The sequence below is a fragment of the Taudactylus pleione genome, unplaced genomic scaffold (genome assembly GCF_031769625.1).
Source record: "Taudactylus pleione unplaced genomic scaffold, aTauple2 ptg000336l, whole genome shotgun sequence".
NCBI classification, from domain to species: Eukaryota; Metazoa; Chordata; class Amphibia; order Anura; family Myobatrachidae; genus Taudactylus; species Taudactylus pleione.
In genome coordinates this window covers 4465228-4746010 of record NW_028284737.1, presented here as the reverse complement: position 1 = coordinate 4746010, position 280783 = coordinate 4465228, and the positions used below count along the sequence as shown (strand labels likewise).

General features: G+C 44.1%; 1 protein-coding gene across 1 annotated transcript; it reads left to right on the top strand.

The window, feature by feature from the left end:
- Nucleotides 1–49979: 49979 nt before the first annotated feature.
- Nucleotides 49980–268549, top strand: ARSB (arylsulfatase B). Its single transcript, XM_088443912.1, has 8 exons — nt 49980–50328; nt 53098–53284; nt 58402–58592; nt 106576–106783; nt 184134–184377; nt 190122–190192; nt 262056–262187; nt 267668–268549. The coding sequence occupies exons 1-8, from the start codon at nt 50062–50064 to the stop codon at nt 267925–267927; spliced, it is 1560 nt and encodes a 519-aa protein (XP_088300038.1). The 5' UTR covers nt 49980–50061; the 3' UTR covers nt 267928–268549.
- The last annotated feature ends 12234 nt before the right edge of the window (nt 268550–280783 follow it).

Here is a 280783-nt window from a genome sequence, read left to right as displayed (position 1 = left end):
GACCACAGCAGATACGTTATTTCCGATATCATATCTGCTGCCGTCCCTACATAATACATCTGGTGGATACTAAAAATATGTGGGTATCACCCCAAAATGGGTGTTTTCGGGGAATATGCCGCAAATATTTAATGACAAATAGGCCCCTAAAGATAAGTGAGAAACTTGAAGAGGACTCTGTAGGACAGGAGCCAGTGCAGTGCCGGCAGAGAGGAGGCCACTGTGGAGCATTTGGAGTGAAAGTTGAAGCATTAATGATGGTTTGGACAGCAGGAAGGCCAGAAGATACCCCTTTTACACCCAAGTCCCGGGTCTGACCCGTCAGTTTCAACACAGGTCAGACCCCTTTCAGACCACGGTTCTCTCCTGTCGACGATTGGGGATCCGCGTCTTCCTATGCTGTGAGCGTGTTCACACTGCAGGGTCATTTCCATGTTGACCCCTGCTCATTACCCAGGTTGGATTGCCGGGTCACTTGACGGCAGCCATTTTCACGGTGACTCGTGCATGCACAGTACTGCTGTGCCCGGGAAAACGTTGCGGGCACCATTTTCCTGGAGACCCGCGCATGCGCAGGAGATTCTGGCACTAAGGCAAAATCTACTGTTGCACCCGCCGGCCGCCGCGGCAGTGACATCGCTAGAGAGAGGAGGGGGTTCCACTCTTCTGGAAATTCTCCGGACAGTCCAGGAAAGGTAATATCTGGCCTGAGCCTGGAAGCCTTGTTGTCCTGGATGTGTGGTGTCCAGAACTCACAGACCTTCATGCAGCTCTGCCACTGCCTACCCATGTGATGCCTTTATCTGTACACCTCAACCCTCCACCACCCATGTCACACCTCTGCCCGTCATAGTCCCCCTTGGCCCCCTTTTCCTGCCTCCTCTAACTCACAATTAGTGAGTATTAAGCTAATTACACAACTGACAATGTGTCAACCCAGCGACGTGGCGATCTGATATAACAATATATTGTATCCCTGTACACACTGCATGATCCACCGTATGATAATACAATATATCACTTAATGTAACAACACGCGTTATCCATATCGTCGTCCCATCTGATGTGCAGCACATCAGACTGGACGATGCGGCCACCCAATTCACTAAACAATGAATTGGGCAGATTTGGGGGTACACACTATATAATGGACATGGAGATCTGTTGTAAATCACATGATCTGTCAATCTCTCATGTAGTGAGTGGCCACCGTTAGAGTGGTGTAAGCTTCATCCAGGGCAGTCCTCTTCAATGCGCTGCCCTGGATGTGCCTCTGGATCACTGAGCTGTGAGTTCAGGTTCTTCAGCCTCAGGGTCGTATTCAATTAGCGACGAAAATGGCTGTTTTTTTGGAGAAAAAAAAACTTAAGTTAAGCAAATCTTGGGAGAAAAAATAAATAAATAATTGAAAATGCTAGAAAGCATTTATTTTTCCAGGAAATTACTGTTCCACGTAAATTGGGGCACGTTAAAATGGGTACAAGTATAATTTCATGTTGTGAAAACACAATTTAAAAAAACGCCTGCTGCAGCTGTGTGCGATCTTTAAAAAAACTTGACGCATCCATACCAATTGCGAAAAAAAACGTCAGTTTTTACCGCTAATTGAATACGGCCCTTAGATGTCTAGCCCCAGATATTCCACATGTGCATGATGTATTGATTATTTTACTTCATAGTTCATATACTGTAAATGCTTACATACATATTCATATTTTCATGGCCTATTTGTCCAGATGCCTTGCATAGTATTTTATAGATTTGTGGTCAGTGCGCATACCAGTTAATGTAAAAAAGGCATCTGTACATGTAGCTTACTGTTACACTAGGAACATCCCATCAATTATTTAGACTTTTAGGTTTCTCTGTTAATACATAGATGGGCTCAAAGGAGCTATACATTATCTATCTAAATGATACTGAAAGCAACTTTTTAATTCATGCAAGGGTGTTGTCACATGTCAGGGACAGAGTCCCTGTTACCAAGTTTGGCTGTGTTAATCCTCGGGACGGGGACCCCAATTTATTTATATGTACAGACTTAAAACATCGGCTGCTTGAGTGCAGTATCAACATTACATGCCCCTCTCAATAAGGCCCTCTATGTTTTCCAATAGATTATATAATGTACATCATTTCTAAACTAATCTCTGTTGACCTTTTAGGAATAAAGCTTCTTTTAGCCCTACCATGTCTTCCTTCCACAATGTTCCTGTTTTGGGGTTAATGCATAGTAAATCCACATATATTTAATCAAGGCATTTATTTAATTTTGTTTAACTTTATTTTAATTGAGCAATATATTTCAGTAAAATAATCAATAGTGCATTTCCTGGGACGTAGTCGAGGTTGGGGCAGGCGGCAGACAGTGCATCTCCTTGGATGTAGCCGAGGTCGGGGATGGCTGCAAACCGTGCATCTCCAGGAACGTAGTTGAGGTCAGGGCAGGCGGCAGACAGTGCATCTCCTAGGACGTAGTCTAAGTCGGGGCAGGCAGTGCAGCTCCAGGGACGTAGCCGAGGTCGGGGCAGGCGGCAGACAGTGCATCTCCAGGGAAATGGTTGGGGTACGCAGCAGACACAGCAGGAACAAGATGTGTTTAGGACTGCAGATTTTTCTATTTTTTGTTAGTCCAGGTCTTCATCTGATGGCATAGCGTCTGCTTCAATTGGCACATTGTGATAACATACAATTTGTGTGCACTAAATAGGTGAAACTTATCAAAAATCCTCTGGTTTCTAGTAATTGGTTCTTTGAAAACTTCACTTTGAGCCAAATTGATTTGCGGATTTATTTTTATATATATATATATATATATATATATATATATATATATACATACATACACCAGTGGCGTAACTAGGGTATTTGGAGCCCAGAGCAAATTTGAAAAGGGAGCCCCCCCCCACCCTGATATGTGCGCGTGTGGGGAAAAATGGGCGTGGTCACTTAAAAATGGGGCGTGTCAACATGACACACCCCTTTTATTTTCACGCTGAACATTCCTATCCATATGCACCTTAACCCCAGTAGTACCCCTTATACAGTACCCCCAGTATGCAGTTGTGGTCCCTCTTATGCAGGCCCATAGTAGTGCCCCTTATACAGTATCCCCAGTAGTGGTCCCCCTTATACAGCCCCCAATTAGTTCCCCTTACTCAGTGCCCCCAGTAGTGGTCCTCCCAAATGCAGTGTCCTATGTAGTGTTCCCCCTTATGCAGTGCCCCCAGTAGCAGTCCCCACAATGCAGTGTGCCCAGTAGTGGTATTCCCTTATGCAGTGCCCTTTATATAGTGCTCCCAGCAGTAGTCCCCCCCCATGCAGTTTTCCCAGTAGTGGTCCCCCTTATGCAGGCACCCAGTAGTGATCCCCCCCTATCTAGTGCCCCCTGTAGTGGTCCCCCCAGTGCAGTGCCCCTAGCAGTAAGCCCCTTATATAGTGCCCCCAGCAGTAGTACCCCCCCTCCCATGCAGTGCCCCCAGTAGTGACCCCCCCTATCCAGTGCCCCCTGTAGTGGTCCTATAATTGCCCCCAGTTGTGGTCCCCCCCAGGTGAAGTGCCCCTAGTAGTAGACCCCTTTTATAATGCCCCCAGTAGTAGTCCCCCCCCCCAAGTAGTGGTCCCCAGTTGAGGTTCCCCCTCCTGATTAAGTGCCCCCAGTAATAGCCCCCCCCCCAGTAGAGGTCCTCCCAATAACTGTGCCCCCAGTAATAGCCCCCCCCAGTAGAGGTCCTCCCAATAATGGCGCCCCCAGTAGTAGCCACCCCCTCCGTTGTGCCCCCACCCCCAGTAGAGGTCCCCCCAGTACTAGCCACCCCGCTCCCCCGTTGTGCCCCCAGTAGTGCAGGCAGGTTTTAAAAAAAAAAGATATAAAAATATACTTACCTGAATCCACGCTGCTGCTCCGGTCCGCGACACCGCTCCCGCCGCCACCCGCCAGTCCTCCCGGGCTGGCGCTCTCAGCATTATGGGAGAGACGTCATGATGTCATTGTCATTACCCACTGCAGGAGCCGGACGGAAGTCCGGCTCTTGCAGTGGGTGCTGCAGCAGTCAATGAGAGTCTATCTGACTCTCATTGGCTGCTGTTTAACACACGCATCGCTGCCAGCGCTGGCGGCGATGCGTGTGTTATGCACAGCCTGAGCCCGCCTCCTGGCGCTATTGGGCAAGTGCTCAGGGGGAGGGAATGGGCTCAGGTGTGCAGCACAGGACCGGAGCTGGAAGCCTAGTGCCGGTACTGTGTTAATGTGTAGCGCTGATCGCACTCACTGCGGTCGGCGCTACACTGGTGGCTAACTAGGGCGGGCCGGACCGTGGTCGGCGGCGCCCCCCCCGCGTGCCTCCGGTCCCACGGCGCCCAGGGCACGCACCCCGCTCGCCCTGCCCTAGTTACGCCACTGATATACACTGTATATATTCTTTTTAAGGATGTACAAATCATAACCAGTCACAAATATGTCAACAATGAACATATGACATAGATACATCCATTCAAAATAATAATATAAACCAATCAATACAAGAAACAACAAAATGACAACAAGGAAAAAGAAAAAGGAATAGAAAGGGGATGAAAGGAGGGATGAGGAGTTCCTAGGTCTCCAACAGATATGACAATCAGTTGATGGAGAGGCACACTAAAGAAGCCAGATTAAACCATTAAGGCTTTATATTTGGCAGAGTCTTTAAATTCTAGCCAATAAAACCATGTGGCTGTAAAATTGGAAAGGCAATCTGTTGCAAACAGAGAAATTTCATCTATAATCATATACATATTTAATCGGATCAACCAATCTTTGGAGATCAGTATCACCCCCGACCATCATTTAACTGGTATAACTGCTTTAGCAGCACTATTCATATGCCGTAAAAGAGACTTTTTGTACCGGGAGATAGGCTAGAATATTACATTCAAAATCCAGAACTCTGGTCCATCAGGAACCCTCTCGCCAACAATATCCTTAGTAATTTGGATGACGTGCTGCCAAAAAGAGGCCAATGAAGGGCAAAGCCACCATATATGAAGAGGAGAACCCAAAGTACTATTGCATCTCCAACATAAATTGAAAACTCCTGGGAACATTTTGTTCAACACACTGGGACATCCATACCATCTGGTAATAACTTTATAGTGCATCTCAATAACTGTAATAACAATAATACTCTGGGATGAAACCTGAGTGTAGTGGAAAGCCTTAAACCATTGTTGTTCAGTGAACTGCATGTTCAGATCATTGTGCCAGGCACTTGTAAATTGAGGTGGAGAAACATAAGCATTTTTAAAAGCATCTAATAAATTATAGAGATGGAGTAGCACATAGGTTCCTTTTTAGAACATAGCATTTCAAAGAGGGTCAAGTCTCTAATCAAGACTCCACGTCTATTAATCTTCCTAACTTAGGACATCAGTTGAATATAGGATCAGTACTCTGACTCAGTAAGACCCAGTTCTGTCCTTAAATCCAGAAAATAATGAACCCCTCCCAAGTGAACTAATTAACCTCACCTCAAAATCCAGAGAGAATTCCAGAGTCGGAAAGTACGGTCCTCTATACCCGGTGTGAATTCACGGTTACATAGAGGGGAAGTCAAAGGAGAAGAGACAGAGGAGATTGAGGTCAGAATCCTCAATTTCTTCCAGATTTGCAAAGTAGGGGTGATGGTGGGATGGTCAATTGATGGTTTAACCTGAGCCCAGGGTAGGGCTTCTAACGGGATAGGGCTGGAACGCTCCTCAACCAAATCCCATTGCTTATCCGAGTTAAATTTAGACCAATTGGCAACCCTATTTAAATAGACAGCCTGATAATAATATAGGAAGTTGGGCAGTTGAACTCCTTAGATCTATATAGAATATCATGATGAAATCTGGGTATCCTACAAAACCAAATAAAATCTCTCACCAATATCGGTAAGTCTCTAAAGAAGGACGGTGGGATCCATATAGGATGTGTTTGCAAATAATACAAAATTCTAGATAAGACATTTATCTTGACAATATTTTCTCTCTCTGTCCAGGAAAAATTCCTAGGTTGCCAAGTCTGAAGGTCTTTACCCACTGTATGTAATAGGGGAACAAAATTGTCTTGAAATAAACTCTTAACATCTTTTGTTATCTTAATGGGCAAATATTGAATATGAGGTGGGTGCCACTTAAATAAGAAGGTTGACTGTAGGCCCTGGATCATAGATTCAGGGGCATTTAGTTTGAGAGCCACCAATTTTGTATAATTGATTTTAAAGTTTGATACAGCACCAAACTTCTTAAACTCCAGAATTAAATTAGGTAGCAAAGCCACTGGGTTTCTAATAAATATCTGCAAAAAGAGCTAGTTTACTCCGCAGCCCCCAATCTGTCCCCTTGAATATAAGACTTACATCTATTAGCACGTGCCAAAGCTTCCATACAGTATAAAAATAAGAGACGATGGGTACCCCTGCCTAGTCCCATTTAAAATCAGAAATGCTTCAGATAGTACTCCATTTACTTTAACCCGAGCATAAGGATTTTTATATAAGGCTATTATTATTCTAGCAAGGCATACTGGACCCAAACCCATATGTTGAAGCACACCAGCCATAAATGCTAATCTACTCTCTCAAAGGCTTTTTCGCCATCTGTGGATAAAAGAATTGTGGGACATTGAGCCTTATAAATTAAATCAATCATTTTTGCTGTGTTGTCTTTTGCTTCTTGTCAGGGAACAAACCTACCTGATCAGCTGTACAAGTACTGTAGCTGTGTGATGTCATCAGTAATTATACTTGGGCCCATATTAAGACATTAAAATGAATAATTTATGAGAAGACATTTTGAAGGATTAGACTGTATTTGCTAACGGTATTTATCAAAACAGAGAAGCATTTAAAAAAAACCTTTTCTCTCAATTTTAGACAGTGGGTTCCAATCTGATCTTTGTGATGCTTCCTACAATGTATTACAGAAAAAATTACTTCAACAGTTTGGGACCTATTTATCATAAACAGCCCTTTTGTGGTGATATGCGAGACTTTTATGTCGATAAGCATAAGATGTCTGCCAGACAGAGATGTGACCCCACAGACTAATAGGAACCTGTGGAGAGGGACTCGTTTTAATGGAGCTCTATGACACTCTATAAAAGCCGCAATTTTGCCTCCACTAACCGGGACACCAGGAGATCTCAGCGGGTAAGCGGTCTGACATCGCCCGGCTCCCCGCGACTCCCTCAGCCCTGGAACACGGAGACGCTGTACTCCTTCCCCACCTGCCTGCCATTTTATCCCGCTGCTCGGTGGCTCTACAAATGGCCTTCCCCATAGCAGATGAGCACTAACTCACTGCGAGTGCTCCCCGCTGTGACACCGCTACCTTGCCTCTGATCCGGCGCCGCTGGAGGAGAGCTGTACTGCTGGAGATCAGCACACAGCACAACACAGGATCATATACAAGCTGCTGGCAGCCATATTCCCCAGATAGGTGAAAGTACCTGATACAACTGGACCCTACCCCACCTCACCTGACGCCAGTGACTACATTGCACTTTATTACCTACTATTACTACCAATATCAGATAATAATAAGGGAGTGGAATCTGGGAAATCCTGATTTCCTTCCCTGCTCTAACAGTGTTCAGTCTAATTGTCTTTTGGATAGATCTTATTCAACTGCATATTATTACTTGCAACACTAATTGTACAAACACTCCTTCCTTTCACCACAGCTCTTATTAACCATAGAAATCCTACTCCTGGGCTAATAAAAATATGCCCATGGATAAATATGTGGCCAAACTACAAAGGGGTCCAAGAGGCGGTACCACTAATAGAAACAAGGAGGAATCCCCTCCGACAACTAATCCGTCCTCCCCCTCATCACCTCAAAGGGAAGATATTGCTACCATGGTGGAAGACCCTACACGCTTTAGTTCTCAATCTGTACAACGCGCTCAAGAAATATCCGACCTTATATCACCACTTCTTGACAAAAAATTAGTCGGTCTCACAGAGCTGAAGATCTCCGTCGACTCCGCGCTCACACAATTACTACAACAATCCACACGTCTCAATGAGGCAGAGCAAAGAATTCTACCCTAGAAGATGAACTTGTTGCTACCAAATCTTCGCAAACATGAATCTACCATCACCATTTTTCAAAACTAGATAACCTTGAAAATCGTAACCACCGCAACAATCTCTGCATCATAGGCCTACCTGAGTCGGTGAAGCAAAAAGACCTTATGGCCCTAGTCTCAGAATGGTTACCAGATAATCTAGGATTGGATATCACTACTCAACCATTTCTGGTTGAACGAGTTTCACAGAGTATATATAAAGGCGGCTTCCGTTTTGCCCTCCTCTACCCTGCCAAACTACAGGTTTTCTATAATGGCAAGGCCCATTTCTTTGACAACCCTAAATATGCCTGTAATTTTCTTAAATCCGTTAATTCTCAATCTTCTACCGGACTTACACAAGATGACTGACTGGCATGTGGTGCCGTCACTGGAAACACTTAGGAGTTCCCTTACACAGACATACCCTTCTTAAACATCTCAAATGGATGTATTTTGGATGAAGTTGCTGTTTATGTCTGTCCATTTTTCTTCTCTGATCACATGGTATAGTACATTCTACATGTTTCTCTATTTGGTGGAACCTTTTGACAAAAACTCCCCAACACGATACTGTACTTTTCATAGGCAAAATGTTTGTTATTATTGTGACAATGATGATTTACTGGTATTCACTCCATGTGGAGGTTCGCTTTCTGTGGCTCAGGTGCTACATATTTGGCTAGTCACTTGTGGGCCGCGAATCGCGCTACTACATGGATCACTATTATTGCCAAACTATTCATGGTCCACACAATTATCCATATTAATGTTACATTTCACAATAATTTGTTTTATTTCTCATTCACGCAGTTGGCCATGAGTCTGGGTTTTTCTAAATTTAAAACTTGGCTCACTTATTTTGTCAATTACTAAGGTGTCAAAAACTGATATTATGTTGAATTATATTGCTGATGGGTGTTTGGATGGGTCCTCTAAACCCTCTTGTCCTGTGCCTGCTAGCTGGGACAGACCACAGGGCACACGTTTTCTACTTTTTACTGTGTTATCTTACAAACTAGGAATAGGGTAAATGTCTCACACTAACTACACACCTCTGGTAACAGATAACTTTAAAACATCTTTGAAATGTATTTCCTGGAATGTAGAGGGCTTAAACACCCCAAATCTTATCATAATAAAACTAGAGAAGTGCTCATTTTGTTTCATAAATCATTGCATTACGAGGTTCTAGACACTCTTTTAGATACTCAGGGAAGATTTATTTTTCTTAAGATATTATTGGAGGGAGAAACGTTCACTCTAGTAAACATATATGCTCCTAATAGTCCTAATGCTTCTTTCTTTTCCAACTTGTATATTAAATTACAGAGCTGGACAGAGGGGCATCTCATTTTGGGAGGAGACTTCAACACAGCGCAATCTACCACACCAGATAGATCGGGAAGCTCTGGAAGGACTGGGGGTAGCGCATCGTCTTCTTTTTTTCATATGACTGACTCACTTCGACTTTTTGACCCTTGGAGATCAAATACCCCACTGACAGAGATTACTCCTTCTACTCCCATCCCCACGATACCTTTGCTAGAATTGATTTCTGGCTAGTTTCTCCACAAATACTCCACAGAGTAGTGAACTCTGGCATCATTAATATAGTGATCTCAGATCATGCCCCCATCTGGCTAACACTATGATTAAAATCCCCTATTCACAGTAACTATAATTGGTGATCTCCTTCCTATTTAAGTACCTCAGAAGAAATTGTTGGAATCACACTTTAACAACTATGTGACTGATAACTCACAACATATGCAAGATATTAATCTCTTCTGGGCTGCCTCCAAACCCGTCCTGAGAGGACATTTAATAGCACATGTCACCTACAAACGCAAAACTATGCAAGATGAGTATAAAAAGTTAAATTCCTGCTCATCAGACACTTATTCTACTTATCTTCTTACACCATCTGAAAAAGCGAAACAACAATACCTTGAGGCAAAAACCTTTTATGACACCTTATGTTCTGAAAAGGCTGTAATAGACGTATCCTTTCAAAAGCATAAATTCTTCAAATGGGGCAATAGATCAGGGAAGCTACTCGCCTCTATGTTACGGCAAAAAGCAACTCCTAAATACATAACTAACATCAAGTCCACAAACATAGACGCTTTAATGAGCCCAGACCAGATAGCGGAGGAATTCCTACGTTATTACGAAAACTTATACTCTCCTCCCCCAGATGACCCTGCTCTAGGTGCAGACTTCTTACATCAGGCAGGCCTACCACATATTGCAATGGAGGACCGAGATCAGTTAAATGCCCCTATCATAGAGGAAGAAGTGAGGGGAATTATTCGTACTCTACCTACCAGCAAGACACCAGGTCCAGATGGCCTCGGTGCAGACTATTACAAAAATATTATCGCCCCAAGTAACCCCTCATTTTACTAATTTATACAATTCTATAACGAAGGAAGGGGTAGCACCCCCTGACTTTAATACGGCACGTATTATCATCTTGCCAAAACCGGGTAGAGACCCCACCTCTGTAACATCCTATCGGCCTATATCACTCCTCAACCAAGACTTAAAAGTCTTTTCTAAACTCATAGCCCAACGCTTGCAATCAATACTAGCCAAGTTAATTCACCCAACACAAACTGGGTTCATAAAAGGTCGGCATTCTGTTATAAATATTAGAACACTTACAGCAGCAATGGAACATACTTTCCAAGCAAAAGAAAAACAAAACGTAGTGGTCAGCTGTGACGCTGACAAGGCATTCGATAGGGTCAGCTGGCCCCATCTTTTTCCCATTTTTAATTTACAAGGTTTTGGCCCCGAATTCACACATATTTTTCAAACACTGTATAAATCCCCAACTACTTATTTAACTATCAATACATTAAATACTGGACTCTTTTCCCTTCACAGGGGGACTAGGCAAGGGTGCCCACTATCACCACTACTCTTCAATTTAGCAATAGATCCGCTAATCCGTCATTTTTACCAACTGTCTGCTTGGCGAGGTATCCATGTGGCTTATTATGAAATTAAAGTTTCTGATTTTGCAGACGACCTGCTATTGTATTTTCATAATCCTAAACAGGCTATTCCCTTATTAGCGGAGAAACTACAGGACTTTACTAAGATAGCAGGATTTATGGTCAATACATCCAAAACAGAAGCTCTGGCATTTTATCCTGATGCTCGTGTGGGCTGGAATAACACCTTGTAATCAAATGGACTAACTCCACTTTGCAATATTTGGGCGTATTGTTTCCCCCGCACCCTTCTAACTTATACTCAGTGAACTACAAAAAACTTTTAACACAAACACTAGAAGATTTTCATAAATGGAGTACCTTAGCCCTTTCGTACATAGGCAGATGCCATGTCACTAAAATGATCAGCTTTCCCCGTATACTATATTTGATTCAAATGCTTCCCATCCTTGTATCAAAAAAAGATCTCCAAACATTTAACAAAGAAATGCAGCGATTCATATGGGCTGACAAACGCCCCAGGATCTGTCAATACTGCCAAACCTCACACACTTAGCCAACTACAAGCCAAATTTCCTCACCTAATCATTCCGCTGTTTCCTTATTTACAAATGTCAAGTTATCTTTCGACAACATTTAGATTGATGTCTGATGAGGATAAACAATTTAGATTGGACAATGCTCCGTGTCTTAATCTTCATACATTTACACTTTTACTCGCTCTGTTATAGACTTGGAGACTATTACAGGAGGGTTGGCTAAGTGGAGACAAGCCTTCCCAGACTTTAGTTTATCCCAATTAACAATAGCCACCCAAAAACTAAACAAACAGTTGATAGCTGTGTCGTATGCGGAAATGAATTACAAGATTCTCCACAGAGCATACTTTACTCCTAAACTCAAATTTTTAATAGGACAATCTGATAACTCCAATTGTTATAAGTGTGGTTCGCCAGGGGCGGACATATACCACTGTCTTTGGCTCTGCCCCAGAGTAATAGAATCTTGGAACCAAGTTCACCAATATATTCAACAAACCCTAGCGATAAATGTTCCCCTTTCAAAAAAACTGTATATTTTGGGGCATATTCCCAAAGGATCCTTCTTACAATATAACCAGGGGTAATAAACTGCTCTTGGTTAAGATTGCAGGGGCAGCCAAGAAAACAATTTTATCACAGTGGATAGAACCCACGATACCAAGCCTTACGCTATTCCTGCCCAGAGTTTCATATCTGTTTCACATGGAATGGACAGGTACGTCGACTAACAGAGAAGGTGTGACATAAAAGTTTTTCTCTATTTGGTTACCATATATAAAGGCAAAATCCCCAGAGTTGAAACAAACACTCAGAACACTCAGAACATATTTCCAATTAACAACATGGTACAACATGATGGTCCTGGATGGAGGTGTTCCCTTTTGAGACTAGTTACGAATTCTACTCGGCTATTATTGAAAGGGGTTCCTAATCCATGGATCAATGAGATATGTAATTAAGATACAATGTGTAAATTCTTAAATGTTAGCTCCTGTATACATATGGCGCATTGTTAAATATTCTGTTAACATTCTGATGTGAATGACCTTAATATTTTGTAATGTTACTTTTCAGAAGACACTATGTAATAATTGTATTTGTTTTTGCAAGCCAATAAAAAATTATTATAGGAACCTGATGATTGGTCAGCAGTCGCAGTTCCCCCGGGTTCAAATTCAGCACAGTAGCCCCAGGGCCAGATTAACAATGGGGCAGGTGGAGCTGCAGCTCCAGGACGCCATTGAAAGTAGGCCTACAGGAGACTGACAGCGTTGACAGGAAAACCTTTTCTAGTCACCTCATACTGCTGCCGCCGAACACTTATGTAATTCGGTCAATTCAGTATATGATGCCCCGGTGCCTTCCAAAACCAAACTGTAAATATGTACAGGGACTGGCACAATGTAGAAAAAATACTTGTCATCACATATTTTTTCTACATTGTGCCAGTCCCTGGAGTGCCGCCTCTCTCTGCTTTTACATATAGAACACTGGGGAACAAAAAAAAAAATTTTTTTTTTCTTGCCAAGGATTTAAGATCAGTTTGAGAGCACTCGCAGGTCCTATTTTCGCATTAGATCTTTGCTATAGCTGAATTGGTTCCAGTTTTCAAATTAAACCATTTCTCCATGTGAAGTCTAGGCCTGCTTTACTTAACAGAATCAACTTAGTTTTGCTTTTTTAACAACTACCCTCTTTCAACAACAAGAGGAATTTGTCTTATTTGTGATAACGCAGCTGGTAGTCACATTTGAGACACATAACACATTCATATTTCACGCTGGGAGGAGGCGTGGCCATGCACAGCTGAGCCTGCTGGGACATCCTCAGACCACAGCCACGCCTCCTCCCAGCATACAGGGAGGAGCAACACAACACATTCATATCTCCTCACTAACGCTGGGAGGAGGCGTGGCAGTGCACTGCTGAGCCTGCAGGGACATCCTCAGACCACAGCCACGCCTCCTCCCAGCATGCAGAGAGGAGCAATGGAGAGGACCAAGTGACGCAGTTAGCGCACCTCCTTTCCTTTGTTCGGCCCTCTCTCTGTCCCACCACAACCAATTTCCCACCGGTTGGGCTTGTTTTGTTCAGTACGTCCTCGGCTTTTGTTGGGAGTTAGCATTGAATGTGTGAAACAAAACTTTTTCGCCGTATAAAATGAGTGCTTCTCGGGAGATGGTGTACTAACAACCCTGATGTTTTCTGTTATATTTGTAGCAAATATAGGGGCATATCCAATTAGCTGCGGAGTTTACCCCGCTGCTAATTATCGCGCTGGTCAGGATTCAATTAGCAGGGACTCCACGCGCGGGTGTCCCCGAGACCCCGAGCGCGAGTCCCTGCTGTCAGGCTTTACCTCGCACCTTATGTAGGTGCGAGATAAAATCTGCGTGAGGCCGCCCTATTCGGCCTCGCGCGAGCATGAATAACACACTGATTCCGCAGTTCTCGCGGAATCAGTGTGTTCTCGCGTGGAAGTCCTGTTTTTGGACGCGGGGAAAGAGCTATTTTATTGAATAGCTTAACCCCGTGCCGCGGGACTTTCACCATTCAATTACTGGCAGGAGAAGTCCCTCGGGTAATTGAATATGCCCCATAGTGTTGCAAAAGAAAGAAAAAAATACAACTGTATTCGTAAAACAAGCGTATCAGGCTTATTTTGGACGTCACATAAGCCAGCAAGAGAAGATTTGGGTGCCTAAAACCTGCGTGAAATCACTCCACAATTGAACTAAAGGTGAACGAAAAGGACTTCATTCGGCATACCTATGATGTGGTGTGAGCCAAAAGATCACTTGAGTGACTGCTATTTTTGTGCTGTAAATGTGAAGGGTATGAATCGATTTAAAAACCCAAATAGGAATACCCAAGTATAAATTCTGCAAAACAACTGATACCACATAGCGAAGATTTACCTGTACCATCATTCAGTTCTTTGTGTGAAGTTGAATGTGATGATGTGGAAATGTTAATTTCATCCAGTGCAAGTGACAACACAGATGAAAGTGACTTTGAAGAAAGTTCCTCTACCCCAAACAAATTTTCTCAAAAGGAACTAAACGATTTAATTCATGACTTTAATTTATCGAAAAAAGGAACTGAGCTTTTAGCATCCAGACTTCAAGAAAAGCACTGTCTTGAGCAGGATGTTACTATAACGTCATATCGAAATAGAGAGCAAGCCATACTGCTGTTCTTTAGCCAAGATAACAACCTTGTGTATTGCAACAATATTCAGGAACTTCTCCAGATGATGGGCTTGCCAGAAAATCGAGCAGTAGACTGGTGGCTCTTTTTGGATAGTTGTAAAAGGAGCTTAAAATGCGTATTAGTGCACAATGGGAATAAATTTGCGTCGATTCCTAACGGTCATTCAAAAAAACTTAGTTAGTCCTAGAAAAATTGCTTATTCTCAACATCAGTGGTCTATTTGTGTTGATTTAAAAATTAGAAGCTTTCTTCTTGGGCAGCAAAGGGGATATACTAAGTATCCTTGTCACATACGCTTATGGGATAGTCGTGCAAAACAAAAGCACTGGCAGCAAACTGCATGTCTTAAACAAAAAGGTAAATCCAGCGCTCCTATGAACAAAAAAATGCTTCTCAGTAAAAAATACAGTCCCTGTATATAAACAAATTACAAGAAAAACACATAAACTAAGCGCACTATTTCTTTTGGGGTACTTATCGATCTATAAGTGTCCACATGTATCCTGAATCTTCCCTTTGAGGCCGGTTCTTTTTTATATGTTCCTCCAAGAGAAGAAAAGATACACCATTCAGTAAATGCCCATTACTTCAAGTGGATTCATATATCCCTACTTACATCTAGGAAAAGGGTGTCCGTCTTTCCTCTTATATAGGCCAATGGATTCTCCTGCATAAACAGTGCTTCCCTGGCCGCTTGTACCTCAAAAATATTTATACAGAGGGAGATACCATAGTGTAATACCATCAATACTTATTGATAAATATATAAAAGCACATAAAAATGCCTCCGTACCAGACCAAGGCAGGGTGTCAAAACATATATAGTGGTCCTCTAATCCGGATAAGGAACACCTCAATGTAACCTCCTTTTCCCTGTTCGACTGCCCAGACCTCCACGATTCTCCAGTGAGCAAACCATATGGTCTCCAAGAGAAGTTATAACTGTAGGAGAAGCCAACATCATTCATGAGCCCTTAATTGACAGGTAAAAAATCATACTGCCGCCTCTCCATATCAAACTGGGTTTAATGAAACAATTTGTAAAAGCATTGGACAAGTCAGGCGATTGTTTCACGTATATTTGTCGAACATTTCCTTCTCTTAGTATTGAAAATTAAAGGCAGGAATTTTTGACGGCCCACAGATATGGAAATTGGTGAAGGATCCAAATGTTACCACATCTATGACTGAAACCGAATCTAAAGCATGGCTGAGTTATGTGTCTTCCTAAAAAATTTTGAATGACAATCACAAGGCAGACAACTTTCATGAATTAGTCCACAACATGCTAAAATGTTTTAAGAAAGTAGGTGCCAACATGAGTATTAAAGTACATTTTTTGTACAGCCATTTAGATCACTTCCCTTCCAATCTAGGAGATTTACGCGAAGAACAGGGTGAACGGTTCCACCAGGATATTCAGGTAATGGAAGAAAGATGTCAAGGAAGGTGGGATTGTCACATGATGGCCGATTATTGTTGAAGTCTGCAGAGAGACTGTCAGCAACAAGAATACAAAAGAAAATACTACAAAAAAACGGTTCTCATAGCTTCCTAACACTTATGTATGTAATTATCCTGTGTCTTTTTATAACAATTTACGAATCAAATTTAATCAGAATTAAAAAAAATCTTTTTAACTATTTTTAACATTGTTTAATTAAATTTTTCATAAATATTAAAGACATATGCATATCTCAAAACTAGAGCCAATTCAAAAATAAGCATGGCATATTCATGGTCAGGAGCACAAAATTAATCGGAATTGACTTTTAAAGCCCTGGTAACAGATTGACTGTTCCCCAGTGTAAGGTATGTGTGTGTACATATATAAGCTTCACTTAGTGACTCTTTTTTTTTTCATTCTCGCTTTGTGGTATAGATCTAATATCTTCTTGGTATAGCTATTAATAAGATTAGGTCATTTTTATATCACATTCATGACATCATTAAGTGACCCACATACTCTTTAGTAGGGAGGTTTCAAATTCATGTGATCCCTAAGTGCCATTTTTCTTTTTTTGTCATGTTAACAAGGGGTATTTCCTTTTGTTTGTAGACTTTCACATTACGCTAAAAAAAATAAGACTGTGCATTCGTCACCCTAGTTAACACTTTAACTATTTTATTTATTTATTAACAGTTTCTTATATAGCGCAGCATATTCCGTTGCACTTTACAATTGGAAACATTGATAGAACAAAACATGGTAATAACAGACAGACAGAGGTAAGAGGGCCCTGCTTGCATGCTTACAATCTATAGGGAAATAGGCATTGATATACAAGGATAGGTGCTATATATTGCAATTTGGTCTGGCCAGAATGCAGAGTTTCTTGGTGGGCTGCATGATCCAGTCACACAGGAATGTCGACAAAATGTCAGGAGTATGTGAAAGAAAGACAATATGAGGTTATGTGTGGACTGTGAGAGGGGATGTAATAAGACATGGAAGCTATGAAGGTTATGTGGTCAGTTCTGGAATCTGATAAGCTTGTCTGAAGAGGTGAGTTTTCAGGGAACGCTTGAAGGATTGAAGACTAGAGGTAAGTCTTATTGTGTGTGGTAAGGCATTCCATTGTGTGGGTGCAGCCCGAAGAAAGTCCTGTAACCGTAAATGGGAGCAAGTAATGCGCGGGGATGAGAGACGCAGATCTTGTGCTATTTGTTAAAGATTCATTATTCCGATGTCTCAAATGTTCAAAATAATGATAATTTAATAAAATACATAAAAAATCTGTATATATAATCAGAGAAAAAACAATAACAAAAATGCACTCATATTCAGGGTAAAAATAAACATATATAAAATCAATGTGGTAAATTGAAAAAATCCTAGATAAAAAACTGAGTTAAAAAAAGGCAGACCAGTAACCAGTAATAGTATGTTTGTGGGTATCAGTGGTAAATGAGTGGCTCTGACTGGTGTTTAAGCTCACACAGGGATTCCACCAAAAAACAATAAATCATCACTGTAAATGTGCAGTTATTAAAGTACCTTAATGACCAGAGTCACATTTGTGAGCCGCTGAGAAGAATATTTTGGTTTGCAGGCAAAGGTATTGTATGTACAGTCCCTGCACGATGGTATGGTGCTCTGCTCGGACAAGGGCTGACAGAGACAAGGTGTTGGTTGGTAATTACCGGCTGTTCCTTGTATGATCCACACACCGGGAATGAAATGCCGATCTCTCACCAGGTGTTAGCCACATATATTATTATTATTATCCTTTATTTATATGGCGCCACAAGGGTTCCGCAGCGCCTTACAAAGTACAAAAACAAATGAGCACACAAGACAACAGTTATTAACAGTACAGACAATGCAGGACAAGCACATGATTTATAAACAATGCTGCATAACACCTAAATAAGCAGCAGGGTGTCAGTAAGCAGTTTTAGGCACCATTGTAAATGAAAGTAAAAGTAAGCCAAGAAGAAGCACGTGAGGAAAGAGGGCCCTGCTCGTGAGAGCTTACATATAGATCTAATGTCTTCATGGTATAACTATTAATAAGATTAATAGTTTTTATAAAGAGAGATGTCACATACATGACATCCCTAAGTGACCCACATACTCTTTAATAGGGAGGTTTCAAATTCATGTGATCACTAAGTGCCATTTTTCTTTTTTGTCACATTAACAAGGGGTGTCTCCTTTTGTTTGTAAACTTTGACATTACACTGTTGACATAAGCAGAGTGGGGAGTGCAATTGAGGCAAGTAAAGGAAGTTGCTAGCCACTTCCAATGATGCAGGCCACACCCCCTGTGCAGACCACACCCCCACAGCACTGGTCATGCCCCACCACATAACTAGTCACACCCCCATGCGGCGGCACATAATAGGCCCTTTGTAAATTTCAGCTCCAGACCAATGTGGGCCTTAATCTGACACTGAAACAAAATGAAAGTGAGCGTCCTCTGTCCGGCACTCTACCACACAGTCAGCACAACCCTAACACTATTGGCCTATGGTATTGGCCTATGGGAAGATGCTACCCCGCCCCTTGGTCTAGTCTGTCACTATCCTTATCCAATCTAATTGCAAACCTTCTGCAATGGTTTACTACACAATTTAGTATCAATAATAGTCAGTTTTTAGGTGTGAGCTAGAAGAGAAAGTGATGAAGACAATAGGCCTGATTCAGAGATGGAGGCAGTGGTGATGTTTATACAGTTGAGCGATATTTTGCTACTGCTCATACTCATAAAAGTCTGTGAACCCTTACTGCACATGCATGAACCCAAGTGACCTATGCTGCTTGTAATTGCATACGGCATTGCTAGCACTAGAGGAGGAGTTTGCGATCCCTAGGCATTTCAGGGTGGAGACTGGGAAGTGACCTTAAGTGATTGCAAAAATGGGCGGTTTCTTGGGCGTGTTATTGGAGTGTCATAGGCGTGTCTGGGAACATCACTGTAAACCCTAGGCTACCGCAAATGTAGATGTTGGTGTGTTTACAATCTTCAATTCAAATGCACAGACCATGTAGCCTGAAAGTGGGTATCTTACCGTTTGTACGCTCCATTGCACCATCCACACAATGGGGAGGCTGAGATTAGCATTTGCAAATTCCCGCAGCCGCTATTGAGAGCGCATCTCTGTACATATATAGGAGCTGCGCAAAGATATTATGAGTATATAGATCACTGCACGCAATAGATTAAAGATAAAAATTTATTAGATTTAATTCCTATATTTCTTTCTCATAAAAACAATAAACATACTAATTCATGCATAAATAAATAAAATTAAAAATAGATAATACGAGGAAAATATGTATTTAAATGAAAACAAGTCCCAGTTTAAATGAGTGAGTCTCTGGTTCACAAAAGGTAGGCCTGACCTGCAGATCAAGGGATAAATGATTACCATGTCCAAATGTGAATGTCCATACCATCCGGAGAGAATGTTCCTGAGTGTGGAAATAATTCCTGCAGCTCCGTGCAGTCCTGCTGATGGGGTGAAGATGTAACAAAGAGATGGAATTTCTGTAGCTTTGTGCCGTCCCGTATAGGGTATGATTTGTACTCCTTAAGTGAGGTATGGTTCAGAGGGCTGGATAAAAATTGGGAGATATTCGATGAACCAGATCAATCTGATGTTTGTCCGGGACAATAGGGTTCCGACCAACGCGTTTCTCTGTCTGTTGCAGCTTCATCATCTCTAAATTAGGCCAAATATTCTTAGATCGGAATGGGTATGAAGTCCTGGCGGCTGAATAGCCGCCGGTTCATATCCCAATGCTGGAAGCCCGATGGATCAAGATGCTGACAAGGGAGGTAGTCCCTAAACCCTACCCCTCTCCCCCCTAACACTCCCTTAGTGGTGCCTAAGCCTAACCTCCCCCCACTGGTGCCTAACCCTAACCGCCCCTTCTCGCATCCTAAACCTAACCCTCCCTGGGGGGTGCCTAACCCTAACCTCCCCCCAGTGCTGCCCCTTCCCCTAGCATAACCCTAACCCTTTCCGAGGTATGCCTAACCCTATGTCTCCCCGGGAGTGCCTAAACCTAACCCTCCCCCCCCCAGCTAACAGCTAGAAAGCCCTGCTTACCTCCATTCAGGATGGATGCCGGCCCATCGGGATTTCGGCGTGGGGCTGAAGATAGGCGTCAGGATATCGACGCCTATCTTTAGTCCCGGGTCGAGATGCCACTGGCGGATCTCCGACGGCAGGCATCCCGGCTGGCGGTAAGATGACTGCTTCCCCTTAGATCATGTAAAACTGCATACAACAAATTACACAGAGTTGTTCAAGTCTAGTCTAACAGCAAAGCAAGATTCATTAAATGAAGGTTACAAAATCCCTTAAGTGATTTAACTGCTTTATCATTCACACATTTAGCACACAGACACTGCGGAGGGACTTTCCAAACCCCCTGCAATTAGCTGAATATATCACATACAGATGTCTCCTGCTATATCTTTGCTATGTACGCAGCAAATTGCACTACGCATGGCATGAGGTGTGCGCCCGAGAGTGGATACGTGCACTGCATTCGCACCCGCGCCTCCATAGGATTGCATGGTGCGATTGCAGTGCGCGCCATAGCGTATGCTGCTGCAGATAATCACATGGCGCGATGCGTGTGCACCTCTGTAGTGTGATCAGCAAAGATGTAGCAGAACCCATCTGTAGCATGCAAAAAACAATTCTGCATAAGAGCTTACAGGGACAAATGGGTAGAGTTCAGCAGGGTGTTCCAAAGTCTCTCTGCTCACTATATAATGTGTCACATGACTGTTGCCTGAAAAACCAAATCAAAGAAAATGGTAAATACCAACATTCTCCTTGTAGCCTGTGAGTGATTTATGTATTTGAGGCATATTTATCACAATCCCCCAGATGCGGATCAGATGTGATAAATTTGCCCAAAATCGCATTGCAATATTTGAATACATCACAAGGATGCAGTGTCGGACTTGGGCATGAAGAGCCCACAGGGGAAATGCAATGGTAGGGGCCCCACTGAAGTTCAGTGGCACAGACTTGAATAGGTGTGGCTAGCCACCAGGGAGACAGAAGGAAAGAAGAGTACCTGCCCCGGTCACCTCATCTGAGTGATTCTTCTTTCCTTCTAGCATAATAAAAAGGACATAGTTATAATTTTAATCAGGGTGATGCTGCTCTCTGTGTGTACTAGTAGGTGGTAACTATTAAAGAGAGAGATAGAGAGATGTGGTTGATAAAAAGGAGACAAGATAGAGAGATGGTTGCGAGAGAGATATATTTCAGAGAGAGATGAGGAAGAGAGAGAAAGATATGGGGAAGAGAGCGACAGAGAGATGTATATGGGGGAAGAGAGAGATAAAGGGGTTTATTTATTAAGCCTTGAATGAAGATAAAGCGGACAGAGTACTAGCCAATCAACTCCTGTAATTTTTCAAAGCACAGCCTGTGACATGGCAGTTAGGAGCTGACTGGTTGGAACTTTGGCCCTCATTCAGACCCGGACGCAAGTGGCCGTTCGTACGTTCGGCGTACGTAAAAAAATATGTAAATTCAAGCACTCGCTCGTATTTTCGAACGCAGCCAAACATCCTCCCCAAACTTAACCGACCCCTCCTCTAACTAACGAGCATGCCAAATAGCGAGCGTACATCCCCGAAATGGCTTGAAGGGAGCGCACGCACAAGTTCAAACCGGAAGTGGGACTGTCAGATTTCGATTTACTGCTCGTTTATTCTGCCTACCTCCCTCAATCGTATCATGCCAATCAATATATCAATTAGCTTAATTGTTTTTTTTGTTTTTTTTAACACAATGCAATAAACTTTAATCTTGTCCGTGTTTGTGTTTACCCGCAGAATACGTACGGCTTAAACATTCGCTTTTGTCAAAATACATGTTAGCCCCAATTAAACAATTGTTTTATTTGTTTTTATCCCCGCATATTTCCCGGGGTTCATTTCTTTATTTAAATTTGCTTACGCATGTCACTGCATCAAGCCTATCATAACTCTCAAGAGATTTCTGGCCCTGTCGAACACATGACTCATACACTAACCAATAGAATTGGTCCTGTTAATTACCCAAATACATTAGCCAATCAAAATTATTTTCGGGTGTTTATTAAAAATGATTTTTAACAAATACACCATTGCCATCATGAGAGCCTCGGCATTCACCAGGCGCGAGCTGCTGGTGCTAACTGAGGTGATGGATAGGCGGATCACCAGCCAGCCTCCACCCATCACAAATCGCGAGAAGCGTTCCGCATATGCGGAGGTACGTGGCCGCCTGCGTTCCTTCGGCTCACGCCGCCAGATCGGCCTGCTGGAGCGCAGGTGGTCGGACCTGCAATGGCGGACGCCCCGCTTGCTGGCATGCTTTCGCATGCAGATCGCTGAAAGTAAGTTTTTGGGACTGTGGTTTTCATGTTTATCTTTGTGGCCCTAACTGCGTGTGCATGTTTTCATGTATGTCCTATTTATTCATTGTACTCATATCTGCATGGCCATGTTTTCATGCATGTCCTATTTATTCATTGTACTCATATCTGCATGGCCATGTTTTCATATATGTCCTATTTATGCATTGTACTCATATCTGCATGGCCATGTTTTCATGTATGTCCTATTTATTCATTGTACTCATATCTGCATGGCCATGTTTTCATGTATGTCCTATTTATTCATTGTACTCATATCTGCATGGCCATGTTTTCATGTATGTCCTATTTATTCATTGTACTCATATCTGCATGGCCATGTTTTCATGTATGTCCTATTTATGTATTGTACTCATATCTGCATGGCCATGTTTTCATGTATGTCCTATTTATTCATTGTACTCATATCTGCATGGCCATGTTTTCATGTATGTCCTATTTATTCATTGTACTCATATCTGCATGGCCATGTTTTCATGTATGTCCTATTTATGCATTGCACTCATATCTGCATGGCCATGTTTTCATGTATGTCCTATTTATTCATTGTACTCATATCTGCATGGCCATGTTTTCATGTCCTATTTATGCATTGTACTCATATCTGCATGGCCATGTTTTCATGTATGTCCTATTTATTCATTGTACTCATATCTGCATGGCCATGTTTTCCGATTTGTGTTGTCATAAATTAGTGTTTTTCTGGGATTTGGTTGAAACTAACCACAATTTGTTTCACATCTTTTAGGGGCACAGCGAAGACTACGGCGTCATCGCCATCCAAGACGGCGCTCTCGCCCACTCTCCCCAACCCCAAGCCAACCCTCCACAACCCCATATTCCCCTATTTCCCACTCCTCCCCAGCCTGCCCAGACCCTGTGGCGGATATTTCGGTGCTCCTTCCCCTCCATCCCAATTCCCCCTTTCCTCCAACCACCCCTCTTCGAACTACCCCCTCCCCGGAATCACAAATCACCCCGCCAAGATCTTTGGGGAATGGCGGCACCTCTGAGGAGGACGAGGGAGTGGCTTCTGGTGCGGCCGTTTTTTCGAACGGTATGTTTTTTATTTTGTTTTTTTTGCGCCACAAACTGTTTGTATGTAATCATGTGTCGTTCCCTTTTTTTGTGTTTTTTGGTCGACTTTTTGCGATTTTTCAGGTTGTCTTTACCTGTTACTGCTGATTTCAACATACACATATCACACCTGTCTGAAACTGATTTTTGGACTTGTAATTTTGGGCTCGACCATTTTGGGGGGCTTGGTTTTATCGGTGTAATTCTGCTTTGTGGCACAATTTTTTCATTTTTGGTTAGCTTGTTTTGGCTTGTTTTTTAATGTGGTTTCATTATTGATGTATTAATCCCCACACTTTTCTAACCCACAGAGGAACAGAGGCGTATGGCTGAATTAGCCGGCTGTGTGGGCCATATGCGGGAACACATCATCGGTCTGCTGGTGGTCCTTGACCATATGACGGTCCTCCTTAGGAACTAGTTTTTTTTTTTTTATTGTCAAAATTTAAATAAATTAATATTTTCAACTTAACGTTCTGTCTCATTCCTTGTTTCAAAATCATAGATTGTTTACACTGACATAAGTAGACTCTTCCAGCAAGGATTTGCAATTATTGTCACTAAGATTATGTGTTATATTTTTAAGGAAAACAGGCACAAGAAACACCTAACAGTAACAATCTCATTTTCCTTTTTTGTTGTTGTCAAAATTATATATTACTACATTTTACAGGTTCCTATTTGGGGGGCAAGCTGCTTAGGCCGATATTACGAAGCCAACTGTTTGTACAGGATTCCTTTGGGTGTTGGTTTGGACCCAGAAAACATATTACATTTTAGCTCAACTTGCGTCATTACTGGATTACCCCTTAGGCAAATGTAACGTGTGTGAACCTGGTTACACTTGCTTGTAACGGGCAAAAAAAGGAACAAAATTACACTCTCCAGACATTTATTCACAACATAACTAAAAAAACAAAGTGGTCACTCACAAACAAAACACACAGTGATAATCATAAATACAACACATACCAAAAACTACAAAAAAACACATAACAAATCAAGAACTGGTTGACGAAGGACCATGCCAACATGATTCCACAAATGTGTCGTTGCAATATGGGTTCCATAATATATTCCCAAAGTGTCTACATGAAGGTTTTTTAAGGGTAGCAGGAAGTAGTCATCGTTGGAGTGCCAAAGATTATGCAAACAGAAGATGGAGAAAAAAAAAAATAATAATTAGATGTACTCAAACAAACCGTACCACATTGGTTATAAACACTGTTGTTTTGACAATAATTACCTAAAATATCTGGCCACCACATCATCGTGTATGGCCCCCCCACATACTGACCTCCGACCAACCTCGGGGGGGCCATCCTCAGGTAAGGCATCCTCTGGCTGCATTGGGACACCACTCCTTATGGCGATGTTGTGAAATATCCCACACAGGACCACAATTTTCGAAACCATATCCGGCAAATACATTAGCTCGCCACCAGAGCGGTGAAGGCATCTGAATTGGCCTTTTAAAAGGCCGATACAGCGCTCCACCACTTGCCTGGTGGCTGTAAGTGCGGCATTAAAATCACTTTGTGGCCCTGGTGTGGGAGCCAAATAAGGAGTGAGCAGCCAGGGCGTGCAAGGGTAGTCACTGTCTCCTGTGAAAAAGAAGAGACAACATCAGGATCACTGTGTATCAAGCTTAACATTGTTATGTACTAAAGGTCTCCACTTACCCAGAAGCCACGCATCACCAGCTTGTAGGTTGTTTAATATGTGCCATATCCCTGATTGCCGGATGACGAATGAGTCATGTGCATTTCCTGGTAATTTTGCATTCAGGGACAGGATCTGGAGGGAGGCATCACATACCACCATTACATTCAGGGAGTGATAGTGTTTCCGGTTGCGAAATATGGCCTCCAGCCGTGCTGGAGGCTGAAGTGGTATGTGAGTACCATCCACAACCCCTATGATGTGTGGGAAGCCAGCTATTTGGTAAAAATTAGCCTTGGCCACACTAAGGGCACCCATATCCAAAGGCATTTGAATAAAATGATGGAGGTGCTTGAAAAGTGCCTCCATCACTGCCCTTAGGATCCGGGAAAAGGAGGATTGTGAGATGCCCGCCACTATTCCCACCGTTGTTTGAAACGATCCTGAGGCACAGAAATGTAACACCGCCATAAATTGCGTAAGTGGTGGTATTGCTGTAGGACTGTCAATTTGCCGCTCAAGATCACTCTCTATTAATGAGAGAGTGTCTATGATGATTTTGGGAGGAAGACGGTAGCGTCTTAAAACCTCATCATCGGGCATTCCAAAAAGGGTGACACGTGTTCGAAATATCTGGGGCCTTGCACACCTACGATGCCTACGCCTGGGACGAGATTGAGGTTGGTCGGCTTCCGGGAGCATGGCCAGAACAATCCGACCCAGATCAACCTGAAATGGCAAGATTTGAATGTAAGGCTTTTTAACCCCCCCAAAAAAACGAATTTAACTTAGCTTGATGATACCATCCATTGATGCTTACATGCCGGGGTATTGTCATGATACGTGCAAACTGTAAAGAATCACAATATTAAAATACATCAATTTATGCTGGGCATTTCTGTTTCAAAATTTGGTGCAAGACAAAACATAAAAGGAGAGAAACACACATTTGCCAAAAGAGCAAAACGACATTGCGCACACTACGTCAAATTGGGGCCAAATGTAAGCCACAAATGCTAAAGGGAAAACACAAACAATTTAACGGGTCTGAATAAGCAGTTAAAAATGCGCTAATTAGTTCGCAAATACAAGTCACAATAGAAACAGATAAAAATGCCCTAATTAGTTCGCAAATACAAGTCCCAATAGAAACAGATAAAAATGCGCTAATTAGTTCGCAAATACAAGTAAAAAAATACGCAGCTAGAAAAAAACAACATTTTAGAAACATTTCTGACTAAGAAAAACAAAGGTTACAAGTGTAAGGTCCAACAAAGTTGCGTAAATACAAACATGAACATTTACTAACCAAGTGAAAAAATGAACTTACCAATAGATAATATATAAGATTCCGGATCAAAGGGTCTTTGGGGCAGAGCCAAAAAAAAAACCCAACAAAAATGAAATTACGAAAAAATAACGTTCAAAAATTCAGAAAAAGAAGGAGACACAAATTGAACCAAAGTTAGACTGCCAAAAACTTACCAATTAAAGAAACGCCAAAAACAAAACCAACAGAAAAAATGCGAACGGAAAAACCAAAACAAAATTTAGCAAACAAAAACTACTCCCACCAACGCCAACTCCAAAACCCGCCAACAATCAACTCCAACCAACGTAACCTCCAACAATCAACAAACGCCACCTCGACACGAGACGCCCCAAGCCATAAATAGTGTTTAGTTTACCGCACAAATTAAGGAGGGATCATAGGAACGCACAATCAATGATGCGGCCGAAAAATAAGGACGCATGTATAAATACGTCATGAGCCAAACCCAAAATTCTGGTGTATTTCTTGTTTTGAGCTAAGACATGGCTACAGACCAGGGAAACAATGGGCAACAGTCTGGCGGTAAGTATTTCAGGCATTTAGAAACAATGATTAATTTTAAACATAATATAGTGCAAGTTGTGAAGTTTACAATTCTCAACATTTAAACAAATAGGTGAGGAGGATGACATGGAAGAGGCTGCTGGGCCCAGTATTCCGGCCAAAGCTGGCAAAAAGAAAAGGCAGCCACAATTCACAAGAAAGGAGATGGAGGTTTTGGTTCAGAAGTGTGTGGACATCCTGCCACAGGCAGACAGGAATATGAGTGCAAGCCAGAAGTGGAGAATGTGGGAGGAGGTAGCCGTTGCGGTCAATAGGGTGGGTGATTTTGTCCGTCTAGCTCGGGATGTCAAACGGCGGTAAGTTAAAACTTGACCACCTACAAAAACTGGGGGAAAGAATGCATTAATAATGGCTACTTTTTCACCCACAGATGGCAAGACTTCAAATATCGCCTGAAACAAAAAATGGCTGACAGGGCTAGGCATGCAAGGGGGACAGGTGGGGGTCCCACCCCTGTGTCATTGGAGTTGAATGATTTAGAAGAGCTGGCACAGGGGTGTGTGCAGGCTGTGGAGGTGTTTGGCGTGTCCAACATGGATACGGACATGCCAGACTTTGCGGCCCCTCATGTTGTCCAAGGTAAATATTGTGATGTCACCAACTCTGAAATGTTATTGGGCCAATATGTAGATTCTAATGTGAGTCTTTTCTCATTTTGCCAACAGAGACACAGGCGGATGAGTCTGCTCCAGAGGGGAGCCTTGGCCGCAGAATTTCTGCTGGCTCTGCAGGGGAGGAACCAGTACATCCGGCTGAGGACCCTGCAGAAGCCAGTCCAGGGCAATCCCCCTCACAGGCAGTGTCCCTCCTCACAGAAGTCAATTTTAAATCGGATTTCCATACGGAGATTCTGCAGAGGATGGACGCCAGTCTGGTACGGGTGGCTGAGGCCCTGGAGCAAAATGCTGCGGCCAACGTGACCATTGGTCAGGCCCTGGCGGAAAATACCAGGGCCAACATCCGCATCGCCAATGCCCTGGAGCAGCTCGTTCGCCAGCACATGGTGGAGCCGACCTCCCTTCCTGCCGGAACATCAGGATCCTCCACCTCTGGAACAACATCAGCCAATCCTCCAAATGTGCGTAGCCCTGTGCCTAGTCCAGAGGCCACAACATCTGCCTCTGGACAGGCCAGCCCGATGACATCCCGGACCCGGTCTGGCGCCCACCCTCCCCCAGCCAAACGGGGGAAAAAACGTTGACAGCACTGGCTACTTTTCCCACACTCCTTCTGTGCTTGCCTCATATTCCTTTCTGGCCAAAACTTCCCTCTCCTTTCTTGTGAATTGTTTTTAATTTTTAGCTTTACGTTTCCAAAAACTTTTATGTTTGCACAATTATTAAATATTTTGGAATGAACACTGCAAAAAATGTTTGTGTAAAATATGTGCATGAAAATGTTTTTTTATAGCAATAAATTTGCCAAAAATGTACGACTTTGTATTCTGACATTATTGTAAAAATGGTTTACATTTAATCCTGGCCCACAAGGCAAAAACGTGCAACAACAACATTTTACATGAAAAAAAAAAGGGCTCTTTAAGGAACGTTTTAAAATTTATATAAGGATGCAAATTCACCATGCAAAAGCAAAATGGCCAAAAAAACACAAATATGATGACATTATTGTTACAATGGGCCAAAAACCAAAAATTGAGGCCAAAATAAACCCCCACAAATGTACGCAAATTGATTGTGTAATCCTGACATTAGCAGCTCTGATTTCCACCTGCGTACGGTTTTGTGCTAACCAAAAAAAATGATTTCCAAACACATACCAAGCCGGTTTTCAATCCAACACTAATTGATTTTCTGACAAGCCGTGATTAATCGATGCTACATCGTGGAGTGCCGGGACGGAGGAGAAGGCCATCGCCAATGTGGTCGAGTAATCCAGACCCTAAGCTGTGCGAGCATTTTGAAGGGAAAGAGGATCATCCAGTGACGTATGAGTTGGTACGAACACATTTGACATTCGCATCTGATAATGTATGTACGCCCAAAAAACGCCTCGCCATGCCTGCGTTTTTCAATCTCCACCCCCGTCAACACCCAAAAACGCCCTGTTCTGTCAATCACATTTGACATGTCACTTCCTGTACGCTATTTGACGAACGAGACAAAAAAAGCTTGCAATCTGCCGTACGCACATGCGCAGTGTAACACCGATGCATGCGCGGTTACTCAACATCGGAACGCAACGAGCGTACTGCTGTTAACGAACGGCTCTGAATCAGGCCCTTTATCTCCATTCCCTTTCTCTCTCTCTTCAAGGCTTAATACAGAGGGCCTGATTCAGACCCGCTCGCAAGTGGGTCGATGTTGGCCGAGTGCGCATGCGCGAGACGGAGCTGGCTCCGTCGTGCGCATGCGTGAGACCTGAATAGCGGCGGGGAAACCGTCACTCTGGGTCTCGTACCGAGCGTGCGGGGGGCGTGGCTGCCCAGACGGAGGCGTTCCCGTGGGAACGCCTACCGTCTGGGGCCGGCCCCACTGACATCACAAGTGATGTCAGTGGGAGTGCTTTCGGCTCTGTTTGAGCCGAAAGCACTCTAGGGCTTGCGGTAACAAGACCCTACCACAAGGGTCTCGTCGCAAGCCCGATGGTCGCGATGGTCTTGACCATCGCGACCATCTTCCTGGCCGCTTGCTATAGCTGTGAGTGGTCACCCACAGCTATACGAGCGGCCAGGGGGCCGCTCTAAAAATCAAGAAGGATGGCCCTGATTCAGAGCGAGCGCTCTGTCAGAGCGTCCGGCTCTGAATCAGGGCCATAGACCCCATAGGGAAAAGAGAGACATAGAAAGAGATACATGAGAGAGATGGGAAAGAGTGAGAGAGATGTGGTTGAGAGAGATAAGTAGATGAGAGCGATGAAGAGAGAGAAAGAGGTGGGAAAGAGAGAGAGAGAGATGGGAAGGGAGTGTGAGATATGGGAGAGAGGTATAAGGTGGAGGAGTGTGAGATAAGAGAGAGATGTATATTGGAAGGGAGTGTGAGAGATATTGGAGAGAGAGAGGTATATGGGTAGGGAGTGTGAGAGATATTGGAGAGAGAGAGGTATATGAGGAGGGAGTGTGAGAGATATATGGCAGAGAGAGGGGGGAATATGAGGAGAGAGAGAGATGGGGCAGAGAGAGAGAAAAAAAAATAACCATGAAAAAAAGCAGGCAGCCAGCAAAAACTACTAGTAGTGGAGCTTACCCCTACTGTGAAGGGGAGCAGCTCCCGTGTTCAATCCATTCCTACAGTAGTTGTGATGCAGGCAGAAGTTGGGTTCCACTTCAAGAAATCTCCCGACTTCCATGTGACATTCTGTCTGGGCAGCCAACAGGAACAGACAGTCACAGAGGCAGGCATTTAACCCAGTCCTGTGACACTGAAGGCTTTGCCCCCCCCTTTTCCGAGGCTCCGCCCACTCATCCGAGTGCTGTGACTTGAATTACTTGAGGGTTAGAAAGAAAAAATAAAGCATCCTAATTACCCACTGTGGAGGGCCACCCGAGGTGCTTCCTTGTTATGTTAAAGGAAATGGACAGAGGTATCGTCATAGGCCCCGCCCCAACACAGCAGAGGGAGGGGTTTAGAGTCCATGGTGCCAACCGGAGAATACCCCGGCAGGCTAGTCCAAGTCTGCAATGATGTATCAAATATCGCATGCCGGCACAGAGGAGGCGAGAAAGCTCTGTCCCTGCGAATCCTCTCCTCGCACTTCTCAGGGTATTTTTCACAAAAAACACCCTGAGCAGGGGCGTATCTATAATGGGTGCAGGGTGTGCGGCGCACACTGGCTCCTGGGTCCAGGGGGGCCCCTCACCACACACCCTGCACCGATAGAATTACTTACCTCTCCAGAGCACCACATCGGAGCGGGGGTCCGGGGCTCTAAAAACGACTGGAAAGTGGCCACCGCGGCCATTTTTCCGTTGTTTGCGCATGCGCAGTACAGGGAAAATGGCCGCCGCGGCCATTTTCCCGGTGACCTGTGCATACTCTATAGACAATGGGCGCACTCTAGTGCCCAGAGTCTATAACTCCGGCGCTGGCTGCGCGCAGCTCAGTGCGCTGCCGGCCGCCGAACAGAGAGGAGGGGGCCGTGTCGGAGGCTGCACACGGGCCCTCTTCTCTCTAGAAATGCCCCAGACCCTGAGAGTGTGACTATGCATGCACTGTCTGATATATGCCAGCATCTCAGTTTACAGCACAGTGCAGCTGCCTAGGGGTGAGCTGACCAGAATCATCAGATTCAGGTTTTTTTTTTTCCTTACATTTTTTTTATTTTACAGTGATCAGCTGACCACAGGCACCGGCTCCCGTCTCTGCCTGTCAAAAACTGGGGAAAGCCCTAATAACACCATCTCCAGGTGGCGTTATTATCACAGGGCTTCTCCCGGTATTTTTTTACAATTTTATTTTAGGAAATTTGAGTAGATCACATTTCTCATTACAAGTATGGGAAAAGCGATCTGCTTACTAAAATACTGCACATTTAAGGGCTTGGGGTAGTTTTTTTTACGAAAACTGCTTTAAAAGCCCTTATTCACATTTTAGTATCACTTAAATGTATTAGAGTGTGAAAACTCCCGTTTTCACATTATTTTAGTAAAAATAATATTGATAAATATGACTGTAAGACACAAAACATTTTATTCATAGGATTGCTGCTTCAAGCTACACTGGCTCTATTTTTATTTCTTTCTTCTGTACAGCATTATTGAAGCTAGTAAGTGCTTATACATGTACTTTGAATGAATAGATGATGTCTCCCACAAAAAAAGTTGCTGTTTCCTAAACATATAATTGGGGTATTGCTAATTATAAACATACTGTGGCTGAATCTGAGGTGGGAGGAAAACAACAACAACAACAACAACAAAAAAGCACATAACTGTGCACATTGGTGAATCCATGCTGCACTGCAGGTGGGGTAGATCTAACATGTGCAGATTAAGATTTTGGAGGGGGCTTGTCCAAGTTTCTATCTAAATTGCAGTGTTCCACTAAAGATTTCCAGCATTTGTGAGCTACATGCATAAGCAGCCAGTATTTACCCTGTGTGCAAACATAAGAAATAATTAGCATAACTTGGAGTGCAACGTGGTTTGTTCCAGATCCAAAGTTACTTGCTTTTTATTTTTGGGGGGGTTTGCTCCCATCTCCGAATTAGCCCCTCTGTGTATTTTATTATGGATGTTCATTTCCACTTTGATACAAGACTTGGGGGCCCATTTATCAAAATGTATTTGATGTCAAATCCCAGAAAACACCCGTTTACCTCAAATATTAAGTATCCCCCAGATGTATTAAGGAGGGACCACAGCTGAAACCAGCTGTGACCCCTCCATTATCGCTGGCAGCCTCCAGTCTCAGGGGACAGACCGTAGGTACTGAGAGTGAACACAGGCTTTGTCCAAAGCATACCTCCCAACATGACCCTCTCCAGGAGGGACACAATGCTCTGCTCCTGGACTTCCCTGGTAATTTATGATTGGTGGCGGCTCCAGAGGTGGGGCTGCAGTACAGTCCAAACTTCAAATAGGGGAGTCACACCAACTGCCAGTGAGTCCCAGCCAGTGATGTTTGGCAGCGTGTGAAATGACAGTTGGTGTGACTCCCCTATTTGAATTTTGAACTGCGCTGCAGCCCCGCCTCTTACCAGGGAAGTCCAGGACCAGAGCATTGGGGGCCTCATTCAGAGGCGGTCGGAGGATGCAAGCGGTCGCTCAGAAACTGGGCGGCCGCTTGCATCCTGACCGCCCGCCTCTGTTGCGGTCGTTAGGCTGTGGGTTAACACCCACAGCTCTAACGACTGCTCCGGTGATGGTCGCGAGGGTAGGGTCTCCCTTGTCGTAAACCCTGGAGAGCTTCTGGTCCTGTCTGAGCCGGAAGCTCTCCACTGACATCACTAGTGATGTCAGTGGGCCATCCCCCAAACGGTAGGCGTCTCCGTTTGGGCTGCCACCCCCCCGGCCCGCCTTCCAAACGGGACGAGCTGTCAATCAACATCGACAGCTCGCCCCCTTTGGATCGAGACCCGCTACGACTGGCGCTGTCAGTCGTAGCGGGTCTCACGCATGCGCACGACGGCGCCGTCGCGCGCATGCTCTGTGGGGGGCCATCGACCCGGTCCGAGCGCATCGGCGCTAACGACCGGGTCTGAATGACTCCGTGTCCCTCCTGGAGAGGGTCATGTTGGGAGGTATGCCAAAGTGATCCACTAGACCACCAGGGTACATATGGAGCAGGAATCCAGCGTCGCTTGTGGTTAAAAATCAGCATTCCCCATTAAAGCAGCCCCTCCCCTCAGCTCAGGGAGGTCTCTGGCGGCCATTTTCTCCAGGCTCAGCCACAGCGCTCTCAGGGAAATGCAGGGTCCGGTTCCCCTACATACCTCTCCCTGGAGTCAGGTTATGTAGCGCTATAGCCTAGCAGATGTTGAGTCACTGACCACAGAATCTGTGTAGTTGATTGTAGTGCCCTTCTGCAGTTATATTGTATTTCTGCATTGTATGTGACTTATGCTAGCGCTGCCTGTCTATTTCTCTATACTGTCAGTAAATATAACTTGCCCTTTTTTCTTTCTTTGCCTTAACATATAGATGTATTCAGGGTTTTTCCAGTGCCTCACATCTCTACAACAAATGTATTTGTGAGTGTTGTCACATACAGTTGGTTGATATACAGTGCAGATAGCATGTTAATGACTGACATACTGTAGATTGGTATCCTGCTAGGACCCAGCAGGATGAGACTTTCCATGGGACTATGCATGCTGAGAGGGAGTTCCTGTTTGTGCTCAGTTCAGTTACTGATATTGTTCTAAGTAAACGTGTTATTCTGCACTCCTGAGTCCATGAGTTTTATTTGATATACAACACATCTACATGGTGTCAGAAGTGGGATACCATGGCTCAAGGACTCCACCGTATCGACCCCCTCGTGTTTGATGAAACTATCGCTGACAGATGGGTACAGTTCAGGAGAGAATGGGCTGTGTACCGCATGGCTGGACTGTCCGAAACATCAAAACAGGTACAAGCATACACATTGCTTAATCTGGCTGGCACAGAGGCAGTCACTAAAGCAGACACATTCACATATGCAGAAAGGGAAAACAAAGAAGACCCAGATGTATTAATTGCAAAGTTTGATGAGATTTGTATGCCTGTAAAAAATGTCATAATGGACAGAAACACATTCAACTCCACAAACCAGAACACTGGGGAAAATATACAGTCATACTTGTCCACCCTGAAACTATTGGCAAACAAATGTAACTTTGGAGCAATAACTGATGAGCTGATCAGAGACCGTATCGTATGTGGTACCCGTAGTGACGCAGTACGTGCACACTTACTATGAAAAAAGGATCTAACCTTAAACTCCGCGATTCACATCTGCATGCTGCATGAGCAATCAGAACAGGGCACAAAAGAGTTACGGAGGGAGGCTGAAATATGCAGTGTACAGTGCACGCAAATGCAATACAGGCCATGCTACAACTGTGGGGGACGCCACGCATTTGCGTGGGAGATGTGTCCTGCCTTTAACAAACGTTGCAACCACTGCAACAAGCTTAAACACTGCATAGTGTTGCAGATCCAGACGAACCGTGACACACAGTGAACTACAAGTAACACAGGTAGACAGACAGATGCATAAAGTCAACCACGTGGGCATGGAGTCAACAGCACATACCGATGAGACAGCATATTGTGAAAGTGTCAATCTAATTGCAAACCAAGGAGAGATTTTCACTAACTTATGTGATAAAAAGAGTTGCAATAAATTGAAGATTAAAATTGACACTGGTGCCAAATGCAGCGTGATGTCCAAGACTCTGCTGCACAAATCAGTCCGCAAGCAACAATAGATCACACAGACACTGTAAACTTAGCGGCATATGGGGGTCATATTATCAAAACTGTGGGCACCACCATTGAATATACGTGTGCACCATTGCTATTCCACGTAGTAGATAGTGACGTTAGGCCATTGCTTAGACTGACTGACAGCGTGCGCCTTGGCTTGATACATCTGGGGCCTGAAGTACACGATACAACAAGACACCCCAGAGTTACGCGTCTTATTCACATGTAATACAATCCGCAAATTACCTGTCATATAACACATGCGTTTAGATGAATCTGTTATTCCGACAGTGTGTGCAACCCGGAGGGTTCCAATCGCCATGAAGGATAAGGTCCTAGCTGAGTTAGAGTGCATGACTGCGCTTGGTGTTATTATCCCTATTGAAGAAACGACCCAGGGGGTATCTGCAATGGTTGCTGCTATAAAAAAAGATGGGACTGTCAGGATTTGCATAGACCCTGTACACCTCAATAAAGCGCTGCTAAGATCCCGCCACCCATTGAGAACAGTAGAACAAGTCATTGCTGACATGCCAGAAGCCAAGGTCTACAGCACGTTAGATGCAAAATGTGGGTTTTGGCAAATCCCATTAGACAAAGAATCATCACTCCTCACGGCTCTTATGACACCAGCTGGGAGATATGTCTTTCTACGCATGCCATTCGGATTGACTACTGGCAGTGAAGTGTTTCAACAGTGTATGGAACAACTGTTTGCTGGATACCCCTGTGAGATTATAGTCGACGACATCCTCGTCTGGGGCCGTACTATGCAAGAGCATGACGAGCATCTATGCCAGGTATTGGACAGAATACGTTGTATCAACTTATAGCTCAACCCAGGTAAGTGCAGATTCAGAGTGGCTGAAGTCCCATACGTGGGTTACCTCCTCACTAACCATGGTGTTAAACTCGACCTGACAAAACAGCAGCCATCCAGCACATGCCTGTGGACAAACTTAGAGGGTCATTCAGACCCGCTCGCGAGCAAAGTTCGCTCGCTAGCGGGTCGATGTTGTTAGACTGCACATGCGCATGACGGAGGGAGCTCCGTCGTGCGCATTCGCGAGACCCGGCGAGCGACGAGAAATACGTCGCTCGGGGTCTCGCACCAAAGGGGGCGTGCTGTCGATGGTGACTGACAGCACGCCCCCTTTGGTGGGCGTGCCGGCCAGACGGAGGCGCTCCCATGGGAACGCCTACCATCTGAGTCCAGCCCCACTGACATCAGTAATGATGTCAGTGGGAGTGACTTTGGATCTGATAGAGCCAAAATCACTCCTGGGCTTGCGGCAGCGAGACCCTACCGCAGGGTCTCGTCGCAAGCCCGATGGTCTTTGACCATCGCGACCATCATCATGGACGCTCACTATAGCTGTGGGTGGTCACCCACAGCTATACGAGCGTCCAGGAGGACGCTACATTTTCATGGAGGAGGGCCCTGATTCAGAGCGAGCGCTCTGGTCAGAGCGTCCGGCTCTGAATCAGGCCCTTAGCCTCCAACGCTTCTTAGGAATGACTAACTACCTGTCAAAATTCATCCCCACTTACAGTGAGATCACTGCACCCCTGCGGAATCTTCTGCACCAAGATACGGAGTGGTGTTGGTTGGAACAGCACCAGGCCGCGGTGTCAAAACTTAAATGCATACTCACCAGCCCTCCCATTCTGCAATACTTCAATGAACGCTTACCGGTGGTGATCTCAACTGATTCCTCACAGCACGGGCTGGGTGCAGTTTGCCTCCAGAACCATGGACCAATTGCTTCTCATTCCAGGGCTCTGCCGGACACAGAATCTCGTTACGCACAGATCAAAAAAGAGCTGTTGGCATTGGTGTTTGCTTGCCACAAATTCCATGATTTCATCTACGGGCGGCCGGTCACCTTTGAAACTGACCTCCAACTGCTCATTATAATCCTGTGAAAGCCCCTGCACAATGCATCTGCCCATATTCAAAGGATGATGCTCAAATTACAGAGGTACCACCTGGACGTCGTCTACAAGCGTGGCAAAGAAATGTTCGTGGCTGATGCTCTCTCCAGAGCGTTCCTACCCCATTCTGCTCTGCTGCAGGTTGAGGATGACTATGATGTAATGACTGTGCAATTCCTGTCCTCTGCCCGAATGGAGGAGCTGCATACAGAATCTTTGGGGATGAGTTATGTCAACGCCTCTCTCAGGTTATCGTACGAGGCTGGCCACAGGCTTCCGGGGAGCTACCCCAAGTCTTACGCCCATTCTTTGCCCTGCGAGATGAGTTATCACTATCAGATGGGATTGTTTTGCGAGGTCAGAGATTTGTTATACCCTACACATTGCAAAAGTACTACACCAAGCAACTGCACCAAGGCCACCCTGGTCTGGAGGCCATGAAGCGCAGGGCCAGGGAACTGCTCTATTGGTCTACCATGTTTCATGATCTAGAGAAGGAGGTCTCTGTTGTGGCCCTTGTGCGGCCCTTTATGTACACCAACCTAAAGAGCCACTGCATCCGCATGACATACCAGATCTTCCCTGGTCTGTCACTGCTGCTGATGTTTTTGTATGGAGGGGTTAGGAGTACCTGGTTCTTGTAGACTCTTGCTCAGGATGGTTTGAAATCGATCAATTAACCACTGTTACCAGCACCACCATAATTACCAAGCTCAAACAGTACTTTGCCACACATGCCTCAGAAACTCATTACAGACAATGCCACACAGTTCACGAGCAATGAGTTCAAGCTGTTTGTTTGTACTTGGGATTTCACACACATCACCAGCAGTCCACTATATCCCCAATCCAATGGACTCGCAGAAAGAGCTGTTCGTTCCGCCAAGCATCTGTTAGAGAAATGCGCACGAGACCAGACTGACGTTTGTCTGGCACTCCTTAGCTTACGTAACATACCACGAGATGGATTACCATCCCCTGCCCAACGGTTGTTATCACGTCGCACCAGAACCCAAATCCCAATTACCAAACAGCAATTACAGCTGTGAAATACAGAATTATGACCGTACAGCACACGCTCTCCCTCAGGACAAGCTGTTCGACTACAGACCGCTCGAGGATATGACAAACTTGCTACTGTTCTAAAGGAAGCCGACCGGCCCAACAGCTATGTTGTTCAAGCAGATGGAACTCTGTATGAGCGTAATCGTCACCACCTCATGAGTGTACCTGAAGAGACTATTACTACGACCAATGTAACAGTGGACGACACAAACCCATCTCACATCACACCAAGCCCGGGGTTGTCAAAACCTGTGGCTTCAACTGATAATGAACCGCCATCTGACTCAACGGCACCAACAGATATGCCTTGCAATGACCAGGCTCCCATTCCGCACATGTATACCACCAAGTCAGGACGCGTATGCATGCCTAATTCCTGATTCCGGGATTATGTCACATAACCTTCCACACCCATTTTCTCTCCTTTCGTTATTCTCTTTTTTTTGTATTACCTCTTCTCTATCATTTTTATGAAGGAAGGGATGTAGATATGTATCCTGCTAGGACCCAGCAGGATGAGACTTTCCATGGGGCTATGCATGCTGGAAGAGAGTTCCTGTTTGTGCTCAGTTCAGTTACTGATGTTGTTCTAAGTAAAAGTGTTATTTTGCACTACTGAGTCCATGAGTCTTATCTGATATACATTACATCTACACATACAATACAGAATAGTGGTCCTGATTCAGAGCCGAACGCTCTGACCAGAGCGCTCGCTCTGAATCAGGGTCCTCCTCCATGAAAATGGAGCGTCCTCCTGGACGCTCGCATAGCTGTGGGTGACCACCCACAGCTTATGCGAGCGTCCATGATGATGGTCGCGACCATCGGGCTTGCGACGGAGACCCTGCGGCAGGGTCTCGCTGCCGCAAGCCCTGGAATGATGTCAGTGGGGCCGGCTTCAGATGGTAGGCGTTCCCATGGGAATGCCTCCGTCTGACAGCCACGCCCCCGGCACGCCCACCAAAGGGGGCGTACTGTCAATCAACATCGACAGCACGCCCCCTTTGGTGCGAGACCCGGAGCGACGGAGAGCCCGTCGCTATCCGGGTCTTGCACATGCGCACGACAGAGCTCCCTCCGTCGTGCGCATGAGCAGTGGGGCAACATCGACCCGCTTGCGAGCGCACTGCGCTCGCGAGCGGGTCTGAATGACCCCCAGTATTTCTAGCAACCGTTACACAATAAAAACCACATTATAGTGACCAATATACAATACACAAAGAATTCTATCAACTGATTTACAAGACACAGAGCATTGGGGGCACTGCGCATTTGAAGCAAAGTAAAACAAAAAAACAGCTACACTGGCTCTATTTTTATTTATTTATATTTAAAGTATTATTGAAGCTAGTAAGTGCTTATTCATGTACTTTCAATAAATAGATCAGTGATTTTCAACCTTTTTCAACTCGAGGCACGCTACGCAAGATTTTAAAATTGCTAAGGTACACCATCCGGCGATACGGCGTGCAGGACCAATGAAAGAACATACACATTGGCTCCCACCTACAAAAAACACACACATTGGCCTCCAGAGGAATAAAACACACCACATTGGCCTCTACAGGAATAAAACACACCACATTGGCCTCCACAGGAATAAAACACACCACATTGGCCTCCACAGGAATAAAACACACTATAATGGCCTCCATAGGAATAAAACACATCACATTGGCCTCCACAGGAATAAAACACACCACTTTGGCCTCCACAGGAATAAAACACATTACATTGGCCTCCACAGGAATAAATCACACCACATTGGCCTCCACAACTATAAAACACACTACATTGGCCTCCACAGGAATAAAACACACTACATTGGCTTCCACAGGAATAAAACACACTACATTGGCCCCACAGGAATAAAACACACTACATTGGCCCCAGAGAAATAAAACACACATACACAGGCCTCTACAGAAACAAAAAAAAACACATTGCTGACCACACAGAATAAATAAAAATCACATTGCTCCCCACAAAAAAATAAAACCATTGGCTGGCCCCCAAAGGAAAAAAACCCACATTGCAAACCCCCCAAAAAATCACACTGGCTCCTACATAAAAAATAAATGTACATTTTTCTGGACCTACCTATCCCTCAACGACTGAGGGTGCATACAGTGCAGAGCTGTCTGTTAGCAGCTTGCAGAGTTGTCAGCAGTGTCTGGGCGGATGGGAGGGAAGGGCTGGCTGACGGCACAAAGGGGAAATATAACCTACCGCTGGATGACTGGCGGGCCGCGGGCGGGAAGGGCTGGCTGGGTGACTGGTTGGCTGAGTGACGGGCAGGCGGGAGGCCAAGGCAGGCTGGCTGGGTGACTGGCGGGGTGGGCAGGCAACGGAATGCGTGACCTGTGATGTCACACCAGTGCATCTAGGTAACTGTGCATCTTGGTGAAACCATGTTGCATTACAGGTGGGGGTAGATGTCACGTGCAGACAGATTTAGATACGGGATGGGCGTGTACAAACTCATATCTAAATTGCATTGTTTCAAAAAAGTTTTTCAGCATTTGTGAGTTACATGCATAAGCAGCCAGCATTTACCCTGTGTGCAAAAATAATAAATAATTTGCCCCCATTTGCAGTGCAACATGGTTTTTTCCATATCCAAAGTTACTTGCTTTTCTTATTTGCTTTGCACCCACCTCCGAATCAGCCCCACTGTGCATTTTATTATGGACGTTCATTTACACTTTGATATGAGACATAAACAATTATGGTTGAAAGTGTTAAAAACTGTGAAACATTTGGTACCTGATAATATGCAATGACTTCCTGTACAGCATGTGCTGGCCGAGGTCGCTGTGACTGATCTCAGATAACTGAAATCTCAAAAACACATGAATAGAATGGTATATGTTCCTCTTATGCTTGTAAAGATTTTTCTTGTATTGGATGCTCTGATCAGGAGGAGGATAGAGTAGTGTTGGATGGGACCAAGTTCTGGGCTACAGTCATGCACTGTCCAATTACACAATATTAGAAAATAAGTAACTTGTTTGCATTTCCACCTACTGTCTTATACCCCTTTCAGACATACAACCCGGGAAATTTCCTGCTCAGACCCGGGAATTTCTCCTGTGCAAATTCCCGGGTATTTGGTCGAGACCCCCCTTTCACACTACAGTGTCTACCCGGGAAATTCCCAGGTAGACCCCTTTCAGACAAGAGCAGGGTTTTTCTGCTTACCTGCCCCTTCTCTGCCATCTGCTCCTCCAGCCTATCCCCTCTCTGGCTGATAATGATGTCATCATTCAGCAGCCAAAAGCCGGCCAATCGTAATGCAGTTTTTTTTTTTTTTATTATTATTATTATTATTTTTTTAACATTTATTTTAATTCCCTGGTAGTCCAGCGGGAGTGCGGGCGGCCCGCTGTGGCACAGCCGGCTGGTGCTGGTGAGCAGCAGTGCTGAGCGTCCTATAGGACGCTCTGCGTTGTCAGCTACATGCAAAAGCTGCTTGGTGCTGCCCGGGAGTAGTAAATTCCCGGGTAGCACCATTCAGACAGAAGCAGGGTAACTTAAGTCCCGGGAAAAACCCTGGTTGATTGCAGTGGCAGCTACCCAGGAACGTGTTCCCGGGTAGGTACCTTTCACACAAACATGAGACCCGGGAATTTTGGCCGAGGCAGGCCAAAATCCCGGGAATCTCAGTATGTCTGAAAGGGGTATTATTCAGAGTTGTATGCAAACGTAATTGCAAAATGTGACCTATTCAGAGTTGTTCACATATGCAATTAAGAAAGTGTGGCACCCTCTTCTTCATGTGTCACTTGCAGCAAGATCAGGGGCATACATCAATGATAGATATAGAGCAGTCCCACTCTCGATGAGCTGGGAGGGTTTCAGCGGCCTTCTTCTGAATACATCCCTGAAGGACTGGTAGGGAGTTGGAAACGGGTCCTCTGGAGAGATGGACGAACTCTGGATGACATGATGTGGAGGTCTTATAGTTGGCAAGCCCATCTAATGGTACTGAACTCCCCACGACAGGATTTGGGGCTTAATCCAATCTAATGTGGAAGCATGCTTGCATAGCCACAGAAGACTAATCTGACTCTCGGCCAATAGGAGTATGTAGAAGGATATCGACTCCCGATGGAGAGCGCCCACTTGCATGGTAACTTCTGTCATCTTGGAGTAGATGGTAGCCGTGGGAAGTTTATTCCCATTCTCTCCAATGATAGAGTGGCGTCTGTAGCGGCATACTAGGAATTCCTAACTCCTGAAATTTCTTTGCTGTAATGAAGTTGCCATCAGTGTTAGAGTCCAAGAGAGTCTCCGGGGTCTTTTCGAATAACAGAATTACTTCAATCTAGAACTGGGTAGGACTGCCCTCTTTTGGGTGTGATTAAATACACCTAACCTGACCACCCTTTGATCAGTTAAGGCCTCTTGTTTCCTGGATGCTTGGAATAGCTGGCAAGGAGGTGACCCGATTTGCCACAGTACAGACATAGCTTATTCTTGAATCTCCTTTTCCATTCTACGGCAGGGAGATGAGCCTTCCCAATCTGCATGGGCTCTTCTGAAGATTCAACAGGAGCTGTGAAATGTGCTGCCAGCTTGATGCTGAAGCACTGAGACTGTTCCCTCTCTCTGTGGCAAAGGTCTACCTGGATACACAAAGATATCAGGTCATCCAGAGATGCTGGCAATTCTCTGGACGCCAGTACATCCTTGATTTGGTCTGACAATCCTTGCATAAATGCGGCAAGTTAGGCTTTGTTGTTCCACCGTAACTCTGAGGCAATGGTTCGGAATTGCATGGCATATTGTCCAACAGATTTGGTTGCCTTGCTTCAACTGCAGAATAGCCGACCCTGCAGAGGATACTTGTCCGGGCTCATTGTGTGTAGGTGGTTCGTAATCTGTGTATTGCTGTAGTTGTTGATGTTCAAACTGCAGTCCTGGTGTAACCCACTGGAATAATCTGTGGGATGGGTGTTCTGATTAAATTAATGTTCCAATCGAAAGTCAGTATACATCTTAATGTCCCAAATAAAAGGTCAGTATACAAAAGTCAGTATATAAAATCAGTATGCAAAAACTTGGGGCTGGGTATTCATCTGTATAACAATCAGATTTTACAAAGGCTCCCCAAGACCATGTTTCGGTGTACCACTGTGTATAGTGGGCCTGACTCAGCAAGGAATGCAGTTGCTTATGCGCACGCAATCGGCCAATTGTTGCGTTCTGCGCATGCATTGCAGTGCACAAACTAGCCGCTGCGATAGGGACTGGGATCGCAGAGGCTATGCAGACCCATGGTGACTGACTGGGTGCGCCGTTTGTGGGTGGTGATGGGGGGTGGTCGGGCGAACGCAGACATAATGCCTGTGTGCTTAAACGCCGTTGCATGGGCCTGAGGCCTCATAGCGTGGACTGAAGTAAGCAATTCCTGAGTGAGGTCTAATCTGCCTTAACTGTGCGTATAGGTCCGACGTTAACGATTGTTTAGCTATGTTGTCAAAGGAATGGGTATGTAATACCGGCAGTCAGGATGCCTCCTGTCAAAATACAGACAGCGGCTTCGGATAAGTATACTTACCCTCCCCCTTCTCCCCTAACCCTCCCTTTTTGTAGCCTAACCTCCTCCACCCCGCACCCTAAGCCTCCTCATTAGTGACTAAACCTAAGTCTCCCCCCTTCGTGCCTAAACCTAACCCTACCCCCTTATTGCCTAACCCTAACCTACCCCCAAAAAAACCTAATGCTAACCCCGCTATGCTGCCTAAGCCTAATACCCCCCCCCCTCCCTGCGGCTAACAGCTAAGACGCCCCCGACTTACCTTGTTCGGGCTGGCCTCTGTCTTTATTCCGGCATCAAGATCAAGATAGGCATCAGTATTTCCACGCCTATATTAAGTCCCATGTCAGGCTTCCACCGTCAGGATTTAAACTGGCGGCATGCCGTCCACTGGTCTGCTAACTACATCCCGTTGTCAAAGTATATGGGTAAGTGGGCGTCTTTATGTTAGGCTGCGATCGCAATGTGAATGCAACATTTACATATCACCGCTGATATTAGCAACTGCGTTGCATGTCAATCACTCAGCGATGGGTCTGCATAGTCACTGCGTTCACAAACCTGATCGCAGCGGCCGGTTCATGCACTGCGGTGGATACGCATGCGTAGACCGCATATATCAACCGGTTGCGTGCAAACGCAGACCTGCGATCCAAGCTGAATTAGGCCCTTAGAGCGCTTGCACTATATTCCTCTCCTTTTACTCATATATTTTTGGGAAGTTGTGTTACCTCACATGTGTATAGCAGCTAGAGGAATGATACATACCCTAGTAGCGAGTACCAATAGTATTCCTAAGCCCATGCCAATGCCAGTCCGGACAACAGCGAAATAACATAAGCCACCTTTGTCCTCTCAGAAAAAATTGCCGCCTGGACCTCGAACTGCATTGAGCACTGATTCAGAAATCCTCAACAGCCTTTGGGATTCACATCATACTTTGAGGGATTCGGAATCTCTAGTGGAGCTGAAACACCTGCAGCTTGAACGACCACAAGGAGGTGTTACTAGTTGTACCGGAGGTGGCTGAGCTACACCCACTCGTGGCATAAGTGTCTATAGGCACTGCATAATCTGGGTCTGGTCTTGTTCTTACTTCTGGACTCTGGCTAGAAGGTTCTCCAGCAGATCTTAAGGTGAAAGATTACCACCGGCATCCATGTTTTGGTTAGAAAATTCTGTCACAACTCACGGACAAATAATAGATACTATTAAGTCCCATGTTGGGCTTCCACCATTGGGATTTAGACCGGCGGCATGCAGTCCGCTGGTCTGATAACTACATCCCGTTGTCAAAGTATGCGGATGTAAGGGGAAGTGGGCGTCTTTATGTTAGACTGAGATCGCAATGCGAATGCAACATTTACATATCACCGCTGATATTAGCAACTGTGTTGCATTTCAATCACTCAGTGATGGGTCTGCGTAGTCACTGCATTCACAAATCCGTTCGCAGTGGCTGGTTCGAGCACTGCGGTGCATACGCATGCATAGACCGCAAATATCGACCGGTGGCATGCAAACGCAGACCTGCGATCCAAGATGAATTAGGCCCTTAGAGCGCTTGCACTATATTCCTCTCCTTTTACTCTTATATGTTTTTGGGAAGTTGTGATACCTCACATGTGTATAGCAGCTAAAGGAAGATACATACCCTAGTAGCGAGTACCAATAGTATTCCTAAGCCCATGCCAATGCCAGTCCGGACAACAGCGAAATAACATAAGCCACCTTTGTCCTCTCAGAAAAAAATTGCCGCCTGGACCTCAAACTGCATTGAGCACTGATTCAGAAATCCTCAACAGCCTTTGGGATTCACATCATACTTTGAGGGATTCGGAATCCGTAGTGGAGCTGAAACACCTGCAGCTTGAACGACCACAAGGAGGTGTTACTAGTTGTACCGGAAGTGGCTCAGCTACACCCACTCGTGGCATAAGTGTCTGTAGGCACTGCATAATCTGGGTCTGGTCTTGTTCTTACTTCTGGACTCTGGCTAGAAGGTTCTCCAGCAGATCTTAAGGTGAAAGATTACCACCGGCATCCATGTTTTGGTTAGAAAATTCTGTCACAACTCACGGACGAATAATAGATACTAGCCCGTACTTTGGGTTTGGCAAGACCCAGTACTGAGGCTTGGAGTCTAATGTGCCAGCGGTATTCACCGGGAACCCCGCAAGGAGGTTTGGACTTAGCTGCATCCGACAAGCAGGTCGCAGCCCTCAGACTTGGTTCACTTTTACAGGTGCTAGTGTCCTCTGGTTAAGAGTGGAGTACAATGCAGGCATACTACGTAGTCGAAAACCTGGGTCAGAACCAAATGGACAAGAGGGTACCAGAGAGCAGACGTAAAAAGGTCACAGAGGAAAAACCAAGCTCGAGTCAGGTCACAAACGAAGTCAAGATCAGAAATGAGCAAACATAATCACTGGGACGCTGGAGTAAGATTTGGGAGCCTATACTTTGGCACTTGTCTAGTGGCCAGGGACTCCCTTTAATAGGGAGGAGTTTGATTCTCGCTTGGCACATTTTTTCATGCAGGTTGGCGCGGCCCCCTACACTACAGCCACTGTTGGAGGCAGGAGATACCGGAAGTTGGAACACTAGCAGCGAGCGCCAGGGACTAACCGCCTATTGCCTCACGCCAACCCGGACCCCAGCACTGCCAGACCTGGTGAGAGCCAGGTTTGGCCGCATTGTGACACCATAACTTTCAGATCATTGCAGTTTTGGGCACTGGAAGACATCCTGAGCAAACTTGATTAAACAAAAATTTTAAGTCAGAGACTCCATGGCCTACTTGGTGGGCACCATCTAGACCCCCATAGCCCTGACGAACTTCAAACCTAGGCAAAAACCTAATCCTGATCAAACTACACCACCATGCCAAATTTGGTGGAGCTAGGTACAAAACTCTGGCCAATTTAGTTTGATAGACGGGTCAGTGTCTAGGTGCATAATATGGGTCCACACGCAGCTTTTTAAGTTTAAATGAAATAAATGGTTCTTTACTATCAGCATACAGGAACAAAAAATAACAAACACCTAGCCCCATTCAGGACACTAACTCAGGGCCTGATTCAGACCCGCTCGCAAGTGGGTCGATGGTGGCACAGTGCGCACGCGCGAACCCCGGAGTGAGCGCAAAAAGCGCTCGCTCTGGGACTCACTACAAAAGGGGCTGCTGTCGATGTTGATCGACAGCTCGCCCCATTTTGTAGGCGTGGCACAGGGGTGGCCGGACAAACGGAGGCGTTCCCATGCGAACGCCTGCCATTTGTGGGCGGCCCCACTGACATCACCAGTGATGTCAGTGAGAGAGCTTCCGGCTCTATTTGAGCCAGAAGCTCTCTGGGGCTTGCGGCCACGAGACCCTACCACAAGGGTCTCGTCGCAAGTCTGATGGTTTTGACCATCGCGACCATCATCATGGCCGCTCGCAATAGCTGTGGGTGGTAACCCAAAACTATGCAAGCGGCTAAGAGGCCGCAACTAAAAAAACCTGACCGCCCTGATTCAGAGCGAGCGCTAGCTTTTTGCGAGCGCCTCTGAATCAGGCCCTCAGTTCTTGAACCATGACTATTATGGACAGCTAGTCTGCAAACGTAACACAGTCACTCAAGTCTCAATCCTGTCTCTCTCAGGTATAGACACAGCCTCCTAACCTTCACACAAAGTCTCTCTTGTGGTCCTCCCTGCCTCCTGCAGGTATGGACACTGGCCTCCTTGCCTGGTTGCCACAAATTCACACAGAGATTTGTGGACCTCCCTGCCTCTTAAGGGTCTGGACACTAGCCTCCTGGCCTCCAGGCACACTGGGCTTTGTTTAGTCCAAAACAAAATAGTCCTGCACAGAAATGATTGTTATGTATAATAACATCAACTCCTATCCCTTTAATTCAATAAATAATTCTATAATAATAATTTGATATGATTGTTATTTATATTTTTTGTCATATTTTCATTGTGGGATGTGGTGCCACCAAACTCATTAAATAAAGTATCAGAAAAGGGGAAAGAGGAGGTGCAACGGGGAATCTCATTCTCCTCTTTCCCCTTTTCTGACACTGGGCTCTGTAGCTGCCACAGTTCCAAGGGAGTTTCCAATGCACAATCCCAAGCAAAGTGAGCTGTTCTGAGCCACAGCTGCTCCAAGAGTCCTCTTTGATAAAGCCCCCATATTGGAGCGAAACCGGTCAAAGATTTACTGCCAGTGACAATATATTACAGTAGCTCTGCTGCCACGCTACTGAAACTGGGATCTTGTGCTGTGGAAGCCTAATAGACTGAGGACCTGAGTCAGACTCGGACGCTAAGAAGCGTTCGCTTGTGCATGCACGAACCAGTGCAAAGATCGGGAAGCGTTCGCTCGTTGCGCATAGACTGCCCAGCAGAGTGAGTGACAGGAGAAGCCGTTTGTGGGTGGTGACAGGGGCAGGCCACTAGAAACGGGGGAGTGGAGGTGTGAACGCAGGCATGCTTGAGCGTCTCAACGCCGTTTCAGAGGCGTGCATAATTAAAAGGAAGCGTCATTGTACACGTCACCTGGCTGTTTTTTACACTCAAGTGATCACAGTGCTTGAGGTAGGGTATAGTCAACCTCAAGCGCTGCGTTCGCTTCCGATGGTACCCAATACCGATGCTTTCATACACTTCCTGGAGATGACGTGCGCTAGTGGGTGTATTAAGACAGGCTGGTGGGCATCTGTATACACAAAGTGATTGCACACCAAGACATAGTGGGCATGCTTATGCCTTGCCGTCACTTAGCAGAATTTGCATACGCTGGGTGCAAAAGAACGCATCTAGCTAGAGGGTCTGAATGAGCTCCTGAGTCTCAAGCTCCATCAACACATATATATTAAAGCGGCTGTGACTCAGAACAGCTCACTTTGCTTGGGATTTCCGCCGGTTCGGAAAGGCAATGCATTGGATTAAGCGAAAAAGATTCGCCTATGAATGCTGTTGAAAATAAGTGCAGAATTGGGGTGTTGGGGTGCACACTTGTGGGAACCACCCAGCATCCTTGGGACAGTCCCCCTAAGGTAAACTGTGTCAAAAAAGTAAAAAAAAACCCGTAAGAGTACTTTCATTTTGGGATAAAAAAGAAAAACAAAGTTAGGGGACAAACTTAAAAACTAGCGAAATAGACTCCAGTGGGGTCCCCAAGTATCCCCAGGTGTGTTTATGATTGCAGGTGTTTGCGGCAGGTGGATTTTTAAAGTTTTTAAAACTTCACTTTAGCAACTTCAAAATATGCTAGCACCCATTTTCGTGTACACCAAATTTGCTGGGGCTACTTATTTTTGACAAAAAAAAAAAAAGCTAAATGCTATTCTTCACCAATTCTGCAAAGACGCTAATTTCTAACTATTGAGAGTATTTAAAGTACCCCAAATAGGCCTGATGAAGGTATCTATAGTGTTCCCCAATGTCAGTGCATCTTTTGGGGGGTGTCAGGCTGATTTCCCCAATTCTGACAGGAATTTTCGCCAGGTCCGCATTCGCCAGGTTCCGTTTTCGCCGATTTCGAATGGAATACGGGGATAAGCGAGAACGAGCGCAATACTTTTCTGCATGGAAAACCAGCGATGACGGCGGAAACTCCGGCATGCGAAAAGTCCGGGACTTTTCGCGTCTAATTGAATATGCCTCTAAATTGCAGTGTACAGTATGAAGTATTGTATAGTATTCATTGTATGCGATGCCCTGCAACAATGAGCCCAGCCTAATGTTTCCTCTGTGTATAAAGTCCTGCAATAGTATATACATTATATATGAAGTGCAGCTGGTAGGGTGGTGCAGGGCAGGACTCCTGAACCCGCAGAATATAGGACGATTTACCCACATTCAATATGTGGGTGCAGGGCCGTCGGTACCGGGGATTGGTCTGCAGGACTCCTGCACCCGCCTAAGGTAGGACTCCTACCTTAGGCGGGTGCAGGTCAGGAGTCCTGCAGACCAAACCGTAGTAGCGTGCAGGAGGTCAGAAGGTGCGGGGACGGAGGTACCGGGGTTGGGGGGAGATAAGGTAGGATGTGCAGAGGAGGTAGGAGTGTGCCGGGTAAGAGAGTGCGGGGCGGGAGGTAGGATGTGCAGGAGGTAGGAGGGTGCGGGGCGGGAGGTAGGATGAGCAGGAGGTTGATGAGTGAAAGGTAGGAAGATGAAAAACGGGTGGTTGGAGAATGGTGGGCTGGAGGTAGGAGGGTGCAGGGCGGTGCCGGAGAGCAGCCTGCCCTGTGGCCAGTTCCTTGAGTTGGTTGTTCCCCTGGCGGCTGCAGATAGCACCTTCCTGTCACCATGTCAGGGAAATGGGTGCTTCTCCTCAGCTGGATGGGTGTGATACTCTGCCAGGCTGCCCACAACCCCAGCCAGGCTGTCCCCCCTCCCAACATCGTGTTTGTACTGGCTGACGACTTTGGCTGGAATGATGTCGGCTACCACGGCTCAGAGATCAGGACTCCAAACCTGGACCGTCTCTCCGGGCAGGGAGTGAGGCTGGAGGGGTATTACGTCCAACCCCTGTGCACCCCGTCCCGCAGCCAGCTGCTCAGCGGCAGGTATCAGGTCAGCGCTGCATGTGCCAGGGATCTATGTGTGCCATGTGTATCATGCCAGGCTGCTCATGTTACTCTATGCATGCAGTGATTACGTTCATTGTAACTATTCTCCTTCTGTTTAATGTCATATGACTTGATTAGTCACATGACTGCTAGGGACAGCTTGTCTGAGCCTCTAGGAGGTGCATGTCTGAGCCTCTAGGAGGTGCATGTGTTACACGTTACTGGCTGTTTTACTTTTGTTTCTAAAGGGACCTTTCTCAAGAAGTTTAGTTCCTGTTTTATGCTTTTTAACACCACAGTTATATATACTTTCATTTTATACCCATACTCTAATAAGGTAAATTTTTTTTATTTTATTAATTTATTTCAAATAGTCTTGAGAGTCTCTTTTCTAGCAGGTTTTCTGTAGCTCTTTTTTCTGTGGTCTACACTTTTGGATGGTCTGGGAGGGATGTAGTTATCAGATCGGTGGACAGCGTGCCGCCGGTCTGAATCCCGACCCTGAAAGTCTAACTCGAGACTTAAGAAAGGTATCGAAATACCGACGCCTATCTTAATTCCGATGCTGGAATCCAGAAGGACGGCACCCCGAACAAGTACGGGGCGCCCTTAGCCGTTGGGGGGGAGTGTTAGGTTTAGATAGTGTAGCGGGGTTAGGTTTTGGGGGGGAGGTTATGGGGGAGAAGGGGAAGGATAAGTATACATACCTGACCCCTGTTGGGATACCAACCATTGGGATGCCACTGTAGGTAATTTGACAGGAGGCATCCTGACCAGGGCCGTAACTAGGGTAGTGCGACCAGTGCCATGGCACAGGGCACCGGGTGCTGTTTGTGCCTGTCAATTTTCCTGTTTATTATCATTCTCACTTGTAGCTTCCTCTTCTTTTATCCCCAGCATCTCCTGGCCTCCCCTATCTCTTCCCTGGCCCTTCCCCATGAGGCCATGGCCCTTATTCAGGTGCATTATCTTATGTCGCTATTTAAAAAAAAAAAGGGGGGGGGCACCAATACTCTCTCTGGCACAGGGCACCAAAAAGTCTAGTTACGGCTCTGATCCTGACAGCCGGCATTACATACCGATTCCGTCTGCAGTATCCTGAATTGCGCAAAGTTCTCTCTAGGGGGGCCATTTATCATTGTATATTTGTGGTTTAAGGTTTACAACAAATATTAAGTTTCCCCTGGATATATGAAGGAGGGACCGCAGCAGGTATCTCCGGTACCTGCTGTGATCCCTCCATTCCCACTGGCAGACGCATCCCCCATAGTTTCTATGGGGAATTCGATGCTGCCAAGTTTACCAACAGCCGGAATGCGATGCATTCCAGATATTGGACCCCGCGGCTACCGTCATCTGAAGATGGTGTTAGCTGCTGTAGCCTATGGGTTACACCGCGCGTAATTAGTCGTCTGGGGGATCCTCCAGAACCCTCCCCGGCAATGTCGGCTGTGTATCTGCAGTCAGTGTGACTGCACATGTGCAGCAGCCTCAGCAGCTCTCCAGTCACATTGCCGGTACGGGCTCCTTTTGAAGCCCGTGTCCCTGCATGTGCCGGATGATAGATCCGGGCGATATAATCGCATATTGCAATGCGATCATGGGCGATAATGTCATGCCCAGATCACATTGCAATAGCAATCATTAATAAACGGGGGCCTAGGAATGGCCATCGGAAACCAATAGTTGGCAATCTTTAATGTTCCCTATTTTTGATGGTTCATCTGATTGCTAATTGCCATTATTGTGCCTAGCTTTTCTGCACACATTTCCGGGTGTCACTATGTATGTGCACTGAATAACCATCAATGCTTAAACCTTTTGTTACCTTTGATGGCGGTAACACTGCTGCTATTCAGTGGCCATTTTGCGATGACCATCCCTAGCTCTCCCGTGCTCCCAGCGGATTAAACCTGCTTTATGGATCTCTTACACTTCCACAGTAAAGTGGCCGGTCCGGGGGCTTTATTTCATTATTTGGTGCAAATGAGGCATTGGGATCCTTCCCCTTGCTGCCTGATGGCACAATTTGCAGAAGGAGAGAGCAGCAATGATGCAATTACAGGGCAGAAGGGTTTCACTTCTCGTGCAATAGAAACAATAGCATCATTAACAATCAATTCAGTATGAGATAATAGAAAAAAAAAGTAACTACATAAGGAGACTCAACTAAAACGGAGGAAACCTTTCCAGGAGACAGGAGGCAGGGCCATGCCCATAAGAGCTAGCGTTAGGCCTGGCTCTCCAGCTATTGTGAAACTACAAGTCCCAGCATGCTTATTAGCTAATCGGTAGGAGGGTATGCTGGGACTTGTAGTTTTACAACAGTTGGAGAGCCACAGGTTGGCCAGGCTTGTTCTAGAGGGACGGGAAACCAAAGGGAGATGATGGGGTGGAGGAAAACACGTGGGAGGGCAGGTGGAGCTAGTGGATAGATTAGTTCGGAATGGGGAGGGGAAGGAAAAAGAGACAATGGCGATTTTGTTTTCTTGAGTATTTTTTTTAATTTTTGTGTTTCAGCTACTCTCTATTAATGAATATTAGGAAAATAAAACTTCACTGCATAATCTGTCGCTACTTGGAACAACGCCCCATTCCGGATTGATCCTAATAAGACGTCTGGTTTACTTGACCCCAAAATGTATATATTTATATCAAAGCCACCTTTGTATATTGCACTGACTTTCCTTTAAACATGACCTATGATGATACTGCAGTGTCTGATTAATTTCTAATGTTTGTTTTTCTGTTTTTTTTTTTTTTTATTCCAAAGATTCGGACAGGACTACAGCATCAGATAATATGGCCGTGTCAGCCCCACTGCCTGCCTCTTGATGAAAAACTTCTGCCGGAGTTACTGAAGGAAGCTGGATATACCACGCACATGGTGGGAAAATGGCACCTTGGCATGTATAGGAAAGACTGCCTGCCAACCCGTAGAGGATTTGATACTTACTTTGGTGAGGTTCATTTATTTTTTTATATATAGTCTTATAAATCTGATTTTTTTTTTTATGCTATTTCTAAAGGGAATCTACGCAATATAGCATGGTTTCTCAACCATGCTATAAATCCGACTAAACTGGAAATATGTGTCATTAGTTTTCTTGTATTTGCTACCCCGGTTGAGGCACAGGAGGAATGATTTGCAGAGCTCTCGGGTGCTGGAAGGGATTGGTAGAAGAATTGGAGAGAATCATACTGTTACACTGATGAAGGAATCTATATGGACTCGGGAGTTGCGTCTCAACTGTCAGGTGTAGTGACAGAGCTAGGGTTATGAGCAGTGGCAGATTCAGATATATTCCACTGCATTCCAGGCTGTTTTGCCTGTAGCTGTTAGTTGCATTGATTCTTCCAAAGATATTTCAAGTGTCCAGATGCTAGGCCTACCCTCATCATCTCAATGATGGCTTTTCCAAATGACTACTTGGGATTGATCAACAGTGTGTTTATAAGGTTGCCAGGGGTGTTCACTAGTTGTCTATAATAGAGTTTACTTGCCTGGCTTTTGTGTTGAAGTTATCTTCTGAAGTTCCTGCTTGTTACTGACCTTGTTCACCTGGATTATCCTTGTCTGCTGTCTGCTTTGATCTGTGCTTTGCTGTATGGGAAAGGGTCCTGCAGTAGGTGAAGGCTGCAAATCGTAGTCTAAGGATTGAGTAAGAGTCTGACGTGTTACATTACAGTCACCGGCGCCTTGCACCTTGCATCTGAGGTAGATGCTATATTTACTGCCAAACTGGCTTTAGCATTGCCAGAATATTGTGTCCGTGTGCCAGTGTCTAGCGTTACCTAGCATGTTCCAGACTAATCACAAGTGTTCCAAACCTTCAGCATTAACTGCGACTGTGCTTCCTTATAACTGGCTTCCAAGTGTCCCAAACTTCTTGTATTAACCCTGACGATGTTTGCTGATAGCTCTGGCCTCCAAGTGTACTTAACCCTGATCTACGTTACCGACTGTTTCTTGCCCATTCTGTATACTGGATTTCTGAACTTTACTTTGGGCACAGTTATCCACCATCTTCAGATGATCAGGATAACAGATGTACTGATCTAGTGCTCATTCCTCTGATAACACACATTGAGGGGTATTCAATTTGGGAGCGAAAAGTCCGTGCTGGACTTTTCGCTCCACATCGGAGATTTTCCTGGGATAAAGTATCGGGCACACGCCCGCTTTATCCCAGTATACAATGTAAAAGCTACGAAAACGGGAAACTGCGAAGTGGGATCTGCGTAAAAAAACAAATTTTTCCTTGAATAAATTGTAGGACCCCCCTAATGTTGTAAAAACATGGGGGATCACTATGGGTACATCTGTTTTAGCCTGCAAATGAAAGTCGGGGATTTAAATAGCCGCAGCAGGTGTTTTTTCCCAACATTGAAGAAGTGTTGCAGAAGAGCACTTAGGTTATTTTTTTCGGTTTTTTAAGTGGTCCCATCAAATTTGGGGTGCATGAAAATGGATACTAGCATATTTTTATGCCCCTAAAGTAAGTTTTTAAAAATAACTATGCACCTGCCGCTAATAGCCTATTCTAGAATACACCTGCCGCATATTTGCAGAATAGCCATGAACCTATTTCCCTATTTTTAAACAATTTTTTTTCCCATTTTTTTATTTTTTTCACCCCAATTTTTAAATACATTTTTTGGGGTGTCCCTATTTTTTTATTTAACTTTTTTTGACACACTTATTTTTAAAATGTTATTCCCAGGGGTGCAGGCTATTTTTTTCAAGCCTGCACCCCTAAACCCCAATTCTGCATTTTTTTTCCGCCACCTATTCAGTGGTGAAAAGTTATCCCCGTTTTTTTTTCGAACCTGCGAAAAGTCTTTGAAATTGAATACAGTGTAAAACCAAAACCAGCGAAAATGATGTAATTTTTTGCGAAATTATCGCAAAAAAAGACATTTCGCTCCATATTGAATACCCCTAATTGTCTGGTCCCCAATCACTGGGGTTCAGTAATGAATATAAGAACACTGCAATCAAATTGCAAATATCATTACACTAGCACTGTATACTTATGATACACTATCCGGTGTCTAGTTAACATTTTTTGATAAAGAAAGGGGTTATCACTTGGTCCTCCTAAGATCTCTCTTGCAGCTACTCTTTTCACAACTTTGTTGTCGGTGCTTATTCTCACATCCTAAGCATGTATTAAGCATGTTGTCCGTGTAGAACTTGTAGAAAAGGAATTTGAAGACCGTGGGCTGGAAGCTTAAATATTTCAATCAAAACATACTAATATATCATACTTTCATGTTGCTAGATATGTAGAGATCTGCAACAGTAACAAAAACTATCTTTCTTTTTGTTTTGTATCCCAGTTATGTAGCCATACAGCTGGTACCACCATAATATGGAATTTATTGCGCTTATTTGTTTTCTGATTTTACCGTTTCAGCAGCTCCAAAATATGTGAATTTCCCAAAGCTTATCTCTTTAGTTACTTACCATTGCATCATCCAATTAAAGCACAGTGGGCTGCTGGGGATGTAATAATTTTGTTTTAGGCTAAATTCGAATTTGCAACAGCTGGTAATATGTCCTGTGTAATTATATTCTCTCTATGGACCACTTCAATTAGGTACAAGTTGGGTCCTGCGAGCCTTTCTCACGGCGAACTCGCACTGCGAATTAAATTTGCAATTCATTTCCAAACTCATTGATTTCAGAGGAAATTTTCATTTTTTTTGTGCGCTCCCTCCTGAGCAGGTGAAAAGGTATGGAAAATCTTTATTCTAAGGTAAAAATGTCAGGACAAGGTTCAGAACTTCTGGTACACCCCTCCCCAATGAATAATCAAGCACTCGGAGAGGTTTAAATAGCATCATTTTGCCAAAAAAACATGTCAGTTTTCAGGGGAATTTTTCTAAAAAGTTCAAAAATGGGTTTAATGATGTGGGTCAGGGCACGTTGAGGTGTAAATAATGTGGGTCAGGGCACTTGGAGGTGTAAATGATGTGAGTCAGGGCACGTGGAGGTGTAAATAATGTGGGTCAGGGCACGTGGAGGTGTAAATGATGTGGTCAGGGCACGTGGAGGTGTAAATAATGTGGGTCAGGGCATGTGGAGGTGTAAATGATGTGGGTCAGGGCACGTGGAGGTGTAAATGATGTGGGTCAGGGCACGTGGAGGTGTAAATAATGTGGGTCAGGGCACGTGGAGGTGTAAATAATGTGGGTCAGGGTATGTGGAGGTGTAAATGATGTGGGGCAGGGCACGTGAAGGTGTAAATAATGTGGGTCAGGGCACATGGAGGTGTAAATAATGTGGGTCAGGGTATGTGGAGGTGTAAATGATGTGGGGCAGGCATGTGGAGGTGTAAATGTTCTGGGGAAGGGCACGTGGAGGTGTCAATGATGTGGGGCAGGGCACGTGGAGGTGTAAATGATGTGGGGCAGGCATGTGGAGGATTTGTATTAATGGGAGAGGAGTTTTTGTACTTGCAGATGAGATAAGTGTTTACTTCAAATTTTTACAAACGTATATAAAAACACTGAAAAATATCTATACTGACATTTTTCTGTACCCCAAAATGCTGGAAAGTCTTCAATTTGCTGAAAACCCCTTGCTATAATTTTTCAGTCATTAATAAAAAGAGCAAAAATCAGCCGGTTGAGACCTTTTAAGAACCTACAGTACTACTGGCCAGTAACAGCCTTCTGTATGGTCCTGCTATCTCAGTTGTCCCTTTTTTGGGGGTCCAGGATGGTTTTTCATGCACAACTGTCAGGTCGCATTTTATAGAAAAGTTGTGCAACCTTGCCGCGAATACTGAAAATTGCCATTTCTAATTGAAGAACGCATTTCTTGGGTGCGTGCATTTGTGTGATATGTGAGTTTCATGAAGTAAACTTGCTTTCCCTAATTGAATGGACCACAATATTTTATTCTTCATTCTTTTGCATAGACCTATCGCATTTAAATATTGGCCTTTTAAATTTGCCCTTGTGCCCTAAATGTGACAAGCATGAAGGTAATACACTAATGTAAACACAGCTTTAACATATTAGTTACTTTACCGTGTATATGGGATCAATGGCTAGGCAACAATAGTGGTGTGATCTTGTCTTATAAATCTGTGCAAGTTCTGTAGATAATTAACTATATGAGTATCAGTTATGTTGTATCACTAAATTTGCATTACAGGAAGGAAGATAACGGAGAGTCGCAGACCATACTGTCCCAATACCACATGTTTATTCCTCACGCTACAAAATAAATCGCACTATACATGGTTTCAAGGTTCTTTTATTACTGTTATGTCTAAAAGTCAGCGATCTATACATGAACTCATGCTTACAACTTAATCCCATTTGATACTGCAGTTTCATGGACAAATGGCGTGTGATGGGATTTTCATCCCCTCCCTTACCTTCCATTGCCTTACTGCTGGTTGATATGTAAGTCTATTACACAGGTAGCTATAAGTAGGGAAAACATATTCAGTAACTTCTCAGATCTCAGTATGAATACTCATTTGCAATGCAAGGGGGTAACATGCTGGCAACGTAATGTGGTTTTCCATCCATAATTTAATTTTACATCATACCCCCAGTACAAATAAAGATTACCCAATTCTAGCAGTATGTTTTACTGTAATGAGCCATATGTGATCCCGTTACAGCATGATGGCTGAAGAATGCCTTTAAGGTGAAATTATTGCATAATAGTAACATGGTCAGATGATGTAACCAAGATTGTCCTGAAGAAGTGGATCTGGGTGGAAGCTTGTGCTTTGAAAATGGCAGGTTTCTTACTATTAATAATGATGATAATAATAATAGTAATAATATTTATTATTATTATTATTATGTTCAGCATGGCCATTTCCCAACACACATGGGAGGTGCACTTAAGAAGATGCATGAAAATAAATATTGTGCACTAGTGAATGGTATGGAAACTGTTTGGCAGTATGGGAACCTTGCTTGATCCTACCCTTTATATATAGATGGGGCAAGACGTGGTAGCAATGTAGTAATAAGGCTGATAAAGATGACAGCAGCCACATCTTTACTTATACCTTTTCTGACTCTCTCTTTCTTTGTATTACAGGATATTATACGGGCGGTGAGGAATATTATACTCATGAGAGATGTTACACAATCTTAGGGCTGAATAAAACAATGTGCGCTCTGGACTTCCGAGATGGAGAAGCAGCGGCCAGAGGATATGAGAAGAAATACTCCACTCACTTGTTCACGGAAAGAGCGATAGACCTCATAGCTAATCACAAGCCTGACACAGTGAGTACTGTACTATATGAAGTAGTAACAATACTGTATCATTCTGCTCTTAGGGTATGGAGACCCTGAGCCAACATGCGGATTACCAGGCATGGCATCAATATTGCTCCCATAAGATAATTGTTTTTTCTCCTTCAGCCACTAGGGGACACTGGAGTACATACAATGGGGTATAGCTAGGTGAGTGAGTGGAGCCTGGCACTGGCACTTTAAATTTCTTTAGAAGTGTAGCTGGCTCCTCCCCCTCTATACCCCACCGACCTCAGTTTTAGATTTGTGCTTGAGTAGGATGGACATGTTAGGGCTGTCTCCATCCATTTTTACTTTTATTTTAATTTTCATTGCTTGATATCTATCATATATTTTGAGACCATTCGGTCAGAGCTTATGCCTAGGCAGCATAGCGCTAGCAGGGATGCTGTGTACCGGGATGGGGGCGGGGCTTATCGGCGGCATGACAACTCCCCCCCCCCCCCCCCCCCCCCCCCCTTCCCGATTGAATGGACCAGAGGGGACTTCAGCTAAGACTTTAGAGATCCCCATGGTCCCGGCCATACCTGTAGCCCAGGAAGAGGCTGGACTATCTCTTCATGCAGGCGTGTTTTGACACGAGGGAACATAAACAATAGTTAATGTTTTCCAGATAGTCAGAGACAACATTGCTGTACAGTTTTATTGTCCACTCTATCTCACTTGAGATATATATTAGAGGGTCAAGGTAATCCGCCCTGTTGTGTGTGTGTGTGTGTATATGTGTGTGTGTGTGTGTGTGTGTGTGTGTGTGTGTGTGTGTGTGTGTATATATATATATATATATATATATATATATATATATATATATATATATCTCTGTATGTGTACGTTCTCAATATAGCTCTCTCCCTAGCCCAGTTTCTTTAGCTAAAAATGGATGAACAAGATTCCCACTGTCCCTACCTACTATCTAGCGAACCCACAGCCAAGGGAACAGGCTTGGCGGAATCGGGGGGGAAGAAGACCCTGTTGAGGGTTAGCGCTATGGTGATTCCGTGAGTCTTAGCATGAGGTCTCTTTGTGCGACGATACATGTCTCCAATACCAACTCTTCTCTTCTAAGTCTTCTACACAGGGTGCAGCCTATCCTGAAGCAGCTCCAGTCTCAAGACCAAGTTGTGGAGAGTAGAATCTCAGACTACCCATGGATGAAGATGGTACTTTACATACCTGAGGGTGCCGGTGTCTGCAACACTTACCACTGGGCAGACTGTTCTGGTCACTCGCAGGTAAGGGGTTCACTCAACCTGTTCCTAGGCAGACACTTGTAACAGAGACCCCTTTAAAACGGGCTCACTGTGCGACTCGCACACCTGACAATAACGGCTTTACTTCTATGCCAGCAGACACCTGTCTCCTTAGTGTACCCCCTGTCAGGTCTGGTTGGCGCCATACCGTTAATTGCTTTCCAACATTTCATATTATTTTTACGTCAGCACTTCACTGTGATTGGGTGTACAGAATCTACATCTGCTTCTATACAGTATGGTAGTTCTAATAATTCTCTATTCCCCTATGTCGGATATATCTTGTGAGCCAATCCTGGGATTTTTAGTTCCGTCTCTAATATTTTTCCCCTTTTTGGAGTTACTTCACTAGTGGGTAGAGTAATACCTAAAGTATTTTTTATGTCCATATTCTACCACAATCGTTATCCCTCTTCCAGGAACGACCATCAGTGTCAGCCATACACTGTGTGTGTTTGGGTCATGTTCCAGTATTGCCAGTGTAAATCTCTGCAGGTTGTTGGTAGGACTGTTTTCCCCAGGCTACAATTATGGTTCCACATGTTTCTGTTAGAAGCTTGATTCCTCCAACTCTGGGGACGATCTTCTATAGCTTTCATTTTGTATGTTCTTCAGCATACAGCAAGTTTTCAACAGTATCTGTTGAGCAAATCCGAGGTTGTGGGTTCAGGCCTCACCTGGGAAAAATGTATTCTGTCTCTGGTTCCCGGGACTCGGCAGACTAGCCTCCACTGCTATGGTCAGTTTGTCATGAGTTCGATCCCCCGATATTTTTACCTCTATCTATTCCTACTGCATTGATGGGCATTCTCATATGTACACCCCTCGTTGATAGAGTTTTTAGTTCAAGGGAGTTCCTTTAGGTCACTTTAGTGGGGTTATATCCCTTCTATGGGTGATATATAGTGTTCTTCATCCTATCCCTCCTTCGAGTGGGTTCACTATTATTTGGAGAATTAATTAGTCTTATCAACATGCCCAGACTAATCATCCAGCGCAAAAGAACTCCTTTTCTGAGTGCTGAGTGTACTCGCAGTGTTGCTTCTCAGTGGCTGTGGTTGGCTTAATGCTGTTCCTTTCCGTCTTCTGGGATAGAATGGAAGGAAGCGGTGGTCTGCTGAGTGCTTTGTTTTTTGTTTTTTTTAATGCAAGCTCACCTCTCCTGGGTACCATGCATTGTCCTTTTGCACTATGGGTCGTTCATTCTCTTCTCTAGTGACTTCCTGCGTGCATCTTTTTTGTTTTCTAGTCCCAGGCCTTGGTGTCCTGGTTGCTGTCTAAAAAACAAATAAAGTACTCTTTATGGCTTCTTATGGGTCCTGCTACAGTTGGAGCTGCTATGGAGGAGGAGAGGTTTAGGTTTCGTAGTTCTGTAGCTGCTATCCAGGATGGCCTTGGGGCAGGTAATTGCTTCCTGACCTTGGTGTTCTAGGTTCTTGAAGTATTCTTAGTTTCTTCTGGTTCCCCCTGGGGGCAGGTGGCGTTAGACTTTTTATTGATACACATGTGATCCTAGCTTGTGTGTTCTACTTGGTCCACGCCCTCTCTTAGAGGTTCGTGGCAATGGTTTTCAGAATTTCTTAGCACAGCTCCACAACCATCCTCCTGGTGGTTCTGGATTGGTATCACTGAATGTGGTTTTTGGTTCTTCCATAGTTTTCTCGCAAGCCACCCTGGATTCTACCATGTTGGCTGGATCTTCGTCAGCAGGGTCCATTCCTGTTCCACACACGGTTGCATCTGGTTACTGGTTTGGCTGTTACAGCCATGCTCCTGATGCTTTCCGGTAGCCCGAACATTGCTTTCTCTACAATGTGGGGTCCAGGAAGCCTGTGCCGTCAGCACGCTTCTATCTATGTGGAAGTCTTCTGGCACTCAGTAGGAACACCGTGGTTTTTTCCAATACTTCCTTCAAACCGTCCCAAATTTTTCTTATTTCCTCCAGGTGGCAGTGGTTCCAAGTCTTGGCCTGGGTCTGTTGGGGATGTAGTTTACTGCTGCTTCAATTTTCTTTTGCCCTGCTACCTATACTACAAACCTTCTGCAACTTGGATGTCCTTTCCGCGATTGGCTCTTGCCTTCGCTATGTAGAGTCAGAGCCTACTGCGGTGTCTAATCTCTCTGCCAATTTTATTTTTCGGTACACCTGGGTACTCTGCATAAAGCCAGCCTCCTTTTGGAAATAGTGGTATCGACCTTCCACGTTTATCATCCTTGTGGCTCTTCTTTGGTTAGCTACGGCTTCTTCTTTTTTTGAGTCTTGTATTTGTATTCTGTCCGTGCTACCACAGGGTTTGTTGGTGCACTATGATACACTCTGTGTTTTTGGTGGGGTTCGCAAGGTGCTCCTGTATAGTGCTTATGCCTGTCTTGCCATGTTGCTGTTTGGTCCTCGTTTCACACCTTTTTCTGGTTTACCGTTCTCTAGTGACCCTAGGTTACTGTTGGTCGCAGAGTTCTGCAGGTTTGCCAGCGCGTTCCCACCTGTGAGGTCAACTTTGGGACATCCCCATTGTATGTACTCCAGTGTACCCTAGAGGATGAAAAAGAAAATAGGATTTTGGTACTTGCCGATAAATCCCTTTCTCTGATTCCATAGGTGAAACCGGACGCCTTCCCATCGCTGTTCCTTACAGCAGGGTTTGGCAGTTTTAGCTACTTCTTGGTTAACTATAGCTTGCTTTTTGTTGTCACATTGTTGGCCGTTTCGGTCTTCGACCTTTTTTGTTGGTTCCTCCTTGTCTCTTCTCCTCTGTTTATTCTTTCCATCTCCACTCGGGCATGGTTAATCTTAACTGAGGTCGGGTGGGGTATAGAGGAGGAGGAGGAGGAGCCAACTACACTTTTAGGTGCCACTCACTCACCCGTTTACACTACATTGTATGTACTCCAGTGTCCCCTGTGCAATATGAGAAAGGGTTTTATCTGTAAGTACCAAAATCCTATTTTTATATCTATTCAATATACAGAGTGGTCAATAAGTGTGGAAACACTCTTTTATAAAAGGAAATGAGTAAGGAAATAATAATCCAGTGTCTATACATATGATATGGGAGTGGGGGAAAATTTTTAAGGGTATGTCACCCTTATGGTGGCCATCTTGAAATTGCCCATCTTGGATGGTTTAGGATAAGGCTTCGGGGGAGATGGGACAGTTAGGGTTGGGCACTGAGGGAGAGTTAGGCTGCGGGGATGGTTAGGGTTAGGCTGCCAAAGTGGAAGGTTAGGGTTAGGCTACGGGAGGATTGGGTTAGGGGAAGGGTTAGGATACTTACCTGCATGCGTTGGGATTTCCACCGTTGGGATTCTGATCGTTTGCATTACTAGCGCCGGGGTTGCGTATCAAACCCTATTAGGCCTTGGCAATACTGTCAATGAGGCAACATTTACTTATAGTTACAGCTGATGTACCCGGTTTCGCCCACGTAGACCTTATATATTTACTGTTTCCATTTCCATCTTCCCACTCCAATAACACATTAATCCTTTACCTCTAAAGTTATGCATCACTGCTATAGTAAGAAATTTATCCTCCCTCATCTCTGTAGTAACACCTTTCCCTCCCTTGCCCGTGCTGTAGCACATTCGATATTCCCCTCCCTCACCTGTGTAGAAATACAATCCCTCCCTCACACCTGTAGTAACACATTACCGTCACTCACACCTGTAGTAACTTATTCCCTTTCCTCTGTCAGATATCTGTCCAATCTGGCTGGTTGGAATGAAAACCTGGTAATGTATGGGAGCAAATGACAATCGTCCATTTGCTCACAAACACTGGAAAATAGCCAAAAATGGTTGTTCAGACAAATTGGTTAAAACACACAAATTTAACCAATTTGAAAAAAAAATGTTTGTCCTTTTTTCAGTGTTTAAAACCATATGATCGACTGTCATTTGCTCCCATACATTACCAGGTTTTCATTCCAACCAGCCAGATTGGACAGATATCTGACAGAAAATTGTATAGTGGATGCCCATCTTAAGATGTAACTTTTGATACAGGTGGGTATATTTACTAAGAGGTGGCATTTGAAAGGTGTGGCTTCTCATCTGTTCTGGTAGCTTGAATTAAAAGGGCAATAATATTAAACGACTTTGATTTTGCATTTAATATTATTACCCTTCTATATCCCTAATTCCATCACTTAGTAAATATACCACAGTATTTCTTATCTTATAGGGGCCAGCGGTATGCAGTCCTCTACGTACATGCAGGCCCCAAGCTGTCTCACCTCCCATATCTGCAGCATGAAATTCGTAGTGCAAATAGATTTCACAGTGGGGGTATTCAGGCCCTACTAACGGGTCCCATGCCAAGCACTGCCCTCTCACTTGTGGCTAAAACTGAATCCATGCAACAGTGGCTGGTAGAGGGTGAATGCAAAGAGGGGGTGTTAGAACTGGAATAGGGGCATTAGAACTGGAATAGTCACTAGTCTGTATTTGCTATTGTACTCAATTCCCCTTGCTTCTGGGCACATCCAGTTGCAGGCATGGCTAGAAGCATGTTCCTGGGTGGCTTGCTTTATTATCTCACCCAATTAAGTGACCCGCATACTTCCAGGTACTTGCCCATGTGATCCATTATGATCTGGCCTCTATTTAAACCAAAGCTACTAATTTAACTAGTGCTACAGGCAGGAGTACTGATCCACCTTGTTTTGGACTACGTTAGATTGCTTGTGCCCCTGACCATTGGTTTTGATTTACATTTATTAACCTCTGCTGTCTGACCCTGACACCGGATTTGTATTTTTATTATATACCTGAGCTAAGAAAAACGCTAAACCCTAAAGTAGCATGTTTGTACAAACAACACAACCAACGTTTTAGGCTGTAGGATTTATTTATTAAGTAACAAGTAATAATCATGGAATGTGGGTGGACTGAACTCTCCAGTTAAAAGGAAAAGGGTGGTCTCGCATTTAAAACGTTTTAAACCTCAAATTGTTTCTACAAGAAACGCATTGGCAATTAAACAGTGGATGTACACTTAAGGCATCTTGGTTGGGACAAAGTATTTCCACGGATTTTGAAAGAGAGACTCGGTTGCTATAATATTTCATAAGGATTTGCAATATACCATACTGCAATCAGTACTTGATGCTAACGGTCGCTATATAATTTTAGATGTCAAATTTAGGCGAGCTAAATATACACTAGCTAACGTTTATGTCCTGAATAATGAAACAGCTGAATTTTTACAGAATATTACCGACATGTTAGCTCAACGTTCTAACTTTCCTCTTATAGTGGGAGGAGATTTTAACTCCAGTAATGATCCTATTTTGGATAGGCAGCCGGTACCCAGATCCCCAGGCTCTTCTTGGAAGCAAGTACAATTCCTCAAAACCACTTTACGGATATTTGGAGACTTTTAAATCCATCCGATAAGACATTTACTTTTTTTTTCAGGGGTTCATCACTCTTGGTCTCGCATAGATAATATCTTAATTAGTGATTCCCTGGTTACTCAAGTACATAAGATGGATATTCATGATATCTTGGTATCAGACCACGCTCCAATTTCTCTGTCCTTGACTAGATTAATTCGGTTGGATGGGATGAAATTTTGGCGTTTTCCAAGTTACCTATATCCATCTACAGAATTTCGTGATTTTCTGGGTCAGAAATGGACAAACTATTTAGATGATAATATTGAGGCGTGGGATATGCCTACATTATTTCGGGGCGCATCAAAAGCAGTACTCGGAGGACATATAATCAAAATTGTAGCTAGACAGAAAAAAAAGTCAAATGCTCAATATAAGACCTTATCTGAAGCTTTGAATAAAACATTGCAGGATCACCTGACCCTTCAAACAGAAGACTCTTTGGATTTGTATATAGTATACAGGCTAGACAGGTTTTAAATGATTTCTTGCTATCTTGAACCAAACGAGATTTGTTATTCTCCAAACATAAATATTTTAAATGGGGAAATAAAACCGGTAGATTGTTATCCACAATGGCTAAAAAGGAAAATTGTGTAATTCGTTGTGAAAATTCGTTTTGTAAATGCTATTAAAAACCCACAAACTGGTGATATTACAGTTGAATCATCAGAGATCTTGAAACATTTTGAGTCTTATTATACCAATTTGTATTCTCCTTTTGATCAGGCTAAACATGATAAACTAATGCAGATGCTAATGTTCCACAGCTCTCTTGCGAACAGTCGGACTCTCTTGCAACATATATCACTCTTGAAGAAGTTGTAGCAGCAATATCAAAATTACACTTGTGTAAATCTCCTGGCCCAGACGGGTTTATCAACTAATATTACAAAATTTGGCACACATATATTGTTCCCACATTGGTTGAACTTTTCAATGAAGTTATAAATCAAAAAACTCCATTCCCATACTTTAATTCGGCTCACACCATACTGCTCCCTAAGCCCCAGCGTGATCCTCAATTATTGGAATCTTATCATCCCATCACATTACTAAACACAGATAGACTCCAACTGATTCTTCCTCAACCACGCTTCCTCTGAGGTCTCCGGCGGCCATTTTATCTCTGTGTGGTGCATCGCAGATCTCCTAGGATGGCAGTTGGTCCAGTCCCCTTGCGTACCTCGCCTATTGGGTCAGTGTACACAGTGCTATAGCCTTCCCAGACACTGAATCTGGGCAGTTGATTGTAGTGCCATTTGCAGTACATGCCTCCCATCATGACCCTCTCCAGGGGTGCAATGCTCTGGGGTCCTGGGCTTCCCTGGTAATTTATGATTGATGGAGGCTCCAGGGAGGGGGCTGCAGTACAGTCCAAAATTCAAATAGGGGAGTCACACCAACTGCCAGTGAGTCCCAGCCAGTGATGTTTGGCAGTGTGTGAAATGACAGTTGGTGTGGCTCCCCTGTTTAAATTTTGAACTGTGCTGCAGCCCCACCTCTTACCAGGGAAGTCCAGGAACAGAGCATTGTGTCCCTCCTGGAGAGGGTCATGTTGGGAGGTATGCATCTGTGGAAACATATACAGAGTGAGGCTCATGTAGTGTTGGACATCCATCTATTGTTTTGAGTCAGATACACCTTTTCATACTGCATCTACATACCATAAATAGTGCATATACAGTATGTCCGTATTCAAAGTTTGGCACCTCTTACGCTTATGATTTATTAGGCATGAGGAAGGGAAGGAAAGGGGGTGTGTTCTCATAATTATGACTGATGCAGACCTGAAGGCAGGTGCACCTGCTTGGAGATGTATCTCTTGCAGTGGCTGGAGTGCTGGTGCAACCATACACAGTGATGGTGACAACCAGCAGCACGAGCTGGTCACTTCTGATTGGCTGATTGTGTACTGAGATCTCTAGCTGAAAGAGCTTTAATCCATGGGTGTATTATAATGGGTACAGGGTATGCAGTGCGGACCAGCACCGCACACCCTGCACCCATACTTTTTTTTTTTACTTACCATTCCGATGTCCCATGGAGTAGCGCTACAGAAAACACCTGGAAAATGACTGCCGCAGCCATGATCTGCGGATGCGCAGTGGACTCCTAGCACACTCTAGTGCCCAGAGTCTACCACTGCTGTCAGTTCGCTGACGGCAGCCGGGGAGATTGTAGGAGGCATCGGACGGGGAGTGAACACGGGTCCTCTCCTCTCTTAATACGCCCCTGCTTTAATCATTAGTATCTCAGCTATGTTATATCAGGTCATCAATTCACATTACTTATACTGGCCAAACACTATATTTTATTTATTTATTCATTAACAGTTTCTTTTATAGCGCAGCATATTCCGTTGCGCTTTACAATTGTAAACATTAATAGAACAAAACTGGGTAATAACAGACCGATATATAGGTAAGAAGGCCCTGCTCACAAGCTTACAATCTATAATTATCTGTCCAATCTGGCTGGTTGGAGTGAAAATCTGGTAATGTATGGGAGCAAATGACAATCGCCCATTTGCTCACAAACACTAGCAACCAGACAAAATGGTTGTTCAGACAAATTGGTTAAATCTAACAAATTTAACCAATTTGAACAATTGTTTTTATCTGTTTTTTCCATTGTTCAAAGTCGCGTATCTACTTGCCGAATAAAATGAGCGATTGAACGATAACGATATCGTTACCGTTCAATCGCTCATTAATCGTGCATGAATCGGCCATGAAAATGTCGAAGACTACCAGCGATGAGCGCTCCTGCAGATCGTTTTCGATATCAATCATCGCCTGAACATGCTGGTCAATCTGCTGATCACAACATATTGACCATGTTCAGGGATGAGGGAGGGTGCCTACACTGAATGACATATCGTTAAGTGTAGGCACTGCAGGGGAAAAGGAACGACTGTACAATTACAATGTTGTAAGTAGGGGTGTGCATCGGCCACTTTTCGTGTTTTGTGTCTGGATTTTCTTTATTGTTTTGGTTCTGGATTGGTTTTGCCAAAATCACTCTTCCGGGTTTTGGTTTTGGATCTGTATTTTTTTTGGAAAAAAAAGCATAAAAACAGCTAAAATCACAGAATCAGGGTTTTTTTTTATTCCTACGCTATTAACCTCACACTATTGTTATTAGACCAAAAGGTTGCACCAAGGTAGCTGGATAACTATGCTAAACGACAGAAGTGGGCTGTACAAACACATGGCCCATCTAGGAGTGGCAGACAGGGTGGTAGTTTGAAGTGGAATCTAGATGGGATTTGGTACCGGGGACACACTATACCTCCATCAATTGTCTAAATCCCACTGCGCTAATAACGGTCGCACGTCTAACACCAGCATAGCTGTCAAGGCCTCAGTTATCTGCTTTGCAACAGGATGACTGCTGTCGTACTTCATCCTCCTAGCTAAGGACTGTTGGAGGGTCAATTGCTTAGTTAAAGAAGTAGTGGCGTTCCAACTTCCTCTCTGGGATGATGAACGACTCCCAGCAGCAACAGCAGCAGTGGCAGCAGTAGGTGTAGCAATGCAGGATCCTCCGGAGTCAGTCATGCCAGTGACATGGCCTGCAGGAGTTGACTGTCTGGTTTGCAGGCGCTTGGATACAACAGGACAAAGGGATTTAGGTGTCCCTGGACTGCTTACGGTCTTAGCCACAGTTTCTGAACTTGACAGTAACTTTTTATGAACGCGCTGCAGGTGATGTATAAGGGAGGATGTTCCTAGGTGGTTAACATCCTTAGCCCTACTTATTACACCTTTACATACGCTACATATGGCAAGACAGTTGTTCTCCGGATTCGGATAGAAATATTTCCAGACCAAAGAGGTGGAATTTTTGGTCTTCTGCCCAGGCATGATGATGGGCTTTTTCATCCCACAGACAAAAACTCTTTCCCTTGGTGCCTGATTTAAACAAACCACATCACCATCAGAATTCTCCTTGTCCACTTCCTCAGCGCCAGCTACACCAATATCCTCATCCTGTTGCACTTCAACAGTGACCTCTTCAATTTGAACATCAGCAACTGGACTGTGGGTGGTCCTTCCAGCACTTGCAGAGGGCGTGCAAATGGTGGAAGGAGCCATCTCTTCCCATCCAGTATTGGGAAGGTCAGGCATCGCAACCGCCACCACACTTGGACACTCCTTGGGGAATTGTGATATCTTCTTAGAACGCACAGTTCTTCACTGTGCTTTTGCCAGCTTAAATCTTTTAATTTTTCTAGCGGGAGAAGCAGGACTTCCATCGTCATTTGAAGCTGGACCACTAGTCATAAACATAGGCCAGGACCTTAGCCGTTCCTTGCCACTCCGTGTCGTAAATGGCATATTGGCAAGTTTAAGTTTCTCCTCAGATGATTTAAATTTGTTTTTTTTGGCTAATTTTTTTTGCCTTGGCAGATGATGTTGATGGCATTTCATAGTCTATGTCATGACTAGTGGCAGCAGCTTCAGCACTAGGAGGAAGTGGTTCTTGAACTTTCCCTATTTTATCCTCCAAATTTTTGTCCTCCATTATTTTTATGGAGTGAATAACCCCTGTAAAAATGATTTGGATGAAGGGCAGTGTGCACCACACAGGACAGCCCCTGTAAAAATGATTTGGATGAAGGGCAGCTTACACCACACAGGGCAGCCCCTGTAAAAATGATTTGGATGAAGGGCAGCATACACCACACAGGACAGCCCCTGTAAAAATTATTTTTATTTTTTGGCAGCAGCCCCTTGACAGACAGGAGCACAGCACCCCTGCGCACCTATGCCAATGACAGGTGTGGCTAACATGCACACAGAAAAAAAATATTTTTTTTTCACACTAGGGGTGGGGTGAAGAGAGCACCCCTGAAGGACAGAGCACCCACCCCCTGGACAACACAGCACTACAGCCAGCCCCTATATGGACAACAGTAACCAGCCAGCCCCTATGTATATGGACAACAGTAGCAAGCCAGCCCCTATGGTCAGCGCCAGCAACAGCTCCCAGCTCCCTCCCTCTTCACAGTAGCCAGCCAGCCCAGTATGTAATGTATATAAGTGCTTTATTTATAAATTTGTTTAACACAGTGACACAACAGTAGCCAACAGCTCCCAGCTCCCTCTGCACGCTCCACAGCCGGAATGAAAAATTGCGGCAATCACAAGACCTTTATAGAATCCGACAGCGGGATTATTACGTTTTGCCTCGTTCCGGGAACCGAGTCTGGTGGGAAAACCCGAGCTGGACTCTGTTCCCGGCAAGGATCGGGGGGGGGTTCGAATTTCAAAATCTGAACCCACACATCCCTAGTATATACATAGAACAGTGACAGCCACCTGCCAGAGAGAGCATATCCTGTCACATAACATGTCACACCCCACAGGGTATTTAGGGCCTGATTCAGAGTTGTACACTAAGCCAATGTTTTTCGCAGTTGAGCGATCAGTAACCCGCACATGCTTCTGAGTCACACTGCGCATGCGTCACAGACCATCACCGTAGTCGCCCGCAGCTACTATTTATTCGCAGTGTGACTGACAGTCGGTAGCACTCCTCTCAATCAACAGTGATTGACAAGCCGGCAGCATCCCTCTCTTCCGGCACGGTTGCAGCAGCCGTGGCTCCCGGTAGCCGCAGCTGCTGTTGTGTCCTGATCACTGTGGTCAGCAGCGATCGGGAAGCTGGCATCACCCCCCCCCCCCCCTGCGGCTACAGGGCGACCGTTAACCTCCATGAAAGCAGGAGCCGCTGGGAGCAAACCCCCACCTCCTCCTTCTGGCTGTTGCTGTGTCCCGTTCACTGTGGCCAGTACTTGACAGTGTGGGGGCAGTGACATGGCAGGATGAATTTAATAGCTACAAAAATATCAAATTTACTGTTGAACAGTCTGCATGGTGTGTGTCATGTGTTACCACTTACCAAATCAATGCTGCTACTTTCTCCCACATCTTCCTCCTCATCTTTGTGTGGGTTCTCCCAGGTGCTTTCTTTCCTCCCACAGGTTGCGCGATCCCAGCACATGCAATGCCGACATTCAGAATCCCGGTGCTGAATCCTGACACATGCAGATAAGTATCCTACCCCTAACCCACCTTTCCTGTAGCTTAACCCTAACTCCTCCCTCCCAAAGTCGAACGCCAACCCTACCCCCCCCCCCACTGCAGTCTAACCCCAACCCTCTCCCCCACAGCATAACCCCAACTCTATCACCCGCAGCCTATGCCTTACCCTCCCCTTAGTACATAACCCTAACCCTGATTCTGACTCCTGTTGGTATTCCGGCACCAGGATTCTAAGTAGCGGAAATGTGTGCTCCAGGATGTTGCCTACATTCCCCTCCCACTGTCCAAAACCTACTATACTGTATATTAGTGTGTTTGTGGGGTGGGAAATGTAGACCGTAAGAGGGCTTAAGCGCGTCTTGCTGTAAGGGAAAGGCAGCTTGCTAAAAGGTGAAGACCCCAAGTTCTAATGGTCTTATCATCTCTCTACTGCTCTAACATAAACCTAATGAGATCTACTAATAATATTACAAATGAAATACAATAAAATAAGGATAAAATAAAATTCAATACTGAAATGTAATGGATTGAAACCACTAAAATTACCAATGATGTTTATTTAATTGGTAAGATGTTATTTGATAAGTGGCCGATGGTGTTATTGGACAATGCAGCAAGGTGACGGCCTCAGCCCAAGCGGATCTTTTCATCACCTTCTATGGGCACATTCCAGATTGATGACAGAAAGTGCGCTACAACGAACTGTAGTCTTGATCTAAAGGGAATTCAATTAAAGTTTCATATCATCAATTCATAGTAAGAATTAAACATTTATGTTTTAACAACAGTGAGAATACTCTAAAAATAATAGCAATGACAGGGAAATTGTAACCAGAATACAATTCCCCAAAGAATTCTAATGAAAAGTATGTAATGACAAAGTGTAAGCAATAGAGTTTCAGTCATGTAAAAAAAACAGTCATTTTTATCCCAACTTTTTATTTGTAATCCAATGGTATTGTGTTATACAGCACATGGAATCCACAGGAAAATATTTTTAATTTGTCATCCAATGGGATTTTAAATATTTTTATCTACAGGAAAATCTTTTTAATTAGTAGTCACATTGATTTTTTCTTCTTGTAATGTATTAGTACTCTTCCTAATGTGTAATCCGCAAGAAATTAAAAAAAAATTGCTATGAGGTGCCATTCCTGTCAATTCATTTCCTATTGATTGATTTATTGAGTATCTATGTGTAGCACACAACTCCATTGCAAGAAATGGGCCACAATGTTGATATAACCAATAGCATATACAGATGCAGGATCAAAGGGTCTCTACCCAGCCTCTTGTCTTATTGTCCCGTCCCACCCCCCACTGATGAACCTGAATAAAGTGTAGATGATAAATTAATAACCCATCTTTGAAGCCTGTTTAATGCACAGACTATTAAATTGGATATCTACTATACATGAGCTATCAGATTATGGAACTGTTTTATACAACACATACCTAATTGAGTATCTGATTTATATGCTAGCCACCAGATTGGGGTCTGCTTAGTATACTGGTCACCAGATTGGGGTCTTCTTAGTACACTGGCCACCAGATTGGGGTGTTCTTAGCATTCTGGCCACCAGATTGGGGTCGTCTTAGTATACTAACCACTAGATTGGGGTCTGCTTAGTATACTGGTCACCAGATTGGTATCTGCTTAGTATACTGGCCACCAGATTGGGGTCTGCTTGGTATACTGGCCATCAGATTGGATTCCTTATATATGCAGATCATCTCCACCTTGGGATATTTTATTTGGATACAGGATTTTTTTTCCTAAATTGAGAATAAGTGAGCTCATCACTACATCTGGAGGTTCTCCTGTGTATTTGGGACACTATCCCTAATAGTTCTTTGCTCTATAAAACTGTCTTCTAAACCCCATGGAGCGGCTAATTGTGGTTATGATATATTCATCTACATATTAAATACCTATACCTGTTTGTACTGAAGAATTGTTATTGATGTACTAAGATCCAGGGCCGTAGCTAGGGTAGTGCGGCCGGTGCCATCGCACAGGGCACCACAGGTCAGGGGGCGCTGTTTGGGTCTGTCAAATTTCTGATTATTATCATTCTCACTTATAACTACCTCTTATTTCATCCCCAGCATCTCCTGGCCTCCCCTATCTCTTCCCTGGCCCTTCCCCATGAGGCAATTCCCCTTTTTTGGGTGCATCATGTCCCTTTGAAAAATGAGGGGGGCGTCAATGCTCTTTCTGGCACAGGGCACCAAAAAGTCTAGCTACGGCTCTGCTAAGATCTATATATTATACTGTGTGTGTGTGTGTGTGTATATATATATATATATATATATATATATATAATGTGTATGTATATATATATATTTATATATTTGCAATACACATGTTGTGTGTTTAAATGCTGGAAGGTATGTACATAGGGCCTGATTCAGCTTGGATCGCAGTTGATAATACATGCAATCGTCTGATTGTTGCGTTCTGTGACTGCGTGCGCATTGCAGTGCACGTGCTGTCCACTGTGATCAGGATTGCGATCGCAAAGGCTACGCAGACCCATCACAGAGTGATTGACAGGAAGTGCCGTTTGTGGGTGGTGATGGGGAGGTGGTCGGGGAAATACAGGCGTGCCGGTGCGTTCGCACGCTGTTTCAGGAGTGTGCATAAATTAGTCACTGCGAAGCCATACGCAGCCTGAGATCTCATAGCGTGCGTGGCTGTTAGCAATTGCTGAGTAAGGTCAGGGCTGTGCAAGTGGGTGTATGGGTCCGATGGTACTCGTTTATACCGATGGTTTCACTTTTCTGATTATTATGGATGTGCATATGGTAAAGTGGGCGTCCTTATGTAGTGCTGAGTTTGCATTGCGATCGCAGAGGATTAGCTTGCTATCGGAGTTGAACTGCGTGTGTACACAGTATTGCGATCTGTAGTGAATCAGGCCCATAGATGGAAGAACACAGTGGAACACAATATATTATTGTCTGTAGGACATCATTTCCTGATAGTAGAGGCTGGCAGTAGTGTCCTTACATTACATTACTGACATGAAATCTATTGTGTAGATGAAAAATATCCCCATGGTGTAAAGTAATATGGTATAATATATGTAGTTCCAGTGAGTCCCTAAAACTGCTGCATACATACTATACATTATTTATATTCGCTTTACTGTAGTTAAAGTGGTTTAACTGTCAGTATGAGGGCACTTTGATAACTGTAACCTATTTACCTGCTGTGACTGTGCACTGGAGTCCAGTGTGTCAAAGTGACACTCACACTGGGCCCTTCTATATAGGATACTGGTGACGGACCTGTCACGCTGCCGCCGTGTCCTGCACGCCCAAGTTCCAACAAACAGCTTCTCTTGGAACAGTGGGAGCTGAGGAGAGACGTCATGACATCTCTCCCGTCATTGCAGACGGGTCAGGAGGCGGAGCAACCTGAGAGTGACAGGCAGGGCTGCAGCTACAGTAATGTAGCCAGGTGCACCGCTACTAATACATAGCAGTGGGCGCCCAGTGGCATATAGAGATTGCATTGGGCAGCTGGTTCCGCCCTCAGGGCATGTTACACCCTAGTTATAGCCCTGTTATGGTATATGATGAACATTTAAATAGAACTAGCTAAAAATATTTCCTAATAATCTATTCTTATCTATAACTAACACTATTATTCATTATGTTCAATTTTTATCCATAATTCCCACTGTAACATATTATTCATGCGATATCAGCACAAAGTACATACGTGCATCTCATATGAACAATGTCCCTGGAACTGAGCCTGTTGTCCTCCCAGCCCGGCCCTATGGAAAATAATACAGAAATAGTACAGTTACTATTGTGTCTGGTATATGTTGTGCATCAGTTATTGAATGGATTATAGCTTGTAAGTATAAACCTCTATTTGTTCCTATTGTTCCCAGGTCAGTCGCTTCCTTTGCCTAATCTGCAATTCAGTCCTATGTAATGTACACCCCTCCATTACAGCATACCCCAAGGCAGCCTTTTATTTATTTTTTACAGCTGTAAAGACCAGCATCTGTACACACATCCCAGCATGGTAACTTGCGGGGTAACTACAATTTGTATTGCTGTGATAAGCTGTGATGCAGATTGTTAGTCCACAACTATGATAAACAGACCCCTTAAACTTTTAATTACATGGTACAAGAATACCTGGAGGACGAGTTTCAGCTGAACACTGGTTGCTCTGGCACCTTCAGGGATCTTGTGGGCCAGACTCAGATGGTGCGCCTTCACCTGCAGGAGGAAGGGTGACAGCAGAGAGTTAGTTACTGGGCACCGGCACACTCAGAGAAAACAGGGAGACAGGAGATTATGGATGGGTAACCTAAGTGTCCTCACACAGACATGTAATACCACAGGTGTAGCTTTTATCACTGATTGAGCCTGTAACAGATATTTTTAAAATGTAATTGGCAGCTGAATTTCTAATAGAATTTCAGTATTTATATAATACTACAATGTATGACTAGATATATTATATATAATTGGAATATATTTGTTTTACTAGTTTTATCTGAAGGTTTTTCATGCCTTTGTTCACATTTCTTAGTTTTATACATTTAGCTTATCTTATTGTCCGTGATTTAATTCAGCGCACTGTTAAGTAGTAGAATGACGGTTCTCATGACTTTACATGGGTGTTTAGTTGCGAGAACCGCCATTCTACGACTAAAGTGCCGTTAGCGCACTTTTGTAGGGTTTTTCCTCGCACCCCCAGGAGGGTGCGAGAAGAAATCCTTTAGTCGGGCCAAACATCAGGCTGAATTGATTAGCTCTGGTAGCTGCCTCCCGGGGCTATTCATCATCGCTTTGATTTGAATCGTGGCCATGGACTTGTTCACTACCAATTATTTTTATTTAATTTACCACATATAAGATGTAAATGTCAGTGTAATAAGCATTACATTGTATGACAAAGAAATATATAAATACTAGGACATAAAGGAAAAGGTAAGTAACCACAATGACACTGAAAGCACTTACCTCAGGTATTGCCAGGTGTTTTCTTGGCATAGGGATCACGGCCTCAGGTACTGCCAGTTGTTTTTTTGGCATAGGGACCATGGCCTCAGGTACTGCCAGGTGTTTTCTTGGCATAGGGATCATGGCCTCAGGTACTGCCAGGTGTTTTCTTGGCATAGGGATCACAGGGGACAGTTTATGCAGCAAAGCCCTAAAAAGAGAAAACAGACAGATTTGCATCTAAAGGACTCCATGAGAATGTAACAATAGCGAAGATTAGTATAATATAATAATGTACCCATAGCTACATATTATGATTAACATTTATATAGTAATAGCTAAAAAAAATCACAATCTATTCTTATGTATAAATGACAGTACTTTTCATCATTTTACATTTCTATCCATAAATCATATTGTTACTTATTGTTCATGTGATATCTGCACAAAGTACTTACTCAGAGCATCTCTTAGGACCAGTGTTACTGGAACTGGGCACTTTGTCCTTATGGGCTGGCTCTGTGGAAAAGAATATAGAAATAGTACAGTTACTACTATGTCTGGTATATGTTTTGCATCAGTTAGTCAATGGAATATAGTTTGGAAGTGTAAACCCCTATTTGTTCCTATTGTTCCTGGGTCGGTTGCTTCCTTTGCCTAATCTGTAACTGTAAAGACCAGCATATGTACATACCCCCCCCAACCACCCAGTATGGTAACTTGTGGGATAACTACAATATGTATTACTGTGATAAGTGGTGATGCAGATAGTTAATGCACAACTATGATAAACCAGCTCCTCAATCTTTTCATTATAAGATACAAAAATACCTGGAGGATGAGGGTCTTTCAGCTGCACTTTGTCTTCTCTTGCAGCCTCAGGGATTTTGTGGGGGGCACAAACACTGTTCCTCTCCACCTGCAGGAGGAAGGGTACACAGCAGAGAGTAAGTTACTGGGTACTGTCACACTCAGAGAAAGCAGGGAGACAAGAGATAATGGATGGGTAACCTACGTGTACTCACACTGGGACCTACTCATCAACCGATAAATGGCCCGGTAACCATGCGGAAACACTAGCTTATATATATTTAAGTTACCGGGTTATTCATCATCAGGGGTCCCAAATGGACCACCTGATATTCAGCAAACTCCGAAAACTGAAAGTTTTTAGAATTTGCTTCCGAGAACAAGCGCCGTCTTTCAGTTTTCGGAGTTTGCTGAATACCAAGGGGGTCCTGTCAGACCCCTGATGATGAATGGCCCTGTAACTTAAATATGCAGAAACTAGCATTTCCGCATGGTTACTGGGACATGTATCGTTTGATGAATAGGTCCCTTAAACTTTTAATTACATAGTACAAGAATACCTGGTGGACGAGTCTCAGCTGAACATTGATTTTTCTGGCACCCTCAGGGATCTTGTGGGCCAGACTCAGATGGTGTGCCTTCACCTGCAGGAGGAAGGGAGGACAGCAGAGAGTTAGTTACTGGGCACCGGCGCACTCAGAAAACAGGGAGAAAGGAGCATTGCTTTGAATTTAATCGCGGCCATGGAATTGTCCACTACCAATTATTTTTATTTCATTTACAATTATAATGGACTAGATTTTTGCAAGATCATTTGTATTACAAGAAACCTATTTTTCTTTTCTCATATTGTGTATAAATTGTGACACTTGTGGAGTAATATAAGATGTAAATGTCAGTGTAATAAGCATTACATTGTATGACAAAGCTATATAAATACTAGGACATAAAGGAAAAGGTAAGTAACCACAATGACACTGAAAGCCCTTACCTAATGTATTGCCAGGTGTTTTCTTGGCATAGGGACCACGGGTTCAGGTACTGCCAGGTGTTTTCTTGGCATGGGATCCCCGGCCTCAGGTACTGCCAGGTGTTTTCTTGGCATAGGGACCACGGCCTCAGGTACTACCAGTTGTTTTCTTGGCATAGGGACCACAGCCTCAAGTACTACCAGGTGTTTTCTTGGCATGGGGACCACGGGTTCAGGTACTCCCAGGTGTTTTCTTGGCATGGGGTCCCCGGCCTCAGGTACTGCCAGGTGTTTTTTTGGCATAGGGACCATGGCCTCAGGTACAGCCAGGTGTTTTTTTGGCACAGGGACCACGGCCTCAGGTACTGCCAGGTGTTTTATTGGCATAGGGACCACGGCCTCAGTTATTGGCAGGTGTTTTTTTGGCATAGGGACCACGGCCTCAGGTACTGCCAGGTGTTTTATTGGCATAGGGACCACGGCCTCAGTTATTGCCAGGTGTTTTTTAGGCATGAGGACCACGGCCTCAGGTACTGCCAGGTCTTTTCTTGGCATAGGGACCACGGATGACAATTTAGGCAGCAAAGCCCTAAAAAGAGAAAACCGACACATTTGCACCTAAAGGACTCCAAGAGAATTAACATTAGCTAAGGTTAGTATAATATAATAATGTACCCATAGCTACATATTATGGTGTATTATGATTAACATTTATATAGTAATAGCTTAAGAATAGATTGTTATGAAGTATTTTTTATCTATAAATTATACTAATTTTCATCATTTTACATTTCTATACATAAATCACATTGTTACTTATTGTTCATGTGATATCTGCACAAAGCACTTACTCGGAGCGTCTCATAGGACCAGTGTTACTGGAACTGGAGGCTTTGTCCTTATGGGCTGGCTCTATGGAAAAGAATACATAAATAGTACAGTTACTACTATGTCTGGTATATGTTTTGATTCAATTAGTTAATGGATTATGGTTTGGAAGTGTAAACCCCTATTTGTTCCTATTGTTCCTGGTCAGTTGCTTCCTTTGCCTAATTTGTAACTAAAGAGCAGCATATGTACATACCTCCCAACCACCCAGCATGGTAACTTGTGGGGTAACTACAATATGTATTGCTGTGATAAGTGGTGATGCAGATTGTTACTGCACAACTATAATAAACCGACCCCTCAATCTTTTCATTACAAGAAAAAAGAATACCTGGAGGATGAGGGTCTTTCAGCTGCACTCTGCATTCTCTTGCAGCCTCAGAGATTTTGTGGGGGGCACAAACACGGTTCCTCTCCACCTGCAGGAGGAAGGGTAAACAGCAGAGAGTTATGCTGGGTACAATCTGGCCGATCAATTGATCGGCCAATATATCTAATGGCCATTGGCCAGTATGTACAGACGATATGTCTGTGAACTGTGTCGTTCACCGACCTATTGCTTTGGCTGTGCTGCATAGCCGATGGACAGATATTTTTGTAGACATCTGTCCATCGACAAGTGTGTACAGACTGCTTGTACACACACAACGGCATCCGTGGGGAGGGGGGCGGCCCCGATCCGCTTCCTTGCTAGCGGGACAAGCGCCTGCCAGATAGATGATGGCCGTTTCGTGTGTATGAACGACCATCATCTAAATATATATCTGCAGATCACTTGATCTGCAGATATATCTTTCAGGTGTGTACCCACCTTTAGTTACTGGGCACCGGTACACTCAGAGAAAACAGGGAGACAGGAGATTATGGATGGGTAACCTACGTGTCCTCACACAGACAGTAATACCACAGGTGTAGCTTTTATCACTGATTGAGCCTGTAGTAGATATTTTTAACATATTTTAATTGGCAGCTGAATTTTCAATAGAAAGTAAAAGCACACATTCCAACCAATCTTCTAATAAAACTGATTTTGAATGTCATAATGTTGTTTTATTTAATAATAAATCCCTTGTTCCACCACAGTTATACCCAGTAACATAGATAAATATGCCGTTACCCCTTGGGGGCTGCTCACCAGTGTTTTGATGTGCTTGGCCTTGCTCCCATAGGTGAGTGTGCTGCGAGAGTCTTCATAGGCAGCATCCGCAGGGCTGATGTGTGTGATCATCACCATTCTGCTCCTGCCACTCAGTGCGCCCTGTGATAGATAATACTCTGGTTATAGGGGAGATCACTGAGGAATCCTTACACATTGTAATGAGCAGTTTAAAGATCTACTATTGTTTCATACTATGTTTGTGAGAAAAAATGATTGCACTAATTACTAATATCATGGTTCATTGCAGCTATTATCTGAGATAACAACAGAACATTGTGGGTCTCAAGCGGGTCGATGTTTCCCAAATGCGCATGCGCACGACGGAGGCGCCTCCGTCGTGCGCATGGTCGAGACCCGAATAACGTTGGGGTAGCCGTCATTATGGGTCTCGCACCAAAGGGGGTGTGCTGTCGATTGTGATTGACAGCACGCCCCCTTTGGTGGGCGTGCCGGGGGTGTGGCTGCCCAGACGGAGGCGTTCCCATGGGAACGCCTACCGTCTGGATCCGGCCCCACTGACATCATTAGTGATGTCAGTGGGAGTGATTTTGGCTCTGATAGAGCCAAAATCACTCCAGGGCTTGTGCCAACGAGACCCTACCGCAAGGGTCTCGTCGCAAGCCCGATGGTCGCGATGGTCTTGACCATCGCGACCATCATCATGGACGCTTGCATAAGCTGTGGGTGGTAACCCACAGCTATGCGAGCGTCCAAGAGGCCGCCTCGCAAAAAAAACAAAACACGCCCTGATTCAGAGCGGGCGCTTGTTCAGAGCGTCCGGCTCTGAATCAGGCCCTGTGTTCGGAACAATATTCCTGATGACTGAGGTTCCAGCATAGATGCTGTGGCCACATCCCCTGTACACAGAACCTCAGCATTTACAAAGGGTGTTGGCCACACCCCCATACACTAGACCACACACCCCTTTAGTACCAGGGCATAATAAAGTATCTTAATGGCCCTGTTTGATAACTCACATTTATATTCCTAAATGCTTATATCCCAAAAATATATCTAAGAAGTGACTAATGCTACCTATACATCAGCCATGGGTGTATCCAGGGGCTTATTAAGAGATGTCAGTTCGCTGACGGCAGCCAGGTAGAGAGGAGGGGGAGTGAACACGGGTCCCCTCCTCTCTCCCCAGCCCTCTCCTCTCTCCCCGGCTGACAGCAGCAGTAGGCTCTGGGCACTAGAGTGTGCCAGGAGTCAAATGCGCATGCGTAAATCACCAGGAAAATGGTGCGTCAGCCATTTTCCTGGTGACTTCCTACTGCACATGCGCAAAACACCGGGAAAATAGCGCTACTGCGCCCTAAACTGCACACCCTGCACCCATTATAAATAAGCCCCTGGGTGTATCTATAATGGGTGCAGGGTATATGGGTTACATGTCCAGTGGTCTCACACCGCACCCTGCACCCATAACTTATACTTAACACTCTGCCAATGCTGCTGTAATCACCAATGTAGTCACTGGGAAAATGACATGGGTGCCATTCTTCCGAAGTCCTGCACATGCCCAGTAGAGAAAGTGCAGTGCCAGAGTATAATTAGTGCATGTGCCTGTAAGAGAAGGGGGAGGCCTGCATGGAGACTGCACACGGGGCCCTTCTCTCTTATTACTGTCCCTGACATCAGGTACAGTAGAATTGTCATATGTGTGTAGGAAATCTCATAGCAATAACATACCTTTAGCAGCCAGGTCAATTTGCTGTCCCGATAATTGATATGGCTGCCCGGTCTCTTGCGTAGCGCCATAATGCAGATCCTTAGGGCCAGAAGGGAGCGGTTTATATAGCCACTTTTTTTAAAGGTTTGGCCAGTGTTCTTAGTCTGATATAGAAACAGAAAAGATATTGAAGACATCTGACTTCAGTCACAGTGTGGTTGTGGTACAAACACATAAACTATGATTAAACTAATTACACAATTTACTCCATTTGTGTCCTAAGACAGTGACTCCCATTCACCTTAGTTTTAGTTAGTGATATTGGTAGAAATGCTTTTCTTACTGCATGTAATTTAACCTAAGCTACTAAAAAAAACAAAATGTAATTCAATTATTAGTATCATTAAATTGATACTGGGTTATGTTATTAATTAAAAAATAACTTTAATCAAAATGTTATATAATTTGTTATGAGTAAGGTCTTAGTGGGTGGGGGGGGGGTCACAGAAATAAATATATGTAACCAAGGGGGAGATGGCCGGCATCAGATTGGGAATCACAGCTCTAAGGGGAGAAAGGCCACGCTTAGGGAGTACTACAAACACAAGAAAAAAGAGCTATAAACATGAAAGGCTCTGTTATAGCCCTCTAAATAGAGCTATTTTTACTACCAAAAGATGCAAAAGCAAGCTACAATGTTCTTAAGAGCTCTAATCAAAGAAAAGAGCTTACATTACATGCCACCTCAGGAAACAGAACAATGACTACCCTAGGACTACTCAGCTCTCTGATAATTATACACATAATGGATGTCATTTACGTTACACAGTGCAAGAGCAGCTTTGGTCTCGCCATACACCTCAAGTTGTGCCAGCAGGGCCGTACCTAGCTGTGGGCCATCGGTGCTGCGTCCACCCAGACGAGCTCTGGGTGTTCTATCTGTGCTCACTGGTGCAAAACCAAATCATTTAGCATAGTGCAGTTTTAGTAACCTGCTACAGATGTGTCCTCATACCTCTAGCCTCCTTTCACGTTAAACAGCCCTTATAGTCGCGCCATGCCATGGTGTGACTCGGTAGTGCCAAGCATCATTTTGTGCGACTTTTCACCTTCAAATGCATTTAATTATTTGCACAGTGATGCGAATAGGAGGCACAAGCAACTTCTGCAAGATTAAAATGCTATGCAGCATGCCTATATTCTGTGTGCGACTGCGGGTGTATGTGCATGTGAAACGCTATGTTACAGCAGTGTCACAGCCGCTGACACTGTAACCCGCAGTCACACACAGAATATAGGCATGCTGCATATCATTTTAATCTGGCAGAAGCTGCTTGTGCCCTTCTATTCACATCACTGAAAGTAAAAAGTTGCATGAAAAGACGCTTAGTGCTACCGGGTCACTGCGACTTGTAGCGCACGGAGGATAGATGTTTGTGGCCACATCTGTATATTCTTGAAAATACATTGTTCCTCTTTGTGATTGCGTGGGTTCTTTCTAGGTGCTCTGGTTTCCTGCAAAATCATAGTGGCAGGTGAACTGGCTGCTGGCCCAAATAAATTGACTCCTGTATGTTAGTGTACTAGTGTGTGTATGTGAGTGTGTGTGTATGTGTGTTTAGACTGTAAGGAGTACATTTACTAAAGTGAGAGTTTTTAGAAGTGGAGATGTTGCCCATAGCAACCAATCAGATTCTACTGAACATTTAACTAGCACCTTCTAGAAGATAATAGCTAGAATCTGGTTGATATGGGCAACATCATCTGGCAACTTCTAAAAACTCTCACTTTAGTAAATTTACCCCTAAGCTACAATATGACTGATGTGACTGACAAATATTCTCTCTGTAGATAGTGGGCTTGATTCAGCAAGGATCACAACTGCGAATGTAATAACGATTACGCACGCAGTCTGACTGCGAAGATATGCTAATCCTCTGCGATCGCTATGCCGACATAAGGATGCCCACTTTACCTTACACACATCCATAATACTTAGCAAGACTGCGAACCCAGCATAACATCCAGTACCATCGCAGCCTCACGCACACTTGCACAAGCTCTGACCTTACTCAGGAATTGCTAACCTCATGGCATGCTTAGTCACTGCGATCACAGTCCCGATCGCAGTGGAGTGTTTGTGCCCGCACACTGTGATGCATGCGCAGAACGCAACAATCAGCCGATTGCATGTGTAATCCTTGCTGAATCAGGCCCAGTGACAACTAGTGGTGAAGCATGAACACTGCAGGAGGATAGCAAACTAACAATATTTACCTCTTTGGCATTGCAGGGGAAATACAAAGAAATGGTAATGATATGTAAAATACAAGTGATACCTGGCATGCGCGCTCTGATCCCGCCAGGTCTACCATGTACAGCCGGCCCGTGCACACTCCATCCATGCTCGTCTGCTTTACTGTGACTTGTACAACAGCATGGGAGCGGGATGAGTTCTTGTTGGCAGCTGTGGCTGCCTTAGAGCGACGCTTATTCCCTTTAGTCAGTAATGCGATGGCCTGAAAAAGAAAATAATATAGATGCACCAACACTCTTGTGGTTACAGAGTACAACTCATACAGTTACACTTGCCCATGTGTTATAGCTACAGCAGGGTCACTACACCAGCGATCACATAGTCATGGGCTCTGCTTATTCATTCACACATTAATAGGTTATTTTCAGACAGCAACACTGTTTATATTAGTCTGTACATGTATAACCTATTGTCATTTGTATCCCCCTCGTTCAGTCTTGCAGAACCCTTGTGGTGCCTTATAAATAAAAGATGATAATTATAGTAATAATAATATAGACAGGGATGATTAGTGGTGGAGCATGGATGCTGCATAAGGGTAGCACAGACTAATGATAGTCACCTCCTCAGGACTGCTGGGGAAGAACTCTGCAATCCCTTCTATCTTGGTGTTGCTGTAGGGATCCTCTCTAATGTTCAAACATCCAGAGGACGGTCTTAGCAGATCCCGAACGGTTTCATTGTAGACCTGCAAATGTAATGAAGGAATAATCACTCTCTGCCTCACAAGCAAGACAAGTGTGTAATCCACATTTACTCTCTGGAAAGGGCTTGTGTCACTTGTGGTTCTCCAGATGCTGCATATCATAATGAAAAGTTTTTTCGGGGACAGTAAAACAAGAGATATGGTAAGAACTTACCTTTGTTATCTCTGTTTCTACGAAGTCCATAGGGTCCACAGGGTGACCTTGGGGTATAGCTGGATCCTGGATCCTCGGGCACCACGGAGTTAAAGCTTTTAGCTGCTCCCAGGATGCACTTGGGTCCAACCTCCCCTATACCCCGCCCCCGAGCCACAGGCACCTCAGTTGGTAAGCAGCCCAGGCCGGAGGAGGAGACGAAACAGAGAGAAGGAAGACTGGAACACACAAGAACCATACTCACAGAAATGGGAGACGGAAAACCGGTGACCAGTCACAGAGCCCATATGAAGCCAGGTGCGTCAGGGCGGGTGCCCTGTGGACCCTATGGACTTCGTAGAAACAGAGATAACAAAGGTAAGTTCTTACCATATCTCTTGTTTTCTACTTCAGGGTCCATAGGGGTCCACAGGGTGACCTTGGGGATGTCCCAAAGCAGTCCAACTAAGGGCGGGGACGCTCCTGTGCTGATAGGAGAACCCGGCGCCCAAAGGATGCATCCTGAGAGGCAAAGGTGTCAAACGCATAGAACCTCAAAAAGGTCTGAATGGAAGACCAGGTGGCCGCCTTACAGAGCTGAACAGCAGAGGCGCCACGGCTAGCAGCCCAAGAAGGGCCCACGGACCGAGTGGAATGAGCCTTAACAGAGGCTGGAACAGGTAAACCCTCCTGCATATAAGCCTCAATAATAACAGAACGAAGCCAACGGGCTAGAGTCTGTTTGTTGGCAGGCCAACCCCTCTTGTGAAAACCAAAGAGGATAAACAAAGAATCCGACTTCCTCACAGAACTAGTCCGGTCCACATAAACCTGGAGTGCCCGGACAACGTCTAAGGAAGTCTCCCCAGCCGAAAGATCAGGTGACTGAAAGGCTGGTACAACAATTTCCTGATTAATGTGGAACCTGGAAACCACCTTAGGCAGGAAATCAGGACGAGTGCGAAGCACCGCTCTGTCCTGATGAAAAATCAGAAAAGGGGGACGACAAGAAAGCGCCCCCAAATCTGAAACCCTCCTGGCAGAAGCAATTGCCAAGAGGAAAACAGTTTTAAAAGTTAGCCACTTGAGCTCCACTGACTCCAAGGGCTCAAAAGGAGGACCCTGTAAGGCCCTAAGAACCACCGCCAAATCCCACGGGGCCACAGGTGGCACAAAGGGAGGCTGGATTCTCAAAACACCCTGGAAAAAGGTGTGTACGTCCGGCATAGCAGCGATCCTGCGCTGGAACCACACCGACAGACCAGACACGTGTACCTTCAGTGAAGAAAGACGTAATCCTAAGTCCAAACCGGACTGAAGGAAAGCCAGAATACGCGAAACTCGGAACACCTGGGGATCATAGTTTCTGGCCTCGCACCACTGAAAGTAAGTGTGCCACACTCTGTGATAGATCCTCGCGGAAGCAGGCTTGCGCGCCCTCAGCATGGTGGTAATAACGGAGCTAGAAAAGCCCCGAGACCTCAGGACGGCTGTCTCAAGAGCCACGCCGTCAAAGATAGTCGACCCAGATCCGGGTGAAGACAGGCCCCTGAGACAACAGGTCCCGCCGTTGAGGTAGGAGGTACGGAGCGTCGATGGACAGGCTCCGCAGATCGGAGTACCACGGCCTTCTGGGCCACGCTGGGGCCACCAGGATCAGTGTGCCTCCGTCCTGTTTGAACTTGCGCAGGACCCGAGGCAGCAGAGATATCGGAGGGAACAAGTAAGCCAGTTGAAACAGCCATTTCACCGACAGCGCGTCTATCAGACTTGCGCCTGCGTCCCTTGTCCTTGACCCGTACACAGGCAGCTTGTGATTGTGACGGGACGCCATCAGGTCCAGCTCTGGCAGCCCCCACTTGTCCACGAGTAGTTGGAATACCTCTGGATGAAGCGACCATTCCCCGGGATGCACATCGTAACGGCTGAGGAAGTCTGCCTCCCAATTGAGGACTCCTGGGATGAAAACTGCCGAGAGAGCTGGAAGATAGCGCTCCGCCCAAGCCAGGACGCGGGACACCTCCGACATCGCAGCTCGACTGCGAGTCCCTCCCTGGTGATTGATGTACGCCACCGTGGTGGCGTTGTCTGACTGCACCTGAACGGCCCTTCCGTGAAGAGCGGTGCCGGACGACTGCAGGGCTCTGTATACTGCCCGCAGTTCCAGGATGTTGATAGGAAGAATCGCTTCCTCCGCCGACCAACGACCCTGAAGTGACAAGGAGCCTGTCACTGCCCCCCAACTCCGGAGACTGGCATCTGTCGTGAGCAGAACCCATTCCGGGATCCAAAAGGGGCGCCCCTCCAGGAGATGCGCTGTCTGCAGCCACCAGGCTAGGGACAGACGCACCTCCGAGGACAACACCAGCATCTGAGAGCGGATCCTGTGTGGCAATCCGTTCCATTCTGAAAGAATCAGCCACTGCAGGGGCCTGGAATGGAACTGGGCAAACTCCACCATGTCGAATGCCGACACCATGGACCCCAGAACTCTCATCGCTGAGTGCACCGACACTCTGCCACTGCTCAGACAACTGTGAATCCGCAGCTGTAAGGAGGAGACCTTCTCTGGAGTCAGAAAAATCCGTTGCTGATGAGAGTCCAGCAGGGCCCCCAAATGAACCATCCGTTGTGATGGGATGAGGGAGGATTTCTTCCAGTTGATCAACCAGCCGTGCGCCTGTAGACAAGCGACCGTCAGGTGGAGATGCTGGATCAGTACCTCCGGGGAGCTTGCCAGCAAGAGGAGGTCGTCTAGATACGGTAGCAACCGTATCCCCTGGCTCCGAAGGTGAGCCGCCATGACCGCCATCACCTTGGTAAATACCCTTGGTGCCGTGGAGAGACCAAAGGGTAGAGCCCTGAATTGGTAGTGGTTGTGGAGAATAGCAAACCGCAGAAACCGTTGGTGCGATGTTGCTATAGGCACATGGAGGTAGGCGTCCTGGATATCCAGGGAGACCATATAATCCCCCGGTTCCATCGCCAGTATGATGGAACGCAAAGTTTCCATCCTGAATTTGGGAACCCTGAGAAACCTGTTCAGGGACTTCAAATTGAGGATGGGGCGATGAGAGCCATTGGGTTTCTGCACCAGAAACAGCGTAGAGTAATACCCCATCCCACGTTGTGGTACGGGTATAATGACCCCCGCCGTCAGCAAGGCCTCTATGGCTTCCTGAACCTGCAAGGCCTTGGTTTTGTCCTGAGAAGGACTTGTGCAAAAAAAACTGGCAAGGCGGCCTGTGCCGAAAAGACAGGGCGTACCCCTGGGAGACCACTTCTCGCACCCAGGCATCCATGGTGGTATTGTGCCAGCACTGGGCGAATTGAAGAAGTCGGCCTCCCACTGTGGGGTCCCCCAGAGGGAGGCCCGTCCCATCACGCAGAAGGCTTATCTTCTGGCTTGGAAGAAGGGCGCCTAGCACTCCAGGCTTGCTTCTTTGGCTTTGAGGCGGTCTTGGGTGCGGACTGCCTCGGGAAGGACTGACCCTTGCCCTGAACCCGAAAGGAACGAAACGCCGAGCTCCGGACCTTAGCAGGTGTAGTAGCTGAAGGGAGGAAGGCTGACTTGGATTTTGCCAGGGTATCTACTATTTTGTCCAGGTCCGGACCAAATAGTAATTCCCCATTAAAAGGTAAGGCCTCCAAGCCTTTCTTTGAATCCGCGTCTGCTCTCCAAGACCGCAACCACAAGGATCTACGAGCAGACACTGCTGCCGCCGAAACCCTAGAGGTCAACAGGCTAGCATCCAAAGATGCTTCTCCAATGTAGGAGGCGGCATCTCTCATCTGTCCTAACAACGCCCTCTGGACGTCCGGAGATTCATCCGTAAACGTGTCCTCCAAGGCGTTGGCCCACCCCTCAATGGCCTTGGCCACCCAGGAGATGGCCATGGACGGCCGGGCTACAGCCCCTGAGAGAGAATAAATAGACTTTAGACAAGTCTCCACCTTCCTGTCCGTAGGATCCTTCAGCGAGGATATAGACGGCAATGGCAAAGTAGCACTCCTGATGAGGCGTGTTACATGGGAATCGACTGCAGGCGGAGTTTCCCATTTCTTACAATGCGCTTCCGGGAATGGATAATTGGACGCCAAGCGTTTCTGTGGCAGGAAACGCTTACTGGGCGTCTGCCAGGCCACCGCCATGTGATCAGTCAACTGATCAGACAAGGGGAACGCTGTAGAAGTAACCTTAGCCTTTTTAAAACTAGGATACCTTGACTTGGGAGCGGGTGCCTCATCCTCAATCAGAAGAATAGCCCGCACCGCCTTAACCAGAGCCCGCACATTGATGGAAGACTTAGTGTCTACCTCCTGGACTGAGGCATCTGAGGCTGAGTCATCCTGTACCTCACCATCATCCGAGAACCCCTCAGAATCCGAAAGATGCGCAGCCTGTGCCATGACTGAGCGTTTAGACGCCCTGGAGGGCACGTCACTGCGCAACATCGACTGAAAAGCCGAAGATGCTGCCGCCAAATCTTGGACAGTGTGGGAAAGCGCATCCACCCAGGGTGGAGGAGCTGTCACAGGAGCCTGAAACGGCACCACAGCCGGCTGTGCCACAGGGGTGGACTGAATATACATTGGCAACCCCGCATAGGGACCAACAGGCTGAGACCCCGGGGGAGTCTGCAATAATTGTGGGACACCCGGGGAATGGGGGATGGCAGGCTGGGGCAACGCCCTAGTAGGGGCGGCAGTCGGGACCGACAGACGGTCCGCGATGGACACCAGCACCTGGGAAAACATCGCCCATGGTGGCTCCTGCGAAATGGGAGGTTTAGACGTACCAGGGACCGCCTGGCACCGTCCGCACAGGCCGTCCTGTGACAAATCCTCCCTATCCACTCCTGCAGAACAGCGCCTGCAGGAGAACAATACCGGAGCCCCGGATTGCTCAATCTCCTCCTCAGACATGACTTAGGAAGAAAACGTGCGCACTCACCAGTGTGCTGAACAACAGCCCACAATATGGCACCGTGTAGCACACAACTGTATGTGACGGACCTCACAAATACGTGATCTATATAGGTGAGGTCAGCAGAAACACCCTTCCCCCGCACACCTGTAGGGCTTGTAGGAGAAGGAAAGGGATAGGTACAGGCTGACAGTAAGTAGAAAAAAGACACAGACAGGCAGCACTAGCAAAAGTCACATACCATGCAGGAAGATATACTCACTGCACCTTTCCACTACAATCAACCTCCCAGATTCAGTGTCTGGGAGGGCTATAGCGCTGTGTACACTGTCCTTGTCGGGGGAGAGGTACACAGGGGGACCGGTCCGCGTGCTCCCTGAGAGTATCCACGCTGCCAGTAAGAAAATGGCCGCTGGAGACCTCAGAGGAGGAGTGGCCCGAGTAGCTGCAGCTCAGCGACGCCAGACTCCGAGCTGAAAGGCGCGCTGAGCTGAGGGGAGGAGCCGCTGACAGGGAAGGCTTCCTCCCCTGGCTAGCATATTAACCCCCGGGTTGCCGGCATCCCGCTTGCCGCGATATTAACCCTGGTGGTCTAGTGGTCTGGCGGGGTATGCCTCCGCTGGAGGGGGGGCCCGCCGCCACCGCTAGCGCCCCCGGTCTGTCCCCTAGACCGGGGGCATGGGACTGCATTTAAAAGGAACCCGCGCACCGCCGCTAATCAGCGGTGCGCGGCTTACCTGATCTCCCCGGCGTCTTCCGGCAGCAGTCCCGGGGGAAACCAGAGTCCGGCTAGTACAGACTCTGGCTTCCCCCGCCGCGATCCCCAGTTCAGTGCTGGCGTCGCGGCGCCAGCAGGGAGAAGGAGCGGCAGCGTGGGCGTCTGTACAGACAGCCCAGCGCTCCTGCAGCCCCCCCCGCAGGGTGACCCGACTCCGGCCGGGCACCATCTAAAACTGAGGTGCCTGTGGCTCGGGGGCGGGGTATAGGGGAGGTTGGACCCAAGTGCATCCTGGGAGCAGCTAAAAGCTTTAACTCCGTGGTGCCCGAGGATCCAGGATCCAGCTATACCCCAAGGTCACCCTGTGGACCCCTATGGACCCTGAAGTAGAAATACATGGGGCTCATGTTAGCTTTCAGTTCTGCATCAGTCCCCATACATTCTCAATAAAGCAGATTAGGGGATCTCAGTTGCCCCCTCAAACTTTGTTACGGGCCTAGTGATTGCTAGTTATGACCAATTACATGTTATTACATGTAATTATATGAGGGGGATCATTTACAGTTGGCTGCATATGTGCATAGAATGTACATAAGGAGAACACATAAAAAAACTTATTTCATGCATTTGTTGGGCCAGAATCATCTCAAGATGCATCCAGCTGAAATACAGCATTTGCTGCAGGTGTATGTCAGGTGTAATAAGTGTGTATAGCGCACAATACACAGAGATGATGTAGAGATGTGGATTGATAGTGTTATTCGTATATTATAAAGTTGCAATACCCTATTTTTACACAATTAAAAAATGCTTAAGTGGCATGTTCCATATAGTATACACAGATACAGTGATTGCAGATAAAATAACATTATTATAAATACTCTCTCTTTCTGCCTGTTCCCATTTTAGCAATTCCTCAATCTCTCCCTCTCATCTGGCACTGTCTACTCTACACTCAAGCATGCCCTTATTACCCCCATTATTAAACAACCTACCTTTCATCCTAGCACTCTCTCCAACCACCGACCCATCTATCTCCTCCCTTTTGCCCGCAGATTCCTTGAGTGTATCGTTTGCAACCACATTACCAGCTTTATTTCCTCCTACTCCCTGCGTGACCCATTTCAGTCTGGCTTCCATACTTTCCCCTCCACTGAAACTGCCCTGACAAAAATCAGTAATGACCTCCTTGCTGCCAAGTCCAAGGGCCATTACTCTCTGCTCATGCTTCATGCTCCTCGACTTCTCTGCTGCTTTTGACACTGAGGACCAACCTCCTCTCCTGCAAATCCTTCACTCCCTTGGACACTGCCCTCTCCTGGCTGTCCTCCTACCTCTGACTGCTCCTTCTCTGTCTCCTCTCATGACTACACCCCCCCCTCAATTCCACTAACAGTAGGTATCCCCCAAGGTTCTGTTCTTGGACCCCTCCTAATCTCCCTCTATAAATTCCCTTTAGGTGAGCTCATCAGCTCTTTTGGCCTCCAATATAATCTCTATGCTGATGATACTCAGATCTACCTCTCCTCCCCAGACCTCTCCCCCTCTCTTCTTACTCGTATCTCTGTCTCTATGCTATCTGTCCATAAAATGCTGCATCCATATAAATAAAGGTTAATAGCAATAATAATAATGTTAATAATAATAATCACATATGTCACATATTCCTCACATATTTACCTCAGCATAGGACAATGAAACAGAGAATTTATTCTGCCCTCTCTGCACCTCGATGGTCTTATATAGATCTTTCAGAGTGCGAAATATCACTCCGGGCTCATGGCCATTGCCCATCATAGTAAAGGTCTTCCCGGTGCCTGTGATAAATATAAAGGTATTAGGCATACACTCACTGACATTACAAGAAAGAATGGCAAATATGTAATTATACAATGTGTCATGTCAGTAATGAACAGTGACAGACATCATGTGACTAAACCAATATTCATCAGGATGCTGCTCATAAGGTCACTCTCTCAGGGATGTCACCGCTTGTTAGTGAATGGGTAGACTGTGCACTATTGTATATTTGTTCTGCCCATAAAACACTGCCTCCACATTTGGTGATGGGTGCATCTATTCCCTGGTCAGTGAGAGTTAGAAGCAGCTGTAACCACAGCCTACCACAAGCTGACAATGTAACCATTGGAATGTAAACATCAATTAAGATGCTATATAAAAATCTAATATATGTACATTTGGGAGCTTTTTATTCACAAAACAACATTGTGACACAGTTATGTGATCCAATACAATTTTACCAGCACTAGCACACTTGTCACCATTCTCATGCTATTACCATTCCCCAATAGAAGAGTTATCCTTAAGAGCTATGACTTATTGGATTTTTTCAGTTCAAATGTTCATCTATTATCCTGTATCTGTTATCACTAGACTGAGGATTCAGGGGGTCATTCAGACCCGGTCGTTAGCGCCGATGCGCTCGGACTGGGTCGATGGCCCCCCACAGAGCATGCGCATGACTGCGCTGGCGCCGTCGTGCGCATGCGTGAGACCTGCTACAACCGACAGTGCCGGTCGTAGCGGGTCTCGATCCAAAGGGGGCGAGCTGTCGATGTTGATGGACAGCTCGCCCCGTTTGGAAGGCGGGCCGGGGGGGTGGCAGCCCAAACGGGGGCGTTCCCATGGGAACGCCTAACGTTTGGGGGCGGCCCCACTGACATTACTAGTGATGTCAGTGGAGAGCTTCCGGCTCAGACAGAGCCGAAAGCTCTCCGGGGCTTACGACAAGGGAGACCCTACCCTAGGGTCTCGTCGTAAGCCCCGATGGTCTCGATGGTCTTGACCATCGCGACCATCACCTTAGGCGGTCGTAATGCTGTGGGTGTTAACCCACAGCCTTACCACCGCAAAGGAGGACGTCTTGAAAATTCAAGACGTCCTCCCCTCATTCAGACCGACCGCACGCTCTGTGCGACCGGCTCTGAATGAGGTCCTCAGTGCTCAGACCTGGATTGTGCCATGTGCCTAACGCCTCACTTTCTGGAACCACCTGGATAATTGCACAGCCCGTAAGGAAACTACTAGCTCACAATTACTAACAATACAGATGGTCACATGTTTTACCACCACTCATTTCACCAGCTCACTACTTTTACATATACAATATAAACAATTAGACATATGTATTAAGAACATTAATATTACCTGTAGGGCCGTACGCAAATATAGCAACACTGTACCCCGAGATGATATCGTCCACTAGGTTCTTCATTGTGGACCGATAGACATGCTCCTAAAATGAGACATATTTATTGATGATACATAAGCAATCATGAAAATAATGTAAAAATATGCCCTATACTGAATAAGGAGAAATGACAGCTGTACAAGCATTAATAGCTGATGCTACAGTCACATATGATGATAAATTGTTCTCATGCGCTATTTTACTCCCTTACAAGATGCAGTATGAGCAGCACTGCCATATGTATAATGGGTGTAGGGTGTGTGGTGCACATGGGCACCTGCATCCAGGCGGGCCCACACCGCACTCCATACACCCATTGTATGTACCTACCATACAGCTGCCTCAAAAAAAATCTACATTGTGGCGCCATTTTCCCTGAGATATATAGTATGTCTGCACAATAGGCTCTGGCACAGTACCAGAGACTACACCTTGCGTACAATGGTTTGGAGGGGGACCCGTTCAGAGACTGCACCCAGGAACCCTCGTCTCAGAAGATGTCCCTGAGTACTGTATTATATATATTATTAACTTTTATTATTTTTTGTAAATAGTTCCGAATTACAATCACCTGGGTAGCTGCTTGATCAAACACCTCATTAAAGGTGAACGTCCTTTCCCTGGTCCTGCAGCAACGCAGGACGTCATCAGGATCCTCGCCAGGGTCCTGCAGTAGTACTGTCTGTAAGGAAAGAGAAGACACATGTTTATTATATGTCACTAGGTCCTACAAGCAACTCTGCAGCTGGACCAGAAGATCTTAAGTCCTGTTTATAGTAATGGATAAAAGCAAAGTCACAAATGGGAACGTGATCTGGGAGTATAGAGTCATATTTATCAGCATCTCAGCAGTTTCCAGGGACATTTTGATGATATCTATATAAACTCTTCTAGTCACTGGTTCTTAGGCCCTTAAGAAACAGAATGGTCTAACTCATAAGCCTGGGGGTCTTTCCAACTGTGAGACATATTATAATAACTTATTGGATTGTGCCTCAAGTGGGTTGCCCCCTATTGTGTAACTACAAATCTCAGCATACCCTCTTTATTAAAGGGAAATGCCATAAGTTACTGTCCATAAAATATGTGTATGACAAATATCCCTACTGAACCGAGAGCCCTGGATTGGGCAGATAGGGTGAGATGGAAGATGTTATTCAACCTCTCTGCAGTATAAACATAGACACATCTTCTCCTCACACTAACTTCATAGGATATAGCAAAAGCATCTGCTGCATGACCAAGCAGACCAATAGGAAGCCATAATGAAAGAGATCACCACTTCCTACTGGTCTGTGGGGTCACATCCCTATATGACAAACATATTCAACTGGTGAGTAAGAGGGAGGAGCAGTAGGGATGGCCATCGATATGGATACCATCGATAGCAAATTATAAAGTAGCCATCGATGGTAATCAACTATGCAATGGATGAACATAGATGGCTTCACCAAACGATGGTCACCCCTATTCCATGACTGACTGGACCATGGGCCAATCAGAACCGGGGGGCGTGGATTTGTGGATGTCAGTTTCCCGTCACCTTGAAAAAAAAAAAATGACTATTCGGTTATGTTCTTCCATCAATGGAGGGAGACCATCTGGTTCTCCCCCTTCGATGGGAAAAACATTCAACATCGGCCAAAAACCATCGATGATTATGAATCATGAATGGTCGATGGCCATCCATAAGGAGCAGCTTAGTAGCCCTGCAATGGTGTTTTGCAGCACGCCCAGTATTTGCATAGCCCATGACTTCCCAATTTCTTGTGCACAGAGAGGTAACACCTGGCACTGGTTATTACTCTGAATTGCTTATGGGTATATGGGGACTGTGAATAGCGTTCAACCTCTGAAACACAAAGCAAAACATTTTCTTTTTATCATATTTATAAACATAGATATCTATACAAAGTGAAAAATTAATTAAACAAAATAAATTTAAGTATAATGTATTGGTAAAAAAAAAATCTATTTTATAATTAATTAACTGTTAAATGTTAAACTAATTCAGTTGTTTAAACTAAAATAATGTTATTAGCATTTTCCTACCTGCGGCCTGAGCTGGTGTATAATGCATCGGGCGCTGCTCTTAGCTTCTGTCCTATTAAATGGACGGATGCGCAGAGCGACCTGTGAAATAATGAAACATACATAAGAACAATGCAGGATTATTAAAACCAAGGTAATCTCCCAAACCAGCCTATTCTGTTCCGAAAGAGAAGATAAATAAATAAAGGACTATTTTACCGTTGGAGCCAGTTGTACAATTCCAAACAGTGAAGGAGGGTGTCCCAGGGGTACTGAACCAAGTCCCGACATTTTAACCTTAAAATAGGGGTTTTCCTCAACTATTCACCTGCTTAAGGGGTCCCTAAAAAATGCTTGCGTTAACACCTATACAGAATTAATGATCGATAACTGGACGGCTAATCAATAAGCCAATTTTTTTTAATACTCAAATTGACTTTTACGCTCAAAAACGGGTTTTCAGACCTAATGGAATTTTCCCCATAGTGACAAAAACCACTAATATAAAGCAAAGCAATACAGTGATATAGATACACTTCCCTTTGTATAACAGCATTTCACAATATTTTTGCTTTTATTTTACATAATTTGAAATCTTACATAATAATTAGAAAGTCTGGGAAGCTACTAAGCAAAACACAAATTAATGCTCCATAATAAATAGTATAAATACAGAGAAAATGGATTATTTATAACTAATGTATCTATCTCTACCCTGAACTTATATGAAATCATATAGCAGTGACCTATTATCATTACCCATCAGTAACACAGTGAGTCCATGGCAGCTCTATAAGAGATACTTACAGTCATTTGATGGTCCTTAAGATGGTTATTTCCCACCTTCTTCATCGTAAAATCATTGTATCCACTCAGAAATGAGAAGAGAAATATCTGTACTGTCACTAGTCCAGCAATATCAGATATGACACAGGAAGCAACCAGCTGCCTTATTATACCCATCACACCTCCAATAGTGACATCATCAGCTGCCACTATGACATCACTAGGTGCCCTGGCAGGGGGGCACTGTCATGTATCTCAGGCAGGGCATTGGGGGTTAATAGTAAATACAATGTGATGACTACATGTCAGTAAATCAATACACATACTTGGGATGAGCAGAAATGTAATCATTACACACAGCAGTGATGTGTATTATCTGTACGCTGTGTGTGTCTGTGATACATTCAGGCCCATACTATGCATGTGCATATCTCCCAACATGATCCTCTCCAGGAGGGACACAGTGCTCTGGTCCTGGACTTCCCTGGTAATTTATGATTGGTGGCAGCTCCAGAGGGGGGGGCTGCAGTACAGTCCAAAATTCATTTAGGGGAGTCACACTAACTGCCAGTGAGTCCCAGCCAGTGATGTTTGGCAGCGTGTGAAATGGCAGTTGGTGTGGCTCCTCTATTTGACTTTTGAACTGCGCTGTAGCCCAACCTCTTACCAGGGAAGTCCAGGACAAGAGCATTGTGTCCCTCCTAGAGAGGGTCATGTTGGGAGGTATGCCAGTATATTATATATTATAGCTAGCGCTGACTGTCTGTGCTTTTTCTCTCACCTGTCAGTGTATATCTATCCCTTTTCTTTCTGCCCTAATACAGGTGTATTTAGGGTGGTTCTGAGACCTCACATATATATACTTGTCAATATTTGTGAGGTTGGTCACATACTGTTGCGTGCTGAGCGTTGCCATATTTTAGATGGAACTGTGTGTTGCATACACTGATAGTGGAACCCTGCAGCTATATCTAGCGCCAGTCGGGACCAGTATAGCACTACTTAATACTTGTTAATCAGATATGTCTGACTAGGAAATGGAACAAGATACTGCACCCATTTTTTGCTATCCTGCAACTCATGTGCTGCAGGTGTGAGTAAGCAGGAATTGACTCAGGAAGGGTTATGTATAAGGTGCCATCATGTGCCGGGCCTCTTAAAGGACCCCCCCTGGGCGTTTTTTTTCTCAAGATCCTGGACTCCATTGCGGAACTATGGGGGCCTGGCGGCCCCCATAGTTTTAACCCACTTGGGGTTACCTCAACATGCTACCCTTCCCTCTCAGGGTATCTTGCAGTTTACCCCTGTGACACAGACTGTTGCACCCTACCACGGTTTTTCACAGTACATGCAATTCCCTCAGGTACCACAACAGTCTGTCATTTCCCTTGCAGGGATTACCACAACGGCCACCCTGGGTGGATGTCATTTCTAGGAAACCCAAGTAGGCGTAATAAACGCCCAGTGGTGTCTCCTTAGACTGCACTGCTGTCTAACACAGATCGTCAGCCTAGGGAGAAATGGATAATATATCTGACTCCTATGCCTTTCACATGAGGGGGAGCTTAAATCCAGTATTAATATCCTTGCTTTGGTGCTGGCGGTCAGGTCCATCCTAGTTATAGAGGCTGCCGAACCTGCACCTAAATCACATCACCCTCAGTTTAAGCTGTAAAGTGTCTTCGGCTGTTTTCCCCCTCTCTGACCAGCGGGTGGATCGCCCGATAATCGGTATCACAAAAGCGTTTGGCCTCATGTTACCCATTCCCTGAGGGTCATTGCAGGTAATAGGAATCACCTCCTGCAGTGGATTCTTATGTTACTCGTTTGATTAAGAGCGCTACTACGCCTCCCATCCCTGCCCTGACGGATTCTACAAATAAGTAGGTGGTAGCTTTGCCTGAAATCGGTATACTCGATTTCAGGAGCTGTTGCTCGTCCAACCATGGCTATCGCATCGGTGGCTAATGCTGGGCTGATGCATTTGTAGCCCTTTTTCCCTCAAAAGTTTCTGGGGATCAGATGTCTTTTGCTGCTCACATTCAAGTAGCAGTTTCCTGTGCTGGAGTAACAACATTGGATGCCAGTCTCCTAACCTCCAGAGTTTCGGCCGCGACTGTATCTGCCTGCCATACCCTAAGGCTGCGCTCCTGGAAGACAGAGGTGGACTCCAAGATAGGCCTTAAAATGGATTATCCTATAATGGGAAGATCTTGTTTGGCCCTAACCTTGACAAGATTGTAGCAACGTTGGCAGCATCACAAACGACATTTCCACCGTCAGCTATTTCCACTACGAGGCCTCGGACTACATCTGTTAAGTCCTTTTGTCCTCAAGGATAGCCTAAAGGCCAGTTCTTTCCAAGGCTGTCGGCCTCCACGAGGGCCGGCATACCTAGAACCAAGCCGACCTGGAACTCCAGACGCCCTGCTGCTAAACCAGAGGATAAACCTTCAGTCTGATGGGACAGGCCTTCATCTGGGGGTCCCAGAGTGAGATACTGACTTTTTCAGTTCGCCCAGTGCTGGTGTCAAGTCACCACGGATGCTTGGGTAAGAGATGGGGTCTCTCACGGGTACGCCCTCTCATTGCTCAGACGGCCTCCCAACATGTTTTGCTACACAGGCCCTTCTTCAGACCTGAACAAGGCCTTACAAATCCAGAAAGCTATACAGTCCTTGCGGTAAGCAGGGGTAATTATGCCAGCCCCACTATCTCAGCGAGGGGCTGGTTATTCTACTTTCTTTCTGGTTCAGAGGCCAAATGGTCCTCATTGGCCTTTCCTCTATCTCCAATCCCTGAACCAATTCCTAAAGGTGCCTAGGTTCAGAAGGGAACCCCTACGCTCTATCATCTGAGCTATGGAACCTGGGGACTTTATGGTATCGCTGGATATTCAGAACGCGTACCTACAGGTACCTATAGAGCCCTCTCATCAGCATTATCTCAGGTTTGCTGTGCCACAGCACCACTTCCAATTTTCAGGCTCTGCCCTTTGGACTGTCCACAGCCCCACCGTGGTTTACCAGAGTTATGGCTTTTATGACAGCCCATCTGTTCAGGGTATCCGACTGCTCCTGTATCTGGATGGCCTCCTGCTCTTAGCAGGATCACCAAGGTACTTCAAAGCCATTTCCAGTTAACCATTGCTTTCCTTCACAAGCACGAATGGTTAATCAATGGGGAAAAAGTCCTCCCTGAATCCCTCACAGGGTATGATTCATCTCTGAATCAGAGAATCCTTCTGACGTCAGACAAGATCTCCACTCTTCAACTATGAGTGCGCGGATGTATACACAGTCAACGCGTGTCATTTCACTCAGTGAGGCGGGTTCTGGAATCCAGGGTGTCTACGTTTGGAAGGGTGGAATATGCTCAGTTCCATTCTAGGGCTTTGCAAAAACTGATCCTCTCCAGGTGGAACGGGTTTCTCCATCAGATCAATGTTCAGACGATGATGCTCTCTCCGGAGGTGCGTCTGTCTCTATCTAGGTGGCTATGGCCATCTCATCTATCCAAAGGTTGCCCCTTTTTGGATCCCGGACTGAGTAATCCTTACAACGGATGCCAGTCTTTGGGGCGCAGTGACTGGTCAGCACTCTTTTCGGGGCAGTTGGACGTCTGTCGATTCAACCCTGCCAGTCAACTTATTGGAACTTCAAGCTGTCTTAGGGCCCCCACTCTGGCCTAACACATACTTCACGGTAAACCTGTAAAGGTTCAGTCTGACAATGTCACAACAGTGGCTTATATCTAGGAGACCCTTGAAGTTGGGCAGCAATGACAGGAATGTCACACATGCTGACATAGACCAAGTTTCTCCTCCCGGCCATCTCTGCAGTGTCCATTCTGGGAGTTATCCATTGGGAAGCGGACTTCCTCAGACGTCACGACGTGCATCCCAGGGACTGGACTTTTCTCCAAGAGAGGTTTCAACTCTTAGTGAGCAGAGGGGGCCTCCAAGAGGTGGTCCTCATGGCCACCTGACTCTATCACACACTGCCAGCGTTAGGGTCCAGAACTAGAGATACCGAAGCAACCTTCGGTGACGCGTTGTCAGTGAAGTGGACCTTCCAATTTGTGTATCTGTTTCCTCCGGTCTCCCTTCTTCATCGAGTTCTTCGGAAGTTCAATTGAGACGAGGTACTGTCCTGCTGGTGGCTTCAGATTGACCCAGACGTCACTGGTACTTAGATTTTCAGAGTCTCTCCAACGACACTCCATTCCTGCTGCCTCAATCTCCCGACTTTTTGTCTCTGGGTCCTTGCCTTTCCCTTGACCTGGATCATTTGTCTTTGACAGCGTCCCTACTGTGGTCCTAAGTATTCTCTGACTCTGTCATCATCAGGATGTTTAGAGCGCGTAAGCCAGCTTTTGCTGAGATCTACCACAGAATGTGGCAAACATAATTCTTATGGTATCGTACCTGTAGCTACAATTCTCAGATGTTTAGGATTTCCAGAAGTTCTCTCATTCCTTCCAGCTGGCCTGGGTCTAGCCCTCCACCTGGCCTCCCTGAAGGTGCGGGTCTATGCACTGTCTGTATAGTTCGGATGTGGAATTGCTCCACTCCCGGGTATCCAGACCCTCTTTCAGGGTGTTTTCTGGATTCTACCTCCCTTTATCCCCCCTAGTGGCTTCTTGGGATTTGGCAGTGGTACTTTGGGGCCTCCATTTGAACCACTAGTTTTGATAGCCCTTATGTGGTTTATAGCTTAGACTCTCTTTCTTATGGCATTTGCGTCTGCCAGGAGAGTGTCGGAATTGGGAGCGTTCTCATGTGGCGCCCTCTTCTGGATATTTCACCAAGACAGGGTTGTGAGTCGCACTCACAAGTTCCATATTATTCTGGAAGTTATTGTACCGACATTTCAGTCATCAGTCTTCCCGGCTAGTGTGGCCTCATTGACTGTGGTCCGGCCTCTCAGGATTTACGTGGTCCGTACCAGTTCCTTCCGGAAATCAGACTCCTTATTTGTGCTCTATGGATTTCACAGGAAAGGATGGCCGGCCAGTAAACAAACATTGGCTAGATGGCTTTGTGTGACTATCTCCAGGGGCCTACACATAGGAAGGCCTTTGTTTCTGTTGATGCTAATTCTACTCGGGCTGTGGGCCCCTCATGGGAGGCTCGCTGTGGCGCCTCGGCTGTTCAGCCTTGCAAGGTGGCCATGTGGTCTTCTGTCCAGACCTTTCTAAGGTTCTATGCATTGGATTCCTTTACCTCTCAGGATGCTTCCTTTGGGCGACGGATTCTCCTCTCAGCACAGGAGCGTCCCCACCCTTACAAGGACTGCTTTGGGACATCCCCAAGTTCGACCCCCTATGGACCCTCAAGACGAAAATGAGAGATATGGTAAGAACTTACCCTTGTTATCTCTCTTTCTTCGAAGTCCATAGGGTCTACAGAGCACCCGCCCTGACACACCTGGCTTCATATGGGCTATGTTACTGGTCACCAGTTTCCCATCTCCTTCTCTGTGAGTATGGTTCTTGAGTGTTCCAGTTTTCTCTCTCTTTCTTTCCTCCTCCGACCTTTGGCTACTTACAAACTGAGCTGCCTCTGGCTTCGGAGCGGGGTTATAGGGAGAGTGGACCCAGTGCATCCTGGGAGCTGAAAGCTTTAGCTGCGTGGTGCCCGGATTTGGTTCCCAACCTATACCCCATGGTCAACCCTGTGGACTTCGAAGAAAGAGAGATAAGTTCTTACCATATCTCTCATTTTTGTACATAGCAGACATTCTGTTAAAGGAGTTAGAATGGCTATAGCAGCAGTATTGGAATCACATCAGAATTCCCGTTCCCATAATATGCTTATAAGTCTTGACACTGTTAAAGCATTTGATACAGTTCTTTGGCCACATTTGTATTCAACACTAGGGGCCAAATGTAATAGGTAGTCTGTTTTGGTAAATTGCGAGTTTGGTGCTAAACTCGCAATTTTTCACAACTCTCCAATGTAATAGGGTGTCTGTTCACTAAAACTCGCATTTTTCAGAGTTACTAAAACTCCCCATTCTCAAACTCGCATCCAGATGTTTTCACATTGAAAACAATCAACTCCCCCAATGTAATAGAGTGTCTGTTTCAGACTCGCAAAAAAAAGATTACCAAAAGTCCCCAAATAATAGACCTGCTTCAGGCTAGCGAGTACATCCTGAGCAGGTCAGATTAACACTGAAACATGCACATATCCATGAGATATGTACATGTTTTTGTGTGTACTTATGTTTAATGTTTTTAAATAAAAAAAAACACCTCCCCAAAAGCATAACTAGCCCGGGGCTTTATAAAGCCTGTTCTGGTTCTAAAAATACAGAGGCCAAAATGCGTAGGGGGCCCCTGTATATTAAGAACCAGCACAGGGCTTTGTTGAGCTGGTTCTGGAAAATCAGGGGACAAAACGAGTAGGGGTCCCCTGAAAATTCCAGAACCAGCACCGAACTCTTTCTAGCGGGGGGATAATGCCACAGCCAGGGAAAACCTTTCACCGGTTTCCCCGGCCAAAGCATTATCCCTGACCGCTAGTCAGTCCAGGCCGGCGATCCCTGGGGAGTTGGGTACCCCCCCAATAAAGGGGTACCCCTCTCCAGGGCACCCCAGGCCTAGACTGATAGCCTGGGGTTATCCCCGGCACCCTAGGGCGGTGGGTGCCGGGTTAATAGTGTACAGTGTAAAAATAAAGTTTGCATATTGTCTTTAGTTGTAGAACCACAAATACCAGCAAGCCTTCCCTGCATGCTGGTATTTGGAGAACCACAAATACCAGCATGCGGGGCATTACGGGCCCGCTGGCACTTGTAGTTCCACAACTAAAGAAATACGTAAATAAACAAACATACACCGTGAATGTAACATTTTATTAAAACATACATTCACACTCACACATACTCGCCTAGTATCTGAAGTAATCCATAGGGGTGTACCTGAAAAAAAAAAAATCCATACTCACCTCTCCTATGCGTAGATCACGTCCACTTGTCCAAGTAGGCAATCCAGGGGTTAAAATAAAAAAATGCAAAAAACCCGATCCATGCCGGACTGAGCAAAGGTATGTGTGTACACATACCTTTGCTCCGCGTAAATGACCGGGGCACACGTGTGCCCCGTCAGTGAAGGGGCCGCCAGCCAATCAGGGAGCATCTCCATCGGAGCAGCTCCCTGATTAGCTGAATGCGGCCAGCCTGTGTGTCCCATAGACTTCTATGGTGAGAAATCCCCATTGAAGTCTATGGTGGGAACCGCTACATCATAGCCGCAAGATTAATAGAGGTTAATCTTGTGGTTACATCAATGATACAATGTCGCGAGTTTGTACTGTTATTAAAACAGACTACCTATTACATTTGGCCCTAGGTTTCCAAAATTTTCATCCGGTTTTTATAGATTTTGATAAATATATTTACATGTCCCCTACAACCTCAATCCTACTTAATGGTTATTGTAGGGAATCTGTTACCATGCATAGAGGTACACACCAGGGGTGTCCTCTTTCTCTGCTCCTGTTTAATTTACCCATAGCCTTAGACCCCTTATTGCATTATCCTTAGACCCCTTATTGCATTTGTTACAAAATTATATTTTATTTAAAGGTATTGCAAAAAGGTTCTAGGGAAATTAAATTGACCGCCTTTGCGGATGACATTTTACTATATGTTACGGCCTCCCCGGACTTCTTAACACATATATTTCACCTGTTGAAATTGTTTGGGGAGATATCAGGGTTTCAAATAAACTGGGAAAAGTCTGTTGCTCTCACTTTAGGAACTAACAACAGCAGCTTCAGCAGAAGTCACTCAATCCCCTTGACGTGGAGAACTGATAGCTTTACTTATTTGGGTGTTGCGATTCCTCGGAATCCTAACCTTCTTTATTCTTTAAATTATAAATGCGTAATACGTGAAATGATGGCAGAATTGGATAGCTGGAAAAATCTCCTTATATCGTACACGGGCAGAGCTAACCTTATTAAAATGGTCACATTCCCACGCCTTATGTATCTTATACAGGTGTTACCTATCACTCTTACTCCTAAGGCTATACAGTATGGCCCTCATTCAGAGCCGTACGCTCTGAGCAGAGCGCACGCTCTGAATGAGGGCCGGGCTCCATTTTCATGGAGCGTCCTCCTGGACGCTCGTATAGCTGTGGGTCACCACCCACAGGCTATACGAGCGTGCATTTTGATGGCCGCGATGGTCGAGACCATCGCGACCATCGAAATTGCGAGCCGGAGCCTGCGGTTGAGGTTTTCAACCGCAAGCTCCGGAGTGATTTTGGCTCTATCAGAGCCAAAATCACTCCCACTGACATCACTAGTGATGTCAGTGGGCCGGCTTCTGACGGGAGGCGTTCCCGTGGGAACGCCCCCGTCAGGGAGGCACGCCCCCGGCACGCCCACCAAAGGGGGCGTGCTGTCAATCAACATTGACAGCACGCCCCCTTTGATCGGACACAACGAGCGAAGGACTTTCCTTCGCTCGTCGCGTCTGGCGCATGCGCACGACGGAGCTCCCTCCGTCGTGCGCATGCTCAGTGCATAACATCGACCCACTTGCGAGTGGACAGCCGCTCGCGAGTGGGTCTGAATCAGGCCCTATATTCCTTATTTATTTAGATGTTTTATTTAGCAGGGTAAAAGGCTGAGAATAGGATTGATTAAACTACAACAATCTAAGGAAAATGGAGGCATAAACTTCCCCAATGTCCAATGGTATTCTGAGGCAGCCACTCTACGTTATCTTAAAGATTGGTTACACAACCAGGAAAATTACACAAACACAAGTTTGGAAAGAGAATTTCTAATCCCAAAAGATCTTATTTCTTTTTTTATTTTCATGACAAGATCCCAACCCATATTAAAGAAAATCCGTTACTCTGGCCGGTTAGAAAACCATGGCACATACTTTACGACATAAATATAATTTAAATTCACAAATCACTATATCTCCCGTTCATGCTGAATCCTGAATTTCAGGATGGCCGGGCAGTACATCCTTTTAATATATGGGGGGCCGGGGGAGTAGTGGGGGTTGGCTGTCTAGTTATTGTTTCAGGAAAAAATCCTGTGATTCTGTCGTATCCGGTGGCATTTGTATTGGCCCAACACTATGTGGGCTTTGTTATCAGACATTTTTCTTCGGCGGATTGGCAAAACTCTGTTGATAATTTACTCCAAGTCCCGCCATCAGGCAGGGGAGCTATTTCTATGTGTGTACACATACCTTTGCTCCGCGTAAATGACCGGCGCACACCTGTGCCCCGTCAGTGAAGGGGCCACCAGCCAATCAGGGAGCATCTCCGTCGGAGCAGCTCCCTGATTGGCTGAATGCGGTCAGCCTGTGTCTCCCGTAGACTTCTATGGTGAGAATTCCCCATAGAAGTCTATGCAGGGAGCCACTACATCGTATTTTCCCATAATTCTTTGGTAATTTAACACCATTAACTCTTAATTATTGACTTAAAGCTGACGCCCATTATCCTTGGGCAAGTGTTGTTTAGTTTATCACAGGTGGGTTGAATGAATTGAATACACTTAATCATCCACTATTGTGTATACCAGCGCTTTATCCACATATTGTTGCACAAATAAAGACCAGCCTTATCACCAGAGCTTAATTACTAGTCCTGTATGTCTCTAGCTTACTACCCTAATAATGCTAGTCAAAACTAGGTCATACTCTTACGCTCTTTAGTACATTTATATGATAATTCCAGTTATGTCCGACACACACATTACAGTACTCTCCTTCATTATGTACTACAATGAATTGTGTTCTTCCTACTATAGATTATACATATTAGAAGTAATTTTTCAATGCAATGCCTTGCAATGGAAGCTTCTAGCATCTTTATAATTTACAGTAGACGTTACATTATGTACATTATGCCGTATAATATAAATTTATTTTGTGTGGTTTGGTGCTCAGCGATCCTCTTGCTTGTCTTGCAGCCTTTGTTTCTTTATCTGGCTTTTCAAGCGGTGCATTCTCCTCTACAAGTCCCTGAGGAGTACGTAGAACCTTACGGGTTCATCAAGAACAAGGACAGACGGCTGTATGCTGGGATGGTGTCTGTCCTGGATGAGGCTGTGGGAAATGTAACCGCTGCGTTGAAGCAGAAAGGACTTTGGGACAACACCGTATTCATATTTTCCACAGGTAAACGTGACAGACCAGAAAACATTCAGTCTGTCGTATATTCTTATATTATATCTCTGGGTCTGATTCAGCAAGGATCGCTATTCTGCTTACACGCACGCAGCGCAGTTGCTTATATCAGCGGTGATATGCAAATGTTTGCATTCGCATTGCGATCGCAGCCTAACATAAAGATGCCCACTTCCCCTATAATCACATCCATATACCTTGGCAACATAGCGAAATAATCGGTAACTTCAGACCCATACTCAGGTCAGACCTCACTCAGGAATTGCTTACTTCAGCGCACGCTATGAGGCCTCAGGCTGCATATGGTATCGTAATGGCTAATTTATGCACGCCCCTGCAACGCCGTCCCAACGAACTGGCACGTCTGCGTTCCCCCGACCACCCCTCGTCACCACCCACAAACTGCACTTCCTGTCAATCACTCTGCCATGGGTCTACGTAGCCTCTGCGATTGCAGTCCCGATCGCTGTAGCTAGCTTGCGCACTGCGATGCATGCGCAGTACGCAACAGTCGGTCGATTGCGTGCGAATAAGCAACTGCGATCCTTGCTGAATCAGGCCCTCTGTTCTTTAGATGCGCATTTAAGATAATGGCTACAATAAACAGCAATGGCTAGGCTCTGTAATTTGAAGGATTGATTTATCTGTTGATTTATGAGACTTGTGTCAGATGGTTGTTGACATTGACTCCCAGAGCTCTATAGGACTGACTGGCAGCCTATCGTAATATAGGAGTCACATGATAAGGGTGAGATTTGTATTTGCTCTGGTATGAGACATGTTATTCAAGTGTTTATTTCTTTCTTTTTTTTATTCTGTATAAGTCCCATTATCAAAGAGATGCAGGAGAATGTGAGCAGTATCATACCTCTGTGATGCCACTAGCACCATGGCAGCCAACCATTGGGGAGCTCACATTGTCCGCCTGTAATGTGACTGACAAATGCCATGCATAGACAGACATGTTAGTGTTGGCAGCACAAATACTGGTGATTCTCATGCCTCTGCCGAGCTTTCTACTGTGATTACCAGCCACGATAATGGTCTGGGCGAGGCATCCTTGTATCAATAGTCTTCTAATACCGCACTGTAAATCATTGTATTTAGACCACAGGTTCTCAAGCTCGGTCCTCAGGACCCCAAACAGTGCATGTTTTCTAGGTCTCCTCACAGAATCACAAGTGAAATAATTAGCTCCATCTATTGATCTTTTAAAATGTGTCAGTGAGTAATGAATACACCTGTGCACCTGCTGAGTGACCTGGAAAATGTGACATTTGTGGGGTCCTGAGGACGGAGTTTGAGAACCACTGTCTTAGACCATCTGGGTCCTTTGTCATGGCCTGGAATCATCTGTGCCAATCGGCTGTGTGTTTTATGGTTTCACTGATTGTCATCCTCTTATAAAACAAACACATGTACTACCATGTCTGTTGCTAAGGGTGATCTACTACATAAGTACATTTCCTGCAGTGCATACACCATTTGAAGCTTCACAGCTGTATTTGACACCACTGTGCACCCTCCTCATTCATAGTCTCCACTTCACTGGTTCATGGGACACAGGGCCTGATTCAGCTTTGGGACTAGAGTGAGATATCTCACTCAACTGATCATCTTGGTGAAACCATGCTGCACTGCAGGTGGGGCAGATTTAAAATGTGCAGAGTAATTTCAATTTGGAAGGGGTGTGTCAAAACTGACATCTAAATTGTAGAGTAATAATAAAGCTGTGCAGTATTTGTGAGCTACATGCAAAAGCAGCCAGTATTTACCCAACATGCAAAAATAATGTATGTACCCCTTGCATTGCAATGTAGTTTGTCCAGGTTCACAGTTAAGTGCTATTTCTCCTTCTGCTTGTCTAATCACTCCTTCTCTGTCTCCACACCTGCCTCTTCCTACCATCCTCTCACCATTTCTGTTGGCATCCCTTAAGCTCTGTCCTTTTGCCTCTTGTCTTCTCCCTCTACACCTCTTCTCTGGGTGAGTTTCTCAGCTCCTTCAGCCTTCAATCTCACCTGAACACCACTGACACCCAAATTTACTTCTCTTCCCCTCATCTCTCCTATGTCTCTGCTGTCTGTCAGTCATATAATCTTGGATTTCCCACTGTTTCCTGAATCTCTGCAACTCACCAGCCCATCATCATCTTCACCTCCACCAAGCCTAACATTCTCACTCCCCATCTTTGTGGACAATACCTCACTTTCTTCAGTCCCTGTCCCAGTCCTACTGTTTCCACTTTTGGAACATTTCTAGGATCAGGACATTGCTCACCCTGGTAGCCATTGAGACTCTCATTAAAGCTGTTATCTCTCAGGTAGACCTCTGTAATCTACTTCTCACCAGTCTACTGATTTTCCAATTTGTCCCCTTGAGCCTATCCTGAGCTCTGCTTGCCGATTCCTTTTCCTTACCCATCAGTCCCTCTCTGCCAATTGCTCCCCTGACTTTGTCTTCAATGTAGAATCAATTTCAAACTTATCTTCACATACAAAGAATTCCACCAAACACAAGTGACACTTGTGACACTCATGATTAAGTGTCATGCTTAATTTAGGTCGGCCTAAAGTGTTGTAGTCTTGTCTTTGAAGTGATGTTTGTACTTTGGCCCTGATTCAGAGACGGACGCTCCGAAAGAGCGCTCGCTCTGAATCTGGGCTTTTGTTTTCTTTGCGCGGCCAGAAACAGTTTTCTTTGACCACCCACAGCTAATGCAAGTGGCCAGGATGATGGTCGCGATGGTCAAGACCATTGCGAACATCGGGCTTGCGACGAGACCCTTGTGTTAGGGTATCGTGGCCGCAAGCCCCAGAGAGCTTCCGGCTCTAATAGAGCCGGAAGCTCTCCCACTGACATCACTGGTGATGTCAGTGGGGCCGCCCACAAATGGCAGGCGTTTGCTTGGGAACGCCTCCGTTTGTGAAACCCCCCCCGCCACGCCTACAAAACGGGCGAGCTGTCGATCAACATCGACAACCACCCTTTTTGTATTGAGCCACGGAGCGAGAGAATTTCTCTCTTGCTCCGGGGCTTGCGCACACACACTGCGGCTGCTGCGCATGCGCAGAGCCCATCATCGACCTGCTTGCAAGCGGGTCTGAATCAGGCCCTCTGTCCACTGTGCGCATTTCCAGCTGAACATGCACACCCAACTCTTTTTTTTTGTTAATTGAGTAGTTTTTATTAGTTTTCAGAAACAAACATAACAAAATACATGATTAAACTGGCCGATTGAACGATAACGACATCGTTATCGTTCAATCGCTTGTTAATCGTTTGCAAATCGGGCAGTTTAATGTAAAAAACGACCAGCGATGTGCTCGCCCGACCATGTTCGGGGATGATTGATGTGCCTACACTGAACGACTGATCATTCAGTATAGGCACATCACAGACTGAAACGACTGTACGATTACGCACCTTAATACTATTGAGCAGAAAAGACAGCAGATAATACAGAGATGTGGTAACATCAAATTACATCACTGGGATAATGACACAACATCGCAGTATAATATAATAATAATATAATATATATTAGAAACTGGTAGACATGAAAGTACCAAAGCATAGTATTGAATAACCCCAGCACCTCCACTAGGGGTAAGTAAGGAATTACTGGAAATAAAAGTAGTACCCATAGAAAAGAAAGAGACATATATTTTTTTTTTGCACACCCAAATTTACCAGGGCAGTGCCAAAACCCAGAATGAATTGGTGCTGTGGAAACGCAGTATGGAACCTCAGACTCATATTAAGGAAGGGAATATAAGTAACATATAGCAATACTGTATGTTTCTAGTTATTTTTATATAAAGCCAGACATTATTTTTTCCTTATTCCACAAGCGTGGAAGTTTGAAGTTTAACATTTTAGCTATGAAGCAAAAAGTGAAGTAATGTCAAAAGAAGTAATGAAACGAGGGGCTGCCCCTTGAACAGGCGGCTGTTTCTGATTGAATTGTTGATCAGTTAATTACAGTCTAGATTAACGAGACCCCCTGGGGCTGATACATAGTTCAACGCAACTCTGTTTTGTGGACGGATGATGTGGGTTTTCTCACTGCATATGTTCCAGAGTTGAGTGTGCACAACTACGGGCAATGCGGAATCATACGCAAATCTGTTTGGTAACAGGCGTACGCATGTGGTCTAAGCTCAGTGAGGGCGTGTCACCAGAATTGTTGGCCGTTAGTTGTGCGCACTCAGAATTACTCCTGTTTTCAAACCGATTTTTTACACCAAGGATAAGGCTGGTGCAGGTAATGGTGACGGCTGAAATGGTGACGGATATGATGCCAAGCGTGCGGATGCATTAGCTCCCTTATATCAGCAAACACATCTGTGACTGATATTGTACATACATGGGGGCAGGGCTTAAAATGGTTCTGGAGCAGTGGTGTAACTCATCTCTCCCGCCGCCTACCCCCCCCCCCACCTTCCCGCCACGCTAGTCTCACAGGCCAAAATAAGTATGAAAACTGTTCTTCACACAAACACACACACACTGTTGTGCATAGGAGACTGTAAAGTGAATGGCTGGGGGCCGGCTAGGCACTATATCATCAGTGTTATTTTTCTGCCGTGCCTCTGAGTTTTTTTATGGGGTCCCCACAAACTAGTCTATGTCACTTGGATGCCCAATGTTTTTTTGCAACCCCTATGTATTGCCTTCGCTTGATTCTTTTCTTACATAGATGCTGGTTTCTCTGACATAAGGGACCTCTGAAGAAATTGAGACTCCCTAGGCAGACAGAGAGTGGCTCTCTGTCTGTGGGACTTCTGTGCAGGGACTTGGTGGAGGTGGAACTAGTTCCACCTACCATTAGAGGTGACGGAATTCAGTTCCACCCCGTTCCTGCCCACTTTAACCCCTGCATGGGGGGTCTATTTATATATGTTTTGCAGTGCTATTCACATAGCGGCTTTCCATGGAGAAGTTCCTGACTTCCCCAGCCGCACCCTCACTCCGTGGCTGAATCACATCACCATATGTTTGTATGGTGAATGCGATTCATAAAAGAACAGAAAGCTCAGCTTTCCGTTTCACTACTGTGTACAGATTCACCATCTCAGGATGTCGTAATCTGTACTACAATGCGAAAAGTATAGGAAAGTTAATTACTTGTCTGTCAGCTAGCACTCGTTCTAGCCCCGCCCCTTTATATCTCCGCAGCCCTGCAGCCTCTCTTGAACTGTAATGCCGACACATGCGCTGAACGGACCTGGCTGCCAGCTCCACGCTTGGCAGAGGGCCGCAGATGAACACAGGATCGACGGTGCCCTGGACACTGGATCGCTTCGCCTGAAGGGTAAGTATACATGAATTGCTACTTAGCCAAGCCATATATTGCATCAAACTGATGCGATATATAGTGAAAAGTAGCAATTAATTTATGCAAAACCTCATGAATAGACCCAGGGCCGGATTAAGGTCTGTGGGGGGCCCTTGGGCAACAAACTTGTGGGGACCCCATTATATATATATATATATATATATATATATATGGAAACAAAAAATAGGGAGCGCACCATCGTGAAACACATTGAAACATATAATTTATTAAAAGTCACTGAGAACACTTAGAATGTATTCAATTTTCATGAGCGTATCAAATAAAGCTCTCACGTCAATGGACTTCGTCAGTGGGAAGTCCATTGATGTGACGAAACGCGTTTGGGGATTTGGAGAAGCAATACCTGTGATTTTCTGCATGTCCAGCCGGTGTGAAGGAGAGGGAGAAGTTCCCGTTTTGTCAGCCGCGACGCTTGTTCTGAGCTGATGCTGTACAACTTTGCGGCTCTGTGAGAGCTTTATTTGATACGCTCATGAAAATTGAATACATTGTAAGTGTTCTCAGTGACTTTTAATAAATTATATGTTTCAATGTGTTTCACGATGGTGCGCTCCCTATTTTTTGTTTCCATATAGACATATGGCTCAGGAGGTGAGCCAAAGGAGGTGAGCTGCACGGATCAATATCATCTGTTTGATTAAAACATTGGCTGGACACTATTATTGAAAAAGGAAACTACAAGGAATATTTGCGCTAGAGACTGTGTTTTTATGTATATATATATATAAAATACATGCAGTGGTGTGGTACACTGACAAACAGTGATAAGATAAGCATACAGCTGTTTATTAAATACTGGAAAGATGACATAACTCCTTTAGCGGGTGCTTGTTGTTAAATGGGGCCCATGGTCTTCACAGAAAAAAAAACACATACACTCACAGGACATATAAGCACCTACAGGAAAAAAACATATACATATAGGCACCTACAGGAAAAAAGCATATACATATAGGCACCCACAGGAAAAACACATATACATATAGGCACCCACAGGAAAAACACATATACATATAGGCACCCACAGGAAAAAAACATATACATATAGGCACCCATAGGAAAAAACACATATAGGCTCCCACAGGAAAAATACATATACATATAGGCTCCCACAGGAAGAATCACATATACATATAGGCTCCCACAGGAAAAAACACATATACATATAGGCTCCCACAGGAAAAAACACATATACATATAGGCTCCCACAGGAAAAAAACACATATCCATATAGGCTCCCACAGGAAAAAAAAACAACATATAGGCTCCCACAGGAAAAACACATATACATATAGGCACCCACAGGAAAAACACATATACATATAGGCACTCACAGGAAAAAACACATATTCATATAGGCTCCCACAGGAAAAATCACATATACATATAGGCTCCCACAGGAAAAAACACATATACATATAGGCTCCCACAGGAAAAAAACATATACATATAGGCACCCATAGGAAAAAACACATATACATATAGGCACCCACAGGAAAAACACATATACATATAGGCTCCCACAGGAAAAAAACATATATACATATAGGCACCCACAGGAAAAACACATATACATATAGGCTCCCACAGGAAAAAAACATATATACATATAGGCACCCACAGATAAAACACATATACATATAGGCACCCACAGGAAAATACACATACATATAGGCACCCACAGGAAAAAAACATATATCCATATAGGCACCCACAGGAAAAAATACATATACAATATAGGCTCCCACAGGAAATTTTACTCACAAGTTGCTTTTGTGACCAGTCTGTCGGTGGTAGAGAGGGATCTAGTTGTGGTGTAGGGAAGCTACAGGGGTGGAGATTAGGAGGGCAGCCACAGCACAGAGAGCGGAGTTCTGTCCAGTGGCAATTACTCGGGAGCCAGGAGCAGCAGCTGCGGAAATCAAGAAGGTGCAGTGACTGAAGGCTCCAGCACCAGGGCTCAGTAACCGCCGCGGCTGGTATGAGGGGCCGTACAGCCACCCAGAGCACTGGTCCTGGGGTAAGAGTAAACCACCTGACCCGCTCAGCATTCAAGTCGGGAGTGACTTGAATGCTGAGCGGGTCAGGTGGTTTACTTACAGCAGCGTGCAGTCGGCTGTTGTTATTCTAGCCCCGCAGGGAGAAGCAGGAACAGGAGGAGCGTCGGGAACAGCCAGCCAGTTAATGTCAAGACAGGAGGCAGTGAAATGCTGTACTCCGGGATCCAGGTATTGTGGGGGCCCTTTAAGTGTGGGGGCCCCGGGACGACCGCCCTTGTCGCCCTCCCGTTAATCCGGCCCTGAATAGACCTCATGGTTAGGTTTCGCCATCTGTTGTCCACCTTGCCTTGTGCCAACCTTCACAGTTGAGTAATTCAAGTGATACCAGCACCTCTGTGATGATATTCCTATGTATTGTTAGGTTGCATCCTTATGAATATTACTTTAGCCTAAACTTTAGCAGCCACCATTGGGGCTGATTCTAAGTCACACGCAAGTCGCAGAATGAAGACAGAAATTGGCTTCTGCTCGTGCACTGGATCAGTTATCCACGTGCAGACAGAGATCACTAGTGGTTATGGATTGATCCGTCTGTCGTCTGAGCACCCTTTCCATCGTGGTTGTGCCGGGCCAATTTCCTTGCTTGATTGTAGTATGCAGTCAGACATGGGACGTCTGTTTCTCCTGAGTTTTTTGTACCCAGCACGGGGCTGTTGTAAGACCCAGTACTAATGAGGATGGCTGTGTCTATCTCAGAGTCAGCCCCATTGTGTATACCGAACATTTCTTACATTAAATTTCAGAGTAACTGGCAGTCACTTTTTAACCAACTAGTTTACGTGCTATGGAGTATTTGACTGGCAGTCATGTATGAAGTGTTAAGGATTCTGCCTTTGAACCTCTATATACCCCTGCCTATACCTTCTAATATCCTTCCTATAAACCTCTAAGGATGACGCTAATTTGCGTACGCAGTCATCCAGTAAAAAAAGACTCCAGACCTAGAACATGTGGTTCCAAAGCACAAAGTATTATTCAAGTAAAAGTACAGCAGTTACACGCTATGATCCTCATATAATCTTAGCGCAAAGAGATTATACAGACCCAAGTACAATTATACATACGCAGCGCTCTCTGGTCCAGATTTTAGGCATCAGCAAGAAACCCCTCGTCAATCAGCATTCAGCACAAAGACTAGGAACCCAGGGTCAGAGCACACATATTTATACCCCCCAGAAATAAACAACACAATAGAGAAGTTTGTTGCTAATACCATTGGTCCTAAAGGAGAGGGCATATGTTAAAGGGCATTTAACTGTTGATTCAAATAGACACAACCCAGCCTCTAACAACTGGGGGTCTCTGGTTTCCTGCCTCATGCAACATCCTAACAGTTGTTCATATTATGTACATATTGTTGCTTGAAGTCTCTGTGGTACATAAGTTGAGAATGCATGATGCGATCTCCACACCGATGGTACCGGAATACTGTTGAAAGAGTACGCATCAGTACAATACCAATCACGGCTTACTTATCATGTATAAAACCTTAGTTACCAAATAATCTTTATTTCACAGCAATTATAGTAAATGTGCATACTTGAATCTTATATCTTAAAGCTTTTTAAACCTTTTCTGTGAATATGTAATGTGTAAGTATGCGGGGTGTGATGTAAAGACGCTAGTTAACTTGGGGCAGATGCGTGCGCATGAAGCTAATAAACAGCGTTCATACAGGATCTTATGCATTTGCTAATATGTGACTAGTTAACAGCGCAATTGTGCGTATTAATGTGTGTATGAGAAATGGTGCACTAAAATCTCACTTAAACTAAGTGAACACCTAACAGTGTGGAATGCTGAGCCGTATAGTTCCACATGCCCCCCTCTCTCAGCAGCCCCCACCCTTCCCAAGCTCAAAAGTACAGTCCTTTGTTCTCCCAGGTTCTTGTGTAAATGCAAATTAGCACAGCTACAAGACCCAAACCTCAGATTACACTCTTGGCTTTGAAGGTATTTTATTGTAGGAAGCCTGCTAATGTAAGGTGCTACAAACGACCCTCTTGCTGTATTCGAGCAGGGCCACCTGGAGTGAGAGCAGACGTTATGTCCAAGAAGCTTGTCTTTACAGACTAGTTGTCACGTGGCCATTTGCTCTGTTTAGCTAATGCAATCCAATTTTGACATACTGTACAGCCATTTCTGAAATATATCCTTTAGGGGAATTATAATAATATACACTTTATCCAGAGCACCCAAACTACGTAAAGTCATGAAATGGGCTTTTGGTGAATCGCCGTAACTTATGGCGATGGTCACAGATGCAATCGCCTGATGCTAATAGTAATATCGCCACATGTACTAAAGTGTGAGTTTATCTAAAATGGCGCTTAGGCGGCCATTCGCAAAATGGCGTCTTGCGATCTCATTTCCAAGATGGCGTCTTGCGGCCATAATCCAGCTTTGACAGTGTACATGCAGGTGCTCTCTGGACCTCCGCTCTCAGGAAATTCCTACATAACCGCAAGTGGGTACAGTGTAGCTGCCACACCAACATCCCAGCCCTTGCTGCTTAGAACTTCTGTTTTAGTAAAATAAATGTTTAAAGTTTTTAACTAATAAATCACTCATTTTAACCTAATGTCTGGCTTAAATTAATATTTAAAATTTCTTTGCAGTTATGGAGTTGAATTAGCTGCAAGGACCACTCCTAATGTGCATCCACTGCGTCTATTTTTCTGCTTTTAATAATCTTGCACTATAAAAGGAGAATCTGTTCTCCACAAAACGAGTCACATTGGTACACTTCTCTGTACTGTACAAGGAAGGCCAGTCACATTGGTACACTTCTCTGTACTGTACAAGGAAGGCCAGTCACATTGGTACACTTCTCTGTACTGTGCAAGGAAGGCCAGTCACTTTGGTACACTTCTCTGTACTGTACAAGGAAGGCCAGTCACATTGGTACACTTCTCTGTACTGTACAAGGAAGGCCAGTCACATTGGTACACTTCTCTGTACTGTACAAGGAAGGTCAGTCACATTGGTACACTTCTCTGTACTGTACAAGGAACGCCAGTCACATTGGTACACTTCTCTTTACTGTACAAGGAAGGCCAGTCACATTGGTACACTTCTCTGTACTGTACAAGGAAGGCCAGTCACATTGGTACACTTCTCTTTACTGTACAAGGAAGGCCAGTCACATTGGTACACTTCTCTGTACTGTACAAGGAACGCCAGTCACATTGGTACACTTCTCTGTACTGTACAAGGAAGGCCAGTCACATTGGTACACTTCTCTTTACTGTACAAGGAAGGCCAGTCACATTGGTACACTTCTCTGTACTGTACAAGGAAGGCCAGTCAAATTGGTACACTTCTCTGTACTGTACAAGGAAGGCCAGTCAAATTGGTACACTTCTCTGTACTGTACAAGGAAGGCCTGTCACATTGGTACACTTCTCTGTACTGAACAAGGAAGGCCAGTCACATTGGTACACTTCTCTGTACTGTACAAGGAAGGCCTCAGCGCCACTCCTCTACCTGTACAAAATTCTTCTACTCTGCAAATGTGCCCATTACGGCGTCTAATCTCATCTGGGCAAAAATCTAGTTGCAGTTTTGCAAGTTGAGGTCCATAACCCGTTTTGCCCTTGGAGTGGGTATTTTTCTCTTCGGAATTCCAAATAATACATTTTAAGTTTAATGGCCTAACATTAAACACAACTTTATTGACTCTTTTAGGGAAGCACATAGAATTGTGTAAAGTGTGCATCCCAAAGTTGGCATTTCCAGCAATACAGCAGACAATGGGGCATATCCAATTAACCGCAGGGTTTTACCTGCGGCTAATTGTCAGGCAAAAGTCCCGCGACGCAGGGATTAGCTATTCAACTAAATAGCTTTTTCCCCACGTTATTAGAACGGAACTCCCGTGCGAGAACACACTGATTCCGCGAGAACTGCGGAATCAGTGTGTTATACCCTCTCACGCGAGGCCAAATAGTGCAGCTTCACGCTGATTTTACCTCGCACCTACATGAGGTGCGAGGTAAAGTCCGAAAGCAGGGACTCGCGCGCGGGGTCTCGGGGACACCCGCGCGTGGAATCCCCGCTAATTGAATCCCGACCAGCGCGATAAGTAGCCGCGTGGTAAATCGCGCGGCTAATTGGATATGCCCCAATATCTTGGAAAAATCATACTATGCATGTCAGATGAGTGAAATGAATGTACAAAGGGCCTGATTCAGCATTGGATGCTAATGCAAATGCAACTGCAAATGCCTACAGTTGCTAAAATATGCTAATGACTTTCAAAGTACATAAATACGCCCACTGCTGCCTTCCCATATCGATCTAATGTCACTCTTCTGCGTAAACATCGGTACCATCGACGTACATCACAGTGACGTGCGGTGAGGTAAATGACTAGATAGTATCAGAGCCAGATTTACAGATACATATATGAACCCGAGGGTTCATGTGGACATTACACAAAGGTGCAGTAATATATAGTGCTGGAAATTTGGTGTGTTTTGATCAGGGATGTGCGGAAAGGGTAGGAAGAGGGGAGGCAGTGCCTCACCTGCCATAAAGAAGATATTTATAGTTTTATTTAAATTTTCTTATACTTTTTTAGTAAAAACTGTGGAGTATACCCAAGTATGACCGGAAAGGCTCTGCCTCACCTGACCGCACATCACTGGTACACGCAGCATTTACAGCAGGTCTGAACAGTTGCAAACACTTCAAGTCCCCTCACACGCAGAGAGCTCTCATGCTGCGCATGCAATCGCAGTGGCTAATTTATGCATGCCCTTGAAACAGCGTTCAAACGGACATACACCTGCGTTTTTACGACCATCCCCAAATACTGACAGCTTGTCACTCACAAAATTCGAAAAAGCAAACTTTTTTTTTCCGTTTCATCTGAAATTATTAGACAAAAAATGCAAAACAAGTAGGAGAAAAGGTGATTTTGGGGTACTTTGATGGCACTTTAAAAAAAAAATTTTAAAAAAATTGTTTTTCAATTAACAAACTGTAATTCAATTTGGGGTACCTAAACTAATGAAAAAGTTGATTTGAGGCCATTTTTTTTACCCAAAAAAATGACAAGTAATTATTGAACTAATTAAGCTAATTGGAAACTTACAAATGTCTAATTAGTCAATGATGGGGGTGTTCAAAGTGTTCTGCACGTACCAGCGTTTTAAATTTAAAATAAAGTTTTTCCCTTCCATATATCACCCTCAGGGAGGTGCGAATGGGAAAATGAGAGTTTACTGTGACTGGTTTAGTGTGTCAGTGGTGTAACAAATGGGCTACCTTGCCCTGTGCGCCATTGGCAGAGAGGGGGCGTTGCCGGTCTAGGCAATGTCCAGAGCTGGGATCAAGTGTTGAACCCAGCACCGGAAGTTCTGCCATCCGGTGAGATGCATCCTTGGCAGATCACATCTCACCGTACTGTTCCTAGCGGCGGGTGACATTTGGCACCGGTTGTGAGCTGGGTGCAGCTCGCAGACCAGCAGCCATTTCAATTTGGTGCCGGACATGAGCCAATTACGGCTTGCAGACCGGCAGCCAATAGAAAGCAGTCACGGTGAGCTAATCATGGCTCGCCGCATCATCGCTGGCGTGTCTGACATCAGACACCTCTGGGCAGAAAAATCAGTCGGTGGCATCGCGGGAAGAGTTCTGGCGGCCTTGGAAGAGGCCAAAATACAGAAGAGCTCCGGCGGCGATGCCGTTTGGCCAGGACGGGCCAGCGACAGAAGAGGTTATTCAGCAGTGGCTTAATAAATAAAACCCTTAATCTTTGTCTCTGTAATTTACACTTGCCAACAAAACTGCAGCCTGTCTTCCAGGTGAACCACTATGTAGACTGGAATCTGTGTCATATAAAGCTAAGATGCAATGTGCTGTTATAGACACAAGAGGTCACTAAGTAACTGTATTTTACATAGACTAGATCTGTGCTGTTAAACATTCTAAGGCTGATGCTTACAGTATGTAGAGGTCAGCTCTACCAAACCTGATTCAGATCTGAATTAATAATAATTATATTATTTCTAACATTTATATAATGCCAGCATACTTTGCAACAATAAAACAAGAGTAGGTATTAACAGGCCTAAAAAGATTTAAGAGAGCCTGGTTCTTGAGCTTACAATCTATGTTTTACATTTTAATTACTACACTCTAGGCTGCAAGTTATTGTGTTCACTAAAGTGTCTATAACTTAAGAAATATATATATATAATATTTATAAATGTTGATCTTCTGTTAGTGGTGTATATAAATAACCCCTGGCATAGATTAATTATAAGATGCCCCGCAAACTATTATGTATTCCATAGAACAGTGATGTTTCACACAATAAAATTGGATCTCTTGCCAGTATTTCACAAGCCTGTAGCACTTTGTGGAGCCCAGAGAAATAGCGGGCTTAAAAAATAAAAAATAAATAAAGTATGCATTTCTTCAGACGCATTTATGGAGCAGTCATATTTGGCTTGGTTCCATAAAGCCGACAGCAGCCTAAACATGATCACTCCGTGAAAAAGTCAAGACGTTGCTCTTCCCCAGATACGATCCCAGACCCAACCTCCCTAATTGCTCGGCTCAGTTCTCTCAGCACTCAGTGGGTTATTGCACACGTAAAGCCAGATGGCAGTAGTATAATCTTGTGTGTTCTCATTTTAGTATTTATCATTTTGCAGCTGGATGAGTTGGCATAAAGACTTCTTCAGTAGCGTTATATGGATGCAGACACAGTAAGCAGCAATGCATCCAATGCATAATATCTGGTGTTTGCTTTTAATTGCGTAATACCATGCTGTCTGTGAATTAGCGGAAATTTACTCCCACCCTAATGAAACTGGTCAAGTATGGAACCGGTGTCTTGAGATTTCCTTGCGGTTAATGGCTTCAATTACTCCTGACAAAGAGGTAATGATCCTTCAGAGCTATAAACTGTACACCACATTTCTGGAAAAGAAAAGACTTTTCTTGTACTTTTTGGAAAGTTCCGTGGGAGAGCCAAACCGTATCCTCTTACTCATTGGGATGAAGTTAGCCGGTTTTCCCCCAGTGTTATTTCTTGTTTTTAGGATTCCCTGCTAAGCGAATGAATAATGCTGTAAAGAAAACATAGGGAGTGATTCAGTGGTGGACAGAATTGCAAAGCTGCACCACAAGCTGCATATGCAGCAAGAGGTGACTGACACCCCCTGCTGCATTTGCGATCCCAGCACTGTGACCAAGGTCGCGGGCTAAGATAACCATCTCGAGTCGCGATGGTGGACGGCGCTAGACAGCTGATTAAGCCTCGGCTTACTCAGGCTGGCCAGCTTGCGAGGCCAGGACACAGATCCTGGCCTTGTAACTCCCATAAAACCCTGTTTCCGGGAACGCCAGCCGTCCACGGACCGCCCCTTAAATGCCTCTGCCTGTCAATCAGGCAGAGGCATAGCAGGGGCTGCGTGCAATCACACAGGACCCGCTCTGCACATGAGCAGAACAGGTCCTGCACATGCGCAGATTCCCGATAATCGAGAGTTCAGCATGGCAATTCTGAATCAGGCCCACTGTCCTCTCTCAGCTTGGTGCTACACTGTGTGTACTCTCTGTGGGTGAGCTATCACAGAAATACATGTGGGTCAAATTAGACAGTTTTGGACGTTCAGGGACAGGCTGGCGGCTGCACACAATTAATGAAATCACTGGTATTTTTGACCAGAAATAAAGAACATTTCTTTTTTTTTTTCCTTCATTTTTTTTTTTTTTTTCAGCCATATAACAATTATGCAAACATGACAATTAGAACAGTATAGCTCCATAATCACGAGTGATCACAATACAATAAAGAGCTGCAACTAAGATAAAATGAGATTATTAGAAAATCTTACGGAATAAACCACAGGTTTTCAAACTTGGGACCTGATTCAGAGCCGAACGCTCTGACCAGAGCGCTCGCTCTGAATCAGGGCCCTCCTCCATGAAAATGGAGCGTCCTCCTGGACGCTCGCATAGCTGTGGGTGACCACCCACAGCTTATGCGAGCGTCCATGATGATGGTCGCGATGGTCAAGACCATTGCGACCATCGGGCTTGCAACGGAGACCCTGCGGTAGGGTCTCGCTGCCGCAAGCCCTGGAGTGATTTTGGCTCTATCAGAGCCAAAATCACTCCCACTGACATCACTAGTGATGTCAGTGGGGCCGGCTTCAGACGGTAGGCGTTCCCATGGGTACGCCTCAGTCTGGCAGCTACGCCCCCGGCACGCCCACCGAAGGGGGCGTGCTGTCAAACAACATCGACAGCACGCCCCCTTTGGTGCGAGACCCGGAGCGACGGAGAGCCCGTCGCTATCCGGGTCTAGCGCATGTGCACGACGGAGCTCCCTCCGTCGTGCGCATGCGCAGTGTGGTTCTCAGGACCCCAAACGGTGCATATTTTCCATGTCTCCTCACAGAATCACAAGTGAAATAATTAGCTCCACCTGTGGAACTTTTAAAATGTGTCAGTGAGTAATGAATACACCTATGCACCTGCTGGGTGACCTGGAAAAAGTGACCTGTGTGAAGTCCTGAGGACCGAGTTTGAGATCCACTGCAATAGACCAATATCAGTTACACAAAGCGTATTTTGTAGTCCTGCGTCAAATATCAAGTGCATTAGATATGTAAATACACAGAAACAAACAGCAAAGTAGTATTAGTAATGCATCAGAATAATACAATATAGAGACTTATTAGATAAAATATAAAGAAAGAAAAGCAAAACTAGGAAAGGGTGGATGAGTGATTTCCAGCAGTTGTGGTTCGAAAACTATATTATCAGTACAATTAGTATTGCTGTCTAGAAATGGCTTGTGTAGAAAATGTCCACGCCAGCCTGAGCGTAAATGAAACGTACAATTCATAGTATGGGCACTCAGAACTGGTACCCAGTGGCGGTTCTAGGGGCAGGCTAACAGGAGCGCCGGCCACTAGAGGGCGCCACTGAGTCCCCAGAAGGAAAAAATAAGGGCCCTCATTCAGAGGCGGTCGCAAGAAGCGATCGCTCTCTCTGAATGAGGGCAGGCGCTTCTTTTTTTTTGTGCGGCCTCCTGGTCGCAAGCTAAGCTGTGGGTTACCACCCACAGCTTAGCTAGCGACCAGGGTGATGGTCGCGATGGTCAAGACCATCGCGACCATCGGGGCTTGCGACCATACCCTAAGGTTGGGTTTGGGCACTCGCAAGCCCCAGAGAGCTTCCTACTCTAATCGAGCAGGAAGCTCCCCACTGACATCACTGATGATGTCAGTGCGGCCGCCCACAAAACGGTAGGCGTTCCCTAAGGAACGCCTCCATTTTGGAAACCACCCCCCCGGCACCCCTACAAAACATCGCCAGCCGCCCCTTTTGTAGCGAGCTCCGGAGCGAGAGAGTTTCTCCCTCGCTCCGGGGCTTGCGCACGCACAGTGCGGCCGCTGCGCATGCGTAGGGCTACCCTTCGACCCGGTTGCGAGCACATGTACCATGCGCCACACAGTCTTCAATAATAAACTGTGTGATCTGATAAAACAATAGGTTCTATATATCCTCAACTGCAGGTATAAGTGTTCATGAAACCAGGAGGCAGTCAATGCATGACATAGAACTATTGGCTGCCAATAACTAGGTATAAGTGCAGGAGTGTGGGTTTCTAGCCCTTCAAAGATCCGTAAGATTTAAATGGGCACAAAGCACATTGACCCTTTAAGTTAAATCCTAGGTACAGGGGTATTAGCAGAGACTGGCAGCTATAATGTAGATTGGCAGCAGTGGAGCAGCGTTAGAGGGTAGCTATTAGACCATCTGCCAGTGCAAAAGTCTAAAGAGTAGCAATGTCTATGGATCTATCAGGATGAGCTGGTAGGTTGTGAAAGTAACCATTCAAAGTGTCCATGAGCCCTGGGATGTCAGAGAGCTGTTGCAGGCAAGGGCGGACGGCCCTCACTTCAGCAGTCCAGCTTTACCTATCCTGTGCCGGGCCTTGCAGGCTTCTCTCCCCTCTCCTGGTCTGTCCTGTCTCGACCACTGTGGTGGGAGGCACTGCGCTTGACGGAGACGCGCAGGTCAACGGCAGTTATTATATAGATCTTTAAATATCAAAGAAAGTTGAGATGTACTTTAAAGTCTGGACAAAATTGTCAAATTTATTGACTACACTTTGGACTCTAAAGGATACGTCTCTGAAAAAAAAATGCTTTATATGTGCGTACGTTTTAGCCATTCAATAGGAACTAGTGACCTCACAGAGGCATAGGCAGGGCTGAAACTAGGATTTTTGTCACCCAGGGCAAGACATTAATTTGGCAGACCCCTGGTGTCTCTACAGCAGTCTGTTTAGCTCCCCCTTCGCCCCCCTTCCAGTACCTGGATCTGCTCCCTGCTGTTGCTTAAGGCGGCAGCAGACTCCTCACACACTGTTCAGCAAGTGTGACATCACCTTTCTCAGCCAGCCCCCATCACCTTCCTCAGCCAGCCCCTAACCAGTCTCAGCACAGGCAGGGACGACGTGCGGCAACGTGACTTTCGACGTGATCAATGATGTTGCACTGCCGCGTCGCTGATTGACCGAGCCGCAAACTGAGCCTGCAAGAGCCCAGTACAGTGTGCACTGTGCATGCAAGAGAAGGAGGGGTGCTGCTCTCTCCAAACTGTGGCACTGCGCCCCCCCCCCCCTTTTGGCCGCACTGGTCGAATAGCCCTGAAACCGGTCCTGCGGCGCCCCAGCGAATCTGATGCCCAGGGCACCTGCCCCCCTAGTTGTGACCCTGGCATATGACATTAAGTTTCTCTGTGTATAGGCAACAGAAACACTTGGGAAATTACTGCCTTCTATATTTAAAACTCGATGATTTTTGGGGCACTTATTTTGCAAGCACAACATTTATTTGTGCTATACTGTAGCTTGAGACGACATTCCTAATGGATTTTTTTATTGTACTTTTGATCATTCCTCAGGGTACAAAACACCTGTGATGCCACCTGTTATTTGCTGAGTTGAAGCTGTATTGTGGCACTCACGGGGGGGGGGGGGGGTACAGAGAGAGTCAGCAACACAGCCTATTCCACTCTAATGTGCTGGTAATGATGATAAGACAGGTGTTTACCACACTCACATGCTGAGACCTGGAGGCCGGCTCTGGCCTGGAGCGTTCTCAGAAGCTCCACAGGTGGCAGGAGGGAAATGTAGCTCTACAGTGTCCAGTGTGGTAATAAATGAGTTTTCATTTGGCCAGATATGCAAGAATTGGTGGAGATGACACAAAGAGACTATTGATGGTGCAGGTGGCAGGGAGGTCACGGCTGAATGTGTTTATAAATGAGGTCCGTTTTTCTGTAGGGTCCGTGTTAGAAAAGCTGATATTGAAGTCGATCATCGTATTGGAGATTACAGGGATATTACACAGAAACATTACTTATTCAAAATAGCTTCTTGTTGATCAAAAAGAGGGTTTCCATATATGAGCTATAAGTTATGTTCTTCACAGGGTAATCCATGCTGCAGCGGTGATGTTACCAGGAAGGTTTAATGGTTGCAAAAAGGATAATCTAGTTATACGGGTATATGCTAGATCTGTATGCGGCATGTGGAACGTATATACTCAATCTGTCACAAGAGTAAATACTTACTCATTACAACTAAAACAGTTGTACATTGTACAAGATGTAAATGCATAGCAAGTATGATGGGGCAAAAAAGCTAATTAAGGCCAAACTGTTCACCATATATAGCCCAATGTATAATAGCATATCTATAATATCATCATTGTTTATTTGTAAGGCGGCAAAAATTCAGCAGCACCACACTCAGCATACTAATAGCCTAATAACAAATAATGTAACTATAAATTGCTAGCACACATCATTAAAAGTAAAGTTACAAGCAGGGTTGGACTGGCCCACAGGTGTACAGGGGAAGCTCCCTGTGGGCCCCACTGCCTGAGGGCCCACCCCCTCCTATAGGGATCAGATTCCAGACTGTGCACTTGATTTATACATTATACATATGTTATATTATACTGCATAGGGCTGTGGGGTATTTTCTACAAAACATTGCTGTTATTAATCTGGTACATTCATGGACCAGCAGTATTTACTAGTGGTTAGTCAAGCCTCTGTGAAGGCTGGCCACACCCCCTCTGGAGGCTGGCCACACCCCTAAGTATGGGCCTTTATCGCTGCAATCCCCTGGTGGGCCCTTCATGCCTCAGTCCGACACTGGTTACAAGTAGCAAATCTAAACGTATGAATTCCAAAAGTGCAAGGCAAACAACACTTAAACAAATAAAAGTTAAACCTAAAAACATAATGGGAATATTCTAACGAAGTCAACGGAGGTGCAGACATGAGACATAGGGTAGAGACATAGGGTAGAGACATGAGACAGAGAGCAGAGCTGTAACTAGGGTTGGGCGAGCAGTGCTGCCGCACAGGGCCTAGGGAATGGTACTGTTGCTGACCCTTAGCATCTGCATTTGGCTTGAATGGCACCCTGCAGCCTAGAGAGCCGCCGCAGTGCAGCCTATAGCACCTTTAGCTACTGAATTTTCTGTTCCTGGCAGCAACGCCCTGTCTTTGTGATGTCATGATGTCATGTTCAGGGGCGGGGTAGACACAGCGGATTATTGCCATTCTAGGACCCTGTTAAATAGAGCCCTTTTCGTGATAGCTTACAGTTTAGAGCAGGGGTGGGCAAAAAGTGGCCCAACAGCTGCTGTTCAACTACACATCCCAGCATGCCTTGCAATAGTTTTAGCATGGCCAAATAGCAAAACTGTGTTGGGACATGCTGGGATGTGTAGTTCTACAACTGGGGGACTGCTTATTTCCTACCCCTGGTCTAGGAGAAAGGGAAATCAGAGACACCAGAGCAAATGGTACACAAGTGGATGTGGCAGGTGGAGCTGTAAAGGACAGGGTGCGGTGGACTTTAGTGAAGAGGTTAATGTTTAGAGAGCACTTGAGTGGTTGTAGATTGGGGTAGAGTCTAGTTGGGTCAGAAAGGGAGTTCCATATGTAGGGAGCTGGAGATGTCTTGGAAGTGGAAATGACAGGGAATTAAAGGGATGGAGAGACAGATATCAAAGAGGCTGAGCTGAAGTGTATCTCTTGCCAAGGCCATAGATGTATGAAGGGATGCTCTGGTGAGGGCTTTGTTGGTGAAGGTGACATGGCACACCATGGGACCAGGTGTATTATCTGGCCAGGAATTGCTTGTAAGAATGTTATTCTGTGCTAAGGCTAAGAATTTTCTATCAATTCATCTCCTAGTAATACTGTGTGACTTTCAATGCTCTTGGGTGCTATGCCTGGATGATCATCTATGTCTAAAGCAGTTTGGTATCTCCCACATCCTATGGAGGCTCTGGGACTCTTCAGATTGTTGGCATGAATGTTTGGCACAGAGTCAAAAATGATCTTAAGTGGAGTTTCTCTTTAATTTAAAGGTCAGCCATTAAATGTACATTGTCCAAAACAATGTAAATAGACATTCCTTCTGTTCTACACCAAAATGTGGCCAGCCATGTCAAGTGTAGATGTTAACAGGCCAATTGCATAACTGAGCCATAATGAATGACACTACACCCCGCCTCACAGAAATATAGACTTAATCAGATCAAAGAATAATCATCTTCTGCTGTCTTTACTATACGTGAAATATTTAAAAGAACTTCAAACTTACACTCACAAGCTTGTCCATGGGAAAGACATGCTTTCCTGTGTTTTACTAAAGGATCTCTATTGAAATAAAATGTATGGAACTCTTCTTGTGACAAGAACACAGGTTGGGTGGTTCAGCAGCCCTCCAATCAGTACTCCCGACACAAGAGATGTAAAAAAACACTGCCATAAAAACTTCCCCTGCTTGCATGCATAACACGGCCACTGTGCGGGCACGGAACCTCTGTCATACAGGTTATGAAACCACCATTTTGCAGCAAGTACAAATTTGCATTCTGTACATTTTATTGTCCCACCAACCTGCTTTTGCAGACAGCTGACATTCTCACATAATGTAGCAATGTCGTATGAACTGCTGTCAGGACAGAGGAAATTACCATTTGCATGTGTGAGTGTTGCAAAGATCTTTTTTTTCACTTTTTTATAGTGGATCACCTTCTGTTTCTGATTTTAGTGGCAGCTTATTGTACGTAGAGAAAGCAAGCATTTCTGTGTTATAGGGGAAAATGTGCTTCATTACTCACCAGTTGTCAAGACGGATCTGTTTTATGAGCATCACTTAATTCCTTGTAGACCCAATGGATGTTTGCCACTTCTGAACTTAAGCGTGCTTTAGACACTGCCCGCGATCACCAATTGCCTTGTTATTTTCAAATCTGTTCTTCGACTATGGAGCTAGTTGAAGACTTTATGTTGCCTTGTGGATAACTTCTTCACTGTTATAGAGAGAGTATTTCTAAATTGTCAGCTATAAGGCTGCCTGAAGAAAGAGAACCACCCACCTGTCACTCCAGTGCCGGCTCCTGTCTTCCGGGGGCCCTTCTCTGGAAGAAGTTAGACACCGCCGGACCAAATCCCCGCTGCTGTATCCCCCCAGCACCTTCCCGGTGTCTCCCTGTAGCGGCTCCCAGCAGTCATGGAAGCCTCCGGCGCTGGACCTCCGTCCCGTCACCTCCCCTCACCAAGCTATTCTGCTTCATGACAGCTCCCAGGTGATTTGAAGGCTGGCTGCATTCTGATCGCGGTCACAGGAACCCCGTGCCATCCGCCCATAGCGGGCTGCGTTGGACTGCCTTATGGATTCCTACCTACCTATACCTTCTAAAATTGTCGCTATTTAGCGTAATGAGTCGCACAAGAAATAAATGCTTTCAGACTTTGAGTGTGGTTCCAAAGCACAAAAAGTTATTATTCAATATAAAAACAGATGGTTACACGCTGTGATCTAAATACAATTAGTGCAAATAAATCAAACAGACCCAAGGTACAGTTGTTACATATGCACGCGCTCTGGACCCAGATACCGGCATCAATATAGAAACCTCCATCAACAGCAAGGCAACAAGACTGGCATCCAAGTTTAGAGAGCCCACATATATACTCTTACAGGGATAGGGAATACAATAGAACAGTTTGGCATGATTCCATTGGTTCTTCTTCCTGGTTCTTCTGTTACAGTATAAGTTCATAGGTCAATTCGAAAGGACACAAACCAGCCTCCAACAGCCCTTTGTGTCCTTTTTCCCGCTGCATACTAAATCTAAGCTGGTTACATTACAGAGTACATTTTAATGTTTAACTCTCTATAGCCCATAGTTTGCAGACACATGTTACGATCTTCTCACCGATGATACCGGAAATATGCAAAGACACAGTGGATCAGTACAACACCAAACACGGTCTGCTTACCATGTATTAAACCTTAGATATCAAATTCAATTTATTTCACAACATTAATAATACTGAATAAACCTTGAATATTACATTTTAATACTAGGGAACCTTTTATGTAAGTGTGCAGTGTGTAAGTATTGGGTTTTGGGAAAAGACGCTAGTTAGCGTTGTGCAACTACGTGTTTGTGAAGTACACCATGGTAAGTGTTTTGCAGGGTTAATCATTTTATGTTTTAGTGACTGTCTGTATTTATATGGTGAGGACTTTCAACTTCTTTTTATTGCGTGGGAATCGCACAACGCTAAATAATAGCATCGCCATATGTACTTATAATGGGCGAGATTCACTAAAATGGCTCTGGGCGGCCAGTCACAAAATGGCGTCTCATTGCCATTCGCAAAATGGCGTTGCGCAGATTTAATTTTAAACCGATCCTGTCTCAGCCAATTATCCAGCTTCGACAGCCTAGTGACCTCCCCTCTGGCCTGTAGACTTGGAGGACTCCTCTTACTGGAGCTGGGTTGTGCCACAGAAGGTGAGCCATCATCTCTAAAAGGATTAGTTCCTTTTACACAGGAGCGCTCTTGGATATCAGTACAGCCTGTTTAAGTTAAAGGTGCCTTCTGAACATTTTTTGCTTATATATCATTAAATGCACCTACTTTTTGAAATCACAACCTGCCTCACCGTTTACTGTGTTACCTTACTGCCACCTTATGGTCTTAACACAGCCTTACATCCAAGCCAGTTGTGTTCATTAAGCCATGCTGTTTCATCTACTGCTTCTACAATTACTTCAAGTGGACTGACACAGTTGATTTATGTGCTGAAGCTACTATTTACCTTCCCACCTGGAATCTATCCTGCTTTGCCTGCTTAATTAATTTCTGGTATAGCCTCATTATGCACAGAAACGCTGCCAGAGGGGGAAAAAAAGGCGCCCAACAGGGAATAATGCAGTACCTCTCCCGTCCCGACCCACGTCCATCTGCTGAATCTCCTCCTGCTTCTCCTGCAGGCTCCACTAGGACGGACCTGCCTATGGGCCACTCTTCTGCAACTAAAAACGATATACAGGCTATGATAGCCGAACTCAACAAAACTCTTACATCGAACTTTCAACAATTGTCGGTGGACCTTCGTAAGGAGTTGGCCTCTCTCTCTCCAGTCGCACCACTGCGGTGGAAGCCATGGCAGACTCAAATACAAGGGATTTGCATGAGGCTTCCCATGATATAGATTTTCTACACCGAGAACTCCAGTTTCTCGGAGATAAAAGTGAGGACCTCGAAAATAGGGAACTGAGGAATAACCTCAGATTCCGAAACCTCCCTGAATCAGTGGCTCCCCGACACCTGGAGTTGTATCTGAAGAATTTGTTCCAGATGTTCTCTCTCAGTCTTTGCTTATTGAGCACGCTCACATAGCTCTCAGGCCTAAGCCTAAAAAAGGGGACCCGCCGAGGGACGTCGTGTTGAAATTCCTGTCGTTTAGGGTCAAACACCAAATAACTAATGCCAGTAGAACGTCTTGCATCTTCTTTGAAGGTTCTCATCTGCAGATCTTCCAGGACTTAGCTCCTTCTACCTTACTCAGGCGCAGGGACCTTCGGGAAATCGTCAAGTACTTGCGGGACAATGGCTACAAATACAAGTGGGGTTTCCCCTTTCGTCTGATCATTGAGGTAAATGGTCGTCTGGCATCAGTGAGAGACCTTAAAGAGTTGCTCCACACACTTAATCTCTCCGAGACTGATGCTGGTTCTCCCCACCAGGCTCAAAACAGGTCTCCTTCCTAATCAGATCGTTTGTACTTGATGGTTTTGTATGGTTATTAGTCCAAATGCCTTTTTACTGTTTTTGAATTAGAGGCCTAGGATCACTCAGCTTCACCCCATGGCCTTTCTGGCTTTCTTTTGCCGGAGTTGCGGGGCTGAGATGGTGATCTGGTTTCGTTACCTAATTTTACAATGCTTTTGGTCCTGCTTTGCGTGATTTTTACATTTAAATATTGGAATGCTTGTTTATAATGCAGGTATTGCACTAGGTTCAATATTACGTTTTGTTTGTAGGTATTCCGGATGGTTGGTACCCAGTCCGCCCAGTTTCTACTAGCCACCCGACACACACACACCTACACACACACACACTACACAGTGGAACCTATGTGAGAGCATCCCTGACCTTTAGCTCTCACTATTCATTGTTATTAGTATACTTTCACTTAGTTCTCCCAACATTTAGAGCCCTTTAGATATATTCCCTTCTGGAGTAGATCTATCCCTCTCCTTCCCCTGGGGCTTAACTGTTGTGAACATGGTTCTCCGTCTTAAGGAGCAGTTTTGTTCACACCCTCTTAACCCTATTTTTATACTGCATTATTTTATTTTCCCTTCCCCACTCGAGGCATCACTATTTACACTCTTTCGTGTTTCACATACTGTAATATTACTATCAGACTAGTGCACCCATGCATTTAATGTTTCTCTCTTTAAATATTAAATGGCTTAATACCCCACACAAACTTTCCGTCCTGTATAAAACAATCAACACCCATCATGGGGATATTGTGTTCCTACAAGAAACCCATTTTTAAAAATCTCACCCATCACTGATTTCTAGGTGCTTTTCAACTGTACTATATTCCTCCCATACGTCAAAAAAAATGGAGTGGCTATTTTGATTCAAGCCTCAGTCCCATTCCAGATTCTCTCCACTATGTATGATAGGGATGGAAGATCTATTATTTTAGTGTGTCAACAGGGCCCTCAAGTAATGACTTTAATGAATGGCAGCACAGACAGTGTAATGGTTAGCATTACCGCCTCACAGCACTGAGGTGGCCCTGTGTGGAGTTTGTATATTCTCCCTGTGCTTGCGTGGGTTTCCTCTGGGTGCTCCGGTTTCCTCCCACATTCCAAAAATATACTGGTAGGTTAATTGGCTCCTAACAAAAATTAACCATAGTGTGTGTGTGTGTGTGTGTGTGTGTGTATGTGGTTGGGAATATAGATTGTAAGTTCCACCAAGGAGCAAGGACTGATGTGAATGGAAAAACATTCTCTGTACAGTGCTGTGGAATATGTGTGCGCTATATAAATATCTGGTAATAAATAAATTTATATGCCCCTAATGTTGGGCAAGCTGTTTTTTTTTCCATACACTTTTTGGTGAGCTTAACACGACACAAGGTATGGTACTGCTGGGAGGGGACTTTAATTCAATTTTATCTGCGGATCTCAATAGATGTGGCCATCATAATTCACCCCACCACCGCTTTCCGCAGGGGAACTTTCGTAAGCACATGTTCGAGGCTAGTCTTTTTGATACATGGAGAGCACATTATCCTACTTCTAGGGATTACACTTTTTATTCAAACACACATGGCTCATATTCTCGAATCGATATGATTTGGGACTGCAGTGGTATATTGAACATTCTGACGAAAGTCAATATTCTCACCAATGTCTGGTCTGATCACTCTGTGGTTTTGGCCTGCATTGATCCTCTGCAATTCCAAGAAAGCCGCCCCACATGGAGATTAAATGACTCTCCTACATATACCCCAATTTAAAGATCTCATCCACTCTCAGATTTAGGAGTACTTTGACAATAATATTAGCGGCAGTGATCAAATACGCCACGCACAGAAAAAACAGCAGACTGATCGAATCACCGTGCTTAATGACCAGTTGGAGCGGCTTGGGCAAATTCATAAACAGACTCTCTCTCTCCCCATACTTTTAAACAGATTCAGGGTACTAGAGGTGAACTTCAGTCCTTACTAGCAGAACAAACAGAAATCACTCAGGTGGTTAAATCAGAAATTCTATGAGAAAGGGAACAAATCAGATACGCTGTTGGTGTCTAGACTTTGAGCCAGAAAAGCAAACTATCTTAACACTTGGGTATAGACGTGGTACTCTCAGCTATGACCCGGTGACCATTAACAAAACTTTTTCCGATTATTATAAAAATGTATACAATCTAAATGAGGACGGGTCAAGCCTTGGGCTGCCCTCTTTGGCTGCTCAGACTTACCTGGACTCTTGGAATCTCCCCAAGTTATCTAGCTCAGCTATTACTAAATTAAATTCCCCTATTTCAGAGGAAGAAATGCTCCTTTCGTTGGATGCAGAAAAGGTCTTTTGATCGCCTTCATGGGGGTGCATAAATTAGCCATTGCTATCTGCTTCGCAGCATGAGAGCTCTCTGTGTGTTAGGAGAGCCACAGTGTTTGAGGCAGGTCAGGCTTAACTTACAAGCTGCGTAGCTGCCCAATCTGCGTCAATGTTACCGATGTTTATGCTGTTGTACGTCGTTGGACTCGTATGAGAAGGCGGTAGTGGGCCTTCCTATACGCAACTGAGCTTTGGAAGGCATTCGCATATTTTAGCAACTGTGATCCGTAAGAAATTGCAGTTGCGATTGCATTAGCGAAAATCTCGGAATCAAGCCCTCAGCTCTTTCGGATTTCAGTATCATCTGTATGTACTGTAGTTGTGACTCAAATCTACCTATCGTCCCCTGTTCGGTCACCAGCTGTATTGCTCCGCTTTATTAAATGTCTGTCGGCTACTTAATCTTGATCTCTTCTCACCACCTCAAACTTTCTAAAACAGAATTAATAATAATTCCCCTGGCCAATAATACGAAGGTAATCCAAAAAGTAAAGACTGCTGGTCTGTTTAAAAACAGAAAAAAAGAAAACCAATTTTTTATTTGTTTAGTGTTTAAACGCAGGGTACCTTTTGTCTATTTTTCCACATAATCAGCTCCCTCATTTAAGCATTTATCATATCTGTCCACGAGCTTTGGAATCCCCTTGTTGAACTCTGCTGCCTCCAGTCCATTGAGCCAGATGTTTACTGCAAGCTTCAACTCCTCATTGTTGGAAATATGTACAGATTTGATGATGTAGCAGAGTTTCTGTACACACCAGTGGATGCCCTGAGACAACAGACAGCCCAGTTGCTTAATCAGTGTAGTGGTTTTATTGAATGAATAATGGGTGCAGCCGTACTCACTGTTACACACACTGGTACATGGAGGAGAGTGGGGTGCCATATAGCCCACCAGCCAGTGAGTGGATGCGGCTAGCGGTGCAGGTATACTGGAACAATGTTCTGCTCAGCGGTAATACCGAGTCTCACTGGAGCCAAGTGGAAGGCAACTGTCTTCCACAGTGACGCTCAGCACAATAACAAGATGGCGCTGCGCATGCGCTGTACTTAGGTCAGCAGCTAACTTGGAATAGGGAATAAAGCCTCCCTGGAGGATCAACATGGAGGTTGCGCAGTCACACTCCCTTTTCTTGATAGTCATCACTTCCAAAATGTTTTCCTTCCATGATCTCTTTTGAGCTTAGTGAAATGGTGAAACCTGCTTGGAGCGAGGTCCAGGCTATATGGTGGATGATTGAAAACTTCCACCCAAAACTGACAAGTGATGGGTGTCTCGGTCGATCTTGGACATGCACAATTGTTCGTCCATTATTAAACATTTCGCACCACTGTCTCACATCACCATACACGTGCTTTCATTGGAAATAAATGTCAGCAGGTCTCACTTTATGCGCATTCAAGAATTAAATAACACATCACATTCGGATGGATTTTGTACCCTAGGGTTCATTTCAGCAATGCACAACATCACCAAAAACACCCATAACAGCATGCCACTCACACAGCAGTTAAAAAACAGGTTAGCGAGAACGCCCGGCCATGAATTGGGGAGCGCGAATGACCTGCATCATTACTTTTTGGATTGCCCTTGTAGTTATCAACTTGTAACCGCTATTACTGTTAATAGCATGACAATCAACTTTACTCCACAAGCTCGCTGCCTGGGAGTCATCCTTTAGTCTGGACTGTCCTTTATTCCCCATATTCAATCTGTCTCCATATCCTGTTACATCTAAAAACCTATCCAGAATAGACACTACAAAAACTCTAATTCATGCACTCATTATCTCCCATATTGATTATTAAAATAGTCTCCTTACTAGTCTACCCCAAAGCAGATTTTCACCACTACAATCTATTTTGAATGGGGCTATGATTCTGATCTTCTTTGCTAAACCTTCACCTGCTGCTCTTCTCTGACAGTCTCTCCATTTACTGTGTGTTCTGCCAAATTCAATATAAAATACTTCTACTTACACATAGGGCTATTTATCGAACTACACCAAGAAACCTCTTTTCTCTTTATCTTAAAATATCTTCCAGCTCGACCTCTCCGCTTTGCACAAGATCTGTGTGTCTCATTCAAACACATTACCTGCTCCCATTCCTCTAGTCTCCAAACCTTCAAGCATTACTTGAAAACTCACCTTTTCAGGCAGCTTATCAAATTCCAGAACCACCCACATAACCTCCATAAGCTATCATACCCAATAACATCCTCTTTATACATTCCACAAATTACTTTACAGATTTTCTCTTTACTCACACAGTAGTAGTGTGAGCAGGGCCCTCTTACCTGTTTTTCTGTTATTACTCATCTTGTTTTATTACTGTTTGTTCCCAACTGTAAAGCGCTACGGACTATGCTGACGCTATATAAGTAACTGCTGTTAATAATAATAATAATAATAATAATAGAATCATCACTTGTTCAGAGTTTGGAAGTTACTATAAATGTTCAATCAAATAGTAACTTTAGGTGAATCATACTTGCCGACATTCTGGCCGCACCCTCCGGCAGAGGGCAGCGCGTGGGAGCGAGGGGATGTGGCGCGCAGTGCCGTAACTAGCTAGAGATGACCGGTGCTGTCACACACAGCGCAGTGGCTCTGTGGGTGGCACAGTTCGCTTCTCTGGCCCTTGTTCCTGGCTAGCAGGGTGCCTGGAACTGCACCCTGCAGACGGAATTGCTGCTGCATCTGTGGAGCATCCTGTGGATGCTCCAGACAGGCACCCTGTACAGTATATGCAGACTCTGCAGTATTAGCACTTACCAGAGAAGCCGATCACTCCCTTCTGCGCGTCGTGATGATGTCATGATGTTGCGCACACCGTGGGCGGGGCCGGCACAAGGTGCAACTGTGTCTTGTTACGGCTCTGGTGGTGTGGCATAGTTGGGTGGTGCGGGGGTGTGCCAGCATGAGCATGTCATTGTGGCCACACCCCTGCTATACAATGCTGATATTAACAGCATTGTAAAGCTGGTGGCTGGGTAGTGATGACGCGATTCAACACAGTGCGTGAGGACCCCCCCAAAATCAGTTTCCAGCCCAGGACCTCTCAGCCTGGGCTGCTAATGGAAAATAGAGGAAATCAACTGCATAAGGTTCCCCCTATTTTCCAATAACCAGCAGCAGGCTGAACCAGTAGGGGGGCTAATGCACTAGCAGGGGGACACACAGCATGGTGTTCCTCTACCATCACTTTAACCAGTCCCAAACTGGTCAGCCCTGGAAAGTGGGGACCCCAGAATTAAAATAGTCCCCACTCCCAAGTCATGTGGAGGAGATGGCATATACACAGGCATATGGAGGGGTCTAATGGCGTATAAGGTGCGTGAGGGGGCTCTGATGTCATATAAAGGAGCATGTGGACCAGATGGCACGCCCCCTGCAACCAGAATATATGCATGCCACCTATCATTTTAATCAGCAGAAGCTGCTTGTGCGTCCTAGTTGCATCTCTTTGTGAATAAGACACATTTGAATATTCCTAATTGTAAATAATTGTATCTGCCCAAATGCTGACTGACCTGTACATTGTAAGAAAAAAATATTTTTATTCTAGTGCTTCTTTGCAACTATGATATGACCTGTACTTTGACCTACAGTATGGCCATCCAACATGGTGCCTAATCGGCCAGAGGTCTGGGCGTTTGAGGATCAAGGCTAGTGACGACCTACTGGCACATGATTTATTCCCAGTTTGAGAGAGGCAAGAAGAGACATGGTTCTGGCCAATAATGAGAGCATGCTTAGGGCATACTTGCCAACTCTCCCTCATTCTCAGGGAGACTCCCTGAAATAGTAGCAATCTCCCTGTCTCCCTGAATAGTCTAGCAATCTCCCTCATTTCATCCTTACCCCCATTATGAAGCTGTTATATTAATAAACAGAGATATATACATTCAAATGGGATCATTAGTGTCATTTCCTTGCATTGGTTATTATAAGGCACAATGGGCCTGATTCAAAGCCGGACGCTATTTGCGCTCGCTCGTTCAGAAAAAGGGGCTGGCTATTTAAATTGAGCGCTCGCTCTTTGCGGTCTGTTGACGCCTCTATGTCTGAGCGAGCGAACGAAACATGCGCTCGCTATTTTGTAAAGACGCCCCCTGGCCGCTCGCATCCTACGTCATCTCCACTATTTATTTGATTAATCGAGTACATCGAAAGGTGTCTGAACTGCTCGCTGTGCTTGTGGTTGGATTTTCCTACCACAATCATGCAAACAGTTCAGGCTAAGAAACAACCAAGTGACGTGGTCGATGACGCTGCTTTGTTAATTATGCACACCCTTAAAACGCCCGTTTTGACCGTTAGGCACGCCTGCGTTCGGATCTCCACTCCCCGTTTTCAAGCATCTTCCCCTGTTACCACCCACAAACGCCTCATCCTGTCACTCAAATTAGCAGGCACTCGCTATTTTGCGAGCGCTTGATTTCCGACCGCAATGACTGGTTGGCGCATGCGCATTACGACCCATACGCATGCACAGATGTGCGAACATCGCTCGGAGCGAATGAGCGGCCGCTTACGAGCGGCTCTGAATCAGGCCCAATGATCCCTATGAATTTCTGAAAAGTATTAGTGTGTTTTCATCAACAAACAGATCTTACTGACTGCTTTTGGGCTGGTTTACATTTGGATGTAAGTCAGGTTTAGGACACGCCTCTCAGATTTATTAGTACACGCCCACTGTAACACGCGCTCATAGGTGCTGCTTTCACAATCTCCCTGAAATGCTTTTTCAAAAGTAGGCAAGTATGGCTTAGGGAACCATGAAGTCTTTAAAGAGCTTTGATAACAGCCCAGTCTGACAAATGATGAAAATAACTCTGTGTGGTTATTATCTATTATTTAGTCTCTTACACCCCTTTCAGACATACAACCCGGGAAATTTCCCCTGTGTAAAATCCCGGGTATTTGGTGGAGACCCCCGGGTAGACCCCTTTCAGACACAAGTCGGGTATTTCTGTTTTATACACACTGGATGTCTGATAATACCTAGTGTTGTTGGTGCTTATAGAAAGCGAGATGCCTGAGACTGCAGTGTGACAGACATTTATCCCACGCTGCTGCGGTAGCTTCGTAACCTCTCACTTCCTTCTCTGACACGTCAGCGCCACAGCCTAATCCGGACATGTCCCCCGAGATGTGCGAGGGGAGAGCGAGGGACTAGCCAGGCTAGAGCCAGTACTGCCATTCTGTAACGGGTCCCCGGGCTGCAGTGACAGGGGAGGCCCACTCTTGGAGCCAGGTTGATGGCGCTGCGCTAGAGCCGAGCTCGGTGACCCCGTGAAACCACCACCCCAGTGACCCGGAGCCACCTCTTTTAGCATCCTGCCCGTCGCGTTGTCCAAGATGCCGGTGAAGAAGAGCTGCTGAGACACCAGTACAGGCCGGACTTCAATGCTAGTGAGGCTGCATCTATGACAGGAGTGACCGTCAGCCGGCCAATCAGAAGCTGCTTGGTGCTACTCGGGAGTAAATTCCCGGGTAGCACCATTCAGACATCAGCTGGGTAATTTCCCGGGACTTAAGTCCCGGGAAATTTCCTGGTCGATTGAAGGGGCGGCTACCCGGGAAGGTGTTCCCGGGTAGGTACCTTTCACACATACATGAGACCCGGGAATTTTGGCCCAGGCAGGCCAAAATCCCGGGATTCTCAGTATGTTTGAAAGGGGTATTACTGGCACTTTGCACATGATGGGAATAGGCAGAAGGAGTGGAGAATCCTGGGTGAAGAAGCCATTGTCTTTGGAGTTGTGGGGGGAGGGGGGAGGGGATTTGTATGAAGCCTGAGGCATATACAAATTAAGTTGTCTGATGTAAACAATAGCTGCTTTCTATAGTTATGTAGATCAGTTCAAATGAAAGTTTGTGTGAAGTGGGCTAAAAGGAAGTGAAAGCACTCCCCGATAGCAGTAATCATCTTTTTATTACAGAATTTTATTACAGAATGTGTTTATATCACTGCTATATAATATCACAGTGTACTGATTAAGAGCTGTTGGCTGTTAAAACTGCACTACCAGGTAGTATTGCAAGGTGCCTCCTGGGGGTGCTACTAGTAGCTGTTTTTCCAGAGCGTCTACAGATAGTTGGCAGCAAAGGGGAAGATGGTTAGGCAGGAAGACTAAACATAAGCGGCAACCAGTCAGGTAAATGGTTGCATGTAGCAAACCACCTGAGATCCAGCAGCGCAAACAATGCAACTTTTTATTAGGTGTAATGCAGAGCATAGTGTTTGTCTGTGTTAAATCATATATCCATATATCTGAAGTTTTCTTTAATATATTTTATGCAAATATAAGTTTGTTTTGTTTCAATAAAGTAATAAAGTTAAATTGCCATAGCAGTGCGATAATGTCACGAAGAGGGGCTCAGCTGCTGCTGGGATCAGGAATCTGAACTCCTGACGCATCCTAAGGACGTACAGAGTGGCTAACCTGTGTATCTGCATGGTGCCATCCCAGGCACCCTGCACACCATATACAGGTGCCATGAAACGGCAATAGTGTTGCCCCCTCGGCCTTGTGCAACTTGGCTTTATAGTTACGGCCCTGGCAACTTGGATATATGGTTTCATGTATTTTGCTTTATCTGTGCTGTGCCATTCGAAGGATCTTCAGCACCCTGGGCATGGGCAGGCCCCCACTGCTCAGTGCCCCAGTGCATGTAATATCATGACACCGCTTGTGCCTGAAAGTAGAGCCGTAACCATGCTGCCCCCTGTGCAAGATCGGTCACACCATCCTCAGTAAGTCCCTGTGTCTGTGATACCGGAGACTGCAGTATTTTGTTCGCTTGGTATTTTTAATACAGATTACAATACAGATTTGTGACATGAAGGGGCTCATTTAGTATTATGTGCCTTGACAAGGTGAATAAGGTTATTTTTTTTTACTGTGTATAAGAAAACTTACCTATACATGTCTACTATCCCGAAATTTCCGAGGGACTCCTGAATTTTGGGGAATCCTCATGGACACCAGAGAGAACAGGTTAACATAATGGATCCCGCAATGACAGGGCTTTCATCTTAGCCCCGTCCACTCTGCGAGCAGAAGGTAATCGCGGAAATCACTGCCTCCTACTGTAAACACATGCACCTGGGAACTGTCCCGGAAGGTAAAATTAAAAAGTTGTCAAGCATGCCTATAATCGTGGGTGCCAAAAGCAGAGGCAGCTGAGCGTTAACAATCTGCCTTAGGGCCAGATTCAATTAGAGGCGAAAAGCTGCGATCTGCGAAAAATGTTCGCCTATGCAATGTTTTCGCCACATTCCCTCGTATCACCCATTTAGTTCCCGGACAAAACACAGGCAAACACAGGTGTAAAAGTTTCTCCACTCAGAGGCAGGAGAAAAGTTGTGCAAAATCTCTATTTTGGGCTAAAAATGTGGGGACTTGGTTTAGAAGCCTTTGGACACCCCACCACCACCACCCCACCTAAATGACTATTTAGGGGAAAAAAAAATACAAAAAAATCTTAATTCCTCCAAAAAAGAGTTCATGTAATTTTTGGGTAAAAATGTAAAAAGTGTTTGAAAATGGGTATAAAATACTGGGTTTTAAAGGCACTTTAGAGACCCAAAAATATACTGGTACCCATTTAAATGTACCCCCAATTTAACTACAGCAATTATTTTTCACAATAGAAATTGATTTAGATCATTTTTCCACACTTATATGCATATAACAGCCCTTTGACTCAATTTAAGAACCCTAAATACTATTATTAGGGTTATTAATACATTTCTCTTTATTGATTTCCAGGATCAGTTACGCTTTTTAAGGGGAACAGACTGATTTCCCCAAAATAAGCAGTCCCTTTCGCTAGTTTCGCCATATGCATTTTTGCCTGTTTTGGAATTGAATGGGGCGAAAAGCGGGAGCGCCGATTGTGAAAGTACACGAAAACTTCGAATGAGGCGAAAAGATTGCAGCGGCGAATGCATTTCGCCGGCTGCGACTTTTCGCCTGTAATTGAATTCGCCCCTTAGTGGTATTGCCCCAAGTTGTAAGAGTCACTTATCGCTTCATTAATTGGAGAGAGATGAAGTGGAGTAGTTGCCCATAGCAACCAATCATCTACTAATTGTCATTTCATAGACTATGCCAGATAAATGAGTTATGCTGGGTACACACAACGACACATTGGTCAGCATACCGATGCACCGTCTATGTGGCATATTTGTAAGCTATACACAATTGGCCGATCGATATGCCTGGCCTGACATCACAACTTGGCGGGCATTTAAATTTGCCTGCCCTGTTGTGAAGTCAGTATCAGCGGTCCCTGCAGCCAGTGTACGGGCAGTCTGCGGGTTGTCACCCTTTCTTATATAAGCTTTCAGTTCTGAAATTGTTGCCCGCAACTGACGGAATGTAGATGTTTTCACGTCTATAGTCTGATTAACATTAACTGAAACGCCGTCACGTTCTGATCTCTATCACCCTGAATATTTTTTTTTCTGTGAAAATTAATTAAATAACATGAAAGCAATAAGGTTGCCATCACTTTAAAAATAAACTAGGTTTGTTGCCAAGAAAATAAATATTTGACGGGTTACTATAATGGACCAAATAAAGCTGCATACACTAGGGATGTGCAGGCTCGGTTCTACTCGGTTCCGTTCGTTTTTTTTTTACCGAATCTTATTGGGTATCAGCTGTCACGAGTTTTGGATAGCCAATAAGATTCGGTAAAAAAAAACAAACGGAACCGAGTAGAACCGAGCCTGCACAGCCCTAGCATACACACAACGATTTTGTAAATGGACGATTTTAGTAAACGATTTTCGTTAATTTTTTCAAGGGAAAAATTAACGAAAATCGTTTACTAAAATCGTTCATTTGCTAAATGTAATGAACGATTTTTTTGAGCTACAAACGATTTTTGCATATTCCCTTAGTGAAAATCGTTGAGTTGGTCAGTCTGATTGAACTACAAACATGAACGTGCATGAACGATAATCGTTCATCGTTTTATCTCAGAAAGTGAACGATTTTTTCAACGATTGAACGATAAACTAAATCGTTATCGATAATTGTTCAAAAAATCGTTGTGTGTGTATGCACCTTAAGAAATCACTAAGCTAGAGCTATGCACAGAGTACATAAAATCTAGAAAACTCATAACATAACATTCTAGTGACCTAAATACAAATGTATATATATATATATAACAGGGGTAAAAGGACAATTTGCCCAGACATGGCTTCCTAATACAGCAAGCATTTACTTTTGATGTGCAAGCTTATGGAGCGTACACACGGTCAGATTTGTCAGACTTGTCAGATTTGTCAGATGAACGACTGAACGATTAAACGATTTAAACGATTTGGACGATTTGACCAAAGTTTTGAACGATTTGAACGATTGAACGATTTTTGACTGCATTAAAATGAATGGAATCGTCCAAGTCTGACTGCAAACCCATCAGATGTCAGATATCGTTATCTGACAAACGGGAACGCGCATCGTTGATCGTCCATCGTTCAGGCATGTCAGATATGAACGATTTTCCATCAGATATGAACGACTGAACGATTTTTAAATCGTTATCGTCCATATCTGAAGAAAAAATCTGATCGTGTGTATGCACCATTAGCCTCTTTATTATTTTGATTACTCTTTATGTTTTTATTTGTGTAAATTGTTGCAATTTTCTCAGTGATGATGTGATTTTTATTTACTTTTAAATTGCATTTAATACTAATATATAACTTATATATTGCAAGTAAGTTTCAGTGAACTATTGCTATCTGTTTCATTCCCCTATTCTTGAGCTGCATTTGTTTACAGAGTTTACAATATATATTCTCTATCACATGGACACACACAAGGGTTAATTTTTTGTTTTGGTCGAAACCAATTAACTTGCCAGTATGATTTTGGAATGAGTAAACCGGAGCACCTGGACGATACACACACAAACACAGCGAGAACATCGAAACTACACACTGATAGGGCCTCCGTGCAGTTAAATCTAATGGAACTACACTATAAAAAAAAGCCTTTAAATTCCTATTTGTCAGTAGCGCTATCAATGTCAGTATTCATTACTCTTTTTCATCAATACTTGGTTGAACAATCTCATTACAGAAGGTAGTATTTTTGGATAGGCTATTATTTACTTTGACCACTGACATGGGGCAGTTTTTGACCATTTTTCCCTGCAAAATTGTGTTGAGTTGGGTTCACTCATACTTGGAGACCGCAGATTTGAGGTCCAAGGGTAGCGATGCAATTTGAATCATCACATCCCCGCAAACTTAATTTGTAAGTCTCCCAGACATTTAGGAAGTGTAGGTAAATATTGGTTAGATTAGATGGGGAATAATTTCAATTTAAAGATTTTGCCAAATATTTTCCATAGGATTAAAGTTAGGACTAACTGGGCCACTCAAGGACATGTATTTTATTTCATTTAAACTACTTTAGTGATGCTCTTGCAGTGTGCTTTGGATCATCGTCCCGTTGAAAGACGAGCTTCCGCCCTTGTCGAGCTTTTTGGCAGAGGGTAGCAGGTTTTTGTCCTGTATTTGTCTGTATTGTGCATCATTCATTTTATCAATCCAGACAAGACTCTCAGTCAGTCCCTGCCATTGAAAATGTCCCCAACAATGATGCTACCACCATATATAAAGGCGTGGATGGTGTCATCGGGCTCGGTGTGCAGTGTTACTATGTATTTAGATGCTAAAATGTTACAGACAAAAATTAAAGTGCAACAACTTTTTTTGGTACATTTCTCATGTAAATAACACATAAATAAGATCTATTTTTAGTTATAGAAATAGATGAACGAAGAACTTAAATTTAACATAACATAAGGTCATCTTAATAATCACTGTGTTTCATTTTTTGTAATTTGTGAAAAGGTTTCAGGAATATCTGCTTAATTTGACAATGTCAATACTGTGCTATTAATAAAAGTCTTTCATTATTCTAATTCACAATCCTCCACTCTCACCAATGTCACTGTGTGCCCTGTGCACAGACTGCTAGTGTTCCCTCTAGCTCCGGCGGGAGGCAGGGCGCCGGAGCTAGAGAGGGCATGTCTGTGCGCGCGTCAAAGCCGCGCGTGCGTCCGAGAAGGGGGCGTGGTCTTCGAAAAGGGGGCGTATCTATAAGACGCGTCCCCTTTTCGTCACTCTTGGGGGTGTGCCCGGCACTTACGGACACGCCGGGCAGCCCCCAAGCCCTGCAGACAGGGAGAATAGAAGCCAGGCGCATGCGCCCGACGTCTATTCTCCGGCGGTGACCGGGTCACCGCACATTTCTTCACCCGCGGGACACTGCGACCCGCGGGTGAAGACGGTTCCCGCAGGCTGTTAGGGCAGGGCGCTTTTTGCCCTCCTTCTGGAGGGCAGGGCGCTTTTTGCCTTCCAGAAAGAGGGCAGGGCGCCGCGCCCCGCTAACACAGCCTAGCGGGAACGCTAGACTGCTATGTAACCTATCCTATTCACCCACCACTCGCACCAATGTCACTGTGTGCCCTGTGCACAGACTGCTATGTAGCCTATCCTATTCACCCACCACTCACACCAATGTCACTGTGTGCCCTGTGCACAGACTGCTATGTAGCCTATCCTATTCACCCACCACTCACACCAATGTCACTGTGTGCCCTGTGCACAGACTGCTATGTTACCTATCATATTCACCCACCACTCACACCAATGTCACTGTGTGCCCTGTGCACAGACTGCTATGTAGCCTATCCTATTCACCCACCACTCGCACCAATGTCACTGTGTGCCCTGTGCACAGACTGCTATGTTACCTATCATATTCAAGTAAGCGCAGGCCCAAAGCACCTCCCCCCCCCACACTCCTTACCAGCCGCGCCCGTGGTGCCACACCTGTCTTTTGCAGTGATGATGTCAATGAATTTTGTTTTTGTTATTGCTCAGCTTTCACTTGAAGGATCGAGATGAAACAAAGTGCTGGTTATTTCTAGGAGTTTCCACTACACAATGATGCAGTTTCCATGAAAATCAGTCCAGTAGTTTTTGCGCCAACTTGAAATAAAGAGACATTTCTTATCCTATTAGTTCTTATTATATTAGTATAGGTTTAAAAACATTTTATAATTGGACTGCCATACTGAAATACAATATTTTTCCTACAAAAGAAATATTGCCTGTGGAACAAAATGTAGAATATAGAATGTAAATGTATATATAGAATGTAGTATATATGTATGAATCCGTCATAACCACTGTACCACTGTATTTCTGTGTTTTTACAGAAAAAAGGGGCTATTACTGCTTCTCCAAAATGTATTAAAAGGAAAATCGTGTATAAATCAGGGATTTCATCAGCTGCACATTCGGTCTCTGTCATAGGGCCTGATTCAGACCCGCTCGCAAGCGTGTCGATGGTCGGCCAGTGCGCACGCGCGAGCCCTGGAGCGAGTGAGAACTTCACTCTCTCCCCGGGGCTCGCTACAAAATGTTGATCGACAGCTCACCCTGTTTTGTAGGCGGGGTGGCTGGACAAACGGATGCGTTTCCAAAAGAATGCCTGCCGTTTGTGGGCAGCCCTACTGACATCATTCGTGATGTCAGTAGTGAACTTCCTGCTCCATTAGAGCAGGAAGTTCACTCAGGCTTGCAGGAACCGAGACCCTACCACAAGGGTCTCGTCGCAAGCCTGCAGCTATGCAAGCGGCCTGGAGGCGGATTTAAAAAAAAAATCCGCCCTAATTCAGAGCGAGCGCTCGCAAATCAGGCCCATAGCCAGCTATGGAGACAAAGCGTGGTGGGCACTTGCTAATCATCAAAAATCTGAGCATTGTAAGATAGATAAAATTGCAATTGCTGCTGTAAATTAAAAATATATATATATATAAAGCCACAATATTTTCCAAAAGTGTCCAATCCCCTTAGCTGAAACTCCAGGGACTTCTCTGATTCTCTCAATGCCAAAAACCAGGGGCAAGGTGATTGAAGCTTGTGATTGGTCATCCCGCTCACACACCCCTCTGCCGCTATTAAAAGATGGAGAGCTTTATTAAATGTCCAGCAGAAATGACTGCATGTAACAGCCTCTAAGCCAGTGTTTCCCAACCTCTGTCCTCAAGGCACTCTAATATCCCTTTTACACCGGAGCTAAAACCCAGGTTTTTGAAGGGTTAACCCGGGCAGCTCCCTGGTGTAAAATGGGAGAGAGTTGGATCGCCAGGTCGAGTGACCCGGCAATCCAACCCAGGTAACTAGCAGGGTTTAATATGGGCGTAGCCCGTGAAATCCTGCTGTGAGAACAGCGCACTCCGGGTCACAATGACCTGGAGTGTGCTGCTAGCCGGCCGATTGGTCCGGCTTCAGTGGCGCTTGGAGATGACGTCATTTCCAAGCGACCACTTTCACTCCGCAAAAGCCGGGTCTATGCAGACCCGTGAGCGGCACTGACTCGGGAATATCCCGAGTCGGCGCCGGCAAAATTCCGGGTCTGATCCGGATAGGAACTTTGTTCCAACTCTGGGTCAGACCCGGAATTTAGGTGGAAAAGGGGTATTACATTCCAGGTTGTAGTGATATCCATGCTTGAGCACAGATGGTTAAACCAAAATAACTGATGTGCTAATTAAGACACCTGTGCTCAAGTATAGCTATCCTTAAAACCTGGACCGTTCGTGTGCCTTAAGGACCGTGGTTGAGAACCTCTGCTCTAGGCAGTGGTGAAACTTTCTAAAAAAATTAGCAACAGAAATAACACAAATACATTTTTTAAATATCCTTTAGCAGTGGTTGTCTCAAGCTGTCTAATGAGCCATTTGTATTATATAGATAATTTTGGCAGAGTACTGCTGCTATTCTTCAAATATTGGGTTCTTAAAATGTATCTGATATTGTGTGATTATGAACATTTCCCAGGCATATTCACAGTGCCTGGTATGTGAATTATTTTAATTATGGACTAATAACAGATATTTCTTTAAAAGAGTGCGGTCTTATCTCCTGGCTATATCATTTAACATTGCATCACTTCAATTGTTCAGAGACCGCTGTGGATAATTAAATTAGGGGTGTGCATCGGCCACTTTTCGTGTTTTGGTTTTGGATCTGGATCTTTCTTCGTGTTTTGGATCTGGATTGGTTTTGCCAAAACCACCCTTCCATGTTTTGGGTTCTGGGTTTTGTGTTTTGGATCTGTATTTTTTTGAAAAAAAGCATAAAAACAGCTAAAATCACAGAATTTGTGGGTTTTTCTGCTCCTATGCTATTATTAACCTCAATAACCTTAATTTCCACTTATTTCCAGTCTATTCTGAACACCTCACACCTCACAATAGTGTTTTTATGTCCAAAAGGTTGCACCGAGGTAGCTGGATGACTATGCTAAGCGACACGAGTGGGCGGCACAAACACGTGGCCCATCTAGGAGTGACACTGCAGTGGCAGACAGGATGGCAGTTTGAAAAACTAGGCCCCAAACTGTACATAATGCAAAGAAAAAAAAGAGGTGCAAGATGGAATTGTCCTTGGGCCCTCCCACCCACCCTTATGTTGTATAAACAGGACATGCACACTTTTAACAAACCAATCATTTCAGCGCCAGGGTCTGCCACACGACTGTGGCTGAAATGATTGGTTCGTTTGGGCCCCCACAAAACAAGCTGGCAATTAATCTGTCCCTGCACAAACTGGCTCTACGGAGGCAAGATGTTGTCCTCATCCTCCTCATCCACCGATTCCTCACCCTCTTCAGTGTTGTGTACATCCTCATCCTCACAGAGTATTAATTCGTCCCCGCTGGAATCCACCACCACAGGTCCCTCTGTACGTTCTGGAGGCTGGTCTCCCTGGAAGAGTTGATAATTCATTTTTTATGAACATCATCTTCTCCACATTTTGTGGAAGCAACCTCCTACGCCTTTCGCTGACAAGGTTCCCGGCTGCACTAAACACTCTTTCGGAGTACACACTGGAGGTGGGGCAACTCAGGTAAAATAGAGCCAGTTTGTACAGGGGCCTCCAAATTGCCTCTTTTTCCTGCCAGTACAGGTATGGACTGTCTGACATGCCTACTTGGATGCTGTCACCGATGTAATCCTTTAACAGACAGACGCACGCTTGTCGCTGCTGCTTTGAGGATGCAGGTGCGGCTACATCCCACACAATTCACAAAGACAGAAAAAAAGAGAATTTTTTATTTTTGTGGAGTGCACCACCCTTTAACAGACAGACGCACGCTTGTCGCTGCTGCTTTGAGGATGCAGGTGCGGCTACTGCGCATACATTTCACACACAAACACAGAAAAAAAGAAGATTATTTTATTTTGGTTGGAGCGCACTTTGGGGGTTACACCACCCTTTAACAGACAGACGCATGCTTGTCGCTGCTGCTTTGAGGATGCAGATGCGGCTACAGCCCACACAATTCACAAAGACAGAAAAAAAGAGAATTTTTTACTTTTTGTGGAGCGCACTTTGAGGGTTACACCACCCTTTAACGGACAAGCCAGTCGGCCCTTTACTTTACACAGGCGCACGCTTGGTGCTGCTCCTTTGTTGATGCACGTGCAGCCACAGTGCACACAATTCACAAACACAGAAAATAATTCCTCCACCATTCTGTCAGTGGTGACAGTATCATATGCAGTAACAGTAGACATGTCAGAAATTGTTAGCACGTCCTTCAGTCCGGACCAGATGTCCAAACCGGCCCTTGACTTGGCGCTGCTGCTGTGTTGATGCACGTGCGGCTACTGCGCATACATTTCGCACACAAACACAGAACAAAAAGAATTGTTTATTTTTTGTGGAGTGCACTTTGGGGGTTACACCACCCTTTAACAGACTTATGGGACTCAGGCGCACGCTGGGCGCTGCTCCTTTGTTGATGCATGTGCAGCCACAGTGTACACAATTCACAAACACAGAAAATATTTTTTTATTTTGTTTGGAGTGCACTTTGGGGGTTACAGCACCCTTTAACGGTCAAGCCAGCCGGCCCGTTACTTATGACACAGGCGCACGCTTGGCGCTACTTTGTTGATGCATGTGCGGCTACTGTGCACACAATTCACAAACTCAAAAAAAAAAATATATATATTTTTTTTGGAGTGCACTTTGGGGGTTACAGCACCTTTTAATGGTCAAGCCAGCCGGCCCTTTACTTATGACACAGGCGCACGCTTGCCGCTAATTTGTTGATGCACGTGCGGCTACTGCGCACACAATTCACAAACACAGAAAAAAAAAACATATTATTTGGAGTACACTTTGGGAGTTACAGCACCCTTTAACGGATGAGCCATCCGGCCCTTTACTTATGACACAGGCGCATGCTTGGCGCTACTTTGTTGATGCACGTGCGGCTACTGCGCACACAATTCACAAACACAGAAAAAAAATATTTTTTTTGCACTTGGGGGGAGCACCCCTGATGGACAGAGCACCCCCCTGGGCAACACTACAGCACCCCTTTAGGACTGGGACACTGCACAGAACTTTGGAGTAGACACAGCCCCTATGGACAACTGACTGCACAACACAGTCCAACCAGCCCCTATGGACTTTGGAGGAGTGGATACAGCTCCTATGGACAACAGCAGCACAGCACAACACAGCCAGCCCCTATGGACTTTGGAGGAGTGGACACAGCCCCTATGGACAACAGCAGCACAACACAGCACAGCACAACACTACACTGCACTACACTACACAGCCCAGCCAGCCCTAACTCCCACACTCCCTCTTCACTGTCCACAGCTGAGTGAGAAATTGGCACCGACGCGGGTACCTTATATAGAGTCCAAAACCAGCGAGACCTGGAAGACGGGAAAAGTCGAGCCTGACTCGGATCGGCCTCAGATCAGGGGGGCTCGGGGGGGTTTGGATTTCAGAAATCCGAACCCGCTCACCCCTAATTTAAATCCTTACAGTTATAATGTTTATATAATGTTAAATCCTTACAGTTATAATGTTTTAAGTGCACTTTTATGTGTGTATTATAAACCTAGATATTTGGCTTCTATTAAGAAGATGACCATATAGTTATTTTTGTTAGTTGGAAATGAATGGATATGTTACAGAAATCTCCTCTGGTCATTCTTGTCCTATATTGTAATATATAATGGAATGTTGATTTAAATCTTGAACCAGCAAATTATCTCTGATCTCCTTTCAGACCTATCACATTTCACTTATTTAAAGAATTTGTCCCTTATTAATCGCATTAGTGGTCACAGTGACATAATACCATAGTAATTCTATTAACGTTATTTCCAAAAACACTGCTGTAGGTCACCAGGCCATGTTTGGTGTATGTATGATATGATTAGAGCGTTGTTATAATAATAAAATGTAATTTCTTCCCAGGTGCTACAGTGAACCTATCTTCACTGCATAAAATTTAAGTATGGGTTTCTAATAAAAATGCACTTTTGTCCTTTGGCCTGATTCAGGGTTGTATGCTAATGCTTCCGCAGCTGCGATTTTCACATTTGTGGATGTGCAAAAATGGGATGCAGTTGGGATGCCTACTGTCTAAATGCCGACCATCGGCATCCCGACTGTCTAATCCCGGCAACTATCTAATTATCGGCATCGAAATCCCAATGCCTGTCATTAGATCTACGCCGGGAGCCCGACACCCGGCTTACCGATTGAAGGTAAGCTGGGCGCGAACAGCCGCGCTGGGGGGGAGCGTTAGGTTAGGGGCTCCTGGGGGGGACTTATTGTTAGGCACTCCCCTGGGAGATTAGGGTTAGGCTAGGAGAAGGGGGTTTAGGGTTAGACACCCCCGGGGGGAGGTTAGGGTTAGGCACCCCCCCGGGAGACGGGGTTAGGCTGCGAGGAAGGGGGGGTTAGTTTTAGGCAATTAGAGGGGGGTTAGGCACCTGGGGGGGAGGTTAGGGTTAGGCACCCCTAAGGGAGGTTTAGGGATGGAGGGGGTTAGGTTAATAAATAAATAAAAATACTTACCTGTCGGGATCTTCACCGCCAGGCTTCCGTTTTCGGGTATTTGAACCGCAGACCATGCGGCCGGCGGTAAATCATACTGATCTCTTCAAAAATATGGTAATGCAACAGCGACTGGGACTTGTTCTGAGATGCCCACTGGAGCCATCGCAGCTGTCCGTAACTGCGTACACATACGCAGCGTTGGATGCAGATCAGGCAAACATCAATTTCTTGAGTGAGTATATAATCACTGTGAGTGACCGCTGTAACTGAGACCTGGAGCCATGTTTCCTGCATACAGGATCGTAGACACAGGATGTAACACTCCCTCGAAACGGTCAAAACACGTCTGCAATTTTAGCCGACACTCTCCGCTGCCTAATCCAAATGCTCCCTGCCTGTCAATCACACTGCGAATAAAGACTCCCAGCGTGTGACTTACGGTTATGTACTTTGATGCACACACAGTTGCCACAAAATCTCTCCATTTGCAGAAACATCGGCCCTTTTAATTTTTCACCCACAATTTACAGTGGAAGCGGCCATAATCCCTTTGGAAATATTTTAATATCTTCATAATGTCTTTGGCACTGTAAAAATCGATGAATTAAAGCTTAGTTGGCACCTATGCAAATATTTTGCTAAAGTGCCAGCTTGGGGGCTCCTTTTGTGTAGCTGTTTATTTTTTTTTTAAGGGGATGTACAATATTCTGTAAATTCTTGTTGCATGGGAGTGGGGATGGCCATCGGTGACCTACGGTTCGTAACCATTGTTGTTTTTGATCCAATAAAGATGAATTTTCAATTCGATCCTGCTATGGTGACAACCATGGCACACTTCATTCTGATGTCTAGTTTCCAATGTTTGGTGATGTCACACTTTGGATGTAGCCCACCCCCCCAACATAAAATCGTTCCGAGGTCCCTGCGCACCCCCCAAAGACCTCACCCTACCTCCCACCTCATTCTTACATGGGCGTTCAGGAACTGTAGCTTGGCAACAGATGGTCAGGGGATGGGCTTTATAGCCCCCTGCACCGCACGGAGGAGGAGGTGTGATGTGCTGTGTTTTAACTTAAAGGGAACACAGCCCCTGACCAACTGCAATGTTTGAAGGGGGGGTGAGTTGTCCCCCTGTCCCCCCCCCCCTGTTCCGATGCCCATGAGTGTAGCAAAGCTTCTTGGCGCGTGTGCAGACTATTTCTCAATTGACTCTTCCTAAAACAACAGCTTTCCCAGCAAGCAGTCATAATCACCAGAAACCATGTTCATTTATGGATGGGTAGTGCTGTATTCCAGCTAGAGTCAGGTAGTGAGTGGTCTGAGGAGCAGAGTGGGACTACAGCAACATGTAGCAGTGGTATTTGTCAGGGCCCGTGATCTGAGGTCTGCTTTGTATCGCTGCAGTGCATGCACAATGATAGCATTTAAGACCAATGTATAATTTGAGATGCACTAAACAGAATGCTGGACAGAGGTTCCCCAGTCTGACCCTGTGTGAGATACAGCAGTGTAACTGTTTATGTCTAAGCTGATTGCACATACATAACTCACATGCCGTGACTCCCTTCTGCTAGCTTCAAATCTTATTCAGCATCCACCTCACAGCACGATAATTACAGGTTGTCTCTGCATTCTCTCTTATTTTGCTTGTTAGACCATTATCTCCCCTTGTATTGCACTCTCTTTCTGTTTTTTTTTTTATTTTTTCTCTTGGTACAACCATATACTTTTTCTACCATAAATTGCCCTCTACCCTCTCCTTAACATCAATTATGTCTGTGAAGTGTCAGTTGACATTGGGGCCTCTTCACGATATTAAACCTGTATTTTATTTTTACAGTTCTGCATAACTTCTTTTTTTAATGTTGACTAACTGCACATCATTACTTCTATTGTTCTGTGTGCTTGTTGTAATGCTCATCGTCTGGTCTTATTTTTATGTCTTTTTAGAAAACAAAGTTTTCATTGGTTACTGTTAGTTTCCCTCCCATTGACGCCAATTCAGAACATACTTTCCACTCTCCAAGAACGGCCGGGAGAATCCTGAAATTTGTGTGGCGCTCCCAGCTGCCTGGAAAAGCGGGCAAGTCTCCCTGCCGGCCGCGTACCCCTGGAACCCACTGCACCGATATATACACACAGACCCCTGCAGCGCATGTTCATGCCTCTGCATCTCAATGCCAGTGATCTTGGTATTGTGTAGCTAAGACGGGGCCACGATGACACGGTCACACCAGTGGCGTCAAGGCAGGGGGGGGAAGGGGTGCCACTCCCAGTTGGATAGGCTGATACCAAAATGATGGCTCTTCTGCAGTGACAGGAGCCGGGTGCTGCAGTGTGACATTCTCCTGCAGGACCTGGTTCTTGTCATAGAAGAGGAGCCGACCATGCTGACAGCCCAGTCTCCGAGGGCAGTCCAGGATCTCCGGCAATGTTGGGTTGTCATCAGGATCCCCTGTGAGACCACGCCCCTTTATTTTGGACCATACCCCTTTATCGGATGCAGTCATGCAGGGAAAGTCAAAGTGCACACTGGGTGTCACCGGACCCGGTGACACCTTTAAGTCATGCCCCAAATACCGCATCATGTCTCCCCCGGCTCACCCCCACTATGCGAGACAGAATGTCGCAAGTATGATTCAGAGTTTCATGCAAGTCGGCTGCATTTACACTCTCATTGCGCAGAAATAAATATGTTTATTCGCCAGATTGTACATCCTCCATCCACCCGATTGTTGAAATAGCAGCCGTCCTTATCAGCACGCACTTGCACTTGTACCAGCCCTATATTTGACACATGAAATGCTTCTGAAATTAGATGCGTGTGAACAGCTAACCCAATTCACCTACACACCCTCATCACAAAGTCACTCAACTGGGCTTACGTGCAAACACCCTATTACCAGGCAGTTACGCCAATTTAATCACATGAAGAGGTGCTTGAGTTGCATATGCCTCAGAATCACCCGTAGATTCGTACACTGCCCAGTCCACAAAACAGATTGCATGCACCTCCAAATAATCCACGTGGTGTGGCGGTTCATTTGTATATAGCTAGTTGTGGTATGTCAATTTTGTTGTGATCGATAAAAATTGTTCCCTAGATCCTCCCATCTAATGAATTCAGACTTGTCACATGGTACATTCTCCATAGTCATAGGCTATAGCGCATCATTCACCACAAAAATCTTTAGTCCATCTGTATCTTAGCGATGACTGCAACATGTCTTAATCAGACAGCTTATTTTTATGATGATTTATTTGAATTTGTTTACTCAGCACGGGACAAGGGCTAGAAGTCATGCGAGTCAGCTGTACTATGTGCTTTTGTAATTTTCTTTTTTTTTCTTATTTTTAAATCTTATGATTCATGTGATGACCTTTCAAGTTATCTCTGAATTAGCTCTGGTTGATTGATTTGCCAACAGTTAATTCACATTCATTTTGGCTGAATCGCCTACCAGATGTCTAGTATGAGAAACAAATGGAATTGAGCCTAAATAAATGTTACAGGAGGATGAACAGTACCATGTTACCTTCCATTAAATGTTAGAACATTTATATTTTGCTAATAAATAATTTTTTCACTCAATGCATGCGAGTGTACCTCGGTCACTAGCCTATGGAGTCAATGAGCCAAATGCAAAAGCCCGCGATCTGGGGAGATGGTCCCTAGATTTAAAGCAATTCGTTTAAAAGTAACCTGGTTTTACCTTTTAACTACGGTAAGTGCCGTTTTAAATCTAGTGACTATCTCGCTAGAATCGCGCTGGACCTCACAAACCGCGTTATTTTGCCTATCGGCCAAGTGATTTGTACCAATAAAACACTCACCTATAGCAATGTATGCTGCACCTACAGCCAGTGACGTACAGTCTTTATATCAGAACTCTGGAGCATGACAGGGAGTATGACATACTTGTCTACTTTTGAGAAAGCATTTCAGGGAGATTGTGAAAGCAGCACCTATGAGGGTGCGGTAAAGTGGGCGTGTACTGCTACATCTGAGAGGCGTGCCATAAAACTGATCCAAATGCAAATGAGCAACAAAGCAGTTAGTAAGATTTACTTGCTGATGAAAATACACTAATACTTGTCAGAAAATGCATGTAGCCATAGGGATCCTTATAACCAATGCAGGGAAATTATACTAATGATTATATTTGAATGTATATATCTCTGTTTATATATATATATATATATATATATATATAAAAGCTACACAATGGGGGCGTGGCTTGGCGGCCATCTGAAGAAGACGTGGTCTGAAGGAGCTCTTAAAAAGGCATTAAATTACCCCTTGGGACATCCTCTCCCTGATCCAGTGTCCCCTGTGGGCTTCCTGTTGCTGCCCGACACCTGTGAGCCCCCGGTGTTAGCAGCCCCGGAGCCGGAGAGGCTCTCCTAACCTCTTGCAGGCTGTGGCCTATAACCTCCATAGAAGCCGGGACCTCAATATCGCGTGGCAGCTGGTGGATCGCGGGCCGCGCGACGGCGCTGACGCTCGCTGCTGCAGTCTCCCCTGAGGTCTCCCCTGCTGACGCGGCTGCCGGGTACCTGGAGGATCCGGTTTACCTGCCCTCACGGTCCGAGATAGACGCCTGGGTCTGCAAAAGAGGGGCGGCCGCCATCTTGGTACACCCTGCATAGCCCGGATGCGGTTAGGGAGCTGAATATAATAACCCTGCTGTGCTTCTCAGCCTGTGCTGCTTCCTGGCCATCCTCACTCCCTTCCCCTTCAGCCACCCAGCAGTTGTTCCCCTATCAACCAACAGACAGAATACTTAACTCTTGCAAGAATACTCCTGTCACATGGCTATTATTTTGAAGTGAATCTTTCATTTATACACAAGAGCCATTAGTTTCTTTATTATTGGTGCTGTGCTTTATTGCACAGATATTGACAGGGTAGTGCCAACTGAATCACACTGTGGTCAATTATTATTACTACATTGCTTCTACACTCACCCACAACTACAGCACCTCTAGCTCCCTCTGGTGGTGGCTTGATTGAAATTCATCATAATCTAGTTACTGTCGCAATTAGTTTCAAGCACACTTCTCAAATACAAGGATGTTATGCGACATGTAGACAACCTTATGGGTTTTTTCTTCCTGTTCTGATACAAGATCACGTCAAGTTCTGTTCTGTTCTCTGTTCTAACTGGTTGAATAAATGAGAATTGTACACAGATTGCTGCTCATGATACATACTTACTGTAAGTCTTAAATACAGAATGGGGAAAGACAAGAAACAAAGGTCCAAGTCCGAAGTAGGTAGTAGAACCGACAGCAGATCTCATCAAGATATGCGTCAGTTCCTAAAGTCCGCTGGTACAAATGCATCAGGGGTGACTTCAACGCCATCTTCCCCTACTATATGTTCCTCCCCAGACAGATTATCACCGGAAGATACTCAACCTCCTAATACTCCTGCTTCTACTATACGTGAAGAGATCAGTGAAATCCTTTCTCCTGTTAGATCATTACCTACGAAACAGGACTTCCAATCTTTGGAGACCAGAATTCAGGCTACTATCCGCCAAGAAGTGGCTACCATTCAATCGGATATGGCTGAACTGGCAAATAGGGTAGACGAACTAGAAGATCATAAAGAGGCGTCCATGATGCTTTTCAACAATTCACAGATGTTCTTTCTCATCAACAGTCCGAGATTCGTTCTCTTAAATCACGTATAGATGACTTAGATAATCGCAGTAGACGCAACAACATCAGAGTACGAGGCCTCCCTGAGGATGTTACTCAGCCCAATCTTACGGAAGCACTCACAAAGATCTTTGGCGAGATTCTTGGCCTGGACCCTAATAGTGAGATCCTGTTTGATAGAGCACATCGTGCTCTCCGTCCTAGGTGTCTACTTCCCTACCCTCAGAAGGCGAACGTTGGCAACGAGTATCCAATTCTAAGCGGAAGACAAGACGTCTGTCTATACCAGCACATTCAGAAGAGACCTGATCATCTCGTCTCGCATTAGAGATGGGTGAGACTGTTCCGACTCTTCCTTGTCTAATAAGGATTTAGATCCTAATTCTATACTGAAATGCTTTGATGATAATACTTATGTTGTTCTTACTACATTTCTAAATAATTATAGTAGTTTCTGTGATATTTTGACATTATGTGTCTGTCAGTTTTCTATATGTACAGTTTTTACTGATAGTTCTTTAAAAGGAGTTAATTTAATTTTATTTTATATTATTATGTTTGAATGGGTTGTTTCTGTTACCGTCCCTCCGAACCCCTCAGTGCTGCATTCTACAATATCCTGGATATGGAGCAGATTTTTGTCTCCTGGATATCTAGATGCAGCATTCTGATGTTTCATTTTCGATCTATATTTACTCTTTTACATGTGTATTTTCTATTTGCGATTATGTTGTTTTTTTTTCTTTTCTTTATCTTGTTTTACCTTTCCCCCTTTCCTTCCTTTTCTCCTTTTCCCATACTTCTTTACCCCCAAGGGAGACTTGTGTAGGTGAATGACCAATGATATGTTTAGGTGGGCTGTATGTTCTGCTTCTTTCACATTGAATATTTATGTCTAGTCAAAAGTCTGGGTTAAAAATTGTTAGTATTAACGCTAAAGTACTAAATATCCCCGAAAAAAGATCCCAAATGCTTCGGTCTTTTCGTGCGGATAAAGTTGATATTGCTCTTGTACAAGAAACGCATTTTAAAACTGGTCATGCCCCTCCCTTAAAGAATTATTATTACCCGCACGCATTTACCAGCGATAATTCAGCTGGCAAAACCTTAGGTGTTGCTATTTTGTTTGCTCGCCACCTTCCGATTTCCGATGTTTCCATATATAGACTCGTTGAGGGTAGAGGACTTCTGGTTAAATGCACAATTCATCATCAGCATTTTTCTTTTTTAAATATTTACATGCCCAATTCTGGACAGCCTTCCTTAATTGCTTATGTTTTGGATAAAGCCGATACTTTTTTGGAAGGGATTATAGTTGTTGGAGGTGATTTAAATTGGCCCCTTGATCCTTTCCGAGATACTTCTAATAAAGCATCTCATAGACCGGGGAAGGAGTTCAGACGGATGAGACGCACCCTTCACCATCACCAACTGGCTGATTCCTGGCGAATTGCCCATCCACCTGAATCAGATTTTACCTTTTTTTCTCGCCCACACCACACTTATTCAAGAATTGATTATTTATTTTTAAGTCATCGACATTTACACCTCATATCTGATACTTCAATAGGATCGATCACATGGTCTGATCATGCACCAGTTTTTCTTACATTCTCCCTCCCCCAGCACTCGCTCAACCCTTGGTCATGGCGTTTCAATTATCTTCTCCTACAAGATACTTATTGTAAATCCCAGATTGAATCCTCAAATGACCAAGACGACATTTCCAAAGTAACGGTCTGGGAGGCACATAAATGTGTTCTGCGGGGTAAATGTATACAATTAGGTTCTTATCTAAAAAAACAGAAAACACAACAAAGAGATACCCTTCTCGCTGAGATAAAATCCTTAGAAACATCACACAAAGCCTCTTTATCTCCTCATTATTATTCTAAATTAGAGGAAGCTAGAGCTGCCCTCTATAGACTTTCCATTGAAAAAATTAAGTTGTCATATCGGAAATGTCGCAATTGCTTCTATCAATGGGGAAATAAACTGGGTAAGATGTTGGCTAAGACATTACGTGAGCAGCATGCAGTAACATTCATACAAGCCATAAAAGACGAAAAATGGTCAGACCCACAATGAGACTAAAAAAATTGCTGAGTCCTTTCGTTCCTACTATACTAAGCTTTACAATTTAAAAAACGCAGGCCATAACTCTGATACTTTCAATCATAAAGAAGCAATATCATCGTACCTCCATTCACTTAATTATCCCATGCTATCTCAAGAAGAGATTGATACGCTTGATTCGCCTTTTCTTGTTGAAGAGGTTGACCAGGCGATTTCCTCTTCTCCAGCTGGTAAAAGCCCCGGTCCAGATGGATTCCCTTCAACCTACTATAAGGCTTTTAAGGATAGACTGACTCCCATCCTTACTTGTGCTTTTAACTCAATTTCAGATAGGACTCGTTTCTCTAAACAATCGCTTGAGGCACATATCACTGTACTGCCTAAAGAAGGTAAGGACCCCACCTTATGCCCTAGTTACAGGCCTATCTCACTCCTCAACATTGACTTAAAGGTTTTTGCTAAACCCTTGGCCAACCAGTTGAAACTTCTTCTGCCCAAATTGATTCACGATGACCAGGTGGGTTTTGTCCTAGGCCGCGAGGCTAGAGATAATACCACTAAAGATATTAATTTAATACACCATGCCTCTCTTGCATCCTCACAGTCTATTATATTATCGACTGATGCAGAGAAGGCTTTCGACAGGGTTGACTGGAAGTTTATGTCCGGCCTTCTGCGCCACTTGGGCTTGGGGTCGGGCTGTTTGCATAGAATTTTGGCTTTATATGATGCCCCCCTCAGCGAGAATCAGAGTCAACGGGTCCCTCTCTGATTCGTTCAACTTATCAAATGGCACGAGGCAGGGATGCCCACTCTCTCCTCTTTTATTTGTCCTCTGTATGGAGGCTCTGGCGAGGGCCATTCGACTTAATAAGAACATCTTGGGTATCCACATCGGCGGACAGGAACATAAATTAGCCCTCTTCGCAGATGACCTTCTAGCATTGATTACTAATCCAATTATTTCTCTCCCAAACCTTCTACTAGAATTCCAGAAATTTGGTATGCTTTCAAATTTTAAAATGAATCAATCTAAATCTGTGGCTATGAACTTGACTGCACCTCTGTCCTTGATAAACTGTTTGAAACAGTCCTTTTCCTTTGTTTGGCACCCTACTAGACTTAAATATTTGGGAGTCTATCTGACCAAAGATCTTTCCCAATTGTTCTCGAATAATTTTACGCCATTATTACAAGTTATTCGTAATGATTATACTAGATGGCGCACCTCACGTCTATCCTGGATAGGTAGAATCAACGTGGTGAAATTAACTTCTTACCCAAAATTCTATATCTTATGCAAACGCTTCCAATTCATGTTCCCTCCTCTTGGTTTGCGTCTCATCCATAGGTTTGTTTGGAACAGTTCCACACCACGCTTTAAGCATGCTATTCTATACTGACGTAAACGTGAAGGTGGTTTGCAGCTTCCTCACATTACTAGCTATTATCACGCTATCATGCTTAATCGTGTTCTGGAATGGTCCAGAGCAAAAGGTTCCAGGCAGTGGATTATGATGGAGGAAAGCAGTCTGGGTCAGGCTACAGAAATTGTCCCTCGGCTCCCAAGGCTCCCAACCATTACACACCCTACCATTACACCCACATTGCGTTGTTGGAAGAAACTTCGTCATCTCCCCCATATTTCGTCCATTGTTTCCCCTCTCACATCCTTTTTAGGCAACCATGACTTTTCCCCGGGACTCCACATACTTTCCTTTAAAAACTGGTTGACTAAAGGCCTCTTTTGAATGGGTCAGGTGATTTGTTCGTCCGGGGTGCGTCCTTTCACAGAACATGGATCTTGGGACTTTCCCCAGTCCGAATTTTGGAAATATCTTCAAGGAAGACATTTTATTACCTCATCATGCAAACTTTCTGATCTCAATAGGTCCCCCACTTTATTTGAATCTGTATAGCCTCTCAAACTCCGTCTCATACTATATCTACTCTATATTCAGTAATTATTGGAAATTTGTTTAAACTGCCCCCATTATTCACAAATGCATGGGAAAAAGAACTTCAAGATACAGTTTCAGGACATTGATTGGGAGGTTGTTTTTAATAAACATTTGCTAGTTCATCCTGTCTAGCTACTTTTGAAACACTTTACAACGTTCTATCACGCTGGTATAGACACCCTGTCCTTCTAAATAAAATGTTCCCGCGGGTTACAAAGAATTGCTGGAGATGTAATTCGGCTCCGGGTAGCCTTCTACATATATGGTGGGATTGTACTTCCCTGGTCCCATTTTGGAGGAATGTGTTTGAATGTTCTAAGTCAATTATTGGAGGGGAGGACCCCAGAGACCCTGGGTTTTGGCTTTTGAACATAACCTCCTCTTCCACAGCTTCATATAAGAATTTCCTATTACGGCATCTAAACAACGCAGCTAAAGCCGTCATTCCTGTTTTATGGAAATCTACTTCTCCTCCTTCCATTAAAGACTGGTTTAAGAGAATGGATTATTATATGTATATGGAGGACATTGTGTCTTTCTCTAAAGGTAGACCTACCGATTTTACTGCCATTTGGCTACCTTGGTTGATATTTAAAGACTCCATATTATACAATAATTTAAATGGTGTACTTACTACATCCGTTTCTGCAGCGTCCTAAGTCTGAGAACACCCACAAGTATATACATTAATTCTAGTCCGGACAACAATAAATTGTCCCCTCTAATATCCCCATTTGTCTTCAGCTCAATCCCTTCTGACTATCCTCCCCTTGTCTCCCCTTCTTTTTTCTTGTTTACTTTTTTTTTTTTTTTTATTTCTCTTATACTCTTATTTGGGTTATTGATTGATATATTTTGTATTTTTGCAGTGATTTTTTATATTGAACATTTTTTGTATTGTTTAACATCGAGTAAGCAATTGTTTATATGTGTATACTTTTACTCTATTTGTACTTTATTTGGAATTGCTTGGTCCTTTTCAATAAAAATAGTTTGCATAAAAAAAAGCTACATAATGAGGGTAAGGTGCAGTCATGGAGATTGCTGGACTCTTCAGGGAGAGTTGGCAAGTATGGAGTATGATAGGGGAGGGAGTATGACAGAGTCTCTGCCTAAACTACAGCATGCTTTGGTACTTCATTTGCCTGTCCAAAAATGTTACAATTTAAAAACAAAACTATTCTATTTTTTTTGTAGTATGTACATAACCAAATAAACTACACAATTTCAAACAGATCATCATGGCTGCAAACAGTGAGCAAATGATAAGGAAGTGATGCAAGTAATACTGTAGTATATATCACACATTTAGTTATATAAGTAAATCAATGTTTCTCAACCCTTTTATTACTGCATACCCCTTAATATCTGTAAATGTTTTCTATGTGTCCCAAATATGTATAACAAGTAACTGGCTATATGTTTAATATATATCCCATTTAATTTTTTTATTAATTTTTTCTTTATAGATTTTGTTTTCTTACTAACACATAATTTTTAGTCTGAACTCCGTTTAACGGACTGTGGGCCTGATTCAGATGGGTTCGCAAGGCTGCGTTTGCACGCAGCCAGCCGGTGTTTGCATTCTGTGTATGTGTATAAAATGCAGTGCACATACGCGAACCGACCACAGCGATCGGGAAGCATTATGTGTTATGGTAGGAAGCAAATAAAATGAGATAATAACACCTGGGTAATGAAGGTGGGGAGTATGTAAGTAGGCAGGTTCTTGTTGTTTGTAGTTTCCTAATAACCCAATGTCAGAAAGTTATGGAGCTGCCGAATAGGTTTCTATGTGGGAGATGTATGACAGGGCGGCTAACGGGTGGTAAATGTCTGGACCGGCTTCGCCTATTATCGCGGTGAAGCAGGTCCAGACGCTGCTGCATGTATTATTACTTGGTTTGCAGAAGAGGGAGACATCTAACGCACCTTTCCGGCGAATTGCACTCTCCCTTTCTCGGCATCGGAAATCCCCATCGCTACCCGCGCCGTCATTGAAGAAAAAAAAAAACCTATATTGTTTTTTTGTAAGCACGATCCCTGGCTGCATATTCTGCATATTCCTGTGTGGTGTCGAAATCAATAGCTGCAGTTGCCGGAAAAGTAAGTGCCAGTGACCGTTCATTCATTGCCACACTACTTTGGCGCCCTATCTAGGTGTAGCAGCGCCAATGGCAGTGTTTCATAGCGCCCCTGTCATCCCGGTCTTTTCCCTGCACCACTACATGCAGGGAAGCAGTAACTGCAGCACATAACAGGAGCAGTTACTTCACAGCTATGGCCCCTTCATAAATCTCCCCCCTATTTGCGGGAACATTTTAATTTGCAGCAGGGAAGACAAAAATCTGTCAATGCCAAATTAGCGCCCCTTACCGTAAACAGCACTTCTTTTATTTCGCTGATTCCGTTCACTCTAAAAAATACACTTTGTTTTCTAATATTCAGAAATAATTTATGTACTTATTTATTATTTATATTGTGTCATTATTATGCATAACTTTACTGAGAATGTTGTAATTTTTTTTTTTAAAAACTCTCATTCCGTGACCACTGGAGCTTAGGGGTATATTTACTAAAGTGAGAGTTTTTAGAAGAGGAGATGTTGCCCATAGCAACCAATCAGATTGTGCTTAACATTTAGCTAGCACCTTCTAGAAGATAATAGCTAGAATCTGATTGGTTGCTATGGGCAACATCTCCACTTCTAAAAACTTTCACTTTAGTAAATATACTCCTTACAGTCTATAAATTCCCCACTACACTAACATTAACTGGGATCCGGTCACAATCCTGACAATCGGGATGCCGGCACTTAGAATGCCGGCGACAGAATCCCAACACCCAGGTTAGGTTTAGGCATCAGGAAGGGAGGGGTAGGGAGAGGGGGGGGCTTAGAATACTGACCGACAAGTGTTGGTATCCTAGCCCTGTCAGGATGCCAGCGTCGGGATTCTGACCGCCACTATCATGAGCGCCCGCATCCCATACCTAACCCCATTTACTTGCCAGTAAGTTTTGTAGTGTGGGAAGAAACCAGAGTATGCAAAGGATACCTTCTCAAACACAGAGAGAGACAATACATTTAGATAGAACCCTGGCTGAGAGAGGATCCATAGCCCAATCCAATGAGTGATTTCTGTCCCCCTCTTTATAGATATGTAGGTAGGGGAGCTCAGTAATCTCTGGGGGTCTGTGACTGTGCAGTTGAAGGTTTAGTATTTCTTCCAACTAATATGGGCACCGTACCCTGTCATTGTATGAAGACTTCGCTAGCTTTCAAGTTAAATAACATGTATTATATAGATATTAGAAGGCAAATAGTAAACAGTCCGCATATACATTTTAAATTGAATTAAAATATTAATTCTAGATTACTTTTATTGGGTGGCAACAAATAGCCAAGTGTTCTAAAAAAAAAAAAAAAAAGTCAGGGTCATCTGTTTTGTGTCTTTTTGGACCTTTTTAAAATACAGGTTTCATTCCAGTAAAACCTTGAGAGCAGAATGTATGCCTCGGAGTCCCACCTCAGACATGCCTCTTATGGGAAGAACAGATGGTGCGTTTTTCCCTCATAAAGTCAGTTATCGGATGTCAGGCTTCTGGAATAGATTTTTGTTTTAGCGTCACAAAATGCTTCCATTGAATTGAAATCTTTTCAGTGTGTGTCCCTGCAGAAATGAAGGAGTTAAGGCAGAGAGAAGCGTATTGTTACATCCACAGGATGTTCCCCTGGCCCTCAGTGTGTCAGAGAATAATGCATTCTTGTTTCTCTTCTGTAAGTAAACATTAGCCGCCTTCTCAGAAGTCTTTCATTTCCAGCATGCTGTTTCAGATAACAAATGTGGTGATGTTTAGAGCAGTACAAGTGGCTATAACTATTCCGTTGTATTTATGTAAGCCAGCCCTGTTACTTTGTAGTATTTCTTTACTAGAGGAGTGCCTCCTACCACCCAACTGCGCAAGGGTGAGTTCTTCAGACCCTCTCCAATAGAAACTCCTTAATCACCATCACCCTTTAACTCAGCAGAGGTACCTTCACCCAGGTATGGAATTGTAAGCTTCATTTAGGGGTTTATGTATCAAGCAGTGAAAAGCGTGGAGAAGTAGACTAGTGGAGAAGTTGCCCATAGCAACCAATTAGCTCCTACCTATTATTTTATAGACTGTACTTGATAAATGCTACTTCAATGCGGACTGGTTGCTATGGGCAACTTCTCCACTGGTCCACTCCTCCACGCTTTTCACTGCTTTATACATAAAACTGTAATATTGGCACAAAGAGGATAGGTCCAGGGTTACACCATCTCCTGTAGATCTTGGGGGCATGCAGGCAAAATAAAATGCAGGTGCACACTCTAAGCACTGAGAATACTGATAGTCAAAACATTTATGATAAACTCTACAATGTATGATGAGGCACATGTTTGGCCCAAAATACTTACCCATATACCACGTCATGGTGAACCCCATCATATGGGTACCTAACATTACTAATACTAATATTATATCAATTTATCCAGGATTTACCATAATTGTTGGGGGAAAAGCCCATAAGTGTAAGCCACACCTATTTTTGAAGAGAAGACACCAAAAACATAAAATAAATGGATATAGTGTTCTGTATGATGGGTCTAGCAAGAAAAGGTCAAATGCCGCAGTGATATGTGATTTGTATAGCCTCACACTGTACAATCAGATTATGGTGATGGGGGCAAATTGGAACAAAAAAAATCTCAAAATCAGATACAGCAAATTGGAAACAATAGTAAAAAAGTCAGATACACTCTATGGCTAAAAGCATGATGATTGGACATTGCAGCCTCACACATGACGGGTGCATAAAATCAAGCATACAGTCATGCAATCCCTATAGTCGCACATTAGTAGTACTATGTGTCATACTGAAGAGCTCAGTGACTTACAACTTGACGCGATCATAGGTTGCCACCTTTCCAACAAGTCCTTTTTTAACATTTCTGCCCTGTTATAGCTGCCCCAGTTGACTATAAGGGGTAAATTTACTAAAGTGAGAGTTTTTAGAAGGGGCTCCTCCATCTATAGCATGTAAAGCAGCACTTGTGTGGTTCACAGAGAAAAACGAGTGTGAACGCTGATCTTCCTCTGCAGCTCTGTAGCGGTGCACCTGCTGCTGCTACAGCGTTGGTCTGCTTTGTCCCGGGAGCCCCGCTAACACCTGCAATGGGGGACACGAAGTATCCCGCCTGATACCCCTCAGTGTGCACTGCAGCACTCGCCACTGCTGCTACAGAGCGAGCTGGGACCCGAGACACCTGTCCCAGGGACCACTGCTACAGAGAGCCACCTGCCGCTATCCTCTGATTCTGCACCACAACAAATGGTGGCTCACCATCTTATGCTGCTGCAGAGTCATCGGAAACTTGGTGAGTCTGTATAACTCTGACCCACCAGCCATTGTCACGCAGTGTACCTGGAGCCCTGGAACAAAATTTACATATCAGGCATAATTGTATATGAGCGTCTGTGCCTAATTCGGCGCTGCTAAGGCTAACCTTGTAAAAACCACAGCGAAACACATATTGTTGTCCTGATGTGTGTCTGATGCCTCATGTACAAATTGTGAGTACTACATGTATATGTTTGTTCCTTGCACTAACTTTAGGAGAACTATCCCTGAGTCCTGATACTGCAGGACCCCGGGGCGTAGCAGCTCCGAATCAGGCACAAATGCTCATATACAATTATACCTTATTTGTAAATTATCATACACCTCTAGACCCCATAGAATCATATTCATTTATTCTATTTAAGTGTGATTGCGCGGATATATATATATATATATATATATATATATTACACACACACCATACTTGCTGACATTGAACTCCCTCCTTCCGGGAGGGAGCTTAACCTTAATGCCTGCATACAGCGGGGGGCGTGGCCGGGCAATGACTCCATATTGGGGACAGGGGTAGGGCGTGACCGCACGATCGTGTCTTTGTGGTCCCGCCCCCTCTTCACAATGCCGACATTAAAGGCACTGTGAAGCAGAGGGCGGGGCCACGAAGACACGATTAAAGGCACTGTGAAGCAGGGGGCGGGGCCACACATCAAAGGCACTGTGAAGCAGGGGGCGGGGCCACGAATACACGATTTTAGCGCGAATCGCACCCCCCCCCCACTGCTGGGGTCTCTATTAGTAGTCCAGGTGGGTCGGGAGGGTAGGCAAACCTGACATACACATACCACATTTGTTTTCCTTTTTGGGGGGGAGCACCAAACTCTAACTTGCCTCTGGGCGACTGGAATGTACTTAAGCCTCTGATGTTGCCCATAGCAACCAATCAGATTCTACTTAACATTTAATTGGCACCTTCTAGAAGATAATAGCTATAATCTGATTGGTTGCTATTGGCAACATCTCTTTTAAAACTCACTTCTAAAAACTCTTACTTTAGTAAATTTACTCCTAAGTGTTGTTATTGTGGTGTGAAAATATCTAGGGTCAACAACCGCTCAGCCACAAAGAGCTAGATAAACTCATAGAACAGGACCACTGAGCGCTGTAGGGTGTAATAATCCTATGCCCTTTGTTGCAACACTCAGTACCAAGTTTCAAACAGCCTCTCTAAGCAATGTCAGCACAAGAGCGGTTTGCCAAGCCTGAGCTTGGCAGCTTGGATTTCCATGGCTGAGCAGGCACAAACAGGCCTCACATCACCATACGCAATGGCATGTATAGCACGCCGAGATTGAGCTCTGAAACACGTTTTTGGGAGTCACCAATGCTCTTGTGTCTGAATGCAGCCATGATCCCAAATGTAGTGGAAAGCATTCACTGGACATTGGAGGCTGCTATAGCAGTAAAGTTGGCCCAACTCCATATTAGTGCCTGTAGTTTTTGAATGAGATGTTAAGTGAGTACGTACAGGTGTGCTGTTCAGATGTCCACATATTTTTAACCATTTAATGTATGTATATCATGCTCTAATGCTCTTCTAAAGCTATCTTATAAACCAATTTGTATTTTAGGTTTGTTATTAGCATAGTTTACAACCTACAAATTGGAGTTTTTATCCCACATTCTTTTATTTTTTTATTATTGTTATTTTATTTTGTTTGCTTTATGTAGTTCTTTGCTGATGCTTTGTTATTACTTTTGTGCCAAGGACGTGCATTCTGATGTGCCCATCAGTGGTTTTACCATCCATGCCCAGGTCTTTTTCTTTTTTTTTTTTTTTTACTGTTATTCCTTTTCTTCAGAAACTCATTCAGAACACAGACACTGCTCGTTTTGATTGGCCTTCATGAGTGTTATTGGAATGGCTGACAGCTGTCTGCCAAGCTGTCTACACAGCCTTCCTGTGCTCTCTGCCACTGAGCTTCATAGCGCTATTGTTCACATTTAGCCTTTTTTCCCCTACTTTCTTAAAATCTTTCCCAGCTGTATCCTGATATGGCAACTGGCAAGCCCCTTAAATTAACTTCAGATTGTTCTGTTTATTTTGTGTGCGATAAGCGACAAAAGCTGTGTAGAGTTACAGCCGTGCTGCGTGAAGCAGGGCACAGGGAGAGGAAATGAGAAGTTCTAGAGGTACCGAGGGAACTTTTTGGTGATGGGTTATTGTGTATACTGACAGCATCTCTCACATCTCCAGCCCATAATTCAAACACCTGTGTGTAACTCTCAGGGCATCATCAATTTAATAGTACAAAAAGGTCCACACAAAGACCAATTATACGTCATTTCAATTTACTTGTTCGTTTTGTACATTTATTTGTTTTGTTCTGTGTTGTTTTATGCTTCTACGCCTCCGGTGTACAGCCAAAAACCCCAGTATCGGTTAGCGCTGGGTATGCAGTAAAATCATCTGTGCTGGCTGCATCTTCTTTCAGAAGATATGGACTATGTCGAGACTAAAATATATATTACCATTATTATTAATAGTATTACCTTTTATTTCTAAGGTCCCACAAAGTGTCCTTAAAGTCATACAAAGACAATTCAATAGCATAAACAATAAATAATACCATATACAAAGGGGTCACACATATGTTACAGGGGCAAAAAAATAACTAGTTTAATTATAAAGTAAAATGAGATACAGAGCAATTGGTGACCCCCCCCTTTCTCCTCTCCTCCCCCAGGTTGTCCCAAGAGGGGGCATATACACTTCTGGGATGTATATAGCTAAACATAAACGTATTCTACCACAATTCTGCCAATCGTGCATAAGTCTATTTAGTTTTTCCAGATATCTGGGCCCACAGAACATAGTAAACCAAGAAAGTAACTACTGTACATACTATAAGACATCCGTTTTGTGTGTAATGACTGACCCCACAGGCACAGCTAACCTATCCATTGCAGAAGAACATGTACACCATACTGGCCTACTCTCCCAGAATGTCCAGGGGGCTGTGAATTTTGCCGAGTTCCGGAAGCTTAGACCAACATTTTGGATCCCACCCACTAACCCAGTGAAATGGGACATCTGGTAGCTTGGCAAAGCAATTCTCAGTGAATTGCCTCATTAAGCCTTGTTGCGAATTGCATATACACTCCCAGTTCTCCCAAAGAAGGGACACGTAATGTCAGCAAACTCGCACTTATTTCACTTTGTTTGAGGCAACCATTAAGTGGCCACAAGTAAATTGGTATGGCTTGGCAGCAGGGCTGGATAAAGACTTGTGGGGAGCCTGGGGCAACTGAATTGTGGGGCCCCCCTTTATAAAACGGACAACTCCCCTGCCTGGCCCGCTCCGTCACCACTGATATGCCCCTTATCTTGACTACACTCTGACCGGCAGTGTCTGCTACGCTACAGGGATCCAGTTTCCAGCAGGCAGCAGCAGTTATGTAATACAATGAACCGCTGCCTTGAGCCGGCCAGGTCTCGGTAAATTGACCGGCAGTGTTGCAGCATATTACATGTTCATGGGTGGGATGCACTATCCTCAAAAATACGGTTGAATCTCTGAAATTGCAGTTTGCGTGCCATCAGTGGCGGGATTCATCATATTCAAAATTCATCCCACCCCATTGACTGCAGTGCCGGGACCCGGCAGGCAGTAGCAGACAATCCAATACACTGCAACGATATCGGGAAACGACCAGATTGTGAGAATATTTGCAGCAGTGTGGAGGCCCGTGGATGACCGCCCCTTTAGCCCTCCGTATAATCCGGCCCTGTTCGGCAGCAGAATTCATACCGGCACATGACCTTCACATGCCACATTAAAATGGCTGCTAAGATAGGTGTAAGCAGGAGGATCAGTAAACAGATGCTGTCTTCATGATTGTATCCACATGGCCTAGCTCTGCATCACCCCCTGTCTTTGCAAGGTTGCATTAAACACAGGCATGCATTGTAATATAGGTGCCACTTTCCATATGCACATGGCCAGTGCTGCACCAGTCCCAGTGTGTTCATGGTCATTTTATAATGAGTTTTATTTCTCAAAAGCTTTTATTGTATGCATCTCTCAAAGCTGATTGGTTGACATCCGAGCACAGTTCTAAAAATAATGGCCAAAATATATCCAGCCAGCTTATATCATGTTGCCGCAATAACAGTCAATTTAACATGGTAGTGACAGTGGCAAGCAATATCAACTGTGCAACCCTCTATATTGCTATTGGACAACTGTCCATAGGCTGCTTGCTGCGCTCCTCCTCCTAGGCAGGGGAATCTCATCCACTACGTCTTATAGGGGAATGCTGCCCTGCTCTTCTGGGATTGTTACGTAAATGTTATTTAATCTGATTGGAAAGTGAAGGAATAAAACGGGGTAGACAGTCCATCAAAGCAGGGTGCAAAACTGACATAATTTATTTTATGATTTATTTTTAGGGAATGCAACTCTCCTCTACATAAAACAGTGGGGTGAGAAGGGTAAAAAGAGGCAACTATTAGGAGGTTTGTGAGGTAAAATTTTACCTCAAAGCAACTTTGCTTCTTTGCAGAGGCGTTAGTTGGGTAATGTGTTGATGGTCATTTCTCTGTGGTGAATGTTTCCTTTGTGGCCCTGACCTTTTTCCCTGGTGGGCTCTAATTCCATTTTATTTGTGTTCAGCAATGTCTGCTCGGTTACACATCACAAATAATAATACAGAACATCCTATGCACAGCAAGAGAGGATTCCCCTGTGATCACTGCCTCATCTGAAACATCTTTTCTCCAAAGCTCCTACGTCTTTTGCACGTCTAACTTTGTGAATGTTACATGTTGTTCTTTCATTTAGACAACCTACAATTTAGGTTTAGCTGTCCTATAATTTGAAACTCTTATTTTACCATAATTAAGGGCACTGGTGACTAGATTCGTATTACTTAAGTAGTGCATTAAGAACCTAAAATGGAGCTTGTGTGGCTCTTTGAAGTAAAATATATAGAAAAAGAGCAGTTACACACAAAAATCTGATTTAGTTCAAAGGGAATAAATTATACAAAATGGTTCATATGCATACAGTGGACTATAATGTTATAGTTATAATGTTATATTTCTATTTATCCTTTTTTTTGTCTGTAATAAGTCATTTTGACTTCTACAGCTATGCTTGTAGCACAAGAAGGCTCTAATTAAATTGCAGTTCAGTAAAATAAGCTATTTACAGTGTGGTAATAACAGTCATAAAAACACTCTCTAATATCTCTCGTACATTGATTACAACCATGCAGCAAAATCTTCTCCAAGAGACTAATTTTGGTATTTGAATGTCTGATGCTGTTTGTGAATGCTACACACAAATAAAGACTTCTATAGCCAAAACATTCAGCAACTGGCAACATATCAGAGGGAATCTCGGAGAAAGTACAGCCGTTATTTTACATCTATTTACCGCATTCCTGGCATGAACGCTTTCGTGTATTGCTTGTATAACATGCTTCATTCCTTCTATTCACAAAGAAGATGAGAATTAGACATGCTCAAACTGTTTGAGTTAGTTCAATAGTCAATCAAAGCAGCCCAGTTTGTACCCAAACTCGGAAATATTGAAATTTGTTTTTGATTCAAGCTAGTTTGACCTGAAATTGCTACTATTTATAGTTTTTTTTTTTTTTTTATTAGGTTTCAATTTGAATATTACTGTATTTGAGTTGCACTCGAATGGAAAAACATTTAAAATAAAATACAATGTAGCAATTTAACATGATTGATTGGCCCAAATATGGTGAAAACTTGGCTGGCTGGAACTTTGAACAGATTAATCCAACTATTGTTTAAAAATGTTTTGCAAGTTTTCTAAGTTTAGATCCTGTGCGAGAACCACTGTGAAACATTTTTTAAAATAATTGTATAACATTTCTTGGTATTTGTGATATCCTTTAAAAACCATTGACCTTTCTTACAATTTGTTTTCACTTTATTCAATGATAATGCAGTTATAGTTGTATCACATCTAAAAATAGATGTGTTTAAAAATAGATGTCATAGCATCAGCCAATTAACGATAGTTAAAAAGAAAAAAGTTCCTTGACATCTAAAAATAGATGTCATAGCATCAGCCAATTAACGATAGTTAAAAAGAAAAAAAGTTCCTTGACATCTAAAAATAGATGTCATAGCATCAGGCAATTAACGATAGTAAAAAGAAAAAAAGTTACTTGACATCTAAAAATAGATGTCATAGCATTAGCCAATTAACGATAGTTAAAAAGAAAAAAAGTTCCTTCACATCTAAAAATAGATGTGTTTAAAAATAGATATCATAGCATCAGCCAATTAATGATAGTTAAATAGGAAAAAAAGTTCCAAACAGCACCGTCTGCAACCCAGCTCCTTCAATTAACGGTAGTTCATTGGTCTTTATGTACTGTTGACAACTCTATGTATAAGCTTGTAACATCAGGTTTGTTAATGTTGAGTTTTCATAACTAGTTATGACACACCTATTACTTATCATACAGCTTATTTATCAACGTGGGACAAGCCAGTAGTGACTTCTTAATTTAAAAAGTCCTGGGGAACAGGTAGCTAGGAACATAAATAGTTACCGTTTTAAAGCCAGACCTTAAAAATGTGGTAATTTAATTAACTAGTCCAGAGATGACGAACAAACACACGTGCTTTTTAATATCTTTAGGATAAAGGTGGGTACACACTATAGCGATCGAGTGATCTGCATATATATCTGCAGATGATGGTCGTTCATACAAACTGAAAGACTATCATCTGCATGCTGCAGCAGGTTGGGCCGGCCTAGGGGCAGGTAGGGGGCGTGACACAATCGTGGAACTCGTGGCCACTCCCCCTTCAAAGAAAAAAAAAGAGAAAGAACATTCGTGTTGCAACGCTGCGTGCTGGGGAGGGGGGCGCTGTGTACCCTTCAGCCTAGTGCACAGCCAATGGAGGGGGGCGTGATCAGCATGATCGCTCCCCCCTTTTGGCATAGGAGACTCTCCGGCTGCCACTTTAGCAACCTCGGACAGTCTCCCAGTGCAGCCCAGCACACAGCAGCGTGTGCTGGGCTGCTGTGACCCAAGAGGGATGGGGAGCAGTGCCGGACCCAGGTAATTAGTACCTGCTCGCGGCTCCCCCCCGCCCTCTCGGTGGCCCAGTGTATGGGCAATCGGCTGATCGTCCATACACACTTGCCGATGAACAGATATGTCTGCAGACATATTCGGTCATCGGCTTTGCAGCACAGCCAATGCGATATGTCTGTGAATGACGTCGTTCACAGACATATTGTCTGTACACACTGGCTGACGGGGGCATGATATATTGGCCGATCAATTGATCGGCCAGTGTGTACCCAGCATAAGAGTAATTTTATAGGGGAGATTTATCAAACATTCTAAACAGAAAAAGTGGAGAAGTTGCCCACAGCAGATAATTAGATTGTACTGTAGCTATACATTTATAGAATGTACTTGATGAATGAGAAGTAGAATCTGTTTGGTTACTAAGGGCAACCCCTCCAATTCTCATTTTTAGAAGGTCTGATAAATCTCCCCATGGAATTTGTGGGATAAATCAGTATTCATGAGTACACTATGAACTGGTGACATTATGGAGACGGGATGTAGTTTAAATCCCGGCGTGCGGGATGCCGGCGCTCAGATCCCGGCATGACATCAGTCAGAATCCCAACGGTAAATATTGGAGTTAGGGGAAGGGTTAGATACTGGGGGGACGGTAAGGTTTAGACACTAGATGGGGGGTTTAGGGGAAGGGGTAGGATACTTACCGACAGTTGTCAGTATCCTAACTGTCTGGATGCCGGTGTCTGGATTCTGACCACCGGGATCCCAAGCGCCGGCATCCCATACCCAGCCCAAGACCCATTGAGACATCAGGCACTTCATTAAAGTGGAAATTTCATCCCTGCATAAAAACTAACTAGGTGGTAACTGGGCATTTGTGCATAGGCTAACTGTTCTGTGGGCGTGTCGTGGGTGTTTAGGCGGATTTGTGGGCTATACGAAATTGAAAGTATACAGAGATTAATCTGACTTCAGACGGGTCTCTTGCACCAGGTGTAGGGCTGGTGCAGTTGCGTGTTTTTGATGATGACGGCTGATTCCATAGCATACGGATAGGGGCGGTGCGGCTGCATAGACAAATATATGCATTTGGGGCCTGATTCTGAGACACATCCTGCAGTGTCTATTGGGGAGTCATCCTGCTGGGAAGCAAAGAAGAAACAAGTAACTACAGACCAGTGAGCCTTACATCAGTAGTGGGAAAAATAATAGAAACACTATTAAAAGAGAAAGTGGTGGAATTTCTCAAATCCAACAATTTTCAGGATCCCAAACAGCATGGATTTAGTCAGGGGAGATCATGCCAAACAAATCTTATTGACTTTTTTGACTGGGTGACAAAAGTAATAGATCAAGGGGGGGGACGTAGATATAGCTTATCTAGACTTTAGTAAGGTTTTGGACACGGTCCCACATCACAGGCTGATAAACAAACTGGAAAGCTTGAGATTGGATTCTGTGACTGTCGAATGGATAAGATCTTGGTTGCAGGATAGGAACCAGAGAGTTGTAGTAAATGGAGTGTATTCACGGGAGGGAAGGGTTACCAGTGGAGTACCCCAGGGATCTGTACTCGGGCCAGTGCTTATTAATATCTATGTTGGTGATATTGCAAATGGTATTGAAGGGAGACTATTTCTTTTTGCAGATGACACAAAAGTATGCAACAGGCTAGACACACCAGGAGGATTTAAAACAAATGACTGAGTATCTGGGTAGACTAGAGGAATGGGCAAGAACATGGCAACTATAGTTTAATGTAAAAAAAAGAAATGCAAAATCATGCACTTGGGTCTCAATAACCTAAAGGCTAAATATAAGATCAAGGACACTATAATAGAAAATCCAGAGGAGGAAAGGGATTTAGGAGTCACCAATTCAGATGACTTGAAGGTAGTCAAGCAATGCACCAAAGCAATGAGGAAGGCAAGTCAGATGCTTGGTTGCATAGGGAGAGGAATCAGTAGCAGGAAAAAAGAAGTGATAATGCCACAGTAAAGGTCCTTGGTACGGCCTCATCTAGAATACGGTGTTCAGTTCTGGAGGCCATATATTCTGAAGGATTAAATACATTAGAGACTGTACAAAGAAGGGCAACTAAAATGGTGCATGGCCTACCGCATAGAACTTACCCAGAAAGACTAAAAAATCTTAATATGTATAGTTTGGAGCAGAGAAGGGAAACTTTCAAATACATGAAGGGTTTTAACAAGGTGGGAGACATTCTTCAAAGGAAGAAATGTACCAGAAGACGAGGACATGCACTGAGACTGGAGGGAGGGAGGCTCAGAGGAAATTTAAGGAAAAATTACTTCACATAAAGGGTAGTGGATAAGTGGAATAGCCGCCCATCCGAGGTGGTTGAAGCTAAGACGGTTGAACAATTTAAACACGCTTGGGATAAGCATAAGAATATCCTTAAGAGAGACCTAAGGAGCAAATAGGGTTAACGTTGTCAAAAGGATAAATGAAAAGGGGCAGACTAGATGGGCCAAGTGGTTCTTATCTGCTGTCAAATTCTATGTTTCTATGTCTGCGACTTTATGCAGATGCCACTACAAACGCCTTCCCTTGTGTGACTGAAGGTGTAAGGACTGAGACACCGACTTTTAGCGCCTATTCACGCTGTAATACCAAGTAGTTCATCCATATATATGCCACCATCGGTCGCACCATCTAAACTTACACCAGCCCCATGGCAGGTGCAGTTTTTCCATCTGAACATGGCCTCTTACGCTTGTGTCTATGCAGGTGCTTGGATTGACACGCCTTTTCACTCCCATAACACGCCCACTGAACGGACAATTTTAGGGTGTGCTACTGACCACCTCCCAGTCACCGCCCAGGAACGCCCAACACTCTTTCGCCACCTTTCAGATACTGTCTGTCCCGATCGTAACAGCGCCTTTTGTGCGTACACTCTGTCTAACGCATGCACCGTAGGTCATTCCAGATTTCTTGTGTATGCGCAGTTGCAAAATAATCGCTCAATTACGTGAACATCGACATTGCGTGCGGTTTCTGCATGACACAAAATGAAGGACTTATTCCATGGCGTGCAATGCATGTTCAGTTGTGCACGGATTTGCGTGCAACTTCAGATCAGCATTTCTGTATCTAATACACAGAACATAGTGACAGATGCAACCCCAAGATTTGTAATGTCCACATAGATTTGTCCTGTTCTTCACAAAGCTTTGTGTATTTTCAGCACACATGATGTTCTTTATCAAGGACTAAAATAAATATGAATATCTCCACAGTTACATCACCAGTTAAAAGGATATACAAACAGGCAGCATTTACCAGTGTCAGTGTATTGTAAATATTATAGATAATAGCTATTTGGCAATAAATAAACGTAAAGTCTGCATGATACAGCTGTGTTTTATTTTGAATCGGGATATGGATGATTGATATTTTCCATGTTCAGTGCTGCAGAACACAGAGGCTTACATTATCCACATCAATGATATGCATGTATTAGTACTGTATAGCACCAGCATATTTTGTAGCACTTTACAATTTGGATCAAACCAGTAATAAAACAAGACTGGGTTTTAACAGACAGACAGAGAGGTAAGAGCCGTGCTTGGAAGCTTAGAATCTATATATAGGTTAGGTTGCCACTCGTCTGGGATTCCTCCGGACAGTCTGGAAATGTCAAGATCTGGCTGAGTCCGTAGGCTAGCCAATCCCGGACAGGTGGTGTCCTGAAATCACACACCTCTCTGCTGCTCTGCCTCCTACCGTCCCTCAGTCTGCCTCCTATATCTTTACTCTTCCTTCCAGGCTACCGGAGGCAGCAGGCATCAGTCAGAAAAGAGAGTGGCATAGCTGTACCCAGGAAGGAGGGTGTGGGGGGGGGGGGGAATAGTGAAATTAATGTTCCCCCTAACAAAACATTTGTCTTAAATTAATGCAGCCTTCAGGTGGCTAGCATAGCGGGCAGTAAGTGTGGTGTGTGGGTACATTTGCATAGGCCCTGCAACTACAAATTGCCAATGTGCACTCCAGTGTTGCCACCTTACACTGATCTGATCTTTTAGCTGCTGGCAGGAACATGTAAGTAGCTCTTTGAATGTATGTCCCTGCATATATTTGATTATTTATTGCTGTACAAGCAAGGGAGACACTGAGGGATAAAAGAATAGAGGATATGAGTTAAATCAGTTAGCTTTCAGACACCTTTGTGTTTACACATTTTATGTTATCATGATCAGTTTAGATTTGTATTTGTAATTACTAGATTTACTATTGAAACAATGTTTTGCAGATTTTAAGGACCTTTAAGTTGTTTCACTAAAATAATTTTAAAATTCCATGATGTGAAGGAGGGGTGATGCATGTAGGGGCATGAAGGGGACTCTGGCATATGGCATATAAAGGGGCATGTGGAGGGGTCTGATGGTATATAAGGTGCATGTAAGGACACTGATGGCATATAAGGGTCATGTGGTGGCCTTAAATCTGAGAAATACATTTGTTTTAATCCTACTGCGGTTTTCTCCGCACCTGCTGTCCTGGATTCTAAAAATGAAAAGGTGCTAATCCTAAATCTATAAGGCCACAGGCGTTTAATAAATGAGGAAAAATGTCACGCAAATGTTAAAACAGCAATGTTGTTCTGGGGTCAGAGGATTGTTTGACTAAAGAAAAATAATACATGGTAAAACTGCTTAGGGAAAAAACTGCACGTGTGTTTTTGTATACATTTGTATAAATTGTGGCTTACCCAATAATCATGGTATAAATTATCTCTAGACAATAAAATAAACACATTCTAATCCATCTGGAAAGTGAATTATTTCCTAGCATCTCATTTAGGTGATTTTTGCTTATGCTAGTTGGAAGAATTCACCAGGCCACATCAAAGAGCTAATGATGGTATTTGCGGAATGAGTATAGAGAAAAGTAACCACCCATCCTCTGTCCTTTAGGGATGTAAATACTATAATTATCCTTCCTAAGAATGGAGAATGTCACTGATCCATTTCTGCAGACAGTATTTTATATTCACGGCTCATTAAATGCCATTGTTCATATGGTTTGGAAATATCTGTTTGTTGTTGTTCATAATACCTTTTATGGTAAGTATACTATGAGTTTGGTCTCAATGTTTAGAATCCACTTTTTTTTTTACTCACACTAGAAACATAGCGACTACATGTTACTCTACTTATTACATTATTACTGCATGGGATAAACATAGGCTAGTCTATACTACTCACAAAAGTGAATTTGGTACATAATATGGCAAAAATTTGGCCAGATTTTGATATGGTTGGTTGAGTAGGCAGCAATGGTGTAATGGTTAGTATTACTGCCTCACAGCACTGAGGGTGTGGGTTTGATTCCCCGTGTGGAGTTTGTATATTCTCCCTGTGCTTGCGTAGGTTTAGCTCCCGACAAAAATGAACCATAAGTGTAAGTGTGCGCGCATGTAGTAAGATATATAGAGTGTAAGCTCCACTGGGGCAGGGACTGGGGTGAATGGCCAAATATTCTCTGTAAATTACTGCAGAATATGTGTGCGCTATATAAATAACTGGTAATAAATAAATTAGAACTACTGTGTTGTAAATAGTTTTATATATAGAACATTCCTATCTATTAATAATCCTTTTTGATTTAGATTTTAATTTATGGTTATATAAGCAAGTTGTCCCCCAAGCAACCAGATACATTGTGCGTTTGGCCGCTCAACTCCACTTTCCTAAGCCAGTGACTTCACGTGCCCATTAGCGGACAGCGCTTCCAGTGTGAAGCTACTTCTGCTACTATTTCAGTGTCACATGGCTTCCAGGGTCGGCAGCCGATGCAGTCCCTAGATGCTAGGTCTTAAGGCGGGTATCCACTGCCGATTAAAATGAGCGATTGAACGATAACGATATTGTTATCGTTCAATCGCTCATTAATCGTGCACAAAACGGGCATGAAAATGTAGGAAAAAATCAGCGATGCACGCTCCTGCTGATCGTTTCCAACATCAATCAGCGCCTGAACATGCTGGTCAATAACATTCAGAGATGTGGGAGGGTGCCTACACTGAATGACATATCGTTCAGTGTAGGCACTGCAGGAGAAGAGGAATGACTGTACTATTACAATGTTGTAATCATACTGTCGTTCCACTATCTAATAGTGGATACGCACCTTTAGGTATTTGCATGTTTTTCTTCTCCACCTAGATTTTCTGTGCATATGCAATGGATACTTACGGAGTACATGCCAGCGCAGAACTACCTGGCTATGAAAAAGGTAGGAGCTGCCACTGGTCATTTGGTTGGCTGGTTCGCACGATGATTGTACAATGAATGGTCAGCTTAATTGGGACGCCTTGGTGCTATTCCATTTCTGTGTACAATGTCATACATTTCTCTGATGTTGGAAAAAATAATCATTACTATTGTACTTGGTTTGTGTACTGTGCAGTGGCCCTGGAATCAGTATGTAAATATATATATCAACAAAGGAAAATATTTGTAATTGTTAGAAAAAGAAAAACAAATGCTAATATATAATAAAAAATATTACATAAGTTAGTTTAAATATAAAAGTGAGCATGCCTCAATGGGGGGAAACCTACATTACAGCACTGAGGACATATAGACAAGTTGGGTACGGGATGCCAGCTGACCGATTACAGACAGCTGCATCCCGACAGTCAGAATCCCGACACAATTAGGTAAGTACCCCTAACCCACCTTAACCCTCCCCTCCCCGCAGCCTAACCCTAAACTTCCCCCTAGTGCCTAACCCTATCCCCTAATCCTAACCCTCCCCCTAATACTTTACATCGGGATGCCGACGGTCGGGATTCTTGAGCCGGGATTCCAACTGCTGTCTGGATTCCGGCGCCGTTTTTTTTAGCGCCGGCATCACAACCGCTGGGACGCCGACTACATCCGCATGTAGACAACAAGCGGCAATACCTTCTGTCTCTATATAGTAACTTTTCTTATTTTCTGGGGTCATTTTGATTTAAAATGCACGTAACTTTGTAAAAGACACATTAAACAAAACAACAAAGATAAAACTAAAAACCAAAGCACTTTGTATCTGCACAAGATGCTACAGTACAGTGAATATACTGTACGTAAATGATGTCATCAGTGAGAAATGTATCAAACCTTTGAGAGAGATAAAGTGGGAACGTTGCCCATATCTATTAATGCACTTGATTAATGCTACCTCAAAGCTGATTGGTTGTTATGGGCAACTTCTACACTTGATAACTCTTCAACTTTTTTCACTCATTGATACATCTCTCTCTCTATCTCTCTTTCAAATATTTGATACATTTCTCCTTTAGTTTTAATTTCTTTGAAAGAGAAGTACAGTCATTTTGGGTTAACAGCTGTAACATTATTCTATTGCTGCCAGAAATTTCAGCTGGGCAAGGGGGTGAAAGGATCAGTAGCATGTGAATACCAATTATGTTATGCCACATATTGCCGCCCTCATAAGATTACTAACCCACCTATAACATTGCTTCTGAAAACATCATATTATTGCAGCTGGTAAACCTTATTGACAGGAGTTTTCTTTATATACAACACAAAACAGTGCCGTGTTTATTCTGGGTAGTTCCAGGTTACAGATGGATAATGTGTGTAAAATGTGTTGGATGTATTTTTTTTTTTTTTTATAAATTGCCACATCACCAGCAGTGCTGCATAGATTACATAATCCATTATAATAAGTTACATGAGTAATATCAGGAATGAGAACCCCTGTTCACGGAGCTTGCAATCTAAAGAAAAACCATAGGAATTAGTCATGCAATATGTTGATAGAGTGTATTGTAAATCACATTGCGGTGTAAGAATTTCTGGTCAGGTGAACGTAATAAGTTATTATAGGTTTAGGTTAGCTGCCTGTCTGAATAGATAGGTTTGGAAGGATTATTTAAAAGCGAATGTCTCTTTCATACTGGAGTGTCTGAGGAATGAGAAAGAGGGAATGTAGTTATCTGACCGGCGGACAGCATGCCGCCGGTCTGAATCCCAACGCTGAAAGTCCAACACGGAACTTAAGATAGGCGTCAAAATACCGGCGCCTATCTTAATCTCGACGCCGGAATCCAGAAGAATGCCAGCCCGAATTAGATAAGTCCGGGGTGTCCTTAACTGTTAGCCCAAGGTGGTTAGGCTACAAGAAGGGAGGGTTAGAGGGAGAAGGGGGAAGGATAAGTATACTTACCCGACCTCTGTCAGGATATCAGGATGCAGTCAAGAAACCGGCGGTTGAAATGCCGACCGCCGGCTTCCTGACTGTCAAATCCCGTCAGTGGACTAATGACAGGCGTCGAAATCTGTCATTATACCTACGCCTGTCATTATACCTATGCCGGGAGCCCGACGCCCGGCATACCGAACGAAGGTAAGCCGGGCGCCGGGTGCAGACAGTCACGGGGGATAGGTTAGGGGCTCCTGGGGGGAACTTAGGGATAGGCACCCCCCAGGAGGGTTAGGCTAGGGGAAGGGAGAGTTAGGCACCCCCCTCCCCCCGAGGGTTAGGTTTAGGCTGCAAGAAGGGAGGGTTAGGTTTAGGCACTTACTGGGGGAAGGTTAGGGTTAGGCACTAGGGGGGGGGAGAGGGTTAGGGATAGTTACAAACTTAACTTAGTCCGGATCCTGCTGTTCTGCTTTCCAGTGTCGGTATAACATCCGCCGGGCTAACATCCGGCGGTATTTCATACCGATTCTGGGATTCCAATCATCGGGATGCTGTTGTTGGTATTTTGACAGGAGTCATCCCGACAGCCGGCATTACATACCGATTCAGAGAAAGAGATCTGGTTTTATATAGTGTTGCACTTATTGCTTGCTAAAACTATGCATATGCAACCTTTTGCAGATATATATATATATATTTTTGTATTAAATCACCTGGTTGTCCACACACCCTACAAGACTAGATATAGTTTTGGTCAATGCAAACTGTAAATGTATATCCTATTACATGTTCCCTCTTATGCACTCGCACGCTTTGTACTCATAGTATGGGCCTCATTCATTACATGCAATGCTGAACGCAGATTCCCGATTATCAGGAATCCGCACATGCGCAGAACGGGTCCTACGTGATTGCACGCAGACCGACAGCCAGCAGACTGTCAGTGATTGACAGTCTGCTGCCATTTGGGGGCAGCAATGGCATCTATTTTCCAAAATGGAGGCGTGTCGCCGCCGTTGGGTGAGGGAAGAGGCCAGGATCTCCTTCGGCAGATGGAGATTTCCTGGTCTTTTTTGGACATCTGCGATGGCCGTCCTGCATGACCCCATGGTCACTCAGCCGGCCAAGGATCATGCAGATGATCCGATGCTGCGTCTGTGGATGCAGCTCTGATCATTATGCATGCAGGTTGCATGACGCCTTCTGCTGAATTAACATAATTGCAAAGACGGAATTGCAAAGATGCTGGCATACAGCTTTGCAATTCCATCCACTGCTGAATCGGATCCTACACTCCTTATTCTTAATTAAGCTGCCCACACAAAGAGCTATCTGGTTGTCTAAATCAGCCTAAAATTGCTCTGTCCGTGGTCCCTAAATTATGTTTCTAAATGATTATTCTAAAGGGGCCTATCCATTACACGACTTTTTGCACAATCTGACCATATATGACCAGGAGGTTTTGGTCTCATTGTACAGAAAGTCATATAATGGATAGCCGGCAAGGACCAGCGATGTGCGTGCACGCTTGGGTCCTTGCTGACCCCTACTATGTATTGAACATGCCCGTCAACCTGACGATGATCGTCAGGTTCGGCATGTTCAGAGACAGGAGGTCAGACTCCTTCACTGAATGATGTTCAGTGCGGGCACCGCACTTCGGCGACCTGAAGGTCTGAACGCTAGACGTTCAGCCTTTCAGGTCACCTAGTGGATAGGCCCCTTTACTTAAAATTCACAATAGATCTGTTCTTGATTGGGCAGCACTTACAATCTGATCAGCCAATCACAGCAATGCATGGGATGCCCTGGGGTAAACTGTTCAGCATGACTGGTAAATGACTCGCACTTATATGGATAAAATGGTCAATGATCAGTAATTGAGTTTAACAACCAAACTTGCTTGTGTTTCGGGCAGCATTATCCTTCTATTCCTGGCCATCATTTTGTTCTTATTTTCTTTTCGGTATATTGAAAAGAAGCTATGGAGGGTTATCTTAGACATGAGAGACTGTTATACCTGAAATAATGTAACAGATGCATAAGTGAAATCTTTATGTGTGTGTGCGTGTGCCCAGCTGCCTGACCATTTTCTTCAACTTTTTGTGTTACAGACAATGGTGGACAAACTTTGTCTGGTGGAAACAACTGGCCTTTGCGTGGTCGAAAATGGACCCTATGGGAAGGAGGAGTGCGAGGAGTGGGCTTTGTTACAAGCCCATTAATAAAACAGACAGGAATCACTAATAATGAACTAATCCATATATCTGACTGGTTGCCCACTTTAGTACATCTGGCTGGTGGATCTACCAATGGCACCAAACCCCTGGACGGGTTTGATGTGTGGAAAACAATCAGGTAATATTTTTATATATACAGCTTATATTGTAAAGGATAGGTAGATACAGTAGGAGAAGGAGGGTAGAAAAGCAGAGGTTGGAAGGTTAGGAGGGGTGGTAAGCTAGTGTGAAGAGATGAGTCTCAAAGGCACATTTAAAGGCTGAAAGGTTAGAGGCAAGTTTGAATGGGCATGGTAAGACATTCCAGAGGTTGAGGGCTAAATGGGAGAAGTCCAAAAGGTGAGAACAAGAGGGTATAATCAGGGAGGAGGAGAAGAGACGCCCATTGGCAGAGTGAAGTGGGCAGGAGACAGTGTGAGCAGAAATGAGACAGGAGATGTAGTGAGGAGAAGAGTGGTTGACGGCCTTGGTGGTAAGTGAGAGGAGTTTGATTCTGTAGGGGACGGCACCAATGGAATGACTGTCCCCTACACTTTCTTTTATCAATGTTTTAGTCCCCCAAATCCAGTGGAAAAACTCTTCTTCTTTCCTGCTTTTAATTCTCAATGGTGAAAAAAAATAAAAATTTGTGTACCCTCAGCGGGCTGCCTGTCAGTAACTAATCCATACAGCATTTGCTTTGCTCACATTTGTCAAAGCATGGGGAAGCCACTTAGTATTGGCTAGTATTGCTTACACCCCACAGCGGCTACATTTAATTATTTGAAAAAATGTGCATGTATAATAATGTATAATAATATCAAAAGGAAGGAGACCAAGAAGGTGATCAGATGTGCAAAGGCTGAAGATAAAATGGCCCAGTCAGTAAGTAAAGGGGCCAAAACTTATTTTAAGTATATAAATGAAAGAAGAAAATCAAATGGTGGAATAATAAGAATGAAGATAGACAGTCAGAGTCTTGTGGAGGGAGACAAGGCCATAGCAGATCATCTAAATACTTATTTTTGCTCGGTATTCACTACAGAAGGAGAGGCAAAGGGGAAACCGTTAAGTTGCAAGAATACACAAGGTAGATACAAGTATATTTACAGAGGAGAAGATCCTAACAGAACTGACAAAACTGAAAGTGGACAAATCAATGGGGCCAGATGGGATACATCCAAGGATACTGAAAGAGCTTAAAGGGGTGCTGGTAACACCATTAACTGAATTATTCAACCAGTCTCTAGCTACAGGAGTAATTCCAGAGGACTGGAAAAGAGCAAATGTAATCCCACTGCACAAAAGTGGAAGCAAGGAAAAGGCAAGTAACTACCGACCAATGAGCTTTACGTCAGTAGTAGGGGAAGTAATTGAATCACTATTAAAAGAAAGACTTGTGGAACATCTCAAATCCAACAATTTACAGGATCCCAAACAGCATGGGTTTACTAGGGGGAGATCATGCCAAACAAATCTTATTGATTTTTTTGACTGGGTGACTAAAGTAATAGATCAAGGGGGGCCGTAGATGTAGCTTATTTAGACTTTAGTAAGGCTTTTGACATGGTCCAACATCGCAGACTGATAAATAAACTTGAACACTTGTGACTGGGGCCCTGATTCAGAGGCGCTCGCTATTTGCGAGCGCTCGCTCTGAATCAGGGAGGGACGTTTTTTTTCTTTTTTACCGACCTCCAGGCCGCTCACTAAGCTGTGGGTGACCACCCTCAGCTTTAGCGGGCGGCCTGGCGATGGTAGGGTCTCGTCCACCGCAATCTCCAGTGAACTTCCTGCTCACGTGTGATATCAGTAGGGCCGCCCCCAAATGGCAGGTGTTCCTTCGGGAACGCCTCCCTTTGGCCAGCCAGCCGCCTGACCCGCCTATAAAACGGGGCGAGCTGTCGATGAATCGACAGCCACCCCGTTTTGCTGTCGACACATGTTTTTTATGATTTTTCATGATTGATAGGGTTAGGTTTAGAATTAGGCACTTGGTAACGAGTTTGGATTAGGCTACAGAAGGGGACAGTTAGGGTTAGGCACCAGGGGGAGGGTTATGGTAAGGCACCAGGGGAAGGGTTAATGTTAGGCCCTGGGGGAGGGGGGTTTAGGGTGTCATGTGTCAACCTTTTATGTGTCGATGTTTTGACCCTGTCAACTATTGACCCGTCAACCTAAGTCCATGTCGACCTATTGCCTGTTGACCATCTGGTGTTGACCTATTACGTCAATTACATTTAAAGTTTTAAGCTAGACTAGGCATGTCAATTGTACCTATGTGCTTATGCCTAAATTACTTCTGCTTACATCTGGTTTCTCACATTACCTCACTGAACACTCTGTGGTCTTAGGGGCCAACAAACATTGACAAACATTGATTTGCAGCCCATACTTATTAACGTTTTCAATCATATTGCACAACATAAAAATGACAAATCAATCTATATTGCAGATGCAGAGTAATTGAGAATAACCCAGTACAGCCTACCTGGCTGTCTGGCTGCTGTGCTTCCCTGTGACAGTGCGCTGTGTAGACAGCGGCGTCGCAGCAGGACTCTGGGAGTGTCGGCGGGACCGCGCAGTGCTCCTCTGGGAGCCTTTTGATTGGCCATATTTTTGGGGGCAAAGGGGCCGTCCACGGTCGCCTAGGTTGCCTAGCGGAAAATCCGGCCCTGGGTTGTGTATATGGGGGGCGATTGCCCTTATCGCCTCCCTCTGAATCCACCACAGGAGCGGGCTGGATGGCGTAATATATGTAATTGGGCCCACACTGTCGGGCCACATAAATGTGTATTTGGGCCGCATGCATGTATGACATGTCTGAGCTAGACACTGTCGATCTTGTATACCACTCCCATGCCAACCGCGGCCAGGGGAAACACAGATGGCCATGAGATGACACTGTCGGAATTGGTAACTGGGCAAGATGGCCATTGAATAGTAGCAGTGATGCTGCCATGTAGCCATCACAAGGTAACTATTGCTGGTTATGTTGTGCGCAGAGGACAACATAAATTCATGCTTGCGCAAAATGTGCTATGCTGTGGACCCCATTTCCAGGGGCTGCAGCTGCACTGAAGGTGTGCAGCAATGGATGCACAATGGAAGGAGACATGTATGATGGTTGCCAACCATCGCAATCCTGCCATCGAATAGGAAAACTATTTCCATCGAGTTTTTTTTATTATGTTTTTTTTTTTTTCCGGTTGCAAACACGCACAAGGGCACTAAAGCCAGGATAGATGGGGAGATGAGTATCACTCAGATACCCAACCAAAATGTTCAATTGTAGCGATAACTGATTTTCTATTGCAGCAATAGAAAATCTGCCTTATCACCTTCTTCACCCTAATAAATGCACGCTGCACGCCTAAAGTGTAAATTCTACAGAACATATTGCTGTGTATTTTTTCAAAGCCAACATTTCATTTTCTCGCTGCTGTTTCACTTCATTCTTCTGGTTAGTAATGACACATTCACAAAAGTCTCTGAAACTATGTGTGTGTTTTCATTGTAATTTTGTTCATATTTGAATGGTTACTTTGCATTGAAGTTGCTTTGGTGGCTGCTCATGATGGCACTGTGCCTATGAAGATTGACTTCTCCTGCAATACTTGTGTCTGCTTCCCAATAAGGACTTCTCTTACTGATTCCCTGGCTCTTCCAGTTATACACACAAAAAAATACATAAGCAGAATTAGTGTTTTACATATTTGTTGTTTTACACATTTAAGGAAAATCTGAATCAGAGGTAAAAATTGCTCTATGTGAAATGGCTATGACTAACACAAACTTAATTGACATATTGACATAATTTACTAATACATCAGAACCAAAGATTTTTCATGAAGAGCACCAAAGAGTAGAAATCGTACTTGACTACTCTCCCGAAATGCGTGGGAGACTCCCAAATGATGGCGCGTTCTCCCACAATTCCAGCAGAGTAGACTAGCCTCCCACTGTGGAAGTAGGTGATCCAGGAGTTGAATCACATCCTCATGGTCTTGATTTGTACGCACAATACTGAGAACCATGAGCACCATGGGGGATATGTATCAATCCTAAAGAGTGGAGAAGAGAAGTTGACCATATCTAGCTTCTAGATAGCATTTATCAAGTACATTCTATAACCTGATTGATGTAAGATGATTGATTGCTAAGGGCAGCTTTACACTTCTTCTCTCTTTTGAAGGCTTCATACATCTCCCCACATGTCTTCTGCATTATCCAGAGGGAGGATCTACAGTGTCTAGATAGTCAATAGGTCAACGCCAGGTGGTCAACACTTACAAAGGCAACACAAATGGTTGGCACATAAAAGGCTTACACATGGTTTTTCATGATTTTTAGGGTTAGGTTGAGGGTTAGGGCTATGCACTTGGCGGAGGGTTAGGGTTAGTCTCTTGGGGGAGGTTATGGTTAGACACTAGGGGGAGGGTTAAAGTGAGGATTAGGGTTAAAATAGCAAAAAACATGTTGATCATGTGTGTATCAACCTTCTGACCATTTGACACTGTCGACCTTAGTCCATGTCGACCATTTAACAGTCGACCATTTGACATTGTTGACCATTTGACTCTGTCAACCCATTGCCTGTCGATCATCTGGTGTTGCCCTATTGACTGTCTATCTTTTATATTTTATACCACACCCGTCTCCTGGTCCTACCCGGATATCCCGGAGAAAGCCATTGAAAAGTCAGCAAGTGTGGTGGAAATGCTTTTAGGCAGAAAGGCCGCCGTGGAATTTATTCAATGGTCGCATGCAAAACTCTAGGCCTGTTTGACTGAGAGGCTGGCTCACATTGGGGATCATATGAAGATCGGTTTCATGAATAAACATTTCATTCATTTATTTCTGTAGAGTAATAAACCAAAAGTAATCTATACAGCATAATGCATTCTAAGACGCACATGTAAATACAGAGAGTGTGATAGACACATAAAGATCAGTGCACTCATGCTATGGCTGCTTCGTATAAAACTTAACATTTATTTAAGTTGACTAAAATAGAAACTGCAGCAAGAGTGTTGGGCTGCCTGGTGAAATCTTAAAATAAAGAGGTGTAATTAGATAGAATTCAGTGTAAGTTAAAATTCACGCACCCCCATGCTGTTGATTATAACCATCTCATCAGTAATTATAAAGTAGCTACATGAATTACGGAATATGTTGCATAATCAGTTAGGGATAAAGTATATAGACCTCTGTAGCTTACATCCACATAAGCACCTTTTAACCTAGTTATTGTTTGTTACCGCTGCGGGGTCTGTCAGTGATTATACAGGGTGTTTCACTCGCTATTGGCCCCAAAGTTTTTCTTTTACCTTTTAAAAGTAATTGACATTCCAGAGGTGGGCTTCATCACAATCCAAATTCAAATAGGGGAAACACGCCAACTGCCACAGCGCCCCCTCCCCAGCGTGACCATGCCCCTCACAATTAGGCCATGCCCCTTCCCCCGGGCCGACTCTCTGTGCCCCTGGCCGGTCTCACCTGCTCCAAAATGCAAGAGGTTACAGGGGGGCTCATTGGCACCAACAGTTTCTATTCTCAATAACCATGTATCTGATAATTAGCCATTTATTCCTTAATTCACATTAGTCGGCCCCTCTATATGTATAATAAAATAAAACCTTACCCTATAGAAACTATATACATATTGTAAGCATACATAATTCCTCTAATGTTTCACATGGACTGTTCTGTATTTTTACTTTGCTACGTGTGATTTTCTTCAGCTGGGGGAGAAAAATGTGTTTAATGGTTTACTGTCAAGCCAGTTATTTCCTAAAGTTATAACAGAGGAAGTATTAAAATAGAGTATGCAATTAGCAGATGTTAGGAGGAGAGTAATGTTTGGCTTTTCTTTATTCTTAGCGAAGGAAGCTCTTCCCCCAGACTGGAGCTGCTGCATAACATAGACCCTCTGTTTGAGGATAACTTCCCCTGTAAGTAACGCACACTCTTCATCAGACCATGTTTCATTAAGCTTCTACTAAAGTCTTTTATACAATCTCTTGTTCTCTTTTTTTGTACAAGCTTACAGCTGGAAGCAAATTCATTCATTTCATTCTCCAGATTCAGCTATGGATTTTCTAGTATTATTTAATCAAAAACATTTGCAACTGCAAATAAACTACTCCAGGGTTTGTCTGCCATATAAGGCAGATGGCTAGGGAGAACTATTTGGGGAAGGGGGGAGGGGGGGTTGCAGACAAATGGTTTTATATGTTATTTGTGTTTGCTGATTGGTCTTTGGCAGAGCCTTATTTATATAGTCAAATCCAAACATTTTGGCTGGGTACTTCACAAATACTCCTTTAGGGTGTAGCTATTCTTTTCTACTTAGACAACACAAACTGTAAATTCAGCAAACTGTAAATTCAGCAAAATGTACCTGTGGCCTACGCAGCGGAGCAGTCTTTTTCCCCATCTAGAGAAGAACATCAGTAGGGAGCAGGAGAACTGCAGGAAGGCAGATCCTGGCCTGGACTAAATGATGCAGAGAGCATAAAAAAGTAGAGAGACAACTACTTCTAAGCAGGGACTGTGAGAAAGGAGTGAGGGCCAGAGGCGCTACATACACTGAGCAAGGAAGTGAATTCTGAACAGGATTGCAGTTTTCTGATCATTAAATAAGTAAATTACATATTATAGCTTAATGGTGAGTACTGGAGATGGTTTAAGGTAGTCACAGGCGTCCACTTTTGAATCAGGCCCCAAGTCTGCTGGAAAATTCGGTCAGTCAGAAACAACACAAGCTGGCTATTTCATCTGGCATTTCTGGTGTGAGGGCTTGTTAGCAAACATAGACTATATGAGCAAGAGCACAAAATTCTACTCCAGTTCATTGCTAATTCAAGTTTTATTGGTGGTACTGCTTGGATTTCCAAATAAGGAGTCAGTTCTGATAATGGTGTACTATAAAAATGGTATAGGTGGAATGGCGCTAGAAACACATTAACACATAGAAACAATGTAATCATAAATCATATTTATGGAATAGAAAATTGCAATGATATTGATACAACAATGAGAAATATAATATAAGACATAAACAAATAAAATCGTGTCTCTGCGACAATCAATAGATGAATAAATAAGAAGTGTCCTGTAACAACTGCAACAATGTTACCAAATAATTAGGAATGGCTACTTGGAGCTCCGTGCAAGCAGGGAGTAGGCTTCCACAAGTAAATGGTTGTTAATACCAGTGTGCGGCCATTAGAAAAAATCGTGGTAGGGTACCCCAAAAGTATGACAGTAGGTAGGTCTGGGTGGTAAATGTACCGCTCTCAATAATAGTGGCTCATGCTCACCCCTCGAACGCGGAGTGGAGTAGGTCCAAAAGAGGATGCGATGACAGCCTGGAGTGGAGACCGGCTGGTTCGCGGCTGGAAATGCTGAGGGCTAGACGGCAGTGCAGAAGCACATGCGGGAGCACTAGAGCTGTGAACTCTATGGTCCGGGGCACAGCGGCGTGTGCTCACCGGCTGGATGTGGCCGGGCTCAGCAGTGAAGCAGCTCCCTCCAATGGTAAATGACTGGACTCCCAGTGGTATGTACCTTTCTCCAGAGAGATGTATGCGGCATGTGTTGGCTCACAGGGCTCGGCCGCAGCTGATGTTCCGGTCCTGTGATGGCTCAAACAGGAAACAAGGTGGAGGGAAATCCGGGCTGTGTGTCAAACCGCTGGCTGGAGGAGTGATGAGACAGTGGGGCACCGATGCAGTGGGTAAATGAAAATGGTCTCTGTAATCCTTAACGCGTTTCACTGCATGTAGCAGCTTCTTCAAGAAGGCAGAATGAATGATTGTAGCATGGGCGGCTAGTATATACCCATTTTCATTAATGGACCACCTGTGAATCAACACCTGTCAGACATCAACTGGCTAACAGGTGTATGTTGGAATTTCATTACCTAGTTAATCACAGTTCAGATATTGAGCAGAGATACTATATGAATAGCAGTATATACTGATATTACAACAACAATGTATATAATCAATATAAAAAACTAATAAATAGACAAACAATATAAGATATTTTTAAAAAATAAAATATAAAATGATTAGGCGTGTTACAGTTAATAACTGTGCTTTATATTATTTAAAAATAATATATCAAGACACATCAAAATATTGTCATAAGAAATACATCATAAAGCCTAAAAGCAACAACAAACTCACATGACATGAGTAGTGTTGATATAGCATGTGAAAGTATATATCATGTACAAGTATATATAGAGAGAACAAACTATTTCTGCGGGGCACATAGAAATGGACATAATGTATTAACCCGTTAATTGCAGATACAATAGTAATAACATGATCAAGTTATTAATCATGCTAATCTAATCAGATATTTGATAACATCAATACCAAAAACTACGAAATTACACCAGAAGGTTGAATGTACTAATATTAACACAAGAAGAAAAAAGGAGATCGAATCGAATGAATAATGGGGCTGGAATCCATATAGATTCTGTGTCCAATGTCTATCAACAGACTACTGGAGGCACTGCATAGAGCAGGGCCATATGACTGAAGAACTATAAGCCCAACACAAAAAACCCCATCCCTAAGCCAAAATCAAATAAATTCTAGACCAATATTTTCATTAAGGCCCTTAGGGCTAAGTGTCTGCATTTTCAAGATCCAGGCTGCTTCTTGTTTACACAACATCCTGAATCTATTACCTCCTCTAGTCATGTGTGGTATCTGCTCTACACCGACCACTGTCAGACCTTTAGTATCACTATTGTGGTGTTCCAAAAAGTGCCTGGAGACACTATGCTTAATAGATTTATTCACAATGTTGCGTCTATGTTCCAGAAAACGCTGTTTTAACGGGCGTATCGTGCGGCCGATGTAGAGCAAGTCACATGGACATGATAACATATAAATTACATATTGCGAGGTACAATTAATAAAGGAGTTTATAATAAAATGTTTTTGAGCTACATGTGAGAACACAGATTTAGTTTTGTTCAAAATATGTATACACGTTATACATTTATTGTGGTTACACTTATAGCAGCCTGTAATCTTAGGGCCACTCAGGGTCCTCTGAGAAAAATTATTATAATCTTTCATATCAGATTTAAAAAGGCTAGGAGCCAAAATATTACCCAAATTTTTGGCTTTCTTAAAAACTAGCCGAGGTCTAGGGCCTAAATGTGTTTTCAAGACAGAATCAGTCAGCAACAATTTATAATTATTTCTCATAATTCCAGAGATTTTATTCGCAGATAAATTATATCTGGAAATAAACATAGGTTCCCCTTCTTTATGTTCTTTTGATTTTTTAGTAGTATATCTGGTTTTATGTAAAGAGTTAATATCGAAAAGTGTAGCCCTATCTAATATTGTAGAAGTATGAAGTGCCTCATCCAAAATTTGTGAGGGATAAACTTTCTCAGAGAAGTCTTTGATCAGCACCAAGGTTTGTTCTTTAAACTTGTTAATGGATGTGCAGTTTCTACGGATACGAAATAACTGGCTTTTAGGAACATTATTCAGCCATTTCCTTTTATGGTTGCTAGAATATGGTATAAAGCTACAAACATCGACAGACTTTCTATAATTAGAGACATTGACATGATTATCTAAAATATCCAAAGAGATGTCCAAAAAATTAATATGGTGCTGGTGATAGGAGTGAGTGAAAGTGAGTCCATAAGTGTTAGTGTTCAAATATTCAAAAAACCTTAAAACAGAAGATTCATCACCCTCCCAAATAAAAAAAAATCGTCTATATATCGGCAGAAGAGGACCAGATTAGCAGCGAATTCGCCACCACAAATGAGCTCATCTTCAAGACGGCCCATGTAGAGGTTGGCGAAACTCGGTGCGAATCGGGTCCCCATCGCCGTACCGAGTGTTTGTAAAAAGTGACAGTGATTAAACAGAAAATAATTGTGCTGTAAAATAAAAAGAATGGATGAGAGAATAAAATTGCGTTGCCCTTCCAGAATCGCACCATCCTGACTCAAATACCATTCCACGGCTTCTACACCCTTAATTTGTGGAATATGGGTATACAAAGCTTGTGCATCGCACGTGACAAATAGATAGTTGGATTTCCATAATTTACCTTCAACCTTTTGAATAAAATGTGTAGTGTCACGGATGTGCGACCTGAGGGCAACAGCATGTGGTTGCAAAAAATGATCAATATAAAAGGATAAATTAGACGTGAGACCCCCAATCCCAGAAATAATAGGACGCCCAGGTGGTGCATGCAGGGATTTGTGAATTTTGGGAAGGTGGTAATAAATTGGAGTGACCGGGTGCAGGGGATACAGAAAATTGAACTGATCTTTGGATATGATTTTATTGTCCAATGCAGACCCAAGAAGACTTTTGAGCTTGAGTTGATATGATATAGTGGGGTCAAATGGAAGTTTCTGGTAAAAAGTCTGATCAAATAACTGTCTATTTGCTTCTATAAGGTAATCTGAGGTGTCTTGAACCACTACCCCACCCCCCTTGTCAGCTATTTTGATCGTGATGGAAGGATCATTATGCAGGTTCTTTAGGGCTAACTGTTCTTGTAAAGTAAGATTAAAAGAGCATGGATGTGGTTTCTCATCACATAGTACTTTGAATTGTTCCAATGTGGTATAATAGAAGGTTTCAATTGCACTAATCTTGTGTTGTATGGGAAAAAAGTTGGATTTAGCTTTAAATAAATGTTGATGATCAGACCCTAAATCAAAAATAGGGATCTCAACCTGGGGGACACAGGTGGCTCCATCTGAGTTTTCTAGTAATAATTCATTCAAAATATTAAGACTTGTGTGATCGCCTTCATCAAGAGTGTTGATAGTACCATCGATGTTTTTTCTATCCAAGTTCTTAGCTGCAAAATATCTAGCTCTACATAGACTGCGAACATACCTATTCAATTCAATGAATAATTCAAAGTAGTTAGGTATGGAGGAAGGAGAAAAGTTTAAACCTCTAGAGAGTATACGTATTTCATCATCAGTTAATATTTTAGAGGAGAGGTTGAAAACACCTTTAGCTGTCAGTGGAATCTTTGATAATGGTGTACTGCTGTAATGTACCATGCCGCGACTCTTCTGGGAGCCCCAGTGCAAGGCTGCTCCTCAGGGTTTTACAATGATATGCGCAATAGCGGCTATTGTGCCCAAAAGTGCATAGTGATGTGACCTGGTGGGCATCCAGCCAAGTCTTCCTGGCCTTGCTGGTCCACAGTGCCAGGTATAGCTAACGCCGTTGCCACCATTGGAGGTAAGCAGCGGAAAGAGAAGTAACGCAGAAGAAATCAGAGATTTTTCTTCAGTTTGTCTCTTAGTAAATTGCAAGAAACTTCATTTAATAGATCCTAAAGCCCCTTTTTGTTCCTCCCCTTCACTCCTGTTGCAATAAAAGCTCTTGTACATAGGTAACTGTTAATAATTAATAATAAAATAATTAAACATGAATTCCCCTAAGAATAAATTTGCTCCTTCAGTGTGACCAGCCTGGATAAGATATTAAACATCTCTATCATGGTCCTGCACTGATTACCCAATAACCATCCTCTTCCAGTAACTGAGAGAATGTAGTAACGATTACGGGTCACTCGCAGCAGTAGCACTTACATGTGTGTCACTGTTTATCATTACACACTTCTAAAACATCCAGCACATAATGGAAAATTATGTAAGTATTTTTCTCAACCTTTGAACAATCTTAGGAGCCTCGTACTCCCTCTTGTTTCCTGTGGGATAGCCCTAAAAAGCATAACATTATTCTTCATTGTTCTTATAAACATCTAAGTGGGGAAGATAAACAATACATACTGGATCTGTGATTCATCTAATAGGTTTCTCTGACAAGGGCCATGTCTGACATTTAAATTGGTCATTGCTCACACTGTTGACTATGATTATAAGCAGAGACGAGCTATCCCTGGACCCAAGAGTGTATATATTCCTTTCCCGGCTCATTTAGACTGTTTTTTTTCTTCCATAACATTAACATCTTCTTCACTTCATTATGTGTTAGTTTTATTCTTGACGTTCAAAGTTATTTCCTCGGTGTTATATTTCTGATGTAAATTTTGTTATGTCCATGATCCCCTGCTCAGGGATTTCCCCGCTCTCGATGTTTACAATTGACCTAACTCCCAGTAAGCCCTTTATGTTAATAGATGTTGACATCCGGCTATACAATCACAGCTTCATGTTGGGGTCACTCCCGGAGGATTGCCTTAGGGATATAGCATGTTATTGAAAACTTGAACCAATTATAAAAGCCGATTTCTCCTAACCCACTGACAAATCCCAAATGGAGCCGTTTAAAGAGGAACAATCACTAATTTCAAATGGTCTATCTTCTGTGCAATTTCCAGATTGCTAAAATGAGAGCAGCCTATTCCCACCGAGCGCTGTTGGTTCAATTATTAGTATATAAATGCTGCATAGCATATGCCTTCAGAAGCTTTATGTAAACTGTGATGGAAACCACAGTACCTAACAAAAAAAAGTATTGCCGTCATAGGCAAACGCAGGGGGGGTTTCCGTCTGCCTGGAAACCCCCCTCCCCAGCACACACCATGACCACAATAGTAATAGTAATATAATACAATGTTACTAGTGCTGCATGTTCTTCTCAGTATCACAAATGAAATGATTAGAACCACCTGTGGATCTTTTAAAATGTGTCAGCCAGTAATAAATATACCTGTGCACCAACTAGGAGATGTGGAAAACATGCACTGTTAGGGGTGCACTGCTATAGACCATCAATAGGGTTAATTATTAATACTGTATAATAATACACTATCCAGTGCATATGGAGACCAATATGTACATATATGTCCAGGGCAGTGCTAGGATCTTCTGCTGCTACCCCAGACTCCCGGACTTGCTTCATACTCTGGAATGGTGCCCACATCTGAAAAAAAACATTCTGCTCAGACAGGATGGACCTACTGCCGTATCTAATGGCATGCTGTGATCGCTGGTCCTGTATATGCTGGAATTATGCAACACAATATACTTTGTATGATGCATATTAAAGCTGGATAAGTGCTAATTATGCCCTCTTCATGGACTGGCCACACTCACTCTAAAATCAAGCATTTTGATACCCCCCTCTGGCCACTGGCCGTGCCAAAATATAGATTCTGACCTACCCGGACAGCAGTAGATTACTGGTTCAGAATGGGAACATTTTAAACCACTTTTATTGCTACATTTTAATATACATATTTGAAAATTGACAGGTTTGAAGTTTTAAAGTTTAACAATATTGCATTCTCCCCAAAAGGCTACACATACTGGTATATTGTGGTTAAATACAAATACAGAGTGGTTTGTGCAGGCCTTAGAGAACCAGCCGTACAATTCAAATGGTCCACAGCAAGGGGTGGGGCCTTATTTATCAATGAGTTTATGTATGATAAATGGTGCTCCAGCCAATCAGCTCCCAACTGTCATTTTTCAGCAGATGACAGTTGGGAGATGATTGGCTGGAGCACCATTATCATACGCAACAAGTTTTATTGCTCGTTGGTAAATAAGGCCCTGATTCTGAGTCACACGCACTGCCGATGTCAGGCGCAGTGGAGCTATTTTTTTCTTCTGCTCATGTGACTAAGGGATTGATGTACCAAGCAGTGAAAGAATGGAGAAGTGAACCAGTGGAGATGTTGCCCATAGCAACCAATCAGCTTTAAAGTAGCATTGATCAAGTACTGACTATAAAATAATAGGTAGGAGCTGATTGGTTGCTATGGGTGACTTCTCCACTGGTCCACTTCTCTACGTTATTCACTGCTTGATACATAGGGGTCTAGTTACTAAGCAGTGTTATGAGACAGAGTGAAAAGTGATAAAGTGATAAGGTGCCAGCCAATCAGCTCCTAACTGTCATTTTTCAAACACAGCCTGTGAGATGGCAGTTGGGAGCTGATTGGCTGGCACCTTATCACAGACTTATCACTTTTCACTCTGTCTCATAACACTGCTTAGTAAATAGACCCCATAAACCCCTAAGTTGCACTGCGCATGCGTTCAGGCACACGGGAGACGCACAGTCTTAGAAATGTATTGAGCGTTCCTGGGTGGTGAGTTAGCAGACGCACGGAGATGGTCAGTCTTATGGAAGTGTTATGGGGATGCGAGTTGGTGAACATGGATGCGTACAGAGATGCTCAACCACTCACATAGGAGGCCATACTCGGACTGAGAAATTGCACCTGCCGTAAAGTCATGGACGTACTCCCTGCAAAAGGCGTAGACACGGATGTGCCTGCTGCCGTTTCAGTATCAAGTGACATTGTCCTTGTTCTTTTACTTATATAGTTCCACAAAGGCCCCACTGCGCTGTTCACACAAGTGACACATACAACAATGGGCATAAGTATATAATGATGCAGAAAGGAACATAATAATGTTACATACAGTATATACTGCATGTGTGGGCACAATGAGGGTGAGGTGTTTTGCACTACTCAATATTATTTCATTCTGTTAGGGTTATATTTATTCAAAAAAAGGTTATCTCCGCCAAATAGTACTATACTGCCTATTCCAGATGTCTTTATACTGGAGACTACAGGAAACCCAGCTCAGATCACAGACGGTGTAATGGTTAGCATTACTGCCTCACAGCACTAAGGTCATGGGTTCGATTCCCACCACGGCCCTACCTGTGTGGAGTTTGTATATTCTCCCTGTGCTTGCGTGGGTTTGCTCCGGTTTCCTCCCACACTCCAAAGATACACTGGTAGGTTAATTCGATCCCAACAAAATTAACCCTAGTGTGTGTTTGTGTGTGAGCATGTGGTAGGGAATATAGATTGTAAGCTCTACTGGGGCAGGGACTGATGTGAATGGCTAAATATTCTCTTTAAAGCGCTGCGGAATATGTGTACCTGGTAGTAATAATAATAATAATAATCGCCTAACAACCATATGAGGGTTTTGCCTAGGTCAGTAAAATATACCATACAGTAATAAGCTTATAATAAGATTATGTGTACTAATTTAATGCTCATATGTAAAGGCATATGTTCTATCATGTATTGAATAGTATAGGCGAGACAGCTCATTGTAGTCTGCAATCCTCTATATGCTTTCCCACACACCTATATTACAGCCATGGGGAGACGATAAGGCTGGTTTTGCCACAATCTATCATTAAAACCTAGGCGCTGCAACTGTGCGACAATCAGTTGCCCATTAACTACTAACTTGATGCAGTGTGAACACAGGAGGTGTATCCAATGGAATCGGTATGATTTACCGATAGATTTAGACGCCTGTCATTTAACCCTCACCGGGATAAAGCAGTCGGGTCGGGATTAGGTCCGCCGGCTTCCCGACTGCATACCGTATCCAATAGCTACCAATCAGAGTTTAAGGCAGTTATAGGCAAACTGATACAGTTCGGGGGCCACACTAGATGGTCCTCTAACCTTCAAAGGAGCCGCACATTACTCTTAATCTCAGTAACAAGTTAAATTAATACATTTAATCAATGAATGGGGCATCTATATATAATTACATATGAGTAGGCCTTTTAAACAAGTATTATTAGTTCTAACAAACAATTATGACAGCACAGTAGTAATGAGCTGAAGGCTGCTAGTGAAGGCTTTGAGGGCCACATGCGGCTACCAAGGCTGCTAGTTTCCCATCACTGGTCTAAGGGGAGAGGGTGGGCGTGTGATTGTTTGGACCAATAGACGCATGTGTTTTGCATGGATGGGGATCCAAAATGCCGCCAACACATTTGGACTCAAGTTACCCATTAGAAGCCCTGATAACAGCATTGTGTTATTGATTAAGATTTTGTGCAGATAAATGTTCTTACCAAGCTGTCATTCACATTGGGAACTGAGCAGATAATAGGAAGTAATCAGACCATGGGGTCTATTTACTAAGCAGTGTTAGGAGACAGAGTGAAAAGTGATAAGGTGCCAGCCAATCAGCTCCCAAATGTCATTTTTCAAACACAGCCTGTGAGATGGCAGTTGGGAGCTGAGTGGCTGGCACCTTATCACTTTTCACTCTGTCTCTTATCACTGCTTAGTACATAGACCCCCATGTTATTTAATATTTCAGTGATCTCTATAGCCAGCTTATTGATGTTCCCTGTGACATTATCACTTCTATACGCACAGCACTAAATATACTAAAGTGGCAACAAGCCCAAACAGTTCATTCAACATCCATTTCATTGTACCTAGTAAAGTGAGACAGTTTAAATGGTCTACAAATTGTTAACTACCTGGATAGTATTGTAAACAGCAAGCAGGTGACAGAATGACATGATTTCAAGCAGGGCTTTTAAGTAGAGATGTAAAACAGTACTACTGAGTATTTTACCTTTTAAGTGTTTAGTAACAACCATGTCATAGAGTAGAAATACTGACATCTTTGTTGTCAAAACCTGCAAAATGTGGAATTTATTAATTTGTTGTGGAATGCCAAGCCACAGAGTGGCAAAGCAGGCGTGGAACTCAATGATCGTATCAAGAAATTCTGCCACTTCTTCGCTTATATCTGCTTTTAATTTAAAAATACAACAAAAAACATAAAAATCAAAATACAGATAACCGTTAGGGATTCATGCCCATGTTTATGAATAAGCCCATAAATATGTTTATAGTTCAGAAAAGAACATAATGTTTAAGAGGCAATCCTCCTTCAGGTATTGTGGAAAAACATGTTTTTGTCTGTCACCTGCACCCACAGATTAAGATATGGCTTTGTTCCGTTTTTGAGATAACAATCTGTACCTTTAAGTCATGAATAGTGTCAAAAACTAAAGTGTTTGCAAACGCCCATATGTGTTTATTTATAATCTAGTATTTTTGACCAGTCATTTTCTGGGTTTCAAGCTAGTGTGAACCCCGCACATCCCGTATGTCTTTCCTGCCCATTCCTTCAATATTCTCTCCAGCCTCATATTCCTCTTGTGTCTCTCCAGCTTCATGTCTCTCTAACTTTATGCCTCCCATGTGTATCACCAGCCTCATGCTTCTCTGCTATATATTTCCAGCCACATGCTTCCCCCCCTGTGTCTCCAGCCTCATGCCCCCACCCTGTGTTTCTACAGCCTCATGCCCCCCCCCCCTTGTCTCTACAGCCTCAGGCTTCTCCGCTGAGTCTCACCAGCCTCATGCTTCTACTCTGTATCTTCAGCTTCATGCATTCCCCCTGTGCATCTCCAGCCTCATGCCCCACCTGTGTTTATCCAGCCTTATGCCCTTCCTGAGTTTCGCTAGCCTTATGCTTCTCCCTTTTGAATCTCCAGCCTCATGCTTCTCCCTTGTGTATTTCCAGACTCATGCTTCTCCCGTCTATCTTCAGCCTCATGTCCTCCCCTGTGTTTCTTCAGCCTCATGCCCTCCCTGTCTCCACAGACTCATGCCCTCCCCCTGTGTCTCTCCAGGCTCTTGCCTTCCCCCTGTGTCTCCTCAGTCTCATGCTCCCATATCTCTCCCTCCTTTGTATATCTCCAGCCTCATGCTTCTCCCCTGCGTATCTTCAGCCTCATGCTTTCCCCCTGTATGTCTCCAGCCTCATGCTTTCTCCCTGTGTGTCTCCAGCCTTATTTCCTCCTGTGTCTCTTTAATCTCATGCCCCCCATGTGTTTCTTCAGCCTAATGCCCCACCCTATCTGTGTCTCTCCAGTCTCATGCCCTTCCGTGTCTCTACAGCCTCATGCTTTACCCATGTATGCTTTTCCCATGTATTTGCAGCCTTATACCCTCTCCTGTGTCTGTTCAGCCTCATGCCGCCTGTGTCCCTCCAGCCTCCCCTGTTTCTCTCCAGCCTCATTCCACCCCTGTGTATCTTTAGCCTCATGTCACTCATTTTTCTCAATCCTTATCTCTGTCCCTCCTCCATTTCTCACTGTCACCGCTGTCTCTCTCATCTGTCTCCAACCCCCCATCTCCATCTCTCTCTAATTTCTACCCCCCCCTTCCCTGTTGGATGGGGGAAGTGGGTTAGTGGATTGGAGCACAGGGGGGGTGTTGCGGTTGGGGTGGCATGGGGGCGCAATATTTGACTGTTGTCTTCTCCCATCTTACAATCTCTGGCCTCCAACCCTTTCTGTCACCCCCGTCTCTCCCCTGTCTGTCTTTCTTTAATCTCTATACCCCCTCTTTCTCTTTCAACTGTTCCCTGCTCTCTTTCATCTAACTGCCTCTCCCACTGTATTTCTCTCTCTCTGATTTTTGTCCCCTCTTCCACCATTGAATGGGGTTGCAAGTGTGCGTGGTGGGGCACGAGTGGGGGGAGCTGCCAGCTACAGGTGCTGGCCACACTGGCTGGGGCAGGCAGCTAGTAAAAGCTGGGGAGAGAGGAGGTGGGGCTGCAACTCTCTACTAAGCCTCTACTAGACGAAAAATAGCAGCATTACATATTAGATGTTATGTTATTATCATTGAATTCTATAATACGACCGTATTATGCAGCTCTGTAAAGAAAATATGTAATCATTCACATCAATTCCTACCTACTGGAGCTTTATAGTCTATGGAAGAGAATTATCAAACCTTCTAAAGCGGACAAGTGGAGGCATTGCCCATGGCATCCAATCAGATTTTAGCTATCACTCTATAGAACATACTAGATAAATAATGGGCACTTGTCCTCTTTAGAAGGTTTGATACATCTCCCGCAATATTCTCTACCACACATACATAAGAGTCAATTTTATTACATGGCAGTTAGCTTACCAGTAAATGTTTGGACATAAAAACTACACACAGATAGTGCCCTGGTGGGAATCAAACCCAGTGCTGTGAGTCAGCAATGCTAACCCAAATATACTATTATGGTTAGAACATACTTGCCTTCCCTCCCAAAAATGTCCGGGAGCCTCCCGAAAAAAGAGTGTTGCTCCTGCCCCCCCCCCCCCCCCGCGCAAGAGTGTGCCGGGATCCGCTCCCACCCTGCAAAAGGGGCCGGAACCCGGGAGGAGCTGATTCGCGATGAATTGCGTCATCGTGGCTCCGCCACCGGCTGCACAATGGCGATAATCTTGGCATTGTGTAGTGTGGGGTGGGCTGCGTTCGCACAGACATGCCCCCATTCACAAAACCACATCACGCCCCCGCTGTGCCAACCTGGCTGCCTTCTTCCAGCAGGGCCGGACTGCACATCTGGTGCTCGGCCGGGGATACTTAATGACGGAGGCGTGCCACGAGGCCAAGCCCCCGTGACTCGCGGCAAGCCACGTGAGGCAAGGCCACGCCCATTTCGGCAGGGCTGCTCAGCCGCCCCAGTCTGTCCATGCACTGCAGCCAAGGCATTTGACACTCTAGAAGCCCAGAAAGAAAAGTAATTTAAGGAATCTCATTTTTTAGACCATGAAGAATAACGATCCCTGGCCCACATTTTTCTTCATCTGATGTTCCCCAGATTTCCTATTGCAGGTTAGATGACACACAATTTCAAAAGAATCAGGTTCAGGACTGCCTTTATATGTATACATTACCTAATTTCATGTACACATGTATGTGGATCTGAGGGCTACCTAGTGTGTGATTGACGCACCAGGTGACTGTGCTGATTCATTTGCTTTATACACACACATTTAGCTCCATTCAGCAATGCAAGAGAAATGATGGTTGACTTGCTTTTGACTCTGCGTCGTCTCCATTGTGTTGCCATTACAGCTATGGATCTCAGAGCAGTGTCTCTATCCCATAGAGTTGCATGCATTACATCTGAGTGTGATCTGGTTATATTATTTGTTCTTATTACTTTGTGCATTTATTTTTGTCTAATGATGCATTAAATGTAAATATTGACCTTGAAGTATTGTTCCTTATTGTTCCTCATTCTATTTACTATTATTCTATTTTTTTTTTTCCTCCAGTCTTTCAGGCCTGGATCATTATTATTTTATTTTTTTTAATTATGATTTATGATTTTCTGGGTGTTAAATCCGGAAGTACCTCTATCCGAGGGCATTCCAAAGGGCAGCTCTTATTGGGAGTACTTGGGAACTCTTAATTAGGGATACATATGAAGAACAACTATGTCAACGTGGATAGTAGCTAATGACGTCATGGTACAAATACTGAAGGGGAGCTATCCACTACCAATATTTTTTGGTTACCAATGTAGACTCAGTGTTCTGTTAATGTAACAGCCCTTAATTGCTCCTGTGGTTCTAAGCAAGTAAATCCACCACCGTACTGTAGTTTTTAATCTGGAGTCTTGAAACTTAGCAGCAAAGCTGCAGCATGTTAGCTGGTCTCTGTGTAAATCTGTTTCTGCAGGTGGGGTGGATATGTCCGGTACATGTAGAGTGTCTGGCTGATGTTAAGGAGTCTACACCCTGTGTCCGCTCTGGTGCTGCGCTCAGTCCTGCGGAAGCTGGAGGGTGGGGCAACTCCTGTCACTTGCTCACTTCACTGGACTATTAAGGATGTCTAGCCTCCTTTTTGTGTTATCGATCTTCACAGTAGTGAGCTCATTGCTTGGAGAACTGCTAAGTGCAGTTGGTGAATCTGCTCGAGATGAAAATGCCGGAGCAGGGAGCGTACAACAGGGCAGTCATTGTAATACACATAAATCATATTGGTGATGCTAATGCATTTTTATGTTGGGATCAAAGGCTTTGACATAGACTCATCCCAAGGTTGAAATTTGTGTATTATTAGTACAAAATCCACCAGTTGCAGATATTAAAGTAGAATTTTTATCTAATAAAACACTTGATTATCTCAGTGCTGTTCTATTTTTTTGAACTAGTGTTTTCATTAGAATAGGACCAACCACCCTGTAACAGCAGCAGAGCTAATCAATTATTAAACCTTCATATGCACCAGGGTTTTCTCCGCTTTTTATATATCTTTGATGCAAGTTTCGATGTCACAAACGATGATTGTGTCTATAGGAGCATTAAGCGCTATTGTAGCATCTAAAGAGGCGTCTCAGTTCTTGCACATTCAGATGTATGGCTGACTGTACACCAGGCCCATTTTACACAGTGACAGCCATCTTCCATTGGTCTACCACTCGGATATGTGTAAGAATGTAGGCCCCCAGAGGTCCAACCTAATAGCCTTTTTGAGCTATAGTATAGTTGACTGGTCTAAGTGTCTGTAACTTATTCCAAGTTCAAGTCCCAGGTGATCTATCAGTGCAAGCAACATCCTGAATGTCTGCTACAACCATGTGAGAATAATAAAACCGATCCTCCCTGTAAAGTTAGTAAGACAGGTGAAAAAGCGCTACATAGTTTTTCTCCAAGTGGGATAGTTCAAACCTTGCTTATTAAGTCCTGAAGGAAGGTAGGGAGTACTTACTATAGGTTGTCCGGTTCCAGTCCACTCTCTGATTGTCAGATAATTTGCAGCAGTACGGCTTAGGTACTCTGTAGAGGGTCTGGTCTGTATGGACTTAATGGTTTTCATTCCTGTTTAACAAGCTAATGCTGGCAATATACTTCATCAGGAATGTGGAAAGATAGTTGTTCCACACGTACCTCGCTGTCTCTTTATTACCATGGTGAGGCATACATTAACTTTCTGTGCCACACATTTTTATTGTAAAAAAATATTATTTGAGGTTTTTTTTTCCAATGCATGGGCACAGAGCTTAGTCACACCCCTGCTAAGCCCAACCACCACATTACATTATCAAGCTCTGCCCCCAAACCTGATTGGCCGGTGACCCGCCATGCTCCCCAATAGGCATGCCCATCAGTGGGTGCAAACCATCGATAGTTCACCATCGATGATTTAATTTAGAATCTAGGATATCAGTAAACCTGGTCTAGAAATATAGTAGCTGCTATTGTGACCAGATACATATTGGTGATGGTAAGGTCTCAATCAACTGTCTCTTATATGATTATTGTGACCTGAGTGTGCTATGGTGCAAGGACAGTTTGTCTAATGGTCAAGTTCAACACTGGCACAGAACAAAATAGTGTGGTTGTCAGATAAACCAAAAGATTGTTTTCATTGGGGTTAAGTGAGGATTGCCGCAGGTGTATTAAATGCTTTAACAGTAGGTTGCAACTTAAATTAAATTCTACTGTGTCATTTACACCTTGAGGTAAAAGTGTTCTCAAAGCAAAGCAAAATCCTATGAGGTTCTCATATACAAAAAGCAGTATTTATCATGACACTTTTGTGTGAAATTAATGTGTTCTATACCTTTAAATTTAAGTCCTTGTTTATCACCATCACGACAATGTGATATGTGTTTTAAGCATCTATGGATGTCCAGTGTTGTGAAGGCATTCCCAATGTGTTCCAAACAAGATGTAGTTATTATCGGGATGCCAGCGCTCAGAATGCTGGCGCTGAAATCCCAACACCAGTCAGAATTCCGGCCCCGGCATCCCGACACTAAGTATTGGGGTTAGGGGGAGGGTTAGGGTTAGGCACTAGGGGGGAAGGATAGGTTTAGGCTGCAGGGGAGGGAGGGAGGTTAGGTTTGGCACTAGGGGGAGGGTTAGGTTTAGGCTGTGGGGAAGGAGGGGTAGGGGAAGGAGAGTATACTTACCTCCTTCTGTCGGGATTGTGACCCTGTTGGAATGCCGGCGTTGGGCTTGTGACCACCGGGATCCTGAGCGCCAGCATCCCGTACCCAACCCGTCCCAAGCACCTGGTCATGATGCATAAGTACGGTCTGTGCATCCAGCATATTAAACCCCTTCCTTGCATTGGAATAAATAGCTATCACATATTTACTGACTGGTAATATATTTCAATGACAAGACTTTCCTGTGTTAAAATCTTCTTTGAGCAGCACATTTAAAACATTGCTGCTGCAGACACTTTGTGGCGCCTTCTAAATAAAAGATAATAATAAATAAATTGCTAATTATATTATTGATTGCTATGTAGAAGATGCATTTACTTGTAGCTATCTATAATGGAATGCCTGTACATTTTTATAATAAGCGTCTTTGTCTGCTCAGCTGTTTTACCTATTCATTTAATTTTGCGTATTCTAGATTTCGACCTAAATATTACATTACTTTTTATATTTTATTTTTATTGACTATAATACTGTATTATGCTGAAACATTAGTAACTTTAACTGTATATAAGTAGTTGTCTGATCTGTATATTTTCACTCATTTTATTTGCAGTTATTTTCTCATAGCAAGTCATGATCTTGATTAGTTATATGGCAGTTGAGCTTGATATGTGTATTGCCATGCTTTCCATATACTATTTGTTTATATTTTATGTTTTGTTCTAAATTGTTCCATTCATTGTTACTGTGTTACAGGTAAGAAGAGAAATATATTTTTTAGGAATGAAATTAGTGATAGTTGCTGCAGTTATCAAGTTGGTTGGTTTGTATCTGAATTATACCAGGAAAGGCTGAAGAAACCTCTCTAAGACATAGCAGAGAAATGCGTTAAGGCAATTTATGTAGTGGATGGTGCTTACTGCTTGATAGAGATTCAGGCTAGAACCTTTTCTGGAGGTTGTATATCCAATCGCCCAACTATCCTTTTGTTTCTCTATATAATTGAATGATTTGGTTTTCCAATGTGGGTGTACCAATATCTCTTTTTGGTGTTTAGTATTTTGTGAATGCTTATTACACATTTCTGCTACACACTGTGTAATTACCTTAGGCCATTAATAGCTTTTTTTTTTTTTTCATTAAGGTTTAGTATTGGTGTAAAGTCTGGGTTAGGCAGTAGGAGTAGACTTCCCATTGTGTACTGTCATACAATAGTTAGCAGCTGCAGGGAGAATGCTAATTTCAACTAAGTAAAAAAAAAAAAAAAAATAGTTTATTAGCAGATGCTGTCAGGTTTGCAAGTTATATGTGATGAAAATTTTTAAATTCACCAATGCTCTTGTCAGGTCGGGCACGGGAAGCTGGCGCTTGGGACCCCGGCGGTAATAAACCAACGTCGGCCTCCCGACAGTGTTAGGATACAGACACCTGTCGGTAGGTATCCTAACCCTACCCCTAAACCTCCCAGCAGCCTATACCTAACCCCCCCACACTGCAGCCCAAACCTAATCCTTCCCCTCCACAGCCTAAACTTAACCTCCCCCCGCAGCCTAAACCTAACCCTCCCCCACTAGTGCCTAACCCTCCCCCACTAGTGCCTAACCCTCCCCCTAGTGCCTAACCATCCCCCCAGTGCCAGATTAAGGTCCACATGGGCCTGGAGCTGACCTTTCTGATGGGCCTATTTGTGCTGCCGCAGAAAGTGTGACCAGCACAGCGGGGGTGTGACTACTGATGTGGAGAGCGGGGGTGACCAGTGCTGTGGATGTGTGGTCTGCACAGGGGGTGTGGCTAGCACCATGGAGGGCATACTGTAGCTACTGCCTACTGTCAACCACCTCAATCTCTTTTACACACACACACGTATGTATATATACATACAGCGATCACACTGACAAAAATAAATTACAGTATGCGAGTCCAAGGGTCCCATAATGTATAAAATTTGAGAAAAATAACGAAACAATAGTGTATAAAATGTATCAGTGATCACCATCAGTTGTTTTTAGTAGTGACCCCACACATTATGCCAAATAGTAGTACCCCAGTACACATTCTGGACCTGACTTAGAACCTTGCACAATGCCAATGCTAACGGAGTTAAGCAATAATGCACATGCTCCAAAATTTCTAAACATCCCTGCGGAGCTTGCGGCACACAAATGGTGCTTTTGTGATGGAGACCCACAGTATCAGGGAAAGTGATGGGTGATCCTGTGTGGTGACTGGGAGGTGGAAAGAAAGGCACACAAATATGGTTTGTGTAATGGGCATGTTACGCGAGGGTCGGTGAGATCGGCTGTGTACACAGATGCACAGGAGGCCATGGTCAGACGGAGAAGCTGCACCTGCCATAGGGGTGGTGCGACTGATGGTGGCGTATATGGATGCACCACTCTGTATTACAGCGTGCACGGGCGCTTGATAGTGCATTCGGCAGCACTAATGTAGACAAGGGAAACAGTTTGTAGTGACATTTGTATAAAGTGGCAGGTGGAAGACCACCAATAGACGCTGCTGCATGCGCTTCTCCATCTGCCTCAGAATCAGGCCTTATACCACATTTTAGTACCCCCGGAACACACTATGTCACATTATTTTACATCCTAATGCACATTATAGTGCCCACCGATACACATTATGCCACATTGTAATGTCCCAATACACAGTGCCACATGTGGTGCCCCCACAACACACATTATGCCACATTGTAGTGCCGCTAATACACATTATGCCACAATTAAACCCACTTTATCAGGGGATTTTCTATATCAATCCAAGTTAGAACCCCCACCCACTCACAGCTGTTGTGGAACAACAGTTTTGTAGGGCATCAGCTGCAATGCAAGGTTGTGGCACACATCTCAGCTACTGGCAGCAGTGAGTGAGGGTAAACAGTGTGGTGGATGGATAAAAGTGTAAAAATTTGCCCAAGTAAGTGCCCGTGAGGGTACCACACTCCCCATACTTAGTTTAATTCCACGACAGGATGGAGCCACCCCCCCTGGTCCTTCAAGACGCTTTATACTGCAGTGGGCCAGCTGATGCTGATTCTCTGAACCAGCGTCAATGAAACTAGCAGAACGCCTGGGAACGTTCACAACTGGGGCGCGAGCGAGGAGCAGAAAGGGGTAGGACAAAGCAGCCCTATCTGTGCTGCTTCACAGAGAAAGGACATCTAGAGTCTGACTGAATATGGCAGGGGTAGGCATGGTCCAACAGGCTTGTCCCCGCTCTGTGTCAGTGAGGTTCACCCTGCCAGTACAGCACCATCCTCTCTGCTCACAGACCTGCCAGTGTTTGTGACAAAGCACAGAAACTCAAGGGCCCCATACATCTGCGACGGATCGTCGAGATATAGCGATCCTGCAACCCGGCATCGCAGGATCACTGAGATCCAATATGTTGGATTTCACAGATATGCCGATCGTGATCAAAAAATTATCGTGATTGGCAGATCGGTGAAATTTAACATGTGAAATTTCACCGATCCTGCGACAGATCGCGGAACATCGACGACCACCAGTCAGCATTTCCGATCCCATAGCTACATCGTGACGATCCGTCGCAGATGTATGGGGACCTTAACACAGTAAGATCTATTGGCTATAGCGTTTTCTATGGAATTTGCTCATTTTGAAAAAGTTGCTACCCCCTATAGTGTAAAAGATGGGCTATAGCACGTAATGGTGAACCCACACACATATAAAACATATATAATATATATATATATATATTCATTTATGCATATATACATAATAGTTGTGTAAGGCTATCACATGTTCTTAATGCACGGACCCCAACTGTTCCCAGCCTTTGGATAGGGCCTGCTGCTGAAGTAACTAAGGGAGCCCGGGGTGTTGGGAAGGAGCTGCGAAGTGGTAGCTGGGGGATTAGGAAGGAGCCATGGCAGGGAGGGGGGTGGATGGAGTCACAATGAAGGGGGGGTGAAGGGTGGAGTCCTGGAGGAGGCCAGCAGAAAGATGGTGGGGCTGAGCAGAGGGGAGACAGAGCTTGCTTGGCAATCAAACTAGAATATATACATTATATATTAAATATATACATACACACACACACAAACAGTATCTCTCTCTATGTACAAAGACTGCATATATACATTATATTATCCACACATTTATGAAACTAGATCACTCAGTGATCAGCAACTAGCAGGACATTCCTGATCAGCAGTCAGCATCTCAGCTGCACTGCAAGATTGATACTGGACAGTCAGTATCAGAAACCCCACTGGCACCGTCCCCTTCACAGAAATAAGTTCCTGCTTAGCGGGGGTGCGGTGGTGGCAGCGGCACTCATGAAATCACGCGGCGTGGAGGAAGCACTGAGGAATGGTTAGTGACGCCTTCCTCCGCGCCTTATCTCTGGAGAGTCTGGTCGCTGGTGTTTGAACAGCGGGCGGCCAAGGGCGGAGGCGGGCCGCCAAGGGTGGGGGTGGGTGGATCTCAGTGGGCGGAGTTTTGGACGGCCGCTGGCAAGGCAGGCTGGTGCAGCAGTAAAAAAAAAAAATGGCTTCAGCAGCCCAGCCGATTCTGCTGTGGGCCTATCTTGATGGGCGGCCTGGAGCTGCAGCTCCACCCGGCCCATTGATAATCCGGTCCTGTAGATAATAGATAATCTATGTATATATAATTAACATATGTATGTGTATATATTACATGGTTCGCAAAATACGCGCTATAGGGAGTTGCATACCCGATTTTAAAAACTCAGCGGGTCCTGCAGGACCCGCTGTGTGGGGCTATGCTGGGTGCAGCAGCCTATCACCGTCGGCGGCATCTTTTCAACCAATAGCCGCCAGCGTCTCCTCAGTCACCGCCGTGTGGCGTCCCCTCTCCCAATCTGACCAGTCAGTCAGACACTGGCCGGCCCACCATGCTCCGACCTCAGACTGTCTGGCCACGCCTACCGCCCGGTCAGCGTCTGCTTCCCGCATTCCCCCTGTAACCAGGTCAGACTTGCAGAGCGGCTGCACAAAAGTGCAATAGCGGGAGCTGCACGGCGGCGGCCGCCGGGAGACGCACCCATGGCTGCCAGGTGTGTTTCGGGGGCCAGCATCTGGGGAGCGGGAGTTGCCGGGCGGCTGTCCATACACGCCGGCCCGGTAGCATGGAGTGTTTTCTGTGAGAGGCAGCCTAGCAGACCATCAGATTGGCTGCCTGTCACTACAGTGTGCCGGCCGTGCGGAGCTCAGTGTGGTGAGCAGGGAATGTCCAGAGACTGCTCACCACACCGATGTACAAAGTGCTGCAGAGCCGACTGAAAGCTCCCCGCAGCCAGTGCACTGTAATGACAGGCTGCCGACCCAACGTCACTGCTGCCAGGCCCTGGGGAGTATGAAGAGCTGCCCCTCGTTGTATATGATAAATGGTGCTCCAGCCAATCAGCTCCCAACTATCGTTTTTTAAACAGATGACAGTTGGGAGCTGATTGGCTGGAGCACCAACATCATTTGCAACGAGTTTTATCACTCTTTGTGAATGATAAAACTCATTGAGGCCCTTAATGCTTACCAAGCTTAATGTCTACACTGCACTTTATGCTAAAGGGAGTTTCCATTTGGCTAATGCAAAAAGCTGTGCATCTGCAAACAGGAAGCCGCTCCGCCCGCTGTTTTTCTGTTCAGAGTCACAAATGTCATCATTAGTACCGGCACCAGGGAGATTGAGATGGCCGAAGGTAGGCGGTTAGCTATGCCCTCCATGGTGCTAGCCACAACCCTCGGCACAGACCACACACCCCACATCACTGGTCACACCACCATATCAGAGGCCACACCCCTGCCATGCTGGTCACACCCTTTGCAGCATCACACAATAGGCCCTTCATAAATTTCAGCTCCAGGCCCATGTGTCTGGCACTGCATAGATATGCATATATAGATACAAATACTGTACTACATAAATATGTACACATTAGATCAGTATATATATATATATATATCTACCCATCAACATGACCCATTAGGTACATATAGGTGTATATATGTGTGTATATATTATGTATAGAGTATACTATATATTCAAAAATTATATATATATATATATACACTGTATATAGATATATACACACATTATATATATATATATTTCTTAAACACTGTTGCCACAGCCTGCCCTGCATTCCATACATATATATAATCAGAAAAAAACAGCCAGGCGGCAGGACTGACACCTCACCTCAGTTAGGAGGATCAGACTGCCAGGCCGCCTTCAAAGAGCAGCTGTGTCTGCTGTGCCTGTGGTGGTTGTACTGCTGGACCCAGCCGGGATACTTCTGGGCGCGGTGGTGGCAGGCAGCATTTTAATGACGCCACACGCAGTGACGTCACGCGGCGCGCAGTCGGCGCCGAGTCACTATGCATTAGCGGTGCAGGGAAGGCTAATTAAGCATTGTACTGCGCCGCCGTCTATGCTGCCATCTTGTAATCTCCCGGCGCAGCAGCAAGGCAGGGGGGAAAGGGTGGTTGCGGCTGGGGTTGAGGGGGCGTGGCCTTGGACTGGCAGGCTAATGAAGCAGGAATTTTTTTTTCTGTCTGTGTAATGGCCCACACGGTAGATGCTGCTGTGGGCCTATTCTGGTGGTGGGCCTGGAGCTGTAGCTCCATCAGCCCCATTATTAATCCGGCCCTGTGGTTACACAGCAAAGATGTACAGCTCTCCATACTGAATAATATGTGCATTTCCCTGCCAGCAGTGCAATAGTATATACTGCCGAGTTTTGTTCAATTCTGCATCAGGCCCGATATATTTGTTCATGAGTCACTCTGAATAACCAGAGCACGGTACAGATCACATCCGCCTGCACTACTGGGTTGCACCATTACACCACTCACACATGTATGATGCTGGGAGTCATATTTTCTTTCCACTTAGATTGCAATATTACTGGATCAGATATAACTGAGAATAGGTTATGTGTGGTGAGTCTTAAGCCTGGTACACATTACATAATGTATGTACCCTGCCGACCCACGATGCGACAAACGACATATCGTGAGGTCGTTTGACACTGCGCGATCTGGTAAACGACCGCAAGATATGCAGTTCACCAGCCGCATCAACAACCATGGAGTTGTTCATCAAATTGACAGATTGAGCAGCATGTACGCTCGATCTGTCGATGCGCTGAACGACCCTGCAGGAGCACGCATGGTCACTTATACTGGGTACATACTTGCTGATGTGGAACGATATGTCGGCACGATCCGCCAGATCAGGCGTCATATCGTGTAATGTGTACCTACCAATACACACTGCAGAATGGCTGACCTAGGGCCTGATTCAGACCCGCTCGCAAGCGGGTCGATGGTGGCCCAGTTTGCATGCCCGGCGTGCGCAAGCCCCGTATAGAGTGAGACCTTCACTCGCTCCGGAGCTCGCAACACAACGGGGCGTCTGTCAATGTTGATCGACAGCTCGCCCCATTTTGTAGGCGAGTAGGGGGGGTGGCTGAACAAACGGAGGTGTTCCCGAAAGAACGCCTGCCGTTTGTGGGCGGCCCTACTGACACCACTCGTGATGTCGGTAGTGGACTTCCGGCTCTATTAGAGCTGGAAGTCCACTTGGCATTGCGAGTGCTGAGACCCTACCACAAGGGTCTTCTCGCAATGCCGAAGGTCACGATAATTGCGACCATCGCCAGGCCGCATGCACAAGCTGTGGGTAGTCACCCACAGCTGTGCGAGCGGCCTGGAGGCCGGAATAAAAAAAATAGGGACGCCCTGATTCAGAGCGAGCGCACGCAAATCGCGTGTGCCTCTGAATCAGGCCCCTAGTGCGAGTGTCAGCACACAAAGCAGGAGACAGGCCGGAGATGGCACGGATTGCAAATATACCAGTCCGAAGAAGACAAAGTTTCAGCAGTGCAACTACCAGCAGCGGTATTAGCCTTGGCAGCTGAGTTTTGTCTAATATTTACTAGATTTTTGTGGGTGATTTTTACCATTTTAATCTTATTAATGTTATGAACAAATGCCCAGTAAGTCAATTAGTCTTGGTCAAAACTAATCAAAGTCTTTAGTTCACCTGCTTGGAAAAGACATCCCTCCCCTCTTCTTCCTACTGTATGAGAACTTGGCATTGGCAGGCTGCTTACAGGCTCAGCGCAGCCCATCTGGGAAGCATTAGGGAGGAAACTGACTTTTCTTTTTTCTTCTCTCTACACTTTTTCTGGATTTCTGGAACTTGGATCTCTGCCACCGAGCTGGAACCTCCAGGAACAAAACCCCCACAATGATGAAGCTTATATGTATTTTGCTTAGAGGTCGTTAGCTAGTTTTATGATACAACAAAACTTTTAAGTGTAGGTGAAAACTTCAGTCTTCAAAAGGATCCACCGAGCAATGTATTTATTTTGGCAGATGACTGTGATTAATTTTACTTAACGGGCTCAAGGAAGAAAAAAAAAAAAAAATGAAGTTGGAAAATAGAGGGTGCTCGATGTGCGTTGGGTTTTTATGGGACATTAGTCATTTGCACGTTTAACTATTTTATAAACAATTAATACATTTCAGCAAAAAAAAGGACTCGTGAATTTTTCACTTTGCTCATTTTGTTATTTCTTTAACCCCACGGTGACCTCAGGTAATATGTCACTATTTCATATCCTATGGAAAACATAAGCGGTGACTTATATTCTCTTGGAGAGAGCAAGGAGTGTACAATATTTATGGCTGTGTGGTCAGATGTGTGTTTAGCTCAGGCAGCCAGTATAATTGAGGGAAAAGCCCAGTAGGATAGATTCAGCTGAATTATTTGATTAAAAGCAGATCTTGCAACAGCGAAATGTTGACGTCACCATTGTATGTGCCAAACCCTGGAATATGTTACAGATCAATGAAAAATACCTTTTTCCTCGTTCATACAAGTAATTAACTATTTCTGTTTGCGAACAGAAAACTTTAGTTTGACTATTGATGGAATGGAATAAGTATTTTATTTAAAATGTGGTCTACTAAATGCTTTGGGGCTAATGCAGATGACTTACCTGAGTGCATGTTTCTTTTAAGTGCAACATACACATTTACAATTTGGCATCAATTAAACTGCTAAAACCACACTGATGATGAAAGCACCCATTAGTGTTAATGGAACATTTGCAGATAGCCAATCATATCATAAGCTGTTTCCCATCTCCCGGTGATCATCATCTTCATTATACAAGATTTTCACCTTCCCATGGCAACCCGCAATTGATACGGCTTTCCAAGACATACATACGCCTCTTTTCTCGTCTCCATGTGTTTGCAACTGCATGAACGCACCTTCACTGTACATGGTCTACGTTAGAATGTCACTGTCCACCCTCGTTGCACTCATCCAGGCGCAGGCCACTCGAGACAGGCGTAAGTGACAGCGGGTTCTATTTATAAATATTGACACTTTTGCGCTCATAAGACAAAATTTGGATCGCTGCTTACAAATTGTGTTACTGCTGCAATTCAGTAAGACTTATCCGAATTGCAATGTTGGATGCTATTCCTGCGGTCTCTGACGAGTAATGAACTGGCGAAACGGAGTGTGATGGTTGTCTAGATAAAATACTAATGTGTGTGGGCAGGAATTTCAATCTGGGTACACATCAGATATGGCGGGACCCGGCACCATGCGGAAAGTGCATACACATGCTGATGCCAGTGCTGACGGAGGGAGGGACTGCAGCATGGTATCGTTAGCAACATCCCTCGTCGGCCCTGCAGTAGGGCCAGCAGGGGATGTCGCTAACAGCCCGCGGGAGCGCGCATATCATGGGTACACACTAGACGAAGTACCCGATGTGCCGATCCGCGGGATTGGATGGCATATCGTCTGGTGTGTACCGAGCTTAAAGGGGGGCATCCACTAGACGATCTACTCCCTGTCCAATCTCTAAACGATTTTCCCTTGATTTTTTCCCTTGAAATTTTATTTTTCAGTCTGAACGATTTGCAAACGATTTGCAAACTATCTTTAATAGATCAAGTGAAATTGACCTGCATGTTCAGTCGACTGACAAGATGATCAAACGACCAGCGGGAGAGCGCATCGTTGATCGTTAACGACCAAACACTGCACGATTTATAAACGTTTTTTAAACGATTGAACGGTAACGACATCATTATCGTTCAATCGCCTGCTAAAATCGCGTAGTGGATTCCCCCCTTAAGGCGTTGTGGGGGGATTGAGTTCCCTGAACTGTACTCCTCTCCTGCGGCTAAATGACAAGCATAACGCACCCTGAGCTGATGTGATGTTGTATTGTTAAACTGCTATAAATTGAGCAGGTAAATAATTTGAGAACATGCTGCGACATCTTAACCAGACTATGGGAATGCATAAAAAAAACAAAAATTTTCTCTGTGCACTGTATACATAACTGTTAATAATGTTAACAAGCAACAGGGCCAGTGCTACGTTACTCGGCACCCAGCGCCATGGTTGGCTGTATTTCCCCTTCGCGCTAGGGACCTGGAAGTGACATGAGTGAGGGCGGAAGTGCAGTTCCTGCCCATGACAGCCAGCTAAAGAAGAACTTTGTCCCCACTTACACTAGTTTGTAGTCCCCTCGCGGGCTCACTGCGCTCGCCACATGGTTATATTCCCCCTCTATGCCCACTTGGATGGCAGGGAATGACACTGGACACTGGCTGTTGACGTCAGGGCCCTCTCGGTGAAGGGGATTTAGACATTACCCCAGCACCATCCTGTGCTCCCCCTCCGCCGCTTCCCTCCCCCTGAGCTTATACTAATAACGCCAGTGGGTGGGTGGAGGGCAGAGTTCTCCCGGATCGGGACCCTGGCGTCCTTGTGCGGCCACACGCACATACCTCGAGCCGCCTCTGGCAAGCAAGTCCTGTTATTCATTTTATTTCTTGGGAGTTGAATACTAAATTCGAAATTGTGTAATCTGTACAAAACATAAATATGATATTGTAATAACTATATTTTCCACAGACTATTTTAAAAATACCACAAGATCCCCAGATCTTTTAATTGCAAGTAAAGCATCAAAACTTAATAAAAGTCTATATAAGAAGCCAGCAACCCTTTTTTTTCTAGTATTGTGCTGCTCACAGATAATCAATCTAGTGGTTTAGTCTGATTAATGGAATATTAAATGTGAGCATAAAGAATCAATATCCTGTTGGTCATACATCCTAATTGGGATCACTGGTTGAACACAGGGCCTGATTCAGAGCCGGACGCTCTGAACGAGCGCCCGCTCTGAATCAGGGCGTTTTTTGTTTTTTTTTGGTGCGTCCTCCTGGACGCTCGCATAGCTGTGGGTTACCACCCACAGCTTATGCGAGCGTCCATGATGATGGTCGCGATGGGTCTCGGTGACCGCAAGCCCTGGAGGGATTTTGGCTCTATCAGAGCCAAAATCACTCCCACTGACATCACTAGTGATGTCAGTGGGGCCGGACCCAGACGGTAGGTGTTCCCATGGGAACGCCTCCGTCTGGGCAGCCACGCCCCGGCACGCCCACCAAAGGGGGCGTGCTGTCACTCACCATCGACAGCACGCCCCCTTTGGTGCGAGACCCCAAGCGACGGCTTCCCAGTCGCTTGCCGGGTCTCGTGCATACGCACAACGGAGCAGCAGCCATTGTGCACATGCGCATTTGGGTACCATCGACCCGCTTGCGAGCGTCCTGCGCTCGCGAGCGGGTCTGAATGAGACCCACATTTTCCATTCCGAGTGATCAAATTCAGTCAAATTAAAGTAGTTTAATATGTCCATTTCATTGGCTAGCAATAGGGCAACTATTGAATGGGCCAACCAGATGTGTACGGGCAACTTTAAAAAAAGAGATTTAATTTACATATTAGTACATACAGTTTTATGTAACACCTCTATACTATACAATTTTGTGTTCAGTTGAGCTACAGTCTATGGGGCCTATTTATCAATGCTGCCCGATAACAAAGATAGGAAATAAAATAGTAAAGGAAATTTTTTTTTTAATTTTATCAACAAAGCAATTTTTACAATACTGGCCTCCAATAGTAATTAAGATAATGACGGTATTTGCACCGACACTGTCCATGTTAAATAGGCGACTGATAGCTGTGCATGGGGAACCTGAAGACCACCAGCATTGACCACCACCGTCTACACTGCGACAGCCGCCACTTGCATCAGTTTTTGATAAATAGGGAAAAAAAACACTATCTCTGGCTAAAACAGATGTTTTCACCTTGACATAGGACTTTTCGGGGCTTCATAAGTTTGACGCCGGAAACACAGGTACATACATAAATAAATATGTTTATGTACAGAAGGTTCCGACACTGGGGTTCAAACCAAAGCCTTTAAGCAAATCTCCAACTGAGCAATCCCGTGTCTGTACATAAATACATAGGATGAACACATTGATGTACAATTATCTTGGTGAGTGGCCCATGCACTTATCTCCACTGTTTATCCATGGAAAACTAAACACATGAACATCTTTTATTCCTTCCTATTGGGTGGTGATGGATGAATCTAGACAATGTTGGATTTGAATGTTTATTATAAACATTATGACAAGGAGCATCTGGAGCTGCAATCCGCAGCGCTGTAATGCGGCAGAGATGTATGATTGTACAATGCACCACCAGGGATACATTGAAAAGCTTTTATGTGGTTATGTTGAGCAAACTTAACATTTACATAAAAGTTAGAAAGGGCAAGGACATTGGTACATTAATCTTCTATCCAAGGGCAATTCATTACTGTGTTCTCAGGTGTGTGTTTGAACTTGGTTACTCTGAAAGTCACATTTTATGCGACAGAGAAAAATTACTTCCTCCTATTAAAGAAATATTACATCATCACATTAATAACCTTTATTTAAATAGTCATTTTGTCTTAGGACAGCTCCGATGTATATAGCTGGTAATATTTTTTTTTACTCCTGTATGTGTCGCTTTTACTGTGGCTGGGAGACTGATCTAGACATAAAAAGATTTCTTCTCAATTTATGTAGCACTTTTTACCCCAATGAAAGGTGGAGATGATGAAGTCTAAGCGGCTTTTTCGCGTGACAATACTTATCGCGCAATCCTATTAGCCGTGGAATTCGCAGGTGCGAATTCTGCATAACATTTTTTGCAAATTAGTTATCGCCACCTCCTGACCAGGTGAAAAGTTGGGGAAAATCCCTATTTTACGGGAAGAAATGTGACTTGCTCCAGAACCACTTAATGACTAATTCAAAATTAATTAGCTTCATTTGGCCAATAATGACATGTCATGTTTGGGGTGATAAAGTGCAGGGAAATGGATTAATTGATGTGGGACAGGTATATAGGGGGTGCGATATGAATGGGACAGGTGTTTTTAAGATTGCAGGTGGATGTTAGAGGTGCATTTTGAAGGTTTTTTAAAAGTGGCTTTAAATTACACAAGTATATACTTATATGCATTTTTATGTACCCCCAATATTAAAAATGTATTTTGCAAAAATAAATTTGCTTTCTATCATCATTATTTGACCATTTTAGAAAAATGCATATAACAGCCACAATTTAAGAACCTCAAATACTTTTATTATGGCCACTAATACACTTCTATACTGTTATCCTATATCAATTTGCCTTTTATTGGGGGTACAGACAGATTTCCCCATTTTCAGCTATACTTATCGCAGGGAAAACCAGCAAGATTAATCGCGTGAATTCCGTATTGCGAATTCCGTATTCCGGGAGCTTGCATAGATGTGATAAGCAAACTTCTCGTGCTATGCATGCAGTTATCACTTTATCATGGCTAATAGGATATCCCTCTTAGTTTTTTCCCCCTAAAACTTTGTTGTTGTTTTGTTCTAAACTTCTTTTATTTACATTCTGCAACATACAATACAGTTAGGAGGACACTAATTAAGCTAGCGTTATATCAAATTATATTTAAACGTGAATCCACATTGATTATATGAACCTTGTGCCCCAATTTATTAAGGAAGTTATAACACCATTATTGCCCAACTGGTATTTTCTGTATTTTATCCATTGAATGTACTGTACACCATTATTAGTATTGCCCTCAATGACAATGCATTTGCTGTGCCTTAATGATCAAACAGTATTGTCCCCATTGGTTGTACCAGCTCTGTGCCCCATTAATTATCCTTCATTAATTATCCTAAGATGACACTGGGCCCTATTGTTGGTGTGGTCTATTTCTGTCTTGTGCTATACATAATTCAGAGATATTATACATATACTATACGTTCCAAAAACATTCTCACTGGCCACTTGTAATAGTTTAGAATTTGTGCACGTGGACATGAGACCACCAAGGCCCGTTTAGTATTGATGTCATAAAATGTAGTTCTTTGAGTATTACTCACTCAGTATTTAGAACTTATTTTTATCCAGCTAATTTAAAACTAGTTTTAAAACATCCAACCTATAATCTTCATGACCGTAAATGAATATATATACATTCAGCAAATGTGTTCCCTTTGTAGAAGGATAGCATCAGCCCTATTACTAGACATCTAAGAGGAATTTAATGATGTGCAGCTGCCAAAATACAAACCCGAAAAGGCTGGACCCTTTGAATGTAAGAGTAGCATTTTATGCGCAGGGCACCATCAAAGCCAGAATAAAAATCATCTTGATGATAATAGTCCGTGACTTTACATTACACACATTTAATTTGACATTAGACTTGTAAAATCCCCTCAAGCAGTTTGAAAATGTAAAGTACTACTATTGTTCTGTTTTCTCTCATTACGTGTGTAATTAAATGTTCATAGTAAGGTAATATTCATTGTTTTCTGTTATGCTTGTAACAGAACTTTTCCTATGTTCTTTGAAGATGTTAGGAGGTCTGCAGGCAGAGGTTATGTTTCAGTAGAGTACCATTCTTTCTCTTCCTTTTCATATTACCCTTAGCTCCTACCAGAGACCTTTTGTCTGTTATTTGTGTGTGAAAACCCTTCACTATACAGTATTATGGCGATATGGCCTAATGGTAAGGGATAGGTATGTATGACCCCTTATGATTAGCATCCTGGAATCCCATTAAAGCATGCGCGGCCAGGATCAGAGGTTCAGAGAATTAAACAAAGCAGGCAAAGATGCGATACACAGGGTGTGGTACAGAATAGTTATATATTCTGAATGTCAACATAGAAGTTATGTCGACATGTCAAATGTCGACATTCACAATATGTTGGTTTTAGTAGAATGTTGACATTGTGAATGTTCAATAGTCGTCATGTCGACGTAGCGTTTTTACTTTTTAGCCCTAACAGCTGCCTAACTATGACCGCAGCCTAACTAAAACCCTAAAGCTGCGTATCCACTAGCCGTTAAAATTATCGATAATGATATCGCTATCGTTCAGTCATTCATTATATCGGCCTGTGGATATGCCGTCAACGACCAGCGATGCGTGCACCCGCTGGTCAATGACGACTATGCTAATCGCCCATACTTGCAGGGCAACCTGACGATATTGTCAGGTTCTGCAAATACGGAGATGAGGGAGGGCGACGTCACTGAACGATATATCGTTCAGTTTTAGTGCTCAATGTCGTTAATGACATTGAGCACACCACTGCCAGGGACACACTACACGATATCTCTCATAGGGCCTGATTCAGACCTGCTCGCGAGCGCATTGCACTCGCAAGCGGGTCGATGGTGGGCCAATGCGCACGCTCGGCGTGCGCAAGCCCCGTAGCGAGTGAGAATTCACTCGCTCCCGGGCTCGCAAAAACAAAACGGGGCAGCTGTCGATGTTGATCGACAGCTCGCCCCGTTTTGTAGGTGGGGAGAGGGGGTGGCTGTACAAACGGAGGAACGCCAGCCATTTGTGCAAATAGCGTGCGCCTCTGAATCAGGCCCATAGAGCGAATCGTGTAGTGGATATGCGCCTTAACCCTAAAGGTGTCGATATTCTGTATGTTTACATAATGATTGCATACCAATATACACACCTCCTGAAACTTACATCATGCGCAGATGGATAGTATAAATACACAGAGCCGTAACTAGACTTTTTGGTGCACTGTGCCAGAAAGAGCATTGGCGCTCCCCTCATTTTTCAAAGGGACATAATACACCCAAAAAAGGGCCATGGCCTCATGGGGAAGGACTAGGGAAGAGATAGGAGAGGCCAGGAGATTCTGGGGATGAAATAAGAGGAAGCTACAAGCAATAATGATAATAAACAGAAATTTGACAGGCCCAAACAGCGCCCCCTGAGTCCTGTGGTGCCCTGTGAGATGGCACCGGCCGCACTACCCTAGCTACGGCCCTGTAAATACATAACTTGCATATTAATTTCCATGTAGTAGTCACAAATAAGGTTCAGAGTATTTTAATATATCTAAACTCAGTCAGGTGAGTCACCAGGGCAGTCTGTGAAGAATATTTAATACTGAATTGAGACCCCAGGATTAGAGTTTCTAGAAATATTTAACATTCAATCAGCATGATTGAACCTATTCGCCTTGCTCATATTTTTCTAGCAATTTGTTTCTATTTTTTTTATATTTACAGCAGATTCAACAAACTGGTTGAAAATCACTTTGAAACAAATTAAAACGCCTCTGCCCAGGCTGTTACCTATCTCTGAACTTTTTGAAATTGTATTATAGTATACTATTTTTTTTCGTGTGGGCGCGTAAAGATCTAGTTATAAAAGTATTCCAGTGTTTTGTTATTTTAACTCACACTTGTATCAGTTCATTTGTAATTAATACATCTCTGTTTCTGTGTCTGTCATTACATTATCCTTGTTTTATTTATATTATCTCCTCACATTACATCAATGCAGAAAGTTAGCACTTCATAAATTAAACTCATAATTACTACAGTTAAAGGGCTTCATTTTGACAACTTTATTCAGTTACACAAATAATTGCAGAACAAAAAAGGCTTTGCAGCATTTCACCTCATCCAGCTGTGAGACAAGTTTGTACAAGATAATTTAACATTCCCCTCTTGTTAGTTGTACAGGAGTGAGATAATGAGATATTGTTTAATATGAAATCACTCCTTCCTAACAAAGGATTACTTATTCTAGGAGTCAGGGACCAGCAATAATCAGAAACATATTAAATTATATCTGTGTTTATACAGGAAAGTTATCTTTTCCTATAGATTGCAAGCTTACGAGCAAGGCCCTCCTACCTCTCTGGCTGTCGTTTATTGCCCAATCTTGTTTTATTCCCAGTTGTAAATCGGAATACACTGGTGCTATGTAATAAATGGCATTGTACTTAAGTGTAAAATGCAGTTTTCACAAGCTGTTAGTTTACACATAAATGACCCTAACCAGGCGCGTTTTAAGAGAGGAGGGGGCCTGTGTGCAGATTCAGTGTGGGCCCCTCCTCACTCCGGGTGTGCTGCACCAAGCGCGTGTGCAATAGATTCTGGCTAAACCAGAATCTACTGCGCATGTGCGGGTCTCCGGGAAAATGGAGTCTGTGCCATTTTCCTAGGGGACAGGAGTACTGCGCATGTGCGAGTCACCAGGAAAATGGCAGCTGCCATTTTCCCAGTGATTTTTGCTGCTCTGCTGAGCATCACTCTGGAGACAATGGACAGGTAAGTATAAAGACTATAATGGGTGCAGGGGGTGCGGTGTGGGCCCACCTGGCCCCAGGGGCCCGTGTTCACTGCACACCCTGCACCCATTATTGATACACCCCTGCCCCTAACCCATAGGGGTCGAGTCAATTATCCATGAAGGGCATCCACCATAACACTCACCCCTTGCAGCCTGGACTTGCACTGGACTCTCTCATTTTTGCTCGCAACCCTATAGCAGCGATGCAAATAGTGTACAGCTCTGAATCAGGCCCAATACGTGAAATTAGGACTGAATTCCAGATTACCTTCTATTTTACTTATCTACTAAAAGTCACTGACATCATTTCCTAACGCTGCCCATTTTAGTTTTGGTTTATTTCTGTGACATTCAGCAAGAGTTTACAATTTTGAGTTTTTAAAAGGCAGCAATCCATTACATGCTGTAAAGTTATTGACCCCCCCCCCCCACTTAAAGTGATTGGAAACCCCTTGAATTAATCAGCAATTGCTGACATGACAGTAAAGCAGCTGTGCTTCATGAAAGAAGCACATAAGTGAGTCTGAGTGCAAGAGAATCATGTGACGTTCAATCACATGATGTCCTCTGCAGCCTGGGACATGTGCATTCATTGACCACTTAGAATAAAGACATCCAAGTCTATGTAGTCAGGAAGCTGGCGGTGGAAATGCCGACCGCCAGCTTCCCAGCAGTGAAATCCCGGCATGGGACTAATGATAGGCGTCCAATTACCGACGCCTATCAGCCCCACGCCGAAAACGGATAGCCGCAGGGGGGAGGGTTAGGGTCTCCGGGGGGGACTTAGGGTTAGCCTCCCCCCCTGGGAGGGTTAGGCTAAAGAAAGGGGGGGTTAGGATCAGGTACCCTGGGGGGAGGTTAGGGTTAGACACCCCCCGGGAGGGTTAGGTTTAGGGTGCGGGGAGGGGGGGTTAGGTTTAGGCACTAGGGGGGGAGGTTAGGGTTAGGCATCCGTAAGGGAGAGTTAGGGTTAAGGGGGGACAGGGTTAGGGATAGCCTTTATACTTACCCTGTTGGGATCTCCATATGCCGGTCTTCCGGCGTTGGTATTTCACCCGCCGGGCTGACATCCAGCAGTATAACACACCGATTCCGTTGCACATTAACATATTCTATACAAAAAAATTACAATGAATAAGGTTAAACATTAAAAATAAATACACTTACATGCAAACATTTATTTTCCATGTGATGTCAGACATGAAAACTTATTAGCTTCCATTACTATGGGACCAAAACAAATTTTGCTTTGGTAGAAAGACAATGTAGTGTCCTCCAAAGATACAGATCTATAGTGGAAAACCGTTAAGGGTGAGATTGACATGTCAGCTTTGCATCACATGTTCAAAGTGCATGTTGATAAATGGCATGTGTCAGACGAACAGCAACATACTTACGTCTCTTCATCGTCTTCAAAGAGAACGAGTGCTACACAGCTGCTACTTTAGCCTGACCACAAAATGAGACCTTTAGCCCAAATTTCCAATTGACCACACTGTGGACCCACCCAGTCTTAGGCAGACCTGTTGTTATGTAGCAGCTGACGGCATCCATAAGGGAAATAAGATACTATGTTTGTACCTTCACTAAAATGTCTTCAGCGATGATTTAACAGACGCACTAAGCTGTGCAGCATAATTGCTTAGGGTGAAATTGTCTGTTTTCATATATTTCTTTATAATGGGAACAATTTCACTGAGCCTAAAATAATGGCCAAAGCCTCATCAATCCCTCACAAGCAGGATCCAATTACCTCTTAAAAGATGAAGGTCAGTTCTATTCTTCACTTTTTATTTATTTCAATAAAGTTATAGACAGTCACAGGGCACAGCATAAAATTCATTATAACCATAAAGTTTCAAAGGTCACAAAATGTCTCTTTAGTTAGGTGGCTAAAAAAAAGGGAAAAAATATCTCCCGTTTGTTCAATAATTCATTACCTCAGTTGAGATGTAGTTAGTTAGCAGGAGATAACTGCGTGACTGTAGAAAGGTTCTCAAATTATCCTGAAAATGGCAATCTGGAGAAAAACAAATGCTAAAATGGGGGTGCACGTGATCACCTCTGCAGAGCAAGCGTAGGGAATGTTAGACATGCAGACATTTCATCTAAGCCTTTGTTGGACGATTGTCCCTCTTTTTCCATCTTTTAACCTCATGCTACTGTTTCCTGCAGCTAATATTTGTGTTTACGCTGGATCTTTTGCATATATTTAAAACACCTAAAAGCATTAAAAAAAGTTACATTCTCTCTCTCTATATATATTCTCGCATGTGTGTATATATATCAGAGATGAGCGGGTTCAGTTCTCCGAGAACAAGATCCACCCGAAATTCCAGATCAGAGTCCGGCTCGGGTTTCACTGCCTAACTCGGATCCCAAAACAAGACAAAACGTCATCATCCAGCTGGCGGGTTTTAAATTGTATAAAGGTCCCGGTGATCGGCGCCATTTTCACTCCGACTGTGGAGAGTGTACAGAACAAACGTGCTCTGCCTGTGCACGTGTTATCTGTTTCTCTCTATGTTGCTCAAGGGTGCAGTGTTGTCGGGCTGGGGCTGCAGTACATAAAGGGAGGCTGATGTGTCACTTGTCCTGTCAATCAAGGGGCTGGGGCTGCAGTACCATCAAGACGCTGGGGCTACAGTGCATAAAAGGCTGCTGCTGTGTTGTCCATAAAGGGGCTGGAGCTGCAGTACATAAAGTGGGTGCTGCTGTGTTGTCCTGTCCATCAAGGGGCTGGGGCTGCAGTACATAAAGGGGTGCTGCTGTGTTGTCCTGTACATCAAGGGGCTGGGGCTGCAGTACATAAAGGGGTGCTGCTGTGTTGTCCATAAAGTGGCTGGGGCTGCAGTACATAAAGGGGTGCTGCTGTGTTGTCCATAAAGGGGCTGGGGATGCAGTACATAAAGGGGTGCTGCAGTGTTGTCCATAAAGGGGCTGGGGCTGCTGTACATAAAGGGGTGCTGCTGTGTTGTCCTGTCCATCAAGGGGCTAGGGCTGCAGTACATAAAGGGTGTGCTGTGTCATCCAGGGGGTGCTCTGTCAATCCAGTAGTGCACTTCCACAGAATATTAAAAAAATAAAAGTTAAATAAAATTATCATTCCACAAAAAATAAAAAAATATATTTTTTTACGTTTTTATATTTGTGTGTGTGTATTATTGTTTGGTGATACTGCCGGCCAGACCGCAGTTTATCATTCAAGGATTTGAGACTCTGCAGGTGGTCGGTCCGCACTCCACAGGGGTGCTTTGTTGTCCATAAAGGGGTGCTGTGTTGTTCATCAAGGGGCTGCAGCCTCGTCAAGGGGTGCTCTTCCCCAGTGTAAAAAAAAAATAAAAGTTAAATTATCATTCCACAAAAAAATTAAATATAAAAAGATCTTTAAGTTTTTTTTGTGTGTGTTAGCTACGCTATTATTGTTTGCTGACACTGCCAGCCAGACCGCTGTGTAAGTTTGTTGATATGGAGAACGATCAAATGAGAGGAGTGCAGGAACCTCAAACTAGTGCTGCAGCTGCTGCCAGCAGTCATGATGACGATACAACTCCATCAACATCATCTGCGAAGGCTGATGCCCAAGGGCTTAAGTCAGGGCATTTAAAATCAAAGAAGAAATCTTTTACAGTGGTAAAGAAAAAAACATGAAAGGGAAAGTTCACTGCAGAAAGACATAAAATTGCCAATATACCATTCACCACACAAAGTGGTAAGGAAAGGCTAATTTTTGACTGGTGGTTCTGCCTCATAATAATGTAAGCACAAGTGAACATGCTGACATAGAAATCAAGGATGCTTCTGTGAAAGTGCACCAGGATGAGCACGATATTTGTGTAGCTGGCGCCAATAATGTCGATGATAAGGATGTTGTTGATGAGGATGTTGTTTGTGTAAATCAGGCACCAGTGGAAGAAACAGTTGTTGCCCATGATAAGGAAAAGCCCATTGTCATGCCTGGGCACAAGACAAAAAAATCTACTTCTCGTGTGAAATTATTTCTACCTAAATCCAGACAACAATTGTCAAGCCATCTGTACCCTTTGTAAACCCAGAGTAAGTAGAGGTAGGAACCTTAACCATCTAGGAACCTCCTCCCTGTTATGTCATCTGCAGCACATCCATCAAAAAAGTTTTTTCAAAATTCAGAAACTGGCTAAAAAAGTACCAAAAAGCAGTCCAACATCAGCTAGCTCCCTTCTTCCAAGCACCTGCCATTTTCACCACCAACACCTTCAATGGGCAGCTGACATTGCTGGCAAAGATATCTATGTGAACACTCTGGCTTTACAGAGGCAAGATGTTGGCTCCATCATCATCCAATTCCTCACCCTCATCAGTGTGTACATCATATTCACACAATATTAATTCGTCCCTGCTGGAATCCACCATTACAGGTGCCTCTGTAATTTCTGGATGTAATTGGCATATAATTTGTAATTCATTTTGATGGACATAATTTTTTCAACATTTTGAGGTAATAGCCTCCTACACCGATCGCTGACAAGTTTCCCGGGTGTGCTGAAAACTCTTTCTGAGTACACACTGGAGGGTGGGCAGCTCAAGTAAAGCAAAGCCAGTTTATGCAAGGGCCTCCAAATTGCCTTTTTTTCCTGCCAGCAGTCAAACGGACTGTCTGACATGCCTATTTTGACGCTATCATTAAAAAATTTAAAATAGTCCTCAACCATTCTTTGAATGGTGACCATATCAGATGGAGTCATGATAGAGGTCTTATTAATTGTAGGCAATTCTTTTAGACCCGACCAGATGTCAAAACTTGGTTGTATTGACTCATCTGCATCACCAGTGGATCTTTTGGGAAAGTTCAGTTTTTTCTCGTCAAATGCACTTGCTGGAGAAACTGAAGGAGAAGCCATCGCTGCATCATGTGCCACTTGAGCTGACAATTTGCTTACCAACAGCTCTTTGCATCTCTTCAGATCTGGGAAGAAAAGACACGATGTATGACTTAAACCTAGGATCAAGCACGGTTGCCAAAATGTATTGATCCAATTGTAAGATCCTGACAACTCTTGGATCCAGGTGAAGCGAATAAAGGACTTAATCTAAAAGTCTGAAATACTTAGCGGAATCGCTTAGTTTCAGCTCCTCCTTCAGTTTCTCAAGCTGTGTTTACAACAGTCTAATTAGGGGATTTACCTGACTTAAGCTGGCAGTGTCTGAACTCACTTCACAGGTGACTACTTAGAAGGGTTTCAGCACTTTGCACATCGCGGAAAGTATTTTCCACTGAGCTTGAGTATTTTTTATTTACTAATAGTTTCTTATATAGCACAGCAAATTCCGTCGTGCTTTACAATTTGAATCAACATTTACATTATACTTGGTTGCAAAAAACATACATAAAAGACATACATTAGGGTAAGAGGGCCCTGCTCGCAAGCTTACAATCTATAGAATTGTATAGGAGTAAGGTACATTCCCCCTCCTCTTCCTATGTCATAGTATGCTGTGTAGCTTTGGATGGCTTTTTTCTGTTAATCCATCCGCTGAAGCATATAAAGGGTGGAGTTCCACCTTGTAACTACCTCTTGCTACAGCTTGTGGCAGGGCAAATTTAAAATTTCCTCCAGGTGCTACATGAGCCTGCTGAATGGCGAAAATTTCCAGAAATTTTTCGTGCCTGAGAGAGCATCTCTTGCACGGCCCTGTCATTTTTAAAAAAAAATTGCACCACAAAGTTGATTTCATGAGCAAAACATGGGACGTGTTGGAATTCAGCCAGCTGTAATGCTCTCACAATATTGGTGGCATTGTCAGAAATCACAAATCCTGAGGAGAGCCCAATTGGGATAAGTCATTTTGCAATGACTTCCTTGAGTTTTTCTAAAAGGTTGTAAGCGGTATGAAACCGGTGATACACAGAGTAGCCTGCCTCTGAATGAGATGATGTTTCTTAGATGCTGCTGTTGGTGCCGCTGAGTCAATACACCCAGCCAGTGGGCTGTTACAGTCATGTATGTAATCTTGCATTTGCTCTGTTCCGCTTGTCCACATATCTGTGGTTAAGTGGACAGTGGGTACAACGTCATTTTGGAGATCACAAATTAAGTGTTTTTTTAACGTCCCTGTAAATTACTTTTCTAGTGAAGTGGAGTGTAGATGGGAGTTGGTAGCGGGGACACAGGACCTCAATTAACTGTCTAAAGCCCACTGCATTATTGGCGGATATTGGATGCACATCTAATACCAGCATAGGCCCGTATTCAATTAGATGCGAAAAGCCAAGGTCCACGAAAAAGTATCGCCGATTGCGACTTTTCATCAGGCGGAAACTTATCTCCCTATTCAATTACAAACACTTTTCGCGTACGCGAAAACGCAATGCAATGTAATAGGCGAAAAAGATTCACCTCTGAATAGGTGGAGAAAAAAAGTGCAAAGGTGGGGAAACCACTCAGCACCCTTGGGACAGCCCCCAAAGGATAACTGCGTCAAAAAAAACATAAAAAAGTGAGGAACACCCCAAAACAGCACTTTGAAAATGGGGTCAAAAAGTACAAAGTGGGGGTACAAACATAAAAAGTAGCAAAAGACTTTTGGGGGGTCTGCAAGTATGGGTGAGGTGTGTTTCTGATTGCAGGTGTTTGCTTAAGGTGCGTTTTTTATGTTTCTTATAACTTCACTTTAGTGACTTTTAAATATGCTTGCACCCATTTTCAAGTACCCCAAATTTGACAGGACTTCTTATTTTCTCCCAAAAATACTGCTTTATGCTATTCTTCACCACTTGTGCAAAGACACTAATTAGAGACAATTGTGCGAACTTAAGTTCCCCAAACTGTTTCATTAGGGCTAATCGGGCACTACTACCCCTATCTGTTTCATTATGGCTAGTTGGGCACTACTACATTGATCCCCAATGTTTCTGCATCTTTCTGGGGGGGTTCAGGCTTATTTCCCCGATTCTGACACCACTTTTCGCCTGTTCTGAAATCGCGTGTCTGTTTTCGCGTAGTTTTGAATTGAATATGGCAAAAAGCATAGGGGCACACGATAAGTTTCCGTGGCTAAAATATGCGATATATGCCAAAAAGTATCATGGGTGCGAAACTAATTAAATACGGGTCATAGATGTTATGGCGTCAGTGATCTGCTGTGCAACTGGGTGACTGCTGTCATACTTGCTCCCCATTACAAAGGATTGTTTAACAGTCAATTGTTTTGTAAATTACTACTAGTAGTCTTCCTGGTCCCCTTCTTGGATGAAACTCCCAGCAGCAGCAGGCATAGCGCTCAAGGATTCTTCTGGGGCAAGGACTGATGTGAATGATTTAATTATTTTTTGTAAATAGCTCCCCTCCTCCCTCATAAATTTGCTTTGGAATAAAAAAATGTAAATCAATTTACTAGTAATTAAATATTCCTTTCTCTGCCTTCAACTACATACATAGCCCAACTCCCTCAGACCTCTTGAATAATCAAAACATTTGTTTTCTGATGTGCCATGTTGGAAGTTAAACTGCCACAGCTGCTGCAATCCTTGACATGCAGTTGCTGAATGCCAAAAATATCCAGAAATGTTTATGGCCACAGACTGCATCTCCTGCATGCCCCTTTAATTTTAAAAAATATTCTGAACCACCAAGTTGATTTTGTGGGCAAAATATGGGACATATTGTTCACCCATGCTCTCCCTTCCTCCCTCATAAATTTGCTTCGGAATAACAAAATGAAATAACATTTTATACCAATCAACCCTTCCTGTCCCTGCCTTCAACTACATACATACTCCATCTTCCTCAGGCCTCTTGATTAATGAAAACATATGTTTCCTTATGTGCATATTGGAAGTTTAACTGCCACGTGTTTGTGCCGCCCACTGCTGCCGCTTAGCTTAGTCAGCCAGCTAGCTTGGTGAAAATGTTTGGCCTAAACCGGATGAAAACAATATTGTGAGCTGTGAGGTGGTCAAAATTGACTGGAAACTAGTGGAAATTAATGCTATTGAGGTTAATAATACTGTAGGAACAAAAAAAGCCAAAATTATGTGATTAAATAAAAAAAAAACAATACAGATCCAAAACCAAAACACACAAGGGTGGTTTTGGCAAAACCAAATCCAGATCCAAAACATGAAAGAGATACAGAACCAAAACACGGGGGTCGGCGCACATCCCTAATATATATATATATATATGTGTGTGTGTATATATTATATATATATATATCTGTGTGTATATATATATATATATCAATCACACTGACTCCGGCACTCTGGGCTGCTGTAAACCCAGACTGAACACGCTTGGGTGCCTTCCTCCAACAGGACAGAAAAAGCCCTTAATGTAAAGACAACAAAGAGTGGTCACTCCAAGACTTGCAAAAACAGTATAAATCTGTGTCTTTAATAACGAAGTTTCGGGGACTGCTACCCCGTCATCTGTCCTGATGACGGGGTAGCAGTCCCCGAAACGTCGTTATTAAAGACACGGATTTATACCTTTTTTTGCAAGTCTTCGAGTGACCACTCTTTGTTGTTTTTTTATATATACTGATGTGCCCAGCTATAACGTGGCATCACAGCGCTATCTCTCACGCCACGCATGGCGCGCCACACACCACGCCATGAGTCGCGCCACAAAGAAAGTTTATTAGTGAAAAAAGTAATTACGTGTAATACAACATTTTGCCCACCAGATGTCACTTTTCCTAAACTACATAGCGCATGCGTCTGATTTCATTAAGTGTAATACAACATTTTGCCCACCAGGTGTCACTTTTCCTAAACTACATAGCGCATGCGTGTGGTTTCATTACGTGTAATACAACATTTTGCCCACCAGGTGTCACTTTCCAATGTACCGTACGGTATGTTCTGTATCACCGGCCGATGATTGTTTGACAGAAGCTTAGACATTAGACTTTACAAACTACAGAACTCTAGTAATGGTTGAAGCGTGTGGCCTAGCGGTCTAATGCCTAGTCTCACTGCTTCTCCTCTCTTCTTGTTCTGTGGGTTCGAGACCTTGAAAATACAGTATGTTTTTTTAATTTATTTTTAAAATCTTCACTTAAAATATTCAGTATTCAATACAGTACATGTCTGCCCAGTGCTTCGGGAGTCAAACAGCGAAACTAGGATTTTTATTATTGTACATACAGTACTGTACCTTAGAACGCAAACTTGCGTCAATGCCGGCGCTGACATGAACGCGGACATTATAGTGATTTATTATGACCATCAAGTGGCAATGGGCCCTGTTAAAGAGACTGGTTTCTGTATATCAAACTTACTGCGCGTTTAAACCGCAAAATTGCGTCAATGTCTGCGTGTGCCCAGTGGTCGGATTTTAATCACAATGGAATGTGTGCCCCATGTCCAGTGGAGCCAAGCCATACATTAAGTAGCGCTATTTTATGGCGCATGCCCAGTTGTCTGTATTGCTAACAGTACTGTTGAATTTTCACACTAGTGCCATTCTGCACTGTCCGAGACTTACAGTACCGCACAGTATACACAATAGTAAATTCATTACTACATAAGGTGCTACAGTAGTGGACTAACAGCAGTTTGTAGGGCAGATGCAGAGCGCAAACTTGCGTCAATGAAAATGCTGTCTTAGACTTGGTAACATTAGTAATTTAATATGTTTAGTAACTGATAGTTGACTGTGTATAAGAGAGGGGTCTCTATAGTACAAATTGACTCGGCGTTTAAACCGCAAAATTGCGTCAATGTCAGCACAGTTTGCGTTGTGGTAACTTATAGCCAGTTCTGATGGGTTACGGTACAAATAGGATCTCTGGCTTGTGCCCAGTGGCGGGGTTGCAATGCATTGCCAGTGGTGCTGCGCCATAGCCGTACCCTTGTAGCGCTATGGCTATGTACTGTACGCCATGGCGTACAGTATGGAATATCATACTGTACAGTACCAGGTCATGATTCACACACAGTGAAAGTGTGTTATTATTACACTGACTGTGTAATAATAATATTAAAAATAAAAAGTGTAACCTTGACTGTCTAATAATAATGAAAAGCTTCATTATTAAGCTTCCTGGTTTCGAACCCGGGTTGTACAGACGTCTGCAATGTAGAAGTTCGATTTCTTACCTCTACGCTACAGACGCCTGAGTACTGTACTTCATCGTATGGTACTGTAGATGTCACATAAAGTACTGTAGAGGACTAGGAGAGACTTGTGAGCAAGGGCTTAGGTGATCCGTCTTGCTTACACTTCTCTCCTTATGTTCGAGACCTTTATAATTTAATTTATTTTTTTAATGTTCACTATAGTACTGTAGTTCAGTCTTGTTATCCAACCCTTACAAAAATCAATCTATTGTACTGTAGATGTGCCCAGCTACAGTACTGTAGTTTGTTGCTCCATACGGTACGCCAAACAGTATACCGCATTGTTACGCGCTACACTGTGGCGTATTGAGTCTCATAGCACTGCGCATGCCCAGTTGTCTGTATTATACGGTACTTATAACTGTAGTTGTAAGTACAATACGGTAGACATTGTAGTGATTCCCTGACTCTAGGAACTACAGTACAGTAGATGCAGTAGTCTAGGGGGCTAATGCCCGCTGGTTCGAGACCTTTAAAGTACATACTGTATACGGTAATTTTATTTTGTTTTAAATCTTCACTAATACAGTACATTATCCAGAAATTCTGGTATTTCTATGCCACAGTACTTTGACCAAAAAGTCTAACCTTGTTAATAAAAAATAAAAAGTGTAACCTTTCAAGCTTCGAACCCGCAAAAGGGTTGTACAGGCAGCGTAATGTATTGGTTTGATTATTTACCATTACACTACAGCCGCCTGCAATACCAAGTTTGCACCTGGCTTGAGTGTTTCCTACAATACTGTACGTCATCGTATCTCAGGCGCATGCCCAGATCTACTGTATACCCATTTAGCGCTTTTTTTTTTTTTTTACTAAACTCAGTACATTTTATATATTAGGGGGTAAATGTACTAAGATGGTAGTGCTATTAAGTGATGTTGCCCATAACAACCAATCTGATTCCAGGTATTACTGTACAGTATCTTCTAGAAGGTGCTACTGTAGATAAATGCTAAGTACAGTAGAATCTGATTGGATGCTATGGGCAACATACAGTACAGTAACTTCTTAAATAGAACTCCCATCTTAGTAAATTTACCCCTACAAGTTTCACTTTTTCCCCCCAATTTTTTTTCTTCCGCCCCCCAAAATGAAAGTGAATTTTTAGTGTGTTCTGACTTTTTTTTTTAAAAGTTACGCAGTTTACAGTACCTTTAGGGGACGTTGAAGGCTTCCCGCAACATTGCACCCCAATTCACCAAATTTTTCCGCCTGCTATTCATACAGTAGGCAAAACTTTTTAACATGCTGTCTTACTGTACATTGCATTGACTTCCCGCCTACAGTAGGCAGAAAAGCTTTCAAATTGAATACAGCGATAATTTTACGCCTGGCAAAATGACGTAATCTCCCAAATTGTTTTTAGCCAATCCCGTGTTTTTGCTCCAATGGGTGAAAAAGTGCCAACCAATGTTCTCCCAACTGTCATCTCACAGGCTGTGTTTGAAAAATGACAGTTGGGAGCTGATTGACTGACACCTTATAAGTTTTTTATCACTTCTCACTGTCTAACACTGCTTAGTACAGTAAATACACCCCCTTGGAGTGAAAAGGCGAGACCGGCTAAAAACAGTAAATAGACCACCCCAAAATTGAAAACGTCCCTCAGTGTATACAGTACTGTATGTCTACTGTACTGTATTCTACTGTAAGTGCCGGGCAGCTGTGAAATCACTGTGATGGGCAACAGGGATACTGTACAGTATATGACTGTGGGCGTCAACCCCCATCGGCCGGCGCGCCCCTGGTGAGTGAAATCCTGGCAAATAGGACGATACACCCCTGCATCTGTGTGTTATTGACTTTTTGTACAGTACCTTTTTAATGACAGATGCACGTGTTGTGTCTCAGGCGCACTTAAAGACTGAATTACATACAGTACAAACACCAATTGTATAAATTAATGACAATTTTTATTTAACCTACAGTAACATGCTTTACAGAGGGCGGGGGGCGGGGGAACTTGTTTAGCTTTCCACTCCTGTAGTCCTCTACTGTCACACGCTTCTTCTGCCGCTGGCATGTCCTGGAGTTCCAAGCTGGACACGGACATGACTACTGTACAGTACCTACAGTAGGAGGAAAGAGATGACGTGAGAACAGTCCTTCCTCAATGCCGACCGATACGCCCTACTGGACCGAGGACTACACAAAAAGAGTTGGCTTTTAATTTAAAATCATCACTGGCACTTTTGGCCTCAGATTCAGAGTTTCACCTATACCAGGTGCAGACTCTACCGTGCATCAGAGTGCAAGGTCCACTGTACGCCCTGAAGAAAGGAGGATAGGCAGAGACAAACAGACAGTAAAAGACAGACACACAGGTTCTCACCGGAGATGCTCTTGTTCTTCATCCTGCTTGATCCCACACACCCTGTACTGTAGGAGAGAGAATCCGCTGTGCAGGGCCCTTCCCTGCTCTAACAGTGTCACACTAATCCACTTCTCCACATTAATATATGCCCTAACTAACCAGACTAACAATTTTATTAATAACTACAGTAATTTGTATTATACTGTAATTAAGCCTGGTGGTGAAATACTGTAAGCAGTGCCCCTAGGCCCACAGCCCATAATATAACGATAAAAAAAAAAATACATGAAACAAGACAGTATTTGGGTGCCCCAGATGGAGGTGAACACCAGCTGTCTGAATACGATAACAGAGCACTAACATTACCAAAAATCTCACCTTATCCTGATGTCGAAGGGACCGCCGCTCTAACCATACAGTAGATGTACAGTAGAAGCCTGTCTCTCAATTCACGGTGCACCCACTACTGTATGTCTGCAACTATGGATGTGGATGTTGAAGCAGCCACTACTACTGTACTGTATATGAACTAAAGGAACCTGAAAACTTGAAACATCTGCATTACAAACGGCAACATCAAGCGCAGTAGCAGAAAGTGGCAGCTGCAGCACAATCTGTGATGATGCCAATGTGTGCCTTGGAACAGGGGTCAATGTAGGTGTAAGGAAAAGAGGAAAAGTATGAAGTACAGTACATAAGGTACAGTAAGGGAAAGTTATTGTAGACAAAGAGCTTATAAAATAAATTAGAATACTGTATAATGTAGGGACAGAAAGCACAACCACAATACTGTACATACAGTACAGTATGGACACAGTGTACAGTACTTAGCAGTCCGGATCACAAACTGAAAATAGGAAGTTAAACCCCTCCTCCACATTACAAATTATATACAGTACAGTATAAGCTACATAGCAGTTGCTTGACCGTTTCTTTCGATGACAACTGGTAAGACTCTATGGAGATGATCAATATAATTGTTACACTGGGCACGTGTCAATACTGTTCTCCAAAACTTCATTATCCCATCCAAAAGTTCCTGTTTAGTTGTTGGTTTCACATCAGACCTGATGAACCTCTTCAACTGGGTCCAGACCATTTCAATGGGATTCATGTCCGGTGACCTACAGGTAAGTAAAAAAAAAAATATTCAGTCACAGTACTGTACTTTAGTAAAAAGTGTACTAGAATAATTACTGCTTGGTACTGTACATACTTTTTGGTACAATAAACAGTTAATACAGTACTATAGGACAATACTCACTCTGGTGGTGTGCGTTCCCAATTTATCCCTCTCTCTTCCATGAATTTTGCTGAAGCCGAATGTTTGGGATCATTATCCTGGAATAATCAATGTCCTGATGGGAAGCATTTTCTCACAAATGGCACCATACAGCAATCTACTATTTTTTCTTGGAAAAAGGTCTTATCCATGATGCCTAAAGAGATGAGAAATTGTCAGTAACAAGCATACACTGTACAGGACTGTAAATAATTTTTAGAACAAGCATTACTGTACTGCACCTTCAAAAATATAAGATCGGTCCTGCACCCCAACGAGATATACCTCCCCATACATGGACTTTTAACGGATGCTTCGGACGTGGTTTAAGTGAGAGATGTGCACGGTGTCGGAAGGACAGTCTTGAGAACCTCTCGAGAGAAACCGAAGTTTCATCTGTGAAAATGACGTCATTAAACTTCTCTCCACTATCTATCCACCGTCGTGCTTGTTCAACTCTCTTTACTTTATTAACATCCCTTATCATGGGATTTATCCTGTGAAATAAAAACAAGTTTTAGTTTACTGTCATGTAAAATCAGTGCATTATTAATATACAGTATATATATTTTACAGTATGTACAGTACCTTGTAGGGCCAAAAGTCCATCCCAGTTCCTTACGCATCCGTTTGATGCTGGAACAGGAGATGTCCAGGTCACATTCTGCTTTTAGAATACGTTTGATTTGTAAAGCTGTACGCTCATCATCCTCACAAGTCAATTTGTGCACAATCTTTTTGACGCTCCTACGGTAGAACACATACAGAGCATATAGCAATTATTGGACAGTTAGTGTTGAAATTGGAACACAATACAGTACCAATCTAGCAACATACAGTATACTGTAATAAAAAAAGGTTGATGTAAAGTACCTACCATGTGCATTTAGAAGGAAATCTATATCTGGTCCGCGTTCTCTCAAATGCATGATAGCGCACAGTCTGTAAACTAACAAGAATACCACACTCTTTCAGCCAGGCATGGATCTGTCGTGTTGTTTTGTGTTCTTTTTTCATGCTTGAAATTATCTTGCTGATGGCTTTGCTGATTTTTGCCATGTTTGACGACAAAATCTGTGTAAAGAACAAGAGAAATACGTTACAGTACTGTTGCTGAGTATACAGACTGAGTACAGTATACAGTACATAATTTAATGTTCAGTATCTTAAACACAGGGGGGTATTACATTCTTACTGTACATCAGCCGTAACATGTACAGTATAACCAGCTAGTAAATTTCATTTTGCAGGCTGTGTTTAATAAATGATAGTTTTGAGCTAATTTGTGATATATATTTCCCAATTTAATCTCACATCAAGCTTTCATACAGTATGCCCCTAAATACGCAAATATGCATCTACCGTATGAAGGAGACAAACAGGACAATAAACACAGCAATATTGCGACTGAAACTAAAATGGCCGCCGAGCAAAACAAGATGGCGACGGTCACTCACGGGAGACTATGAGGGGCAGCAGGAGGCTAGGGAACGATCGTTGTGTGTGTGATAGTTACTCCATACACAAATAAGCCTCTACGGGGATGTGTGAAGGACGGGCCATACCGAGGTAGCGGCACGATAAACACAGCAATATTGCCACTGAAACTAAAATGGCCGCCGAGCAAAACAAAACGGTACCGTATATGCATTGAAAACTCGCTGCGCAAATCAGCGTCTAACACAGCAAACTGCAAAATGACCGTGAACCTAGCAAGCTCCCATACTTTCATTACGGTACAGTACTGTAGATGGCCTTAGGGAATTAGCTATTGATTAAAATACAAACCAATACAGTATACTGTAGTACAAAAACTACTGTAGTCTGTGAAGCTGGCATTGGGCCCAACATAAAACAGTATGGTACTGTACTGTCCTGTATATAAAAAAATATAGAGTCCAGTAAAGTACTGTATGACCAAGTGGTGCAACGTCACACATACTGTAGGCTATGTGGGTGGCACTGTCGCCACCCCACGAGCTGTACAAGATGCGCATGACACTGGAGCCCGAACCCAGCGGAGGACCCCGCTGAGGACTTTGCGAGACCCCGCCAGAGGGGTACGTATGGTATGAATAAATACAGTACCAGTGGAATTTTCGTTTGTATCACAGTGATACCAAACAAAATTTCCCCCTGGTATTTCAGTTCGTTTGTAAATGGGGCACAGAGTGAGAAGTGAAAAGATACCAGCCAATCAGCTCCCAAATTTCATTTTTCAAACACAGCCTGTGAGATGACAGTTGGGAGCTGATTGGAGACCCCTGAATCTGTCCATGACGTACAGTAATAATGTCAGACTTAAAGGGGGCAGGGCCAGCACAGAAAAATAGTGTGTACATTACTGTAGGTTAACATAGATTTGGTCGATAGAGATTAGAATGGTGGATCAATCAACTTGCCTTTTGTTACTGTAGGTTTATTAATCAAACAAGCCATGTCGACCAATAGTGTGTAACCCTTTAGTCCATGTACAGTACTGTAGATTTAATCAGCCTGTCAATCAAATGTCTGCCAGTCATGTCAGTATGTGTTAACAACTGTCAGTCATCGTCAGATACTGTACTATCCAACACCCTACAGTGCAGTGTACAGTAATGTAGAGTATGTCAGAGTTGTGCATTGTACTGTATTCGTTATTGTACAGTATACTGTAATTCATGTGAATATACAGCAATACTGTAGTTACTTCACCTTATACGCCTCCGGATGCGCTCTAGGCGAGGCCTATCCCTCCTCAGCAGGTCCGACCACCTGCGCTGCAGTGAGCGAACGTTGCGGCGCAGGCCGTATAGCCTGTGTATTTCACGGCTTGCACTTCTGTAGGCGAGCTCTTTGTCTTGGTTAGTGGCGAACGCTTGGTCCCGCCACTTAACCAACACAAAGAGCTCGCCGGACGAGTAGCGTCTTGCCCTCATAGAAGCCATTTTGACTAGCCAGTGACGCACGTCGTACTTCGCACGACGCACGGCGTCCTCCTACTAGGCATGCGCCTGCCAGAGATGGAAATGCAACAGCATAGAGTACAAATACTGTACCGACTGCAGTAATACAGCCAACTGCGCATGCTCAGTGATAGCATAGCGCTACATGGCGTATGGCTTGGCACCACAGATCCCATTGTACCCCCCTCCATTTCTAATCCATCGCAGATGGCTGACAGCCACCATAGCGCCAACCGTGTAATACAGAGAGCTCTCTCTCATACAGATCCCACTACTACCGTACTTAGGGCCTGATTCAGAGCCGTTCGCTATTTGCGGTCGTTCGTTCAAAAACAAGGGGTGACTATTCAAATGATCCGTTCGCAAATTGCAGTCTGTTCACACCTCTAAGTCTGAACGAGCGAGCAAAACATACGCTCGTTTATTTGTTAAAAACGCCCCCTGGCCGCTCGCACCATACGTCATGTCCGCTATTTATTAGATTAATCGAGTACATCGACCAGCGTATGAACTGCTCGCTATTCTTGTGGTTGGTGTTTGCTACCACAAATTTGCGAGCAGTTCTGGCTATAAAATAACCCAGTGACGTGGTCAATGACGCTGCTGTATTAATTATGCACACCCATAATACGCCCGTTTTGACCTTTAAGCACGCCTGCGTTCGGATCTCCACTCCCCGTTTTCAAGCACCTTCCCCTGTTACCACCCACATACGCCTCATTCTGTCACTCAAAATAGCAGGCACTCGCTATATAGCGTACACACGATTTTTGGCCGCACTGACTGGTTCGCGCATGCGTACTAAAAACCGTACGCATGCGCAGATGTGCAAACATCGCTCGGAACGAGCGTACTGCCGCTAACGAGCGGCTCTGAATGAGGGCCTTAGTGTGCAAGGTTGGAGCAGCATCACCAATGTCATCAGTTTGCGATGCAACGCTATTTTGCGCAGCAAACGCACAGTCAGCTTTGAACACAGAGCGCTCTCTCACAGACGGAAACCACTCTCAGACACAGTCCAAGGGACGTAGCCATAGTGCACAAGGCTGAGACCGCATATGCGTTGTCGCATGTTTGCGTTTTGCGGTTTTTGGGCGCACAGTATGTGATGCAGAGCCCTGTCTCACATTCTAGACAGTAGATTCACTAACAGTTTCTGCAGTTATGAAATCACTATTCTGTGGTGCTAAATTGTACGGCACCGTCAGTTTTGAATATTCAGTACAGGCACATTCATAGCGGCACACTAGTTGTCCTAGCAGACGGGGGATGGTGTCCTTGGCAATGGTGACAATTCGTAGCATTTTTCAGGACACTAGGGCAGAGCTGACTGCTTACAGTAAATGGATTAACAAAGCTTCCTTTATTATGGTAATGTGAGGCTCTTGGCTTGCTTTGGGGGAAGGGACCTGATGCACTGTGTATGACTCTCGGCCCACTGGGCATGCGCCAGAAATCCCATCGCAACCCTCCTACTGGGCATGCGCCCGCCAGAGATGGAAATGCAACAGCATTACAGTAGAGTACAAATACTGTACCGACTGCAGTATTACAGCCAACTGCGCATGCTCAGTGATAGCATAGCGCTACATGGCGTATGGCTTGGCGCCACAGATCCCATTGTACCCCCCTCCATTTCTAATCCATCGCAGATGGCTGACAGCCACCATAGCGCCAACCGTGTAATACAGAGAGCTCTCTCTCATACAGATCCCACTACTACCGTACTTAGTGTGCAAGGTTGGAGCAGCATCACCAATGTCATCAGTTTGCGATGCAACGCTATTTTGCGCAGCAAACGCACAGTCAGCTTTGAACACAGAGCGCTCTCTCACAGACGGAAACCACTCTCAGACACAGTCCAAGGGACGTAGCCATAGTGCACAAGGCTGAGACCGCATATGCGTTGTCGCATGTTTGCGTTTTGCGGTTTTTGGGCGCACAGTATGTGATGCAGAGCCCTGTCTCACATTCTAGACAGTAGATTCACTAACAGTTTCTGCAGTTATGAAATCACTATTCTGTGGTGCTAAATTGTACGGCACCGTCAGTTTGCAGATGCAGAGCCCTGTCAGCCACCATAGCCACAGTATGAAATCACTATTCAGTGAAATACAGTACAGTACAGAGCCCTCTCTGGGCACTACAGATCCCATTGTAAACCCTCCACTGGGCATGCGCATGAAATCCGATTGACGAAAGCGCAGACATTGACGAAAGTTTTGCACTATTGAAACACACAATCTGTTTGTAATGTCTTACTTTTAAGCAGCCTTTTAAACAACAACACTATAACCTTTTAAACAAGTTTCACTATAGTGTCCAGAGCAGACAGTGACAAAAAAAAAAAATACAGTACGGTATATTCTTTTCCAGGGATCGAACCCCGGACCATAATTCTACCAAAGTGATCACCTAACCACTAGCCCACAGGACAGCTACAGTGAACCACAGAGAGTGGCCTCATCCTTGTGCACTCCTCCCGCTGCTGTTTTTTAATTAAAAAAATAAATAAATTGTCATACTGTAATGCATCCCATATCAGTGAAAGCTGTGCGTGCATCTCATTATTCTACAGTATCGGTTATACCGTGACAACAACTCCGGCAACTTCTCTACTATTCAGTTACTGCACCGTACCGTATGTACAATACAGTATGTGCAGTGATTTGCATCCTGTTATAAGATGTTACGTAGAGTACGGTACAGTACTATATACTGTATATGTATATAATGCGACATTAAAAATACAGTATGGGTTGTGCGTTCATGAAAATGCTGTGAATATGATATCCACTAAATTTACTGTAAGTTTAACATTATGGCATTCTGCAATAGACATTCAGTACAGTGGAGCACTCGCCACCCAGCGGTTAAGCACTATATTACATGCAATTACAAAAGTGGAGCACTCCCCACCCAGCGGTTAAGCACTGTATTACATGCTGTAGCAAATCCTTCGTTGAAGAATACCACGGTATTCCACAAGTCCATGGCGCGACTCAGAGGTCTGCACGCCACAAGTCCATGGCGCGACTCACGCCACGTCATGTGCAACAAAATAGCTGGGCAGATTTGTATATATATATATATATATATACACACTATGTATGTGTGTGTGTATATATATTGTGACACAGTCAGATTAGGAGGTCCCTCTCCTGGGTAGGGGACTCCTTCCTTACACACACACACACAGCAGCAGGGAAGCAGCACACCAGTCTTGATGCGAGTACAAGCTGGTCGGCGCCAGTCTTTATTGTACAATGTCAGAAATAACATAAAGAAAACAACACATAAACCTAGCCCTGTCGGGGCACTAACTTCACAGGTAGTTCCCTCACTACCAGAACCTGGCAGGGCCTAATGCCCTCACCAGCAACAAAGGCACAGCACAACACTCACAGTTAGGTTTTCAAGTGTCTCTGAGCAAACTCCCTGTCTGCTCTCCCAGGTGAGACACTCAGCCCTAAACACACTAGGCTTATATTGGCCACTCTCAGATGGAAACCCTAACAAGCCTGTTACCAGGCTGCGAGAACCAAAACCTGGAGTGGCCGTGGGTGGAGCCCTCCCTCTCCTCTCACCCACAACCCCCAGGTCCCAAACCGGCTTTTCAAAAAGCCGAGACTCAAGCCTGCTACACTGCAGACTTTCTCCTGGGGGTTTAAAACACATAAGACAGGAATCTGGGACAAATGTACCTGCCACAGACCACTTTACCAGTGATCCTATCACAATATATATATAATATATATACAGTGTGTATATACATATATATATTTGTTATCTTCCAGTATATTGCTATGGTTCCTGAACCACACAATAAAGACATTTAGCATTGGTGTGAAACATTTGCATGAAATGCAGATTTGGATATAGTTTGTAAAGTTTGGTGAAAGTAAAGGGATCTTCTAACATGATTTTCCTCCAATCTGGCCGGTACCCAGCATGGGCTCCAATAGCCCAGTGCTGCTCTCCTATCTGTTACTACTGCACACCAGTTACAGGCATAGAGCAGGTCAGCACACCTCCATCCAATTGAGAAGTTCATGGACTAGAAACCGCAAAATGGCTGAGCCATGCAATCCTCTTTGGTGGAACGGTGTAATTCATTTTGCACGTGTGCCTAGATTTCCGCCAAAGGGCATAGGTTTCCTCAGCAAGATGGAGGCCTTTGCAAAAGTTTTACGTTTACATTGGCTGATGGAAGGTAAAGATTCGGGCAAGGTCATTACTCGCTAAGTATGGAGTAGGCACATCCTAGTTTTGTATAAAAAGAGAGTTTTCATTTTGCAGAAGATTATAAAAATGAGATACAGGGGTGGGACGCATCTTGTGGAGCATTCCTCTACAATCACTCTATTGCTGGCCATACACCTGCACGATTTTGGGACTATTGCCCGATTTTCGACGAGTCTTACGATGGATCCTGTGGAAATCGTGTATTTTGGAGTAAGAAACGATGTGATGAGCGCTCCCGCAGCTCCTATAAGTGGATCGTATGATCAGATGTGCAGCCCATATTTTCCATCGTATCGTGTGCAGATCGTACCGTTATTTTTGTGCATGCGATGCATCGTGCATCCATTCAAGTTAATGTCAATGACTGTTTCCATGATGAGCGCGTGAGGCACACAATCGATCGTACGACAGATCGTGTGCTAAGAAAAACAACCAGTATGCCACCGGGACTGCCAGGGAGCTCCGGGGAGTCGTGAGGTGAATCTGATACTGGTCGCGCAGGTGTATGGCCAACATATCTCTCTCTCCCTCTCTCTCTCTCATATATATATATATATACATACACACAGACACAAACTGGTATTCTGCGGCACTTAATGCAATAAAGACATGTCAGCAGCAAGTAGGAACCAACGTTTCAATCATTTTCGGCAGTGTGCACCTTGATAAAAAATGTTTTAAATAACATTGTATCCTATTTGCTGCTGACTTGTATTTATTGCATTGAATAACGCAAAATATCTGCAACTATTTGGACCTGAGGCCCTGATTCAGAGCTGGACGCTCTGACAGAGCGCTCGCTCTGAATCAGGGCCGTCTCTCCTCCTTTTCGGAGCGGCCTCCCTGCCGCTCGCATAGCTGTGGGTGACCACCTACAGCTATAGCGAGCGGCCAAAATTATGGTCGCGATGGTCAAGATCATCACGACCATCGGGCTTGCGACGAGACCCTTGCGGTAGGGTCTCGCTGCCGCAAGCACTGGAGTGCTTTTGGCTCTATCAGAGCCAAAAGCACTCCCACTGACATCACTAGTGATGTCAGTGGGGCCGGCCCCAGACGGTAGGCGCCTCCATCTGGGCAGCCACGCCCACCAAAGGGGGCGTGCTGTCAATCACCATCGACAGCAAGCCCCCTTTGGTGCGAGACCCATAACGACGGCTTGGCCTGCGGCATGCGCACTTGGGCAACATCAACCCGCTTGCGAGCGCTCAGCGCTGAATTAGGCCCTGAATCCCTTGTGGATTCTAGGCTGGAGGGCGCCTGCATTATTGTATGTATATACTCTATGAGGAGTGCTATATATAAGAGGTGTTTTCCTTATGACTGTACCCATGTGACTTTATTTTGTATGCGTGCTACTATGATTCTGTTGGTAACAACATAGATCCTTGCTGTTTAATACAATCACACCAATGCGATTTTTCTGTCGTAAAATGAAATGAAACCAATTCAGACCCTTCAGCATGACACCTTTTACTAGTTACAAAGAGGTCTATTTAACAATAATTGTGATTTTTACAGTGAAAAGTTTTATCAGTTATGATAGTTTTCATCACTGCAATTTATGAATGGGACACCCACCAGAGAGGTCCTATGAGAACTTAGGGGCCATTCAGACACTGACATAATGCAGCACACTTTCGCAGCCGTCAGAGGCTGGGTATGCAAATTCTGCGAACGCACGGCCAGGCTGAAGGACGCCCTCTATGTCTTAGAGAGAGATGGCAGAGTGATCGCACGCCGGTGTAATGACGCCCACTTTTCTTTCTTAGCACACATCATCTCCAGGAAGTGTGTGATTATTCAGTAACATCGAGAGCCATCGAAGCTGCTCGCAGCCCTTGAGGTAGACCCTACCCCGCCGCAAGTACTGCGTTCACTGCAGGCTGAAATACAACCAGGTGACGTGTACAATGACGCCTCCATGCTAATTATGCACGCCCAAAGAACACTGTTTTGACACTCAGACATGCCTGCGTACGTTCATCCACTCCCCCGTTTTCCAGAACCTTCCCGTTATCACCCACAAACGGCACTATCTGTCACTCAAAGTAGCACTCGGTCCGTGTACTACGAGCGCACGATTCACGATCGCAGTGACTGGCTCGCACACTGCGACGCATATACATGCGCAGACGGGCGACTATCAGCCATAGCGTGCAATTGCAGCTTAGCGTCAGGGTCTGAATCAGGCCCGTAGTGTATCTCTCCAGCAGTGCCTTTCCATACTGCATCCGCATAATGCAATGCAATAATCCTAGGTCCGATTTGTTTTTACTGGGCATGAAATATAGCCGGTAAGTGGTTTAATGTAATTGGCCAGTGTTCCTCTCTGCCACGTTGCACAGCTGTTTACCAGGGTAGTAGGATGTGGGTTTAGATCCATGTCGACCACTTATGTTAATTTTCGCCATGCAACGTCTACACCGCTCCTTCCCGCCCTCTGTGCACCAAAAATCCACTCTGCTGTGTTTTTGAGCACAGCGCCATTATAAGTAACAGTTCTGCTCTGCTTAAAAAACGGAACACTGTGGCAGCTCAGGGCCTCTGTTGTAGGGGTTCGGTATGATGTGGCCGGCGGTCCAATTCCTGACAGCGGTAGCCCGGCAGAGGTGAAGATCCCGACTGCTAATTAGGTAAGTACCGCTAACCTAATTCCCTACCCTAACCCTCCTTTAGGGGTGCCTAACCCTAACCTTCCCCCCCAAGTGCCTAACCCTAACCCCCCTCTAAGTGCCTAAATCTAACCCCCCCTTCCCCGCAGCCTAAACCTAAGTCTCCCAGGGGGGTGCCTAACCCTAACCTCCCCCCCCAGGGGTTCCTTCCCCCTTCCCTTAGCCTAACCCTCCCAGGGGGCTGCCTAACCATAAGTCCCCCTCGGGAGCCCCTAACCTAACCCTCCCCCCACCGTGGCTGTCCGCGCCCTGCGCCCAGCTTACCTTCGATTGGGATGCCGGGTGTCGGGCTCCCGCGTAGGTAAAATGACAGGCGTCGGGATTTTGACGCCTGTTATTAGACCCTTGACGGGATTAGACAGTCGGGATGCCGACTGCATACCCTGTTGTAGTACAGAGAGATCTTTTGCATGAAATTGCACCCAAGACTAAAATCAGCACACATGGTCATCATTATATTTAAGGCCTCACTGCAATCATTGTGTCAGTATGCCTATATGCACATTGGTGTTTTTTCAGTCTGTTTTGATGTGATGTTTGCCACATTACCTTATATAATATGCACTATCATTATGAATGGTGTGAATGGCCAGATATTCCCTGTAAAGTTCTGCAGAATATGTGTCATACTTGGCTACTTTTTAATTCTCCTCTCCTGTAAAAAGCCCAGAGACGAGATGCAAATGACCACTTTGGGGACAGGGCTTAAAACATGAATTGCGTCATTTTGTCCCCACCCTCTCTACTGAGCCGCAAATCCCTTTATTATCTCCCCATTCTGTCCACTTCACTGGGAAGTGGGAGGGATGTGGGAGATCTCCCCCCACTCTTCCGGGGATGCATGGAACTACCCGAAAAATTTAAAATCTCCCGCACCTTCCAGGAGAGTAGGTAAGTATGATATGTGTGTGCTATATAAATAACTGGTCATTTATAATAGGTGTATTGTCTGTAATAAAACGGGTTGGGTATGAAATCCCGGCGTCTTAATAGCCTACCCTTTCCCCCCTCTAGCCCTCCATTAGGGGTGCCTTATCCTAAAACTCCTGGGGTAGTGCCTAACCCAAAGCCCCCCCAGGGGTGCCTAACCCTAACCTCCCCTAGTGGCGCCTATCCCCCCCTTCCCCTAGCCTAACCCTAACACCCCCCTGCGGCTAAGGACGGCCGGACTTACCTCCATCGGGCCGTCGTCCTTCGGCATTCCGGCGTCTGGATTAAGATAGGCATCGGTATTTTGACGCCTATCTTAAGTCCCTTGTCTGCCTTCTGCTGTCAGGATATAGACCAGCGGCATTTAGTCAGCTGGCCTATAAACTACATCCCAATAAAACTTAGCTAGATGTAGAGACCGCAAAAATTATACAGTGAATAAAGTCATACTCCAATCATTTTGCAAAATAGATTAGAAAGGTCTTATTTCAAGTTAAACATATATTACTAATATTAGGAAAGGAAGTTATCCAGTTGTATTTCAGTAGGCACTCATTTGTCAGCCATTCAGAGATGTATTTACCTCATGATTCGCCTTTTAAATTGAGTATACATTTATGCCGACATCCCAGGACATTTTTAAACCCAGCAACCTGTTTCCAGCAATCAGACCTCAGAGCAAAGGCAAACAGCGTGCCCCAAACCCCTCTCATTCAGATATCTGATTCTTGTGGTTTTACAATAACATGTTCATTGAAGGAACACCAAGGTGTTTCATCTGTGGCCATAAAAGGGAAGAGAGCCCCAGACACGCAGTTTGCATCCTGTTTACTGACAGCATTATGGCCAACTTGAGTCTACAACCTTTTAGACAATTGACAAACGTTTTAAAGTGGAATATAAACTTACTTGAAAAGTTGCAGTTTACAGATTTTTCTTGCTGAGTAAAACAAAAGCACTCCCATAACTGAGCAATGTTTAGTTAAAGATTTATTGAAGAGGCCCAACTAAAAAACAACGTTTGAATATAACAGCCCCTCTCTCCTGGTAATAGACCCACTAGGATCCAGTGACCAGGACTGATTCTAACTGTTTTCTACTGGGTTTTTATTATTATTAAATTTAATAAGAAAATTAGGTCATTTACCAGACTTGTTGTGCCCTAGGGCTACTGATCTGTAGCATTGCCTTGGTCCTTAGTGGACACTTTGGAGATGATTCAGATTTACAAGCAAAGCAGCCAGATTGCATGCATTAGAAAATAGATGAGGATTTCCACATCAGAGTCCACTTGTAAGAGCTGCTGTCATTATTATTACCCTTGGAGCAAAAGTTGCATCTGAAATCAGCCAGGTCTCTGAATAAAATAAAAATGATATGATAACCAGCGCTTCAAAACAATAAAAAGGCAGCAGTACTTATAGTGAAGTGGTCTCAAACACTCCTGAATCATATATATATAAAACAACAGAGTATATAGTCTTGCGCCCTCTTATAGGATATATAATACTCCTCCACTTGATATCTCAAGTAAATGTAATTACAGATGATAATCGATATAATTATCCACTGATATATTGTCACTTCTGGATGATATACAATCGTATTAATTCCTTTTGGACCTCCAGAGAATCTTCTCTCATTAGGGTAATATCCCACAATACACTCCGTTCCACCGAATCACATAAAAAAGAAGAAATGCTCCATGTAGCGTAATATTGCTTTTTATCCAATCCTTTACAATAATTTAAAACAATTCTTTTCACCATACACATACATGCAAGGCCGCGTACCATGTGGTTGGGGTGCAGTTTCCTAGACTCCCATAATGACATATGCCTTAATCCCCCAAGGTCTCCAGGGATAGACTAATGGCCCGCTGGTATTCTTGGAACACTGACAACCACTTCATCCAACACCTGGTACCAAGTCCTTGTGCCAATCACCAACGCGTTTCGCCTCTAAACAAGGAGTCTTCCTCAGGGTGTGTGTACATGGTGACTCTTAATGACTTATATCCCCCCAGATGACCGCTCATTGGTACACAGATTCACAATCTTTAACTCTGTAAACAATACATATTTCCACATATTATACATACAATTAGTATACTGCACAATTCTTGCTGTAAATAAACATCAAAAAGTTTACAAATATCTTCAGTATATCCTCATAATATATAAAAACCTATTAATTGAGTTCCAAACTGGACCGTATATCACTTGCGTTTCCGGTTTCTGCTCATCTGGTCTCTGAATAGCCCACAATTCCATTTACCATCTATACTTGTCAACCTTTTGTCCCTGTCGACCTATTGTCTGTCTACCATCTGTTGTTGATTAATTGAGTGTCTATGTAGACAATGTCGATCTTCTATACCCCACCCATTTGTGCTACATACTGAATGAATGCAGGTTGTTTTGTTAATATTTTGTTGAGAAATCATCCGCATCTTCTGAAGTGCCTACTTCTATCTGTGTATGTAGTGTATTTAACCAGGTACATGATGTTGTCGCATCAAAGAACAGCCATCGGTCGCATGTTGGTCGATCATCGAACTTTTGACTAACTATATGGTTACTGAGAATGGCCATCGGAACTGGAACACAAGAGCCTTTGCAACTATGTACGGGAACGCAATCGCAGGCTAAGACGCCCCGAAAACGATTGCGACATGCCTGCTGTTGAGTGGCCACCTCCCCGTTACCTCCCACAAATTATTTCTGCATGCCAATCACTTTGTGAATAAATCCTCACTGCTGCCGCCGTCAGAAGACCATGGTGGCACAGGCGCAGTATAAAAAACATTGCCCAAAAGCATAGAGATCCACGTTGTGTCTGTCTATAAACCAGGCGGCCCTGTGCCTTTATAGCTCTCTGCTGGTGGGGAAGAAAATCTAAACGTTAGATTTATGCAAATTTCCTGCTCTCACGTGCAGAGCGCTTCTTTGGGGGGGAATTAAAATTTCAGGTCATTTCCGTTTCTTTTTCAGATTTTACTAAGAGCAAAAAAAATTCCTGCAGTTTACCTTGTACGGAGCCATATTTTCCCCTAGTGGCAGATTTTGTAACATTTTTTTTTCCTATGGAGGCATGATGAAAACCGCCATCACCTGTAGCGGAGAAACTAGTAAGGGTCTCCCTTACATTCTACAAGCTGTTTTTCACCTCTAAATACGTTCCTGTCTGACACCGGAGAGCCGCACATGAAAGTGTAACTGCAAGGAGAAAGTAAGCTCCGTGAGCGCTACACGTTGAGCCCTGTCCGATTTCCACTGGCGGGCAGTGACATCCTTTTAAAACAGCCGGCCGGCGGTAAGCGGTCACACTATTGACTATTTTCATGAAAGTCAGTTCCAATTTCTGTGCGTGAATGGCATCATTAAACATCGCGGTGAAAGTGATTATCACTGATTCAGTGTTATGGAACATTTACAACAGGCTACCAATAACAGATTGTTGTCTATCTGAGGAGAACCTGATGTGTGGCTATTTAATTATAAACACCATACAAGAAACATCTGAGGTGTATTTATTATAATCCGTTTAAATAAACGGCGATACCATCATTTTTTTATCCGGAGGACAGAGACTATTACTTGGAACTACAGTACTGATGGTTACTTATTGCATACTAATATAGGAGATACCTTCTGCAGAGGTTATTCTCCTTTCCATTGGTATGAGCCATTATTGATATACAACACCAGCTTGTATTTTATGTATACTTGTATGTATATGTGTGTCTTGATTTTTATAGTTCATTTTATTGCTTATAATTATTTTGTCTTACAATAAATTGTTAATTTTATGTCAAGAGCTCTTTTGTCTGGTTGAATTTAAACAATCTTATTGGCCTACTAAGGCATATAAACTGAATATTCTATCTCCAGGCTTTTTTGTATTTTGATATACTATTGTTTATTGCAGATTATCACGGTTAGGAGCAGCTTAACTATATTTAGATATCATTATTATTTATATGTGCGCCTGAATTATATATGTGAATTGTATATATATTTTGTCTATTAAAGCTTTAATTATGGCCACGTTGTTTATTTGGATAAGTGGACATGGCTTCCATCTGCTGGGATATGTTACATTTGCGTAAGTTATAACAGGGATCTTTATGCTGAGAAGACTTGTTAGACCTGCCCATTGTAGTCTATGCCTTTATACTATAAATTACAAATTAACAGATAACTACTTTTCACATAGTCAGGATAAAGGGGCGCTAATATAACCACGACTGCATCGGTGTATGCAGCATGACTCCAAATTTATGCTAATGCCAGAGCCGATAAAATTTGTACAGAGATGCCCACCGGCTGCCGCTCTAATTCGCCACTTGCGTACAAAGATGCACCATCGATCTTCTGAGCAACCCTTTTGTTACTCAATATGTCTGTCGGAGCTTAGCCGCCGGGGTCAATGCTACTCCTGACACAGACAAAGTCGCTAGCTGCGGCTCGCCCACCACATGTTGTGACACCCCACATTTCACTAGCCACCCCTTCTCCTCTCCCCCCTTTGTTACCTCCCATAAACACACACTGACTGTCACTCTGCATCCAAATTCCCACTGTGACCACAGTCAGTAACCAATAGCAACGCATGTGCAGTGTGACTCAGAGGCATACACAGTGTAAAAAACATCAGCATAGCGTCCATTTAATGAATCAGACCCATAGATCTACTGTTCATAAGGAATAGTGTGGTACAGGTTGAGTCTCCCATATCCGAAAATCCAAAAAACGGAATATTTCAGGGCATCTGTGTCACTAGTATAGTGGCCAATAAATAGCGGCGTGGGCGTGGTCCACATGCCAGGCCACCCCCTGCAGCACCCACCGGACCCCCAGTGGCAGCAGCCGGACCCTTCTGCGTCACCCGCCGGTCCCCTCGTGACACCCGCTGCACCCTTTCACCTTACCCTCCGGACCCTTCCGCCTCACTCGCCGGACCTCTCACGACACCTGCTCCACCCGCTGGACCACAGCAACATCCACAGCACCCGCACGACACCTTCCGGACCCACCCGCAGCACACACCAGGCCTCCCGCTGTGCTCCCCCTCAGGTATTCCGAAAACCGTAATAATCCAAAATCCGAAATGCTCCTGGTCCCGAGCATTTCGGATATGGGAGACTCAACCTGTAACTACTTTGTTGCAGACAGAGTATGCAAACCTCTTCATGGTAAGACTGGAAGACATCCAATATAGTTATTAAAATAATCATGCTTCAAATTACTTTCTTTTTATCTTTAAAAGTTGAGAACTCTCTTTCCCATCCTTTATGGCATATTACTTCCTTCCTTTCCTCTAGAGCTTCCTACACTGTCATTGTAGGTCATGACCTCTAGAATTGTCTCTGCTCCTTAGCTGCTCTATACATCTTTATTGCACTTCATTGATCTATGATGATCTTCGTTTAAAGGGCATAAATATATTTCACAACAACAAATTCCAAGTTAAGCTGGGTACACACTATGCAATCTGTCATCCAATAAATATCCGAATCGGAACGATATACCGCATACAACTTATAGTGTGTATGCCCAACCCGTCGTTTCCAGCCGTTGTTCATTGAATCATCCATTCTGCTGTGCCGCACATCAGATGGGACAATTCCATGGCCGACGAGGTACTGTTACATGCAGCATGTAATGATACATGGCGCCATCGTACGTCAGATCGTGTGTACAGCGACGCAATGTATTGTTACATCGCATTGCCACATTGTTAGGTCTCTGTGTCGTACGGTGTGTTACCAGCTTCAGGTTTCATTGTGTGTTTCAGAGTGAAATATTGTAGATGGGCAACTTTGTCTCGGCCAAAGTGAAATGTGTCGGCACACCTTCTGTCCAGTGGCGTAACTACTGCCCCCGCAGCCCCTGCGGTGGCTTGGAGGCGCTGGGTAGCTTGGGGGCGACGGGGGCAGTAGTTACGCCACTCAGTGGCGGAACTCCCGTCACTACAGAGGGTGCAGGGGGTGCGGTCGCATCCCCTGCACCCTCCATCTGCCGGGCGCCCGCTGAGTGTGTTACCAGCGGGCGCCCGGCTGCTATTCAAACTAGGGATGTGCAGGCTCGGATAGGTTCGAGTTTGCACGTTGAGTTCGGATTTTTCCCTCCAAAAAAACGGAACTCAGAAAGAAGCAAAACGTCATCTTACATGGACAAACATCATCATTCCCTGACAAAAGTCCAGGACTGATGATGTTCGTCCATGTAAGATGACGTTTTGCCTCTTTCTGAGTTCCGTTTTTTTGGAGGGAAAAATCCGAACTCAACGTGCAAACTCGAACCTATCCGAGCCTGCACATCCCTAATTCAAACCCCCGGTGGCAGCCGGAGGATGGAGCTCCCTCTGTCTTCCGGGTCCCGCAGGGCACAATGGGAGTGACGTCATCGTCACTCCCATAGTGCCGAGGAGCTGACGCCGGGGACGGAGCTCAGGAGTGAGCTCCGTCGTCCGGGTCCCGCAGAGCACTATGGGAGTGATGTCATCATCACTCCCATAGTGCGAAGGAGTGGACGCCGGGGTATGGACGGCAGCAGCACTGGAGCGGGGATAAAGGTAAGTGGTTTTTTTTGTGTGTGTGTGTATTTGTGTGCGCGTGGGGGGAGGGAGCAACTACAGGGGGATAACTACAGGGGGCTCACTACTGGGGGCAACTACAGGGGGCTCACTACTGGGGGCAACTACAGGGGGCTCACTATTGGGATCAACTAGGTGCAACTATAGGGGGCTCACTACTGGGGCAACTACAGGGGGCAACTACTGGGGGTAACTACAGGGGGCTCACTACTGGGGGCAACTACAGGGGGCTCACTACTGGGGGCAACTACAGGGGGCTCACTATTGGGATCAACTAGGTGCAACTATAGGGGGCTCACTACTGGGGCAACTACAGGGGGCAACTACTGGGGGTAACTACAGGGGGCTCACTACTGGGGGCAACTACACGGGGAAACTATTGGGTGCAACTACAGGGGGCTCACTACAGGGGGCTCACTACTGAGGGCAACTACTGGGCACAACTACATGAGGCACTACTAAAATTGGCACAACTACAGGGGGCACACTAGAAAGGGCACAACTACAGGGGGCACTACTTGAAGGGGCACAACTACAAGGGGCACTGCATATGGGCACAACTACAGGGGACATTACTTTAATGGGCACAATTACAAGGGGCCCTGCATAATAGGCACTACTACAGGGGGCATTGCATAAGGGGCTCTATTACAGGGGGCATTGCATAAGGGGCACTAGTATAGGGGGCATTGCATATGGGGCACAACTACAGGGGGCACTACTTTAATGGGCACAACTACAGGGGGCCCTGCATAATGGGCACTACTACAGGGGACATTGCATAAAAGGCACTATTACAGGGGGAATTGCATAAGGGGCACTAGTATAGGGGGCATTGCATTTTGGGGCACAACTACAGGGGGCACTGTGTAAGGGGCACTAACTATGTTCCCAATAATCTGGTTTTACACGGATATAAAAACTGTGCAACCTGTCTTGAGCTGAGGTGACAGACTGGCAGGAGCAGAGAGGAGAGTTGGTGAAGTAGATCTGTCAGGGTGGGATGTAACGGGCATTACTGTTTGGCATAATGTGTATTTGGCATTACTGTGTGCACAATGTGCTATTAGGGGCATTACTGTGTGGCATAATGTGTTGTATGTGGCATTACTGTGTGGCATAATGTGTTGTATGTGGCATTACAGTGTGGTATAATGTGAAATAGGGGCATTACAGCATGGCATAAATTTGTTATAAGGGCTTTACTGTATGTCATTATGTGTTATACGTGGCATTATTGTGTGGCATGTGTAAGGGGCATTGCTGTGTGGCATAAGTGTTGCAAGGGGCATTCCGGTGTGGCATAATGTGTTGTAAGGGGCATTCCGGTGTGGCACACTGTGTTATAAGTGACATTACTTAGGGTGTCATAATGTGTAAGGCACATTGCTGTATCATGTAACCACACACCTTAAACGTCGTCTTTGGGTGTGTTTGATCTTTGGGCGGGGGGGGGGGGGCGCCTGAAACTTTTTTGGCATGGGGGAGCAAAATTTATAGTTACGCCACTGCTTCTGTCTATCTGATATATCTTACATTCACAACAACAGTCTATCAAATTCAGAAGAGGTCACACCTTATTGTAATCAACCTTAAGTAATATAGAATTATTCTTTTTTTTAAAAGTTCACCTTAGAAATAATACTTTGATCCATAACAAGCTACATAATGGTGCATGTGTTTTATGTTACTAGCAGTAGAAAAAGTTACCAAGACTTTGGAGCTATAATAAAGAAGTTATGTGGTGTAACTTACAGTGCCCTGTTACATAAAGCCTTTGCTTTTGTTGTGGGTGCACGCAGGGCCGTAGAGAGCCCGGCCAGGCCCAGGTAAAGGACTGGGCGTGGCCTAATCGCGGGAGGCGTGGCCAGGCCCCCTTGAAAAAAAATATAAAATCGCGCCAGGGTGGTGTAAGCCCCCCAGCCCGGCGCTAAGCAGGGGGGGGGGTGCGATCAGTGTGATTGCTCCACCCCCACAGCCATAGGAGACCGTTCCGGCTGCTGCAGCAGCCGCGAGCAGTCTCGCACTGCAGCCCAGCACAAGCTGTGTGCTGAGCTGCTGTGAGGGAGGGGGGGGGGGGGGCGATGCCGGGTTCCTCTAGCAAGCTCGGTCCCAGGTAAACTGTACCAGCTCCCCCCCCTCTCGGCGCCCACGGGTACACGTAATTGACTATTGGTGTGTATTCCTTAGTGCAGTGGTTCCCACATGAGGGGGTGCCTTGGGTTGGTGGTCCAGTACCAAATAAAATGAATTTTAGTCAATGTGATAGTCAAAACCAATGCCAATGGCTGCCAGTCAAAGAATATGTGGGCAAAAAGAAGCGCAGCCCTGTCAACCACCACATAACAGAACCTAAGGGTGACATAGAAGCACAATTTACATCATTTAATTTTTTCCTGAATTTCCCAATAAGAAACTTTTGGCTCAGGGATGCCACGGACAAAAATGCTGATACTCTAGGGCGCCGTGGTTCAAAAAAGTTTGGGAACCAGTGCACTAGTGCATGTATCCCAGGCGTCTGCAGCAGAGCCATAAACTAGGCTTTTTGGTGCCCTGTGCCAGAAAGATCATTGGTGCCCCCCCCTTCCCCATATTTCAAATGGGCACATAAGTTAATGCACCCAAAAAAAGGCCATGGCCTCATGGGGAAGGGCCAGGGAAGAGATAGGGGAGGCCAGGAGATGCTGGGGATAAGAGAAGAGGAAGCTACAAGTGAGAATGATAACAGGAAAATTCACAGGCCCAAACAGCGCCTCCTGCACCACGGTGCCCTGTGCCACGGCACTGGTTGCACTACCCTAGTTACGGCCCTGGTCTGCAGCGGTGAGTCACTCGGCTCGGGCAGCAAAGAGAAACGCAGCTAGCTAGAAAAATGTGAATTGCAGGACACGTTGATAATCCAGATGTGGATGCACCTCACAACTACACTAGTCCCAGACTGGACATCCTGCATACAATAAGACATGAGGCTTGCTAATGTATACATAGGAATAAAGATGGCGCCTTTGGCATTTTCGTTGCCGCTCTGAGAGAGAGGATTTATTTGCAAAGTGATTGATGGGCAGGGACCGTTTATGGGGGCGGAAATGGGGACTCAGATGCAGGCGTGTAGTGAGTGTTTCCGGGGCGTCTCTGCCTGTGACTACAATCCCGCATGCAGTGAAAATGGCTACAGCTTCTCATTTCCCGCAGCCATTCTGGCATCCATAGGTTTATTCAGAAGTCCCGATAATCAACTGATCTGAGATGGAGCTGCGTGTTTGTATGCAGTCGCTTGGTGGGCATCTCAGTGCAAATACCGACATTTGTATATTTTCACAGAACTGATGCATATTCGCAGCTGCAGTGGCATTAGTGTACATCTCTGAATCAGGCCCACAGTATTCCTATCACTCGTCTCTTTAAGAATAAACAAACCTTTATAGTAATGGTCCTGATTCCGATGTCGCAGAGAAGTGGCTGTGCAATACCGTCCAACTAAAATGCATCTGTAGCAGGAGGTGTCTGTAGCAATTAGACACCTCCTGCATTCATCTGCGATCAAGTCCTCAATGGTCACTACACTGGGCAAGCCGAAGCTTTATCTGCCTGGACTTCGTAACCACGCTGCCAGGTCCAGGAAGTCTGCGTCTGACGTCGCAGTCCCTGTGCTTGGCACGCCTACAAAACGGTGGTGACATGCTGGTTCTGGTCGCCCCTCCGTCCCAATCATGCTGTGGCTAAGGACGGTGGGACTGCGAGCGATCACGCAAGACCTGTTCTGCAAATGCACAGAAATGATCCTGTGCATGTGCAGACCCACAAAAATCTGATATGTACGTAAACCGTGAGGTTTACATACAAATCTGAATCAGGCCAAGGGGCCTTGGAGAGTGATAAAGTACCAACCAATTGGCTCCTAACTGTCAGTTTACGGGCTGTGGGGCATATGTATTAAGCTCTGGAAAGTGATAAAGTGGAGAATGATAAATGACCAACCAATCAGCTCCTAACTGTCATGTTACAGGCTGTGTTTGAAAAATTACAGTTAGGAACTGATTGGTTGGTACATTATCTCCGCTTCATCTTTCGCCAAGGCTTTCTACATCTCCCACCCCCCCAGTGGCGTCCCTCCCCACGGTGATACCCGTTGCGGGGAGGGATGCCCCGCGCTGGCGAATAGGGGGTGTGGCCTCGGGGCCGGGGCGTGGCCTCGCTGCCCGAACCTGGTCCCCGGCCCGTGGTTAAACATATTGATGGGGTGGTTGGGGGTGTAGGCACAGGCAGTGCCGGCTCCCTCACTCTGACAGGAGCCGAGTGCTGCACCCGGCTCCTGTCACTGAGGGGGGCCTGCGCCTTGGTGTCACCCCTCGGCGGGTGACACCGGGGTGCGGCCTCACTTGTGATGCCACTGCACCCCCCCCAACCCAATGTTTTTAGAGTCCGTTGTCACCATTAACTAGTGACTGTCTTTGTGAGAATTTTTTTATCTTTAATAATGGAGATTTTCAGTTTTTTTCCTTCTGACCCCCTCATCATTTTTAAGTCTTCAATTAAACATGAGTTTGCTTGTTTTCTGTTTTCTATCTATCCTTACTGAAAGCAGATACGGGATTAGATTTACTAAGGGGCGAGTTGTCAAAGCCGCCGATCATTGGTGGGCTTTGGCTGCTAGTTTTAAAACGGTGATAGAAATAAATGCTTGGATGGCTTGTTCAAATTAACTATCTTCATGATTATATATTCTTTGTAAAGTACTGTATAACAACATGGTTCTGCTGGGTGAATTGTATCCGTAGTCCCAGTACTGTGAGGCAGTGATGCTAACCACTGTGCCACCGAGCTCTGAAAATGTAAAGACTGCGTTAAAAATATAATAGGTTTTGTAGTTCCTGTTTTGTAAAGTTACCTCTGGGAAAGGTTTTAACCATCATGACGTAAATTATGGAATTTAAACAAAACAAAAATTACAATGCTTGTACTTAATTATTCAGTGGAGTACTAATCTCTATTTTTTGTATTACTATTGTTTTTTGTAAAACTCATTAAGAATTTTAAAAAAGTGTGGCATAAATAATAAACTTAAAATTTACAGTGCGATTGTTTACTTATATAGTATGATGCATAATTCTGAAAATGCATAATTGAATTAAGGGGGTCATTCAGACCCGCTCGCGAGCAGCAGTACGCTCGCAAGCGGGTCGATGTTCCCCACTGCGCATGCGCACGACGGAGGGAGCTCCGTCGTGCGCATGCGCGAGACCCGGGGAGCGACGGGCTTTCCATTGCTCCTGGTCTCGCACCAAAGGGGGCGTGCTGTCGATGTTGATTGACAGCACGCCCCCTTTGGTGGGCGTGCCTGCCAGACGGAGGCGTTCCCATGGGAACGCCTACCGTCTGAAGCCGGCCCCACTGCCATCACTAGTGATGTCAGTGGGAGTGATTTTGGCTCTGATAGAGCCAAAATCACTCCAGGGCTTGTGGCAGGGAGACCCTACCGCAGGGTCTCCGTCGCAAGTCCGATGGTCGCGATGGTCAAGACCATCGCGACCATCTTTTTGGCCGCTCGCATATGCTGTGGGTGGTCAACCACAGCTATACGAGCGGCCAGGAGGCCGTTCCATTTTCATGGAGGAGGGCCCTGATTCAGAGCGAGCGCTCTGGTCAGAGCGTCCGGCTCTGAATCAGGCCCTAAGTTTCAAGACTGACGAAAATATTCTTGTGTACAATTCTTGTCTAATGCTGGGTACACACTTAACGATGTGTACCCAGCCCAATGTCTCGTGCGGCGGGTCCCGGCAGGGAAGCCAGCATCGGCAAGTGCGTACACACTTGCCGATGCCGGCAGCGACAGAATGACGGCGGGGGCCATGCTGCATGCAGGTCCATGGGCGATGTCGTTGATGAAGCGCGGCAGTGCGCATCGTCAGCGACATAGTGGGTACACACTGGCCAATGTGGACGATATGTTGTCCGGTCCGGCAGATCGGAAAACATATCGTCTAGTGTGTACCCGGCATAAGCAATGGGGGATGATGAGGTGGTGTGTGTAGCCTAGGGTGCCTCTAGCATTAGCGTTAGCCCTGGTAAGAGCAGGAGCAATAATCTGAAACTAATTGCAGATGATGGTGCTTTTGGCCATCGGTTACCCATCAATGTTCTACAGTCTGTTCCTGTACTTTATGTACTGTAGTATGTTTGGCGGAGATTTATCAAACGTTCTAAAGAGGACATTTTCTAGAATATACTTGTTAAGTGATAGCTAGATGCTCTGGGTAACACAAACACTTGTCCTCTTTGGAAGATTTGATAAACCTCCCCCATAATATCTCCTTACATAGGAACACAGTCTGTAGGTATCACTGGCCAGACTGAAAAAGAGACATCATGACATACAAAAACATTCAATTACATGCATTATTGTAATGAAATCTGCAGCAATTTTCTGGGTCGTTATCCATACGAAAGCAGACAATAAATTTACCTGGAACCAGTGACATTGCTGAGACACTATATGTCCGTGGCAGGGTATCCTGTAACTTATAATAAAATTGTGTGTGTCTACAAGACGATTGCTCTAAGTGAAGATGTGCTACAGTCTAGTGATTGATGTCGCTGGAAAGTGTTAGGGTTACACCATGAAATCTTATACAGTTGTATAACACAAATTCTTTCCCAGGCTCTACAAGTAATGAGACCAGAAAACCCTTGTCCAGCACCATTATTTCTGAATGGGAAGATTCATTGTTCAATGTATCAGTTCACGCTGCAATTCGACACGGGAAATGGAAACTGCTGACTGGAAATCCAGGTACCATTTATCTATATTACCGAGGAATAAACAGACCAGACACTCCAAATTCAGGCTATTAACCCTTTCATTTTCAACCAGTTTTTCATACTCAGAGACTGTTTCATTTAATTGAGCTGCTCCCGGTCTCTGGCAATATAATGGATGTATAACAAAAGTGGCCATATGGTCATCAACATCCATGCAGAGGAATAAAACACAATAGGAAGCCTATGCATTATGCCTATTCAGTGACAAATTTCCCAATATGCACGTGAGGTAGGTGCTTAGGAGCACCACCTGCTGGGGGGTGGCACTTTGTGCCTCATACCTCAGTGTTGTAACTAGTTCCTACTAGATAAACTGAATATTTTAACCCTCAAAATGGTTGCCTCCATTCTGTGCAGGACATGTGAACACTTTAAGCACACTGTAGGACAGTAACTTGCATTTAATGTGGAATAGCTGAGCTATTTTTATACTAAGGAAACTTTGGGGGAAATGTATCAAACATTGGAGAAAGTTAAAGTGCCAGCCAATCTGCTTCTAACTGTCATTTTACAGGCTGTGTTTGAGTATACATATGTAAATGCCTGAGGGTATGCTATTTCACACTCAATTGCGTAACATGACTGATTGTAATTGAAATTGTAATTATATGGAGCTCTTACATTAAAGTGCAGTTATAGAGGACACTATTGTGTGGATCAGTTGCATATGTGTTCTTTGTTGCTACTAGAAAGTTTTTTTGGTATGATATAAGAATGTATACATTTGCTATAAAAAGGTGATTTAAAAAATATAAAACAAAACAAGTTGGTCTTCCAGAGTCACATTTCTCCAGCCCCAGAGTACCGTTAATTATTTATATAGATGTACATTCCATGCCACTGAAGCAATGTGTTCCGATGGAAAGTCAAAATGTGTGTTCATGAAACAGCTCCGTTTGCTCAGCAAAAATCATTTCCCCTGTAGACAGTGAAGTAAAGCCCCAATCACCATGAGATATTGTACAGCTTTGTAATAAAACCAAAAGGCGGTGCAAGCCATTTCCTATACCTTGAAGAAGTTGTTTACCCAAATGATGCACATTAATGTCATTTACTTTACTGCTCATAAACTTAAATGATAAAACATCACAGCAGTTGTCAATGATTTACTTGTCCGCTTGCCTTCCTCACTAAAAGCGCTACCATAGGGTATGGTCTAATTAGTGTTCCTCTATATCCATGCATTCCATCCACCCTTCCTGTTACTGCATGCTACTGTTACTTTGCCCCATACTTTACGTCCACCCTTCCTGTTACTTAATGCTACTATTACTTTGCCCCATACATTCCGTCCACCCTTCTTGTTACTGCATGCTACTGTAACTGCCCCATACATTCCATCCACCCTGTTACTTCATGCTACTATTACTTCGCCCCACACATTCCACCCACCTTTCTTGTTACTTCATGGTACTGTTACTTTGCCCCATACATTCCATGCTACTGTTACTTTGCCCCATACATTCTGCCCACCTTTCTTGTTAATTCATTCTACTGTTACTTTGCCCCATACATTCCATCCACCCTTCCTGTTACTTCATGCTACTTTTACTTTGCCCCATACTGTACATTCCGTCCACCTTCCTGTTACTTCATGCTACTGTTACTCTGTCCCATACATTCCGTCCATCCTTCCAATTACTGCATGCTACTGTAACTCTGCCCCATACATTCCGTCCATTCTTCCTGTTACTTCATGCTACTGCCACTTTGCCCCATACATTCCGTCCACCCTTCCTGTTACTGCATGCTACTGCTACTTTGCCCCATACATTTCGTCTACCTTTCCTGTTACTTCATGCTAATGTTACTCTGTCCCATACATTCCATCCATCCTTCCTATTACTGCATGCTACTGTTACTCTGCCCCATACATTCCGTCCATTCTTCCTGTTACTTCATGCTACTGCCACTTTGCGCCATACATTCCGTCTACCTTTCCTGTTACTTCATGCTAATGTTACTCTGTCCCATACATTCCATCCATCCTTCCTATTACTGCATGCTACTGTTACTCTGTCCCATACATTCCGTCCATTCTTCCTGTTACTTCATGCTACTGCCACTTTGCCCCATACATTTCGTCTACCTTTCCTGTTACTTCATGCTACTGCTACTTTGCCCCATACAGTCCGTCTACCTTTCCTGTTACTTCATGCTACTGCTACTTTGCCCCATACATTCCGTCCACCCTTCCTGTTACTGCATGCTGCTATTACTTTGCCCCATACATTCTGTCCACCCTTCCTGTTACTTTATGCTACTGCTACTTTGCCCCATACATTCCGTCCACCCTTCCTGTTACTGCATGCTACTGCTACTTTGCCCCATACATTTCGTCTACCTTTCCTGTTACTTCATGCTACTGCTACTTTGCCCCATACATTCCGTCTACCTTTCCTGTTACTTCATGCTACTGCTACATTGCCCCATACATTCCGTCCACCCTTCCTGTTACTGCATGTTGCTATTACTTTGCTCCATACATTCTGTCCACCCTTCCTGTTACTGCATGTTGCTATTACTTTGCCCCATACATTCTGTCCACCCTTCCTGTTACTGCATGCTGCTATTACTTTGCCCCATACATTCTGTCCACCCTTCCTATTACTGCATGCTACTGTTACTCTGCCCCATACATTCCGTCCATTCTTCCTGTTACTGCATGCTACTGCTACTTTGCCCCATACATTTCGTCTACCTTTCCTGTTACTTCATGCTACTGCTACTTTGCCCCATACATTCTGTCCACCCTTCCTGTTACTGCATGCTGCTGTTACTTTGCCCCATACATTCTGTCCACCCTTCCTATTACTGCATGCTACTGTTACTTTGCCCCATACATTCCGTTCACCCTTCCTGTTACTTTGCCCTGTACATTCCAACCATCCTTCCTGTTACTGCATGCTACTGTAACTCTGCCCCATACATTCCATCCATCCTTCCTGTTATTTCATGCTACTGTTACTTTGCCCCATACATTCTGTCCACCCTTCCTGTTACTGCATGCTGCTATTACTTTGCCCCATACATTCTGTCCACCCTTCCTGTTACTGCATGCTGCTATTACTTTGCCCCATACATTCCGTCCATTCTTCCTGTTACTGCATGCTACTGCTACTTTGCCCCATACATTCTGTCCACCCTTCCTGTTACTGCATGCTGCTATTACTTTGCCCCATACATTCTGTCCACCCTTCCTATTACTGCATGCTACTGTTACTTTGCCTCATACATTCCGTTCACCCTTCCTGTTACTTTGCCCTGTACATTCCAACCATCCTTCCTGTTACTGCATGCTACTGTAACTCTGCCCCATACATTCCATCCATCCTTCCTGTTATTTCATGCTACTGTTACTTTGCCCCATACATTCCGTCCACCCTTCCTGTTACTGCATGTTGCTATTACTTTGCCCCATACATTCTGTCCACCCTTCCTGTTACTGCATGCTGCTATTACTTTGCCCCATACATTCTGTCCACCCTTCCTATTACTGCATGCTACTGTTACTTTGCCCTGTACATTCCAACCATCCTTCCTGTTACTGCATGCTACTGTAACTCTGCCCCATACATTCCATCCATCCTTCCTGTTATTTCATGCTACTGTTACTTTGCCTTATATATTTCATCCACCCTTCCTGTTACTTCTTGCTGCTATTACTTTGCCCCATACATTCTGTCCACCCTTCCTATTACTGCATGCTACTGCTACTTTGCCCCATACATTCCGTTCACCCTTCCTGTTACTTTGCCCTGTACATTCCAACCATCCTTCCTGTTATTGCATGCTACTGTAACTCTGCCCCATACATTCCGTCAATCCTTCCTGTTATTTCATGCTACTGTTACTTTGCCTTATATATTTCATCCACCCTTCCTGTTACTTCTTACTACTATTACTTTGCCCCATACATTCTGTCCATCCTTTCTGTTATTTCATGCTACTGTTGGTTTTCTCCATCGTATCGCAAGACTAATGTTTATTATAGGTAGGAAGTTTTCACCGTGTTCCCTGAGAGCATAATAAATTAATGAATTTCTCTTCTTATGTTTAATTTTTGCATTTTTAAAGTTGACACTATATTCTATGCTTATATCCGTCTTGCTTTTAAATGCTACAAGATAAATTGCTATATTCACCTGCTTTGTAACTGAATGTGTCTTTCACTCTTCTTACACATGCCTGCTAGCTGCTATGCTACACATGTTAAGGAGAGTTACAATTGATCAATCTTCTTTAATGTAAATTCCTTATGCACTAGACCTATTTATCCAGTGGATGATACTCGTGGCATGTACACTGGCTGCTTGGGCTTACATGAGATGGGAGCCTGTCTCCCTCACTAATACAGCGAATAGGAAACCCTGTTTTACCTCCATTGCATAATACAGCCTGCATCAAAGCCTTAACAGTCCCTCTATGGAGAGCTGCTTTGTGTTGTGTATTTAAAATCTGGTGATGTTTTCTGTATGATGTGGTGTAATGTGATTAGTCTGTTCAGTGCCTAGTGGGATTGACTGCTGTGTCACCCAGGTGAAAACATATGGCTGCTTGTAAATTTGCAATTAGGCAGCCTTATCACAAAAACCAAGGGATGGAGGTGCTACCAATGTAAAAAAATAATAAAACTGGTTAAAGGAATTTAGAGTATAATTTGTAAATTGGAGAGCTATAGGTAGCCACTCCCTTGCATCTACATGTTCTGCATACTTGCCTACTTTTGAAAAAGCATTTCAGGGAGAATGTGAAAGCAGCACCTATGAGCGTGGCGGTAAAGTGGGCGTGTACTGCTACATCTGAGGGGCGTGTCATAACATTGATTTACATCCACATGTAAATGAGCCCCAAAGCAGTCAGTAAGATCTACTTGTTGATGAAAATACACTGATACTTTTCAGAAAAGACATGTAACCATACGGATCATTGTGCCTTATACCCAATGCAGGGACATATATCTGTTTTTCTTTTATATAACAGTGTCATAATTGGGGTAAGGTGAAATGAGGGAGATTGGTAGACTCTTCAGGGAGATTGCTACTATTTCAGGGAGTCTCTCTGACAATGAGGGAGAGTTGGCAAGTATGATGTTCTGTGTACCTACCAACTCAATGTTAAGACCATTCTTAACAGTCTAATTTTTTTTTTTATTACAATTCTAGACTGCTCCTGTCTTAATACTGTGTAATTAAATCTGTTGCCGTGTATCCCATACATCCCAATACACACACTGCTGAAATTGTGAAGAAATAAGCCCCACTTCTGACCCAGCAGAGCTCTGCCTACAACTGACCCTATCCCTCTATAAACGCCCGCTTTTAATTGCAACTCCGCCCCTTTCAAAGTTCACAAATCACAACCACTAAAATAAGGCCAGTTGGGATGTATGGTTTCCTGTTTTTCATATCGTTTCATGTGATGATCTTAATTTCTCTCTCTTTTGAACAGGTTGCAGTCGTTGGTTTCCACCACCAAATGCCACAGATTTATTCTCATTTGACGACCCCCCAAGAAAAAGTGTCCTGTTGTTTGATATTGTTAATGACCCTGAAGAGAAGCAGGATTTGTCAGAGAAATATCCTGAAGTGGTGAAGAAACTTCTTTCTCGCCTGGAGTACTACAACAAAAAGTCCGTCCCAATCTATTACCCAGATGATGATCCCAAGTGTGACCCTGGACCTTCTGGCGTGTGGGGACCATGGGAGTAATATTTGAAGAAGCGTTACACCTTGCACAAAAATTAGTTAGACTCTGTTACCTTTTTAGTCATGAATGTTTGTAAATTTGCAGAGATGTAGGCTTAAAGGATATGATCACACAAATAAACTGTTCCATATAAACCCACCTTTTGTCAAGCTACCAAACAGCAGACGTCCGCTATGTAGTGTACATGTTGGGAGATACTGATTCCTCTAAGCATGATAAGCCTGATCTGTTAAAAGCTCTGAAATATCCCTCGAATTGCAGTGATCCAGACATCGCACCACTGCTGTTTTGCTAGATGGGAGGCAGGATCGCTTAATATTAAATATTTTATTTAATTGCATACTGCCTTTAAGAAAGACACTTTGTTTTGACGTCCCTAATGTTCACCTTCTACTTGTCTGAAAGCTTCTTCAGTGTCTCTACCTCTGGCACATCCTTCCTCTACTGTGGGGTCTGTGATGGCTCTGTTCTTGTCTTTCTTACAAACTGATATGTTCCATTGACCTCCACTATCACCTCTATGTGTATATCAACCAAATCCAAATATCCTGGATCTCTTTGTGTTTCCAAAAGCCTCTCTTACTGCGTCTTAGGGGTTTATTTACTAAAGTGAGAGTTTTTAGAAATGGAGATGTTGCCCATAGCAACCAATCAATTTCAATTTAACTAGCACTTTAACTAGCACCTTCTAGAAGATAATAGCTAGAATCTGATTGGTTGCTATGGGCAACATCGCCACTTCTAAAAACTCTCACTTTAGTAAATATACCCCTTACTGAGCTCCTCATTCTCCAATATCATGCTCTCCCATGCAAAATGTCTTTGTATCATCCAGTAACTTTATTCTAAGCTTTACATCATGTCCCTCGCGCTGTCTTGTTGCATTGTGAATATTCCCAGAATACGCCCCTTTCTCACACAGAAAGTTACTAAAACCCTTATCCATTCTCTCATTATCTCCCGCCTTGACTACTGCAACCTCCTGCTGTCCGACATTCCCACACCCATCTGTCTTCGCAGCAATCCATCCTAAATGCTGCGACAATACTGATACTCCGCTCTCGCCATACCACATCTGCGTCATTAAAATCGGAAATGCCTATTCTAGCTCCCCAGTTCCTCCAGAATCCAACCGAAGTTCTTCACCCTCACATTCAAATCATTCACCAACATTTCCTCCGCATGCTTACCTGACCTCAGTGCAGGATACTCTCCCTCTATTCTGACCTTGCCTCACGCCTCACATAACCGACTCTAACTCCCACCTACAAGACTTTACCAATGCTGCATTCTTGATCAGCAGAAACTATAATCTTGATAAATGACACACAGGGGCTGATTCAGAGATGGACGCTATTGTGGCAGCTTCTGTGTCTTTCTACGGTGCAGCTATGTGATATATGTAAATGCCGCAGGAGGCGTATTGTCACAAAAGACATCTCCTGCCGGTTCTCTGATTCACTGCTGCGTCTGCAGATGCAGGATCTCTACAAAGTGTTAACCGACGGGTACATTCACTAAGCAGCCGCTTTTCAAAGTCGTGGACTGTTGCCGGTTCTGGCCATGGGATTTAAAAAGGCAATAATATATAATGCAATACCAGCCATGTTTCGCATGTAATATTAATGCCATTTTAAAACCCACTTACAGAACTGCCGACAATTGGCATGGTGTCTCAGGGAAGCATATATATAGGAACATGAATAATAATGTATTTAAATGACTTTATTATCATTTGGGGAATTTAAAATTAGAAATGAGTGGACATCTTCTATAATGCAGGCAGCATTTTAAATATAATTCTATTTTTATTAGTATTGGTGGCGGGTGTAGTGCTTCATGTCTGCCTACAGGGAACCAGCTACTGTCAACATTTGGTGTCAACAAATTCTATCTCTACTTAATCATTTATTGAATCAGATTGATGAAAAAAGTCCATTCCCTATGTACCATTAAAGCAATTGTTCATGAATAAAAATATTTTTGGATTGTTGTACAGCTTTTAAATGTGTTATGTTGACAAGTAGTTTTTTGTTTAGCTATCTTGTTTTTTACTGAAGGCAAAATGCCACTCAGGGGCTGATTCAGTGGTGGAAGTAATGTGGCATCGTACGCAAGTGGGCGATGGTTTCGTCTGGGCATGTGTCAAAGTCGCACTGTTCATGTATCCTGATGGTTACCGCCGGAGGATGCAAATTAATTTAGTCGCAGAGAGGCAATTTCAGTGGGCGTTCTTGGGTGGTAACGGGTGTGGATAGCCAGATGCGGAAGTGTCACAGTCGGCCACTGCAGTTTTTTTTACACAGTTCCACTGATTTCGGCAGCCATGTAAATACGAACATTCTGCTCCTCCACAGGCCGGGTGCAATGTCAGTTGGTGCCGCTTTTTATGCAAAGTGGAGTGTTAGCGCCACAGCCGGTGAGTGTCTCTGTACGAATCCATTGGCTGCGACATTAGCATAAAGCTACAGTTGCGCTGCATAAAAAGTCACAGTCGTGGGGGCATTAGCGCCCACCTTTGAATCAGGCCCTCAGAGTATTATTATGTGATGTATTATACCTAAAATGGCAATTAGGAAGATTATCACCAATTGTTATATATTCCACCTATCCTTAATAGTAGAACATAGGGGCATCCAGTCTTGCCAAGAGCCAGTTGATTTCACTGAACAAAAGTGCATGTGTTGCTTATTGGAGCAGTGTAGAGCACGGACATTGATAAGTTAAGGATATCTCAAAAAGCCTCTACATGACTGGTATATACTCTCCTAAACTACTGACAAAGAATAAGATGTGAATGCCTTTTTGGTTATTTTCAATTCAATTGACATGTGGACCCAAACCTGACTTTGGGTGACTGAATGGACCATTTTGTAGCATCTATTTAATTTGCCCAGATTGGCAGCAACATAAATATGACTGGTTTATTGGCAAACAGGCCATTAGACTAGCCACCCACACTGCATTGCATGCCATACGAGGCACTTGGCACAATTGCGTCGCCCAATTCTGATTCTGTGAAATAGGATCATCGTGCATGTTAGTAATGTGGTGGGAAGGTGATACAATTTGTGTGAGTGTCGTCATATTCCAAACATGCTGACAGACCCAGTGACACCAGTAGCTACCAAACTATTGGCAGATATCTTGTGCGATTTCTTATCTATGCCCTCACAAAGCCCCACAGGGCTGCCATCAGAAATTTTGGGGCCTGGTACTGACAAAATAGGCAGGGCCCCCCGGGGTATAGTGCAGACTTGGGTGGAGTTGTGGGTAATGTGGGTGGAGCTACTTCGGGGATGGTGCCTCAATTGGTGTGTAAATCAGGGATGGCTAGACATGGTGGAGGGGGGGGCACAGGGTAGAGAAGACTGTATATTAATGGGGGGCACAGGGCAGGGAAGTGGATTGGGGTGGCAAAGGGCATGGAAGGATGGTTTGGTCTGGGGGGGGGAAAGGGCAGGGAAGGCCGGCTGGACTAGGGGAGAGGCAGGGCAGAGAAGGCTGGCAGGCTGGCTACACTTAGGGGTGCCGCAGGGAAGACTGGCTGGACTAGGACAGGGAAGGCAGACTGGTTGGCTGGACTAGAAGGGGGAGGTAGTGCAGGGAATGCTGGCTGGACTGTCTCGCTAGTAACATAGGCTGTGCTGCCTGTCACTCTTCACACAGACAGCCCGACTTTGGACAGCATAGCTCCTGTCCCCTGACCCTGCTGTTTCCTCCCCTCCCCTTCCCTCACCCCCAGCCAGGCACAGAGTAGCTCAGCTCCCTAGAAGAGACAGACTGAGACGAGGAGCTGGCCTGTGCTGGTATGAGAGCTGCAGCTTCATACTGAAGAGTGGTGGTAAGTGCCATGTGCCTGTGTCAGAAACGGTCTGGCTGGCAAAATTGTTAGATGTTTGCCAATAATGTAGAGAAAAGTGATTTTTAAGTGTCAAATAGCGCTGGTTATAGTGCATTTGACACTTAGCACTTCTTTTTACCATTCTATCCTATGGTAACATTCTGGATTGCAAGTCTTAAACTAGATGCAGATTTACTTTATTGCACAGCCCAAAACAACAGTACATGATGGTAGCTGTTCAATTACTTCAGTAATATCACTCAGGTGCATGTGAGGGAGGGGTTATTCTATACCAGAAACAGCACAAAGTATTCCCCCAGCACTCAGAATGAAATCCGCAATAAGATTAATTAATTAAAATGCTAAGAAAAAAAATTGAGAAAAAAAATAATAATTTGAAGGTGTTAAAGTGTTAAAGCATGCCACCCCAGAGCATTCCAACCACACCAACCCAGGGGGCACCGCCCCCAAACTCATCACCACCCTTACATGCACCCGAGTGATATTACTGCAGTGATTGAGCAGCTACCAACATGTATTGCTGTTCTGAGAGGCATAGATGGAACCAGCATTTGGAGTGCATGCTGGTTCTTGTAGTGCCATTAGGAGAACTTAGGGGGGAACCCAAGGTAAGCTGGCTCTCAATTCAGGTATATTTGTGTATATGCGATTATCATGTGGCCTTATATTGGGCAATTATATGACAGTTATCTGTTTTGGGGATGAGTTTGGGGTGCGGTCCCCCCCCCCCTTCCCCCGGGTTGGTGTGGCGCACTTTAACACTTTATTTAGCACTTTAACACCGTGAAATTATTATTTTTTTCTTTTAGCGTTTTAATTACACCTTTCACCTATGTATCACCTATTAACACATAGTAAAGCTGCATACACACACAACGATTTTGTTGCCAACGATTTTCTGTCAGATTTTTTAAAGTGTAATGAACGATTTTTTTGAACTACAAACGATTTTTTGCATATTCCCTTAATGAAAATCGTTGAGTTGACAAGTCTGACTGAACTACAAACTACAAACGTGAACGCGCATGAACATATAATCGTTCATCGTTTGACTCAGAAAGTGAACGATTTTTTCAAACGATTATCGTTAAATGATATCGTTTAACGATAATCGTTCAAAAAAATCATGTGTATGCAGCTTTAGTGTTAATAAGAATAAAGCAAAAACTAACACTTTAGTCTTTCACTGGTGTGCTTCCCTGATGTGGCTGGCCTTCACCGGCTTTTTGGAGTTCTGCACCCCAGACTTTGACCAAGTATTAGGGGCCTCCAGTTATCAGAGAAGCCGGGACGTGGCCTGGAGGCTTTTCCATATTTTTGCAAATATATGCAACTGAGATCTCTGAATTATCTACCACCATAGTTTTTCAAATCTTATTGTTGGTTTCATTCTGAGCGCTGGAGGAATACTTTTTAGAGCCCAAAACAATCAGGATAAAATGATGAAAAGTTTTTCTGAAACAAATTACTATGGGGCCTACTCATAATTTTAATTATTTGGGTCCCTCTCGGAATGTATCAATGTTAAACAATTATGCGAAGAAGCAAAAAGAACAAAGTAAGTCTTACTGGTGCACTCTTAAAACAATTTGAATAGGACAAATGAAAAAGGATAAATAATTTAAATGATAATACTTAACTTTTACTAATAAATTATTAAAAGAAGAAAACGCAGAGTATGTAAATAGATGCACATCTGAGTGTCTGAAATCTCAAAAATAAATAAACATTTTAGAATACATATTAAATCAATAATTCATACATGTGAGAACGGTCTTGGCGAAAATATAGGTACCCAATTCCTAGTATGTATTATTGCTAGGACAATTCAGATACAAAACCCACCTTCTTCAATTGTAACATGTGTGAGCTAAATTATTGCTCTACCAATAATGGGTTTAAACACACACACAAAAAAAGAAGAAACAGCCACGTCTAAATCTTAATGTACATACATACACCCTGACAAATCGTAGTGCTTGCTTAGATGAGGTACTTAATATATGGAATGATTAAATTGGGACAACAACTCTAAATTATTCCCCTGAGATATCATTAGTGAATACATCTGTAATAAAAGTGCAAAGTGCCTATAATAATCGATATCACAAAATTGATGCTTGTAAACCACAAATAAATCGATTCACAAACATTCATCTATAAGTATACCTATAATTAGTGTTAAGTGCTTACGATGGTCGTTGTTAAATAATTAATGCAAATATAACAAAGAAAAATAGATTAAATCATATAAATACGAATATTAGAATACACTCTGACACCTAATAGTGCTCACTTAGACAAGGTACCTACTAGGACAATCTGAATCAATACTCAGAACAACAGATTTTATATATCTGCATGTTAATGATCTGAAGATAGTTCATATTGTAGTCACGTAGATGAACAATAAGTAAGATTCAGTGACAGATGTACTCGATTGAAGTTATTACTTCAAAATAGTTATTCCATATAACAGTTCTTATATGAACACATCCTTAATTAAAGTGCAACGTGCTTGTGATGATCAATAACAAATAATCAATGCTTATAAACGACACATAATATATTCACAAACAGTGGATTAAAGAATGTAATCTTCAAACATTGTGGGCCTAAATGCCCTAATAATAACAGATGATAAATAAGAACCTTTTTAATATCTCAATGAATTTATCCAAAAAGAATAGTTTAAAGAAAAAGCCTGGGGAAAAGATATGTCATACCTCTTCTGCTGTCCCTTGTCAAATAAATTTCAAACAAGGGATGAGAGAGAAGTAAACATAAATCCCCAGGGAAACAACAGTTAAGAGTGCTTCTGCTGTCCCCGCTCCTGACAGTATCTCCCCTCTGTTACTATAAATGCATTGCAGAGGAGGAGTATCAGCCCGGCTTGAATGAGAGAGCGCTATAGGGATAGAGAAAAAATGAAGAAATACCTCGTGAGGGAATGTAATAAACAAATCATGCGGCTGACGGTGGTATATCAGCTGGGCTGTGAAGTGCATGCAACTCGCCGGGTATCGTAGGTAGGAGATGCAGCTGCCTGTAAATCAGCTGAGCTGTATAGCACAAAGAGCCCGTCGGGTGGACACGCGTTTCGCCTCTGACGGCTTGATTCGTATTGCTGCAGTATTTATCTTGGTGTTTTTTATTTTCATACGCTGGTGTCTGGGCCCATTACCTATTGGCAGATCCTTGGTAGATGGCAGTGGTGTGCGATGGAGGTCAGTCTACTCAGCAGATAAACTTAAATGGTTTATTAACTGGTAGAAACAGGTACAAATCAGATATGTGGAGCGCTTGTTTGAGAAAATGCACACGATGATAGATAAAAAAAAAAATTTCAATAACACCAATATACAATAAGTATAAAATATATTATAAATGGGTGCAATGATCCGCTCAGAATTGCTCACATTAATCAGGTCAGAAATTCACGCTCAATGTTACCAGCACCATGGCAAACAAATTAACACGTGAGCATGTAATCCGGGACTTCTATAATGTCCTTCTCCTAAGCAAATGTCACTAAATGTCTGTCCTTATTGGTGCAATGAATCTCTGTAATGCAAATATTACTCACTGTCCTGGTGCCAATCCCTGTGTGGGCGAGTCAATGTACAATACTGTATAGTGCATCTGGAAAGTATTCACAGCGCTTCACTTTTTCCACATTTTGTTATGTTACAGCCTTATTCCAAAATGGAATAAATTCATTTTTGTCCTCAAAATTCTACACACAATACCCCATAATGACGTGTAAAAAATTTTTTTGAGATTTTTGCAAACTTAATTTAAAAAAAAACTAAGAAAGTACATGTACATAAGTATTCACAGCCTTTGCTCAGTACTTCGATGATGCACCTTTGGCAGCAATTACAGCCTCAAGTCTTTTTGAATATGATGCCACAAACTTGGCACACCTATCTTTGCCCATTCCTCTTTGTAGCACCTCTCAAGCTCCATCAGGTTGGATGGGAAGCGTCGGTGCACAGCCATTTTCAAATCTCTCCAGAGATGTTCAATCGGATTCAAGTCTGGGCTCTGGCTGGGCCACTCAAGGACATTCACAGAGTTGTCCTGAAGCCACTCCTTTGATATCTTGGCTGTGTGCTTAGGGTCGTTGTCCTGCTGAAAGATGAACCGTCGCCCCAGTCTGAGGTCAAGAGCGCTCTGGAGCAGGTTTTCATCTAGGATGTCTCTGTACATTGCCTCATTCATCTTTCCCTCTATCCTGACTCCCAGTTCCTGCCGCTGAAAAACATCCCCACAGCATGATGCTGCCACCATGCTTCACTGTAGGGATGGTACTGGCCTGCTGATGACCGGTGCCTGGTTTCCTCCAAACATAATGCCTGGATTTCACGCCAAAGAGCTCAATCTTTGTCTCATCAGACCAGAGAATTTCATTTCTCATGGTCTGAGAGTCCTTCAGGTACATTTTGGCAAACTCCAGACGGGCTGCCATGTGCTTTTTGCTAAGGAGTGGCTTCCGTCTGGCCACTCTACCATACAGGCCTGATTGGTGGATTGCTGCAGAGATGGTTGTCCTTCTGGAAGGTTCTCCTCTCTCCACAGAGGAATGCTGTAGCTCTGACAGAGTGACCATCGGGTTCTTGGTCACCTCCCTAACTATAGCTCTTCTCTCATGATCGCTCAGTTTAGAAGGCCGGCCAACTCTATGAAGAGTCCTGGTGGTTCTGAACTTCTTCCATTTACGGATGAAGGAGGCCACTGTGCTCATTGGGACCTTCAAAGCAGCAGATATTTTTCTGTACCCTTCCCAAGATTGGTGCCTCAAGACAATCCTGTCTCGGAGGACTACAGACAATTCCTTGGACTTCATGCTTGGTTTGTGCTCTAACATGCACTGTCAAGTGTGGGACCTTATATAGACAGGTGTATGCCTTTCAAAATCATGTCCAAACAACTGAATTTACCACAGGTAGATTCCAATTAAGCTGTAGGAACATCTCAAGGTTGATCAGTGGAAACAGGATGCACCTGAGCTCAATTTTGAGCTTCATGGCAAAGGCTGTGAATACTTATGTACATGTGATTTCTTAGTTGTTTTTTTATTTAAATTAGCAAAAATCTCAAAAAAACTTTTTACACGTTGTCATTATGGGGTATTGGGGGAGATGTATGAAGCCAAGAAGCGTTATAAGCGCACGTTAGGTGCGCTGATACCGCTTCTCCCTGATGTATGATCGGGGGTCTATGCGCCCCTGTCTTTATCGGCGCCTGCTATCTACAAGATAGCAGCGCCGATAGCCTGGGCCGTGTACAAATGGTCAGATTGCCACAGCAGGGACAGCACTGTCCCTGCTGGGGCTGCTGCCGGCTCCAGGCTGCACGCGGGGATCTCGCAATACTTGCGAGATCCCGCGCATGCTCAGTGGAGCCGGCTGGGACAGAGACACAGGGCATCAGCACTAGGCTGATGTTCTGTGGTCTCTAGTGGGTAGCGCTGAAGGGGGGAGTTAACGCTCCCCCTCTCCGGCCAATGAGATGTTCTTACATCTCATCGGTAGTGCTTCCTGAGGGGACTCGGGGCACACCTGGTTCTCTATGGCAGATTTATTGATGATTTGTTTTTTTATTTGGGATGGGGATGCACGGTCAATTGAAGCTTTTGTTGGGCACCTAAATCACAATAATTTTGGGTTAAAGTTCACAAGCACATTTAGTCCAACATTTATTAACTTTTTGGATATCGCACTTTCTATTGACAAGGGATAAATTCAAATGGCTACCTATGTTAAACCGGTTGACTGTGGTAACTATTTAAACTATAAGAGAAGTCACTATAAACCCTGGAGGGATAACATCCCAAAGGGCCAGTTCCTGCATTTGAAAAGGAATTGTTCGACCACTGAGACTTTTCAAAATCAAGCATTAGGATTATATAATTCATTCCTACGTATAGGGTATCCCCGTGTGTTGTTGGATAAGGCTTTGGAGTCAGTAGATAAAGAAGAGAGATTATCTTTATTAGAAGACAGAACAAAAATAATAACAGACATTTTGACTACACATCACAGAGTGATAGTGGAGAGATGGAACAAATACCTTTCATCACGCAATATAATTCATCTGCTTATGCAATTAAAAGAATAATTTAAAAAAATTAATTACTTTTGAAATCTGATAGAATATTAAATCAAAACTATAATACTTTGGATAGAGTAGTTTTTAGTGAAGCTCAGAATTTAAAATATAAACTGGCTCCAAGTCTTTTTAATAAACACACTTTAGATGATCCAAAATCTTTTAAGTCTTGGTTACCACCGCAACCATCAGGATTTTTCAGGTGTGGGACAAGTAGATGTTTGACTTGCCAATTTTCGGCAAGAAAAACAACAGAAATAACATCGTTTCACACAAAGGAAAAATACTTTATCGATGGTTTTTTGAATTGTAAGTCATCCTATGTCATATATGTCATCCAATGTGTCTGTGGCCTACAATATGTAGGCAGGACAACTAGACCACTACATATCAGATTTTCAGAACACAGCCTGAATATTGTTAATAGATTACAAACTCACAGTTTACCTCGTCTTGTATATTCTTGTCATGATAACAAACTTGTCTTTGACTGCACTTTAACAAGAGGCACAATCCTAGGTAAGTCCTAAAAATGTTTATACTGTAGTGCAGCTAAGGGTTGATTTTCTGGGGCGTGGGTCCCCTGGATTGCTTTGGTTGGGCTGCTTCAGGGCATCACATTATATACACATTTTTCCTTTCTTTCACTTTTACCACTTTCATTGTTTGTTTAATATATATGTATTATTTTGACATCTTGATTTCTCACCTCCCTACATGCAGCAGCAGCTGCTCTTATCTATCCTACACCTTTTTACACTTCACCTTTATTTATTGGAGCGATGCCCTGGGGTGGCTCAACTGGGCTGGTTTGGGGGTGTCCTGCGCTCTGGATTTCAACCCCAGTATGTTAGGGACCTACCCTAGAGGTTACCTGGGCGCGGTGGGTAGGCCCATAACCATGGCCATTATTATGCCAAAACCTCTTTTATTATTTGCAAAATGCTATTGCAAAATGTATTATATATAATGAGTAATGTTGGAGTTGTGCATCTGTAAATCTTTTTTGTCTGTTTATGAGATTTCCAACCAACCAAAAAATAGAGCCATTTATATTGTAACAGTATACAAATATTTTATTCATTGATATATTTTTTACATTTTATATATAATTTATTAATTATGTTCAGAATTATATTAATTTATATTGTATATTATTTTTCTATATATAGTGTTTATTTCTGTTATATATAACATATACGTATGGTTTATAAATACTAATTAATGTTTCTAAATTCATGAAGATTTTTAAGATCCTAAATTTCTCAATTGGAGCCTAATGAGATATAGGTTGATATTAATTAAGATCTAATAATATATGTATATATACCAGAGACACAGCTCTCAATTCTATCATGCCTCTGATGAAACGGCCTTGCTGATTGGCTGAGAAATGTGTCAGGTGTTTACTATCAGGAAGTGCAGTTTTGAGCCAGGAGACACCGGCACCCATTACCCACGAGCGCACGCTGGTCTCGTAGTGACCACTCAGTGGACAGGCAGACCTCTGGAGTGGCGAGACGCAAGATACCTCCTGCATTCATTGTGCGGGGACCATCTGACTCTGAGGGACCAAGGGCGAGGACGGCCGGACAACCGAAGCGTATCATTGACTGTTCAGCGTCAGCGGCTCTAACATGAGCTCTGCTGGGAGACGGATTCCCATGTGAGAGGGCGTACATTTGGCAGCGGTTGTTCCTGATTCTGGCCCCGTCGGGAATCTCCAGTACAGCAAACCAATTGGCAGTTGTAAGGTACCCACATTGAGGGATGTCCATTGTTGGTTATTAACACATCAATTTGCTGACCTGGACGCCGGTATCAGCTTGTAAAGACGCTCATGTTTTAACAATATTTTCTATTTTTTATTTTTTGATGCAAGCACCTAGGAGACTGTGGACTGCTTTAATGCATAAATAGAGGTGTTCTATTAACAAATTTTGGGATCAGTTTGAGATCACCATTCATTCCCTCTGTCTGCCATTCTTGAACTGCTATGTGTTATTAACAACATTCAATCTTTACTAACCCACTGCCATGTTTTGCTGCTATATTCACTGACAATTAACAACTGTGCCTGCTATGGAAACCTGCCTATGACTCTAACCTGTCCTGCTTTGAGACTTAAATATTATCATATTGGAAGCACGTTACATGTTCCAATTTTCATAATTTTTATTTGTATTGTCGCTTGGTCCTATTAGCTACATATCTGTGTGCACACAAGATCTTTGCTGTAGATTTTATTGAGCTCAATTGCCTATCCTGATGATTTTTTTTGTTGTTGGTTTTTACAATACATTGCATTATTAATTGAATTTATGTATTTGTTTTAATAAAAACCTATATATATTATTATTATTATTATTGCCACAGCGCTTTCCTTTGCCATTCTTTTTTGCTTCCTGCTTCGCCTCGGTAAAGAGGCATCTACCCCATTGTGTGTAGAATTTCGAGGACAAAAATGAAATTATTCCATTTTGGAATAAGACTGTAACATAACAAAATGTGGAAAAACTGAAGCATTGTGAATACTTTCCGGATGCACTGTAGGGTGTCCTCCACGATGCAGGCAGATAATAATGGATGTCTGTCTTAGAAACTAACAGCCTCTGGAGTCCATATATATTAGGCTGTCGGTCTGTTGTTCACCCCGGTCACAAACAGGATCCGCCACCGGGGTGCCATGCAATCATTAACAAGTGTCAGGTGCCGGAGCTGGTGTCTCTCTATGCAGAGAGCCCTCCAAGTTAGTGGCCGTGTTGTGTATCTCTCCTCCACTCCACAGTGAGGTCCCGGTATTCCAAATAGCCGATCACTAGCAAGCAAAACAACTAGCTGTACTGCAGGATATGGCGGTAGGACAGGAGTGGAGCAGA

What these genes read in the sequence shown, in the direction of transcription:
- ARSB (XM_088443912.1), top strand. Translation starts at nt 50,062, where the DNA reads ATGTCAGGGAAATGGGTGCTTCTCCTCAGCTGGATGGGTGTGATACTC. An exon ending in TGCTCAGCGGCAGGTATCAG is followed by an intron (nt 50,329 to 53,097) that starts GTCAGCGCTGCA and finishes TTTATTCCAAAG; the next exon opens with ATTCGGACAGGACTACAGCA. An exon ending in CTAATCACAAGCCTGACACA is followed by an intron (nt 58,593 to 106,575) that starts GTGAGTACTGTA and finishes CTTGTCTTGCAG; the next exon opens with CCTTTGTTTCTTTATCTGGC.